Source organism: Ischnura elegans, chromosome 5 (assembly GCF_921293095.1).
Source record: "Ischnura elegans chromosome 5, ioIscEleg1.1, whole genome shotgun sequence".
Lineage (NCBI taxonomy): Eukaryota > Metazoa > Arthropoda > Insecta > Odonata > Coenagrionidae > Ischnura > Ischnura elegans.
Window position 1 is genome coordinate 108,813,240 of NC_060250.1, and position 288,358 is coordinate 109,101,597.

The window sequence follows — 288,358 nt, forward strand, 5'->3', positions numbered from 1 at the left end:
GTGTATTTGGGGGTGACATCGTAAAGGTATGCCGCTGGCTACTCCATGGTTTTTCTACTATGGACTATCTCAGTTGATTACTAAGTTAAATGACATTTACTGTATCCACGATTCTTTTTGAAGTCAATATTGAATGTCACTTGCATGATAATTACAAAAAAATATGATACAAAACATGCAAAAGTTTTGTAATTCTAAATCTGGGATGTAGGGGGCTACATGATAAGTATTCACTAAAATATGTGATAAAATGGTTAACTAATGCAAAGAGGCATTTTAATATTCAGAGAACACACGAGGGGAAAATGCATATTGAGATGTATTTCAGAACTCTACGTATCATACAAATTCCCATACAAGCCAATATCTGAATACTACAAGCCAATCGCTGAGTACTACTTCACTACCAATATTGTATTCCTTCCCTGCGTTCAGTCAGTAGCATATTTCCCTTTAAAAAATCATCACAAAAGAATCATGAATATAAATAAAATAAAAAATATTTTAAAAACACGTCTTTTCAAAAAAGGATAAAATGCAGTAAAAAGTAAACAAGAAGCTTTTCATCACTCGATATTAAATCGTGGGTGCTGATGGAGTTAATTAGAAAGGACTATAGAAGAGCCTAATTGATAAGTAAGGATGGGCACCCACGCTTTAATATTCGAGTGATGTAAAGCGTATTATTTTACTTTTCACAGCATTTCATAATGCTTCGGAAAGAGTATGTTTTTAAAATCTTGTTTAGTTAATTTTCATTATCTTCTCTTTATTAAAATCATAAAAGGTTATATCAAATTAATTTTTTAATCCATTCTAATATAGTTTTTATAATTATATTCAATAAAAGTGAGGCCTATAAGGTTATCAAAACCTTCCTAATGTAAAGTGCGAAAGAGCAAATCATAAAACGATGGAAGAATAAAGTCAACTTGTAGACAATATTTAAAAATATACGGAAAACGATCGACTTTTCCAGGATTCGAACATGTACTACTCTGGTCGCTAGGCAAAGCGGTTAATAGTGCGTCACATTACAACGGATGAAGATTGAAATCAGAAATACTTGCCCAGAAGCTGAGAGATTAATAAAAATGTTAATTGACGAAAAAGGTGGCTTATCTGCATCTGAAGACTTAATAGTGCAAGAATGCATTGTCGTCTAGGTCTGATGTGTACCGAAAATTAAAAATTCATTTGAATAAAATTGGACAGCATAACTTCGACAAAAACACTTTTGATAACCCTACAAACATTCCTGACAAGAATAGAGAAAAGAGGCCCTGGCTACTACATGCAGGATGTCCAGCCAATCTAAGCAGATAATTTATGCATAGTTCCAGGTTTTTCAGGGAAATTTTACTTGATTCAAGGTTAATATTACGTGATTACTGCGATAGATAAGAATTTAAAACACCCAAAATGACTTCAGCACTTCCAAAAAATATTACATTTATGAATTATTTTACGTAATTTAAGTAATTATTCCTACTTCAAAGTCTTACTCTTAGTAATTGAAATGTTACACTCAATTTATGAATGCCTCACAATGAACATCAAGACATTCGTCACAATTTAAATACTTATATATTTTAGAAATATATGTTTCTATGAAGTTAAATTTTATCAATTTTAAAAAAGTAAACGTATATATTGAAAAGCATATGCGTAGATAAATGAGGCCAGAAAATGGCTGTCGAACTGACAAAAATTTATTTGAAACGAACTTGAAATAAAATATTTTGAAACTCCAGATTGGAGCAAAAATTCATGAATAACTCATGCAAAATTCTAGGGACTAAACATTCACGCTTAATTCCCGATTCTCCAGGTTTCCGCGGTCACTGAACACTCTGTACATGGCCATTTGCTTCTAGAAACTATCCTAGTGGATTTTTACAGTTTTTGATAAGCCTGCAAACGTCCCTGACAAGACGAAAGAAAAGAGAAAATAAGAAGACAAGCGAGAGAGAGAAAGCAAAAGTGGGAGATGCCACAGCCAATCGGGTTCCAATGAGGGAGCAGAGGGGAAGGTGAGGCGGTGGGAGGGAGAGAGGGGGAAAGGAGGAGGGGATGGATGCGCGACGCTACTTTCGGTCGTGCAGTCCCGGCCACCCCACTCGGCGTCCGGTAGCCGAATCGTCGACGCCGCCTGACGCCGCCGACGGCGCATCAAGTGTTCGCACGTGCGGCCATATCCCGGAGTGCGCGGACGTTGTCCTACCGTCAAAAGTGAGAAAATTATTTTGGAGAAGACAAATTTTAGTGCTCCAAAGGTCACCTTCAAAACTCACCAAAAATCTTTTACATCGATTTTACCCTCGGAAAAAAGATACTGTGAATTCTCAAAACAGTCGTTTTATCACCGAAATTTTTTTATTCAAACTCTTAACTGTCTAACTTATCAAAAATATAAGCGGATGAACAGTTAAGGTGGCAATGGACCTTGAAATATTCAACTGTGCTATGTGAACCAAGGAAGGAATTTTAGGTTTCCCAAGAGAAGTGTTTGACCACGAAATATCCGTGAAGGAAAATTCGAGTGAAAAGTTGAAGACTATTATCTGTGATAATTTCCTGCAGTGAAGCAAGGAATAACGAATTGCAAAGAGTTTTAATCTTGGAATATACCGAAAAAAATTTGTTAGATTTTCAACTTTTCGAGTTCAAAATTAGTTTGGATTTGTGGGATTCTAAAGTCAACGCCGAGGTCAATAAAAGCTTAATCACAGTAATTAGAGACTACAGGCGGAGTGGAAAGTGGCTCAAAGAAATTTTTAAAAAGTATCCTTAGATGTTCCAAGGTGTTCAAAAACTTCCATTCTCGCGTGGCTGAAAGAATGGTAATGAGACAGCAGAAGTTTGCGAGTAAGTTAATTTCAATTTTTCATCTCTTTGAACCTTTTCAGTTTTCTCAGTTATAAAGTGCTTTACATGTACAGTTAAAGACATAGCACTACTAATAACCGAGTATTTATGTATTAGTATTACTAATAACTGTGTGTTTATGTATTCAGTGCGAGTAATACATGCAAACTAATCTGGGCAGAAATGGTTTAATTATGTTCATTGCAAGGTGAATGAATATTAACTTACTTATTTGTCCCAATCTTATCGCATATTCTCTTAAAAAATGAAATTTTCTCGTTAATTGCACGATAATTATAAACAACAATTCAAAACATGCTGCCTGTACAGGTATTAACCATATATTATCTTGAGCCAGTAAATGTCAAGGAGAAAGATAAAATTACATTCACGCGTCATACGTTGCGAATAAAATCAATGACTCTTTCGAATTAGTATGCAAGCGAGAAACATGGATTCATTTAAGAATAAAAATGCCATTAAGCTATAAAATTTGAATTTTTGCTTTTTAATATGCCTGATTCAAATAAAAGTATGGTATTAAAATGAAATACCAGAAGTGTTAGATTATTGGCGTGAACATATGTCCACTCTGGAAGACACTGGTTTTAGCATAAATGGATAATAATACTCCAACTCAGATCGATTATACATTTCATATAAAAAACATCACACAAAAAGTTGCTTCCGAGGGTACATAAAATTGCCAACCAACGAGAATAAAACTTTATGATAAAGAATTAAACATAAAACATCACTAAAATTACAAATATCAACTAGATTCAGTTTTATTTCGAGCCATACTGCCACAAAATTGGTATTAATATACTCGGTGGATAGTCAGTTACTCTTTCAACGGTAAACTCCCAGAATTTATGACCAATAGATTGAATTTTCTTGAATGGGTGAGAATTTTTCAACTTTTGTTTAACTTTACTGGGTCATTAAATTAAATAATTATAAAAACAATACAATCAATATTCTTTTAAGGAATGGTCTCCTTAATTTCATGCATTTAACCAACTAACAAGGTCATGTTATTTTAAGATGCATGGCCAATTTTTAATCATGTGCTTTATGTTTAGTTACACTAAAATGAACTAATATTTAAGTGATACACTTAATATTAGTGGAAATTATGCCTTCAAATTTCGATTTAACGAAGTAAGATAATAGATGTTTTAAAAATAATTTAGTATATTTCCAAAAAGTGAATAAGTGCCTTCAATCACATTCCATAAATAAATTGGAAGTGGTTACTTGACCACAACGAGAATCGGCAGCCTCCTTCGCCGATTAGCTGAGTCAGAATATTTTACAACGACATAAAGAAGAACACAGAGCATATAACACATCAGTTTTTATGATATAAGGAAATACTGCATTCGCTTAAATTTGATTTCTATACGTTTTCATAAAAATTAGTCAGTTAACACCGATTAATGTAAATAAATACGTTTTCTTTTCAATTACTCAAAATTTCCACTATCATAAACCTTAACTCCCGAAAAATAAACCCCTCTCTATCTACTTCTCGTTGGATAATATTGAAGACTAGAAAAGAGAAAGAACTTGAATGCCGTAAAGTTATAACAAAAGTAACCACAGTGATATTTTCTCCTAAATTTGATATGGTGATATTTTCAGCAACTTTAATTTTCATTGGAAAATTGCTTTCTTCCAATTAATCACTTTCTGATTCAAATTCTTTCATGAAAGAATTTCATACACTATCTTGAGCATTTCAAGATGACCGATATATAAATTATCCCTTTTTCAGCGAAACTTTTTAAATCATTACACAAAAAAATGATATTCAGCGCATAACCACGGCATTAAACATTATATATTCAAATGTAATCTAATAATGACGTAATCCTGCAGGACTTTATCCATATTTCTACCCTTATATAATTCTTCCCTTACGCATTTCACATTTCACAGACATGCACTCAATGCAAACCTACTCTACCCTATTCAGTCGCTTCCAATTCTCGACACTCTTACACTTTTCTTCCTCGGCAGTGAAAGTAGATGAGTGGTCCAGCTACATGTCCGAGATGTGGGCCCCTCTCAACCCTGTGACGTCAACTATCCATTCCACCATAAGTAACCGGGCGTGTTCGGGCTCAGTCCCACCCTTAAAACATTCCATCGCCGAGCAAAACCCTCTTAGCCTTCCGCAGACTCAACGGCTGGTCTACCTGCATTCGTTAGCATTTTATACCTACCATATATTCCTCATGTCCTGCATTTACTTCGGCGTCATTACATTCTCTCTCCTTTCACTTTCATAGCGCATCTCCAACCCCAGTTTTACACCCCCTCATTCCCACGGCAGCTTTGCACTGTTTATTCTGTTTAGGCATTGCTATTGAACCTGCTCTGGGTGATTCTGAATATGGTCAATGTATTAAAAGGTGTTAGGGGTGGTAATTTTAAATTAATATTTCCGCATAACCAGGAATGATAGTATATTTTTAATATTCATTATCCCTTTCACTTTTTTGAAGGGAGAGTCGTTGCGTGTTACTTTCATCTATACTTTCCGCATAATTGATGAATATTATTTAATTTCATACATTTTAAAGCCACAGTTTAATTGGCTAAGTAATGCATCAGAAAATATTAACCATCAGACTTTACATCCATCAAATTTTATTCACCAGCATGGTGTTTCCGTTAACCGATTCTTTATTATACAATCGCTTTCAATAAATTAATTTGCGCCAATATTAAATGCATATTTTACAATCAACATTCTTCCAAGTTTCACAAGTATATTTCAATAAATAATTCACATCCAAGCTGCCTCTTCTTGATTCTAACAATTAAAAATCCCTCCAATAACGTAAATGCATACGCCTTCAAGCTTTGTACCCTTATAATTCAGCAATGTCTAAAAATTACGATACAAAGTTTTATACTGCATTAGAAAGGAAAGAAAATATCATGAAAGAGTTGAAGTATCATTCTGACATGAGTAGAGGTTGCTGACTTCTTCCGAACCGAGACTTGTTGCCGGCCAGTCGTTAGGTTCCCCTCAAACAAACCCGAAATAGGAAGAGCAGCGCTAAAGGAAATGCCCTCTTCAAAAAGACGCTAAGCCCACAAGGCCAAGATGCCCGTCCAACCCTCGACAAGCCGCTGTAGCAATTTGTGCATCAAAAGGAATATTGAAAAAACCGAATGGTGGAGCCTAGTTTCGGGGAGGCCGAGCACACTTTTATGTCTCTGGAGGAGGTACATTTCAGCCGCAGAGTTTTCCCTCTTCTTCTTTGATCATCTTTTTTCTTCTTCCGTTGTTCTGAGCATGCGAGATCAGGTACACCACGTGAGTAATTAGCCTTAGCGTTTCCTTAAAGTGAGCACCTTTAGGCACAGGTTATTGTCTCCATCTATTCTCTCAGTCCGACAGAATAGTAATATTGGCATCCACAAGATAAAAATATTATGTACATAGCAGGCCTATTGATTGATGGATATAGTTAAAAGATTTAAAAATTAAATGTTTAAAGAGAAAAGATGAAGATGTACCACCAAGTGGCCGAAGGGTTCAGAAAAAAACCATCAATTGTCATAATTTTTAGCATGTGATAGCACCAAACCCCTAAAATCGCGACATTGTATTCAGTGAGTAGATTTAAAAAAATTAAATTAAAAAACATCATTCGAATAGAAAATACAGGAGTAGAGTACCTATATAATGATAAATTAGTAGTTTACAAGAAATATTGTAGAATAGTTATTTCAGTAGATTATGATGCTAACTTTGTATATACTTTTATATTTTTTTTATTATTGCAAATAAACCAATGTCTGGTGTATTGATTAAAGTAGATAAAACAAGAAATTAAAATTAAATCTTAGACTGCAGATATATAGTTTAAGTCATCATCAAGTGGCTAAAGGATTTTGACAAAAAACTTTCAAACGCCATCACTATTAGCTTTAGAGAAGCTTATTATAGCAACAAAGCCCTAAAGTCGCTGCCATTACTTCAGTGCGCAGATTATAAAAAAATTAAAAATCATCTGTTGAATAGAAAATCTAGGAACAGAGCACCTACATAATGGGAAAAAAGTAGTTAACAAGAAACATTGTATAATAATTATTTAACTTGATTCGAGTTCTTTCAGTTGTTAAGCCACACTTTTCCATTTTTTAATTCTTGCAGTAACCGAAAGTCAAGCAATTAATTGCTTAATTACAAATATGCTAAATTAATGTTTCATATGCTTAAACATAAATGCAAATATCATACAATGCATTTTAATTACGAAAATCAGAGTACTAGTTTCAAAACGAATTTTCAGAGTTTGGATAATTTCTCTATGTACGGCATGAAAATTTTCTCATTAATTACATTCATTTCTGGAGACCTTGACGAACTAAATGTTCAAATGTGTCGGAGGATAAATGTTAGAAGTTCGTTTATTAACTTCCTTTCGGATAAATAAAACAAGCACCGCCGGTAATCCATTAAAGTAACACAATTTGAGGCTTTTTGCGCTGAATAGTCAGGTAAAAAGCGTTTTCACACGGATGGATTCTCTGCGCGCCAAATTACTTGCAATCTCTTAACGGTTGCGAGAAATCCTTAGAAGTAGACAGCTTGAACATGTAATAACTTTACTGGGATTAAGGGAAGCTAATAAGCATTATTTTTCAACTATGAATATGAGAACTATTTGAATTTGTTTGTGTGCATACGTATCGCATTTTGAGTTATTAAACTCGTGTACTAGTGCATCTACAAGAACTAGTAGCACCGGTGTTCCATAAAAGACATACAACTGCCTAAGCTTAAGGTTAAGCACCAAAATAAATAACACATTATTGCGCTTGCTTTGAATGCAATGAAATTACCTTGCAAAATATTCCAAGATATATAAAATATCCTCTCACAATATAGTTATTTCTGTATTTAAGTACTTCTCGTGATGAAGTCAAGAATTAAAATTACGTTCTCTAACAGAGAAAAATAGAATAATACAATAACATTTACAGGAAAACAAGATGACCCATCATAGATCATAAATGTGTCGGTTACAAATGAAATTATCAGGTAAACAGTTTTTGACACCCAATTGCAGGCAGATTATTCATTGTTTAATGCAAGCTTGTATAACAATGAATAAATCTTTTGACATTGCCAAAGAAGTCCCAGCCGCAAATAAGACCTCCCTGTTCTGTATAATATAATTTCACCGTGATTTTGAGAACCGTAACCATAAAGTCACTTTACCATAAATTCACTATAGTTCCAATCAGCGCAGTTAAGTTGCATTATACTATTGCCTTTCCAGTATGACTAATATAGGGTGTCTGCCAATTACCGAAATACTTTTTATCACTCAAACATGTGAAAGTAGGCTGGCGAATCAAATGCTCCGTACATTACACTTTCTCGAAATAGGGGGATATATTGACCACAGAATTAAATAAAAAATGCACGCACTGTAAACGACTCTATATTTACCACTCTTCCTTAAGAAAATACTCAGCTTTAAGCTATTTTCCCATTATTTCGTTTAACTGTTTCGGCACGTCTAAATTAAAAATTTTTGCATTTCCATTTAAAGTTGAAAAATTTTTCAGGCTGCTCCTTTTTCGTTGCAGATCTAAAGGAATAAATAGTAAGAAAGCTCTAAGACAACACTTACCCACAAAGGAAAGGCTTGGAACAAGGCGGAATTGAGAACGATAGCCCAAACTTAGACTGTAGGTCGTGTTGACAAGGCTCCGAAATCTCTAAAGTTACTCTGAAGAACTTTCAGGGAGAATGCGAGTTTTTCTTGGTACACGTTCGCACACACGCTGGGAAGGAGAGCTCATCAGGGTTCAAGGCTACCCCTCACCCCACTTACTCTCATTCCGGGCCACCTCGATTTCACCAACGAGAAGTACAGTCCACTACGAGCTGAGAGAAAAATGGACACAAACTGACGACATTTTGAAGGATTAACTTCAAGACTTGTCAAACGAGCATTCAGTTTTACCTTGCCTGAGGTTTCGATAATTTTTTTTTTCTTTTATTCTTCATAACATTATATTTTGCAGAAATATGAATTATTACCAAAGAATGTTAGTTGTTGTATTTTTTGTTGGCAATGGTTTGTCTTTGCCGTTGACTTTAGTATTTTTAATTCGTTTATCAAAGTATCCATTTGATATTACTAAAGTTATTGCATTACATAGGTGGTTTACCGAATTAAGTAATCGTGGGAGGAACATGTATTATTATTATGATATAATATTAGGCAAAATTTTTAATTTTAATGGTGTAGAGAGGAAATCTACTCTGTTTCAGGGGGGACACTGGACCTATTGCGTATTTTACGCAAAACGGGCGCCACCAGCGAGGTTGTGGAACAGTTGCGCCAAGATTTAGAGCGCAACCATAACCTCGTGTGGCGTTTGAATGTCGACCGAAAGGAGAAGATTTACATAATTAAAAATAAACCAAGGACAGTTACATCCTAAAAATTTAGATTGTATATACTATTGTCAGGGTATTATTATAAAAACTTTGGGTATCAAAATAAGCGTGAAAAAGCTTCGTAAAACTTAAAGAGTCAATGGATCGCGCCTGAAGGTTTTCCAATGCATGTTATTTTACTAACTTATATTATTATTTCAATCAATCGTTTTACCACTGTGTCAATTATAGTCCTCATTTGGTATATTTTTATTTCGGAATGATTATTGGTTCACGTAGCAGCTTGTAGAAGAGTTATAGTTGCGTGCAAAATTTCAAAGTAGTTTCTTGCTGTGAACCTCTCAACTTACTAATATATTACATATTCATATTTAATAAGTTAAAGATCAAAATGTCTTACAAATAGAAGCATAAAATAATAATAGTAATGAAAAAATTAAATCAACCACTTTTTTGTGCAACATGCTGGATAAAAATACCGGATCGAATATAATAATTCAAAAAAATTTAAAAATTGTATTGGCATATGCTGCTTAAACAGATTGGCAGCAGGCTATGGTGCAGCATCCCCTAGCGTAAAATGTTTGGCCTGTTTTCCTCAACTCTAAATTTCTGAATTTCCTCGTTTAAAAAAGATATCCATAATATTTTGTTTTTCAAATTTATATTTACTTTATGATCTCGATCTAATTTTAATGTGTTCAATATCACATATGTGTTGTTGGATCTACCATATCCAATGGCAATACCATAATAATATACAATAACTCTCAGGCAATCAATGATTTTTCTTTTCTGTAATTCTGTTTTACACTCATAAAAATCAATTCCTTTTCTTTTCAGATTACTAAATGGAGTGCTACCTTGCATCAATAACTTCAGGAAAGTACAGGAATGCAGAAAATTGTGCAAAAAGTATAACGAAGGTTTCATGAGGCTTCGATTAAGTAGAGCGTGAGTTGATTGAGCGAGTGATTTCAGTCGTATTCAGCCATTCCATTTGATAAATTGCCGAATAACTTTTTTCATAATTTTAATAGGCACGATAAGACTATTGATCGCCATAGCTTTTCGCCGACATATTTTACGATTTAACGTTAACGTACCCAGGCTAATGCGTTTTGAAAATGCCATAGTGAACGTACTGCATATCGTCTAGAAACGTGAAGAGAGAAAAGGGTGGATCCCGCACGAAGTTTAGAAAAACGACAAATAGCCTGATAAAATGAAGTTATCGTGACAGAAAATTTTATCCAAATGAGAAAAATTCAACGGAAAACAGCGAAGTAGAGATACAAATAGCATTTTCCAAATTATTTTTTTCTGGCCCATAATGTTAAGGATTGAAAAATCTTGTTTATATCCCGTATAAATCTGCGAGGCGATGGATAATGTGTTGCATAAAACCGTCAAAAATCGGATTTTTTTTCGGATACAATATTCAAAGCGTGTTCAGGGGATGCATTGAATTCCACTGAAACAAATCAGCAATAAAAGTTACTTCCAAATTCGAGCTAAAATCTTCACGTTAATTTAAGCTTTTGTTAAAAAACTTTCACTTGTCTTTCTTTCTATATAATCAGGATTAATTAAAGAGTGGAAAGCGTATTTTTAGCTGTCAACCGTATATCCTCCAGTTATCATTCTGGAATATACCATTCAAGGCTCGTTTCTCCCCTGATGCTAAAGAAAGGAGAAAGGGCGTTCCTCGTCTCCATTTTAAAACTACATTTTCATTGAAAAAAGGTAAAATTAATCTTTCAAGTTTATGGTGACAATCCCTAAACATGAAAAAATAAATCTGATTTCTATCTCGGATATCGCCATAAATTTACAGTTACCTGAATACGTTTGAAGTACTGCCGAGGCACAATACAAAGCTATTGAAAGTCACACATTACAACCAGTTAAACATTTCATGCAGTCAGAATTATCATAAGAAAGTAAGCTAATCGTTGACGGGAGATTTTATGACAGGAGATCAGCATTATTATAACAAGGAAGTTCTGTTCTTGTAATCGATATATAAGGGCATTCAATTACGTTCAGGAATGTCGATAAGCACTTCTATCCCCTTGATGTTTGCTGAAATCAAACTGTAATGGAGTTTCACTCCGTTGATGACTAGGAACAGTGGAATTACGCCACTGGAAGTCGTCGTGAATTATCTAACACCAAATTCACGAACAGCTACGCGGAGTGAAGTTGTAGTGAACCAAGTTAGAGATTGAAGACGATTAATTAGGACTATCATTGGTGTTAAATTTTAGCAAAGAGCATTATCTTCCCAGGTATCTGAGACTCTAAGAAAAAAATCCATCTTCACCCAATCCGATACTTACCCACATCTTGAGTAATACGATTTTAAAGTACTTGTGAACAAGACGTTGGTCATCTAGTTGCCCTCAATTACAATATCACATCATGCTATGAGTATTAAAAATCCTTCACCTTCCCATCAGGTAATACGTTACTGGAAACCCTTAATAGAAAATAATTGGCTGTAGTAGAGATGATTGATCTATGCCAAATTACTATCTACGACAAGAAAATTTAGACCACTCTAAGACGTTAGACGGTAGCAGACGCTCTTACAAAACCCCCTCAATACCACTAGTGCTAATAGTGACCTATTATGATTCTGTGACCGAATTTTCAATATTTCAATCGATTACGTAAAGCGTTCGACAGAGCTAAGGGACCGCGATAAACACTTCTTTCACTCACATATACTGGTAACGCGAATAAGTTACAGCTCACGACGCTTTAAGCAGCTGTGATCAATTCGATGCTCTCATAACGGCTTCAAATGCAAAGCCTACTACAGTAACCCCAAGTAAAGCTGATGTGAAAGTGTCTGTGTAAGTGAGACCGCAAGATGATGCACTCTTGGCTCGAGGCGGAAGGTGAGGTCGATCCGGATCCGGCGGTTGCGGCAGCGGCGGCCGGAGTCGGCGGCGTGGACCACGGTGAGGACGAGGAGGCCGCGTGGGGCCTCATATTCAACTGCACCGCGAGGATCTTGCAGATGCGTGGGGTAGCGGCCGCGGCGGGTGTGGGGACCGCGGGCAACGGGTCGTGGACGGCGGGTGTGGGCGAGGAGGCTGAGGAACGTTTGCTGCATGAGGCGGTGCACGAGTGTCTCTTCCCATCAACCTCCTCGGCCTCCTCCCCTTCCATCTCGCGCCTGTTCCCATTCCTCACGGCCGAGACGGCCGCACCCCCGCAGCCAACGGTCGGCACCCTCGGCCCCCGACGACCGTTCTCGTTGCCCTCGTGGGAGAAAGCTGCGTGGATCGTCGTCTTTTCCGCCATGCTGTTAGTCGCCGCACCCGGCAATGCCATCGTCATTTGGATTGTGTTGGGTGAGTGGAGCCACAGGTTATGCATAATTCATTTCTTTTTGTTACAGTACCCATGGTGGTGATCTGATCTAAAATTTGAAACACGAAATGAACTCCCATCCCCAAGATCCCTTAGAGGAGATGGCTTGGTAATGCAATTGGCTAATACGCCAGACCGGAAATCAGGAAGGAGATCCGGATTCGAATCCCGGCTAAGGAAAATATTTTTTCATGGTAAACTTCATCCTTAGTGTATATCATTAAAATCCTCGCAACACTCCGTAATCAAATAGTATCACATTTTAGATCAGACCCTGTATTATTTTATATGAGACTCCGACCCGGATGTTTTTTAGCTCATTTTCTTGTCTAAAGCCTGAATCACACGATCATTTTTTTCGTCATTTTAGATTGATCACTTCCGCGATCACTCGAGCGAATACTCATCTCAGAAATGATCTTCGCACGCGATTGCTCCAGTGATGAGGATTACCATAAATTTTTTCATCACTCGGTTCGTCGCTTTTTCTGTCGCTGACACCATCGCGCGCCTTCCATCTTGTCTTTCCACCACCTCGGAATTTTAAGATCAGATAAAACCACTTTGGAAGCACATTAATCCAAGTGACGGCTCAAATAATCAACTAGTGCTCTGAGAGAACGTAAATTGAGACACGTTAATTCTTTGGAGAGGGTCATTCGGAACAAAAATTCAAGGAATAAAAACGTTGTTTTTATTCACGATTATATCGAAATTTTGTTTAATTTGCCATTATTAAACTATATAATATGATTTGACCGCAAAATTGTGGGGTGAAAGTCGCAATTAATAACAAAATCTCTGCTAATTCGGTGAACACATTCAAACAAAAACGAGCCGTTTCATCGTATTGGGCCGACTATATTGTTCCAATATTTCCTAACTTACATCAGCCTAGAGGCAAACTCCTTAATCTACCCCCTTAAATGCCACACAATCGATTTTTCTCCTGCATCGATATTTAAAGAACAGTGAACCCTCTGTGGTGACTAATTAAGGTTTTTACAAACCTTTAACTGTACTTACGAGCAATTTTCCGTCACATATCCTGAGAGCATTCGTGGCCTGCCAAATTTTAATGATATCAAATTCAGGACTCAGGCTATAGATTTTCGTGATGTAGATCCTACGACAACGAGCTGTGATGTCGGCAATGGTGCGAAAAGCGACGGCGGGAGGGACCGTGTGATTCAGAAAAATGATCACTCGAGCGATCACTTTTCCGGTCCCGAAAAACGATCGCTCGAGTGATCACTAAGAGGGATGAAACAAATGATCGGGTGGTTCAGGCTTAAGTTCAAGGTGAGGCTAATCTACCCAAATCAGACTTGATTTTTTCCCTTATAGCCGCATAGAAATTTCTGATCCAGCAACAGCAGGTCTAATCACGAATCAACTCTGGTTCTATCAATTTCTATCAGATCTGATCAAACTTGGTCAGGTAGATCATTGGTTTAAACGACCAAAACCGTATTTTTTACCAGTTATTCCACCGTCGCCACTGAGGAAAGTGAAGCAAACAACTGCAGTCACTTTGTCGACTCAATCCCATATGATTTCACGTGGGATTTTCCACATTACTTTCAATAAATCCAAACTCAATTTACACATTTTTCTAAGAGTTATAAAATGACTCATGCTGAATGCATTTACTTTAAAATTTCCAGGTATTTTAGCAATAATTCAATAGATAAACCATCAATGCGATATTTTTGACACATTTATAGGATTAAATTATAGCATGAATACCATTAATTCAGATTTGCCTCGCTTTTTACAATATATATTTACGCAGTGAATGGCGTGATCTACAATACTAGGGAGTTAACGCCGAAAGAATTTTTTAATTTTTAAAAATACTTTTTACTACTTTCGATATAAAGAATCACTTGCACGTCCTTAACGAGTAAGAAGGTAGGTCTCCTTAACGCGTAATAAAAGGTAGGTCAGCAATTTAATGATTATGCTATGATTTTGTGGACTTCGGAGAACATAGAGTAAGTGTTCAATGACTTTGAAGTCAATAATAACTTTTGATGATGGTTTTGGTGATGATTTCCTCAGAAATTTTTTATCAAAATAAATATAATCCATTCTGTTTTACCATTGGCCTATCTCTCGCAAGCAAGTGAAGGAAAACATATAATTACTTGGGTTTAGCTTATTATCAAATCATCCAAATCGTACATGCAGAATTCAATAAAATATTTTTTTAAGCAACAAAGTATATGACAGTCATCCAAAACTGTACAGAATTTATAATTTCATTCAATTTTATCAGATGTAATTTCACAGTACATTTTTTCTAGTTTTAGTCAGAGAAAAAGTTTCATACAATGGCGTTTCCATCATTTTTTGGATTCATGGAAAATTTTGTTTACACATAAAATAACTCTACCTAGTTCAATTTCGCAATGATTAATAATACGAAATAATTAGATAATTATGAGTTATGGAGTGATCTCAATAAGTGTAAGTGCTAAACAAGCACTAGGGGTAAGGTTTTAAAAACGTTTTAACCATGATGATCAACTATTGATTCCGAATGTTCGAGCGCGCTAATCGTGTTTCATCTATCTGCATGCAAACAAGTTTAGAGGGAGCAATGAATTTTCCTTATTTACATTGAATTTAATTAAATCTTGTCACTGTAAAATTTTAATTTTTTTTAAATTCAATTGGTTTCGATGGACGAGAAAATTAAATATTTAATTCAGCTATTCCAATGCGCTTCATACTCATGTAGGGGAGACTGGGGCACAGTGGGACACGGGGCACAGTGGGACAATTGATTTATTTAAACAATTTACTCGGTCAAAGGGCAAATGCATTAAAATTAAGGAAGTCATATCACGAGGAATAATGCACAAAAATCTTATTTCCTAATCTTATGTAGCTTCGCGTAAATGTTATAAAATATGTTTTTTGCTATAATTTTCGTAACTTTCATGTTATGAATATTTATGCAATTCTCTTAATTATAGCAAGTTTCATAAGGAATGACTTGGTGAATACATTATTTAGAGACTTAGTAATATTTTTCTAAACATATTTTTCGAAAGTAACATGTTTAAAATTTTTGCTGACAAATACAAGACTTCAGGACATGCGGGGCACAGTGGGACAGCTGAAATTGGGGCACAGTGGGACAACTTGGATTGGGGCACAGTGGGACAACTCGAATTGGGGCACAATTTGATGCCGAATTACAGCCCAGGAGCTTCGTACTATCAATATCCGTTACCTAAACGCACTCAAATTTCATATCATGCTTACTTTATAATGTTTTGGCTCCATATTGATGCTTTAGGATTTGAAGCAGTACATTTCAGTTAGTGAATGTGAGGACAAAACTAAAGAATGGCAACAGCAATGAACATGAGAAAAGTAATGCCGAAGTAAATAATTAGTGTGAACCCCGTTCGTATGCGACAATTTGTCTACATTTCCTGAATCCCACATCTGTTATATAGATGTGCTCTTTGTAAGGAACAGTTCAGTCTTGGCCAGAAGCGAGCTTGAGGTAGTGAGAAGAGTCTCATAAACATTAGTTGCTGCCACATTCCTCCTTTCTACAAGCCTGCTCTGGGAACATTCAGTGATTTGCGTGAAAGGATGAAAAACAGGCAATAAAACTTGATTTTTAAAGAGAATTTTGAGGCAAGATTGTTTATTACGTATTATCTATTTAAATTAAATTATTTATAAATTGAATTTTTGAGATTCATAGCTTATAAAATAAATTACCACCATAGTAAACTGTGACTTAAAACTGCAGCACGACTGCACCACAGACTGTCTCCTCTGCGCACGAAAAAATTAGTATATGAGTTAGCTCAGAGAAATAGAAAGAAATACCCGCCATCTTGCGATCAGAAAGACATCGCTGATGTTGGTTTATTTTACGTTTTTTTGAAGCGGAATCCTTCGATTAGCCTTCGAAAACCAGAAGCAACCTCACTGGCCAGAGACGTGGGCTTCTATAGGACGGTTGTGAGTGCATTTTTTTCCGATCTATCAGCTCTTTATGTCAACATGTATTTTCCGCTGGAGGTGTAATCATGATGAAAGTGGTTCCACTACCGTTCAACTCCAGGAAAGGTGATAGCCCTCAAAGGTGGAAACAAGTAGGTGAAGTTACCTCCTCTGAAAGAGGCTCCTCGATGTCATTGTGCTATATTATAAAGGTTCAGGTTAATACAATTCCTCCATTTCTTGTGTTGTCTAGAGTGAAATTCCTCCAAAAAATACTGTTGAAGTGTCCCATAGGATCAGTAGGTGCCGCATGTCCTTCTGAATGGCTGGCTATCAATTTATTTTTACTGGTTTTAAAATATTTCATCGATCACGCAAAATTTTTTAAAGACAACCCTGCATTGCTAGTTTTACATAACCACGAATCATATATTTCTGCCGATACTATTGAGTTAGTAAAAAGGAATGGGTGGTACTTTTTACTTTGTCACCTCACTGCAATCAATTAGATAACTGTTTGTTTGGCCTTTTGAAAAAATATTGAAATGACCGCAAATGGCCTATAAACCACCCAGGAGAGAGAATAACAATTTGCAACTTGGTTGAATACAGCACATAAAAAAGCATTTACATCTGATAATACATATTATTTTTACTTTCGGTTCAACCAGGATATGCCCTGTTAACCCAAGTATTTTAATGACAAAGACCTTGCCCAAGAAACTGTCAAAGATCAGTTTGTTGGACCTTTAGAATTTCACTTAGAAACCGAGTAAAATCTCGAAAGCCCAGGACAACCCGGGTTGAAACTTCGTTTTAGAGAGCATAGTTTTCCCCCCTGAGGAATAACGTCCAAAATCTAGCAGGCTAATATCTAAACATGCTAGACAAAAGAAAAGATAGGAGATACCTACGGACACACCAGTTAAAAAGAGACTGGAAAATATCATCAATAATAAATAAAATAATATCATCAAAGGAAAGAGAGAAAAAACAGCCTGGTCATAAGAAAATGTTGAAAAATGAGCAATAAAATGTCAAGAACATTTAAGATTTTCACATTAAAGAACTAAAAAAAAGATTGGAAATGGAAGATATAGCTACAGTTTCAGAATAAAGTGACTAAATTTACCACCAAGGAACGTTGGCAGAACTTCAGCCATTAGCGTAATTAAATGTTGATGAAAAACACTGCATGCAGTGTTTTAAAGTTTATAATTACATGACTTAATATTTTTTATCAGCACATGTATCTTGAACAAAAATTTCTTGATTTAAATGTTCGCTTGCATGTATATTTCACCTATTAATGTTAATTAATTCATTTGTACCCTCAATTAATTTAAACTTTGTATTTTATTGAGTAATGCAAGCCTGTCCCACTCTGCCCCGTGCACTGTCCCACTCTGCCCCAGGCTGGGGCAGAGTGGGACACTTTTCAACAAAGAAGAAACTTGAGTATTTCAACTACTTTAAGTTAGTTACATTACTTGCGAATTTTTTAATAAGTTGAGGAATATACTCTTTAAGCAATGGCACCAAAATCTTCCATTTTCCAATAATTATGTGGGAAATAAAAATGAAATGCTAAAACTGTCCCACTGTGCCCCAGTCTCCCCTACACTGTACATTGTACAGCTTAGAAGAGCGTCACCTGTTTAACTGGAAATTAGCTAGGTGTTGCACTGGTGACTGGAGCAAATTTAGCAACGAAAATCAATCTATTCATGCTCTTGTCTGATTATGTCAGGATCCATTAAATACACTCTCTCAGGGGAATTATCCCTCTTAATTGACTGGCAAGATGAACGTATCTGCGGCAGCTTCGTGATTGAAAGCTAACTCCAAATACATGATTGTAGCCAGTGTATCATTACTAATTTCCAAACTAGATCTCGTTTTCTTTCATGAACATTCGCCAAAAGAACAACGTTCAAACGAGTGCGGCATCCATTGCATTGATTCGATAAATTAAAAGAAATATTTCCCCATTCTTCAAGAATAATTGAAAAATATATACATAGAGAGAGAAAATTAATAACTGAAAATTTGGTGTCTTCGTAGCCTTTACTTCTAAAAACGCATTTTCCTTGAGTGTTAATTTTAGTAAATTGTAGGAAATTAAAATTAAACTGCACTCGAATAAATTATTTTCTGTGGGCGTTTTCCTGGGAAAAAAGATGAAATCATGTTTTTGGAAGTCATGTAATAATTTCATATGCGAGTAAATTCAAACGACTCAGAAATTTAGTTTGCCATGGCAACACCGGTTTTTTTAACTGTCACTTTCGCAATTAAAATAGCCATGCTTTTTCTTGAATACGAACACCTGTAGGAGTACGCAACTGAATAATGAAAGATATGTTAAAATGTTTATTTCTGATGTCAACCGGTTGTTTCAAATTTAACCTTTTTTGAAAATTGAGCTTACCAGTTGTATAGCAGACTTTCGATTCAAGGAAGTATATAATGTCACAGGAATTTGAAGGTATTTTTTTCTTGTAGCTCCTTGACGCTATAAGCATATTAACTAGTAGCTTGAATGTATTTACGGGCAAATATTGCTCATTTTGTATCATTATCTAGTCCATATATTTTGTGAGCAGGAAATCATCAGGTATCAATAGCAGGAAATCCTTTACAATGGAGTAATCTAATTGTGTTTAAAAAATATTAAATGGTGATAAACGCAGGATACAAGAATAGAACGTATATTCCTTCAAATTTAAAATAGAAGAAATTCAACAAAATTGTTAAGAGACTATATTTTAATCATTAAGCTGCCAATTATAATTAAATATAAAAACAATGACTCTAGCACCCGTCTTAAATTAGTCCATGTATTTCATATTACTAACTGTGCGAATCACAGAATTTGATAGATATTTTATTTGCCCAAAGACTTTTCCTTTGGGGCATCCATAGGTTAAAAAAAAACTTGGAGACATCTTAATCAGACAAACACACAAAATAATAGTATCCACCTTCAAAAAGCAAAATCTGAAAGTATTTACATTCAAGTATGAGTATTTTATACAATCACGGTCTGCACCTTTTTGGAAAGCATACAAAATATACAATCAAAAATATAATATAGTATTTGCGGTGTTTCCTTTAACTTTTAACCTTTATTTTCCTTTAACTTATAATTTACTTGTATCAAGGAAACTACCTCTCTCATTTGCAAGAAGCCAGATATTTAATTAGAAAAGTACTTCTATCAATATTGCTACAGTTCATATCGAACAGCATATCAATTTCTCGCTGCAGCAATGATTCATTTATATATGTTTTTAGAAAATTGCCTTACACATAATTTTATTTCCGATCATACTGGATACATTTATCGGCCGATCTTTGTTTTCCAAGATTATCGAACTGGAAACCAACCATGTGCGGTGTTTCCCCTGCCCCACTATAAATATATGGTTCCGTCGCGCGCACACATGCCTCTCACTTTCCCTCTCGGGAGATTATTTCATTCTGGATTTAACCTGAGGGCAGCATCACATTCCGGGCGCTATATAACGCCCATTTTAATCTTTTTCCCCCGTTTCCACATCAAGCGGTCACACACGCGTGAAGCACCCTCTCCATTTCACGCCCTGTTACATTGCCTTCGAGGCGGGTGGAAATTGCGTCGCCTTCGCTAGAGCTGGCTGGAACTCATATGGTGTTTGCTCACATGCGTGCTAAATTTATGCAGCCACTCTAAAAGCCACCTGAGGTTTTGAACGCAACATTTCTCTCAACGAACTATTTAAAACTACACATCTAAAAAAAATTCACCAGAACCTCGGTCTACTTTTTGCAGCGCAATAAAGTACAGGATGCCGCATTATTGCCATCACATATGGTCGTACATATAGTTGAATTTAAATATTATGTTATGCATTGCCTATTTATTTCACCCTTAATGAGATCACCCCTCAGATTACCTGGCAAGTCAAAGTAAATTTAAAATTTCAAAGTGTGTCATTATTCAAGCATTACATTGCTTAACATACTTGGCTTCTTACAGACTGAATAAGTAGGTACCATTTTTCAATTAAAATTTCAAAGCTTAAAAATTCAAACAATTTCGTCACTTTCATTGCTTACCCAATTGGTAGATGTGGTGTAAAATTGTTATTTGAGCTATGATATAAAAAAGGGCTGAAAAGTACGACAATTGTCTCAAAAATCCCAGCGCACCATAAATAAATAACTGCGATTACAACGGATTAAATGAACCAATGCTAAAATACTGAACTAGGAACTTCAACAATCATACCTAAAATATCTGTTATTAAAAATAGTATCAACGAAATAGAATCAATATCAATAGTTCAACATTATATATTTCTTTCAACTTTTTCTTGAGTAATGGATTTGGTATAAAAATGTATACGAGTTGCATACTTCCGGAATCAACGGTAAAAGTTTCGAACCATTAGTGTCTAGCAGTGGTGTCATAGTGCCGAAACGCGCCGGAACGCCGTTCGGGCACTGGTTAACAAACGATATACTAGTCAAATAACAACACTTTTATCAATTTTGTTTCCTCAAAATTTTTTACATATATTCACAACCAAAACAAAAAATGTAATAAAATCTAAATAATAACTTGTAATAAAAATACACTCAGAGTTATATTTCACTTCTAAAAAAAAGTTAAGGAAAGTGCGTTCCGGCACTGCTAGTTTTGCCATGATGTCACTGGTGTCTAGTCTCAAGTTGAGTCGTCAACAAACACGCCACTACCATGTGTGTAAACAAATCTCCACGTAACTGTTGACTATCAGCGATGATCATGATCCAGTCAACGTATCGATTTCATTTTGATTCGATTCGATATCGATTCGATTTGAGATTGATTTCATTTTTTTGGAATTTTTTCTATTTCGTATCATTGACTGATGTGCTCATCAACAGTCTTCTCGAACATAATTGATAACCATAAAAATCACAAATCGTTGAGAGAGCAAGATATTTTTGTGGCTAAGAACGAAGATGTGAATGACTTAAACTTTGTAATTCAGAGTCGTATCGTGGGTACTCTGCATTCACTCAAAACTGTTTATTTTGCAACAAATTTAGACAGAGTCACCAACTAGCCTTCTGAATTTTTAAACTTCTTGGATGTGCCTGCATTACTAACCCACAATTTACAGCTGAAGTTTGGCTCGGTCGTCATAATGCTTCAAAACCTAAACAAACAAAAGGCATGTTATTGGACGCGTTTGGTGATTAGAACAACTGATTACCAATGTGATTCACGCGATAATGGTCAAAGGAAAATTCAAAGATGGAGAATTTCTTATTCCGAGACTTCCCATGATCCTGAGCGATATGTCCTTTGAGTTTGAATGAACTCAATTTCCGACGCATTCGTGATGACGATAAACAAATCACAAGGTGAGTATTTGCGGTCTTAATCCCATGTTTTTCTTATGGTCAAATATGGGTGGCATGTTCACGTGTTGGTAAACCATCCGCTTTATTTGTTCCTTCTCCTGATAACAAATAAAAACTTTTGTGTATCGGAAAGTACCTTACTCAATAGAATAAAGCCGAATATGAAGGGTAGACCGAGGCACGTTTCTGAACTGAGTTATAACTAGCGCACCACAAGTCATGATAGATAAATGCTGCTCACTTGGGGCTATTTTCACGAGATTTTGAGCGTCACTCAAACATCGGCAAAGAGTTAGTTGCATTGACTATTGGTCCTAAAAACATTTTTTCTACGGTTGAAATCACAAATAGGCCAACAAATGAATGCACAAAATTTTGAATTTATTAATTGCTTTAATACCACAATGTCTAAAATATCCTAATTTTAAACATAAAAATTAGAAATGTTATTGGAAAACATCCGCGTAAACGTTCCCCGGTCTACCCTATGTTGATTGAATAAAGAAAATGACTTTACACCAAGCCATTGAATTACTAATTTTTTTTAGTTTAATTGATTTTTTAAAATTTTATTATATTACGTAAAAATTATTTAAATCAGTACAGCCACTCTTGATTTATAAATGGTATACACATAGTGTTCATTCATTGTTAGGCGGTACGAAGTTTACCGGGTCAGCTAGTTCACCATAAAAATCGCATTTATTGATTGAACTTTTTAACCAATAAAGATAATTGCACTTTGAGATTCTATGTATTTTTTATTGATTTCGTGGTAAATCGATTTAAAGTATTTGGCCCTACAGACGATGTGAAATCGATTTTTGTCCCTTTTATTAAGAATGGATGAAAACCACTGTCCTAAAGCATAGAGTGAAAATTCACCAAGATAATATGGCAATTTTTGGCTCCAAGATATTATGGCTTCCATAAGATACTAGAAAAGTATTTTTAAAAGGTCCTTCATCATTACAAACATTCATTTATTACATTCATTACAAAGGAATAGAATAGCTACTTCCACGTTCGTTTTCAGAATGTGAGTTCTAAGCATATTTTATACACAATATTTAAAAGATGACATTTTATATATAAGCACATTAAGTAACCTCCCCGATTAAATTCACAAATCGTACAGTCTCACCGTATGTGCCCATCATAGTAGATGAGACAGCACCCAATTTTTTTTCTTCGACCAATTAATTTTTTTAAACAATAGTTCAAAATCCAATCAACGTTTTTGAAAATAACACACAATTACCCATTTGATCAAAACTAGTGCATAAAAAATTGGCAAGGCTTCGCAAATCGTGACTGATGTAATTTATAGGAGGCGTCAATCAGATGTGATCTATCAAGGGACTTCCTTTCACTGATCTGGCGAACTGCAATTAGTGATAGCCTAAGCATCACCGATTCGCTAGTAAGGGCCTTACGTAATTGGCCAACCCCTCTACTAAACTCCCCACGCTCCTAATCAAGTAATTATGTGCAAAGAGTCAAACCTAGGAAACGATCCCGTTTGGTTATACGGTGTAATCCGAGACTTCTAATGAGCAAACTATTGATCAAAACGGCGTGAAGGAAGGAAAATTAGTCAATTTATTTGTTTATTTTTTATAATAAGATAAACAAATCATAATTTGCGCCGGAAGATGATGATAATTCCTTGAAACCCGGATCGCGCTCTGTAAAAAAGAAGTGGTATAAGTAATTGTGTGATGTCCAGGACAACTTATAATGCCACCACCACACCTACTTAACTCTCAAAAATTACGACGGAGTTAAATAGATTCTTATAAGGGAGATCTAGAGAAGGGATATCTTTAACTTTTACTCATATTTATGCAAATGTTATTATTTATATTTTGCAGTACATTCAGCAATTTTTGGTTCAAAGTAAGTGCGTTAATATTGTTTCACGACTAATAACAATAGTATTCCCAGCAGTTTCTGCTCCTACATTATGGTCCTCACGAAAAATGCAATGTTTGGTTCTGAAACACTTTCAAACTCAGCTATTCATGGAGAATAATCCACCATAATCCGTTATTGGCTCTTTTGGAATACCCAAGATTTTAGCGATATCCAACCACTCTTTGTCAATGAAGTTCTAAAATTCCTACAGAAACAAGCCCTCGAATACAAAAAAATTAACGAATTACTATCCCATTGACTGACTTTTTACCAAAGCTAGGAACTAATTTTCACAAAACATTAACGTGGTACTAATGAACAGCAATCGGTTTTCCTTCATCGGTTCAACGTTCGGTTTTGATTTCTATTTTGACATCTGTGACCTCAGCCATATTAGTCACAGCCAAATTAGTAAATTGATTTAAGTCCATTGACACCGATGGCGCAAAAAGTAATTTAATTTCTCATTAAACATTTTGCTAAATTAATCAGATCAGAGAAAATTCAATTAAATTACTTTCTCCAATTCACAAATAACTTTTTTATGATGATCATTAGCTCACATAACCCTGCCTACAAAAATCATGTTGATCACATGATCGTATTTATATTTTCCTCTATTTTTCGTATCGAGTTATTCTTACAACGTAGGAAAATTTAATTCATTAAAGTATGCAAAGTAGGACTGTCTAGCAAATAAATGAATTTGAACTTTTATTTCCAATATGATTGTATTTGGCCAAATTGACTTTTAGATCTTACTTTTCCAAGGCGAGAAAGTCAAGTAACTAATTGGTAAGGCTATAGCTCCGTTAAAAATGATAACCAATTACAAAAAGAATTAATAACCAATTACGATTTATGAAATATTTTTTATGGTGTACTAGAGATACCTTGAGTGTGTTATCTCATTTTTCATTAGCTTATTCTTACATATACCTAACCTCAATTGTTTATCACTAGTAACTGATTATTGCCAATTATGAAGTCAAGAAAATGATTTCAAAGTAATATGGTTCTGAAACTATTTTGAGTTATTACTGGTAGTTTCAGGTGAAATGTGGTGAAACCATTCGTTGGTTTGTTATTTTTTCAAGTTTTTTTGACGTTTAATGAGCGGTAATTATGAATATATTGTCTAATAGCCATGAAGGCTCCCGTCAAAGATTTCCGGTAGGTTATTACAACAACTGAGAGCTAAACCATGGTCAAATATATTTTTATTTTCATTCATCATTCAAAACAAATTATGATTATCAATGAGATAAGAATTCTCGGATGTACAGCTTTTGCACTCTGTAAAACGAATTACGTGATCGTGACTACTATAATTTTAATCATAAAATTTTGAATCCCAATCGTAACCAAAACCGCTGCACCTCCTCTTGATAAGGATAATACCATGCCAATAAATTTACAAGCACACATGACACGTTGGATGCCTAATTAAAAAGAGCAAATGACACAAAGGCTGAATGGACCTTGACAAACCATTCACTAACGGCCTTTGGTATCGGATTTTTGGAAGGACACAGCGTTATCCCATAATATGAGATCGTAGATCACATATTGTAATTCCATCCCATCCTCATCTATAGTCTATCAGTGACTGACATAGAAAAGCCCTTAATCTTGATGACATCGGCTTTTTCAGGATTCCGTCCATACAGATATGCGTAGGGGTTCAGGGTGTAGCCGTGAAAAAATTAATCTAGAATAGGCAAGCCAAAAAATTCAGAAAGAAAGAAAACTATATCGTCAACAGTGACATCAAATTTCCGTATATATATTTTCAAATAATAAGCCGGCTAGTGAAGATAACGAAAATCGTCAGATTTTCGATTAAATAAAACTTAAAGTCAGTTATCTGTTAAGATTTTCGTTGAAGCCGATTCTAGTCTGGTGTTTTATGAATAAAACATTTTAAAAGTAATTTAAACAAATGTATAAACGTACTCGGCAATAAATATACGGATACTACATTCAAAATTATGGAAAAAGACTCCATTTTAAATAAGGAAGAGAATATATCGATGGCTAAGTTCTAACAACACGTGTTTCAAATTCGGCCGGTTTGAGACAGGTATCTTAAACAAAGTGTAATAACATTAAAAAAAATAAAATTCAAGCAAAAAAATCTTTGTTTGCAAATGAATGCTTCTTTTTCAGGTTTATGAACTTTTGGTTTTTAATTTCAGTGTACAAGTAAAAAAAAATAAATCGTTTTTTTTTCTCCTGAAAAGTTGCTATTTTTGAGATACTTGTTGTTAGAACTTAGCCATCGATATGTAAAATATTTATGATTTTGTTAAAATATTTTTACTAAAGTTTTTAATTGGATCAATTTGCGTGGAAATATTGTGAATTAAAAATATTTCCTTGCCCCCCATTAATCAAAAAGCAGTCGTATTATTCCTTTTTTCATTTTTTTAGCGCATCAAAATCTGAGGATTTATCTGTGCCTGCGATCACGTACAAGAAAACTACAGCTATTGTTATTTAATGGTCACTTTCAAGTCGGTTTCCTAGGTAAATTTCTGTAATTTTTGCATAAGCGACGAAAAAGTTTTCTTAGGTTCCTCTAAGCAATCACAGTTTCCAGCATTTGTATGATCAACAAGAGCTCATGGTCGTTTCACGTTTCAAGTTAATAAAAATTATTGGCGATACTTTTGCTATCCAATTACCAATTACCGCCAATGTTACCAATGAATCTGACCATATATTAGACAGTTTTGTATATTTTACAATGGCTTATAAAATATCTTCTCCCTTTTATTCTCATAACTATGTATCCACGAAGCTCCTAGACCATATTATTGAGGAAATTATTGGTGAGCGCAGTAAACTTCAAAACGGGAATTCTTTTCACGCTGCCTTCCATACGGGTCAGCGTTATATTAACGGATATCTCGATAGAATTGGTAAGACCACGGGGTACAGTTAGGATGGTGCGTACACGCAAAAAGCCATATATTCCTTTTCGATCGATTATTTCTATTTCTCCGTGTATCCAAAGTTACTCATGGGTGCTCCATTTTTTCAGATAAACTCGGTGTAATCATGACGGTGAGAGTTTACAGCGAGATCTTGTACAGATAACGAAACTGGAATTAACCTATAATCAGCTACTTATTTGTTGTTCAAATTGTTAAGAGAGAGCAAATACTATAAAATATTAAATTCCTTTCCGTATAGACTTAAATTTTGAACATTTTTTGAATCTACTTTTTTAATGGCATTAATTTTCCACAATCAAAGTGAGAATACTTCCTCGAAACTTTCCTAGAACCAAGATTTTAGAAATCAAATACAAATAATTTAAGGATTTGAATATGATAAAAATGCGTGAAGAGATCCAAAAAAAAATGAAAATATGCCTATAAATTAATTGCTGATCTTAAAGAAAGACAAGGATTTTGTTCTTTCTAGTAATTTTAAAATTTAATTGACAGCAATGAATTAAGGCTGAATATTATTCATAAATTCCTTTGCTATTTCTCAGTACATCACAATTTTTCCACTGTTCACAATGAAGTATTTTTCATAATATATATCAAAAATTCTTACCTCAACATAAAGCCGAAAGACATTAGAAACGATAAAAGCAGTGAAACAGGCCACTGGCTGCCCTTAAATTATAATTATCGGTCTTATCCAATGGACAGAATGAATAAAAGGAAGGCGCAACCTTTTATTTCAAGTAGTAATATAGTACACGAGCAGCTTTGCTAACAATCCGCCTAAAATGCGTCCTACCCAGAATTTCAATCACCAATGCTCCCTGCATTCTTTCATTAAATTCTGTTCAACTCAACGTGTGCGTTCATTATTGTCAACAGTATGACTGAAATTGGCAAATGAAACGAAGAAAATGTAGCGTTTCGTGCGGTTTGCATTATGCGCAATGATGAAATGTAAAGCATAATCAAGCTGCATTTCCATTCCTCTGCTCGATGCCTTCTTTCTTTGGGGTTTCTCTCATGACATCACTCGCACGAAACTTATTCCTTTCGCTTGATTAGAGATGGAGACAGGTCGGAGGGACGCGTTCAATGAGCTGAGAATACTCATGCATGAATGAGCAGCACCTTAAGTCGCACGAAGAACGTATACTTCACGACATGAAGGAAGGACTGAGGTAATACCCCCATGGAGTATTTAAATTAGGGTGGACCGGAAAATTACTTCTTTTCGGGATAAAATTTAACCTCGGAATAAATCATCAAATATGAATTTTTACTCCGAATTTACATTTATTTCGAAGTTCACCGTTGTTTGGGCTTCTTTTTGTGAATAATCTCCCTGTAAAGGATCATTTTGACTCGCATAAATGAATTGAAGAAATAGTTCATTTACTGCAAATTCAGCTTCCATAAGGTGGAATGCGAAGTGATTGCCAACGCACCAAGACAGTTTTACCGGTCACCTACTATGATGAACATTCTCAGGCATTGCAAAACCATAATATTATTTAACGTAACCTTAGACTTCGTTGATATAGTTACGAAAGTTTTTTCTCTCATTGGTTAGTGCTAACATGGATTTAGTTTCAGATATTTATTCCATGTGGGTGTCTGTGCCCAAATTCCGCTTGAGTCGTCCCAAAACTTAAAACTTTAGGCCTCGGGGGGCAGTGGTTAATATTATATAATTTTGAAAAAATATCGTATCTGAGATCTTGATATAAGTTAACAACTTTCCTGAACAAGATAATTTTGATCCCAAAAAAAGTAATTCTTCTTCGCGAAATACCTTGTTACCTGTTGGCCGACTCATTAAGAGTACGCCTTTATGAATTGGCCAGTATTCTGCTTATGTCCTCTTTTTATAAATTTCATGTTTGCATAAAATTTTCAGGCGAAAGCTCGAGCCACTGTTCCACATTTTCCAATTCCCGGCGTTTTCTAGAGCTGGTTAACAACTTCGTTATAATTCAAAGAATCTTGTCAACCTCCAGCCGTTATCGATTTCTGCCAAAAGTGATCACAATGGACAGCGACAGAAAATAAATCAGGCCCACTGCAGAGAATGCAAAATGGGAGAAACGCCAAAGCACCTGCGTCCAAGGGACATTTCCTTTTGCCGTTAATCATGTACAAGAGGGATCACAGCAAACCGCTGGCTCCAAAAACCACATTCCCTCAAGTTCTATTGAACAGCTAAGAGGCAATAAACCTATTACCGAAATAATTTTTCCATCCAAATAGCCATATGAAAAACGCATTGAAGAATCGTTGAGTTTTTATACGTAATAACCAGAATATTTACCTCCACTTCAGCAAAAAGTAGCATATATTGTATGCTAATGCTGTTCATGAAATCATTACTAAAGAAAATACTTTTTGCCAACTAAGCTATAACTAGAAACTTAGGGCGTATAAATGTTGATCTACTCAAAAAAAATTATTACGTTTAGTGGCGCGAAAAAAAAAGGCAAAAGTGACAACAGCATGCTGTAGCTGTTTTAAGGAGAAAGGTATTGGAACAGTGCATGAAGATGAACGCAGATTTCATTCTGTAATAGATCATTAGAAATACCACATCATCATGCAATTGAGATGCAGCTTCCTTCTTATGAAATATGGCAGGCAAAGTCATTAATGATTATTCAGATTAAAGTTCAAAAAGAAATATTTTTAAAATAATGCGCCGATAATAAACCATAAGTTCGGTGCGGAAGCCACCAATACATATCTATATGGTTTAAAAGTCGTTCCAATCATTTCACCATGCCTAAATAAGGGGAATAATTTTACTTGCACCTGACACGTTAGATCCAACGAGTAGATATTGAATTTGGGGAGTGCCAACCGCAATTACACTTTAAAGGCGACCACAGTACATAACATTTAAATGGAAGTAAAATGGATCAGTGATTTTATTTTAGCACAAAAATATTTAACTCTCTCAATCACAAAATAATATTTAGATTCACATTTAAATGACTGTAATAATATTGAGGCCATGAATACAATTAGTAATAGAAATAAAATAAGAGCATTTCTGATTATTAAACTTCATTAAACAAATGAATTGGCTCACACATTTCAGTTATCCTTAAGACATTTCTAAAAGGCCTGACTTCGTCTGTACGTCACATGAAAATTTGAGACTTTGTCTGGACTTTGAAAATACTTGAAACACGTCTTACTCATCGATGAAAGGAGACAATGGGCAAGAAATCAATCAAAGTGGAAGGAGAAAATCGTTCGGTATGCACTTGTCGTCATCCTTGAATCAGATGGTTTAAGGGAAAAACACTACGTTGACCCTGACCTTCCGTCGGGGACTACGCCCTCCATAATAGACCATCGTCCAACCTCTTCGATCGAAGGCCGGTATATCAATCCATTTAGCCGGAGCCGCAGCATTTCATCAGTGGAGTATTGCATGGAGATTGGCAATCCTCCCAAAATGTTTCAAGACCGTTTACCCTCATGTTACCGTACGTAAAATCCCCGCGATGGTTATTTTTCAATTCAATGGTCGGGCAGCTCTCCACTTATGATGTTAGCTAATCAAAGTTTTAAGGTGCACAAATAAGAAAATTGGTAAACCGTTTTAAGCCAACGATGCTATCCCTTGAACCACAGCAAATATGCGTTCTTGAACTCATGTATCGGTTATCAAGTTTCTGGGTGCCATTGTAATTTTTTATTAATCCTCATTAAAACAGATAAAAATACTTTTCCATAACTTAAATTCCATCAGAAGTCAGAGTAACAAAAATACTTTTGATAATTCTATAGATTTTTCGCATTCTAAAAACATGTTTAATATTGAAAAATCGCTTACTTTGACATCCAAGGCATCCAGTAAATAGTCACATCCGGCTTGAAAAAACAGCAAATTGAGATTGAAAACATCATAGATTTGATTAAGATGTTGGTGCGGAACACATTAGTACAAAATAATGGAGGTATAATTGTTAAATCACCTAAAATAACACTCAATCTCTCAATCCTAATTCATTATTTGATGAAATCACCTAATAAAAACGTATAACCTGCTATAAATGTGAAACATTTGCACCATATTGCAATAGGTCCCTCTTATGATAGACCTCTCAGTTTACTTAAGAATAAAAAAGCTGTTTCTTAGTCAAACATTATGAATGAATTACAAACTTTATTTTTCCACTGAATTTTATTTTTTATTAAATAAGACCATGATTTCGATGGCTAACGTCATAAAAAGATGACGACGCTCACCGTCGCGACAGATCGAAACCATGGTCGTGATTTAATAGGAAATAAAAATATTCAGTGGAAAAACAAAGCATAAGTATTTCACTCAAATTTCCAGCAAATTCCACAAAGTATCGCCCGAAACTACCGCCTCTTTGTTGAACTATAAATATGCTATTACATCCAGGAGTTTTGCTGTTCGATGAAAATTTACTGCGGCTAGAAACGCCGAAAGAGCTTTAGTTCAATGAAAAAATAATATCAAAAGATATCAGGATGTACGAGGACCTAAAAAAAGCCAATTCTACACTGCACCGATCCAAATTGCTCTGGAGAAAACTTTCCTTTGACAATGAGTAGAAGCTATTAAAAGGACATTGAAAAAACTGAACGCCCTCTGGGGAACATAATGGTACGGGAATCAGCCCGAAAATCCTAATATAAGTAGTTAAGTTTCTGTTAAAAATTCCTGGGAATATCAAACGGATTTTAATAGTCATTAGCGCGATATCATTAAAATTACCATAGAATTTATGTTACGGAAACTATGACGTCAATTCTAAAAGGGCAACTTTGCAATACGAAGAGGTTTCACAAAACAGATATTTCCCACTCATCCTTTCAAATTGCGGATCGCTATCTCGTCGAACCAAAGGGCAAAACCATTTCGCCGTGCCAAATTGCTCCGGTAAAAAGGGTCGTGCGATGGCATCGTTTGCCAGCTTCAATCAGCCCCATGTATGGGACACATGACGCAGCAACTTGTGATCACGCCCTCAAATAACGGACCCTTCAGCTTCTTCTTTAGAATTCATGGAGACACCCGAAGCCGGACCTTTACGAGATGGTTTCTCTGTAAGCAGCAGGGGACGGTCGGGTCGTGAGGAAAGAGAGTTTTTGGACGCCGAGAGGTGATTGGAAGACTGAAGGAAGAGTGTGTGTTGGGAAGGATGGGGAATTGGACGTGGAATGGCCCAGGACTGAAGGGAAAATGACTGCTTGGAGGTATTTCACAAGCTAGGGATTTGGATAAGGGACTACGAGGATCAATCGAGTCCCAAACGAGTGCTGCGACAGAGAAAGAGAACAAAACCTAGACTGAGAGAGACACCTGGAAGGTTTTATGGGCCGGGAAGAGTTACGGCCAATTTCCCGTTTCATATAATTAACTATTGAAAGGTACGGTGAAAGGCCCTTTGGATTCGCGCAATCAGCGCCAAATCTATCCTGTAATTGAGATCTGGCTTGTTGAAAGATACTCTAGCATACTCTAAAATCTTCCATTACCAGCACTAGTTTCAGAGCTAAACCCATCGCATTAGGACTACGATAAACTTCCCCGTATCGCATCGCCGCGTCGAGCATACTGCAGCCTACAATTAGGGAATCAAAATCTGCGGATGAGGAGAGCATGAGAAGATAAATTAACTCTTTAACGTGAATCTGGGGAGTGCAGTAGTCTGGTTAGTAAAGTGCTGGGCCACTGGCTCAAGGGTCCTTGGTTAAAATCCCCGGTGAAGTGTAGAACCAAGAAAACCTAGTAGATTTCACACACATTACTTTAATCTCGACTCGTTTCTTCGCTTCGAATTTTGCCGCAATTTTTATTTTTTTCATTTTTCCTTATTCAGTATTTGAAAGTGAAGGTTGAGTGAAGTCGTTGAGGGTGGAGGTCAACCAATACTAATTTGAAAGGCCTGTGACTTATCACATATTCTGAGTAGGAGGGCCACCTCACACTTTAAGTAAGTTCATTGGGAATGTCTGAAGGTTTCAGGCGTGACTTCGTGCAATTGCTTCATGTGAAATCAAAAAAGCCTCGTAGATTTCACACACATTACTTTAATCTCGACTCGTTTCTTCGCTACATAATATACTCAGGTGCCAATACAGGAAATGGTTTTCCTGTATTTTTACCTGACGATGGCACTCAAGTCGAAAAATACTATGTCAAATCGAAATAACGCTAAAATCAAAACGTTGATCATAAATAATGACTTAAATACTTGATGAATAGAAAATCATTACTATCCCTTTTACTTTTGTGATTACGCTAAGATTACTTTTATCTAAACTAATGGAGAGCAACAGGGGAAGCGGACAACACAAAAATGTTTCCTATTTTTTTGCGACTCAAACGTTTACGCTAATAAGTTGCAGAAATATCGTCATTCAACCATATTTAAACATTTTTCTGCATTTTTTGCGGCACTTAAAATGAGGGTCCTCCTTCTAACGTAATGAAAATTAATATTATGGAGGGAAAAAAAATTAAAACCTTTGTCTTCCGGTACAATGGCAATGGATGGAGATATTTGACGAGAAATATTACAACAAAAAAATATATTTTTATAAAAAACAGCGTTTTCCTCGAAGCAATTAAACTTTGAGATAAACCAATTTTTTCTATGATTTTCTATCTTTCCCTTCTTACTTTTATTTTTTACTTTTAAGGACCGTAAAGCCGCCATTCCATTTTGGTGGCCATTTCTTTTACTAATCACCATATTTAACTATAAATTCTGAATAAAAATCAATATATAGTTCCAATCATAATAAACGTTTTAGATTATCGTATTGTGATCTGGTTCTGACATGTCCTGAAAACTTCAGCTTGATGGCTAATCGGAAAGTGGTTTAAAATTGAGTTGTAAATTTGACCCGGACAAAATGACAAACAAAAAATCTAGTTTATAAAAACCTTTAAACATAGAAAAAATACCAAAAAAACAGACCTCGGAAAAGAGATTTAAACGGCGCGATGTGATATTCATCGCAGAGGATCCGAATCGATTGGCCACGTGTGTCGACGTTTGGACGTCAGCGATCGGAGAACCCGTGGGATGTAGAATTGGGTATTGGCTGTAGGATATGAGGTGTGAGGAAACGGATTAGTGACGTATGTTTTCCCTTCGGGCGAGGAAGGTTCAGCCGTGCGGAGGAGCGAGTTTTATTTCAAGTCGTAAGGAAATTGGCTTGAGATGTTCGAATAATTGATGAGAGATACCGCGAGGCGAGAGAACAGAAAAGAATCGCTCCAAATACATTATGAAAAAGGTAAAAGGGACGTTTTTAAGGTTTTTTTATTTAACGGGCCATTCCTCCGCCATGAATAGAATTCAATAAAATGTAGGAAAATACTTTCCGCTTCATAATGAGCAATTCGTCTATGTATTAAGTGAACCAAAATATATGAGAATCATAAATAGGAAATTTATGTGCTAAAATTGTAATAGTATTATACTTTAGTAAATGATAACACACAGTGATTTAAATATACCATATTAATAATTTAGTATGCTATTTTTATTGACAGAATAATGTCACCTTCAAAAATTATTCATTTTGTGGTTGTTCAAAATAAAATCCGAAGAATGAACTTGTAAATATAAGAGGATAACATATAATTTCCGTGATTACATCGCGGTTCAATACTTATGTGAGTAATTTATAAAAAGAGGAAGAGTTAACTAGTTAACTAACTGAATCATTATCAACCATTTCCTCCCCTTGAGAGAATATTATAAAAGATGTATGCGTTTCACTAAAGAAATTTCAAAAAGCTATTAAACAGTAGCACTACTGTACGTGAGTGAGTATATTAATTCTGACGAAAAGCGTCTCAACTCTCCTTAACATTTAACCAACATCCTGCGCTGGCTTTGCTTTCCCTTTTGTTCCAACAAGTTAGCACCCACTTCCGGCCACCAGTCTAAACCTCTTCCCACAGCCAATTCTCCCGCATAACAGCACCACTTACTCCATCGAGGGTAATGAAACATCGCAGGTAAAGAGTATGTTTCTCCAGGTATTACAGGGAAAGATCGTGCCAAAACGGGATTGAGAACCATGTTAGGGGAGCAATGATTTCGCGTGCGGACTTTGGTCCAATACTAACAAGCGTCAATACACCCAATTTTCTTACTTTAATTACCCTAAATTTCCTTCATTCCCTTTAAAGATCCACCGATCACCTCAATTACTCAAATAAGTAAAAATGTAGCAAAAATAAATTCCTAATATGGTATTTGAAGATGTTGTGTAGTGCGTGATCAAGATGTTAAAAAGGACAGAAATACATACGTAAGTAAATAAATAAGCGTCCAGAAAATCTCACAAATCTCGTATTTTAAAGTCCGTCTTTTCAAAACTTTGTCTTTCCCTGCTAAATCCCTTTATAAATCCCCTTATCAAAAACACCTATCGAAACTTTAATGACCTGATACGTGTCTATTTTACAATTTTGGGTTCAACTCTGAGAGAAGGCGAAAGTATCAAGAGGTGTTTGAAAAGTGAGTGAAGGATAAATAACGCAGGAAACATTATACCAAATCACCAAGTTTCAAAGGCCTTGTAACCCGGCATCCCTTCTTCATTTCTTTATTTCGCTCCGGTAATTTTAGACTGAGGCCCCTCGATACCCACCCTTTATCAAATAATAAGTGAACCGTAATATCATCAACTATTCAATACAGCGATTAGTCGACCTTAGTCTCCCACAACCCGGGGAAGGCGTATAGGGAACAATCCCTGACAAGTGCGGGCGGAGCATAATCTGGACGGAACGGCCATTGATTTCGGTTTTCCTTGTGATCTCATGTCCGTCAAATGAGCTCCGGGGTCGCCAACACTTACTTTACGCCACAAAAATTACTTTAAATACAAACGGAAGGAAATTTGGAATAAAGAGTACTTCGGATAGGTATCATGTGACCGGACCGGGAATAATAAGTGAAAGAAAACCAGTAGCTACATTCCTCATCACGGAATAACATTAAGTGCGGAAATAGGGTGGTTTTCTTCATCAAGGAAAACGAAAGGCATTGATTGCGATTCGTTACCCACCATTAGTGTAGTCATAATACACAAATTATTTGGTTTTACAAATCCCAGTTTAGAAGAATTTTAACGGTCAATTATAACCTCATTTGAAAAAGGCCAGATTGCCGCACATGCGATGCCACTCCACGTGACATCACAGGGACCTAGGTTCTATACGAATAGATAGTAGTTTTACAAATTCTGAGATTACCAATGCATACATGAGGCATAGAGCTCAGGGAAACATTTCTTAATAATCACCTATTAAAATTGCCTATGGTCGGAAAGTTTCCTTCGTGTGATAGGGTATTAATAATCCTTATTTAAGCAAAGCACTACCTGCCGCCAGGGTACTCTACGCTACCACCATGCTCGGCAGCAAGCAGCCTGCATCTTAGCGGCGTTCATAGCCTCGCACCCAGGTGGCCTCACACTGCAGCAGACAGACGTCACACGGGCTTTCCCAGCATTCATAGCTAGCCGTCGCCTTTTCGCGCGCTTGAAAATTTTCGCTTTTCATTTAGTAGCGTAAAATAGATATCGCCATTTAAAAATCTAAAAGCGTGAAATACGTACTCCAGGAGTAGTAATCTTTCGATTTAGGCAATAAAAAAATAATAGGAAACCACCCTATTGGTCTGAATAATAAAAAGTTCTCAAAAGAATGTATTGTCTATTTTTTTTAAATTCCCCTCTATACTGGATTAAAGTCGTTCTACCGGCGGATAGTGGTTTGGTTTTAGCCCAATGCTTTTCGTGTATTCGGAGGAGGTAGTATTTAACACCACACATCAATTAGGGGTTTCGGATTATCTTCTTAAATTAACTAATAAAAACGTGAAGGCGGTTCCGGAAATTTGCAAGTATAGCATATTTAACTGGTAAAATAAAAACTCACGTTTAAAGCCATTTCTACGAGAATAATGTTTCCCTGGAGTTTCAACTGTCTTACTCTAGCCTTATACCCCATCCTCCTTGTCCTGTCTAATTCGTCACTTATTCCCCTTATGCCTGGAACGTTTTCCACTGAAAAACGTCCTTAATAAATTAATAGCTTGACATAGTTTTACTTGATAGAAATCCATTTCTCATGGGATTTGGCACTAACAGGCTATGGTATACAAAAATTATTTTCCAAATAAATGTTTTTACTATGAGTATATTTTTAAACATTTTTAAATACCGCCACAGTTACATGCAAATATATTTCTCCGTTATGTACGGGCTACCACAAGGTAACAATAACAACCAATTTTAAGCGCTTTTTTGAGGCAAAGTTATCAGTGGCTCAGGAATAATAGCCTGAGCATCTGGAAAAACCAAAATATATAATATTTCGTACATGTTCAAGAAAAGAATGAGTTAATATTTCAGGTCAACATTCATAGATTGCCTACACCACGGTTATAATAGGAGAAATAAACACAATATTTATGCAAAACACATTGTTTTGGTGAAATATCGGGAAAATAAATAACTCTTTAGGATAAGCAAAGAAATATAATTATTTTGGCTACTTTCCGTCAAGCTGAGATAAAGTCGCATTAAATTATTTTCTACTAATTTGCCCTAAAACACCAAATGTCATAATTGTTCCTAAAAATTATTGCCTAAGAAATTCTTTAACAACTATAAGGGTTGATTTTCTATTTTCTGAGCATGTTTGAATGAAAATTTTGAAAACAATTTTGCCAGAAATTTTGTCAAGATAAATTTGTAGGGACCATACATGACAATATCAAGTAAATCCCTAAGGCGAACAAAATACTGAGATCATATAAGCGCATCATTATTTACTGACAAGCGAAATTGAGCTCGACTCAAATGTAATTTAGTCAGAACATAGGATAATGTGTAATTAAATTATAATTTTAGGCATAAATGATGAAGAGTTATAAAAGTTATAATGTTCCGAGCTTTTGAAAACATTTTTGAATTTGAGTATGAAAAAACTGAGTAACAAAGGAATACAAATACAAAACTTAGAGGATATTACTTCGTAGAAAGGACTGCGCAACTTCATGCATTTCTGGTATATTTGGTCGGATAATTGAAAAACGATTTGTCTCAATTGTATTCCATTGTATTAAAACTTCGCCTTTTGGCCAACAATATTGTTACGTATTCTCCGTAGAGAAATAATTTTCCAAGAAACAAGAAAACTTTTCTAAGGAGGCCCAATTTATCATCGCAACATTTTTTTGTGCCTACCAAATCATTCTTTTTCTTTGCCATCGTTCGTGGAAAGGAGGTGAATTTTCCTTGCATCTACGGGGCATAAATGTTTTCTGGGTGAAAAAACCATTTGCGACCAAAATATGGAATATTTATCGCCGACAACTCCCGAGGGCATTAACTATTGATATTAGTGTTGGGGGTGAGACGCATGGAGTGCGGTTCTGTGCCCCCGATGCTCTAAAAAAAGGGAGAGTTGAAAAGAAAACTTTTTCCGCGGCCACCAAACTTGCCCAACTCGGCGAGTGTGATTTTTCGACTCCACGGACGGAAGTGCGGGAAACAGGAAATTGAGAAAGATTCCCAAGTGGATTCATGCGAAGCTTGCTACATTCGAAGGGCATACGGGTTCACAAAGGCAGCCGGCGGTAGAAAGCGATGGGTACTGCGAAGAAAATCACAAAGCGTTTACCGAAGTATTTCTCGCCTTTTTATCAAAGATCATTCATATGCGATGCTTAATTCGTAGACGGTGAAATATACCTTTCAGTATAATTTCTCGCTAGTTTCTATAATTTCTGAAGGTTTTCAATCGAATATTTCATTTAATGAAGCCCTTTTAAATTTAAATGTAATGGTTTGAGGCTTCACTTGATGGAACTCTTTCATGACTATAAGGAAGAATAAACTTTGCTAGTTCCACATAAATTTATTCATTAGTGGACCATAAGATAGCCTAAATTCCATCGTCGACAAATGAACTTTAAGGAAATCTATCTAGTATTGAATAAAATCAAAAATTTTCTCGATCCTCACGAGAATGGCGCTAAGGCACTGAAACCAGCTGAGTCACATAAAACAAGTGGAAGAAATACAATTCTTATGTTTTTTCTCAAGATTAGAAGGTCATAAGGTGCCAATATTTTCGTCCAATGCATGCTATTTTTTTCACTCTGTGGCTCATCAAAGGGCCAATTTTTTTGTGTAGCCCTAATAAAGCTAACCACTTAAAGCAGGTGCAAAATAAGTTTCTCTTTAGTTTCCATGAGGCCTAGAATTTAAGAGACGATTTCGGCAGCTTCAGTAAAGCCTATTTAAAATAGCTTAAAAATTGCTCAGGGACAGCTATTTTATTATCAGTATCAAAGTACCACTTTTTGTCACACTCAACCTTGATCCGTATGTTATAAATTGTATGGATCTGACGCTGTGCAGTGATAAATCCTCTGAATTCGAATGCGAGTTAATTGGAAGCACTGTCAAGTGACCCATAGAACACCTGTAAAATACAATGACAGTCACAATAGCGGGGACACAATTGTTTAGGATGGGGCTGCCCTCTTACTGCATATGAATTAATATTTAAATTTAACTTTGGGAAAATGGCTTTTTGAAGTAACTAAATTCGGCTCAATAGCCCAGATATTGGCGGTCAAAGCAATAACTGAAGGTTATTTGACTTATTTAATGTGCAAAAAGTACACGGTGATGATAGCTATTGAATTTCTGAGGAAGATAACTAATTCCAACTAACTAAAAAACCATTCTATTTTAAGAACAAAAAGCAATCTCACCAAAATCCCGATCACAGCTCCCATGGCATCTGGCATTAGTTCAACAGCATCAATTACCCGCTATCTCCTCAAGTTCCGCAACTCTGCTGCATCAACGATAACAGTCTGGGACGAAATTATGAGATGCATTTGTAAACCCTTCAATGATACAAGTTTAGAAAACTTAATATTTTCTCAACCTTTAAATCATATGATATCGTTTCTTATTTTATTTAAGAGCGGTAAGGCCTGCTTCCAAGCAAAATACACACAATTTCCAATCTATCAACACTTGAGTGCACACATTGTTTTTGAGAAAGCTGTAGTCAATTCTTTTCAGAAATTAAACCATGATCATTTAGCAAATACCTGTAGGTTCTAAACTGTTGAAAAGCCTACCTAAAGCCCCAACAGTTGCATAGTCAATTGTTTTCCATCTTGTAAATTAAAAGGAGCATGAAATTTAACTTTTATCACATTATTAGTCTATTGAGGGACCTAAGGCATTTATTTCAATCATATATTGAGTAATAACAGATAAATAAGGTTCTGATCGGAAAATTGTTATCATATTCTCTAAAAAATACTGATGTACGGGCAAATATGATTCTATTTATTTTTAGCCGTTTCAAAATACCTAATATTTGACATAAAAAAGGAAACTAAAGCATAGTAAACGAATGCATGCAATCAAAGTATCTGAGCAGCTTTGAAACCACTGAGAAAGCATCTAAAAACGGAATTCAAGCCCTTTCCGAAATTTCAAGAGCCTTTAGAAATGTTTGAAAACTGCGGAACTTCATTCTCAAAGAGTGTTTAGTTAACTCTCAAATTATAATTTACATTGAAACCTGTAAGTATTGTTGAAAAAAAAATTTCCCGTGACACGAGAGTTGCTCATTGAATGTAATATGCTAACTGACACTATTTATTCGCGCCTACGAGGCTGCAACATATTCCAGAGTAGGATAATGAAACAAATGTAATGATTACATGTCTACTACAAGCTCGGGGATTGGGTAGAAACTTGAGCGACAGGATCGCAGGGATCTGCCTTAGCGCACCTGGGATATTTTCAAGAGGGTTTATCCACCTAGATAGGCTAAGCAACAAATCCTTCTTCCCTTCAAGGAGTGTGACGGGACGGAAAAGTCGGGAGGCGTAATGGCGCGGAGGAAAGTGAAATGCCGCGCGAAAAGGGCACGGGAGGGAAAACACAGGGGACTGAGGGGTGGCGAGGGGAAGGGGTGGCAATCGAAACTAAACGAAAGTCAAAACCAGTAAAATTTCAATACTTTCGTTCACGGAAACTAAATGTAGAAACGAAACAAAAATAATAAAACCCATAGAGCTAAACTCAGGGTCGAAACGAAATCGGAGTCAAAACTGCTTCGAGTCGAAACTAACCTATAACTCTGTTTTGTACTTGTTTATGGGCTCTCCCAGAGCAGCTATCCATCTACGAGGTGGAGGCAGTTCATGCAGTGACGGTCCTCCCGAAATTCAGTGACGTTGTAGTTAATTGTGACAATCAATCTGTTTTCTTTGCGCTAGAAAAAGGCAAAGGCCTAATTTTCTATGTCATTGAAGTTATTGTACTATACATAAGACTAATAAAGTAGAAGTCACGCAATGTGACCTGGCGGTACATCCCCACTACCGACAATTCGGCCGACTGTCCTTCCCGGACCATCCTGCCACCTTATACCTGCTTGGCTTCGTATTCGTCGACAGACGGGTGAGTATATAGGCAGGACGACGCCTGGTTAGGACAGTAGGTCGGATAATGGGCACGGGGAGGTGCCGCCAGATGCTTGTTAAATGCCACTTGAGTTAATGATGTAAAAAAGTATTTGACGAATCAAATCACACATTATATTTCGCACCGGGGGGCCCACGTTCTGCACCTTTTAACAGTTTAGTTTCGACCACCACACCGAGTACGAAGTATGGTAGAATGGAGTAGAGGTTCGGCCTACCGCCATTAGATGCACGGGGCACTTATATTTTTACCAATTGCAGGAGAACGGTGAACGCAAACTGTCCATTTGATTTTTAAGCTCAATTTTTTAACCTCTCTATATACTGCCATGAAATGGGTTGAAACTATTCCCTCCTACCCCCCTCCACTCTACTTCTGGGTTCGAGACTTAACTATGAGCAGCGGAGTTTCGTTTAATTTAGTTTCGTTCCTGCGAATAAAGTTTCGTCCCGGATCGAAACTAAACTCATGGTGATTTAAATTTCGTGCTGGAACTAAACTAAACCTAGTTCTTGTATTTTCCTTTCCCTCCGTTTCGTTTCGTTTCACTTGTCAATCCTGGCGAGGGGAGGCCTCTCCTCCAAAATATGGGAATGAGCGGAGTTTGGGGGTCTGCCGTCACCGGAGCCTGCCGCTCGAAATATCATATTTATGAAGTGCACCAATGGGTCATAACTATCCAGGTATAATATTATCATTAACTAGCAGGACACCCGGCGTTGCTCGGGAGGGATTTTACCCAGAGACAGGGGCGCAGCCAGGAATTAAGGCTAGGGGGGGTTTTAGGCGCAACTAATACTTATGGGTGTGGGGGTATTGCATACCCACCAGGGTAAGCAGGAGTTGCGGGGGCCCTCCTCCAGAAAAATTTTTAAAGAATAATAGTTCAAAATGGCAAGTTTTACGGCTTCCTGAGGGATATTTGATTAATCCTAACGCTATTCTATAAGTAATACTGATCCAAATAAGTAAAATGGATTAATCTTAAAAATTTCTCTGAGCTCTAGGGGGGGTTTTATCCCCCAAAGCCTCCCCTCGCTGCGCCACTGCCCAGAGATGTGGGAAACTTGGAACATAGAATTCATGTTCACACTGCAGGATTTTTATATTTTCTCATTGAGCGTGTCAAGTGGTGTTCCTACCCGGCAAGATGTCGAACCACAGAAATTGTATGACGTGACGTAACAAACGATGACAAGAAAACAATGCAAAGGAAAGTAGAAATAAGGGATTTGAGTGTACTAACTTTGGTCGCAATCCGTCCAGCGGTATCGATACCTCCACCGCGCAAACGCTCAACAATCGCCTACCGAATCCAATCCGCTCATCTAGTACTACTAGGGCCAGTGGCGCAGGTTTTGGGGGATAAAACCCAGAGCTCAGAGAAAAGTTTAATCCAGCGGTTCCCAAACTTTTTCTTTCTGTGACCCATTTTAGCCCATACGTTTTAGCCGCGACCCCCTAAAAATGGTTGTCTAAGTTTAAGTACATAGTTCACTTTATTACTCGTATACATCTCGCGACCCCTTTCCAAACGGCCCGCGACCCCCCTGGGGGTCGCGACCCCCAGTTTGGGAACCGCTGGTTAATCCATTTTACTTATTTGGATCAGTATTACTTATAGATTAGTGTTAGGATTTATCAAATATCCCTTAGAAAGCCGTAAAACTCGCCATTTTGAACCATTATTCTTAATTTTTTTTCTGGAGGAAGGCCCCCGCAACTCCTGCTTACCCTGGTGGGTATGCAATACCCCCACACCCGTAAGTATTAGTTAACCAAACCCCCCCCTAGCCTTAATTTCTAGCTGCGCTCCTGACTAGGGCTACTAGATGAGCGGATTTGATGCTCGGGAAGAATTGTACCCAGAGATGTGGGGAACTTGGAACATAGAATTCATGATCACACTGCAGGATTTTTATATATTGGGCGATTGTTGACGTTTGTGCAGTGGAGGTATAGGTATGGAAACGATAAGCGGACAGTAAAACAGGCATTCTCTTTCATATCAATTTAAGTATTCTACCATGGTTTCCATGGAGTACTTAAGAAGTAATCTGGCAGCCTCCCCTTCCCTCGAGGACTTCCCTCTTACATTCACAATAAGATCTACTCCCTTTCATTCCATCGAAAAATCCATTTCTCCTCCTTCCTCTCCTACGTTTACCAACATTCCACCCTATAATACTGTTTTCAACATACCATCCCCGCTAAGTACTCGCTCCATCCATACCTTCTGTCTCTTCCGTATTTCATCTAAAAGCTGCCTCTCCTCACCCAGCATGTCCAGATTTTCCTCGTTCCTCCTCCTTTCCGTCCACTTCATCTCCTCCATTCTTCTCCACACCCACATATCGAACGCCTAGTTTTTTCTCATCCTACTTCCTAAGTGTCCGCATTTCCGCAACGTAAAGCGCAACACTCTAGATCAGACCCTTCACTAATCTTTTAATTAACTTCTTACCCAACAATCCTCTCAACCTCCTTCCTGTTCATCAACGCCTTCTTTCCTAATGTAATTACCTTCCTGATTTCCTTACTGCCGTCACCGTTTTCCTCTAACGCGCTGCCCAAATAATTTAATGGCTCTATCTGCTTAAGTGTTTTCCTTTTTTCTTTTACCTTGAATATCACATTCCCAACTCGTTATACTTTAAAAAACCGCATAACCTCGGTAGATATAGGTAATTTAAATAAGAATATATCCACGAGGTGAAATATCATTCGCATTGACATAGAGTCCAACCAGAACCTCTGTGAAGTTCCCTCCGAGTACAGTCCGTTTAAAACTTGGTACAACTTGGTCGTTAAAGTACCGTTATACGGGGGTGTAGGTTTAAATTGGCATTTTCGCTTTGGACTTGACTCCATTCCAGGTCTGTGTTTGACTCTGTCCGAAGCGCTTCGACTCCCCTCCGAAGTTCCCCGCCACAGACACTTTGCCCTTCACTCGATGGAGTTCTGCGCATATGTTTGCACGAAGTTTTGACGAAACTGAACGCAGTCAGCCATATTCAAGTTGGACCTGGTAATACGGATTGCGACGACTCCATATAGTGGTTAAAATTTTTAATATAAGGTTTCCAAATAAATTTTTTGACCGGACAGCACTTAAACCACATAATCTATACAAACAAGAGTAATTGCTGGCTCCCGTATACGCGGCCTAGAATGTTTAGGAAGGATTACAAGATAACGTGATTCGCACCTATACTATTTTGAGGATCGCTGATTGGCTGATTCCGTAAATAAAGTTTGTTTAAATGCGGTTAATTTCGATTGGAAATGTTATTTCCGTTAAACTTACTATGCGCAAAGGAGAAGAGGGTATTAGAATTTTATTGCTATTCACTTTTTAATTTTTGTTCGCCAACTTTCTCCATTTTCCTTTTAAAAATTTAATTAAGTATTACTGTTATGGTTTTAATATTGTTCTTAGTATTTTAAATAGGGTTTACCGAAGGCGGTATCTTTGCATTTACACTTGAGGTTGCAAATAATGTAGCTACCCTAGCGTCCTCCTCACAGGAATATATGGGTTTGTGGGGGTAAGGAGTACGCTACCTTATACATGTTTTCATCGCATTAAACCAAATCGCAACGCATTCCAACATGCATGGATCGCGACAGTACTTGAGCTTAAGCTGAACACAACAGGTTTTTGATTGGATTTAGAGGGGCTGGTAGATACCGATAGATGAAATTTAGTGCCACTGAAGAATGCAATGGCCCGAAGTAAACCTGCATTTAAAAGGCAGAATCCGAAAAATGTAACAAGAATATGTGTGAAGGTGATTTATTCTTATATCATTTTATATTCCTTCAAAGATTTGTTCTCTTCTAGTGCTCATGTTGATGAGGCCAAGGAAGTTCACCTCACGTTTCACTGCAGCTGTTCCTAATAACAGGTAATTAAGCAATAAAATACTGTTTGTGCTCAATTAAAAATTTAGACGATTTTCATCTCATTTACAAATCATTAAGAGCACATTGACAAAATTCAAAGTCCCTGAAAATTATTAGAGCCTTGGTGTGAAGCTAAAAGTGAATTTGGGCGGTAAGATATCATGATGGATACCGTGACCCTACAATGATACCCTAATAATCAAGGAACCTGCATTAATAGTCCGATACGATGAAGCTCATCCTAATTCTCTCAAATCCCAAATAAACGCGAGGCCGTTTTTTCCGTGTGCTGGCGAGGGAAATTGGTCTCTTTTATGAGTCAATGCTCCGGACAAAGAGACAGAAAAAGAAAAAGACTCAATATGAAGTATAAGTTCAAGGAAGCGTGGGAGCGGCCTCAAGGGCAAGGACAACAATGGACACGTGCCAGGATCAAGCAAGCATAAGGGTGGCATTTCAACAATCGCGTTTAAGAGCGCGGGTAGGTAATCACAGGGCATTCACAGACGGTCATATTGCCGCGACTACAGACGACTTCATCACGAAAAAGTGGAAAGACATGATAACAGGTGTTGCGCAAATGACGAGTGCTATATAAACCCTTTAAATGCCGAAGTAACTCACCAAATGATTTTTTTTCTTTTATTTTTCAAGTCCTATTATTTCACAACTAATTAAGAGATATTAAGATAGAAAACCCGAACAAAAACGTTTAGATGCGTTTTCAAGCATATTCACAAATGGTAACACGCCGCAAAATTATGCTATTGCTTCAAAAATAAATATGCACTTGACCAAAAATCTAAATTTAACAATGTAATATATACTGATCTTTTGAATAAATGAGCAATTTTCACTGGAGAGCGAGTTTAGGGTAAAATATCGAATAAACCGCATACTCACTACAGAGGTGATAAAAAGAACCCATTTTGTAAAGGTATAATTAACGACCAATGTATACACAAGTCATGTGATTCACTTTATAAAATACTTCTATGCCTTATGTACATAAGAAAAGCTATAAAAGTAGTCATAGATAAGAAAAATAATTTTCATGAAAATTTATAAATATGGGATGACGTTACACGGTTAATAAATAAATAAATACAGGCATAAAATTGCAAGATATTACAACCTTACTATATTTCTACCACATTTATAGAAAAAATACCTCAATAAAAAATGGAAATAATTTTTAACAATGGAGATAGAGGAATTTGCTTTTACTCAGAAATAAAAGATGGTAATGGATGCAAGGGTGCAGTAAAGACACAATATGGCACAAAATGTATAATCTCTACTACGATCTGGTGTCCTTACACTTTCCGCTAAGTGTCTTATAAGAGGACGCATCACTACCGCTTGTATGGTCATTTTTGTTGACGTACGCTACACTTAAAACTTCTGCCATCATCTTGAAATCGCCAGATTTTTATAGGTTAGCTCCTTGTCATTATTAACTTGTACCTCAAATTTTAAAATTTTGCCTCAATTTTCTCGTAAATGCAATTTTTACGTGTGAGATACAGATGCATGCTGACAAATATCTATTCTATAAGCTCCGAACATTTGAAGATCTTGTAGCAAATTTTGGATACGCCATGAAAAAAAGAATACGATCGGTTGGGATAAATTGATGTGATCTTTTAAAGTGGCTCATTGGTGAGTGATGTAGATGAAAATGAGGAAAAAATGTATTAACTTCAGCCTCAAGATCAGGGAGGTCCGGGTTGGATTGGTGTTACTAAGAGTGTCAGCTTCGCACTCCGGTGACCTGGGTTCAAATCCAGGATGTGGTAAAGATCTACATCTACATAATACCCCGCAAGCCGCCTAAAATGCGTGTGGCATGGGGTGTTAGGACACTAGCCGTTTACAGCTAAAAAAAATGAAGTGCTCTAACGAAGTTAGGACTAGAGTTTATTAAAGTCCTTTATGGTTCGGTGGAAAAACGAATTCCCATATCTATCCGTTCGGCAAAACATCTCCTTAATTTATCGCTTCTATCGGACCTGGAAATATAGTGTGGCTCTAATATTATGTCCTCTGTGTCTCTCTTAAAGATATCCATTCTTAATTGTTCAAGCAACCTAAGCCTTGCGTGCAGCCTCCAAATGATGATACAGAGGTTGCTTTATCACTCCTGGAGTACTTTTTGGAGAGCATTTCAAGCGCAGCACTCTGTCCGTCGTTAAACGATGATCCCATTGGCACCTTTCCATGAGATTAGGCTAATTCCAATGCCACGTGCTTCTCCACACTTCCTTCCCTACCCATCCCCTCAAGTGGAAAATGACCTTAACTTTCTGTCGCATCCTCGAAATACCATTCCGCACCATAACGAGCAGGGAAAAGTAGATTCAGCTGAGGGAGTAGATTTTGAATATAAACAAGTGCATACTACCATAGAGTAAGTATATACTTACTCTATGATACTACGGAAAGAACCGATGAAACCCAAAGTGACTTCTATATATTCAGCTGTCCACAAGCACCCAAGATAGCGTTCGTGTCCCTAGTGCGGGTCCCGCTTCTGGTATGTAGTCAGCGGTGAGAACCTTATTGATTTTCACCAAGGTTGCGGATGTTGACCCTTGCAGTTAAGATATCACAAATTAATCCATTATTTCCAGCCTGCTTTGGGAATGAGATAATAATATTTCCCATAACCCTCGCCAAAATTTGACGAAAAATATTACGGAAGGGAACTCAATAAAGACTCCCTACGTCAGGATGGATGGGAGTAGGTAGGTACTCCTTTCCTCTACCAAAATAAGTTTCATTTTTACGTTAGAGTTTATTTTACTCAGTAGAAATAGTAATATTGATGCAAGATGACATATGCAATGCATTCAAGATGATTTTAGCGGATTAACTGATAAAATAATAGCAGTTTGATGAGAGTTACAACATTTTATGGTAACTTGACTAAAATATTCGTCTCAGAAAACAGCATGACAGACAATAAAGCAAGTGAAAAGTGATTCAATTTTTATTCCCGTGGTTGATTCGGTAATAATTAACAATAATACAAATACGAGCTGCACGGAATATTTATAAGACCATACTTTGGAAGTTCGTTTTAGCATATATTCAAGGAAGAGCTTAATTAAATGAATCCCCGTCAGCAAGCCACAGCTGGTTTCATCGAGGTTAACTACCTTCACCAGGATGAAATTTTTAGAACTGATAATCAAAAATATAATTCTATAAATCTAACGTGTCAATGCTTAAGCATAATACCAGCACTATAATACGTCCCTAGGGCTCTAATGAGTTCCAGCCTGCTAAAAAAAGGATATATTTTCCATATCCCGTCATAATCTGAATTAGCTCATATTTGCTTTTAAAGTCTAGATAGTGAGAATTATTACCCAGATACTACTATCCAGATCAGAGGAAGCCTATGAAGAAAGGCTGAACTTAACACGGGAAAGTTCAGAATTCGTTGAAATACCATAGTGAAATCGGAGTACCCATAATTTAGGAAATCTCTTTCAACTAGAATGTCACCCGTTCCTTTGACGCAAGGGGGAGACCCTTTTTTTCGGGTTACCGTAAGAGCGAGAGATCAAAATCTCATATATCCTCTCTCTCTCCTCGCGTTTCCTTCCGTTCTCGTGGCAGTGTGCAATAAGAGACAGCCCACTCGCACTTTTAAAAAAAAAAAGATGAAGAAACAAAAGCGAGGTTGAGTGAAAGTGAGATGGATCCGTCGTGGTGAAATATAATTCATGCGAAAGTAATGGAGTCGTGATGGTGGCGAGGGACCAAGGACGGGCTTTTCGAAAAGGACGCCCACGCGCCCACTGGCGCACGAATACACACATTCCACCTTCGTTTCAATCGCGTCGGAGGAAAACTGAATGAGATTCATTCAGTGTCGAAGCAATATAAGACTGTTGAACACATCGACCATGGATCCCAGAGGAGTGCTCGTAGCCTTCGAGTGTATAGCCCACAGAAATGGAATCGTGACTGCGAATGAAGTGTCAAAATAAAAATACACTGCGTATTCTAAAACCGTTTTCCAACACCCATTAACAACTAAAATAGATTCTGACTCTAAGCTGCCGAATGATATAATGGATATTTAAATGCAGCGTACGATAGCATACACACATGATGAAAAATAGGCTCCATAGAATCCTGTACCTCTTAATAAAACTTGATCTGAAATCAGAGGTGAAAAAATGTCGGAACTGCGAATGAAGTTTGAAAATACACATATATAAATCCCACATTTACACTGTGTATTCAATAATATTTTCTTTCCACCAACGTGCATAAGCAACTGAATTACATTCTGACTCTAAACTTCCAAATGGTATAAAGGATATTTATATGCAGCTAGACACACAATGAAAATTAAGTCTCACAAAATCTTGAACCTGTTACTAAAACTTGATCTTAAATCGTAGGAAGAAAAAATCTCGGCATAAAATTCCTTTTGTTCAACTACCAAAACACATTAAAATATAATACCTTACGCTATAGCTATCAATACTTCAATAAATAAGGAATTTCTATGTCATTGGTGACAGGATGCAGTGGCAAATATCAACGTAGAAGATGGTCTGAAACCTGAATAAAGTTTTGATTCTGATTAAATAATGCAATGATTTAGATTTCGGCATTGCCAAATAATAGCCAAGATTTAAGAAAAACAGATTACTCCCGTGGGGCAAAACACTTGAATTATTTCGGTCTCTAAACGCATTACAAAATAACATTAATTTCAGCAGACAAGCCTAAAAAATATTCTCTCTGTAACATCGTATAGCACTGCACGACTAATTTTTGTAGCATTACTCAGAAAACTCGACACTATTTCAATTTTTACGATGATTATTATTCCCATTGCTCAGTTCCCCCAACTCATTGAATGTGCGCATACGCGGGTGGTTAATAAAGATGTAGTAAGTTGAATATTTTATTTCTTTCAAAGTCGATCCTTTGTCCCGTTTACCCGGAAACATCTGCTCACTGGCGACCCCCACATTCATTTCGGTGGGAGAAAATTGCCGATATTGGAAACTGTGTGTAGCGACGCGTCCCATCTGGGAAAATAAGAGGCATCGGAAAAAAATCCCGGGGCGGCTTTTGGCGAGGAAGCTTGAATATTAGAGAATGTGACAGTTAGAATTTGATGCAATTGGGTTCGGTATGGCACTATCATGGGGAAGAAGAATAGAAAATCAGGAGCATCTGCAGATCTTTTAAATTTCAATACGATTGAAATTGATTTCAAGTGTAAACTCTTCTAGTAACTACTGCTATAATAAAATTTCCAATATTGATTTCATTGTAACATGGAAAGTTGAATAAATTATAAATACTTATTTTTAAATTAATACAAATTTTCTAATCTATTAACTTTCGAAACTATATTTCATATTAGTTCCAACTTTCTAATCGCTCGGATAAAATAATATTTTAATTTATGAAGTACTCAAAAGGATTTTATCGCACAAATCAATTTGACATATATCTAGAAGTAAGTATTTGCACTAGTTTTTCTAAGCCATACCCGACAATTGGCAATAATATATACCGGTCACTCTCCTGACGCGACCATTCCACTTCAAATGAAACTTTTCTTGGTCTGGTGACAACCAGCGGCTATGTTCTATTAATCCTTCTACTCAAATATAACTTTGAACAAAACCACAGCTCAGAAAACTTTTCGACTCCTCGAAATTCATTTTAAGCTGAAATTACAAACGCAGTGATGAGTGCCGTGGGATTAAGATAAATTAATTAGATACGGAGATATGAGGAGTTTTGTAACGCAGGATCACATTCCACGATAAAAACGGGCGATGAAATAGGAAGCGGAAACGGACTGAATTCTAAAGCTAAAATATAAGTCATACTTCTTAGGGTGCTAGCCATACAGAATTTTTTTGCAAGCTGATAAATCATTTCACACTTGCTGACAAATGTTTGGGTGAAAATATCTGGTTGACCCTTAAGTTAAAATACTTTTGGTGAAATCATAATTGATAAAAACACCAGAGGTGAACATGTGGTAGCTCAGGAAAGAGATTAAGAATAATTTGAGACGTTCATGATCCTGAGAGGCGACTTAAGAACGTTGCATAAAAACATAAGAAAGAATGGTGAATGAGAAGATGATATTTCGAGACCAAGTGTGATGATATTGAGGACAAATTGGAATAAAAAGAGAAGAGGTACTGAAAACCTTGAAAATGGAAATAATGTTGGCTGGAAGGTGAGCCGTAAGGAAGAGAAGTGGTGGTGGCGGGAGTCGGAGGGGATGACATGGTCTGTTGTAGTCTCTTTCCTACGCATTAAAAGTCGTAGCCTTTCTCCGTGGTTGAAATAGTGATACCTAGAAAGTTGATACTATGGTCGGATTCTTTTTCACATGAAAACTTAATGTTTTTGGTTTTTGAATTCAGTTTATTCAAAAATATGTCCAGTTGCCTCATAGTACCAGACCTTTTACAGATAGAGTAAAAATTAAAAGACTAATCGAGGTACTGAAGAAAGAAATCCTTGGTGGCTGTTTCGACAGGTGCAGAGATCTATATTCCTAAAGAAAGCTACTCCACCGGTTACTTCCAGCGGAATATTACAGACAATGATTCGGGATTTTTAATTTTTGCGTTCCCTTATCACGTTATTTTCCTTTCACTGCAATATTGTAGACAGTAATTATCATGACAAAAATGAAACAAATATATATTTAATTGATTTCTTTGAAAATTTTCCCTCCCACATTCGACCAATTCCGTTTCTCCATCAAAGACTGATGCTGCAGGGAGGAGACCAGGAGAAGAGCCGAGAGTTATGCAGACGAATGAGGGTAGGATGGAAGAGCGGGATGGGTGGTGATTACTCCAAGGCTTGGGCGGGTCCATCCCACGCGGCGGGAAGAGATGTATGTTGGGAGGGGTGCTGTGCCGTTACCGAGGGTAACGAGGTAAAGCCACGGGCCCAAATTGCCACGGACGGCAGAGGAGCCATCCCGTCGGCTTATCACGACGGAGAATGAGGCGGAAAGGCTATTTGTTGGCGGCATAATAAAACCTCCGCAAAAAAAATTTCCTGTCTGCGACCGGGATTTGGATAACAGGTGATCAACGCGAGGGAGCGGGAAAACCGCCAGTGGCAGGGGGGATAAAGGTGAGAAATGGACGTAAATTAGTACCACTCGTTAAAGGCAGATTCGCGGGGTACCCGTCAGGCTTATTTAATGGCCAACGTATTGATTATGCACATTATTGATTGCCTTTTAAGTCATAGGTGACGTTCACACAAAAACATAAAGGCATTACTAAGCTCAGTTTAGTTGTTAACGAGATAATCAATTTCAATAGCAGCGCACTTTATCCCCCTATTTAGTTCAAGGAGAGAAAATATTCATTAAATCTCTGAGGCTACCCTTATTAACTATGAATCAAAGGGAAAAAGGCCCTTCCTGACTGCAACGACGAAAGGGCAGGCAGAGGATGGAAAATTAATTAAGATCATTGGATGATCGAAAACTTTGATGTTCATTTACCTCTCTCACTCAGTGATTCACTCTGAAGGATGGCTGGAATACATGATGGTAAAGCTTCCCCAGGGTGAGCCGCAGGCATGGGAATATCACAAAATCGCTGTAGGAGGGCCAATTCCCTCCCCTGGGTCACCTATCCCTTCGAGGATTTTTGAACGTGTTTCCATTGGCTTTTCCGACGATTTGAAACCGCGACTCATCGGACAGAAGCCAAACGTTTAAACCAATGTTATACAACGTTCCTCAACCAATTATATATTTTTAAATTTTTCTCCAGCGGTTCAACACCTGTTATAATGAATGCAACCGGGAAATTATAAGAAGAAAATATGGCGTTATCTAATTCATGTACCGTCAACCCTTTTGATCACTAATAACTTCCGTGGACTATTCAACTCAGAAATATATTTCTCAATTCTGATTATATGTAACACTTTTCTTTCAGAAGAATGGTAAGAAAGGCTTTGGGTTGCAGAACTTATTTTTGAAATGATGGAGGAAGTCATAAAAGAACTCAGCATTAATTAACTACCATAATGATATTTTAAAATAGATTGAAAAAACTCGCGCTTCATTGCGATCTCCTCGAAAACATTACATGCTAATAAAAATATCATACCCTTAGTTTTATATATAAAATTACAAGAATTAAATTACAACACATTTAGAGAGTAAGTTACGAATTATTTTAACTCTACGGTAACTATGCCACACTTAGGTTTACCTACATCCGTGATGTGACATTAAAACATCCAGGAAAGGGAAAGAAAAAGTGATGCCTCACAACCACAGCCCCTTAAAGGATGTATCATCATAGCCATACTAAATATAAGGGAAAATAATATTATATAAGTTTTTGTGGTTTTAATTTTCTATCCTAACCTAGATAATTTTCTAGATTGGACCTTAATTTTACAGCATCCGTACTGAATACCAATTTTATGCTGAGAGGCAGTAAAGTTTCCACTCCCTAAATTTCTCTATGGCTATACCACTGACTATATCATAAGTTGAATCATAAAATGGAATCAAATTGGAATATAATACTAATGTATGTATAATTCGGTTGATACATTTATCAAACCAATATAAATTTTCATTTTTATTCATGATGAAAGCCATTCTAAATTTCATTCCAATTTGAAAGAAGCCAATTTTTATAAATCAAAAATTATGGGTATTAGGGTATGAACGAAGGGAAAAGGCGCTTGAATTTACGCAGCCCTTGCTGAGAAAATCTTCACCCAGGCAAACAATATTTTACCTTTAGTATCGTAGATTAAAGGAATGAATAGGTGCCGAATACAATGCGCCATTGATAAAACTCAAACAAGTCATCACAAGAGACGCTTCGATAAACCAGCTATTCGTTAGCTTTAGGGTATATTAACTTCCGGGCGGTTTATAGCTTTATATCTTGTGGGTAATCTTCTGCTATGTATGTTCTATAAAGTATGTGGCGCTTAACTGACTCCCGAAGGAATTCTTCATCAATGAAGTCACCCAGTAGATGTATAGAGCTATAAAACGTTCAAGAATTTTTCCAAGGCGGTAGGACGAAGCAAAGATCAAGATACTGATACAGTTAGGTGCTATTAACATGCAACAATACCTGTACGTTCAACTTGACTATACTCGATATTTAACCCGTCACTCTTTAGTGATTGATCATTTTCTCGATTGGACCTTGATTTTATAGAAACTGGACTGAAAATAAAATTTACGCTGAGAGGCAGTGATGTATCTACTTATTAAATTTCTCCGTGAGTACACCACTCACTATATCGTAAGTTTGATACTCTATTTTCCAAATGTATAGAAACCGCACTTACGTCATTTACATTTAACTTTTGGATAAATATCACCATTCCCTTCACCCTACTCACTCGGAGAGATCTTTACGCGGTAGCTGGGTCCCCGACGATTTTTCTAATACGTGTGTAGATCACAAGCCTTCTTCTACCGCATAACAAGAGTCCATACCCTCTTTAACAATGCCATAAGTTCTATTTCATGGTAATGGAATTATTTCTTCTTTTACTCTAAAAATAACTCTTAGAGACAGTATTAATGTAAATAATGATCTTATTAATCCCAAATTATACACGTCGTTGTTGTCTCTTTGTCTGATTGATCTTAACCTGTAACTATTCAACAACTTTTAACCCTTGACAACCCTTTTGCCTATTTCTTTTAATTTAAATTAGAAATTGATTAATTAATTAACTTAAACACTTTCCCTTGTTGATTTTAATTAACATTTCATTAAAACAATTACTCAAACTCTTTCCCTTGTTAATTAATCAATGATACAACTCTTGGATCCATTAATCTAGAAAATACCCATTTTAGAGCTCAATATCTTCAATCGAACCCTTGATAACGGCTTCGTTACTACTTGCATGTCCGCTACTTGCTTCTCAGTTGGAACTTGCTGAATACCCAGCTTGCCCTCTGCAACCTTTTCTCGAACGAAAAAATGCTTAATTACTATTTGCTTCGTTCTTTTATGGATTACTGGATTATCGTTCAGTTTAACTGCTGCTGAGTTATCCACTAGAAAAATCGGGACTGATTTCAATGGTCGAATTTGTCTGAATAGTTTCGTCATTCTGTTGTTGAAGTAGCAACCATCGGCTGTCTTTGGCGTAGCCAGGAAATAGCTCCTCCGGCGTGAGATACAACTACCCCTGTAGTCGATCCGCCAGTTTTGACACAGCCTCCAAAGTAACTGTAACAATCTAAAATGCCTTTTTGCGTATGCTGCGCATATATAAAGTGGGAAAGTAATTCATTGATTGTGTGATTGACACAAATTAGTAGCCAAAACTGTGATATTTGTGGGTATATGGAATATTGGACGTAAAAGTAAAAAAAAATTCATCGGGAGGAAAAATCTGAAAAGTTGAAAAAGTCGATTAGTTTTCGAGATATATCGACTTGGATTAACATGGGAGCCTTATGGGACTACAACTTTATCGCTTTTATTTTGTACTTTTAAACGCCCGAGGAACATGATATTCAATGGACATGGACTAGATTTTTTGGTCGATTTTTTGGTGTGGTTGCCATAGCGACGAATTGATATTTAGTATTTTTTATTACTGTTTGAACGCTCTCAATGCTTTTCTTATGGGAAAACTTTGGGAATTTTTTTGACCAACTTGCAATAATCGCACGACAAATTCCTTTGCCAAAAAGTTAGAGAATTCTTTGGTTAATTTTTTGGCTATCTTAAAATTTTCGTACGTCGAAACAATTCCGAGGAATAAACGATTTCGATTTAACATTGTCGTGATGGGCGAATTTTCAATCTTGGATTTCGGCGTTGAGACATGTGCCATATGAAAATTTGGAATCTCCAAGAAAAACCGTTAGAGGGTTCTCCGAACCCTCACGTTTGAGCTTACTTTCGCCGTAACCCTCTTGGTTAATTCATAATTAAATTCCGAAAAATGTCCTGCACGCGAAAAATCATTGTCGCCATTTTTTTGTGGAGCATGCAATCTTGAATATCTTAGCAACCGTTTAAGCTAGAGAAATGAAATTTTCAGAGTAATACTTTTATCACAATGGTCAACTTTTGCAATGATGACCATTTCGCTCGATCGATTCATGTGCGAGTTATATCGATACCAATCTCCTTGGTTACGCTTAAATCGCTAATAACTTTTTTCTAAATCAAGGCATGAATGTGAAAGTCATATATAATACTACTGTTAATGTCTTTTCTTCGACAAAAGTTAAATCAAGCGAATCGAGCGATTACAGTCGAAGTTATGATCGATAAAAGGTTGCATTCGATTGAGCCATTTTTCAGACCTATTTACATAGTTACGGGGATAAAAATTATAAAAAAATGTAAGGGAAGAAATGAATTATGCGTACACATAAATTATTTAGATGAGTATTGTTTCCTAACGAAGATATATCAATATGAATTTATATCTTTTTGTATTAGTTCCCCATAAGAAATACACGCATCGCCATATATACGTCACCAATATAAGAACATAGGCGAAATTTTGAAAGCGGGGATATTAGAGAAATGAGGGATAAGGGTATGGCCATAGAATGGAGGGGTTATCAAAAGGATGCGAATTTTTCAATACAGGTGGCAGTATAGTCGAATGTACGATTCGATTTTTATAGCAAATGCGCAAATTGGCATAAAATGATAAGTGTATACGTTGGACCAATGAAATTTAGTGAATTGGTACATCATGGTATTCCTCACAATGTGCAATGGAAACATGTTTTGTATATAGTCTCACGCTCGATATATATCGAATCTACTTTTTCTTAAAATATATCGAATTGCTATAGCATATAGGATTTTACATCTAAGGACATAGTAGACCAGGAAATATATAGTAGATACCCATAGACCAGAAATTAAACCAATAGCATTGCGGATTTTACAGTACAGATGTCAGTATGATCGAAAAATCGATTCGATTATTATAGCAAATATGTTAATTGGCATAACTTCAATAGTATTTCCGTTTGACCAATGAAATTTTGTGAATGGGTACATCTTTGCATTCCTCACAATGCCCAATGAAAATATGTTTTGCATGTAGTCTCACATTCGATATATATCGAATCTGCTTTTTCACAATTTATATCGAATAGCTATAACATATAGGATTTTACACCCACGGGCATTGTTGACCAGGAATTATATAGTAAATGACCATAGACTGGATATTAAAAAAATGTCATTGCGAATTTTACATTACAGATGTCAGTATAATCGAAAGATCGAATAGATTATTTTAGCAAATACGCAAATTGGCATAACTGGATTAGTAAATACGTTGGACCAATGAAAATTGGTGAATGGGTACATCTTGGTATTCCTCACATTGCCAAATGGAAATATTGTTTATGTTTAGTCTCACGTTCGATATATATCGAATCTACTTTTTCTTAAAATATATCGAATTGCTATAACATATAGGATTTTACTCCCACGGGCATTGTTGACCAGCAATTATATAGAAGATGACCATAGACTGGATATTAAAAAAATATCATTGCGGATTTTACATTACAGATGTCAGTATAATCGAAAGATCGAAACGATTATTTTAGCAAATACGCAAATTGGCATAACTGGATTAGTAAATACGTTGGACCAATGAAAATTGGTGAATGGGTACATCTTGGTATTCCTCACATTGCCCCATGGAAATATGTTTTGCATGTAGTCTCACATTCGATACATATCGAATCTGCTTTTTCACAAATTATACCGAATAGCTATAACATTTAGGATTTTACACCCACGGGCATTGTTGACCAGCAATTATATAGAAGATGACCATATCGTGGAAATAAAATCGATATTTTTGCGGATTTTACAGTACAGATGTCAGTATAATCGAAAGATCGATTCGATAGTTATAGCAAATGCTGAAATTAGCATATTTTGATTAGTATATACGTTGCACCAATGAAATTTTGTGAATGGGTACATCTTGGGATTCCTCACAATGCCCAATTTAAATATTGTTTATGTTTAGTCTCACGTTAGATATATATCGAATCTACTTTTTCTTAAAATATGTCGAATTCTATAACATATAGGATTTTACATCCAAGGACATAGTTGACCGGGAAATATAGAGAAGATTTCTATTAACTGGAATTAAAATCCACGGCTTTGCGGATATTACAGTGCAGATTGCAGTTTTATCGAAAGATCGATTCCATAATTGTAGCAAATACGCGAATTGGCATAACATGATTAGTATTTACGTTGGACCAATGACATTTTGTGAATGGGTACATCATGGGATTCCTCACAATGCCCAATTGAAATATTGTTTGCGTTTAGTCTCACGTTCGATATATATCGAATCTACTTTTTCTTAAAATATGTCGAATTGCTATAACATATAGGATTTTACATCCAAGGACATAGTTGACCAGGGAATATAGAGAAGATTTCTATTAAATGGAATTAAAATCTACAGCATTGCGGATATTACAGTGCAGGTAGCAGTTTTATCGAAAGATCGATTCGATAATTGTAGCAAATACGCGAATTGGCATAACATGATTAGTATTTACGTTGGACCAATGAAATTTGGTGAATGGGTACATCTTGGTCTTCCTCACAATACCCAATGGAAATATGCTTTGCGTGTAGTCTCACGATCTATATATATTGAATATGCTTTTTCTTAAAATATATCGAATCGTTATTACATACAGGATTTTCTATCCACGTACATAGTTGACCAGGAATTTTAGGGTTGATGATCGAAGACTGGAACAGGATTGCGAATTTTAAATACACGTGTCAGTATACTTGATAATTCGATACGATAATGATAGCAAATATGCCAAAGCTATTTTTTTCAAATTGGAATATCTTGAGAATAACTATTTTTAGTACCAAAGAAATTTGGGGAATCGTTACAATTTAGTATTTTACACACTGCATTATGAACATATGTTTTGCGAGTGGTATATCTTTATATATTTATCTAACGTATCTGCGTTTCATTTTCAAGTTTCGCTTATCACAACGCTTTTGGACTTTAAGAGTTGAAAAATAACCACAAAATCATCACTGTCTTGAAATTTTAAAAACCTTATTCCAATTATGTCTCAATGCTAAACTTAGCCTATTCAAATAATGAACTATCCGTCAAATGAAATCATATTGAAAATAACAAATAATTTTAAAAGTAAACAATTAAGTTCCTTGCCCTTTCAAAAACCGGCAGGGAAATTTTTGAATATTTTAAACACTTATGGACACAATGCTCGACAACACGTGACACAACATTGTTCCCACCCTCCTAATTACCCGCTTGAAGAATTCAAGCACCCAATCGACTCGTTAGCATATATAAAGTGGGAAACTAATTAATTGATTGTGTGATTGACACAAATTAGTAGCCCAAACTGTGATAGGTGTGGGTATATGGAATATTGGACGTGAAAGTAAAAAAATATTCATCGGGAGGAAAAATCTGAAAAGTTGAAAAAGTCGATTAGTTTTCGAGATATATCGACTTGAATTAACATGGGAGCCTTATGGGACTACAACTTTATCGCTTTTATTTCGTACTTTTAAACGCCCGAGGAACATGATATTCAATGGACATGGACTAGATTTTTTGGTCGATTTTTTGGTGTGGTTGCCATAGCGACGAATTGATATTTAGTATTTTTTATTACTGTTTGAATGCTCTCAATGCTTTTCTTATGGGAAAACTTTGGGAATTTTTTTGACCAACTTGCAATAATCGTAGGAAAATTTCCTTTGCCAAAAAGTTAGATAATTCTTTGGTTAATTTTTTGGCTATCTTGGAATTTTCGTACGTCGAAACAATTCCGAGGAATAAACGATTTCGATTTAACATTGTCGTGATGGGCGAATTTTCAAACTCGGATTTCAGCCTTGAGACATGTGCCATATGAAAATTTGGACTCTTTAGGAAAAACCGTTAGAGGGTTCTCCGAACCCTCACGTTTGAGCTTACTTTCGCCGTAACCCTCTTGGTTAATTCATAATTAAATTCCGAAAAATGTCCTGCACGCGAAAAATCATTGTCGCCATTTTTTTGTGGAGCATGCAATCTTGAATATCTTATCAACCGTTTAAGCTAGAGAAATGAAATTTTCAGAGTAATACTTTTATCACAATGGTCAACTTTTGCAATGATGACCATTTCGCTCGATCGATTCATGTGCGAGTTATATCGATACCAATCTCCTTGGTTACGCTTTAAACGCTAATAACTTTTTTCTAAATCAAGGCACGAATGTGAAAGTCATATATAATACTTCTGTTAATGTCTTCTCTTCGACAAAAGTTAAATCAAGCGAATCGAGCGATTACAGTCGAAGTTATGATCGATAAAAGGTTGCATTCGATTGATCCCTTTTTCTGCCTTATCTACATAGTTACGGGGATAAAAATTATAAAAATATGTAAGGGAAGAAATGAATTATGCGTACACATAAATTATTTAGATGAGTATTGTTTCCTAACGAAGATATATCAATATGAATTTATATCTTTTTGTATTAGGTCCCCATAAGAAATACACGCATCGCCCTAATTACGTCACCATTATAAGAACATAGGCGAAATTTTGAAAGCGGGGATAGTAGAGAAGAGAGGGATAAGGGTATGGCCATAGAATGGAAGGGTTATCAATAGGATGCGAATTTTTCAATACAGGTGGCAGTATAGTCGAATGTACGATTCGATTTTTATAGCAAATACGCAAATTGGCATAAAATGATAAGTGTCTACGTTGGACCAATGAAATTTAGTGAATTGGTACATCATGGTATTCCTCAAAATGCGCAATGGAAACATGTTTTGTATATAGTCTCACGCTCGATATATATCGAATCTACTTTTTCTTAAAATATATCGAATTGCTATAGCATATAGGATTTTACATCTAAGGACATAGTAGACCAGTAAATATATAGTAGATACCCATAGACCAGAAATTAAACCAAAAACATTGCGAATTTTTAAGTACAGATGTCAGTATGATCGAAAAGTCGATTCGATTATTATAGCAAATACGTTAATTGGCATAACTTCAATTGTGTTTCCCTTGGACCAATGAAATTTGGTGAATGGGTACATCTTTGTATTCCTCACAATGCCCAATAGAAATTTGTTTTGTATGTAGTCTCACGCTCGATATATATCGAATATAATTTTTATTAAAATATATCGAATTGCTATAACACATAGGATTTTATATCCAAGGACATATTTGACCAGGAATTATATAGTAGATACCCATAGACTGTAAGTTAAACCAAAAGCAATGCGGATTTTAAAGAACAGATGTCAGTATGATCGAAGAATCGATTCGATTATTCTATTAAATACGTTAATTGGCATAACTTCAATAGTCTTTCCGTTTGACCAATGAAATATGTTGAATGGGTACATCTTTTTATTCCTCACAATGTCCAATGAAAATATGTTATGCATGTAGTCTCACATTCGATATATATCGAATCTGCTTTTTCACAATTTATATCGAATAGCTATAACATATAGGATTTTACACCCATGGGCAGTCTTGACCAGGAATTATATAGTAGATGACCATAGACTGGATATTAAAAAAATGTCATTGCGGATTTTACATTACAGATGTCAGTATAATCGAAAGATCGAATCGATTATTGTAGCAAATACGCAAATTGGCATAACTGGATTAGTATATACGTTGGACCAATGAAAATTGGTTAATAGGTACATCTTGGTATTCCTCACATTGCCCAATGGAAATATATTTTGCATGTAGTCTCACATTCGATACATATCGAATCTGCTTTTTCACAAATTATATCGAATAGCTATGACATTTAGGATTTTACACCCATGGGCATTCTTGACCAGGAATTATATAGTAGATGACCATAGACTGGATATAAAAAAATGTAATTGCGGATTTTACATTACAGATGTCAGTATAATCGAAAGATCGAATCGATTATTGTAGCAAATACGCAAATTGGCATAACTGGATTAGTATATACGTTGGACCAATGAAAATTGGTGAATGGGTACATCTTGGCATTCCTCACATTGCCCAATGGAAATATGTTTTGCATGTAGTCTCACATTCGATACATATCGAATCTGCTTTTTCACAAATTATATCGAATAGCTATAACATTTAGGATTTTACACCCACGGGCATTGTTGACCAGCAATTATATAGAAGATGACCATAGCGTGGAAATAAAATCAATATCGTTGCGGTTTTTACAGTGCAGATGTCAGTATAATCGAAAGATCGATTCGATAGTTATAGCAAATGCTGAAATTAGCATATTTTGATTAGTATATACGTTGCACCAATGACATTTTGTGAATGGGTACATCTTGGGATTCCTCACAATGCCCAATTGAAATATTGTTTACGTTTAGTCTCACGTTCGATATATATCGAATCTACTTTTTCTTAAAATATGTCGAATTTCTATAACATATAGGATTTTACATCCAAGGACATAGTTGACCAGGAAATATAGAGAAGATTTCTATTAACTGGAATTAAAATCTACGGCATTGCGGATATTGCAGTGCAGATAGCAGTTTTATCGAAAGATCGATTCGATAATTGTAGCAAATACGCGAATTGGCATACCATCATTAGTATTTACGTTGGACCAATGACACTTGGTAAATGGGTACATCTTGCTATTCCTCACAATGCCCAATTGAAATATTTTTTGTGTATAGTTTCTCATTCGATATATATCGAATCTGCTTTTTCTTAAAATATATGGAATTGTTATTACATACAGGATTTTCTATCCACGTACATAGTTGACCAGGAATTTTAGGGTTGATGATTGAAGACTGGAACAGGATTGCGAATTTTAAATACACGTGTCAGTATACTTGATAATTCGATACGATAAAGAAAGCAAATATACCAAAGCTATTTTTTTCAAATTGGAATATCTTGAGAATAACTATTTTTTAGTACCAAAGAAATTTGGGGAATCGTTACAATTTAGTATTTTACACACTGCATTATGGACATATGTTTTGCGAGTGGTACATCTTTATATATTTACCTAAGGAATCTGCGTTTCATTTTCAAGTTTCGCTTATCACAACGCTTTTGGACTTTAAGAGTTCAAAAATAACCACAAAATCATCACTGTCTTGAAATTTTAAAATCCTTATTCCAATTATGTCTCAGTGCTAAACTTAGCCTATTCAAATAATGAACTATCCGTCAAATGAAATCATATTGAAAATAAAAAATAATTTTAAAAGTAAACAATTAAGTTCCTTACCCTTTCAAAAACCGGCAGGGAAATTTTTGAATATTTTTAACACTTATGGAAACAATACTCGACAACACGTGACACAACAATGTTCCCACCCTCCTAATTACCCGCTTGAAGAATTCAAGCACCCAATCGACTCGTTGCGTCTATAAAGTGGGAAAGTGATCATTGATTGGGTGATTGATACAAATTAGCAGCCCAAACTGTGATAGGTGTGGGTACATGGAATATTGGACGTGAAAGTAAAAAAAAATTCATCGGGAGGAAAAATCTGAAAAGTTGAAAAAGTCGATTAGTTTTCGAGATATATCGACTTGAATTAACATGGGAGCCTTATGGGACTACGACTTTTTCGCTTTAATTTTGTACTTTTAAACGTCCGAGGAACATGATATTCAATGGACATGGACTAGATTTTTTGGTCGATTTTTTGGTGTGGTTGCCATACCGACGAATTGATATTTAGTATTTTTTATTACTGTTTGAATGCTCTCAATGCTTTTCTTATGGGAAAACTTTGGGAATTTTTTTGACCTACTTGCAATAATTGCACGACAAATTCCTTTGCCAAAAAGTTAGAGAATTCTTTGGTTAATTTTTTGGCTATCTTAAAATTTTCGTACGTCGAAACAATTCCGAGGAATAAACGATTTCGATTTTACATTGTCGAGATGGGCGAATTTTCAATCTTGGATTTCGGCGTTGAGACATGTGCCATATGAAAATTTGGAATCTCCAAGAAAAACCGTTAGAGGGTTCTCCGAACCCTCACGTTTGAGCTTACTTTCGCCGTATCCCTCTTGGTTAATTCATAATTAAATTCCGAAAAATGTCCTGCACGCGAAAAATCATTGTCGCCATTTTTTTGTGGAGCATGCAATCTTGAATATCTTAGCAACCGTTTAAGCTAGAGGAATGAAATTTTCAGAGTAATAATATTATTAAAATAGTCAACTTTTGCAATGATGACCATTCCGCTCGATCGATTCATGTGCGAGTTATATCGATACGAATCTCCTTGGATACGCTTTAATCGCTAATAACTTTTTTGTTGATCAAGTTTTGAACATGAAAGTATTACACAATACAACTGTCAATGTCACTCATCCGACAAAATTTAAATCAAGCGGATCGATTGATTAGACTCGAAGTTATGATCGATACAAGGTTGTATTCGATTGAGCCATTTTTTGGGCTTATTTACATAGTTACGGAGATAAAAATTTTAACAATATGTAAGGAAAAGAATGAGTTATGCGCACACAAAAATTATTTAGATGAATTATGTGTCCTAATGAAAATACATCCATTTGAATTTATATCATTTTGTATTAGGCCCCCGTAAGAAATACACGCATCCCGTCCAATTACGTCACCAATATAAGAACATAGGCTAAATTTTGAAAGCGGGGATATTAGAGAAGGAAGGGATAAGGGAGTGACCATAGAAGGGATATCAATAGGATTGCGGATTTTACAGTACAGATGTCAGCAGTGTCTAATGTACGATTAGATTAGTATAGCAAATACGCAAATTGGCATAACTTGATAAGTATATACGTTGGACCAATGAAACTTGGTAAACAGGTACATCTTGGTATTCCTCACGATACTCTATGGTAGTATGTTTTGTATTCAGTCTCACGTTCGATATATATCGAATATACTTTTTCTTAAAATATGTCGAATTGCTATAACACATAGGATTTTTAATCCAAGGGCATAGTTGACCAGGTATTATATAGAAGATGCCCATAGACTGAAAATTAAACCAATAGCATTGCGGATTTTACAGTACAGATGTCAGTATGATCGAAAAATCGATTCAATCATTATAGCAAATACACAAATTGGTATAACTTGAAAAGTATACCCGTTGGACCAATGAAATTTGGCAAATGTGCACATCTTGGTATTCTTCACAATGCCCAACAGAAATATGTTTTGTATGTTGCCTAACGTGCGATATATATCGAATATGCTTTTTCTTCAAATATATCGAACTACTATAACAAATAGGATATTACATCCAAGGGCATAGTTGACCAGGTTTTATATAGTAGATACCCATAGACTTTAAGTTAAACCAATAGCATTGCGGATTTTAATGTACAGATGTCAGTAAGATCGAAAAATCGATTCGATTATTATAGCAAATGCGTAAATTGGCATAGCTTCAATACTATATCCGCTGGACCAATGAAATTTCGTGAATGGTTAAATCCTGGTATTCCTCACAATGCCCAATGGAAATATGTTTTGTATATAGTCTCACGTTCGATATATATCGAATCTACTTTTTCTTAAAAGATATCGAATTGCTATAACCTATAGGATTTTACATCTAGGGACATAGTTGACCAGGAATTTTAAAGAAGTTACCGATACACTGGATTTTAAACCAATAGCATTGCGGATTTTACGGTACAGATGTCAGTATGATCGAAAAATCGATTCAATTATTATAGCAAATACACAAATTGGTATAACTTGAAAAGTATACCCATTGGACCAATGAAATTTGGCGATTGGTCACATCTTGCTATTCCTTACGATGCCCAACAGAAATATGTTTTGTATGCAGTCTAACGTGCGATATATATCGAATATGCTTTATCTTCAAATATATCGAACTACTATAACAAATAGGATTTTGCATCCAAGGGCATAGTTGACCAGGTATTATATAGTAGATACCCATAGACTTTAAGTTAAACCAATAGCATTGCGGATTTTACAGTACAGATGTCAGTATGATCGAAAAATGGATTCGATTATTTTAGCAAATACGTAAATTGGCATAACTTCAATACTATATCCGCTGGACCAATGAAATTTCGTAAATGGGTATATCCTGGTATTCCTCACAATGCCCAATGGAAATATGTTTTGTATATAGTCTCACGTTCGATATATATCGAATCTACTTTTTCTTAAAAGATATCGAATTGCTATAACATATAGGATTTTACATCCAAGGATATAGTTGACCAGGAATCATATAGAAAATACCCGTGGACTGAATGTTAAACCAATAGTATTGCGGATTTTAAAGTACAGATGTCAGTATAATCGAATGATCGATACGATAATTATAGCAAATTCGCAAATTGGCATAACTTGATTGCTATATAAGTTGGACCAAAGAAATTTTGGGAATGGGTATATCATGATATTTCTCACAATGCCCAATAGAAATATGTTTTGTATATGGTCTCTCATGCGATATATATCGAATCTTCATTTTCCAAATTATATCGATTTGCCTTAACATTTAGGATTTTACATCCAAGGACATAGTTGACCAGGAAATATAGAGAAGATTTCTATTAACTGGAATTAGAATATACCCCGTTGCGGATTTTACAGTGCAGATAGCAGTTTTATCGAAAGACCGATTCGATAATTGTAGCAAATACGCGAATTGGCATAACATGATTAGTATTTACGTTGGACCAATGAAATTTGGTGAATGGGTACATCTTGGTCTTCCTCACAATGCCCAATGGAAATATGCTTTGCGTGTAGTCTCACGATCTATATATATTGAATATGCTTTTTCTTAAAATATATCGAATCGTTATTACATACAGGATTTTCTATCCACGTACATAGTTGACCAGGAATTTTAGGGTTGATGATCGAAGACTGAAACAGGATTGCGAATTTTTAATACACGTGTCAGTATACTTGATAATTCGATACGATAATGATAGCAAATATACCAAAGCTATTTTTTTCAAATTGGAATATCTTGAGAATAACTATTCTTTAGTACCAGAGAAATTTGGGGAATCGTTACAATTTAGTATTTTACACACTGCATTATGGACATATGTTTTGCGAGTGGTACATCTTTATATATTTATCTAAGGAATCTGCGTTTCATTTTCAAGTTTCGCTTATCACAACGCTTTTGGACTTTAAGAGTTGAAAAATAACCACAAAATCATCACTGTCTTGAAATTTTAAAAACCTTATTCCAATTATGTCTCAGTGCTAAACTTAGCCTATTCAAATAATGAAGTATCCGTCAAATGAAATCATATTGAAAATAACAAATAATTTTAAAAGTAAACAATTAAGTTCCTTACCCTTTCAAAAACCGGCAGGGAAATTTTTGAATATTTTTAACACTTACGGACACAATGCTCGACAACACGTGACACAACAATGTTCCCACCCTCCTAATTACCCGCTTGAAGAATTCAAGCACCCAATCGACTCGTTGACGCCCCCCTATATAGCTGGAAAGTAATTCATTGATTGGGTGATTGACACAAATTAGTAGCCCAAACTGTGATAGGTGTGGGTATATGGAATATTGGACGTAAAAGTAAAAAAAAATTCATCGGGAGGAAAAATCTGAAAAGTTGAAAAAGTCGATTAGTTTTCGAGATATATCGACTTGAATTAACATGGGAGCCTTATGGGACTACAACTTTATCGCTTTTATTTTGTACTTTTAAACGCCCGAGGAACATGATATTCAATGGACATGGACTAGATTTTTTGGTCGATTTTTTGGTGTGGTTGCCATAGCGACGAATTGATATTTAGTATTTTTTATTACTGTTTGAATGCTCTCAATGCTTTTCTTATGGGAAAACTTTAGGAATTTTTTTGACCAACTTCCAATAATCGTACGACAAATTCCTTTGCCAAAAAGTTAGATAATTCTTTGGTTAATTTTTTGGCTATCTTAAAATTTTCGTACGTCGAAACAATTCCGAGGAATAAACGATTTCGATTTAACATTGTCGTGATGGGCGAATTTTCAAACTCGGATTTCAGCCTTGAGACATGTGCCATATGAAAATTTGGAATCTCCAAGAAAAACCGTTAGAGGGTTCTCCGAACCCTCACGTTTGAGCTTACTTTCGCCGTATCCCTCTTGGTTAATTCATAATTAAATTCCGAAAAATGTCCTGCAAGCGAAAAATCATTGTCGCCATTTTTTTGTGGAACATACAATCTTGAATATCATAGCAACCGTTCCAGCTACATGAATGAAATTTTCAGGGTAATATTTTTATCAAAATGGTCAACTTTTGCAATGATGACCATTTCGCTCGATCGATTCATGTGCGAGTTATATCGATACCAATCTCCTTGGTTACGCTTAAATCGCTAATAACTTTTTTTTAAATCAAGGCATGAATGTGAAACTAATATATAATACTACTGTTAATGTCTTTTCTTCGACAAAAGTTATATCAAGCGAATCGAGCGATTACAGTCGAAGTTATGATCGATAAAAGGTTGCATTCGATTGAGCCATTTTTCAGACCTATTTACATAGTTACGGGGATAAAAATTATAAAAATATGTAAGGGAAGAAATGAATTATGCGTACACATAAATTATTTAGATGAGTATTGTTTCCTAACGAAGATATATCAATATGAATTTATATCTTTTTGTATTAGGTCCCCGTAAGAAATACACGCATCGCCCTATATACGTCACCAATATAAGAACATAGGCGAAATTTTGAAAGCGGGGATAGTAGAGAAGAGAGGGATAAGGGTATGGCCATCGCATGGAGAGGTTATCAATAGGATGCGAATTTTTCAATACAGGTGGCAGTATAGTCGAATGTACGATTCGATTTTTAAAGCAAATACGCAAATAGGCATAAAATGATAAGTGTATACGTTGGACCAATGAAATTTAGTGAATTGGTACATCATGGTATTCCTCACAATGCGCAATGGAAACATGTTTTGTACATAGTCTCACACTCGATATATATCGAATCTACTTTTTCTTAAAATATATCGAATTGCTATAGCATATAGGATTTTACATCTAAGGACATAGTAGACAAGGAAATACATAGTAGATACCCATATCCCAGAAATTTAACCAAAAACATTGCGAATTTCAAAGTACAGATGTCAGTATGATCGAAAAGTCGATTCGATTATTATAGCAAATACGTTAATTGGCATAACTTCAATTGTGTTTCCGTTGGACCAATGAAATTTGGTGAAAGGGTACATCTTTGTATTCCTCACAATGCCCAATGGAAATTTGTTTCGTATGTAGTCTCACGCTCGATATATATCGAATATAATTTTTATTAAAATATATCGAATTGCAATAACACATAGGATTTTACATCCAAGGACATATTTGACCAGGAATTACATAGTAGATACCCATAGACTGTAGGTTAAACCAAAAGCAATGCGGATTTTAAAGTACAGATGTCAGTATGATCGAAGAATCGATTCGATTATTCTAGCAAATACGTTAATTGGCATAACTTCAAAAGTGTTTCCGTTTGACCAATGAAATTTGGTGAATGGGTACATCTTTTTATTCCTGACAATGTCCAATGAAAATATGTTTTGCATGTAGTCTCACATTCGATATATATCGAATCTGCTTTTTCACAATTTATATCGAATAGCTATAACATATAGGATTTTACACCCACGGGCATTGTTGACCAGGAATTATATAGTAGATGACCATAGACTGGATATAAAAAAAATGTCATTGCGGATTTTACATTACAGATGTCAGTATAATCGAAAGATCGAATCAACTTGCAATAATCGCACGACAAATTCCTTTGCCAAAAAGTTAGATAATTCTTTGGTTAATTTTTTGGCTATCTTAAAATTTTCGTACGTCGAAACAATTCCGAGGAATAAACGATTTCGATTTAACATTGTCGTGATGGGCGAATTTTCAAACTCGGATTTCAGCCTTGAGACATGTGCCATATGAAAATTTGGAATCTCCAAGAAAAACCGTTAGAGGGTTCTCCGAACTCTCACGTTTGAGCTCACTTTCGCCGTAACCCTCTTGGTTAATTCATAATTAAATTCCGAAAAATGTCCTGCACGCGAAAATTCATTGTCGCCATTTTTTTGTGGAGCATGCAATCTTGAATATCTTAGCAACCGTTTAAGCTAGAGGAATGAAATTTTCAGATAAATAATATTATTAAAATGGTCAACTTTTGCAATGATTACTATTTCGCTCGATCGATTCATGTGCGAGTTATATCGATACCAATCTCCTTGGTTACGCTTAAATCGCTAATAACTTTTTCCTAAATCAAGGCATGAATGTGAAAGTCATATATAATACTACTGTTAATGTCTTTTCTTCGACAAAAGTTAAATCAAGCGAATCGAGCGATTACAGTCGAAGTTATGATCGATAAAAGGTTGCATTCGATTGAGCCATTTTTCAGACCTATTTACATAGTTACGGGGATAAAAATTATAAAAATATGTAAGTGAAGAAATGAATTATGCGTACACATAAATTATTTAGATGAGGATTGTTTCCTAACGAAGATATATCAATATGAATTTATATCTTTTTGTATTAGGTCCCCGTAAGAAATACACGCATCGCCCTATATACGTCACCAATATAAGAACATAGGCGAAATTTTGAAAGCGGGGATAGTAGAGAAGAGAGGGATAACGGTATGGCCATATAATGGAGGGGTTATCAATAGGATGCGAATTTTTCAATACAGGTGGCAGTATAGTCGAATGTACGATTCGATTTTTATAGCAAATACGCAAATTGGCATAAAATGATAAGTGTATACGTTGGACCAATGAAATTTAGTGAATTGGTACATCATGGTATTCCTCACAATGTGCAATGGAAACATGTTTTGCATATAGTCTCACGCTCGATATATATCGAATCTACTTTTTCTTAAAATATATCGAATTGCTATAGCATATAGGATTTTACATCTAAGGACATAGTAGACCAGGAAATATATAGTAGATACCCATATCCCCGAAATTAAACCAAAAACATTGCGAATTTCAAAGTACAGATGTCAGTATGATCGAAAAGTCGATTCGATTATTATAGCAAATATGTTAATTGGCATAACTTCAATTGTGTTTCCGTTCGACCAATGAAATTTGGTGAATGGGTACATCTTTGTATTCCTCACCATGCCCAATGGAAATTTGTTTTGTATGTAGTCTCACGCTCGATATATATCGAATATAATTTTTATTAAAATATATCGAATTGCTATAACACATAGGATTTTACATCCAAGGGCATATTTGACCAGGAATTATATAGTAGATACCCATAGACTGTAAGTTAAACCAAAAGCAATGCGGATTTTAAAGTACAGATGTCAGTATGATCGAAGAATCGATTCGATTATTCTAGCAAATACGTTAATTGGCATAACTTCAATAGTGTTTCCGTTTGACCAATGAAATATGTTGAATGGGTACATCTTTTTATTCCTCACAATGTCGAATGAAAATATGTTTTGCATGTAGTCTCACATTCGATATATATCGAATCTGCTTTTTCACAATTTATATCGAATACCTATAACATATAGGATTTTACACCCACGGGCATTGTTGACCAGGAATTATATAGTAGATGACCATAGACTGGATATAAAAAAAATGTCATTGCGGATTTTACATTACAGATGTCAGTATAATCGAAAGATCGAATCAACTTGCAATAATCGCACGACAAATTCCTTTGCCAAAAAGTTAGATAATTCTTTGGTTAATTTTTTGGCTATCTTAAAATTTTCGTACGTCGAAACAATTCCGAGGAATAAACGATTTCGATTTAACATTGTCGTGATGGGCGAATTTTCAAACTCGGATTTCAGCCTTGAGACATGTGCCATATGAAAATTTGGAATCTCCAAGAAAAACCGTTAGAGGGTTCTCCGAACTCTCACGTTTGAGCTCACTTTCGCCGTAACCCTCTTGGTTAATTCATAATTAAATTCCGAAAAATGTCCTGCACGCGAAAATTCATTGTCGCCATTTTTTTGTGGAGCATGCAATCTTGAATATCTTAGCAACCGTTTAAGCTAGAGGAATGAAATTTTCAGATAAATAATATTATTAAAATGGTCAACTTTTGCAATGATTACTATTTCGCTCGATCGATTCATGTGCGAGTTATATCGATACCAATCTCCTTGGTTACGCTTAAATCGCTAATAACTTTTTCCTAAATCAAGGCATGAATGTGAAAGTCATATATAATACTACTGTTAATGTCTTTTCTTCGACAAAAGTTAAATCAAGCGAATCGAGCGATTACAGTCGAAGTTATGATCGATAAAAGGTTGCATTCGATTGAGCCATTTTTCAGACCTATTTACATAGTTACGGGGATAAAAATTATAAAAATATGTAAGTGAAGAAATGAATTATGCGTACACATAAATTATTTAGATGAGGATTGTTTCCTAACGAAGATATATCAATATGAATTTATATCTTTTTGTATTAGGTCCCCGTAAGAAATACACGCATCGCCCTATATACGTCACCAATATAAGAACATAGGCGAAATTTTGAAAGCGGGGATAGTAGAGAAGAGAGGGATAACGGTATGGCCATATAATGGAGGGGTTATCAATAGGATGCGAATTTTTCAATACAGGTGGCAGTATAGTCGAATGTACGATTCGATTTTTATAGCAAATACGCAAATTGGCATAAAATGATAAGTGTATACGTTGGACCAATGAAATTTAGTGAATTGGTACATCATGGTATTCCTCACAATGTGCAATGGAAACATGTTTTGCATATAGTCTCACGCTCGATATATATCGAATCTACTTTTTCTTAAAATATATCGAATTGCTATAGCATATAGGATTTTACATCTAAGGACATAGTAGACCAGGAAATATATAGTAGATACCCATATCCCCGAAATTAAACCAAAAACATTGCGAATTTCAAAGTACAGATGTCAGTATGATCGAAAAGTCGATTCGATTATTATAGCAAATATGTTAATTGGCATAACTTCAATTGTGTTTCCGTTCGACCAATGAAATTTGGTGAATGGGTACATCTTTGTATTCCTCACCATGCCCAATGGAAATTTGTTTTGTATGTAGTCTCACGCTCGATATATATCGAATATAATTTTTATTAAAATATATCGAATTGCTATAACACATAGGATTTTACATCCAAGGGCATATTTGACCAGGAATTATATAGTAGATACCCATAGACTGTAAGTTAAACCAAAAGCAATGCGGATTTTAAAGTACAGATGTCAGTATGATCGAAGAATCGATTCGATTATTCTAGCAAATACGTTAATTGGCATAACTTCAATAGTGTTTCCGTTTGACCAATGAAATATGTTGAATGGGTACATCTTTTTATTCCTCACAATGTCGAATGAAAATATGTTTTGCATGTAGTCTCACATTCGATATATATCGAATCTGCTTTTTCACAATTTATATCGAATACCTATAACATATAGGATTTTACACCCATGGGCATTCTTGACCAGGAATTATATAGAATATGACCATAGACTGGATATAAAAAAATGACATTGCGGATTTTACATTACAGATGTCAGTATAATCGAAAGATCGAATAGATTATTTTAGCAAATACGCAAATTGGCATAACTGGATTAGTAAATACGTTGGACCAATGAAAATTGGTGAATGGGTACATCTTGGTATTCCTCACATTGCCCAATGGAAATATTGTTTATGTTTAGTCTCACGTTCGATATATATCGAATCTACTTTTTCTTAAAATATATCGAATTGCTATAACATATAGGATTTTACACCCACGGGCATTGTTGACCAGCAATTAAATAGAAGATGACCATAGACTGGATATTAAAAAAATGTCATTGCGGATTTTACATTACAGATGTCAGTATAATCGAAAGATCGAATCGATTATTTTAGCAAATACGCAAATTGGCATAACTGGATTAGTGAATACGTTGGACCAATGAAAATTGGTGAATGGGTACATCTTGGTATTCCTCACATTGCCCAATGGAAATATGTTTTGCATGTAGTCTCAAATTCGATACATATCGAATCTGCTTTTTCAAAATTATATCGAATAGCTATAACATTTAGGATTTTACACCCACGGGCATTGTTGACCAGCAATTATATAGAAGATGACCATATCATGGAAATAAAATCGATATCGTTGCGGATTTTACAGTACAGATGTCAGTATAATCGAAAGATCGATTCGATAGTTATAGGAAATGCTGAAATTAGCATATTTTGATTAGTATATACGTTGCACCAATGAAATTTTGTGAATGGGTACATCATGGGATTCCTCACAATGCCCAATTGAAATATTGTTTATATTTAGTCTCACGTTCGATATATATCGAATCTACTTTTTCTTAAAATATATCGAATTGCTATAACATATAGGATTTTACACCCACGGGCATTGTTGACCAGCAATTATATAGAAGATGACCATAGACTGGATATTAAAAAAATGTCATTGCGGATTTTACATTACAGATGTCAGTATAATCGAAAGATCGAATCGATTATTTTAGCAAATACGCAAATTGGCATAACTGGATTAGTAAATACGTTGGACCAATGAAAATTGGTGAATGGGTACATCTTGGTATTCCTCACATTGCCCAATGGAAATATGTTTTGCATGTAGTCTCAAATTCGATACATATCGAATCTGCTTTTTCAAAATTATATCGAATAGCTATAACATTTAGGATTTTACACCCACGGGCATTGTTGACCAGCAATTATATAGAAGATGACCATATCATGGAAATAAAATCGATATCGTTGCGGATTTTACAGTACAGATGTCAGTATAATCGAAAGATCGATTCGATAGTTACAGCAAATGCTGAAATTAGCATATTTTGATTAGTATATACGTTGAACCAATGAAATTTTGCGAATGGGTACATCTTGGGATTCCTCACAATGCCCAATTGAAATATTGTTTATGTTTAGTCTCACGTTCGATATATATCGAATCTACTTTTTCTTAATATATATCGAATTGCTATTACATGTAGGATTTTACATCCAAGGACATAGTTGACCAGGAATTATGTAGTAGATACCTATACACTGGAAGTTAAACCAATAGCATTGCGGATTTAACAGTACAGATGTCAGTATAATTGAAAAATCGATTTGATTATTTTAGCAAATATTTAAATTGGCATAACTTGATTAGTGTATCCGTTTGACCAATGAAATTTGGTGAATGGGTACATCTTGGTCTTCCTCACAATGCCCAATGGAAATATGCTTTGCGTGTAGTCTCACGATCTATACATATTGAATATGCTTTTTCTTAAAATATATCGAATCGTTATTACATACAGGATTTTCTATCCACGTACATAGTTGACCAGGAATTTTAGGGTTGATGATCGAAGACTGGAACAGGATTGCGAATTTTCAATACACGTGTCAGTATACTTGATATTTCGATACGATAATGATAGCAAATATACCAAGCTATTTTTATCAAATTGGAATATCTTGAGAATAACTATTTTTTAGTACCAAAGAAATTTGGGGAATCGTTACAATTTAGTATTTTACACACTGCATTATGGACATATGTTTTGCGAGTGGTACATCTTTATATATTTATCTAAGGAATCTGCGTTTCATTTTCAAGTTTCGCTTATCACAACGCTTTTGGACTTTGAGAGTTGAAAAATATCCACAAAATCATCACTGTCTTGAAATTTTAAAAACCTTATTCCAATTATGTCTCAGTGCTAAACTAAGCCTATTCAAATAATGAACTATCCGTCAAATGAAATCATATTGAAAATAACAAATAATTTTTAAAGTAAACAATTAAGTTCCTTGCCCTTTCAAAAACCGGCAGGGAAATTTTTGAATATTTTAAACACTTATGGACACAATACTCGACAACACGTGACACAACAATGTTCCAACCCTCCTAATTACCCGCTTGAAGAATTCAAGCACCCAATCGACTCGTTAACGTCCCTATTAAAGCTGGAAAGTAATTGATTGATTGTGTGATTGACACAAATTAGCAGCCCAAACTGTGATATGTGTGGGTATATGGAATATTGGACGTAAAAGTAAAAAAAAATTCATCGGGAGAAAAAATCTGAAAACTCAAAAAAGTCGATTAGTTTTCGAGATATATCGAATTGAATTAACATGGGAGCCTTATGGGACTAAAACTTTTTCACTTTTTTAATGTATTTTTAAATATGTGAGGAACATGAGATTCCCTTAAAGTAAACTAGATTTTTTGGTTGATTTTTTGGTGTGGTTGTCAATGCGATGAATTAATATTTAGTATTTTTTATGATTTTTTGAAAGTGCCCCATGCTTTTCTTATGGCACTACGTAAAGAATTTTTTTGACCAACTTGCAATCATCACAGGACAAATTCCTTGAAACGCAAGATACTAGATTTTTTGGTTGATTTTTTGGCTATCTCGGAATTTTCATATGTCGAAACAATTCCGAGGAATAAACGATTTCGATTTTCCATTGTAGAGGTGGTCGAATTTTCAATCTTGGATTTCGGCGTTGAGACATGTGCCATATGAAAATTTGGAATCTCCAAGAAAAACCGTTAGAGGGTTCTCCGAACCCTCACGTTTGAGCTTACTTTCGCCGTATCCCTCTTGGTTAATTAATAATTAAATTCCGAAAAATGTCCTGCAAGCGAAAAATCATTGTCGCCATTTTTTTGTGGAGCATGCAATCTTGAATATCTTAGCAACCGTTTAAGCTAGATGAATGAAATTTTCAGATAAATAATATTATTAAAATGGTCAACTTTTGCAATGATGATCATTCCGCTCGATCGATTCATGTGCGAGTTATATCGAAACGAATCTCCTTGGATACGCTTTAATCGCTAATAACTTTTTTATTAATCAAGTTTTGAACATGAATGTCATACAAAATACGACTGAAAATGTCATTCATCCGACAAAAGTTAAATCAGGCGAATCGATTGATTAGACTCGAAGTTATGATCGATACAAGGTTGTATTCGATTGAGCCATTTTTTGGGGTTATTTACATAGTTACGGAAATAAAAATTTTAACAATATGTAGGGAAAAAAATGAATTATGCGCACACATAAATTATTTTGATGAATTATGTTTCCTACTGAAGATACATCGATTTGAATTTATATCTTTTTGTATTAGGCCCCCGTAAGAAATACACGCATCCCATCTGTCTACGTCACCAATATAAGAACATAGGCTAAATTTTGAAAGCGGGGATATTAGAGAAGGCAGGGATAAGGGAGTGACCATAGAAGGGATATCAATAGAATTGCGGATTTTACAGTACAGATGTCAGCAGCGTCTAAAGTACGATTCGATTAGTATAGCAAATACGCAAATTGGCATAACTTGATAAGTGTGTACGTTGGACCAATGAAACTTGGTAAACAGGTACATCTTGGTATTCCTCACGATACACTATAGTAGTATGTTTTGTATTCAGTCTCACGTTCGATATATATCGAATCTACTTTTTCTTAAAATATATCGAATTGCTATAACATGTAGGATTTAACATTCAAGGACATAGTTTACTAGGGATTAAATAGAATATACCCATAGACTGGATTTAAAACCAATAGCATTGCGGATTTTACAGTACAGATGTCAGTATGATCGATAAATCGATTCGATTATTATAGCAAATACGTAAATGGGCATAACTTCCATAGATTTACCGTTGGATCAATGAAAATTGGTTATTGGGTACATATTGGTATTCCTCACGATGCCCAATGAAAATTTGTTTTGTACGTAGTCTCACATTCGATATATATCGAATCTACTTTTTCTTAAAATGTATCGAATTGCTATAACATGTAGGATTTTACATCCAAGGACATAGTTTACTAGGGATTAAATAGTAGATACCCATTGACTGGATTTTAAACCAATAGCCTTGCGGATTTTACAGTACAGATGTCAGTATGATCGAAAAATCGATTCGATTATTATAGCAAATACGTAAATAGGCATAACTTCCATAGATTTACCGTTGGATCAATGAAATTTGGTGATTGGGTACATATTGGTATTCCTTACGATGCTCAATGAAAATTTGTTTTGTACGTAGTCTCACATTCGATATATATCGAATCTACTTTTTCTTAAAATGTATCGAATTGCTATAACATGTAGGATTTTACATCCAAGGACATAGTTAACTAAGGATTAAATAGTAGATACCCATAGACTGGGTTTTAAACCTATAGGATTGCGGACTTTACAGTACAGATGTAAGTATGATCGAAAAATCGATTCGATTATTATAGCAAATACGTAAATGGGCATAACTTCAATAGATTTACCGTTGGATCAATGAAATTTGGTGAATGGGTACATATTGGTATTCCTCACAACGCCCAATGAAAATTTGTTCTGTACGTAGTCTCACATTCGATATATATCGAATCTACTTTTCCTTAAAGTATATCGAATTGCTATAACATGTAGGATTTTACATCCACAGGCATAGTTGACCAGGTATTAAATAGTAGATACCCATAGACTGAAAATGAAACCAATGGGATTGCGGACTTTACCGTACAGATGTCAGTATGATCGAAAAATCGATTCGAATATTATAGCATATACACAAATTGGTATAACTTGAAAAGTATACCCGTTGGACCAATGAAATTTGGCAAATGTGCACATCTTGGTAATCCTCACACTGTCCAACAGAAATATGCTTTGTATGTTGTCTAACGTGCGATATATATCGAATATGCTTTTTCTTCAAGTATATCGAACCGCTATAACATATAGGATTTTACATCCAAGGGCATAGTTGGCCAGGTATTGTATAGTAGACACACAGACTGAAAATTAAACCAATAGCCATGCGGATTTTACAGTACAGATGGCAGTGTAATCGCAAGATCGATTCGATTATTCTATCAAATACGCAAATTTGCAAAACTTGATTAGTTTATACGTTGGACCAATGAAATGTGGCAAATGGGTACATCTTGGTATTCCTCACAATGCCCAAATGAAACATATTTTGGGTATAGTCTCACGTTCGGTATTAATCGAATCTACTTTTTCTTAAAATATATCGTATTGCTATAACATATAGGATTTTACATCCAAGGACATAGTTGACCAATATTATTATGTGGAAGATAGCCATAGACTGTAAGTTAAATCAATAGCATTGCGGATTCAACAATACAAATGCCATTATAATCAAGAATGGATTCGATTATTATAACAAATACATAACATTGGCACAAGTTGAATAGTGTATCCGTTGGACCAATTAAATTTGGTGAATGGGTACATCTTGGTCTTCCTCACAATGCCCAATGGAAATATGCTTTGCGTGTAGTCTCACGATCTATATATATTGAATATGCTTTTTCTTAAAATGTATCGAATCGTTATTACATACAGGATTTTCTATCCACGTGCATAGTTGACCAGGAATTTTAGGGTTGATGATCGAAGACTGGAACAGGATTGCGAATTTTCAATACACGTGTCAGTATACTTGATAATTCGATACGATAATGATAGCAAATATACCAAAGCTATTTTTTTCAAATTGGAATATCTTGAGAATAACTATTTTTTAGTACCAAAGAAATTTGGGGAATCGTTACAATTTAGTATTTTACACACTGCATTATGGACATATGTTTTGCGAGTGGTACATCTTTATATATTTATCTGAGGAATCTGCGTTTCATTTTCAAATTTCGCTTATCACAACGCTTTTGGACTTAAAGAGTTGAAAAATACCCACAAAATCATCACTGTCTTGAAATTTTAAAAACCTTATTCCAATTATGTCTCAGTGCTAAACTTAACCTATTCAAATAATGAACTATCCGTCAAATGAAATCATATTGAAAATAACAAATTATTTTAAAAGTAAACAATTAAGTTCCTTGCCCTTTCAAAAACCGGCAGGGAAATTTTTGAATATTTTAAACACTTATGGACACAATACTCGACAACACGTGACACAACAATGTTCCCACCCTCCTAATTACCCGCTTGAAGAATTCAAGCGCCCAATCTTCTCGTTACGCTATTTAAAGCTGGAAAGTAATTCATTGATTGGGTGATTCATCAAAATTAGCAGCCCAAACTGTGATATGTGTGGGAATATGGAATATTGTACGTAAAAGTAAAAAAAAATTCATCGGGAGGAAAAATCTGAAAAGTTGAAAAAGTCGATTAGTTTTCGAGATATATCGACTTGAATTAACATGGGAGGCTTATGGGACTAAAACTTTTTCACTTTTATTATGTATTTCTAAATATGTGAGGAACATGAGATTCCCTTGACATAAACTAGATTTTTTGGTTGATTTTTTGGTGTGGTTGTCATTGCGATAAATTGATATTTAGTATTTTTTATGATTTTTTGAAAGTGCCCCATGCTTTTCTTATGGCACTACGTTAGGATTTTTTTTGACGAACTTGCAATCATCACAGGACAAATTCCTTGAAACGCAAGATACTAGATTTTTTGGTTGATTTTTTGGCTATCTCGAAATTTTCATATGTCGAAACAATTCCGAGGAATAAACGATTTCGACTTTCCATTGTAGAGGTGGTCGAATTTTCAATCTTGGATTTCGGCGTTGAGACATGTGCCATATGAAAATTTGGAATCTTTAAGAAAAACCGTTAGAGGGTTCTCCGAACCCTCACGTTTGAGCTTACTTTCGCCGTAACCCTCTTGGTTAATTCATAATTAAATTCCGAAAAATGTCCTGCAAGCGAAAAATCATTGTCGCCATTTTTTTGTGGAGCAGGCAATCTTGAATATCTTAGCAACCGTTTAAGCTAGAGGAATGAAATTTTCAGAGTAATAATATTATTAAAATGGTCAACTTTTGCAATGATGACCATTCCGCTCGATCGATTCATGTGCGAGTTATATCGATACGAATCTCCTTGGATACGCTTTAATCGCTAATAACTTTTTTATTAATCAAGTTTTGAACATGAATGTCATACAAAATACGACTGAAAATGTCATTCATCCGACAAAAGTTAAAACAGGCGAATCGATTGATTAGACTCGAAGTTATGATCGATACAAGGTTGTATTCGATTGAGCCATTTTTTGGGCTTATTTACATAGTTACGGAAATAAAAATTTTAACAATATGTAGGGAAAAAAATGAAATATGCGCACACATAAATTAATTAGATGAATTATGTTTCCTAATGAAGACACATCGATTTGAATTTATATCTTTTTGTATTAGGCCCCCGTAAGAAATACACGCATCCCGTCCAATTACGTCACCAATATAAGAACATAGGCTAAATTTTGAAAGCGGGGATATTAGAGAAGGCAGGGATAAGGGAGTGACCATAGAAGGGATATCAATAGGATTGCGGATTTTACAGTACAGATGTCAGCAGTGTCTAAAGTACGATTCGATTAGTACAGCAAATACGCAAATTGGCATAACTTGATAAGTGTGTACGTTGGACCAATGAAACTTGGTAAACAGGTACATCTTGGTATTCCTCACGATACTCGATGGTAGTATGTTTTGTATTCAGTCTCACGTTCGATATATATCGAATCTACTTTTTCTTAAAATATATCGAATTGCTATAACATGTAAGATTTTACATTCAAGGACATAGTTTACTAGGGATTAAATAGTAGATACCCATAGACTGGATTTAAAACCAATAGCATTGCGGAATTTACAGTACAGATGTCAGTATGATCGAAAAATCGATTCGATTATTATAGCAAATACGTAAATGGGCATAACTTCCATAGATTTACCGTTGGATCAATGAAAATTGGTGATTGGGTACATATTGGTATTCCTCACGATGCCCAATGAAAATTTGTTTTGTACGTAGTCTCACATTCGATATATATCGAATCTACTTTTTCTTAAAATGTATCGAATTGCTATAACATGTAGGATTTTACATCCAAGGACATAGTTTACTAGGGATTAAATAGTAGATACCCATTGACTGGATTTTGATGCAATAGCCTTGCGGATTTTACAGTACAGATGTCAGTATGATCGAAAAATCGATTCGATTATTATAGCAAATACGTAAATGGGCATAACTTCAATAGATTTACCGTTGGATCAATGAAATTTGGTGATTGGGTACATATTGGTATTCCTCACGATGCCCAATGAAAATTTGTTTTGTACGTAGTCTCACATTCGATATATATCGAATCTACTTTTTCTTAAAATGTATCGAATTGCTATAACATGTAGGATTTTACATCCAAGGACATAGTTTACTAGGGATTAAATAGTAGATACCCATTGACTGAAAATTAAACCAATTGGATTGCGGACTTTACCGTACAGATGTCAGTATGATCGAAAAATCGATTCGATTATTATAGCATATACACAAATTGGTATAACTTGAAAAGTATACCCGTTGGACCAATGAAATTTGGCGAATGTGCACATCTTGGTAATCCTCACACTGCTCAACAGAAATATGCTTTGTATGTTGTCTAACGTGCGATATATATCGAATATGCTTTTCTTCAAATATATCGAACCGCTATAACATATAGGATTTTACATCCAAGGGCATAGTTGGCCAGGTATTGTATAGTAGATACACAGACTGAAAATTAAACCAATAGCATTGCGGATTTTACAGCACAGATGGCAGTGTAATCGCAAGATCGATTCGATTGTTCTATCAAATACGCAAATTTGCAGAACTTGATTAGTTTATACGTTGGACCAATGAAATTTGGCAAATGGGTACATCTTGGTATTCCTCACAATGCCCAAATGAAACATATTTTGTGTATAGTCTCACGTTCGGTATTAATCGAATCTACTTTTTCTTAAAATATATCGTATTGCTATAACATATAGGATTTTACATCCAAGGACATAGTTGACCAATATAATTATGTGGAAGATAGCCATAGACTGTAAGTTAAATTAATAGCATTGCGGATTCAACAATACAAATGCCAGTATAATCGAAGAATGGATTCGATTATTATAACAAATACATAACATTGGCACAAGTTGAATAGTGTATCCGTTGGACCAATTAAATTTGGTGCTTGGTACATCTTGGTATTCCTCACAATTCCCAAAGGTAATATGTTTTGCATGTAGTCTCACGATTGATGCATATCGAATATGCTTTTTCTTAAAATATATATCGAATCGTTATAACATAGGATTTTGCATGCACGTACATAGTCGACCAGGAATTTTAGTGTTGATGATCAAAGATTGGAAGATAAATCAATCGGATTGCGTATTTTCAATGCACGTGTCAGTATACTTGATAATTCGATACGATTATGATAGCAAATATGCCAAATCTTTTTTGCAAATTGGAATATCTTGAGAATAACTATTTTTTAAGACCAAAGAAATTAGAGGAATCGTTACAATTCAGTATTTTACAAACTGCATTATGGACATTCGTTTTGCAAGTGGAATATCTTTATATATTTATCTAAAGAATCTGCGTTGTATTTTCAAGAGTGGCTTATCACAATGCTTATGGACTCTAACAGTTGAAAAATAACCACATAATCAACACTCTCTTGAAATTTTTAAAACCTTATTCCGATTATGTGTTAATGGTTAACTTAATGGATCAAAGAATCAATTATCCGTCAAATAAAATCACATTGAAATTAACAAATACTTCCAACAGTGAAAAATTTAGTTCCTTACTCTTTCAAAAAACGGCGGGGAAATATTTGAATATTAAACCACTTATGGGCACATGACTCGAAAATATGTGACACAACTATGTTTCCACCCCCCCTAATTACCCGCTTGATGAATTCAAGCGCCCAATCGACTCGTTTGCTTTAGAACTGTAAGTAATACCCAGATCAAACGTCCCTGCCACGTATCGAAAGGCCCTCTTCACTCTTGCGACATCTGATGATGGATGTTCTAACGACCTTGAGATAAATCCAACGGTGTATGCCTAATCTGGTCTGGTTCCAGTCATGAGGTACATAATGCACCTACTGCTTGTCGGTTTGGAAACTTGTCTCCCTCCGTCTCCTCTTCTTTCCCTGATTTTGCAATCAATGAACTTTTCAAAATCAGGGTTGATATTGATTTGCAATCTGCAAAGTAGAATCTTTGCAAAACCTTGATTGCTTCAGCTTTCTGACTGCTCTTGATGTGATTATCTTTTTTTTGGATCTCAAGCCCCAGAAAATATCAACTTCCTTCGATGTAATCTTGAACTCCTCTTGTAGTTGTTTCCGAAAACTCTATAAGTCTTATTTGTGAGATGATGTAACTAATCCATCATCTACACAAAGAACAATGATGAGTTTTCATCCATTCTTTTCTTTACTAAATAGGCATGGATCTGCTTCACTCACTTAGAATCCCAGTTTCTTTAAGAAACCTCCGAAACGTTTGTTTCAGCACATTGGGGATTGTTTCAAACCATAAAGGCTCCTTTTCAAACAACAAACTCGTCCACTTTTGTCATCGTAGGCCTCTGGTTGACGCATGCAATCTTCCTCTTGTAATTCTCCGTACAGGAACGCGATTGAGACGTCGAATTGAGCTAACAGCATCTCCTCGCTTGCAGCTATGCTCAAAATCGATCTGAACATCTTTGCCACAGGACTGTAGGTTTGATTCAAATTAATTCCCCGACGTTGACCGCATCCTTTGACAACCAGTCTTGCTTTGAACCTGTCAATGCTTCCGTCTGGTGTCATCTTAAAACGAATAAGCCATTTGCAGGGAATTGCTTTTATTCTTGTCTTGGCAAATTTTTCAGCTCCCATGTTTCATTCTTAAATGAATGTTTCAATGAACCCATTTCGCTGCCCATGGCATTCTTCCATTGAACACATTCTCGGCTATTCACAGCTTCTCTAACGGTCTCTGGATCAGTATTCTCCATGGCAAACTCCTCAGCAATCGTGATGCACTCTACGTAAGAAAGTGGTTTTCTCAATGAGAAACGATCATTCAATCTTCCTAGCATTCCTGGTCGCTCATATTCTTCATTTGGAGGCTCATTTATTGAGTCTTGCGTTTAATCCCTCATCATCTTTGCCTTTTGCTTTGCAAGCTTCTTTTTCGAAACTTTCTTCTTGGCAGGCTCTTCTTCTGCTGCCTTTGATACTACCTCTTCCTTTTCGGTGAGAACCACCTCTATGTGACAGGGACTGCTCATGTAAGGATTAATTCTTTCGTGAGCTATGTTCGTCTCCTTAGGGCAGGGGCCCTATTCACTTAATTCTCCTCCGTCCTCGCTGTCTTGATCCTCTTGATCTTTTTCACCGTCTTACTGTTGAAGTACTCTTGATGAAAGCCTTGATCTTGACCAAAGGTGAAAGAACTCAAGAATAAACTTCCTAACTTATACCAAATTGAAGGCGATGTCATTCGCAAACGATAGGTCTCTGGGTTTCTAGGGCAATATTCTGACCGTCTAACACTCCAAAAGTCTTGATTTTCAAGATCGAAAAACAAATGGTATAACCATAAGTTTTCCTGTGTCAGATTAGTCGTGAGTTGACCCTTAGGATCTCCAATTATAACCAAACTTTTTGTACAAGTTTCGTGAGTTTTTACATGAGAAATTCTGAGAGCGTTAAAAAAATAATTGGCGGTTCCAGACACAATCGCAGTAGCGAGTATTTGGAGCTAATTTTCTTTTTGCTATAAAACCTACCTACTGAACGATAATAGTTGGAGAAACGGTTTAAAATTCATTTTATTTGCTTGCATAAATATCACTTTGAACTTATGATTACTATTGACCTTCGACAACGGCAATGCAAAGGAAGGTCATAATGCAGAAATAAATCAAAAAAAGGTTTATAAAAATAAGAAAAATAATGAGTTTTGAACAAAATTGATTGATTTCATCGTTATAATCTGTATTTTTCTCATTTTTAATAAGAATAGGTCCGCAAATAGCATATCATTAAGAAAACACCATGGTCCTGGAAGAGCTCATTACCTTATTACGAGATACTACTAACCTTTTCATCTTTTTTGGAACCAGAGAATCCATTATCTATCATCGGATCCGCAAGTTTTGGATCCGCGTACTCTTTTATCAGCGCGTAATGAGGCCAAAAATGGACCGAACGGAGTGACCCCTGAGTGGGCGACCTCAAAGGATTTGGTGGGATTGGGCAAAGACTCTTGAACTGACTGAATCAATATGTACCAGTAAAAAATTCCGAGTTAGCTACAAAGAGAGCGGATAAAAATGTCAAAAGAAAATACTAAGAGATTGAATGAAGAAACGTTTCATGATTGTGGATTCATTGAGTCCAGAAAGAAGACCTTTTCGAAAAAAAGAGGTGATATTTAGCCAAAAATAGGGAGAAAGTGCTGATTGCATTAATTAGCATGCTATTGCATCAGTGTAAAAAAAGAAATAAATAATGAAATATGAGGGAATAAAAAAGTTGAAAGTAAGTAAGCAAAAGAGAAGTTACTCTTTAGACTCTTTATAGCTAGTGAACATACCAGGGAGGATAAGGTATTTTTGCTGGAAGTTATATAAATACTCTGTATATTTGTAATACTACATTCTTCAAATTTTTTTGAGAGCTTGGTAGAGGAAAAATTCAGATCACGGAGATTAATAACAATTTAGACCAATGATAAATAAATTAAACAGCAACAAAAACAGTATTAAAAAATATATATCGCTGAAACACAGCTTTCCTCCTTCGGAAAAAATTCTAGCCATTGTTCGGGAATGAAAGTAGCAATATAAGTTTCTGGAAAGTAAAATACTAAGTATTTGACCTAAACACACTCAAAACCGGTAAATTATGGTAGTAAAGAACCACACGCTTGAATTCCATTAATTTATAATCCATTTCAATGAGCGGATATACATATTTTTTATGTAGTTCACAGCAATTTATATTCTTCAAATATTTTGTCATTCAAACAAATTTTCACAGAAATCCAAGCTAAGCTATTGGCATGCTCAAATACAAATGCGAAAAGGAAATGCTTTAAGTTCGGAAAAAAATCATCTCTGGTCCATTTGCAAGAACAGCATCGGTCCATCCATTTCAACTAGAGGTTGTATCTCGAGGTTAAAGAGCAAATAAGAGAGAAATCTGTTGAATGAGGCAGAGAGTACGGATTAGCTGGACGAGTAAATACGCTTAAACGATTGAGGCACTACATTTTGCTTGAAACCCCAGGAAGTAAAAATAAAAAGTGAAAAAAACTCTCATAACCGCCGAAAAAATGATGGCAATGCCACTTAATTATATGGGACGAAGAATATCTGCCAATAATTGGTATTTTATCAAACTCAAGAAGACTAAGATGCATCCCAAGCTTTCCAGAGCAAAGAGATAAACAGAGTTTTTAAACGGTTCCTCTTCTATCGCCACAAAACTTAAATTTCGAAATAATTTCGGCCAAATCACCAGGTATAAAATGAATAAGAGTGATATTTATAACTTTATCGTATAATACCCATGCAGAGACTACCCTATCAGTTTAGCTTTTCATTTTTAAAAGTTCGATCTTTCCAAAAAATGTTTTTACCGCGATTATTCAACTGTTTCATCAAGCGACTCTTTCATTCATTCAAACCATTTTTGTGAAATTAAATACTCTCTCCCGATTAATGTAACGCTTCCCACCTTCAAGAACACCATCAGTTTATAAAACCCTTCAACTTTATTGCAAGCTTGCTCATGATGTCGTCTTCACCAAAGTTAATATGAATAAACCTCAATCATTTGTAGGGATGTATCATTTTTCTCTCCATCTCTAAATCAGAGCAGAACCGCTCACTGATATCAAGTAAGCACTCTACCCAAGAAACCATACACTCTATCCTAGCACACAACTCTTACCCCGTCTACCTCCCTTCAAACAAGTGGCCGTTCCAAGGGTCAAATACATTCAGCCCTTCTTAGGTCAAACATTTCTTCGGTCTCTTTCCTTATTCTCCAAAGAATCCTTCAGCCCTCTCAGCCAACTCAAACATCTCCTCCGGCTACGTTTTATCGATTTCGTCTTTCATCTTTTATGCCCGTAAATTCCTTTCTATTCCTACATTCCTCGCTTCCGCTCTCAACCTGTTCTTGTCCTTAATTCACCTTTGACATTTCTATGCCCTTAATACATTCATTAATGGCATTTATCCGATTTTCACATAAATCCGCGACCGCATTTAGTGTCGCAGACGGGTTCAGTCATTTCCTTAATAATTGAGGAATGGTAACGTTCTTTTCCTTTACCCTTCCATATTATCCTCTCTCCTGCTCAACTGGGTTCTTAAGGACTTGCGAGGACTGCAGCGTACCAAAGTTTACTCACTGGCAGGCAACCTTTTGTTTTGCAGGGAAAAGAATTTTAAATTAAGCAGACTCCCACAACACTACCATAACATAACCCTCCATTTTTTTATTTCCCTATTAAGTGTACAATTATCAAGCTACTTTCCATAAGCATTCCCTCAAAGACCACACAACTGCAAATCAGATCTCAAGAGTAACATGAAGCGAAGTGATTAAATAAGCTCTAACTGTTGTCATTGTGCGCGTCCAGTTTACCTCGAATTCACCCTTAGTATCCTCTTTAACATTTTTCTAGATAGTCCTGAGGAATAAATATTCTCTTCCCAAGTCTCTATCTTTTATTCACATCTCCTAAACTAAAGGGCATTATTAAAAAAACAAGAGTGCACCGTAAATCAGCTAATCTTCTCAAACCTCCTCTCCATTTAAAGATTCACATCCACCTTCTATTAAATATTGCAAATCCTTTAGCGAATAACATCCTTCCTTTTAATCTTCTTTCAGCCACTTCCACCATGGGAAACAAAGGCATTGTCAGGAAACGAGTTTCGTTTATGGTTGGTTTGCACTTCCACTTGAGTTCCTATATCCTCGACCATTAGACTATATTAGTCTACGAGTTCAGTATAGTCACCAAATTTCCATTTTAAAAGGCCTATATAAAACAAATTTTTCATAAAATCTTCCCACTGGCAGTTTTGCAGCTGCAATGGTCTTTGAGGAAATTTTTATGGAAATTAGCTCGCTGATTGCACTCTAATAGGAAAATTAATAATTTGGAGACCTATAAAAAGGAACCACTAATAAAATAAATTTGCTTATATAAAATACATTTTTTAACAAATCATTTAATTCAATTAAGGATAGCAACTGTTACACCTCATGATCAATTTTCTACCCTCATGCGCCGTTGTTAAAACACTCATTATTAAAGATTTGCTGTCGTACGCAAGTCACAACGACAGAAGAAATACTGTGAGGCCTTATATTGACAGAGAAACACGTGCCGGAGTTACCGTTAAACGTAAATTCTTAAAATTTCAGCTGTAATTGAGAACTTTCAGATCAAACAGGATGTACATTTATTGACAAAGCTACGCCCACACCTTATCAGTTAGATATGTCGTAAACCTGCTGACAACGTTCTCAATCAAAAACCGCAGTGAAGACAGGAAGGCTTTCCTTTTCATTCGCTCGAATTGCTATCCAGTGAAGTGACAGATTAGCACACCAGCTCATATTGACGACTTTTACGATTTTTCTGCTTCATTCTGCCTGCTTTTGGAGTAAAGGTTGTAATGTTTAGAAATTTTATTTTGTAGTTTAGCAAACTTTTTTTTATATCAGCCAACCCGAATTGAGGTGGACTAAAAACAGCAACTTCCTGCCCCTCCTTCTTCTCCCGTACATTATTCTTGGATGTATTCTAAATACTGTTTCAACACTCAAAAAAAGTAAATAAATGTAATGACGGTTAATTTTTAATGTTACGAAAAGTTTTATGAACAGACTTAACGAAGAACAAAACAGTGAAATAATTCTAAGGTTTCGATATTAAATCGATATCATTCGGCCACGCATGCAATAAGTTGAGACCTGTTAATAGTTCTAGTGGCTATTCTTGGGTGCAAATGCATCAAAAGTGCAAAAGTGTAAATGTATTCGTATTGAATACCTTGAAGACAACCCATAGGAGTCTAATCAGGGAGAAAAATTCCAATGAAAAAAATGAAGGCTAAAAAACTTTCAACAATACTCGATCGCGAAAAAAAAACTAAAAGATTAACAGCATAAATATCGCCAGGTACGTAAAAACAATCAGTAAATTCCGTTTAGATTTTGTAAGTCCAGAAAAAATAGGTTCTTCCAAAAAAGACATTATAATAGTTATTTAAGTATTCTACCGGTTAAGATAAATCTACACAGAGTATTCCACTGATTTACCCGGTCTGTTTCCACTTCCAACTTGTTCAACCCTCTTCAATATACCATAAGGCCCACTCCCTTCAATTCATTCCATCTTATATCAATCCTGTTCTCCTCCTCCCCTTACCTCGCATGATAATTTGATTTTTAGCCACCAGTTGGCAAAAATGATTATTTGGTTTTTACACACGGAAGCCAAGCAAAATTGCTTCCGAATGAGAAGCTGGACTAAGAGTACAGGATTAAGAGCAGTGTGGGGAAGATATCTGCTGAATTAATTAAGATTGTGATGAAGGCATATAATCTATCTCGCATCGTAGAGTATTCAAGATTCTCTAAAATTGATTTAGAACGAGAAATATTTTTCTTTCGATCTACCGCTTTCCGAAGTTAAGTGTGGAGAAAATAGTCCAAAAACTAATTGCCAATCATAACTAAGAACATTAAATAATGCCGTATTTGATCGCCATTCAGTCGGACTTTTGATCAAGCAGAAAATTTGTACTTATTTTTTTAGGATATATGAAAATAATCTAGCATATGCGTGAGGATATTCCAGTGTCTTTTTGCACTCAGTACCATTAGCTAATACCATCAGTAGGCCACCACATTACGAAAGGATCGACAACATGGATTCATAATATGATGTGAGGAGATTAAGCGCGCGCTTATAAAATTTCAAATTTCGTCGATTTTATTCCACTCGTACCTTATCTCATCAACCATTTATTTCCACGCCTGATTTGTGAACAAAACATATCTAACAGTGGCGGAGGGGGGACAAAGTGGACGTTAAACCTTCCAGCAGTAGTGGGGGTCCGAACAAAATTACCATTCCATCCAGTGTAAATTTGATACACAAGGGATCCAAGAAGACCGAGGAAAGGGGTACTGGGGGCTATCATAGCCCCCCGTATCACCTCCTGGATGTTCAACTTGATTGTAACATACCAAAAGAATTTAAATTAGGTCCTAAGTTAAGGTAATTTGTATTTCAAATGTTAAAAGTAGGTAAATATATAGGAAAATTAAACTAAAAACTTTTTACAAAGTCTTCCAAAAATTTCAATTTTATCTAGAGTATGTTTCGACCCAATGCACAGTGGTTCCAATTGCGAATCTAGCGGAACAAAATTATTTTTCCCAAAAAACTTAGAGCTTTTGTCGTGAAAAAAATCAGAACTGCCAAATTAAGGACAAAAACACAAAATAACACTATTATCGGTCTTTTCAAGGTCGTTTTTATGAAAAAAAAATTATTTAATTTACAAAATAATTTTATGTCACTCAACACTTAGAAAAATATGCAGAAAGTCATGAAAAATTCTATAGTAATGTGCTTTTCTTAATTTAACGAACTAATTACGTTAAAAATATACTCCTAAACACAGGATTTACTCATAAAATCGCTTGTCACAAAAAGTGAACTGCGGAATATTAGTCACCTTCATCATTATTACCGTGCAATGGGGGGCTATAGCCCCCTTAGCCCCCCCCCCCCCCCCCCCAATGGATCCGCCACTTTCTTATAACACAGCGATATTCACATGCGCTAGTGATGTTTAAACCGATTCCTCCACCGGAAATGATCGCGATTGATTGATAAGGTGGAATTCTCTTTACGCTCGGTCCTCTGGAACGGTTAAGTATAGCAAAGTGTATTAAAATGTTTTACGTATTGAGGACAGGGCTCCAGGAGCGGGCGTATATGGACAGATGCAAAACTTAACATTCAATGCTCACAAGAAAAATAATAGATATGGGAGAGTGAAATTCCTCCGTTGAGTCCCCAGGCTTGGATTTGAGCATGCTCGGTCAGGCGGTTGAATGGAAGACAGATGATGAGAGAAAGAGATGGGTGGAAGAATTGGGAAGGAGAGAAATATCCCTGAGGATGACAACAGGAAATATATGGCCAACGAAGACGCACGCACTTAAATCCGAGATAAAGGATGTGGATATAAGCAATAGATAGTAGCCTTTAAGATTTATATCTTCCTGTAGATTTATACCCAGTGGAAACGGAAATATTTGAATTTTGAAGCTTAAGACGCTGATACAAGATTAATCTGCTATTTTGTGAGGTACTGTGTGCCACAACAGCCGTGTTATTATGTTTTTAAAGGGGGTGGTAAAGTTTCTTGCACAGCTTTACACCTTTGCTATTTCGTCTACTATGACGTGAGTACTGTGTTCTCGTAGGAAGTCTGATGATATGATCTTAGGAAGTTATTACTCAACTTTAAGCCTTAAAAACTTTGTAACTCATGCTGCTTTCTAACTTGCTAATACCAATCTGTGCATTCGTCTACATTCTCTTAGAGGAGGTACCTAATTTGCGCAAGTTGTGAACCTTCCATCTTTCACAGCCCCTGCTGGCGTTGTCCTCAGGATCCTCATTAAATTCTTATAAGAATGAAGTTTTACTACTCACAGAGTTCGCGTTATTTCTGGAGAAAACTAAATATCCAAATCCATGATAGTGAAGAAGACTTGTGGTAAGATATCATTCTAAGTCCTCGCGAAAAAGAAGAGATAATTTTAGTCTGAATGAAAGAGTTCATATCAATAAGCATGAGTGTACATCCAGCAAAATTAGGATGGCAGAAGATCGTACCATCTTCAGAGTAAATTGACAACCATTATATTCACCTATTCTACGATAAGATGGAAATTATTTTTCATGATGCTAGGATGTGGGTATGATGTTAAAATAAATGAAAATAAAGAAGAGATATCCATCCGATTTGAAAATTTCGCCGCTGTACTAAGTATAGGTAATTTTGGTAATTGTGAGATTCAGTGACTAATTATTTAATGCCATCTCAAAAGAAGTTGTTAAAACAACTTTTAATGACTTTACCACCAAAATTCATAAAAAATATTCGTCAGATAAATGAGATTCCCCATATATTTCTTGAGTTATTTCTTTTTCGCGTCTTTAATAAAAATAGATATTTTGAGTTCAGCGTATGCTTATCTATTATCTGCGATCCGTGGCTCTTAAATACTATTAGTTTTTCAACAAATATAAATTTCCAGTCGAAGTGCTCTGAAGAGCCCTATTTCCCTAACAATAAAACCGGCAGTTTACTGATTTACAACATAATGAGTCGTTAATGTCACCAGATATGGTAAGTACTTGCTTTAGCAAGGTATTTTTCTCAATGAAATGTTACTTTGATATCTTGAGTGATTGAAAATGACTAACCGAAGCAGAAATAATTCATAATGATGGAAAAGGAAAAACAATGTTTCTCGTATTTTCTTATGTTCTAAAGTAAGTTACTTAGGCAATGATTTATCAAAGTCATGAACGTTGAGCCAAGGACGAAATTTAAGTCCCGTCAGAATCATCAGCATTTCTTTAAGAAACCTAAAATCGATACAAACTCAAAAACATTTAATATTTACAATTATTTTTATATTAGAATAAACAATATGCCATTACTAGGAAGTCCGACGAACATAAGTTAGAGAAAGCACAAGTATAAAAACGATTGAAGGCTTCAGGATAGACTCCATCATTGGGTCTACGCAAAATCGTTAAATATTTTCTTTAAAATTTAACTACTGGATCCTGTGAATAAGAACTTTCATAAAAAATGTGAACTAAAATAGCCATCGAATAATCTCCATTTTCAATATTTCCCAATGTCATATGTACTATTCAAATTTTCGTGTTTTAATCAATAGACTATAAATCAATATTGAGATCACACAAGCTCAAAATATTTACTGCAGTAGTATTTAATAACTCTAGTACTTTTTCAAATAGCTCTAAGCTTAACCGTGAAATCCATTGAAGTAAATAAAACGCATTAACGCTTCATTTTTGCTTCTTGCCTCAAATTATTGGATTGCCACAGCAGGTAACTCGCCATCTCAATGATCATTAAAAATATTCCGTTGCATGGTCATCCCACAAAATAAAATGGAATTTATCATGGGTATACCCCCTGTAAGCATACCCACCAGGGAACCCTAGAAAGTCTGCAAGTTTGCGCTTTTATATTCATGCCTCCGAAATTCCCTGGAGCAAGCTATTGGAAGAGCAGAAGGCTCTGAGCGGAACATTTCACGTCAAACGCAATCTCGCTCACTTTCAGGCCACTTTTTGTGGCTACGAAATTTTAACCAATATCTCCAAGAATACTCCTCACTTTTATATGATATTTCAAGCATTTATGGATTACAAATATCCCATTTGCTTCCGTGCAAAAAATATTTTCATGTTCTGCAATGACTGGTTCCTATCGAGATATTTCTGAGTTCTGGAAATGAGGTGAAATAATATGCACTGCTGATTCACAGAATCATGAAATATACGAATCAATTCTCAATATTAACTTGAAAAAGTTATCAGCAGAACTTGAATAAGCTATAAAATATACCCAATGGTTTCTACACTAGAAATCTCCGATGGATACACCTACATAGCCAGTTCAGATAGAGCTATGATTTATAAACACCAAATATTTATGGTACTTTTCACACAATTTATTTAAGACGACCGGTTTCGTCGCAGAGGCGACATCATCAGGTACAGAAATCGTTATTTTTATAGTCATTTTGTTGTTTATTTGGTTGCTGTTACGCGTTGGTAGGGGAGGGTTGCGTTGGGGTTGGAGCGATACTAAACTTCAGGGGAATTTCCAAGAGGGGGGAATAGTTGACAAAAATATTCTCATTTGCTAAAATTCCATTTCTGATGTGCTTCCTAATCTCCAACTCCTCCAAGCAGTCCATCCTTCTTCCCTTTTCCTCAACGTGGAGAATTTCCGGAACAAAATCGCTCCTGTGGTCACTCCCTCATAGGTGTTTCGCGAAATGCGATTTGTCTACCTACCCGTTTCTTTAATGCCTTCCGTATCCCTCTGTTCTTAATCGGAACCATAACTTTTTAGTGTTTACAATGGATTTTCACAAAGTTATGCCTGAAACTATCGAGTCTATGATTTATACCTTCCAGAGTTGCTGACTCCATAAGCATACTGCTTCCAAGGATATACCTTCTTCTTATTTCTGTGATAGCCTGAGGACCCTCGATTAGATGGAAAGGTAACTGCATTCCATAACTGAGATGCTGACTTAAAATGTTTATTAACCAATTTATAAGTGTAAAAAAATCTTTTAACATATAATATAAATCATCATGTTTATTCCAATAGGTTGAATTAGGGTGCGTGGTAGTCCAGTGGATAAAACGTTAGGCCACTAATCTAGGGATCCCGGGTTCAAATCCCAGGTTCAAGCCTTCGGGGAGGGAAATACTCGAAGCGTAAAGATGCCTGGGGAAATGAACTGGCCTCTCTACCATGAATGTATGATATCACATGCCTGCGGCTTGTGGGGTGAGATCCATCCACACCCATCCATGCCGACCTTCCAGTTTAATTACTAAGAGGGATAAGGGTAAAATTATTCAAGTACTTTCTTGAATGGTCGATATCTATAGGTGCGCCGGTAGGGGTTCGCTCACGTTAGATTCATCGATAAGGGCTCTACCGACTCTTTTACGTGCAGCACTTCGACCACGATCTTAATAAAAACTAAAAAATAAACCAAGATCAGCACCTTCGACCACAAGACACCTATAGGATAGATACCAAAGCATTTGACCACAAGCCAAATTAGGTGGACAAATACCCACAAACATGCAGATATAATTTTATACCTCGAATGCTTGGGGCAATTTCTTTAGTGTACCTGATAGAGTGATAGAGTAATTTTTTTCAAAATAGAAATAAATATAAAGATGTTAGTGTTAACAAAGGAACTCAAGCATTTTCCGTGTAAATTTATAAATGCACTGAATTTTAGGAAGGTGAAAATTCGCAAGCATTGCAACGCCCACATGAGACCGAAATTTTTCCAAGGCATAAATTCTGCATTTATTCCCAAGAGTTTGACAGCGACATTGTATTTCGGTGCATTGATACAAAATAAAATATAGCATCCGAATTTATTTGAGCGTGTTTATTAACATTCATATTTTGATTCCATTAACTTTTAACGCTATCCCGCAGAACAAACATCACAGAAGAAAATAAAACGAGAAGAGTGATTGTTTTCGATGAAACATTGGTTTTCACTGGAGCGTTTAATTTAAAATTATTTTATGGGATATACTCATGCCTTACGAAACTACGACGACCGCGTTATATCAAATAAGGAATAAATTTATAAAATATACATTCAGCATAAAATATTGCTCAGAAATATTTATATACAGCTTCTGTGATGTTTTTAACCTATAATAAATTATGAACAGATAATAGACATGGTGAAGTGGAATACTAATAGGGAATACAGAATCGGTTTCCTCCTAATATCATTCATATTGTGTTCTATTGATAGTTAAAACTGTTAACTATGGGCTGAATTACCTCTAGTCATTAAAGTTAAAGATCTAATATCTCTCGAATAAGAAACGTCACAGAATAAACCATACCTCTGTAAAATAAAGTTCTACCAACAACAACGTGTGCTCAGACCATGATACCCTGACGTAATAAGCCACTTCGATAGCAAACCAGATAATCTTAACCCAGCACAGTATATTGTGTAAAATGGAATTAAAACCTAAGATACCATCAATTTCAAAGGAACAAATGGAAATGAAATTTCGAAGAGGAAGCCCAATAAAGCTCGAAGAAAGGACACAGTCCACGTGGAAAGAGAGAGTGAAAGTTTATGCCGAGGATTTATCTCAATAATGGCCAGTAGACACCAAGTTACCGCATGCAGGTATTCCAGTCAAAGTATGTTTATGTAAGATAAATGCGATGCAGTCGCTAAAGTACTCCGAATATGTTAACGTAAATACGCTCCATAGAACCTTTGGGCAATTTGCCTTAAATTTGTTTTTTTTTACCCAAAGATGCCAAAGAAAATGACAATAAATCAACTCATTTCAGTTTTTAGAGTAACAACAGCTATCAATTGAGGCTGATTCTTTAATCAATTAATATTTTCGAGATTTTTCACCATGATTTCCTCAAACTTAATCTCTTAATACATTAAAGCTAGTATATATTGTTATTTAATTTACGTGAATAATTTACTTTTCTCTCTGGATTTACCCTGAAGCGCGGAACATTTTCAACCTACTTCCTCCTTTTTCCCCTTTTTCATTCGCCACTTAAACTCTATTTTCCCTCAGAAAGGTATTTATCTCAATGTCTTCAATTTATAATCGAAAATTGTCATTAATTGCCGTGAGAAAAAAAGTTCCCATCGAAATATTACCGAGGTTCAACGGTGCTAGGTGGTAGGCCCATGCGATCCCATTCAGGATGGCAACGCGAGAGAATATGGGCCTTTATCAATTAAGCCTTCGTCGGTATTCTTAATCAAATTAGTACAGTTCTGCAGTTATTTTAATAGCATGGATTTTACAAAGCTAAGCCTTCTAACACTATAAGTTGTATTTAAGAATATGGTTAAAATATTAATTACGAGAAACAATCCATTACATAGAGAGTTAGGGACCTCTAAGTTTAGCCAAAAGTAAGAACCAATAGGGCTATCTGAAATACCCATCACCTCCGCCTTGGATATTTGATAAAGTTGGGATAATGGATCAGTTTTAGAATAAATTGCTTCGTAGAACACGCTGAGCCCTCTTAGAACGATACGAAAACGTGATTAAAAAAACCAAGAATGCCCAAAATATCCTCCAACGTAGTAGAGTAGAACAAGGAAGGGAGCGAAAACTCAACCTTGGAATCAGAAGGGAGAAAATGTTAAGCATATTGTTGAGGACAGAGGGGGGGAACTCAGAGATATATACAGAAGGACAGCAGGAGAGAAAGGGATATAGATTTATAAGATATGGGGCTCTAAGTTTGGCCGAAATAATAATCAATGGTGTATAGGGCCACCTGAAATAGCCATCACCTACGCCCTATCGGGTGTGTGATAAAGTTGGAGTTATGAATTAGTTTGGAAATAAAGTGATTCGTAAACACGCCCAGGCCTCTGAGGACGTTACGAAAGCGTCATAAAAAAACAAGAACGACCAAAATATCCTCCAAAGTAGTAGAGTAGAACAAGGAAGGGAGCGAAAACTCAACCTTGGAATCAGAAGGGAGAAAATGTAAAGCATATTGTTGAGGATAGAAGGGGAAACTCAGAGATAAATATACAAGAGAAGCAGGAGAGAGAAAAGGAGATATATTTATGGGGTAATAAGGCAACTGCTCGAATTCCAGGCCGTGGAAATATTATCGAGAGGAGAGAGGAAAGATAAGAGGAATCGGGGGAAGTTGAGACAGATGAAGCAGAAAATCGAGAGCGAGATAGGGAACTGAACGGCATGTGAGAAGGAAATCCGGGCTCTCAGGCGCAGAAAGGGACTGCAGAGAATGGGGTTGAACCTTATAGGTTCGATAGGTACGGAACTGTTTGGTAGCGTGAGAAATGAGAAATTGTTGCTTTATTGTTGGCAGAGAGAGAGAGAGGGTAGAGCGAGCCAAAGGGTTTAAAGGCGGCGGCAGCGCGGACAAAAGGAGCGGCCTGCCTGGGGCTGGGACTGAGGAAAATAAATATTGGGTGGATGGTGAACGGCGGAAACGAAATGCCACGCTAGGGGGGGCAGTGTGGTATATGATTATTTTCACATATATTTACCATACCAACTCTTTTGTGACTGGCAGGTAAAGCGTGGGAGCTCGTGAAAATATGGATTTCCGAAGAATGAAATTCGATATTTTTAGGGAACTTGCTTTTTTGCTTCTTATGCTGAGTATCAAAATCACTGTAATTATTTCGCCAAGGGATATTGACGAAAATTAACATTAAAAATAATAAAAAAACATCTAAATACAACATAAATATCGTTTGTTACCGCTACTTTTTTGCTATAAAAGCATTAAATCAATTCGGCAATGTCTTTTGAATCGCATTCTACATCAATCTCAGCTTTCTTGCATTCCCCATCATGGCTACATATGTACTTACGTGTTCATGTAAAAAATTTATTTTGATGCAAAGTTCACAAAGACACATTAATATTCATATTGATAGGTATCGGCATCGGAGGGGCAAAGTCCTCGCCAGCAAAAATCAAGGACGCGGGTTCGAGTCCAATCTGAGTAGGTTCTCTCCATCCAGGACATGGGTGTTTATAAGTTACTCATAAGTACTCGTTTCCTTCGTTTGGTTCAATCGCTGTAAAAGCCTTAAGTGTGTTATTTGCGGGGCGATTAAGATGAATAAATATTTTCACGGCCAGTTCTCAGTGGTTAACCGGGCGTAATTAAAGTAAACAAAGCGGTACGGCTTGCTTAGGGTCTCAAAATACCCTTGGACTGAATGTTCTGCATTAAAGTTAGTTAAGAGAACGAGAAATGGAATTAAACTGAAGGAGATAAAAATGGTTTACGGATGTCATGCTTCTGAATTAAGACTCGTAATTTACCACGCAATAATATTCGATTGAAAGTATAGATGAAGTGACGTTTTACTTGAATTTATATTACTTGGTCATTCGGATAGTTTCTACATTGTCTTTTAATATTTAACTACAAGTATGATCGAAAATTGGAACTCTAGAAAATAAAATATTCATAAATTTCATACGTCTGTTTACTTACTAGGAAAGAAAAACTGACGGCGATGGCTGACGCTTGGAGTGAACATAAATGCCATAGACTTACGCCTACGTGAATTTACATTATTTCCTGTTTTATGAATGTCTTCTCATACTGCATGCGCTAAGCCCGTTGAGAGTATCAATTAGTTACATTCAGCATCTTCACTCACAATAAGGTTAATATTTCCACGTTAGCTTAGTTATTCCCAAAGTCGTTTACCCAAGCAAGGGTTATTAGATCCAACGCTAAGACGAATTCCGAATCTACCTATTCTTTTATGAACATAAATGAGATGTTTTAATATAATACTTGCATGTTTTACAAATACAGTACATATTGTACATATTGCAACTAAAGGCATTAGCTGCAATATGTTCAAAGTCTACGTGGCGTATTTTCAACCGCATTTCCTCGAATTAAATAAATACAAATTTTTACTGATTGCACATTGTTAGGGGCTTTGATTTGTCTTTCAACTAAAGTTGAAATGAATTAAATTCAAACCCTCAATCATCATAAAATATGACGATAAAATAGGTGTGTAATGTATAGGCAAATCCGTGAATTTTTGTGAAAAAAAAATTATCGAATATTAGCCAATAGCGCCGTGTTTATCAATAAAATTTTCATTTTTTTTATCAAATTACCACATCTACTATTAATTTTCGTCGATTTCATAGGATATCAATCTTATTTTTTTAAGCCGATGATTAACTGTCAATCAAACTGTACACAAAAACTTGTTCACCTTATCGGCAACTTCTATAAGTAAACATTTTCATCATGCCAACCAGTTACGAGCTGATATCTCATTTCCATGTATCAAAATACCGTATAGTAATAATTTCCACCACGGATGCATTTGAATAACATCCCGATACGATGAATACCATTCCCTGATAGAAGATTACAGGTCTTTAGTTCCACCCCAAATTGATTACAAAAATTGATATGCAGCTAAAAATAATCGCAACCTTCTCTTATTCTCATATCTTTGTTGACAGTAATATTTTCCATTTGAATTGGTATGGGGGCGTATTGTAAATAAAAAATATTAAAATTTGATGACACGCAATAACTTCCATCTAATACATTATTTCTACTTTATAACACATTTTGGCTTAAAAATTCTAAAAAAACCTTTCTCTAACACATAATTTTTTTTCTTTCACTTTCATCTTACCATAGCTTATTTTATCTTGCCACATCATATAATTTCTTATTAATTTCAAATGACCAATCCCAGAATAAATTAAGACCATGTTAGACTAAAATAAAAGGTTTAATCTCGCAATAGCTAAACTCAAATTTGGATGAGATGCGTTGCAAACCTGCCGCGCCAGCGGCGATGAAAACCGAACCACGGGCCCTTGGTTTTCCGGGCCACTGCGCAAACCACTACGCTATCCAGTTTCTTTAAATTTTCCTCACGGTAATTAAGGCAAATTTCACCCCATTCACGCGGAAAGTTTGAAATAAACCACATTAACCACCAAGCGCGGCGTTAAGTGCTGGTATGGGGTTTACTTTTTGGTAGTGGCTCCTTTGAGGCCCATATTCTCTCGCGTTGCCATCCTTGATGGGATCACAAGGGCCTACCACCTAGCACAGTTGAACCTCGGTAACATTTCCATGGGAATTTTTTTCTCACGGCAATTAATGACAATTTTCGATAATAAATTGAAGATAATTTAAATAAAAGCCTTTCTGAGGGAAAATGGAGTTTAAGAGGCGAATGAAAAAGGGGGATTAAGGAGGAAGTAGGTTGAAAATGTTCCGCCCTTGAGGGTAAATCCAGAGAGAAAAGTAAATTATTCATGTAAATTAAATCACAATATATATTTGCTTTAATGAATTAAGAGATTAAGTTTGAGGAAGCATGGTGAAACATTTCGAAAATATTAAAATACTGAAAAATAAAAATTTGGAAAACGTAAAAATATATTACGCAATGATTCTCACGAATATAAAATGAAAGCAGTATCTTTTACATTGAGGGAAGGATTAAATTTTTTTTATTACTGAAATTTTCCTTCTAGGGACATTTCACGAGAATTCCTAACGTCTAGCATTTTGCAATTTAATTTAACGAAAATAATTAGATATTTTTCGTCACTGAAAATAACATATAGCGCTATATATATTTAGTGCACAGCAAAAATTATTCGAAACTACTGGCTTGCCTAGAAGCCTAGAGGTTTCTCAACGGTGTAAACATCACTGGAGGGGTATAGTACATTATTTAAAACGGAGTTTCAGGGAAAATTGAAATATATGCAACTGAAATTTTTTCATAGAATTTTACAGGTGTTTTCAGGGTATTCTGAGCTTTGAATCCCTTTCGTAAAAACAAGTTCTAAATAGAAGTTTAATTTGATCCATTATTTAAATCATTTTTAAGCTTAAAGTTTACAAAACCATTACTGCCCTCATAGCGCCCAGGATATGGTAACATTGCAACACCTACAAGATAATAATTCATACCAGAAGAGTGGAAACAAAAAAGCATCCATTCTTGTCTCCCACCTGAACCTCATTTTATCTATTCACGTCGCCCGAGCAGGATCAATCACACGAAATAATACCTAAAAATCTCAGACCTGACAAGATAGCTAGTGAATATAAATACGCGGCGGCCAAAAAAGGGGGCTGCGAAAAATAGAATTTCGTCATTTTCGGAGATAAATGAACGTTCCATGAGAAGAGAAGGATTGCGACGGTCTCGTTAGGGGTGGGAGAGATTGGCGGTGAAGGGGTCAAGCATGACAAGTTTGGCCCCGGTTGAAAAAAAATGTAGTTTGCAGGAGATCAACGTGAGGGGGTCGTGGGCGGATGGGCCAGAAAGGAAGCGTATTCAACGCGAGGAGGACTTCGGGAGATTCTAGAGCGGCCGCGGGTGAAATTGAGCGTTAACGTCAGGGGGAGGGTGCGATGGTTCTTCCCCGGCAGGATGAGAAGGGTTCGCAATTTGGGAGAACCCTCCTGCCAAGTATTCCGCGCCGCTTGTAAAGATAACTTTATCATGGCTGGGTTGATCGATATAGCCGGAAGGCAGTTGCAGCACTAACAGACTGGCCGCGTTCTTGGATCATAATTAATTTCGAGGAGCTCGCTTCCCTGCATCAGTGATCACGGCAGGATGAGGAGTTTGTTAAGGAGCTTGACGCTCCATGATGAAACAATCCGGATCCCAAAGGAAACAAAAATTATTTTTTGTCGGGAAAAATAAGTCTTCTGTGGAGATGCGTTCTGAAAAATTGATTTATAGCAACATCAGGTTTCAATATGTAATAAGGAAGTTATGCTAAAAATCATTAAAAATAAATTTAAACGTTAGATATATTAGGAAAATTGAAAAGTAGAGAATTTCCACCAACAAATGTAGGTTGAGAACGGAAGCCATTAAAGTTAGTCATTAAAAATTCAGTTATTAATAATTCGCTTAGTAAAAAATATTTAGATGCTACCTTTGAGTGACTGGTATATATGAAGCATATATAACTGGAATGGCTTACTAACACAATTCATGCGGCGAAGGATTAAAAATAAATTTAGGAATAGCATTACTTCGCTTGTATTCTACTTTCATTTCATTGTAGTCATAATCTGCAGTAAAAAATCGGAATCGTTATTTTTACATACGAGGGAAGTTTTTTTTTAAGCTCCAATGAGCCAAGAGCAGAAAACAAAGCGATTGATTAACAATTATTTTATTGCTAAATATTGATCACATTTGTGGTGTCCTTTCGACATAATTGCCTCGGCAATTGAGGAATTGGTCATGCCTATGGACAAGCTTTAGTATACCTGCTTCATGCGATATTTCCGACAGCGACTTCCAATAAATTCTACTCTTTTCCTAAAGCTCATCGCCCGTTTTAAAATGCTTCCCTCCCAGTCACATCGTTATTTCAGCGTAACGATAGAAGCCACACGGCACTAGGTCGGCAATGCACGGCGGGTGATCGAAAATGTCCCATTGAAATTTCTCAAGGCGCAGTTGGGCTGCATCAGCGCTGAGATGACGGGCCTTGTCATGGATCAGAACATTTCCAGAAGTCAGCACGTCTCTCCTATTGTTTTGAATGGGAATGGACGTAATGTTTCACAGTGAGCAGCTGCATTAACAGTGTCACCGACTGCATGAAATCCACGAGAAATGCACCTTTTTGAGCCAAAACAGGGCGGCATAACCTGTTGGACTGATCGCCTGAATTTGCTTTGTTTGCCTGGTGATTTTTGTTGCATCCATCGTAGCGATTGTTCCTTTGATTCATCAGTGTCGTATTTGATCTGACTCATCTGTAGCGACACTGCATTTAAAAAATCTCTTTTATTGACATAAAGGTCAAAATATGTCAATTTTGAAGCCTTTCGGCGAGTTTTCTGGCTGTATTTCCCCAGTGTACACTAGGCGGGAGAATCAGTTGAGGCAGTGTAGTTAATGAGATTGCCACTACTCCTAAACTAACAACTTAAGATCAGAAATGACTCGAACGTGTGGTGCGGAGGATGCGCAGTTGCCCTATCTGTTCCTCACAGTTCCTACCCGCCCTTGCATGGTATTTTTGCTGACCTATCGGAGGTTGACAAAAAACGGCCCTTGTACTATATTATAATTATTTCATCAGTTGTTCAACTTTTCATCCCAATAATTTCGCATAAAAAATTCTAACATAATTTCTTTACTCTACACAATTCATTACAACTACTCGATTAATGAAATCAATACCTATACATAATGCCATCGATCCAATAGTTAAATATATTGATTAGGTAGAGAAAATATTATGCACTAAGCAGATAAAGAAGCAGCCAGAATGATTGGAGGACGATTTGAACAGTGTAAAGAATAATTGAACATGAAAAGCTTATTTAAGTGGTTCTTTGAAAGCCATATATGGCCTGCCATATTTGGGTCATATCTTGTCTACCTCTAATTTATGGAAGTATATAATTTTTACAAGCTAGAGCTTCAACTATCGTAGAAAATGTATGCCTTACTTATATTGAAAAATTCAAATATCCATGCATCTTAATAAGTGCTCAACGCAGTTGAAATTAAAATAAATCATCGCCGTGGAAACAAATAAACCGCTTGATTAAAAAAACATCCGATGATAAATTTGATATCTCGACCATAAAATTTTGCTTTTAGCCGAGTGAAAGCTGATTCCGTGAAAATTAACGAAAAAACTTAAATTCTTGCAGTAACGCAAACATCAATTCGGTCATTTTCACTGGACGTATCCACAAATGTGTGAAGCACCATCTCGGTTATGCTTTTGCCATTACGATAGAATGACCCCCACTTTGAATATCTACTGTGTTTCCGCTAAATGTAAGACTAAAAAACGTCAAAAATAATGCAAATACATAATGAATGAGGCAAAATTACCGAAATATTTTTCTTGAAGTCCGATGGACCCTTTTCATTCATGGATTCTCACGATATGGAAATCTCACCATTAAAAAAATACCCGTATCAAAAAACGGTGCTTACAATACCTTCTAACCCTTTTCAAGCCAACTTTTCCTGCATCTCATTCTCACGCCAAGGGACGGCCACAAGTGGCAAAATAGCACCGCTCAATGGTAACCGTGAGTGAGTCTTTCGGCTTTAAGGTAGAAAGCCTGCGACTGCGCGATTCAAAAAAATGCTTTCACTCATGTGACAAAATAAGTTTTCCCGATATATACGATATCCATTTGCATAAAAATCGACGTAAAAAGATTGGGGACGATTCAATCATAATATTTATTATCCCATTTTATTTCCAAGTATTAAAACCTACTGTAGCGCCATATATATGTAACTAACTTTATTCGGCTTCAAATACGGCATTAAAATTTTTGGGATATCTTATATTTATGACCAGAATTTAATTTTGACAATGCGTTGTATCGATTATTATTAGTGAAAATGATTCCTATATTCAGGGTATCACTATTCTGCCCGTTTCCATGGAACATATTTGCATACCGTCCCTTTCTATCCCCCTCACAGCCTTAGCTTGCCTCTTAAATCCACAATAAGGCTAATTTGCATTCATGCTATCAAAAATCCTCTCCTCCATCCCTGCATACCTAACATTCTAACCTTCAACGAGGTTTTTAGAAAACCCTCCTATATCATTACTCGCGCCATACACGCGCTTTGTCTCCTTTTGCATCTCCTTTGGAAGTTTTCTCTCCACACCCACCATCTCTAGTACTTTCACATTCCTTTTTCTCTCCGTGCACTTAATACTCTCCAAATGGCTCCACACCCAAATCTCAAAAGCATACTTTCATCACCACTAATTGAAGATCATGAGGCGAATGCATACCATTCCGCTCTGAATTTCAAGGCCGGTAGAAGATCCAGAGCAATATCCAAACATTGCCAAGGCTCACGTGTTTTTTTTTAATTAGGCTGTCTTAAATAGTTACTGTTGAATTACTTGATGGTTTATATTTCTCCAATGAGCATTATAATCAAAACTGCTGATCTATTCATGGGTGTTTTGGTTGAGAAGGTCGATATAATTTACTAAGTTTTCTTACAATCAAAATGAAGTTTCGAAAGAGAAAAAAAGTCGTGGTCTGGTTCTTTGAGTCGGACTTGTCAAAAAAAATGCCCATATACAACAAATGTGTATCAAAATATGAACTAATTAAGCCTTCACATACTTTTATGATCATAATCTAGAAAAACACTAAATCACTAAATAACTCAAATCCTATCTATTATTCATCGCATTTTACGCCACCAATATCATATTTTACGAAAAAAAGCAATTACTCTAAATTTCCACTCATTTGTCTGAAATTTCCGAGAAAAGAAACAACAAAATCATCCCTATCTATGCTCACTATTCCTTTGATGTACGAAAACGTTTCACGCGCAATAATTTTCAACACAGACCCGCTATAATCATTTCATTTTTATTCTTCCTCAGTCCAAAAAATTAAAAAGATTTGTATCGAAGATTCCTCTTTCTTAACGGCAGCTGACACAATTAAAGAACCCACGCTGCCAAAATACTTACCTAATTCCACTCAAATGAGCTTCGAGAGCTGAAAAAAGGTAAGCAGGAGGCGAAAGAAGAGGCGGAAGATTGAAATAAGAGGGGTTGAGTTGGAGGCAGTTCCAAGGCCAAAGGAATATAATGTAGCGTGGAGAGGAGGGACGGGCAGAAATCCATCTAGGAGTAGGAAAGAACTGCTTAAACTCTCGCTAAAAAAAATAAGCCGAAATTCCTCAAAGGAGCTAGAATGGTGAATGGGTCGGGGATGAATAGGGGAAGGCAGTTCTTACGCCGGCGAAAAAGTTTCCCAGCTCTTGAGTTAGGACGTGACAGGAAAAATCAAAATCTCTCGGGGAAAGAACCACCGACGTGTTTTGACTATCAAAGGAATCACTCACACCGCGCTATAGCTCTGTTATTAAAGAATGGAAACGGGGAGTTTTTCTCGTCGTCGCGTCGTGCTTTTCAAGCGTCAAGATGTTAATGCGCCTTAAGTCATACTCTGGATGCTCATCACGAGGTCTGAAAACTCAATTACGAACAAGTCTAAAAACTGACAAAAAAAATGACAGCGGGCATGATTGAAATATTATTTATTTTTAATCTCGCTTCAAACCACGCATATATATTGAGACCGATCTTAGTTTCAGGAAGTAGGTAAAAAGGGACCGTATTCATGGGTAACCGGGTACGTATAACAATAAAGAAGGTGGAGGAGGAAAATTGGGGGATGGATTTTATGAAAGGAGGGTAATAATTAAAAAAAAAAGGTCACTTGAAAGGCTTGGCGCCACGGTCTCCTCTAATCGTAGAATTATCATTATTTATTCTTAAATTAGAACAAAATTTAAGTAAAAGTGTATCAAGATACTCGTCATTATTGTTATCATAGTATTTTACCAAGTAAGAAAGGCTTGCATGAAATATTTAAGAAGTATTCTAACAGTCTCCCCCGCTTCATAGACTTCATTTCAAGGCCTAATACCTTTCATCCTATCTAAAAATCATATTCTCTTCCTTCCTCTCCCTCGTTTACCCAACATTCTACCCTCTAACACTGTTTTCAACATCCCCTCCCAGCTAAGTACTCACACCATTTTTACCTTCTGTCTCCTCCGTATCTCATCCAGAAATATTTGTCTTAAAAATTTAAAATAACTTTTTGTCTTCCCAAATACTTCTGATATTGACCGTATAACTGATTTCATTGAGCCGATAAACGGATACAATGCCAAATATATATTTTTTAATTCAGTTTTTTCTATCGTTATATTCATTCCACCTATCAATACCTAAGACAATTACCTTACTACTATTCAGGTGATATTAGTGGAACTTTCTCGAATGGAACACAGCAACAGAGCACAACTCTTTCGTCTTCGAGTGCAAGTGCAAGGTGACGAATCAACGAAAATGCTACGGCACCGAAGTCTCTTACCCTCGATAATCCCACGTAAGGCGAGGCATAGCTTAAACAGGAACCACCTCTTACACATTAATGAATAAAAAGCTAGTTACGGGTGCATTTTTTCCAGGGACTCATCCTTAACCTGGTGTTCTCACACAATAACCCACCAAAATTACCCCATTTTCCCATCCTCTCTTTGTTAGTTTACTGAAGTTGGCCCACCGAGCGACAAAAACTGAACAAAGAGCAAATATTGGGTCTTATTTAAAATAGGTTCAAGCACCGATATTTTTAATGATCGACTTTTCCCAGTGCCGTTGCTTTTCTCTTAGTGAGCAACGCTCATCTTGTACTCCTTTTGAGTTAAGTTTTGAGTTTAGAGGCGCCTATAAATATGAGAAATAAGAATGTCGTTGAGATTTTTCATACAATTTTTCTTCAGGGAGTACATCATGACGATTCATTGTATATTGGCTCAACAGCAATGATTTTTATAGGCCTTTGTATGCTCAGAATGATCTATAGCAGTCCCAATTTTAATTTAATTTTCTTTAAACATAAATTCATATTTTTTACATCCATATTTCATTGTTCACCTATCTTGTCGTTCATTAATCTCAATATTTTACCGTTGATAGTAACTATGTTTGTCCATTCTTTACCAGGAAACAATGAAGTTTGAATGTGCCAGACGTCCTCTATCAAAATTAATGTTCAGCAAAATAAATTTAAAACTTGAGTATAACGCAAAAAAATCAATTCATACCACCCATTAACAGTGATTATTAAATACGCTCAGCAATGGATAGAAATCGTATCTGAATGAACAAACTCAAAAACAATTTGCAAGAAAAAATAGATATAAAATGAGAACATTTCAATAGTAGTAGTAGTATAATAGGAGTAGTTTCAATATCTACAACGACTAGTAAAATTTAACCTTAGACGAGGATAATTACTTTGACCAAATTTCTGTTAATATGGTCATCCAGCATGTTTTACCCATAGGCTAAGCCATCAAAAATCATTTTTCTCATAAAATTTTCAGTGATACACAGAACGACGTGATAACGGGCAATTAAAACTTTCCGGCTCTTTTATCACTCCCATTTTACGGCCGAGTTCCCATCGCGTTTCACCCTCGCTAACGAGACATCCCTCTCGTGAAGATTAAAGCGGGAGAACTGTTTTATTCCGATGGCCTGCGATCAGATGCTGAGACAAAGACCCAGACGGTCTCCACTCGACGCCGGATCTTTCTCCTTATCCACGGGCATTAATTAGGAGGTTATTTCGGAAGAGATAATTTGAAAATTATGAGATTGAAACCTGCGAGTCAATAGGTTGTCTTCAGAGAAATTCAGAAGAAATTACAACATTAAGGTCATAAAAGTTTAATTCTACTCTAAGCAGACATAATCAAAGTGCTTTAGAGTAAATAGCATCATTCCTATATTTTCCTCTACTTACCATTTTTAATTACAAGTAGGCTTATATTTTTCCTTGATGAGCAGATTAGTAAGCTGTATTTACCTTCTACCTTAGGTTATGAATGATGTAGAGCCTAGCAGTCTGATAAAAAGTTAAAATACAAAGAAAGATACCTTGTAGAAAATGTAATTATTTCAGGGCAATGCCTTCAAGGGTGATCAGATACTCATGAAACTTCAATGGAAAAAAGCTCCTCAGCTGTAAGGTCAGAAGCGCAAGCTATCAAATTCCCTTGCATTCCCATCGCATTTAACCCGCGCTAATAAAAAAACCTCTCAAGTAAATTAAAGTCGGAGATTTGCTTTATTCCAACGGCCTTTGATCAGGCTCAGATGATGTCCTCCTCGCATCGAATCATTCTTCTTCAACACGGGCCCTAATTGGCGGATTATTTTAGACGAGCTGTTTTCTAAATTATGAGATTAATCCCAAAGATCAATTGGTTTCCAAACGAGAAATTCAAAAGAAAGCACTATATTAAGAATATGAAAAGGTTGCCTAAGGTCTTAAGTAATCTAAGCTCTATATTGATGAAAAATAACGGCTAGTATAATAGGACTAGTGATGATGCTTTATATTAAGGTGTTATCATTTTATTGAAATAAATTCAAAAGAAGAAAAATGAAATACCCTACTGGTCTACCCGTCTCTCCCTAAGTTGGGCGCACGGATGAAATTGTGATGAAAAGCTAAAAAAAAACATAAAATCACAGGCTCATCAAGCGATATTGTCGTTGAAATAATTTAAGCCACGTTGACAAAACTTCCTCCCTATTTTGATCCTTTTCTTTTACTTTCCAGTTTTAAATTTGTGCGACTAAATAGATAGACAGATACTGCCATAAAAAGTTCAAATTATGTTCCTTTGTATAAAAGTGCAAATTGTGGAAACGAACTCTTTTTTTGCCTACACAATGGTTAGGTTTTTCCTCAGATAAACGATACATGGGACTGCGTTAAGTTCATTTTAAATAAAATTTAACCCCAAAAATCATTATGGAACGAAGATATACTTCACCTAAACAGCTCAGTGATGGTAGGCTTGTAATAGCAACGTTTATAAACTCCTTGGTTATTTGCAAACATTTATTTTAATTGTAATACATCTTAGTCATCAGGAATTCGGATAGTGTTTCCGTTATAGGCATAAAAGGGTTTGAAATTTGCAGGAAGATATCGTGGCCAGAATCAAATTTCTATATGCCTGTAAGGGGTAACAGAAAACGTTAGACCTGGGATATTTTCAAGAACAACAGCAAAATATATTTTTTACCTAATACAAACAAACATTTCTTACGCAATTAGCAACAATTTGAAGCAAGATAAGTAATCATACATGTGCATCATAATGGCGATTAGCGAGCCGGTAAAAGTGACAATTGTTTCCAACCATATACATTGAATTTTTTACTCAACGCTTAAATACTTGCTCGAAGATTTCTGCTAATAGCCCTGTCACAGAGTATTCCATGACTGATGCTATAAATAATTACATAATTCCAATTTAAATACTTATTCTATACTATTCAAAAACGTCATTTTTTCACCACCTAGTATAATTCATTCCTAAAAATCTCCATTTCACATCAACTCTTTTTACATTATTGTGCTTTGCATAATCAAATGTATTTACAAATAGAACCATAAACCACGAACGATATTAGGTAATTGAGTAAGAGTCTTACTTCTAGTGATAAAATTGAATAAAAAAGAACTTCAAAAATTGTGCAGTTATACATTTCAATATTTTTATTTATAGCCGACTGCAAGCATGTGTAAAGGCCGTTTTACACGGTGCACGTCATTGCACAAACTGACGCACGAACGGAGGTGCAATCAAAATTGCATCGTGTAAAGTGGTGAATTGTTAGAACACATGCGAGAATGCGTGGATGCGAGACGGCAAAATAGCCTCTGCTCTAATTCCGAGCTCATATTCTCACAATTTCAACAATTTTTTTCCCCGATAGATGTCGCAGTGGTAACCATGAATATTATTCACAATATTCTCGTGAACTGAGCAAAAATCCCCCGAATTTCAACTTGGAAGTAAGTATCAGATGTGAATACGACATGTTGTGTGGGATTATTTGTCTGAGTACCTAAATGAAATATTTGGTTTGCTAACTTTGAGTTATTTGGCGATCATGGTCTCTTGAATAATGTCTCAAAATACTACAGTGGTAGATTAGTAATCGCAAGGAAATATCGTTTTTTTTCGTATTAATGTAAACGTGCTACGTTAAGTATTAAATGATAGGGAGGTTTGCGACGCATAAACCTTCTCATTCTGCCATACCGATTTGTTTCATGAGTGAATTATTCATTGATTCATCTCGAGTGTATGTTCTATGAAAATACAAATTAATTTATGTCCATGGTGAGTTCAATTGCATTTTCGAGAGATATGAGATTCACCATGTAAATATATGTTTTAATATTCTGTAGCATTCCATGAATTTGATAGACGTGAAAAATTTGTAATTTTCGACTATGATTTCCGTCTTATTCTGATTAGTGCGCATCGCGGAAAAGTATACATTCTAGGAAGAGGAAAAAGCAATCTTAACTATGCTTGGGATCTTCGTCTCCCTTTTCACGGTTTTACCTTATTAATTATACGCATACCACCGTCTGCTTAAGTTTCAGGTTAATCGCCTTTGTGTCAGTGAATTTACACGAAACAGACCAGTGTGTCAACAACGTTACGCAGTAAATTTCGTTTGTTCCTTGTTTTAACATGTAACACGCTCCTCGCGTACTCAACAGACGACGAAATTTCGCGAATGAATGCTTGATTGCGAGTATCGTGTAAAGCGGTAATACATTCGTCTACGCTATAATTATTGCACGCAAGAGTGAGAAATAAATGCAGTGCTAACCTGCGCAATGACGTGCCTCGTGTAGAACGGCCTTAACACACGCTGAGGAGGCTTTGACATCTTGCTTTTATCATTACCTTCTCCCTCGAACACTTTCTTCGAATTCAAGAAAATAACGAAGAACGATCCAGGTCAAATGGGACTACGGATGGTTAAAACGTTCAAACCACACTGATACTACTCGGTTTTTCTGTCATGTGAAAATTCGGGCCAATCCTTATCACACAAAGGTCAGAATAATAACTTTCGATTTTGGAAGTTAATTGGCATCTCATGTCAAGAGATATAATTCACTGCTTTGGTACAATTTGCGATACAAATTATGCAGTGCCTTGGTGAGAGCTATCGTTATTTTTTATCATGATTGGAAGAATGGCGATAGTAAAAAAGTCTTTATGATCACAGAAAACTTATTATTCACAACGAATATGTTCGTCTCCACTTCGGCTGACCGCGCAAGTGAGAATAATGCTGCGATACGTTGATGAATAGAGATACTGATATAGCTTACTGAGTGCAGTCATAACAATTTATCATTAATACAAGTCTGACAAGTTATTCTTCTCCATAATAATGGGGATAATTTCACTGTATCAGTGATTATTAAAATTAAAGATTTCTACCTGTTAAGGTAAGTTTGCATGTAGCATTGGAGAATCACTTTGGCAATCCCTACTTATGTCTTAGACTGCCCTCTTCAATGCACAATACGGCCTACTCCCTTTCAATCTGGCTATAGATCCTAGTCTCTTTCTCCCCCTCCCCCGCTAACCAAGCTTTCTTCCCTCCAGCACGAATTTTAACATCTCCTACCCGCTAAGGACTCAATCGTCAATCCAAGCCATCCATCATTTCTGTATCTCATCTAAAATCTTTGGTATGACAAAATCAATAGTAATGTGCTTTTCCAAAAGGGTGAGGTGGATTAAAGAGGATTTTTATCGATATAAAAACATTTAATCAAAAATAACTGTGGTACTAAAACATTAAAATATCATAGAGACATAAGAACATGAATCACGTATGAACATATCAGGTACCTGGTGAAAAGGAGATAGCATGGACTGAAAATATAATAATTCAAAACTTCAGTTCTCAATCTGTAGCTAGTTACATATTATCCCAGTTTAAGAGACAAACTGATGCAGCTTATATCGTATATTTTTGACGTTATGTCAACTTTCATTTTTCTACTTGAAGATTTGAGTACGCTGGAAATAATTTGTAAGTTTCCACGATAGAAAATTTCTATGAACTTACGCTCGCACTGATTATTTAGACTAAATGGCATAGCCCAATTTTTTCAGTAAACATTTCTGTGGATAAATAATTTACATCAATCCAAAACAAGATATCTCTTCGCAGTGTGTCCTAAACATTTAATACCACACGCAACACTTTTCGCGACTCGTGTATGAACAAAAATGGCCGAATGGTGTAATTAAAAAAATTGCAAGCAAAATTCGTGTGAGAGTAGAAGAAGCGCGGCGGCTACTTAGCGCTAAGAAAGCTATCACCACTGACTTAAGCACAAAAACAACATAATACCTAATTGGGTCGCTTTATGTCGCTTTATTTCGGAGGGGGACTATGTTGCTCACTGGGGGAAGCTAGGGGGAAAAACGAGCGTTATGGTCTTCTTACTGCCAATCTCTATTCGAATGTCGACCTCCACAGTAACGTTACCATCGCTGGGGATATCCAAGAGCGAGAAACTGGAATTTTTATTTCAAATCGATAAGAAATAAACATTTCGTCTTCATAAAGATGTGCTACCTCTAGTTTAACCCAATTCCGCCAATAAAACTTTCTGCTTGTGATTGTGAAGATGCTCTACCCGAGGTCATCTTTGGCAATCCAGTGAAATATCTTGGTGATACATTAACTTGTTTCTTCATAATGACACGTAGTCGTATATCTACTCCGAGAGGTAAGTGCTCGATACTACGCAAGGCGCGCTTTTTCTGCCATGCTTTGGAATGGGAATGTATGCGGTGAGTGGAGCTACCATCGCCATCCCCTCTCGCCTCGAAGCCACGCAGCGCCCAGTCGAGCAAAGGGCTCTCTCTCTTCCTGTCTTCACTGTCAGCGGAGCACCTCTTTATTAACTAGGACTATCTACTTCAACGCTTCTGGTCGCGGTGACTGGGACTTGACAACGGCTGCTGCCGTCTCATCTACCTGATCATCGCTGGTCCTTCGACGCCACATTAACTATTGTATACTATTATTTTCTTTGTGTTAAACTTGAACTCAATTATGTTGAAAATGTGGCTTATTTCCGCCACAGTAAGAATCTAATGTCGTTCAATTCTTACGAGTGGCCTAGGTAGAAAGGATGAATCATAAGTGCTAGCATATTTTTGGTCGAACGGAAGTTAAGATAAATTCCATTCCGTGTTTACTTTTATAGTGCAGGTTATTCAAAGACTAAAGGGGTCAGTATTGAATTTCCGCTTCGCACTCGTCTTTTTTCGTCAGTGGGTTTATTTCGAGCGGCTTCTAAAATAAACTAACAAGTCGATTAAGCTTCAACGACATATTTTTGGCAGTTTTACAGCAAAAGGAGTGCGGTTTTTCTTAAATAGCATCATATTCCCAGTATGTTAGGATGTACCCATAAGATGGGCGTACCCATAAGGGGCAGGGGTGGTTAGCGGCCTGCCCCGTCCTAGAAGCGAAAATGAAGTTAGTTCGAAATAAAACTTTGAAAAAAAAATTATTTTGAAGAAAAATTATATCAGTATAAGAAATTGAACTAAAATAAAAATCATTATTTTTTCAAACAAATAATTTTAAAAACTAAGAAAGAGTTGCGATAATTTTCTGAAAATTTTGGTTTCATTAAACTTTTCTTAGGTAAAATGTTACTACTCGAACGACCATGGCTTGCCCCTTTCGTAATTTTGATCCATCTGAGCTATATGGTTACGGTGGGCGGAAATTGATTAGCAAGAAAAGGTATAAGTCACACGTAAAAGCGTATAGCATGATTCCGGTGGTGTATCACTCCCGTCACTATTTCTCGGGCTATCACTTTATCACCTTTAAGTTCATTTAAATAGTTTTAATTCGTAAAAAATTTCAATATCATTCTTGAGCTCAACAAACATCACGGACCCTTCATTTTGGCTTATCATGCAGGTTATATTAACCAGAGGGAATACATTGGTATATAAATACCAAGAAGTAAAACTAAGAGTAAAACTCAAAGATACGACATGCATTCATTATTTGGTGGAAAAATTGTGTAAGAAATAAATAGAAAAAAGAGCTCCTTGTAATTTAAATACCTAATACTTTTCGCTTAAAAATGTCCATTTAGATTTGTCCCATATTTTGAGAACTCAGAAAAAAAACTGCTAAAACTTTACCAAGTTACTGCTTAGGATGCGGAAAAAAGGATAGTTACATCAACTCATTACGAAGGAAACGATGTTACCAAAGTAAAGTTTAACGAGCTGGCTTCTTGGTATACTTTCTCATTTCCTGCGGAATAACATCCGATGGGAGGAGAGAATAAGCTCACGTAATTAAATTAGAGCTTCATATTCTCAGTACTAACGCTAATAAGGCCAATTTGGAGACCCATTATAATGATCCATATGATAGCCAGCATATATTCGGATAAATATGCTGCAAAAATTACATTTTTTCATCATAAAAGGCTAATTACGTGGATTTTCATCATGAGGGAAAAAGGTTGGTATTTTCTATTTCGGGTAGGTCTATTAGTAGATAAGTCATAGATCGCAGTCTTCAAAAGAGAAAATGATATAAAAGAATAAAATTTTATGAAAATTGTAATTAGAAAAAAAAATGGATTTCCTCTTTCGCCAACCTTGAGGTTTCCCTGAATTCTTGTGAATGATGCAAAGAGACCGTTGAAGCTAAAAAAAACTGAAGAATTTGGATAATTTCTTTCCTTGGCGTTTATATCTTAATTTTGAATCATTCTTTCGCGTGAATGGGTTTCAATATGACTTAACGAACGGCAAGTTTTGGAATGGAAAAAATGGAATTTTCATTCCAAAAGGCTTTGATAAGATTCTTTGAAATAAACTCCTCTTTGGCAATTTACATAAAGGAAGATTTCTTAAAACGAAATCGCACGATTCATGAATCCCAATCCAAAATCAGAAAATAGCAAAGATGCATAAATGACAACGAAATGGGCGTGATATGGTCATTATTTGCGCTCACATCATTGTCAAAAAATCTTCGACCATATCAGCACAAACACGTAAAAAATACTTTCATAATAGGGTGGTTTCCTACGGTTTTTTTATTGCCTAAATGAAAAGATTATTACTCCTGGAGTTCGTATTTCACGCTTTTAGATTTTTAAATAACGATATCTATTTTTCGCGATTAAATGCAAAGTGAAAATTTTCAAGCGCGTGAAAACGCGACGACTGAGTATGAATGCTGGTAATAGCCCGCGTGACATCATTCTGGTTCCCGCTGCCGCCGTGTGGTGACCTTGGGGTGAGGCTATGAGCGCCGCTACGATGCAGGCTGCTAGCAGGTAGCAGAGTACCCTGGTAGCAGGTAGCGTATGGCTTAAATTAGGATTATTAATACCCTATCAAACGAAGGAAACATTTCAGACCATAGGCAATTTTAATAGGTGATTATTAAGAAGTGTTTCCCTGAGCTCTGTGCCTCATGCATTCATTGGTAATCTCAGACGATGTAAAATTCCTGACTACTCGAATAGCACCTAGGTCCCTGTGACGTCACGTGGAGTGGCATCGCGTGGGTGCCAATCTGGCCTTTTTCAAACGAGGTTAAAATTGACCATTAACATTCGTCTAAACTGGGATTACTAAAACCATATAATTTGCGTATAATGAATACACTAATAGTGGGTAACGAATCGCAATCAATGCCTTTTGTTTTCTTTGATGAAGGAAACTACCCTATTGGATACTATTGAAACTCCATAGCCATAAATCAAACACAAAATATTTGTCACATATTTTTATATAATGTTGTGTACCAACCAGAGTTACCAGTATGATACTTAACGTACGTTAAAATACAGGAGGCAGGAAGAAATTTTTAAACTAAGAATTAAAGTGAGACAACCATCTTAACTATGGTCGACTATCTTAACTAAATTCGAATAATATGTTAATATTTTTTATATTGAATGTAAATGAAAATTCGGACCCACGGAAAAAAATTTAGAGAAGCAAAGGCAGAAGAAAAAAAATAATATTTAGTCGTTTGCTCAGCTGGGACAACAAATGCATTAAAATATTTGGCATATTGCTCACTAACGATATTTAAAGAAGATACATTGTAACTAGCCTAAAATATTTATACCGTAGTTCATGTATCAATAAGAAGCAGTGAGGAATAATTTATTTCTATCTAAGAAGAAAATGCAAGAAATTGCAGAATTAGTATATATATATATACCATTTCATAATATATTTATTATGGTGGATAATTTAACTACACACAAGAAAAATTGGGCACAAGTGGGTTTGGTGAAATAAAATTCGTGGAGAACATCACAACAATCACTCATATTGACTGTCAATCAATAGCTCCCATCAAGGCTACCACAAATATTTTTCTGCAGATGAGAGTGCTTTTCAAAGAATAGCACATTTTATGGATGTTTCTCGTTCCACAAGCCCAAAATAAAGATACGACGATTGTGAGAGGATGTACGTTTAATGAGATCTTTAATATAACAGAAAGGCGAGGCTCAGAAATATTTGAAAATGAGATCGCTTGGCAGAGGCGACTATGGAATTAAAAGGAAATACTAAAGCTAATAAAGGCATAATTACCGGATTTGTAACCGTATGGAAGATCCAGACATAGCTTTTATTGCTCACAACGCTTGAAATTAGGATTCCTTACGAGCACTTTTCCAACATATTTTAGAAGCAATGAATTATTTACATAAATTGTCTGAGACTTGCTTATAATAAATGTGCACTAATCAAGCGTAAATGTGCATAACCTGTACAAACTGCAATAAAAAATAAATAGAAAAAAAAATTTGCAATTACTACTTCTTTTGTGAAAAACTTTCAGAAGTAAGGGTACAAGAGCAAATTTAAGCATAAACCTTAAGAGGTCTTTGGAATATATGATTGTGAATGGGCTTTTTGCTCCAAGATGTTTTATGAAAGAAAATATCATAAGTATCGCTCACAAAAAAGCTAACTTTTCTAGTGATCATACTGAACCATGAGTGAAATACGACACCAATCATAGGTTAGACGGCCCTTTAATCATGAAATCGATACTTATACATTCGGTATACATAAATTGTGGAGATGATTTTTTTTTATTCCTTGCTATTACTTACTTATAATTATTGGAAAGTCGACGTTTTTATTTAACTATAGTCACATTAACTCAAATTGCGCCGCCACAAGATGATTTAACAGATGCTCTATTCAAGTTTTTGCCTCCGGTATCACGACATTTTAAGTTTTGTGTGACATAAATGTATCACATATCACGCTAATCTAATAAACCAACGCACAGTGGGATAGAATTGAAAAAAGCCAGCCAAAACCTCAAAATCGATTTATTTGAGCTAGGAAGTTGAAACTTGGCATACATATTTTTAACTAAATTTTGCATAACTTTCCAAATTATTTTTTTTTCCTGAGTCTTCACGTTAACAATATATTTGAGGTCAAAGTTGAACAAATTTGGCGAAAAACGGCCACCCTCGAATTTTTCTGAAAAATGCCAACTTTACCCTCGTGCGGTGGTTTCATGAATAGTTCGACGTCGCGACGTCTAAGGGGAATAATAAAATACATTTTGTACGTCCATATTTCATAAGTAATGTAAAACGTGCAACAACATGCCTCGAGGCGAGATTTTTTTACGAAAATTCTATTCTAGCATATGATTACTTCGTAGTGGGGTCATCCAGTAATAACTCCAATTGCAATTCATCAAAACACTCGTTAGATAAATGGAAAATATAACTTCCGACCAGGGTTTTGGCTCACTTAATCGTTTAGGGAGATTCGTTCATTGGGGAATGAATCGCTCAAACGAGAGCAAACTCACTAATAACGCGAATCAAGAGGTGACAAGCTCCGTATTCACTTGCGACGTAAACAACTCATTTGCGCGCGGGTGAAGGGCACCGTTTTTTCACGCGAGCATCTAAGGAAGCAGGCGTCGCCTTGAAGAAATATAAAAAAACAGGTCCTTATTTATCACTCTCTTTCACAATTAAAAGTAAAAGAAAACTTATGAGCGGGTCCATTGAAAAGAAGCACTTAATTGAACAGTGTAAAACACTGCTATCAGCCATGACGGGAATATCCTTTTCTCCTTATCCTGAAAATATTATCCACCATTTTTTTATATGATCGTGATAGTAGAGTACTATTACAGACTTGAAATATTTTATGAAATGAAAATATAAAAGTCTATAAACGATTAACAGAGCCTATTAATATGATATTGCAACGCTTTGCGTATACACGCGTTGACTTAAATGATAATATCGATCCATTTATCGCAGTCTTTACACCAGGTTGCCTTTTATGTATCCTCCGAATCGACATAACTGGATCAAATCCGAACGCACCTTCACAAAAGAGACGCACTTCCTGCATTCAGATTGAAGTACCCCAACCCTTCCTCTAGCGAACAACATCCTTCCCCCCCACCCTCACGAGGTTTCCGCTTCCTCTTCGAGCGAAGTTTGGGTTCCGGTCAGAGCATCATTTCAAAATCCCCTTTCATCTATCGGCCCATCCATTAATGCCTCTACTGGCCTCGCATTTTACGCATGAGTCGCACTCGGAGCGCACACGGCCGTGATGTTAATTACTCACGATGCCCGAACGAGGCTGGAGATAACCCGTCAATGCGGACAAGTGAGCAACAGCACAAACACGTCACTTGGAGTGAAAAGCACTGCTTTCAACGCACGTGGCGAGAACTTCTTTCTCCCCTCACCTTGAGGCTTTTCTTAATCGTTTATCCATATTGTCCCTGATATTAGAGCATTGTGGCAACTTTGATTCATGAAATCGATAGAGTCGGCTTTCGCTTGGTGAAAATTATTGCTGAATGAAGATGTACAACCTTTTAATAAAGGCAAGGTCTCCGGCGTTACTTTGTGGAACATTTTCATGTTAAAATAAAAATACTTTGCTATATTCCATTCTTCATTTCAAATGGTTTGAATTCATTTATTTCAAACCATTTGATTCCGCTGTTTGTCATTCTTTATATTCCACACTTCATTTCAAACCATTTGAGATAAAGTGTGGAATTTAACAAAGCATTCCTATTTTAATATAGAACCTTTGTTAATTTCCAAAGGTTGTTTTTCTTCATCCACTTCCATTCATTTTATGAAATAAAGATTAACAGCGATTTTTTAAGTTTCAACAAATCCCAAATTATAATGAACAAGTAGACCTTAAGCTTTAGCGTATTTTCGTACACTTAACAAGAAAAACTAATGCAAGGGTAAATAGATCTTATACACATATGTAATCAGGTGTTACAATCTTAATATTAGTAAAGTTCAGCCCTCCAATTCTCCCTACCCCAAGCTGGTTCTTTAATCTACCTGAGGATCTTATTCTCGGCATTCTCCTTCATCTTTCCTATGTACTTGTCCCTCGGTCTTCCTCAGGGAACTTTTCCATAAATTTTTCCATCCATTCTGTTTCCCACGTAACTGCTGTGTCTCATTAACCAATCGACCGTGTTCTCCTTTGGTGTGGAGTATCCCATAGTGCACATTCTTCTCCCATTTTTTTACATCTCGCCATTTCTCACCATACCGGTCCAATTTATCCATCAACATCCACTTTCTAGTACAATGACTCGAAGGTCTCAATTATTTTCTGTTTCCTTTTTCCAATAGTCCAAGGTTCTGAACCATAGAGTGCAGATATTATCCTTTCCTAATAGTTTTCCTTCAAGAGTAATTGCGGATACCGTCAGAAAATTCTTTCGAAGCAAAAGTGTTATTATTTCGGGTGGCCTTAGGATTTACTTGGGGATAAAAGATATTTTACATTTATTTCCAATATGAATGAGTTAATCGATATTAGTAGCAATCCAAATCCTCTTTATCGCAAATGACAGCGTTCTCACAGGTGAAATAGAAAAAAATAACTGGTTGCTTGTCTTTTGCAGAAGCCTTGATTTTACTCACTCGATTTTCAATCGCTAAATGATTTTTAACGGTAATAATTTTATGATCCATGAATTCATCGCAATTATAAAAAAAGAAAAAGTTGAAGTTTGATGAGAATCATTGGAAAGCAAAGAAAAAAGTTGGTGAATTTATGGCTCATTTTTTCTAATAACAGCAGTTGCAGATACCAGGGAAATATCAGAGCAGCTGCCGGGAACAGTTGATCGGTTGAAAGAAGAAAAGGGTGAGGCTTAAAGGCTTAAAGATTTGGCGGACGTTGAATACATACGGATAACGGCGTCAAACCAATCTCGAGTTCTTTCACCGCCGAGCGAGGTCATTAAGTGTCTGTCCTTCGAGACTATGTAGTTCGAAAGTAAATATTTCATCTACACGGTCTGCTCCCATTGTATATCTCACTATTTACCGAGGCCTTTCACTTTCTCAGAAAGACTCTTCCATAGGATTTGAAGTCATACATAGAAGTCACTCATTAAAAGAAGCTCATTGTTCCATTGTCTAAGTCATTTCAGGCATATCTTGAAACACCATTGCAGAAAAATTTCATCATTTGAATTTAACATTTTTTTATAATATAATAATACATATTCTCAGACTTTTGGGGAAATAGGTATGCAAAGTAAAAATCATAAAATGATATACTTATGATGCAAAAACGCCAAAAAATCAAGATGGCAAATGGCAACAGTGAATGATAATAAAGATCAAATGAAGCACTTTTCTCTGCCAAGCAGATGATATGAATCACCTGGAAATGGCAAGAGATTTCAATTTTACTGTTACATGGTAAACAATGAGGATGACGTAAGTGATGTACATCACTTCTATCCCTTGTACACTTGTGTTCAAATATAATTTTGTTGAATTCGTCACATGCAATGAAAAAAATTAATCGCAGGAGAGCGAGCTGTGTTTATATTACTTTTTTAAATAAATAAAAGATCGTAGACAAAATTATGTGGAAAAGTGCTACGATCATTTATTTATTTAAATATGTCTAACTTCCATCAATTGAAGCCTGAAACTGTTGAATTTATGTTACTTCATTGCAAATGCCATTCTCGATAGTAGATCGGAGGAAAAAATTCCAGATTTCAAACGTTTGAACCTCATTACACAATGATGATTAAAATAATAAATATATGTTAATGCATTTTATCCTGTAAACCTACCTTCTATGTCTTATTGGATTAACATATTTTCCATTGGCGAAAGCTTTTCCAAAAGCTTTTTCTCAGTAGTCCAGGAGTCAACAACCCATGGTCCGTGAACCACAAGCGGATACATATAGGTATGTAGCCTGCAATCGCCAATTGATTATTCTAACATTAAGGTTAGTTAAAAATTAAACGGAGGCAGCTCATCATTCAAATTATTAAGGGAAATCAATCATTTATGATAATGTCAAATGCCAGGATTCACGTTCCACGTAGCCGAGGTGATTAGTAGATGCAAGCCGTTGGTAATAATGAAGGCGTACCCTTGCTATAAGCTGCTGGTCATGGAGTAGGAAATGCATTTCTATTCCTACTCATCATAACAAGTTTATTGTAAATCCTGAGGAAACCACATCATTCCGACTAGATCATGCCATAAAAATTTTATATTTTAACGGTAATGCACTGAGTGCACATAGGCAAGCTTTTCCAGTCAAGGTCATAAACTTGTATCGTGAGTCAGTGGTATCGAGGGCAATAAAGGAAGCTGAAAGGAAGGTAGGTCAATTTATGGCTCCCATGTTGTAATATTATCGAATGGAATAAAATGCCTACTTTTGCAAAAATGAAATAACTGAATCACAAATGTTGGTCTTAATCCAATCGCCAGACCCAAACTCACATAAAGAATTAATGATCATGGCCACTTTGACGATCAGTAAGGAAAAAAATGTGGAGAAGGATAGCATAAACCCTTCAATTTCCTCTAGGGGTCCTTCAGAAGGAATGGGAAATGACCAGGTTCACCCAGGGCGAACAAAGTAGTGAGACGCCATAGGACGCTTATATATATATCACGGCTGTTTTCATCTTTTCTTGTAAGCTCAATCAAATGGCAAATTGCGAAAGCCGTACTGGTGGCACTCACAAGTATATCTGTCAATCAGCTTGGTACTTCATATTTCGTGTGCTAATTTTTAGGTGGCACTCACTATACCTTCTATACTTTCCATTTAGTATGAATTAGATGAGTAGCTAAAGCAAAATATTAGTCTCAGCAAAATATAGTTCATGAGGAGTCATAAGAGGCTTGCCTTAGGCCACCAGCGTCGCATATCTCACGCGCAGCCCCAAAAAATAAACCATACCATGAATGGAATCCTCCGGTGTGAAGTTACAATCATGATATATACTTACTGCTCCTGCGACAGCAAGTTTTGGCAATGCAAAGTTACCATGTATTTCAGATCAATGTATGTATTCCCATGGTCTCAGTATAAAAAAATCGTTAGAATGGTATTCAAACGTGCGGCCAAATTATTTTTTTTTTTTTAGACTTTTGAGCACAAGGAGGCCTTATACCGATTTATGAGCTCTATGAAAAAAAATCATACATGATCGATAGTGGAAACGCAGTACGAAAGATAGTACGCAGAAAACGAAATGGACAAAATAAGTAAAATGCTCTAAACTGAAACTCCGTTCACTTTACGAGCACCTTGCAGAATAGGGAATAGAGAACTTGCAGGGAAGAACACGCAGAATAAATTCAAGATTCTCATAAAAACATAAAATTCAGGGCTGAAGAAATGGGGAGGCTGTTGAATAGTAGATAAGAAAGGCTACGCTCTTTCGTAAAATTTCGTGGATGAGACCAGAGGTCAAGTCATTGCTGCATCGAACCAGTCCGCAAGAAAGGAGGAGTCGGTAATCTCAAATAGGATTTTTTTCCTCAGCTATACCTCACTGTGCTTTTGAATATTTGTGACTCCAACAAAAGATTGTAGCAAAACCTTCCGATTTATGCTTCTCTGAAATGATATATACAAACTGTGGCTGCAAGAAAAGCGACTCCACGTAAATAAATTTTATTCTAATTCTGCTATATTGCACGAGTATTCTTAGGAGCAGTAAAGTCATGTAATGGAAAAGCAGAGATTTCGATAAATACGATACAAACTGTTTTCACCACTATCGTGCACTAATTTTCCCGTTAAACTTTAGAGTAAAGCCTATAATTCTTAATATTTTTAGCTCGCCAGGATCTAATTTTTCAAACACTAGCCAGGGTAAAAAACTTTAACTCAGATTTCTTGAAGATAGGAATCTGGCATTTTTTCACTCGAGATTCTACTAAAAATGAAGTGGAATAACGTTTTATTCATGTCAGAACATACTGAGCTTCAAAAGGTACGTTGAAGAATAGATACATGTTAAAAAATCAAAGAATGTAAAAGTAAGAATTCATTATTCCTGTGTTACATCTATTCGTACGGAAAATAAACTAAATTACGCAGCGTGAAATAATTTATCAAAGAAAACCAATGCTATAAAAATGCAATGAAGACGGATAAAAGAGCATCATTTTCTCAATAAATTCTATTCCTAACAGTTGTTCTCAGATAACTTGAAATACAGTGCAATCTCTGTAATCCGTCCTTGCAATAATCCGGCGTGCAGAGCTGATGATATCCTTTCGGCTAACATAATTTCGTCAGTTCATAATAAATAATTTTTCAATATAGATTGAGTATTTGTTTCATTATTATTTATTTACGTGTTCGTCAATTCATAATTTGGCTGCAGTTTTCATTACGTGGCCCACTGAATTGGGAAAAGAAATGTTCTTTGCAAATTTCAGGGTTAGCTCTCCCCTATCGACCATTATCGTTATTAATACTTTGGTGAGTCTACCTTGGCTCACAACTTAAGCAGTTAAGGAGCGTCTATGTGTATTCAATTGTAAAATTATACGTTAAAAGGTTTTTTGTGCATTATGCTTGTTTCCTGTACGTTTCCAATAATCCGGCTATGCCACGGCTGCATATGCATCAGATTACCGAAATCACACTGTACTATATTTTTCCAAGAATTTCAAGCAAATGAACGCAAACACAATATCAGCGTCCCGGACTGGAAGCGCTTTCACAGTAAAAACTCGCTGATGCAAAGCTAAAAGTCACAAACGCTGAAATGAGGGGATTACCCTGGGGCTAGCTTCGACAGGCCACGCAATCTGCATCAAGGAAATACACTGAAGCAACCGAATGGAAAATGACCGCAGGACAGGATTGCATAAGACCGTCGACCCAAGCGATGGGATCCCATGCGCGTCATAATGCTACCCTTCCCAGAATAAAGCCGCAGAGTTAACCGTGGAGACTTTCTCCAATTTCCAACTCGTCCGGAAATTGGCAGAATTGTGAGCAACGTCAGAGGCATCGTAAATCTTCCAAGCCACCGGTATTTCTACCGAAGGACACAAGGACAACCACATATTTAATCTTATGTTCTGCCATGAGTCAACCTGTCTGCTTTTCTGACTTTTTTCCCGTCACTTGAACCGAAGGATATTGAAACCGCGTTGACAGTGTATGTTTTCTGCTCCATCAATTGAGTCCCAAGTAAAGACTTGAGAATTGGAGAATAAATGAAGATAAAAAATTATTTTCAAGGGGGAATGCTCAACGAAATTAATTTAAACCAAAAAACCAATAAGAATCAGCTTTCACGAAGATTTCTTGATCTCTAGATCACTTCAAAAGCGATAAAATGATGAGTAAAAAACTTATTGCCGGATATGCATTCTTTGCTTCATTTCGTTTGTTGTTCTAGGCTTCCCTGTGCATAAGTTGTTACTTATGTGAATGGTCTCGGCCACTTTTGCTACGAACGTTAACGACTTAAATTGTAGCCGAATGATTGAGTCACCTTGGATAATGGATTGCGTGAACGAAATGGAGGAGGAGAATGTTTCCTAGCATTATGTACGGGACAAAGGCTTGTGGCGGTTAACACCTTTTTAAAAAATCATAGCCGAAGAAGATACACTTTGAGAATTTTAGGAGACGTGTGGAGATTTCAAATAGACCACATCACGGTGAAGCAGAAATTTAGAAATCACGTGAAAGACAGCAAAAGCTATTCTGAGGCAGATATCGACAGAGGTCATAATTTAGTGATGACGGAAAGCCTCCTGAAATTCAAGAAACTGAAGATAACAGTGAAGAATGTATGGCAGGTATGAAAATTGAAGGAAGGTCAAAATCTGTTAGCATTTTATGAAGCAGTAGAGAGTAAAATGAAAGAGGATACTACCGAGAAATCGGTGGAAGAAAGCTGAGGAAAGAAGACAGATGGATGGGAGGAACTGCAGAGGTAGGCAGCGGATAAAAAACATGAATCAGGTGATAAAGGAACTAAAGCCTCAAATCTTCTAATTTACCAGGTGTAAAGCAGAAGAATTAGTTAGGAGTAAAAAGATTTGCCGATAGAAGAAAAAAAGTTGAGAGCAGCGTCAAACCAATATTAGGATTGATGGCTGTTGATGATGACCTTGGATGCCGTTTTCGTAAAAAGTGAAAGAACATTATTTTGCACAGCTTTCGTTTTCGTTAGTGAAGCAACTTAAGCCAAAATGTAAACAAACAATTACATTAAAAAATTATCGGAAATATTTAGGTTTTTTCAAAACGCTTTTTTGGCTTGGAATAGATTAAACATGAGCTGACAATTCAACTACCGAAGCTAAATTTAACAATACCATCATTGTCAACGGCTTAAATTTTCATCTTAGTCGTAAAATAGCCTCTAATCTTTCTAAATACTTTCTTTCAACCTCGTTTTTAAACCAGATATATTGCATCAAAAAGCTAAAATATTTCTAGCTAAAAATAAATAATTCTAAGAAATCTAAAATCTATAGTACTTGAGGATCCTCTATCGTCCGAACATGAGGCAAGCTAATAACTTGATATTTCTCCAAGAATACATTCAGCTCAATGCTCTCAACTCTTTAACAGTATAACCGATTGGCATAGTGCAGAAATGTTATCAACAGACAATTTTATGATAAATTATGCGATGGTAAAACCATTTTACCCATAGTAAAACATGTAGGACATTGAACTCACTGTACATAAAAGGTTTAGCAGTTGAGTTGTATGTACATCTACAAATATTAACTAAATTGTGCACCCAGTTATGATTTAGAATAGTAAACTTAGTGAATAAACATACTATACCTGCAATTTTTATCCGGCTATCAATTTACAGAGGCGAATTCAAAATATTTACCTTAATTATGTAATATTAATTACTTAACTTAAAAGTTACACAGTTAAAGCTATCCATTGATAACCTCATATTACGCATGATAACTAATGTGCAAGCAATTATTTCACAAGTATTATGGCAAAAAGAACCAAAGACACTATAAGAAACAACCATTCTCATAGTCACCAGTAGAGACACTCACAGTTGAAGACGGAACAAATGAACTTGGTGAAAGTCCTCTTTGAAAAGAGAGTTTTTGCCATTTCCGGTAGACTGATTGGATACTTTGACCGCGCAGAGAGAACTCATTGAGGGGGAAAAACCCTTTCATAAAAATGTTCATTTCGTCCCTGAGATTGGCTTGGAGCGAATCAATTTCCTGAACATGGATATATCTCTAAAATATGCCACACAAAACCTGTCCTTCTTCTCCAAACACTTTTACGGCCAGCAAGAAGCTTCACAACTTCAGTCAACACCAAAGTAATAAAGTCTCCGTATTTTACTCAATGCCACGGTCTAATCTTGGATAGTAAACTCCGTTCTTTTAAAAGATACGGCCGTTGGTCACACGTTTGGCGGAAATAATTGCATTAAGGAGCAAGTTCAGTATTAAAACACAATTAATAGCGTCGGCACAGTGACTAACTTATCAAGAGGGTGATTTTCAAAATTTAAATCAATATCTTATTGCCTGAATAGATTTCCTTCGTCTATTTTGGTGAAAAACTCTTCCCATCAGAAGTTATTTATTTTTTATGTATTTATTTATGTATTTATTTATTTATTTCCATGCCGTTGAAAACAGCATTAGAATGCCCTTTAAATTGGGGTTTTTGTAATAATCTAACATTTAAACCTACACGAATATCCATGCCCTGGATAGGAGCAACCTACCCAAGTGGAGCTCGATCACACGACCGATCAGTACGGCGAGGCCTCACCCCGCCGCCACGAAGGCCGGTAAACTAAAACGTTTATGTCAAATATAAGAGATTATGGCAACAGTAAAGCAAAAATATTAATTATAAAAGTAACTAAAAATATTCTCCAACATCAATTATTTATGACAAGTTTGTCCTTTGATCTCGAAAGGAAATATGAAACAAAATATGAGTGCCGTTCAGTATTAAACTTTTTAATGCCTAAAGACGCTCTTAGAAATGCAAATCGGGTGGAATAGTTGAGGCAATAACTGACAAATACCATAGATTCAGGAAGTTTTTTTGACATATATCTCCGATTACACTAACGTAAACCGTGCTACGAAACACCAAAAGTAAACGCACGTACCCGAACAAACGACACGAAATTTATTTACGTTCGCCTAATCGCTTTAGGCATCACTTTAAATAATTTTATGCAATAACTTTTGATTATGCAATTTTTTCTTCTAGATCTTTCTATTTCCTGATACATTTTGTTGCCTTGCGGTATTATCATGGTTGCGTGGTGTCATTTGCTTATGTGATGGGTTAAATGGCTGGCAGAGAGCAACCATCTTAAAGTTTTTCATATATTTTTTCGAAATTCTATAAAATAAATGCAATCAAACAAATGGAAACAATACGGCATTATGAAGCACTAATAATTCCTAAAATCTTCCCAGCATTCGTAAAATAAATCGACATAAAATTCCCTGAGCCACCAATCCTAAAACTTAACTGTTCCAATTAAACTAATCACTCGATTCATTTATTAATGGAATCTTTTTAATTACAGCGCGCACTAATGTAACATTGGCATGTGCTTTGAAGACAAAGCTAAAGACATGATTAAATACATTGATGATCCAGAAAGTCCACTAAGCGCTGAGGGAAAACTTAAATTTTTATATAGAATACATAGCTCGTGTACAGAAATGAATGTTTTTCAGCGTTGCCTATATTTTTATGTGTAGTTTTGAAGTAATTAACAACTTCAAAACTGTACATCATTAAAACTTGTAGAGAGTGGCATCCTGATATGTAGTTCATTAATGATATAATCACGAAAATACCTCGTTAAATGAAAGTATTAGCATCCTACATAGCACATGTGCACTAAAGGCTTTCAACTCCTACCTTTGACCCTCATACTTACCACCCTTGGTTTGCTAACGATTTAACTAACCCCTTGACATTAATCAATTGCTTTAATCCCTTTAATAAAATCATTACACCGAGGTCAACAAGCAACACAAACGTTTCTATGTAAATAAATTCTAGTTGACCTCGATAAAACCTTTGCCTAATGTAGCATTTAAACTTGCCAATTCAAAATTAAACTAGCTCTAATTTTTTGGCAAAAATATTTACCAATTTCCGAAATCTGTTGGTAGCTGCGAAATATTTTTATTAAAAGCGTGGATTCTTACAATGCTCTTACTAATGCTTAAACTTTAAGGAAGAAACATTCAACTGCTTACATATCCGGTATACTATGGCGTAAATTTGGGGCTGGGAAATGAGGGGGATAGATTCCCCCGCCCCCAAAGCTTCAGGGAAACAAAAAAAAATACTGTAAACTATTGTCAAGATTTGACATACAAAAACTACATCTGCTTAAATTTAAAGATCATGTATTATTATCATGGCAGTGTACGAGTGTACCGAACGGTAACTAACCTCCGGACCCCCGTTGCCTGGGGAGGGGGTCGATCCCCAAGCCCTCATCCCCTCCAAAGCATATTTTTTGTTACGCCATTGCCGGTATCTAAATCAAAAGCGTCAGTCCCACTCTTAAGAATAGGTCAGCCACAAAAATTACTCTAAAAAAATAAAACGACACCGGATGGAGACCAATATTTCCAAATCGGTGAAAAGATGCCCCAAATCTAACTCACTCCTCCTCTTCTCTCACTTCTCTTCAGTAATTACGAGTGATATTAAAAAAAAGAGGTTGGCATAACCATCTGTTCCACTTGTTAGACCCAGAAACTTGGCACCTCTTCGAAAACTGGGCAATTTCACGGCTCGTTTCCCAATTGCCTCGCGGGAAACTCATTAAAGCGACGCGACGGTAATATCGGCTCCTCGAGAGGTAGCGGTTACGGAGAAGAGTGAAGTGTGCACACAGCCGCGGGTCGCAACGGGCGGTGGATGCGATCTCGCGGTTTGTGTGATGAGGTGAGCTACTCGGTGGATCAGGAACTTTATGACGCCCGTCACGTCAACGGCAGTCACCGAGAGGCTGAGACTATACCCTCGAATCAGCTGGCAGCAGCGTCAAATGGGAGAATCGCCTAGGGAGTTAGATGTGGTGCAGTAGCGGATCCAGAGAGGGGCTGTATTTTTTTGCGAAAGTCGACTTAACGCTTCGGAAAAAATTTGTGTGACATCACGTTCCCTGTATTCAAAAATTAATGTTGTCCATATTTTTATGTGTAGTTTTGAGGTAATTATTAACTTCAAAAGTGTAGACAATTAAATTTCGTATTGAGTGGCATTCTTAAGTTGTATATATCTAATTTAATTTTGATATCCCCCCCCCTGGGGCATCCAATTTACATAAGATAAAATTGTAATATTGTTCATTGTCGAACATATACAGGATAGGGGAGCTCCGAAAAACCCAAATGTTCGGGGATAACTACATGTGCCGCGTCACCGATCCGATTATGTCGCTACTTAACTCATATAATAAGGATTACTAAAACTTAGTTAAGGAAATATTTTTTTTTTAATAATTTACATGAATGTTTGTTTTAAAAACTCAATTCTTTGGAAAATTAGTAATTTGACAATCTTAGAGTGTTGTCAAAAACCTCAAAACTTTCGCAGCCTTCCGGACCCACACTACTCTCTTGGGATAATACCCCCTAGGTCCCCGCCTAGCCCCCCCTTGTCCTTATCCTGGATCCGCCGCTGGCGTGGGCTGGTAAGTGATCGTAGGGAAGGGAACGGAGAATAATGCACCTCGGTAAATATAAACCCCATTTCCTCCGGTGGATTGTTCCAGGATGTGGGCAAACGAGCACGACAACGGTGAGGGGAAGAAATTGCGCCAGCTGAGAGCCAAAAGACAAGCGCAGAGCGTGATGGGTGACGCAAGTACGTCTCGCCATTGTATAAAGCCAAGAGGGAAAAACCGCGGTTGTTTTCTTTGGGGAGGGACCGAACGTCACACAACAGAGCGCAGAAATAGTGGGCCAGTTGTGATGTCTTTGGAAACAATAAAAGGCCGGGAAAAACGATGGACAAATGGCAATCGGGAGGAATTTTAAATCGACCGTCCACCACACACGGTGCCTTTCCGCATAGAGGTTGCAAAAAAAAAGATATCAAAAGCACGAAATATTTCCCGGCAAAAGTCTGACATTTTCCTTCGCATTTCATAAAAATTAGAATAAGATCTATAATAAATTAAAGATAATTATTTTGCATTCTGATTGCTCTACTTTTTATGAAAATTCTAATTTAATATGTGGTTAAGCGTAATAAAATATAAGCTGCTGAATATTCAAAACGAATTTGAAAAAGGTATTCATAAAATTTTATTTGTTGAATTGAGATGTAATCAAATAGATAATTAACGAGTAAAAATCCTTAATTACTCTGATTTCAGATAAATCACATGTAACTCCAATAAATTCCGTCTAAGAATACACATTGACCAAATGGCCAAGATGTATTCTCATAAGAACTAAGAACATCGTTGTTATTTTTTAATCAGGTGACCAATTGTTTGCACTTCACTGGCAATAATACGATAGTGAGCCGTACCTCTCAGCTTTATTTGAATTAAATTTCAGCCATTCTGTGAGGTTTCATGAATTTACTTCATGCATGTTTGCAGGACAGGTATTTGCCTTTCCGTTTTTTTTTAAGTGAAAACTTCTTTAGCGGCGTTAAGCACTTTTGCGGGATGGGGAAAAAGCATAGAATTCGCGTGAGCGTCACCGACCCGACACCGCGATCGCTACAGCGAGATATACATTTGCCTCTTAAATTCGTCTTTTAGTATCACATCCTCGGTAGTATAGTGGTCACCCCGCCTTTCACGCGGGAGACCGGGGTTCGATTCCCCGCCGGGGAGGATTTTTTTCTCAATCTCATACAATTTAAGAAGTTTTACAATGGATATTTCAACTACGCAGGCTGACTAGGTATAGTAAACAAACTTTGTTAATATATTGTTAATATAAAGACTGTTAAAGTCTTTTTGTTTTAAAAATATTAAAAATGAAAATAAAAATCTATAGTGTATATTGTATAAGTTCATTAAATATAAAGAGCTCGTGCAGAAGAGTGTACAGTGTACACGCTATTAAAAATACAGGTCAGTACAATTTAAGGCAGTTTCTTTTATGTGCACAGTGAACAATTATAGGTTTAAAGAATATTAAATAAAAGAAATAAAAGCATATTATATTTTAATATATAAATGATGTTACTTTCTATTCATACGCATCGTATTTTTAATGTATATTTAATAATAAACAGTTTGCTGAAAAAAATAATTTCAATTTTTGTTGACAAATGAGTATTACTGAAAAAATTAGTTCTTTAATAAGATTAAATCTATATAAAAAATAAATGGATAATAATTATTTCAGTTTTCACTTCTGCCGGCCAGTCCCACGACTGCCCCGTTTTTTTTATAATATTAACTGGTAATCGTTTGTACGTTATGGCTATTATTCCGAGGACTACTAATTTAAATACGTGCTAGAACGTCGTAAGACGGAGTGATAATCTCCCTCTGCCGAGAATTATCAAAACTACACTTACCCCTTGGAAAAGAAAGCACATTGCTGATTCAACAGGAAATCTCGGAAAAAGACTTTTAATCATTGAATTACAAATCCACGTGTGAATGAGGGGGGATCTCAAACATTTCACGTGGGATGAGACAAACAAATCAGTAAATGCGAGTAGATTGGATTTTCAAGGGGGAAAAATACTCTCTCCAGCCAAAATGCTGGCTAAGGGACGGCGTACGCGCGAACAAAGGCAATCGCCAATGAAATTATTTAGGCAAGGGAAAACGGACTGTCTCGCCTCGTTCAGTGCAAAACAAACGTTTATTAGATATAACCGAGAGGCTTGAAAATGGAAATTACATCGTTCTTGCTTCTTTCATACTAAAAAGAACATTGAATATTCAAGAGGAATCTTAAACATTTTCATTTTTCTCGCTGTACATGTCGAAAGCAAAATGGATTGATCAATTAAAAAATTAGCGCAGCTTAACATATTTCGTTTCTTTCCGGTTTTCGTAGATTTGGGGGAGGATGATGGTGCTACTTTAGGTTTCTGCGATACTCCGAGCCAAAAGATGGCGTGTGAGATTTGGTATCCCGGGCGAAGAAGTGGGTCAGTCCTCCAGTTACCATTCAGTCCAATGCATAGTGTTACGTTGAATCAATATCGCCACCAATCACACGCATATAATGAACATCGATTATATTCGATTAAATTATTGATGATAATATCCTTTCAACCACAGTCTGTGCGCTCACTGAAATGAGAAAGGAACAAATTTGGAAATTGAGCATGACGAATTGTTACCACATTTTGTCTATCAAATTTCACATCCAGAGGTTGACTACTGACCCAATTCAAAGGGTAATTTTCAGTCTCCTCGGGTAGAGAATCGCCAGTTTAAACCTCTCCATAAGTTTAACATTTCCTAGTCACGAATCTGCTGCTCAGGGAGCGCTAAGCAAATGAAGCCGAAGGAAGCCTAACGTAAGGGTCATTTGCTTAAAGCATGCCAGATAAGGTATATTTACAAAAGAAATAGACCAAATTTAAGTTTCAGAAACGGCCATAACGAACTGAATATCGATGCTACAAGCATTTACATTAATAGAGCATGGCCCATTTCATGAATGGAAGTTTATGGAGCTGCTGTCACAAGGGAAGCACTTGATATGACTGCATAACTGTTGGAACTAACTTCAATCACGTAAATGGTTCCACCAATAATTCTGAGAGATGATTCACCCAAGGTGCGGTCACGGGTAACGAGTTAGGCACTTAGAGCGAATAGGCATTACCTGTCAAACAGTACGCAATGCGCCGTTCTCACTGCAACTCTAGGCTGAAGGGAAATTGCCGAGATGGATGTAATCACGAATTCTCGACCTATGACTGTTCAGACGCTAGGGCTTCCAATCCCAGCAACTAAGATAACCACCTCCGCCTCATTTGCGCGACAAACCCAGAAAGAGGAGGACTCGTTTGCCACAGGAATCTTTGGATCAATCTGGTCCCCTTTGTGTTTTAAATAAAGAAGGAAGCCTCGCAATTAAGGAGAAAGAAAAGGCATTAATTCACGCCTGAGTTAACGACTTATTCATTCCTCCACCTTGTCTGAAACACGAGAATTCCTAACGGGGAAAGCAAAGCGGTGACAGACTGTTCCCTCTTCCAATTCATTTTAAATGACACAACCCAAATATTTGGTGGTCTTACTAGCGTATCATTTAAGGCTAGATAGGCTAGCGACGCCACGATTGAAAATTAATTCTTTTCGCATATGTTGCTAAAAAAAGACATTTTACAACAGCAGTCGACTTTCGCCGAGCAAAAATTGAGTGCAAAAACTGAAAAATTGAGTACAAAGAATACGGGTGGTTCAGCCTTTATATATTATTTTTCCCAGCAATTTTAGCCATTTTCATGCAGCTAATTAAATGCAGCTGATGAAATTACAAAATCAACTTAGTATTGGCTTAAAAAGTAGTCCGGTGACGAAGAAAAATTTATTTTTTTACGTAATATATGCTGTATCAAGGACGTTATGTGTTGTATTTCCTAGAACGACATGCGTACACACTCCCGCGTAAATCAATATTTTTCATTTGGTTATCCAAGTATCTCCCGAAAACCGGTGTAGTAACGAGGATTTTCGAGAAAATTAACAATTTTCATAAAAAAAGAGCAAGGAAAGCCTCTTCCTGTGGCGTTCAGTCAAATTCACACACACTTCTTGGAGAACCATACTTAAGCGCAGAAACAGTGAGACCAGTGAAATTGATAAGATCTTATGTCATGCAAACTTAGGCCCAAGCCTATGTCGGTATTGAGGCATAAGTCTGTCGTTCTCTATCATTCCTTCATCGCACGGATATCGCTATTTACACTTCCTCGGAAGGGAATGATAATCTTAGCACTCAACTATTATTCCTTTCGTGACACCGCTGACGGAGTACTAGGAAAAGGAAACCATTTGCGAGGGGGATAAGATACAATCTTTACAAAGTAAGCACGCAATAAATTATGTCGAAATCATATCATTAAAAATAACTTTAAAGCATAGGTTGCTGTTGATTAATCGGTTTGAACATAAATAGTCTCAGTGCGTGGTGAAGATCACGTCTTTGGTATTGAGAAAACGGAAAAGTGACCATTATTAAAGCACAAAAGGTAATATCCACATGGATACATCATGGTTATATCATTATATCATGGATATATCATTATTCCACAAAATTAAGCCGGAAACGATTTTATACGTACGGAAAAGTGAAATAACAATTCATTACATTAATCTAATTCACATTCTATAAATTAATTTTGGTAGGTTAGCATCTTGCCTTAAGAAATAATCTCTAGTTATGCGATTTTCATCCATACATTTTACAAAAGTCAAGCCGTTCAGAGCGAGGAGGGAGTAGGGATTAAGAACCCTCACAAAATTTCTGAAGTTACGATCTTAAATAAACCCTCTCCAAATTAATCCACCCCCTTTCACCCTCTGACTCCCGAGATGTACCACCTTTCCGAAAAAAAAACCTTCTTCCCGATTATTTTCTCCGGCTGCGGCCCTAACCTAAGTATTCACTGAATGGAAAATTGGGAGAGAAAGATATCATTTACTTACCTTAAGCCACCAGCGATTCTCGATTAATTTCATTTCTAAAAAAGGCAAAGATAGGATGCTAGATTTTAATTTAGGAAAAAATTGCCTACGGCTTCATCCACATTTGAATTCATGACATATACCATAAACATCAGGGATAAAGATAGGGAGCTTTGATCAGGACAGAAGCCCTATAAAACTTCGTCATTAATTATACATTACTTTTCATCCTAATAATTAAAAGCTCTACTTTGTAATCCTTATAAATCACAGAGTGGTTAATTATATAAAAAAATAAAAGCCTTTTTTCTACGCTGATAGGATAAATGGCAAAATATATAGTGGATAATTAATTAACCCAATGAAAAGTTTCAATTTTTAATTTATAATGGAACATATAACTTTATGACGTAACGCAAGGACATGACCTGTAGAGAAGTTTCCTTTCACGGCAAGCCATTTCTGAACAACCCCATTGGAGACAGTGGGACAAAAAAAAAAGGGTGCTCTAAGTGAAGAAAAAGCAACCAGCAAACATTCAAACCTAGAAATCATTCGAATTAAGACCCAGTAAAGTTAAAATGCCTGTATATTCTTTTCATCATTGAGACTTTTTATCATGTTTTACATCCTCTTGATCTAGCTGAGGTCCCGATATTTCGTCTTTTTTTCAACTGAAAATGCAGCCGCTCTCACTTATGATGACCTACACTGAAGGAAATATCCCGCAAATATACGCAGCGCCGCGGTCTCCAATTACTTTGTTCACAGCGTAAAGATGCCAAGCAAACCACGCTATTGCGATACTATCACATACCATTAACAACCAACGTTCCGTACGATTAAGTTAGTATTGCAATAAGTAAATTGCAGACGTTTTATAAATTTCATAAATGTATCAAAAATAATCGTAGTAATAATTAGCTCTCATCTAATAATAAGTTACAAAATTTGTTGAATTAAAATACAGGTTGAGATACATACATATATTTTTTTAAGGCCTAATGTCACTGACTCTGCGATTCTACCCGAAGGTTTGTTTGAATAGGAGAAGGAAGAGCTAGAGAGAGAACTAGATCTCAGCTAAAGGTGAAGAAATTCAGGAAATTGGCCCTTTCCCCAGGCCACCTCACACTATGAGGATGTTGCTTGGAGTTTCGAATACTTCATCCGGTATTTGAACCCAGGACCCCTCGATCAAAAGCCAAGCGCTCTGCCTACTACCTTACCAAGCTCCCACAAGGCCAAGTCTGCATCACCTAAGACTTGATGATGATAGGAAAAGTTTAAAACGAGTAGTTTTTTTGTAAAAATAACTACATACAACAGGTCGAGGGGAGTAATTCGTCCTCTTACGCGAATCTGTGAACGGAAGTTTTTAAACCTGATTGTAATTTTTACGTTTATCTTAACTCGCTCTGTAGTTTGTTTGTCGTATTGTCCGGGTCAAATCTCGCAACTCAATTTTGACCCACTTTTCGAGTTGCTATCTAGCTTACCCTTTCCCTTGGGCTACACCTTGTCGCGGTGGAAAGGCTTGCGCGTTCCTGTGACCCTTAGAGCCTAAGAGACCGGCAATGGCAGCATTAATTCTAAATTATTCCCGGTAGGGCCACCCATGCCAGATAGGTTTTGATGGTGTCACGAAGAAAACACTGTTGGAATGGAAATGGAAAACCCTACCAACTATCTCTTCCCTGAAAACATGGTGTACAACCAAATGAGCCTCGGAAACTCATCGAACGGGACCCGTCCGCAAAGGATGATGGAGCGAGCAGTAGGTCGGCAAGGTCCTCTGGGTTGTCAACATGCAAAAACCTTGCAGAGACTTAACATCACCTGCAGATGCAGCAGCAATGATGAAAGAAAAAAAGACCAATAATATGGAGAAGAAGAAGTCAGCAATAAATGTAGGGACATGGAATGTGAGGACAATGATGAGGACGGGAGAGTTAGAAAATATCAAATGAGAAATGGAGAAAGGGAGGATAGATATCTTAGGATTATGCGAAGTGAGGCGGGATGATGGTGGGGACAATTGGAGTGAAGGTTATAGGTTTATTTAAAGTGGTGGGGAGGAAAGTCAGCGAGAGGTAGCTTTAGTATTAACCGGGAAGATGGGTAAGAGTGTGGTAGGTATAGACCAAGTAAGCGCTAGGATTCTGGTAGTAGAGGCACGACCCACCAACCCTGTGGTGGCTCAAGTTTACATGCCCACCAGTAATCATTAGGAGGAAGAATTAGATGAGATGTACGAACATCTCGAGTAAATAATTAGAGAAACTCCGGTTAAGAAAAATCTAGTAGTGATGGGGGACTGGAACGCCTCAGTCGGGGAGGAGAGGGATGGAAACGAAATAGGAGGATTTGGATTAGGAATTCGGAACGACTGGGGTGAGAAAGCAGCAGAATATTGCATGAGAAACAAGTTATTCATCACAAACACGTGGCTAAACCACCGTAAAGGGCGAAGGTACACATGAAAAGGTCCAGGGGATATGGGAAGATATTAGATAAACTACATCATGGTAAGACAGAGGTTTAGGAATAGCGTGAAAACTAGCGCAGCTTCCGTGCAGCGGATGCGGATTGAGGCCATAACCTAGTGCTCGTGAAATGCAACGTAAGATTCAAAAGACTAATGAAATTTAGGATGGCGAGGAAAAGGAATGTAGAAGCACTGAAGGGGAGTATGAGGAAAAAATTTCGGGCACTAGCTGAAAAAAGTACCAGTGAGATTGAAAATTCACTTACAGTAGGGGAAGGGTGGGATAATACGATATTAAAACTGGAATAATCAAACCGGCGGTAAAGTCTATTGGCTGAGTAGACAGCAAAAAGATAAAGAAGCCGTGGATTACGGAGGCAATTGTAAAAGGAAGATGAGGTGAGAAGGAAGTGGATGAACATGGACAAATAACAGGGCAAAAGAATGTATAGACTTAATAATAATCGATTATGTAACTAAGAGAGCAAGGGAGGCTTGGTGGAAAAAGCAAGTGTGAGGAAATGGAGAAGTTTCAGAAGGAAGGAGAGATAGCTGCGTTATAGGAAAAAGTTGCTATCGGGCGGAAAAGGCAGCCAAGGGTGTATAAAGTTTCTCCAAGATATGATGTAATAAGTTTGTAGCCTGGCCTTTTCACCGCTACGGTTATAGAAAACTCTAAGGAATTTATAAATGAATAGATGCCTTAATGGGAGGATATCTAATTTTCTGAGAAGAGGGAATGAGTGGCTTTTCCTATACGATCTCGTTATAACCCTGATAGCCCTTTTTTGCGCAACTATCAATGGCTTAATGTTGGTAAAATATGCTCCACCCCAGCAGGCTATTCCATGCTGTAATCTTGAATTAACAAGAGCATAATATACTGTTCGTAACACTGACTCAGGGCATATGTATCTGAAGAAATGCAAATGCAAAGAATGCAAAGAAAAATATAAATTTTCTGTGAGATTGACAGTCTCCTAATATTTTTTTTCAAAAGAAGCGAGAAACGTTGGATGGATGTTCCAATATAACATTCGATTTATATTTTACATCAATTTAATAAGAATTATACTAGAGCATGCGCCCAAGGTTCATCGTTGTACATAAAACAATTTATTCAGAGACCCTGTCAGGCCCGTAGAAAATTTATTTAATTCTTTTTTGTTCGCGAGACAAACGCTATGAATGTTTTAATCACGTATTAAATTTACACTTCATGTATGCATCGCAACAATCGAGGTTAAAACAACCAATCTCTCCCCTCCTGATGGCGATCTTCGACGGTCCCTTCATATTTCAATAGGGTAGTTTCCTTCATCAAAGGAAACGAAAGACATTGATTGCGATTCGTTACCCACCATTTGTGTATTCATAATATACAAATTATTTGGTTCTGACGAGTGGCAATGGTCAATTTTAACCGCATTTGAAAAAGTCCAGATTGACGCCCATGCGATGCCACTCCACGTGACGTCACATGGACCTAGTTTCTATACGAGTAGATAGGAGTGTTACATCGTCTGAGGTTACCAATGCATGCATGAGTCACAGAGCTCAGGGAAACATGTCTTAATAATCACCTATTAAAACTGGCTAAGGTCGGAAAGTTTTCCTCGTTTGATAAGGCATTAATAATCCTTATTTAAGCCAAGCGCTACCAGCTAGCATGGTACTCTGCTACCTGCTAGCATCCTGCGTCGTATCAGCGCTCAGAGCCTCGCCCCAAGGTCACCTCACTTAGGGCAGCGGGAACCAGTACGACGTCACACGGTAGTTTTCCCGGCATTCATACTTAGCCGTCGCGTTTTCGCGCGCTTGAAAATTTTCACTTTTTATTTAATATCGAAAAATAGATAACGTCATTTAAAAATTTAAAAGTGTGAAATGCGAACTCCAGGAGTAATAATCTTTTGATTTAGGCAATAAAAAAATAATAGGAAACCACCCTATTGACAGCCTTGAAAATGGGTAACGAGACGGAACCCGAAACGCCGGCTCCCTTAATGTTTATGACCTACGCGAACCCGAGAGATTATTCGAGAAAAAACGTTTTTTTTACTAAAATTATTTTTATATTTTAATATTATTCCACCTTTCACGCAAACCCGAGAGAAGTTTATTACAAAACAAATGTTTTTTATAATATTTTACTTTTATATTTTAATATTATTCCACATTGCACGTGGCGTTTTTGACTCCACCGCCACCCTAGGTTTTGATGTTTGGAAAGCGCCCTCTGTGATACACAGATACAAAGCACAAGGTAAGATAAGTGGATGTTTATAGGCGGTGGAAGAAAGTGCGAAAGTACAGAGCGACATGCAACTGTATCTTTAAGGTCATTCCGCACGGACGCGAGAGGACGATTGAGAGCGGGAAAAAACATGAAGAACGACTTCCTCACCAACTCGCTACGATTGAATAGGTGCTTATTTGGGAACTTAGCACGGACTGAATAAAGAAACATCTCTGAACCGTGAATGTTTCCGTCAAGCACGCAAGGCCGCACGTTGCGATAATGGTTTTGACCTTTCATTAAGCTTTCACATCGTTTTTTTTTTGCATGCCTCTTCGAATATGGGTTAAGCCTTAACGCTGGCGTGAAATTACGGGCTTGTATGCACTTAAGCTAAAAATTTGAAGTTTGACAATTTGCAATTAAAAGTTCTCATAGCTTTATTCTGCTTATTGATGGCGAAGTTTGCTCAAGTTGCCCATTTATAAGAGTTTAAATTGACAACTCTCAAAGTCATGAGACAATAGCGATAATCCACCATTTCATGATATATATTTAAAAAATTACCTAAATGTTTCCATGCTGAAAACTAGCGAACATTTCAATGATGGGCCAAAAACCAACATTTTGTACGTACACCTTAACCTGATCGGTACGATTCTTTCTTATGCTCCCTCCTACTAGTATGTAGACTTGCCAACGATATTTCATTGCTTTCTTTCACAATGCACGGTGATTTCGATGACAATTTGTTAAAAATTATTCCGTTGCTTGAATATCTAATAAATGGCATAGACTTCTTTTTCTGAGTATCTCTTCAGCACACACGAATATATTTGACTGATATTCATCGGCTTGCCATCGAAATCACCCCGCATCGTGAAATATATCTATTTAATTGTGCGGAGAAAAATTCCTACCATTTGGGTGCCTGTGGACAAAATCTGAGAGATTTTTCCTCGCCGTGCACGATATTTTGGTGGGCTTCCCCTTTCCACACTGCATACAACGTTTGACCTTTTAATTAACTAGCCCCGTACTTAACCCATCCCGTCCAAACGTCTATATTTACTTCTTATTTTCTTCAACCTTTTACCTGAATCTGAAACTTATTAGCATCAGACTACCCATTTTGAGTCGCCTCATTGGGCTCCCCAATCCTTGCTAATAATTTCTTACAAAATGAAGCCTGCGTAGAAATTTCTTCTTCGAAATAATTCCTAGTAGTAGTAGAATTGAGCGAAAGGGTGCGTCGACGGCAGGGTCATTTGCAGAAATAATTCCTTTTCCTTTTCCCGCCAGGGATTACCTGTAATCCCCTACTTCTCTCTATAGTAGAAACTCATGGGGGTCTTTCATCTCCAATAGCAACCCATTTTTTTGCATTTCAAATTATATAAGTTAGCATTGACGAAGAAAGCTAAGGGAAATGGTATGGTATTTGGAGGAGGCGACCGACAGCTGAGGTCATTTGCGCCATGAGGGAAGGGTAGGTGAAGAAGGGTGGAGAGATACCCGGCGTCGGCATAAGCCTGCTCTTAACGAAAAACGCCAAGGGGACCACGGCTTAACGTCCCCTCCGACGGACGGAGTGTTGCGCTTGAAATGTCCTCCACACAACATTCAAGCAGGGATTGGGCAGTCTCTGAAAATTCTCTGCCGCTGCCGGGATTTGAACCCGGGACCAACGGGTGGGAAGCCAACACTCTAGCCACCACACCAACCCTATCCCCCGCTAAGGTAAATTTAAGGTTAAAAACTTCTCTACGTATTTTTTCAAAATGAGAATGTCACACTAAATAAACATTGCCGTTAATAAAACAAGAACTGTTCAATAAATGCTTTGCCACATACAACATATAAGATAGGGACGAATATAATACAGCCATACTCATGAGGTAAATTTAATATAGAAATTGCAATTTCGCTGAATGGGTAATAACGTCTGATCATTCGCGAACCTTGCTGTTTAAACATGATTACAATCATTTTACTCCAGCTTCCAACTCATCGCACCATTGTCTCACCAACTCCTCAGCGAACCCGTTCAGAATCAATGACGGTAGTGGAAAACAAATAACCGCAAGAGAAAAATGAGGTTAAAATTATCTTAAATGTGAGAAGATTCCCAGATGGAATGATCAATAAGTCATAGCAAAATTATCTAAGCCTAAAGTGCATACCTTGAGTAGCAAGAAGTGCACAAAAAGAGGCTTATTCACTTAGAGCAGCGGTTCCCAAACTGGGGGTCGCGACCCCCAGGGGGGTCGCGGGCCGTTCGGAAATGGGTCGCGAGATGTGCGAATAATGAAGTGAACTATGTACTTAAACTTAGACAACCATTTTTTGGGGGTCGCGGCTAAAACGTATGGGCTAAAATGGGTCGCAGAAAGAAAAAGTTTGGGAACCGCTGACTTAGAGTGAGCTAAGAGAGGTTTCTAGAGAGAATTAACAAAGGATAACTACACGCCTAGTCATAAATATTGTGTACCGATCCTAGCGCCACTGGTGACAAAAGTTGGAGTGCGATTTAATGCGCGGGGACCATGTTCACATTAGGATTGCTACCGCTATCTCAAGTGCAGCCTCCTACAGTACTATAAAATCTATGGGGCTAATGCTGGTTTCTGGACGGTTCAACCAACGGAACCTTCACGGCTGTGTTGGAGAACAGCAGCGAGGGTAGGCGAGGTAGTGGGTAGTTACTGCCCTCACGCAGACGACGAAAAGAATGAAAGGAAAAGAGCATTAAAACTTGTACCCTGGCGATTAGAGCGCGTCTACTGCGAGTCCAGCGTGGAGTGACCTTAGCCACAGTGGCTACAGTGAAAATTCAGCTCCGCCACGATTACTGGAGACCTGGTTCCACGTTCGGAAAGGACGACCGCAGTCCGCCGCAGTGTTACCTTTCTTCTTCTTCTTCCTGATGTTTCTTTTTTCTCCATCTTCTTCTTGATGCTTCTTTTTCTTCTCCTTCCTTTTCTTCCTATTCATCTCCTTCCTATTCTTCTTCTCGTTTTTCTTATTCTTATTCTTCTCCTTCTTCTTCTCCTTCTCCATCTTCTTGATTCTTCTTCCTCTTGATGCTGTACACTATTCAGTGAGTTGGCTGCTCATGCATCCCTCTCTTGCCCATTGGATTAGGTCCCCAGTATCTCTAATTGCTGTCCAATCTTCGGAGTTTTGTGACCATGAACATTTCCTTCTCCTTCGCGGGCGCTTTTCTTTAACCCTCCCCCTTTCAAGATAAGACTGAGGATTTCGCACTTTGCTCCTATCATAATGTGACCAAGATGCGAGATTTTCTTCTTCTTAATTTACTTCCTTAGAGAGCGACCAAGGACTGCTCTTCGCATAACCTCAGTGTTTGAAACTCTCTAGATCAATTAAATTTTGAGAAGCCGTCTTAAGAACCACATTTCAGTCGCTTCCACTCTTGTCATTGATGTTTTCTGAATTGTCCAAGTGTACACTCCATGAAATAAGACGGGATTATTACGTAGTAATGCACCACTTTTATCATGAGAGTCAAGAAAGTGTCTTTATAGATCTATATATCATTTTGCCGCTGGAATTTTGTTTTAGCTATGCCACGTTAAATTTTTAATCACTTTGTCACCATCAAGCGATGAATAATCATTGAGCCAAGATACTTATATTCTGAAAGTTTTTTAATGTCATCCCGATCGATATGGAGTCATTTTTCTGCTTTGGAACCCTGCTTAAACTCATCCATTTTGTTTTGTGGATGCGTGTCGGGCGCAGTGAAAAGTAGCACTACGGGGTTTGAGAGGATGAGGTGCACCTATGCACTATCTTAGTCTTCAATTTGTACAACCGTATGGAAACCCATAGCGGACAGACAAACAGATATACTCTTTTGTATGAGGAGTTGAGAAGCTAAGGGGTACTAGTGATCTTTTTTCTAAACAGAGTTAGGTACAGAAATCGATAAAAGAAATGTACAAAAAACTTGGTGGCCAAGGGATACGAGTGAGTTTCTGTTTTGTGCTGACATCGAGAGGAAAATAAAGTGCATTCTTAAATATGTAGTTCATCTTATACATTTTCTTTACCTAATTTCTCTAACAAACTCTGTTTAGAAAAAAAGTCACTAGTACCCCTTTTCCTCTCACCCCCTCACACATGTATATTTCAATCATGCACCATGATATATTGGTCAAGGTAATATTCCTTGTTTCTCACGGCATTAGCAATGTCTCTACCAAGGACATTTGACAGAGTACAATATGAACTTTCCACACTATCCTCGTCCCAACTTGTGTCTTCACTTCAAAATCCACTTAGCTCCCATTCCTCGTCCACTCGTCCCAATAACCGATGCCGTCTTCATCCCGTAAACTACCTAAACCACATATCCATTAGATGCGCGCTCAGTTTCGTCCTGATCCATTCCTTTCGGCTCCTCGCCTTCACACATCCCTCACGCACTGCCTCTGTTGACTCGCCCATCCACCCAAAACCCATCTCCGCTGTTTCAGACCTGAGGGTACCCATTACGAAACGCTCTTATCTCTCCATTCACTCATCATCTATCCCTACTCTCGAGAGAGTCCCTTCCCCAGAGTCAGAAAAGGTAATGCGTTCTGGGAAGTGGAATTTTTAGACGTTAGGCCGCAATCGAATCATGAGGTTTTCGATGAGCTTGAACACAATGCAAGGTATCAATGGACAATGACCGCCATTTACTCAATACGAGGAAAATACTGAGCCACCACTGTCAAATTTCTCTGTATCTACACGATTAAATGTGAGTCAAAAAGCCACTGTGCAGGTGATAGAGAGTTGGTGATGAATGACAAGTACTGAGCATGATGGATAGCAAAAAAATTTCCTCAACACGATCGCTGGAAATTCCGCCACTGAAATTAAATCAGCATAATCAAGGGAAAATATCAAAAGAACTATCTTCTCGTTAAGGATGTGAAAACCGACGACCATTTCACTGCAGCTCAGCATTTTCAGTGAAAATAAACCTACCAACCTCATTTGTTACATTAATCAAGTGAGGGGATGGGAGAGAGAAGATAACGTGGGAGGCTATTGTAACCCATCCAATGCAACCAACCTCTGTAACACTTTCCCTCAAGTCATCTCATTTCAATTTTCTGGGTAAACACAGAAGAATTTAATCAACCTAAGTATGGATCGCAAATATAAAAATTTTATACGAGCGAAAATAGAACTGCTTTTAAACGGGAAGTAATTCTTGAAAAATATCGGTCTTACGGACTTTAATCGTCTTCCTTAAAGAAAAATGTGATTGAATAGTAATCGAGTATGTTAATGATGACAAACCAAATGCAAATTTTATGAAAATGTGACAAAGCGCGGTTTTAAATTCCATCTATGAGTTTTTATAAAATGGACAGCATTTCAATTATGACCAAGAGTAATTTACAGGCAAACTATATACTAAAATGGCTTCCCGAGTACTAAGTAATAGGAAGCGCAAAAGAGATTGTGATGTAACTGCAATTCATTGAGAAAATCTAGGAGTGTTTTATAAAATAAACAATGCTGGCATAATAGTAACGTTTGGAACACACCAGAGGGTCCAATATTTCAGAGATATCAAAGCCCGGAGGAAACTCAAACGGGAGGCTCAAAGATAATTTCTTCTCTGACACCTTATCACCTTTGAAACAACATTGGTGATGATTTTGTGGTGAACTAGAGCGTACTTTAATGACAGTAGCCCGTTTCTACTCTCATTATGTCGTGTTGGAAGGAATATAACGCAAAGCGGGAAAACATGGTTTCCGCTTGACATGAACGTCAATCTCAACTGTTCTTTCCTCCGTTATGGAGACAGAGATAAGAACTTAGCAAGGTCACCTTGACCCCTAAAGCTTCAGCCTCCAGCTTCCAATCTCCAGCACTACAACAGACGAGTTCAACTCCAGTGGGAAACGTCCTTTATTTATACAGCCGCACTGCTCCACGTCATTTCTACTCGCTACGAATTATCTCCGTGCTGGCGCAAAAATTTGATTAACTTGAAAGATACCGGGAGAGAGTTTTTTTATAGAAAAACTGGGAGTAGGTCATTTTTTTCACCAAAGAGGCTGCGGTATCCTCTGAGAATTGGATGAAATTACGTTAGAAAACCCACGCAATATGGCGTTATAACTGCATTATTTCGTGCTAAGAAAAATCTCCGATATCACACGCATAGTTCAGCAAAGAAAATATTTTCCCTAGAACAAAGAGTACCTGATTTCACAAGGTCGACGGTGCTAAGTTAAAAAAAAAGGTACCGACCAAAGGAGTATTAACGTCCGGATTATAAAAAATTGAAAATAAATATTTTGCTGAAAAGGCTTAAAAATCCAGATAAGTAGTTACTTATCCTCTATTCACTTCGCAAGATAAAATAGATCAGGAGTTTTAGCGCATAATACTGCAACATTTTAAATATAACATTCGAATGTTTCTATAATTTTTCAATTCTTACATGAACAGCGAATTGTTAGAGATAAACCCTTCTACCGTAGGTGGAAATTGGCTTTAATAATATGGAAGTAATTGTGCATGATTAACAGTAGTATTTAGAGCATTATATTTCATCATATTCATGCACGTATTTTTTATGCTTTAGCCTACATTTATTTGCACGCATCATGACGAATTTTTACGAAATCCAACTGAAAGGTTTAAAGTATACCGGGACTAGCCGCGGTGATAACTTTTACGGGAGTCACCCGGAATGTACAATCGTGCGAAAGATCCACAGAGAAAAAAAATCATTCGCCTTGACCGGGATTCCGGTCAAGGCGAATGATTTTTTCTCTGTGGATCTTTCGCCCAACTGAAAGGGCTCTATATAGTCAAAATCTGGAATGGATTTCTAAACAGTTTCTAACAGATTATGATAAAATACAACTCAAATGAAAAATAATAAGTCTTAACGTCCACGCTCTGATGAAGGAAATATTCTGAATTCAAAAAATAATTCATTGAACCAAAATCTAAGCTCCTATACAGTCACCCACTAATCCAATATAAGTGGAACTAAACATCCTACAAGTACCGTAAATTTATGCAATAGGATCATTGTCCTTAATGTATAAAAACAAAGTATTATCCGAAAAACAGTCTTGATTTCCGTAGCCACAACACAAGAGCCAGCGAGCTCCTCCTTAATAAAATCTATGACTGAGATTGAAAAGTACTATCAAGGACTCAATCCATGCAGCAAACTGCCATCTGGCATAGAATGCCTGAAACTTAGTATATTCAAATAGAACATAGAGGGTATTAAATAAACATTTATTCTGCAGCGCAAATTAATATCTGGAATGCCATTTGTAATATTTAGAGCATTATATTTCATCCTTTTCATACATGTATTTCTTTATGCTTAAGACTATTTAAATTTGCATGCATCATGACGAATTTTGACGAATCCTTGTAAACGTATTTTTTCTAACGGTAAATAAAAATTATTATTGTTATTATTAATATTGATCAGGGATCGCGTGAACACCCTGGTATTCACGGTAGCTACCTGATTCGTGATGCGATGTGAACTTTAGGAACGCCATTATTCATTTTTTTATCCCTTGTGTCGTAAAAAAGCATAAACTCGTAAAAATAAATGAAATGAAAAAATAATTAAAGCAAATGCTAAAAATGCCACTGCGTTGAAAGTTTTTCCAGAATCGATTTTAAAACTATAGGATGAAGGTTGCATGTAATTCCTCAAAGTAAACTTTTGATGATTCTCGCTTCATAGCTTTCAATGAAACGCTCTCTAACTCTTTCGGGCAATTACTGCCCTCACGAGGCGCGTACTATCATCGAGTCAGCAAGCAATTTAGAACAGTGGTGAATTTGGTTGAATTTGGTGAAATCGATTCTAAATAAACATACGTACTTATAATACGTCAAATTTTCTCATTCTTCCCACTTAACGTATGAAAACGTCGTGGGCTTGTATTCTCTAATTGCAGACTAACGCTTGAACACCTCAGGTTTAACAGACAATAAACTTCATATGGGAGACTGTGTCATTGAAATCGTTTCTACCTCATAGTTAAAAGTCGTTAAATTGCTAAATATTATATTCTAAAATAAGCTGCCGTAAAAGGGCGTTAGCAGTAGAAGTAAGAATATTATAAATGCAGGAAAAAATTACATATAATTACAGCGCTACGCCTCAAAAGATTCTGGGAGATACCCTTGCATCTCATTTTCGTATTATCCATCATAATCCCCCACGCATTTCGAGATTGAATGGTCTGAAACTGTCTAAAGGTCTTCAACGTAATGCATAATATGGGAATAGCGGCGAAGGACGTGGGAAGGTGGATTACAGCTAGCACTTTGCACAGCCACTGCTCAGAATATATAATTCCTTCGGCTCAAAAAATCAAGAAGCCCCACATAGCCTACGCGTATACCTTAATGATTCAATTTTACTTTGTTTTTGGTAGAGGACTGCATTGCACTCAAGGTAATTCCTTAATTCCTTAAGGATAAAAAGAAGATATTACCGTGGTGGTAAAATTTATCTCCAGTGTATTTATAGCCTTAGTCCTCCATGCTATTAAATTCTAAATACGATTTGCGAAAACATAAATCGTAACTCCAATTAAATATTTCATCCAAGAAAAACTTTCTCTAAATTACTTTTCCATTCAATTTCGTACAGCTTATACCAGCCGTAAACTACCAGCACACTGTTTAAAATTACGATAAATTTAAACTTTTGAGGCAATAGTTTACCATCTAAGCCATAAAATTTATAAACATATATTTGACTAAAATTAACTGCTTGCTTTCGATCCTATTCTGAAAATAAATGGACACTTTAAGTTAGTAAAATATCAAACACTTTAAATTCTAAATAATGATTTATATTAACTGAAACTAAAAATTAAGCAAAAAGGAAACAAAAATCATGTTGGTAGAAAAAAAGAGCAGTGGAAAGATAACGAATACATGAATCGGTGGAATAAGATTGTATTACGTTGCATAATCCTGCTACTTTGGTAGCACATTCAAGAATGAAAAAATCGGCTCATCTGAAGTCAAAAGAAGAATAGCGTTAGCCAAGAAAGCCTTTCAGTTACAGAAGTCTTCTAGTAAAAAATAGCATTAGCATCAGAACTGTAAGAAATTCCTAGGAAGTATGGTATGGCTTATGATGATGTACGGATGTGAGACATGGATACTAATGAAAGGTAAATGATCAAATTAGAAGCAGAAGAAATGTGGGTTTTGAGTAGGGTAACGAGACATAGGTGGGCCGACAGAAAAACTATTAAGAAAGTTTATCAGGGCAAGGAGAAAAAGAACGGTTTGAAAAAATTAAAATAATAATAGAAAAACTTATTGGACTGAACAACCTTCTCTATTTCTATTACTTCAAACGGAATATAATAAAATATTAAAGATTAATTGCGGGAAAAAATATGCATAAAAATACATTCGATGGAAATTAGACACACCTTTTACAATGGCATGGAGATAAATGCTGAAGATAATATTTTTTTGGAAGTCTTGGCTGCAACAACAATCGAAACCTTTAGAAGAAGAAGATAATCAAAAAGACAACACCATTTTCAAAGAAAGCATTACCCTTTTACAAACCCATTAGAGTCAGGATGGATACATATACCAATGGTACAAAGTGAGGCTGTACTTTTCATCGGTCAAAGTAACCAAACCATGATCCATTTTTCATATAAATACTATTTGGTCCCTAAAGATAATACTGACAACGTAAGGGTTTTGACATGTTCTTTCGTCTCACATTTTTCAGTGTAAGATACGATCCTTCCCTGCACCGAGAGAAGGTCGCATTACAGGATGCTCTTTGCCATGTGTATCAGTTGGATCGACATTGAGTCCGAATAGAGGGACGTATAAAGCTGGGTAGGGGAACAAACGAGGTACTAGCTTAAGGGACGAGAGAGCCTAACGCTAGGTGGCATGGATCACAGCTTTCGGGAACGAAGGGGCTTCCCCAAAAATCGGGGTTGGCCGAAAGGTCGAGGTGCAATGCCGAGCCTGTGATGCAAAGGAAGCCGCCGCTGGAGGAACGAGAGAAGTTTTTGCTCCCGATCGACTCCTGTGACAGATGAAAATATGAGGGCGCACGAAGGCTCGCCGCCGGAAGAGGACGAACACACTTTTCAAAGACATCGGTCGACCTCAATAGACGCAAACATGTCGAGCGCTCAGAGCCGTCCTCTCACGTGCGCATTGCTCTGCGTATATCCCAAGCTACCCTCCCCATATCGCGCAGAATTGTCTTCTCCTTTGCTTACGTGTGATAATGATAGCTATCTTGTTCCTATTCCGTCAATGAATTATGAAGATGTGCGTTCAATGCCAACAAGCAAGTCCATCCACAAAGGAGAGAGGAAAAGAATCTACTCGAAAGATCACTAATGCTTCTCAAAAAATATGAACTTTCTTAAAATAGTCCAACATATGGCGAGCTGAGATTACGTAGTTACCTTATTTCATTTTCTCGTCCGAAAATTGAACAATTATTTTCATTGCAATACCTCGATTACCCAATCAGCGGAAATGATAATTGACTCATTGAACTGCGGTGAATATGAAATAAGAGCATTAGTTTCGCAGCAATGTGAAATTGCACATGAAGAAGTTTTTTTTAGGGCGTATATCGTATTTAAAAAGTCGTATCGCAAAGTTTAATGCGACCAACCGTAAGGCAAAGTTGCGACAGTTCATCTCTATAGAATTCTAAAAAGTTTGGAATGATAGCACGTGATGGTAAGCGTCAGAATGAACAATGTAATCTAGTCTCATCTTACGCCTGGGAAAGCTCACCTCATATCTTTCTTCATCCTCCAGCTATCTTTTACCTCACTCCTATTTTTACATTTTCTTTTTGAACAGGAATGGATATCAAATCTAATTTCACATTCTGAATAACTTATTTTCTCATTTTATGCCGAAATGTAACATTCCCAAGAATCTTATCCAATTCCTTCCAGGGGAAATCTGATTTCCTGAGAATTCAACGTCACTGAATCAAATATAAAAATGTACTTACATCATGTTCAATCTCATCGACAAATTGATTCACTATTTTAACGGAAAATAACGCACCTATAAGCTTAAATTGACAGTGTTTAATAAAGAGATTGTTTATCCCCAACATAATCCACAACATTGAAATACCTTTCTTAAGTTGAACCCAAACTTAAGATATATTCTTGTGAACTTTTCAATATAAAACTTGACTTATAAAAATGTATAACTTAGATTATAGGTGAGTTTGTAATAAATATCATAATTTGTGCACATGAAGAAGAATGAATCCAGAAATATCACCGTTGCCAGTGTAATAAATACGGTAAAATTTCTCTTGGCCGGCAACTCAAATTGTACGACTAATTTCAAACGAAATGCGCTAGAATGAATATCATCAAAATTAATACAAGCCAAGATACCCCAAAAATTATAATAGACAAGAATGTTATAATTAAGAAGGTATCTCAAACTAAAACAATGATGTGAATACCATCCAATCTAAAAACCTATACATCCATCACAGAAAAAAATACAGTCCAGAGTACAGTGCAGAGATCTACTAATGATACCTTCTGTCTCTCTTGCAATTTAGATGGATTTATTGAACTAGCAAAACTTTAGGCATTTCCAGCATTAATAATTGTCAAGGTTCCTGATGAAAAGGACACCAGCCTAGGGTGAATATCATTTTATTCTCATTTCATCAATCAATTTAAATTTCTCACCAATATTTCCTTTTTTCGCAGCATAGACAACCTAAAACTATATTACGTATCTATCCCGGAAAGCATTTATTTCGACATCAAGTACCAGCAAACCTCAGTCTCACCCAAACAAAAATAGCAATGAGCTCTACTCATTTGAAGGCTTATTTAATAAATATCTTTTTTAATTCAGGCTATCCACACAATTGCATTAGTGCCCTTGTGTATTATATTTCATTTTTGTTGGAAAAGATTTTCAAAACTCCAAACATGCATGAAAACAAAACATTTATATCATCCCGGAAAAATTCTTCACCTAAATAATATGGCAAATTTAAATAAAGTCTCCTTTTAGCTTTTGCAGCCTCTATTTGACTGAGCGAGTCCATTATTTGGTAATTCTCATTTACTATTGCGTTTACTTTCCACAAATGAAGGTCAATTTCCCATCTCCATTCCGGATGAAGTCTTCTAAAACCCATAAAAAAATATCCACGAGGTGCGACGCGACCAAGAGAAAGAAACTCCTCCTAGACAGAACTTGTGACATTCACATGCACGTGACTTCGTTCGGGGTGAGCTCTACCCTCACATATCCAAACAAATCTGGTTGAATCACCTAATGATCCATTGCTATTGAAAATTTTCTATGCTCAGTAACTTGGTGAAAGACGTAATTTAACACAAAAAGAAGGTGGTCATTTTCGTAAAGTTTTGCTCATTCCCAAGTCCCAGTCAGAAAATTCAGAAAAGCATGCGACTGCGTCTACGACATTTTCATGGCAGGTATGCACTTAAGTAAGGAATGCACACCCTACTGGAGATGCTCCGTCCTAAAAGTACGCGGAGATAACATCTTCCATGCAAAACTTCTCTTCATTTTCAACTCCGAGAAAGTATTAACAGCTTTTACCTAGGGACTCGAAAGCACTTCAGCAGAACATAGTGCAAACATAGCCTGCACAAATAAGTAATTGCTCTATCTCTCATAGCAAGAGTTGCTTTTGCAAACGCATGGAGTTATTCAACTCACGTACATGGAGGACATTAGCTCCTGTCGCGAAATCCTCCAAAAGGGCTTTTTGTGGGAATGAAATATTCACAGGAACTACTTCCTCGCGCGACTTTTTTCACTCCTTTCGGTGAGAACTTTCTCTCTACAAATTTTTCACGCCAGGAAAGCATCGCGACGACGTCAAAGCGAATACTTATCGCCTCCGAACGCCGTCTTTTCCAACCCTTATTTTATCTTCGCCCCTTTCTTCACTGGATTCCGCAGATGAGAACATGCGGAGAGAAATCTGAGATGGCATCTATCCAAACCCAGCCGAGTATGGCGAAGTAACAGAAAGCTCTTGTCTAGGGCAAGGACCCAGGGGGAACATATACGTGCATACGTGACTGCTGAGACCCCATTAAAGTCGCCAAGATAGTTTCCGTACGCCTCCCTCGAGGGATCTGTCCTTTCCATTACCATCCAAAGCTGTTGAAAGCATTTTTAGGGTTATACCTCCTGTAAAAGTTGATAATATCGATAATAGGTACCTCATGATTGACTCCCAAACACGAATGTACTTTATAATTGTTTTCAAATTACCATAAGAATTGCGGAGGAGCAAAGACATGAGTCACCAGTATCTTACTAGCAGTTATTTACTAGTAGAGTATACGCGGCAGACGAACAGAAAACAAAAATTAAGAAATAGAATTCTATCGCAACTACCGCTTGGAGTATGGAATCTTTAACATGTTCAACAGTGTTGATAAAAGCAAACTTCATATTGAATATCTGAATCTCACCTATCTGAAATTTGAACAGTTGTATATCTATAAAATGGATAGCCCGAGTAAATAATAATAAGTGCTGAGAAGAGTAGGAGAAAAGATAAATCTTCTAAACTCCTTAAGGATAAGACAGGAAAGCTTAATTGCAGCATTGCAAGGCATGATGGCCTGATGATGACAATCGTAGAAGGACAGGTGGAAGGGAAGAAAGGCAAGGGACGGCCCCGAATGAGGTACTTAGGACAGGTTATAAAGGATGTAATAGAGAAGAAATACGTCGCTATAAAAAAAAGTAGCGGATAGGAGAGAGTAATGGAAAGCTACATCAAACCAATCGTAGGGTTGTAGACTTATGATGAATGATATGTATACCTCTTGTGGCCCGCCAAATATCCGCTTTAATAATAAAGCGAATCGAGTTTGAAGGCTTCTTTCTCAGAAGTTTATCATGGGAAAAAGAAAAAACACGCATAAGCATAACTTAGTATGGATGATGTGTGAGTGGTACTTTTTGATCTCGAGTCGAGTATCGAGTCGAGTTGAAAACTACTCGTGAGTATCGAGTCGAGTACGGTAATTTCTGGACATTTCTAATGCAGCAACGCATGATCCAATAAATCCTCATTTTTCCCATCCTCTTATGAATATTATATTCCGAATGCTTAGCTTGAGGTTAAAAAAGAAAAGATAACGAGAAACGCTGGTAGTAATTGTGAGTAATCTGATAGCTACTAGAATAGACTCGACATTCATAATGCTACTCGAAATACTCGAGTCGAGTACCAACTACTCCCCTTGACTCGAATTTTCTAGTACTCCCACATCCCTTATAACTTTGTCTTGCGTAAGAGAGTTTAATTTAGCTCCTTTAATTTTTTTCTAATATTAACGAGTAAATTATTTTGACTCTGCGGCGGAGGGTAACATACAAAACGAGTAACTTCTTTGTTGCTTTAGCAACCTCCTACCACCTCCTTTCTATTAAAAAAAATTGAAAAAACACCAAAATGAGATTTCAAACAGGTTTTTGTAACATAAAACATAATGACTACCACCAATGCGCCAAAATTATTGGCTGTCAAAAAATGAAATACTTTGCTGTATGCTGGCCGTTTTTTTCTTCCAATTCATGATACTCACAAATAAACGAAACATAACAATGGCCTAATTCGAAATCTTCAATTATTAAAAGAATTCGGTGCATTGTAGGGGAAGATTACTGCGCCGTGAGAAGCGGTGAGCCGCTCGGCAAGATTTAGTGACGTCATCAACTTATATGTTAAAGGGTCAAGGCTGTCGACTTTTCGCCGCTTATAGCTTGAGGATTAGTATAAAGATCAAGGATCGGGCAACTCGAGTATCTATCATCAAATATCTATTTCAACTCAATCTACTTTTTCACTCCATCATAATTTACAATTAAAATATTTGGTAATTGTAGCGGTGAGATGAGTTTTTATGCCATACAAGGCCGTGGAGAATGGGAGTAGTCAAGTGGTTCCATCCCAACACCCTGTCCCGAAATGTTTTGGAGACAGCGTGTTACGTGCCTACCCTTCAAATGACCCTTCAAAATGTACCCGTGCTCCTAAATATTCACCCCAGCACAATTTCGTGGAAAACGAGCCACAGTTCATCCTGTCAGTCTGAAGCCAGTAGCAATGGTCTCACAAATATCTATCGACCCAGCCTATCACTTGTCCTATCCTCGTAGCACCTGGAAATTCTCAGATACCAAATACCATAGTCAGACTTTTTTTTGAGAGACGATACGCTTCAACAATTCCTAGTTCCGAACTACCCACGTCATCAGACGACATGCCTGGCGAAGGAATTCTGCTTCTGACAAATCTACTCTCAAAATGAAGTGGGTATCCAGGCAGCATTTCTCTCGCCATGGAAGGAATCGCTGACCCGTACGAGCAGTGACGATGATCATTCACCTTTTTGACCGCATGCCTCAATATAAAAGCTGTTTTTCTTTCGAAATTGCGGCACGCAAAATTAATATTTCCTAAATTCAATGTAATTTTGTCTCTTGAAAGAACTGCAGTACATACCAAACTACTAAAAGGTACTGAAATGACTTCAGAAATGGTGCTAAAGTTTTTTTTGTACAACGGGGTCGTGAATTCATTTTAAGACCCTATATTGGAGTCGAGTGGTGTGGTATTTGGAGTAGATGACCGAAAACTGAGGTCATTTGCACCATGAGAGAAGGGTACTGGCTCAATAACGGCTATGGATACATTTTTTAGACTGACAGCGATAATGCTGAATAAAGTCGAACTTTATGACACTTGGTGGACAAAAATCGAAGCTTTTGAAGGGTAACTAATGATTTCAGGATAACTTTGTGGAACCTTTTTCATTATAGAAAATTAAAGAAAAAACGATGTAAATACGCAACCATCTGACGACCTTCACCTAAAGATGGAGCCATCTTACGGAACACTTGTCTTGCTTTTTCAATATATTAAGTAAACCTTATAAAATTTATTCTTTTATTAACCACCTTTGAAGGGTGCTTGCGTGAATAAACCTGTTTAACCTTATAATGTTTTGGTCGAATGTTGAACGTTTCCGGGAAGATAAATTGGCTTCCAACGAATATGTATGCTCAAACAAATTAATTTTGGTTGAAATAAATTTTATTGACTCAAGTAAATTGAAAATAGCTTCAGACACGCGTGAAATTTCGGGAATTTATCATTTTATTAATTAATTTATCATTAGATACATTTTAAAAGCCGGTAATCTTCAGAGAAAATATGGAAAATTGAACCTCATGGTGTACCCTTTCTCTAGTTGTAAATGGCTAAGAAATCAATTGCAATTACAAAGAGCCATCAAACTTTAAAGATGAGCCCTTCAGCTAAGTTCCTCTCTTCGAACAAAACATCCGTTCAGAAAGAGATCTTAAATAGTAACCCTGTGGAATCTTACTTTTTCAGGTTTTTGTCCATGCAAAATGTAGCTACTTTCTGGAGAAGCCTTCATTTTTTTCTTATTTAAGTTTTTAGCATGCTTCTACAACCCAATACAGCTAAACGAATTATTTAATGACCTTTTAGTACGATGCAGGTCATTGAAGTTATATTTTTTTTACATTCTCGTTACATTATGCGTTGAAACTTTTATTTCGAAGTTTAAGTTTTTTTCTTTCCCATCAAGAAGACAAGGCTTCATAAAGTGCTACACTTACATCCTACTCAAATGTCTCTATCCAAATACTCGATTCAAGGGGATAATTAAAGCTTTGTAGGTGAGAAAGTTCTGTCTCTACCCAATTTGCTTGCCACAGCTTAGCCTTCGTAGGTCAACATAAATTCTTTAATACAAGTTATGGAACTGTATATGACATCAAGAAATAGTACCTTTTCTGATATATTCGTGAATTATAACGTATTACACACGATAAAAATTTAAAAAAAGGGATAAATTGTCAAAAAATTTATTATTGTCACCATTTCAATCATCAGTAATATTCGTAAGGATTTTCGATCATAAAATGGAAGACAACACATACTTTCTGAGGACACCGAACTATTTCCGGCACCGCCACAGTATGGCTTTTTACCAGGCCAACATGAAAATAAAATTCTATTTTCTTGAGCTTTGCTAGGTTTGCTTGGATATTTGTTTCAGGATTTGGCACGCGTAGAAATAAGAAAATAATACGAAATCAATGGGAGATCTTTATATGAGAGATTCATGAGAGATTAAGTCAGGTTGATAATTAAAGAGCTTACCCCAAGCATGTGGTAAAATTGCCCTGTGCAGAGGTTATGTATTTCAGCACCCCTTTCTTTCATCGAACGACACTATCTCCTTATGACCCCTAAATAATCGATGATTTATTTCTTGGACTGCTCTTCTTTCGAATGAAGACTGTCACGAACACTACGATTGATTCTGTTGAGCATAAAGGGCTTTCACTTACCCAGCTCGCCGCAGAAGCACGAAGCCCTAATGGAATTTTGCCAGCCTTTTTTGGGGGGGATAATGTCATTTCCAAGAGTCTACTCAAGAAAATTCCGGAGGAGATCCCAATCTTCGTCATGACATACGGCTTAATTTGGCGGAATAACAAAAACAAGGAAATTCTGAGTTATCACCTCAGGGGATCGTTTGAATAGCTGTATAGTTTGACCTTAAAAATAATTTCATCCTTCGGTCAAAACTGCGGTAACTTTAGCCCTTTTCAAGTAATTTTGGCGAAGTGAGGAAAAAAGATTCATAGTTCCGAATTTTGCCTTGTTAACTTATTTCTTGCATTAGTTGACAAGCAATAGAACTGTCATAACTTACTAGCACTACTTGATAGTATAATTCTGGATATTATGTGTGGGGTTTCCTTGCTTCAACTCGTGGTTTAGGACAAGATTATATGTTTATACTCGCTTTTGCTCTCGTTTCTCACATTTGAAAATTTCAATTTTATTCCCTTTACTCAAACCAGTAACATCATAGTTTTCAACACCTTGCGCGTCACAAAAAATTAACAAGTCAAAGTCGGCATTAAATACAAGAGGAAAGTCGTTCTATTTCCTCGGGTTACGTCGAGTTCTCAAATTGGATTTAACCGACGCATTCTCGCAGATTACTGTCATTTCCAACTTCCATGTATCGAGGTCAAATGCCGGTTGTGTCACGAAAAAAATGTCAAAAAGATTTGAACGATAAATTACCGAGGAAAAAACATAATATCATAGTCCAAAGGTGAAACTGAGGAAAACGCACACTAATACGCTGGATGAGTCGTCTCCTACGTCAAAAGAAAATCAAAATATGACAGAGAAGATTGTTTAAATGGATATATGAGTGCAAATAAACATTATGAAATGAATGAAATGCGAAACGGAACGTTACATAAAACAAAAAGGACATTATTTCCACAAAAAATGTATTTAATCATACAGAGGGAAGAATAATAATTTTACGTACATCACATATCACATGTTAAATTAATCAAGGGCAAGAGAAGTATTTTCACCGGCATGAAAGGAATTGTCCAAATATAATTGATTAATTTCTCATTTATCGCAAAGTTTGCGCCAGGGAATTGTTTAAGATACTAAACCCTTAAATAACTAAAACATAGTTGATGATCGTATTGAGGGAAACAAGTGGCATGAATTCATCTTCATACCTGGTGCATAATTACCTGCAATTACAATTGCATTTTCGTTCTAAAAATCTCCGAAATTAATTCATTCCTTACATTTTTGCAATGTAAGAGAAAATTTAACGAATATTATTAAATTTATCACAAAGTCACCCTTATCAAATAATACCTTCTTTTAGTCAATTTAAGTAGATTAAACAATTTATTACTTCCCAAAAATGACGGACTCATGCACCTGTATTGACATGGTGAAAATATAAGACGAGAAAATCAATTGGTACTTTTGAAAAATATTTATATTAAAAAACTATGTTTCCAAAGATTGAATTAAGGAGCAAAGCAAATTTCATTCAAGCATAAAAACTTCAAAGGAATACTGGTTTTGGTAGATAATGATAGATTTCAAGCCGTTGGTATTAATCAATTATTCAATTAAGGGGGCTATCTTCTTTCCTTGAGATTCATTAAATCAGCAAGAAGCTCTACTGAATAAAAATAGGAGGACGAAAATTATTATTGACTGAGATTCAAACACGAAAACCACAGATTCACAGCCGAATGCTCAAATTATGTATTAAGAAACGACGCGACGCAACCCCGGTCGAGCAACCTAGCCTATTCCAACCTTCGATGTCATGAGTAGTTTCCACATAAACATGCATCTAATGCACTATCATAAAATAAAAGTAAGGATTCCACGCTAAAAAGATGCATGATACTCATATTCTCAAGATATTTACAGTCCTTGAAACAACTAACAGCTATGCGCAGAAGAAATCTTGGTGACATAATAATCTATTCTTTAAATGCCGGTGGTAATTGGTAGGAAAGGTAGCAGTGGCGGTCTCTTGCTTAAGATTTTTAGACCAACTTTGAAAGTCGCAGTACGTTTTCAATGGATTCGAATGCCTGCGGCGTTTCACCGCAGGGTCTGCTGAAGGGGACGTTGTCTCTCCGCGACGGGACCGTCGTAAGAATGTTGGGTCGAAAGAAATGTCAGCTGCACGCTTCATTGAATTATTTCAGGCTACACGGAAAATTGGTCATTCCAGCCACAAATAAGACGCTATTTCCGTCATTCTGCTAGGCATTTGATATGGTTTCTTCACCTTTTCTTTTCTTAACCCCTCCCACACGTTTTACTTTCCATGTTCCGCCCATCTAAATGGACAAAAGCTTTCGCGACTCCACATTCAGCTGGAGGCTATAGTATTCGAAAAAATTAGCCAACACCGGAAAACTTTACGAGCACTACTTTTTAGGGGCACCGTGTAGTCCTTGATGGTTTAGCAAGATTAAATAGGCTTATAAAGGGAAGACTAAGAATTTTCTTCGACAACCTTTAAGACATCGGCAACAAGGAAAAAGAGAATTTCGAGATGTAAACTTCCAATTTGATGTGTAGCATAGTGCATAAAAATTGCAAATAAATATTCTATTTAGTTAGCCAGTAATGAAGAAAAACTTCAAACGAAAATCGCTATTTCATCCTCCGCGAACAGCAAAGAAACATTTTTTAAGAAACAAATGTCCAAAAATATGTTACAGTAACAAGCCATTTGCCATTTAAATGAAAATAAATTTGTAAAAAAAAAAAAAAATTTGAAAATAAATTTGTAAATAGGTAGGTAAAATTCAGAAAACATTTATTTCATTACAGCTAATACCTTTGAAAACCTTAGCATAGGAAAGGACTTACTTTTTGAATAATAAATGCATATCCTAGCACAGAAAACACTGTAAAGGAGTATCCTATTAGGTTAATCCAGTAATAATTAAACTATTGCTTCAAATGAATATATATATTCCACCTGAATAGCAAAGAAATATTTTCTAAGCAACACTCGTGCAAAAACAAGCTTTTTACCATTTGATGAATTGAATGCCAAATGAAGATGAATTTGAATGCTTAACATTAAGAAAGCATTTATTTCATTTCACCTACCATCTTTGAAAAACTTTTCATAGGATAGAACTTGCTTTTCGCAGTAAGAATCACTATCTTTCATCACACCCCTTTACGCAGGCTCTGATTTCACATTCTTTTCTCGGAACGCGAAAACCTTCCCCCTTTTTAGGGCAAATGATCCCTTTCCTTAAAGACCACCCACACTTTCCCCCTTGGCTTTTTCATGTTTTCTTACAAGATCCCGTGTGGCTTCGAATTGCCTCCTAAATTTCCACAAATTACATTATCTCTGCAATATGGGGATGCTATTTCTGCGAATTACCTGAGAATACATTCCACATCAGTCAGGGTTTCATCTCCTGAATGTAGATATCTAGAGGGAGTTTTCAAGAATTTCATATTAAGAAAGTCACTCAAAAAGCTCACTAAAACGAAGCTATAAAAAGAAAAGTTTATCTGCTTTATGTTGTGACACAAAATTTATTCGATGTATACTTTCATGCTACTTTTTGATTTCAAGGAGCCAAAAATAAACTATAAATTCCGTTTTCAACGTCAAACATTTCCGTTCAACAGATATGAGTCAACTAAAAGATTAAGGTTATTGAGTGCTTCACTTTTTTTGTATCTGAATAAGGCCTCATCTTCCACTTCATTTATTCCGTAGCTACCCACATAAAAATCTCATTCGTGTGCGTCGAGAAAGACGAAAAAACTTATCCTTTCCTGGGAAATGCATCTTAAATGTCACAGGGCAACGAAACATCCGCAGCCCTGCTATGATCGGCAATGAATTTAGATTGATTACTACACTCTTATACTTAAATTTCTTCGTATTTTTGTCTTTTTCATCGAAGGAATATTGTCATTTATATTTTTAGCCCACTTCAAATTGTCGGATCGGCTAGAAATTGTGTACACTTGCTTCATTCTGATGACAATATAATATTCAATGATCGAACATTTGAAATTTTGTCCTATCGTAATCGAACAAATTAACTAATTTTCCATAAGGAAAAATAGTTTATCATTTTCTTTCCAGATGGGGATAATTATAAATTCTTCGGCAGAAATTTCTTTAACAGAACAGGTTTAAACACTCGGAGAATAAAGCGTGAAAACTTATTAGGTTTAGGTATTAATATTGCGAACCTATCTTCACACCTATCAGGCTCTTCTACACTTATTTCTGTTAAGTCCAATAAGGATATACTCTGAGTGATAAACAGCTCTTTACGAACGTATCAAATCGTTTAAGCCTTGACGCGGTGGAAATGCGATAGACAAGGTGTGATCAAAAGAAGACCGGACTGATTGTTTACTTAGACTTGTTTATTTCGACAGATACAGCATAATTGAACTTGTCATCCTCAAAGTCCTTCCTTGGCTGACGACACACCTTTTCCAACGTTTCTTCCAGGTTTCGCATCCTGCATGGTAAGCCGCCTTAGGATCCTTTTCAGGTTCGCTGTACAATCAGTTGTTATGTCCGCAATAGAGTTGAAACGGTGCCCTTTCAAGGTTGATTTTAACCATGGAAACAAAAAGAAGTGTGATGGAGCCACGTCTTGGGGTAGGGTGGCCGCGGGATAACGGAAGTTCTGCTTTTGGCGAAAAACTCTGTCACGGTCAGCGCCTGAGCCGGCGCGTTATCGTGGTGGACACGCCATCATGAGGGACGAATTTTGATGCGACGCGCGTCATGCCCAAAATGTCTATCAAAATTATCTGCCAGGATCCAATACTAATATCGATTTCTCCAGCTACCTACCTATTTCTTAAACGTAGATTTTCCCGTACCAAATCGTTCACCAATTTGAAATGGCTGGGGTCTGTCGATGTGGAAGGTCGCCCTGTTCGGGAATTTTCATTTGTGGAGGTTATTACCGATTTAAAACAACTATACCACTCAAAATACTGGCTTCAATTCATAGCTTCATTAGAGAGGCTTACTAAATCATTCCTATAGTCTCCGTAGCACTATTTTCAAGTTTAAAACAAAATTTCACGCACGCACGCTCTTCCTCTAGCTTCTTCATTGCTGCCGTTGCACGCGGCGACGAACAGGTTAAGACGCGTAACGCTGGTGCTGCACAACGACTCGACGTAAACAAACGCAACACCTCTCATTTTAGTCTTCAGATGTGTCGCAAGATTTTTATTTCGCTTCATTACGTTGAACGGTTTGCGCAGAATAAAATCAGTCCGGTCCTCCAATATAACTCCGCTACCAACCATGGTTTCGACACTCTATGATATTCTCAAAATGGGAAATGACAGTATCGGAGCCATGGTCGTTGGTGGAGTTATATATATATTAAGATGTGAAAATTTCCACTTGTTTTTTATACTCACTTTATCATGGATTTTTATTTTTTACGCTTTAGAGCATTTTATAATAAATTTGGAAAAATCACGTTTTTTAATCTTTCTTACTTAATAACACCTTATACCTTGCTGTCAATGTAATAATAAGTTAGATTCCTTCGAGACTTGATATTCTACATAATTTGCAAACTAGGAATTCGTCTTAATTTTGCATTTTCTTTTACAACAGGTCACCGGAGGATGAGAACAGCAACCAACTGCTTTCTAGTCAACCTCAGCGTCTCGGACCTGCTTCTTTCACTGCTCAACTGCGCTTTCAATTTGGTCTTCATGCTGGACGGGGATTGGCCATTTGGAGCAGTGTACTGCTCATTCTCTAACTTCGTGGCCAACTGCAGTGTAGCTGCCTCCGTATTTTCCTTGGCCGCTATTTCTGTAGACCGGTAAGCAATTTTTCATTCCAAATTACATATTTCGTTCGTCTATATATTATTCCCGTGAGCACATATATGTTATATTTATGCAAGACGGAACATTCCAATAGAACATTGATATAAGCATACGGGAGATAACCAAGACATCAGAATATCAAATTTACTTTCCTGAACTAAAATATGCTCTACTTAGCGTTCAAGCTTTAACATAAAGGCTTACATCTGGTGCAGCAATAATCGTTTTCACAATCATAGGCGAATTACGTATCAACCGTTCTTGTGAAAACTTGTGAAAATTAATTGAGAATGAGAAGTAGCACCAATTTGTGATGTGAAATTTTAAAATGAAAAATATTCTTTAATGTCAGTGTCCTGCTGCTCAATTTTCATACATCAAATTTCATATGAATTTTAAATCTTTAGAGTCCCTACATTTTCTCTGAACACGTGTTGTTTGAAAAAACATTAAAATGACAAATTTCATTTTCATAGGAAATTTAAGCGATCGAGTTTCCTCACAATTCATAGGCTGAATTTTAGTTTCCAGGCAGCTTTTGTTAGTTCTTATTGAATATATGAGAGGAAAGTGGGGTAAGTGAAGCTTGTATATTTCAATAGACCCTGGGGTTTTTTTTCACTTTTTTTTCGTGGATTAAGATTTTAAAAATTTCACTTTTAGTTTCATTCCTCAACCTATATGCGGCAGATAGAATTCCTTTATTATTTTTTAATTAAAACGATAACTTTAAAGGTTCATGGACAACCAGCATTCGTCCGATTAAATAAACATTGTTCGTTTAGGCTCGAAAATAGCCATTCCCACAACCATCAAGTTTTCGGGGTGAAGGATTTGATTCCTTTATGCCCTACACTGCTTCCCAAGGCAGTGATTCCGAGAAAGGAGCCGTTTTAAACGAAATTCTTAATGAAGAAACCGTTGCGAATTGAGCAAAATTAGCGGACGTCAGCAACTCGATGTCCTCTGTTGCCATGGAACTTTCGTCATTCCACGGATAAATGCATCACATCCGTCGGACATTTACAGCAAGTTCAAAAGGTGGATCAGCCTTTTAGTAGAGCGCTACCTCCAGCTGATAGTTCCCCTGCCCCATTCCACGTCGTTGACCCGGCGCTTTGCGTGAGAAATGAGGGGGATCTTGGGGAGGGGATTCCCGCCTACCCACACGGCTGTTGACCGAATTCCGACACAGATCGTTCCATTCTGCGGAAGGCGGCGACCTTCAAAAGCGGCGCCGCCGACACATGCTAACGAATTGTCTTCGCCCATCCCTCTTCTCGGCCGGGAGAGGCCTTTGCAACGCCGGCGACACAGCGCCCTCTTCTTTTTTTGCCATCCCGAAATTAGCAACTAATGGGGAAAAAAAATCCTTTTGAACACTGCAAGGGCTCGGGAAAATTAAATGAGGATTCGCTCTCCAGGATCTCGAGTGTTGGAACATTTTCGTCCATGGTTGCAGATGGCCGAAGAGATTCCGCTCTCACTGCGTCGCACGGAACATCTCACGCGCCTAATTATGTTCATTTTTTTTATACTTTCGATACCGTTTTTTCTATATGGACGTCACGAAGAAGTTTTATCACAAAGATATCAAGAGCTCCAGCTGATAGGGATGGAATAAAATATAAAAAATTAGTCCTTTTGAAAATATTGATGAATTTTTGAATTGATGAATTTTTTAATATTGATTTTTAAAAAATATTGATGTCTCTGAAATCTCTGCCGCGTAAATAGAAATACGAGAATCACACTACACGGCAATCACACGAACGTTAACCGAAAGGATCACATTCAAAAGTTCATTCCTTCTATAATTCAGAGCTCACACTATGAATAGAAAAAATTAATAAACTTGATTGTTTCTGGCTTTACTTTGTGAAAATCCATTCTTAATAATAAAACGTTATTGTACTTTTCCACACGATTTAATTAATACGACCGGTTTCGTCGCAGAGGCGACATCATCAGGTACAGAAACCGTTATAATAACAGATATTTTGTTCTTGTTTATCTCAAACAAGAACAAAATATCTGTTATTATAACGGTTTCTGTACCTGATAATGTCGCCTCTGCGACGAAACCGGTCGTATTAATTAAATCGTGTGGAAAAGTACAATAACGTTTTATTATTAAGAAAAAATTAAGATACTTAAAACTCTCAATGTCAACGCAACCACGTATATTATTATAGAGTTAACCATTAACTGATTTTTTTGCAATTCCAAATGCAAAATACATCACCGCTAAAAAATTGAGACCAGATTCACCGCAAAATTTTCGAATGTCATTCATTTTTATTTACAATTGATTTATTTTTTATTGTCTCAAATGGTTAGGTTCAACTGATTTAAGCATAATATAGTGGAAGTTCGAATAATAGTACTAAATGGTGAACACGGTAAGTATTGTGGAAAAGCGTAACTACCTTCCATTTCAATACCTCCAATGGACCTCGTTCACATCGCAATTTTATCCTTCGAGGTCCCATTGCCACGAGCTCCCTATTTTCTGCGTTCCTTCCTCGATGAAATACGGGAGAATCCTGCCGCGGTGGCGTCCATTACCAAGGGTTGCCTTTCCGAAACCAAAACAGATGAAATTCAGAGCAGCTGCCGCGGCGTACGTGGCTCTGCTTGGAGAATTCCATCGCTACAACCCGTACGTAATCCCAGAGCACACTGACGGATCTAAATCGAAATCGGCCAAAGCGAATGCCGCAACATCTGTGCATCAGTGCACGCTAACGACTAGGCATAATCCACAGTGGGAATCTTCATGGTACCTACCATAGACCCAAAGGGATACCCATAGCGATCCACGTGTTATTCCTTCAGGGAATCCGATCAACCCCTACCCTTCATCGTCTAATCCTATGTTCAGCCATAGGAGTGCTTAGGCCCATTGGGTCTGATTCTTGGCTGGCCCAAAGCCTGGGCGGGACAGAAGAGGCACGTGCCCCGGGCGGCAGATTTAAGGGGGCGGCAAAATTTGCAAATTTATTGCATAAAGTTATTTAATTTTTCTAATTAAATCATTTAACAATAATTATTGATTTATAAATTTTTGAACAATAATATTCATGAAAATTTCTTAATAGCAAACATACGGTGTGTGATTTCAGCTACCACATCTAAAAAAATAGCTTACTGATGTATTACATTTTAGTAGTAAGGGGAGGGGGACGGAGAGAGCGAGGGGGGATCAGGGGATGGGGGCGGCAAACTGATCTTTGCCCCCCTGACAAAATTCCTAGCTTTGGCCTCGGTGCATGGTATGGTGGTGCAAAGCAATCCAGACATAATAATAAAGGCATGTAGTTGATTGGCATGTATAGATAACATTTTAATTTATAGGAATGAATCGGCCGCATACCAAATATGGAGTCGCTTCCAGCCATTTAGCGTTGCTCTTCAAAGATTTGTACGACGAAAATAAATATTTCTAGGCCAATGGGGTAAAGGCAAATACGCTATCTTATATCTGTCATTATAAAATTTATAGAATTATTTTTCTTTGTTCTTTGGTATCGTGGAAATAGTGCCCTTTAATTTCGTTTATTAACATGAAATGGGCATTTGGCTTAGGGATGGCAACGATTAATCGTTTGGTGGAAGTGATCGATTTTTCTCTTTCGATTAATGATGATATAATAATAACCAATTGCTTGAATGATTAATCTACTTCAGTACAATTCATTGAAATTATCAGGAATCGGGATGAATTAAAAATTATTTATTTTTTATTTTAATTTTCGCTTCTCGTTACATGATTCATTTGTTATGAATGAACCACCAACACAAAATAATTGAAATGTGCTTTGACAGGTATATAATCACTGAACGCAACCATTACCACATTACATCGCTCTGAAGCACGCTAGTCACTGTATGTTATTGGATCATGTCGCCACCATAGAGCAAGGCGTGGAAATATTTTTTAAAACAAACTTGGGGTCATGTTTAGTGTCTCTTGTGTAAGAAAGAAATAAAAGGTAAAGGAAATACTTCCAATATGCTGCAGCATCTAAAAATGAAACACACAAAAGATTGTGAATGCGAGAATAAGAAAACTGGTTCAGAGCAGAGTCATTTAACGGTAAATATGAATACATATACAATTGTTGAGCCCTTATTCTAGTGATATTTTAATTATAATATTTGTTAACACATTTTAAAGAACATTGTTCGTTTGCCTGCAAATGAATATGTTAACGTAATAGAAAGATCGTAGTGAATTATTATATTACCATTTTGTGACCGGCCCCATACTTGATGCACTCGCCAACAAATTAGACACCGATTCACATTTCTAATATTATTTGCTTTCTTTAAACATAGAGAATGGTTTCAGAACCGGGAGATTCGATTGATGACGTTCAGATCAAAGTTCATAGCAGTAATCACTGGCATTTGGATATCTATTCAAATGAAGAGCATACTGGGAATTACTTACATAAAAAATAGATCTGAAGTATTTGGTGGGACTATTGGTGTGTTGGAGCTTTCAGAAGCTCACACTGCCAGCTGTATTTCTAAGGTTCTCTTAAAAAGCGTGGCAGAATTTCATATTAATCCTGAGAAGGTAGTATCATTTGTTACCGATGATGGTGCAAATATAGTGTAAGCAATTACAGACTGTTTGGGAAGCATAAGCATATTCCTTTTTTTTAAAGCTGTGAAGGATTTAGTTTGGAAATGCAGAAAAATTGTAGTGTGAATAAGGCGTCATGTTAAAGCAAATGATGATTGGAGGAAGGAACAGAGTAATGCAGGGATTCTAGAAGGAAGAATATACATCGTCTTCATTATTGCTATCTTTTTCATCATAATCGTCCAGGAATAACAACTCAAACAACTCAAAATATGAAGATGTACGGAAATATATAGAATATGAATGATTGAAGCAACACCTTACAGCTTTTACCACACAAAGTTATCGTTTTACCGCTATTTATTCAAACTCGCCTTTATTTAATTGTTTGAAATGATGAGTTCGTTTCAGTTGGATGGACGAATTTGTACAATAAAGCTTATATTTCCGAGCTACTGATCAAAATATCAGCTTTTTTTCACTATTTCTATAATATCGTGTATCATGGAATACCATTTTATTGTAGGGAAATTTTTTAGTTAGAATTAAATATAAAAGGTGACCCCGTCCAGGATGCGAATCATCAATCTCAATTATCTACTGAGTTAATGGAATCTAGGTAGGTGGAAACTTCCGAATTCTCAGCGAAGCAGAGAAACAACTTAAAGAAGACCTGTTGCTTGCTGTGAGATCGAAGCAGATAAAATACGTTGGATTTTCTTCACGCAATTCTGGGTGAAAATAGCATCTCATCAGAATAAATGCACTAAATCTGTGATCACACGTTCGGGTGGTTTCGATGAAAATAACATGAACCTTAAAACATTTTAATGATAGTTATTCATTCAACACGGCCAAATGATAGCTGAAACGCTATAGTTAGGTGGGACAATTCTATTTGCCGGTGAAATTTACCATAGAAGAGGACACATTAAACTTGATGATTTAAAAAGAAACCTGTTAGCACACACAACCATGATTTAAATATAAAATGAACTTTCTTCTTAATTAGAGCAATTTAAGAAATATGATGATTTATAACTTTAAAAAATGCAATTCAATGAGGATTCAATAAAAATGGCATTTTTACATGCAGCTTTCAATGAAATTTAGTGGGACCAAGATTTGTGAATACTTGTGCAGGAAGCCAATCCATCACCAAAAGTACTAACCTCTAAAAATTTCAAAAATAGCATGCCTGGAGGAAGAATTTTTCCTCGCTAACTAGGCCGCGGAATCGAATATCAGCTTCTTAAAAGACATTTAAGAGCCAGTTACCCTTAAGCCTACATAAATCCTTCAGAGCACATGCTAGACCCTTAAATCAACCGATAGGGTCATATGATACGTAATGGTCCCAAAATAAATCAAATTGTACTTTTTATCGAGATTTTCTTTCATTTATTGCCACGGCATATATACTTCATATGAAGGAACCTTACAGATGATTATCGCACTAAACAAAATTCTGTGATGCTTGATTTATTTTTCTAACTAACAAAATCTCTCAGGGAACCCTCAGAAAAATATTTCATTGCAAGACCATTCAGGCACAATGATTAAAATTGTATGTTTTAATGTCAATTTTGCATAAGAATTAGTAGAAGCACATACTCTTCAGACAATCAGCGAATTACAATTCGTTTATAGGATATCAATTTGCATAAATTTCAATTAGCTTTGTCTAAACTACTTCACTATCCATTCTAAATAAATGAAACCATTTGAAGAAGGCTTTCCAATTGTTAGGGGGTATTTTTAGCGCATAAAAAAGAGGACGTTTTAATTTTATGATGATCTAAATATTTATCCTCAAAATATCGTTACTTAATTCGTGGATACAATGATTCCGGTGAACGATTTTGTTCAACATCCCATTTTTTCAATGCATTTCGCCTTCTTTACTTTTCACTTCAATAGTTATAAATGCTTTTTTTTATTTTCATTTTAAAAGGGATCGTTCCAGTATTGAGTAGGCATATTTTTTTTCAAAATTTTATTCTTAACTCTTCAACCCCTCATCCTATCCTCCACCCCTTTTTATGAAAGAATAAGCTTTTGTCAAATAACTCTCCCCTACTATATTACGTATGACTTTCGATTTGTATACATTCTTTACTAATAGAAAATCCAATATTTTTAACTATATTTTAGATATATTATATTGACTTCTAGCCGAGGGATCTAAGAAGGTAATACTGATATAAAATAATCCAAATCCACTCCCATAACGTGTCATGAACTATTGCACAACATAGGCGAGATTACTAGCTCTGACAAAATCCACGGTAACGGAGAAGAAACGTTAGCAACCCTCACCAATAATGCGAAAAATACCCAAAAATAACTGTTTAACTTATTATTTAATTATGTTTAATTAATTATTTATTAAAAATTGTATTAATACGAGTAATTCTATATAATATCAGCACGTTCAGAATAGGGTAGAAAATTATGCTTTGAACATACTTCAAACAAACCGAACGGTGAACGCGAACATGCACGAGACTGAGCAAAAATATCTCTCCACATCCAGTGTGACCTTGCCTAGTTATTTTGTGACAGAAAGATGACTTAGGCTGACCCAAGAATTGAGGCTATAATCTCCAGTTAGCGGATGACTTCTGTTGCGAACAGACCATCAAAATGACTCTCCTGAACATATGAACGTTTGACAGTCTACGACAGGCTCCACTCGGCCGCTCCATCCTTTTTTCTTTCCCAACAAAAGAGTAAGATCATCCTCTCTTGTGTAAGCATTGCTATGTACCCAACTTCCCATTAGTCAACAAAAGTATGCAAACTTGTTACCCCTTTCCTCCCCCAGAGGTACTTATTTTTGTAACGCACTCTTGAGCGTTCCTAAGAAAACTCATGATTCAATTCCAAACATTTATTTCACGGACAAAAGGTGTTTGGACTACAATTCTAATTAAGAATTCTTTTTCAGTTACCTGGCCATAGTCCATCCCTTGAAACATCGGAAATCGAAGAGAAGAGCACGGTGGGCCTTGGGCGGAATATGGGCAAGCAGCGCTCTCCTGGCTCTACCATGCCTTTTGTATTCCACGACCATGGTTCACTGGTAAGTACCAGTGGCGCCGACTCCATGGGGCTTGAGGGGGACCGAGCCCCCTTAAAGATTCGTTTGGGGGGGCGGAGCCCCCTCAATAATTCAAGAAAATATTTAAGTTATACTATGCTTTATTAAATTAAATAATTAAGTTATATTATGCTTTGTGAAATCACAAAAATTTATTGTTAATTTTTATTCCCACGATAGTTACCTTTTAAATAAATTCAACGATGTGTGTTGAAACAAATATTTATAAGGTTAGGCAGGTTAACTGAATCAAGTAGTGTGAATCATGGTGTTTCGGTGCTGCGACACACTTTGGATTTAACCCTTCCCGGGGAAAGACCTGCGATATGGGCCCCCCCAATATTTTGTATAAGTCGGCGCCCCTGGTAAGTACCCATATTTCATCACTATCCGCAGAAATTTTATTACTGAATACCCACTCATTTTGAATCTATCATTATGTCTTCAAATTCGATACAATTTACCTCAAGTAAATGACCAATACCAGCAGCATTATAATTGGTGGCAAAAACTAGTGGAGCACACGCTAGTATCTTTATATTTCTAGCAACTAATGAACTTAATAATGAAATTCGAGTGATACCTTCAATCATTTTTTTTATTACCTCTGCGTCAAGGCAAAAATTAATATTTTGGTAATAATCACTTATTGCGAGGATAAAAATTCTAATTACTTTCTTATTGAATTAAAAATATGAAGTTTTCCATCATCCGATGCTAAATTTGTGTCAAATTCGACAACTGAGCTTGACGTTTTCATTAAAAATTTTTATTATTTTTTATCTTGAAATTATATTTTCATATAAAAGAAATTGCAGACCATATCTAAATTAAATTTATTTCTGAATCTGGTCTAATTTTTTTTCTAAATTTCTAATGTTTTATCTAAATTTCAGACCGTAGATTGAAAAATAGACTAAACCTTTTAGATAATTCAAGAGCAGTGTCTTTTCTAACGAAGCTATCCATATCTTACGGACGCCAACATGCTACGGAAGATCAGACCGTATAAATAAAATAAGAGTGATAGACCATAGAACAGGCAGATTTGGAATGTCTTTTTTTTCCACGATCAATAAGAGATTATAATGGCAGCGTTAGAACTCATAAATAGATTAGATGACTTTTAGTGTAGCCTAATAAGTTATGTAAAACTTCATGCGTGTTTCTGAATTTTACTGTTATTTCTAGCATCGTGTGGTAGTATAATTTGTTAGCATGCGAGACGTTTTTTGGACCATGTGGTGTGCATATGGGAAACCGATTGCATGCTACATGCTGGTGATTGAACTCCTCCTGCCAAACACCCTAGAGGTGGCTCGCAGGGTATTATGTAGATGTAGATGAAATGTCCTAGAAAATGGACAAATTTTTATGCAATAACTAACCTGAAAATTGAAAAAACAATATTGACTGATTTTACAGTAAATAAGGCAAAGTAACACCAAAAAGATTCTTTTGCTATTAAAAACTTAATACTACTGCAAATTGCAGTTTCAATTCCCCAAATAAATAGAGGCAAAATACTGTCGGTTTTAAATCTTTAGTCTCTTTTCAATTCGCAGGTACAGCAATGGAGAGTCTAGATGTGTGTGCTTTATGCTCTGGCCTGACGGTAGTTTCCCTTCTTCTGTGACAGAGTACACGTGAGTAAAATTTATCTCAACTACAAACAATCTCCAAGTGCCAGGTCATGTTTGAAAATAAATAATGAAACAGTACCGAATAACAATTGAACATTTTACTTTATTTCAAAGGAAAGATGGTTCTTCAAAACATATAAATAATTGATTTGAACTCAAGATGCGCAAATTCATTGAAGCAAGAGTTAGGTTCTCCTATTGCTTTATATAAAAATGTCCACACAAAGCAAACCTCGGTACAAATAAGCTAGTCATATGTCTAAAGTTCCTGCATAAACGAGACTAAATAAAATCCAAAAATACAGAAAGCGTAGAATTTCCATGCGATATCAAAACAGGATTTTGTCGAGGCACTCCAATGACACTTGAAATACTATCTTATATCTCAATTACGGAGAGGAAAAATGCTTCCTTCGCATTTTTTTAAATTCGTTGATCTACTCGAAAGCCCTCAAGCTTTCGTGCAACAGACCCTAAAAACAAATAAATTTTGATGGATCGCAGAAGGGCGAGAGTGCGAATAGCTTTCCTGAAAGCCATGAAATGAGACGAGAAATCGAAAAAAAATAGTCTCCTAAGGTCTACTCACCACTCATCGCGGGCATCATCATTAATTGAGAATTCAATTGGGAATAGGTTTTGAAAGTAAACATGCGGAATGCTCTTTGTTAACCCCTGGATCGTTGCTAAAACACAAATTTTGGGAGTTAATGTCAACACAGAAAGGGATAAAAATGGCAATTTCAATAAAGGAAATGTCTCCTCATTGCGCTTGACGATACGCAATCATATAGTTCTTGGAACTCACCTATCACCTCCAAAGCACTAGAGCAACAAAGTTCTAAGTACAAAAAAATCATTTGCAATGGAATTTGAGCAAACAATATTAAATTTCTGTAGAGGTATATTATTGCAAAAGACAGAAGGAATGATGATTAAGCCAGGAATAAACAGACGTTTATGCAGGTAACCCGTGTGGCTAGATAGTTTCTTTCCTCATGTGCACAAAGCTGAATCAAATATTATCCTTTGAATTAATTGATTCCCAAGAGAAAATTTTATCTATTAATTTTAGAGGAATAGAATTTTAATATGCGCAATGCGCAGGACAGATGATAAATTTGTAATAATTGGATTTGAATAATTAAGTTATAATATCGGCCTTTCACAAAATACGCAACGAAAAATCAACATACTGCGCTTCCCTCAAAAATTTCTGCAGATTTGTAGGAGAAAACACCATTTTAAAAATATATTTGGTAGTTTTCATCTTGGCTTTCCCTAAACAGAATTGAAAAACCACTATTTCCCACCATAAGACTTCTAGATATATAAAAAGCGAATTTTCCAATGTTTTTTGCATATAATCAAATACTTATATGTATATATTTTACAGACAAGACTCTCTCCGGATGATTGAGTGGATTGAAGTGCAAATCGAACTGTTAATGTAGGTAGCTTTTTTTCTTGAAAGAGCCTTCTTAAGTGGGATAAAGTCTTACATACAGGATACTGTTTTACTATCGCACCTCATGAGGGAGATTCGTAGGTACCTGATATATATCGATAGGAGGATACTTAATGAGCACTCTCCATATGACTGGCGAGATTTCTTTTTTAGATGATGAAGCTAACACTGAAGTATTAACTCACTTGTGTTAAAGAGACAGTTATTGCATTTGCATTTTATTACAGTAATAAATTACCATTGCCATGATAGAGATCCAAAGAAAAAAGTAAGGATTAATGAATGTTAAAAGTATCATTAGTTAACTATGCATTATGAGGAAGAGAAAATTTATTCTAACGAATTTTTACTAATATTGCACGAAAACATAATCTTCCTCGCATGACTATTACCTAATTTACATGGCTTTGAACAAAATGAAAGAACATCCATCATTCAAATATTTATTACTTTATCCTGAAATTGTTTTTTTCCATCATTGCAGTTACAATGTGATATTCCTGACAGTCACGTACGTTATGCCATTGGCTGTGATAGCCGCGTGTTACTCCCTCACCGGCAGAGTACTCTGGGGCAGCGGATCCATCGGAGAGATGACGCCGAGACAAGCGCAAGCCATATCCACGAAGAGAAAGGTAAATATGGCGAATGCTGTTAATCGCCCCCTCGACTCCGGGCACACAATTAATCGCATCCTGTTCGGGATTCCCGAAAATGTGGCGCGCGGCGTAAACGCAACGAATAATTTAGAAAGGGAGATTAACGGCTGGAGAAACGGATTTTGGGTACCGCTCAATTTATTAACCGAGGCGAGAGATATTACCGTATTCAATTCCGAATTCTTCCCCTTCATACTTCATAAACCGATAAATTAACCATTAATCTTTGCCTATATCCATTATTATACGAGGCAAGCGTCACCATCTACTATGATATCAATATCAGAGGATTGGACAAATGAACACAGACACAGCAGCCTTCACCGAAAAAGTATGTCCATCTCTGTATAAATATTTTATGCAATAAATAATGCGCGTCATTTTTTTACGAAGGCGAAAAATATCATATAATTTAACATGTTTTAAATTACAACAAAAATAAATTTTTTGTCAGATTAACTAAGTCAAAAAAATTAAGCCATTACACCACAAAGCTTTTAAATATGCATGAAATGGTGATTCTCCCTACCATTCCCTTTTTCATTTCTCTTCCATCAGAGAGCACTCGAAACGAGAGTAAACAGTTCAAAAAAGGATTTATAAAGGAGGTGAGCAAGCCAATGGTATATTAATAGTTAATGGACGCGTATAAGGTGATTAAAAGTTACAAATCCTAATCCACATCTTTCCATCAGCTTCAAAGGTTTTTTTAATGGAATTTATCATTGGGATTATGAGTGGGATGAGAAACAGAAACGTATTCAAACAAATTTAATGGCCACTCTAATTTCTTTTCCATACAATCTTAACCCCGTTTTCCACATTAATGGACTGATTTATTTTTATCCAAATGTAAATTATCAATAAGAATGATTATAGGTAAAACATAATCTGCATTAATTAAATGTATTCAATCTTCCCAATAATGGGTGAACCATAGAGCGCAAATTCATGGCATCCGTCCGGGCTAATCGCGCATATACAAATCATAAAAATCTTGACTTTGTGACTCTTCTCAGTAAACTTAATAATTCAAAATTATATTCAAGTATATTCGGAAAGTATGATATTTGCTAACATTTCATATGTTTATTCTCAATTTTGCATAAAATCTGGCTATTCGGATTCTGTTTGTATAAAACAGTGTAATTTAAATGTTTTTTACACTGTTACATGCCGAGCGTTTTGTAAAAAATGCAATCAGAATTTCCCTTCATATTGTCCTCTCGTTTTTTTTATCAATTTTCAATTTTAGTGCCCTATAAACAATATCTCATGTCTTGTCATAAAAAGCTATGGCTATGTTTTTTAATGACATGTTTGAAGACAAGTATGTGTCGGTAGGTTCTACACTGGTGATAAACATCGCATTGACCGAAAGCTTTAATGTAGTAAAGTTAATTTTTCCCGTAATTCAAATGAAGCAGTAAATTTGCCTATCTATAAGTATTACTACTGCTTCTGGTTGAAACCGCGAGTCTTACGTGAACTTTATACTTTATATACTGAATTTTCGTTCGTAAATGGCTTTGCATGTGACCAACCGTATCCCCAGCCTCCCACCATAACATTGTGTCCAAGGTGCATCTAGTTTTCACGAGCTCTCCAACGTTAATATAACTTGCTTCTTTAAGTGGTTGAGGAGGGCAACAACAACTTGACTGTGAGACGAATAAGGAAATCCAGCGGTCCTCGACTCCAGCTGTTTTCTACAGAACCGTAGAAACTCAAGACCAGCGGCCGATAAAAATTGCACTTTTTACAACGCTGCGTCAAAAAAATTGGGAATATTTTGGAAACACTCACAGGCCAGAAGGGTTGAAAATAAAATGACTATATTGGGAAATCGAAAAAAATATCGATACTTTAAACCGCGGAATTACACCCGCATTTTATTTGGAACAGAAAACATGGCTTCGCGAGAACGGATGCAGGGGTACTCATTCCTGCCCCTACTCAAAATTCCCGTAATGACGCAGACTCCTCGCGAACGCTTACGCCATAAATATTACCAAAAAATGGGGATCCTCAAGTCGGCCTCTAAATGTGTTTTCACCCACAGCGCATTCAAATAGGTTTACAAGAGTCACCACTCGCATCGCTGACGGACAAAGTGATCCGAAGTTCGTGGGGAAATAATTTATCATTAGGGGTTTTATCCGAAATTTACATAAAAGATGATGTGATCTATCAAATTCATAACTTTTCATTGATATTCCTCGCAATTAAAAACATTATGATTAGTGATACGTGAAAATGGCATATGCTATAAATGCGACATTGATGCGATATACGTGAACAAATGTAACTTAGGCGAGATGACTGGACTTTTATGATATTTAAACCGCAAATTTGTCTTTTCGATGGCAAAATTCGTAAATTTAGTGCCGAGCCTGCCCCTCGCTACGCCACAGGACGTTGGGTCTTGCTGCTTCATAGATGGTCGCGTGTCTTTTCATCGGCAGCTACTAGAGAGATTGAGAGTGAACCCTGGTAGCCTCCAAGATGTTAGGCAAATATTTCTCGTCATCTGCCAAGAAAAGAACTGAGATAGGTAACGCTGCACTCCACGCAATCTGGACAGAGGTTTGCAAAGAGGTTTTTCAGCCAGTACAATCTAGTTGTGACTGACAGACGCAACCGGTTGAAGGAAGAAAGTTTTGAAACTTGTTCAATGTTGATGTTCAACTAGCGTAAATGATATTCAGGCCACTAAAATCAATTTTAATTATTTACTTTTTCTTATTCCTTAATTTATTATTGTTTTACATTATTAAAACTATTCCGAATTTTTAAAAATAACTGTGTTCCATCACCCTTGGTAGTCAACTACTTGTGCTACATTATGAAAATAAAAAATGAAAATAGATGCTACAAAATGCTATAAACTGTAATTGAAAGTACTATAAAATTAAAAAGAAAGTGCTATTTTTACGTATCTTTAATTATGGTGCAAAATTTTCGAAAAAATTGGATCGCATTTCACTCATCGCCGCGAATTAGGCTGGGAGCCGCTGGAGTCTCGTAGGCTGCGCGCTAGGCTTTGATTTTTTTAACAATTGAGAATGGATATCTTTAAGAGCGACACAGAGAACAAAATATTAGAGCCCTACTGCATTTCCAGGTCCGACAGAAGCGATAAATTAAGAGAGATATTTTGTCGAACGGATAGATATGCGAATTCATTTTCCCCCCGACTCATAAAGGACTTTAATAAATGCCAGTCGTAATTTTGTTAGAGAATTTCCTTTTCATGTGCAAATGGCTGGTGTCCTAACACCCCCTGCCACACGTCTTTTATGCGACTTGCGTTGTAGTATGTAGATGTAGATGAATGAGAAAATGGAATTCCGAGTCGCAGTGGAAAATTTGATTCTTCAAAGTATGGAGAATGGAGCCGTTGATTCCGGCCAAATACAAGCAGAATATTCACGGAGGCCGCAATCAAATGATGATGATTGAAGAATGCAAAGGAAATCTTCAAGTGTGAAAATATTATCAACATTTCCAAAAAATTCATTCCAAATAAATACTTGAACTACTTGCTATTGAAATCCTGACAACTTTCCTATAAGAGAGTATAAGTTCAAGGGAAAAAACATTATCAGTGAAAAAAGTTGTAAGCAACAGTTGTTTTCCGTAGCAACCAAACAAGATCTTTCTGGAATGGGAAAAGTCAGAGAAAGAAGAATGGCATATCAAGTTATCTAGATTTTTCCATTTCAACCTTTGAAGAGACCAAAAATCTCACATTTACTATTTACACCAACTATGCATATTAGAGAATTCAAGTTTATGGAAGGCATAAGGCAAATCCCAACTCTAAGAGAGAAAATTTTAAGCAATAACTGTCCGTCAGTGACACTCTTACACTAGCGGCAACCGATTGTTTAGGCCTGTTTACACGATACGTTAACACGTACAAGTTAATATCTGCTTGAGTGGATGGTTTTTGTGGACCGGAACGGAACATATACGACTGCATGAACCAAATTAGAACAGGCTCTAATTTCCTTTTATGCATGCGCACAAGTTGAGTGGTTACACGGTACATTTTCGTATTCATTCTCGCGTTCATAGATTTAGACATTAACTCGTACGGGTTAATACACCGTTTAATTCAGACCTTTAGAGAATATTGTTCATGTACAAAAATAATGTTCTATGCATACCATAAGCTTTCGCGGGGACTCTACCTGTAGCTCATCCTTTCGGGTTAGTTTTTTTTAATAATGAGACACAGTAAATAGTACCCAGGGGCCAGGGATGCCGACCTACAAAAAATATTTGGGGGGCCCAAACCGGGGATCTTGCCCCGGGAAATTTTATAAGTTTTAAGTTTTTTTAGAATTTTGGAAGAGTCGTATGAGCAACATTAGAACCCTGATAACTCGAATATCGATATCTGGGCACTCCGGGTAACATCCACAAGCCTGACACATTTTTTCCTCACACCCATAACGAATTTTTGAGGGGGCTCGGACCCCCTCAGGCCCCATGGAGTCGGCGCCACTGCCAGGGGCTTAAGACCGGCAGGTATAGGAGAACACCTCTGCGAGGCTATCCAGACAAGTATCTACCTGGCTGCTTTAAGGCATTCATGGATGCAGCAGGTGTCAGAAATTCTAATCCTTTTCAGGTAGTGCGCATGCTGGTTCTCGTCGTGAGCGGTTTCGGCATCTGCTGGCTTCCATACCATTCCTACTTCCTGTATGTTTTCCACCATCGAAGGGCAGCGGGAGCGGCTCACGCTCAACACGTGTACCTGGCCTTCTATTGGCTGGCAATGTCCAACGCAGCGGTCAACCCTCTCATCTACTACTGCATGAACGACAGGTAATGCACCAACACGATAAACATGGGACAAATCTTAAATTAAATCAGAAATAAGCAAGCATTTTGGAGAGGAAGTTAAATGAAATTTCATTCCAACCTAGGGTTCGATGTTACTACGTCATTAATTTAAGAATCTCGGGACTAGCCACGGCAATAAGATTACCGTGGGTACTCCCGGTATTCTTAAATTAGTCAATAGCGACCGCCTCTATGTGGTCAAAAGTTCGAGCTTTGCTCTCCGGCTGTGGCGCTGCGCGCACGATGTGGACTGCTTGAGGCACCTTATGCTCATCAGTTTATACCATCTTGTCCGGTTTAGTCCACAAATTTCCACAGGGAAGAATTGCACTTCGGCAGCTTAACTGTATAAAGCAGTCGGCCGGAAATCGGGGCTTCGAGTTCGAATCCTGGTAAAGGCGAATGATTTTTTCTCCGTGGATTTTTCGCACTATTGTATAGAATAGAATATGAAATTTATTATTCCGGGACAAGTTTGTCCCTTAGGAACATATATGGTTATAAATATCATAGAGTCATACATATCACAAGAATAACTTGATTTACATTAGACATATATATATTTATATTACATATATATTATTTATATATATCATATTCAACGTACAAAATGGTTCGGTTTTATCAACCATGGTCCAACCACATTGTACCTTGTGGATGTGGTAACTTCGAAACCTACTATCGGCACAAAAAAAAACGAAGAATTTTAAGCATTTGTTTAAAATTCTGCCTAAGCTCCGAAGGGTCGTGAAATATACCATTTCACTCATTGTTTATTCGACTACAGCAATGAGTCATTAAATATTGCTTCAACGTAAAATTTTAATTTCTATAGTCGAAAGAGTGATGAAGAACTCGCAAAAAAACTATGAGAACTGCAAAAAGTCGTCTTCTTTATCTCGTCACGGCAAATCCCCGCGGCAATGCACTCTCCCAAAATGGCGATTTTCGTCTTTTTAGTTTACTTTTAGAAATAGGAACAATGCATAAACACTTCCTTACATGCCAAGTTTAGAAATATTTTTTACATGTAGAAAACGTAACTTCGATGCTATATTTTCTTTTCTACACCTCGGAAATCTAAATCTACCTTTCGGCCATTTTAAAAATCAAAGAATGGGTAAAATTATATTTTGAAAAGCTATTTGTAATTCTAAGATGCCGTTCTCTCTATAAAAATACAATGAAATTCACCAATTAAATACTTTACCCGTAACGAGATAAAGAAGACGACCGTTTCGCCGTTCTCGTAGTTTTTCGCGTGTTCTTCTTCATTCCTTCGACCGCAGAAGCTAAAAGTTTACGTTAAAACAATTTTTAATGATTTATTGTTGTATTTGAATAAACAATGAGTAAAACAATACATGACACGAACCATTGGAGCTTCGTCAGGATTTTTACAAATGCTCAAAGTTCAGCGTTCTACCTTTTTTGCGCCAATAGTAGGTCGAAATCAAAGTTTATAATCGTGGAAAATTGCAAGCGTTTATTTCAATAAGATCATCAATAAAATTTTATCTCCAGATTTTTCCGGAACCTACAGTAATCGTGATCTCACATTTTTTAACGAAATCCATTCACATTTCTCATTCATAATTTCTAGTTCAAATAAAAGTAATAAAAGTTAAAGAAAGAAGCCTCTCTTTCCCTCTCCAGATATATTCGAGGCATAACTCACAGACATCCCAAAACTATTCTCATTCCAAGGAGCCTACTTTTTTAAAAGGGAAACTGCTCGCAAGGTTCGCCCTAGAAAGGTATAAGAAAGGAGGGTAGTTATAAAGTAGAGGTTAAATAGAATGTCTGATTCTATGTATTCATCTGAAATATTTAAGACTACTCAGGCAACATCCGGAGAATTTTAATAATGTAAGTTCTTGGCTATTGCTTGAGGGGAGAGGAGTTAATTTGACTCCAGAAAACTTTCATTTGCCAGCGGGTGAAAAAATATTCAAGAAAAAATGGAACCCACTGTAAAAAAAATTAACTCAGAAATGGGTTTAAAAAATAAGCGTCATTCCCATAATTCAAGGTTACCATCAGGTCAACCTCGAGCTAAGGGAAAGTTACTTCATGTCAATACTCTTGGAGTCTAACGTGATTTTAAAATTATTTCAAAGGTTCAGATCGTACTTCCGACAAGTCATTTGCCAATGCAGATGTTTCCGAGGTAGTAACGAGAACAGCATAGCGTTGGCGTTGCACCCGAAGAACCTTTATACGGCTCACGGGGGTAGCCAGTCTGACTTCCGAAGGTCGAGCCGCTACAGCCGCTCCATGAATGGTAAGTCCAAATAAAAACGTACGCATCTATAATTGTAAAGCAATATGAGATGCATTTTATTGTACATTTAAGGAAGAATTGGCCCCAAATGGCAATGAATGATGATTAATCTTAATTACAATGTCCATTGTTGCATGATGTCTTGTAGCAATGATAACATCATCAGCAGAATATCTAAAGCATAAATTACATTTTTGGCATCCATATGTTGACAAAAAACTATTTAATAAACATTTCCTAGACTAGGATACCTAAAAGTACACTAGATAGTGCCTACTACCTGTGCATGATTTTGTAAGCACGCCCTTAATGAGATGGTTATTGATAAAAACATAAATGATCTTAAAACAACACATTTTTCCAAGACGTCTATTAGTTAAGACGAAGAAGAAGTTTTTTTCCGTATCTTACTACATGTAAAGGCAAAAGTTTTACTTTTATAAGGAATTAAAATTTTACAAAAGTGGGAGTTTTTTTCTTTTCAGTAATTGGATATTGTAAACTCGACTAATCATCTCTTATAAAACGCCTAGTCATATAGATTCCGTAATTCAAAGTTTTTTGAATAAAAACTAATGTTATCAAATATTATGGCGCTCGTTTTTGGTCGAGAAACTATAAACCTTTCATTCGTCTACGCCATGAATTCAAACTGATTGCAAAAGAGCACTCCAATTTTAGCACGCATAATATTTTTTCCTGTTTTACAGGGAGTAGACGGGTTCGCTGACTATACGTCGCCCAGCCTCAAAGTGATGATCAGGGCACTTCGAGTACAATTCTCCGTTCCCGCCCTGAATCTCCAATCAGCCTCATGTAGTATTCCAAGACTGAGGCTTCGGAAAGAGGCTGGGAAACAACTTTACCACTTAGAGGGTCCAATCAAAGATGGGACTGAGTAACCACCAAAGTAAGGTATGATAGTGTTAATTTCTATTTAAATCATCATGTCAATTTCCCATTGAAAATATTCCTTACAACGTGTCACCATAGCTCTATGATTACAGCCCACTACATGAAAGAAATATGGTTTTTAAAGTAGCATTATGTTCAATATTATCATATAGGGAATAGATGATACTCAATAAAATTCTTCAAATCAAGTACTAATTTGATCCTTAAAAAAAACAGTAAATGGCTATTAAAATAATTTGAGCATATATTGCGTTGTATTGATGACCTCAACCATAAATAGTAATATTTCCATTCCCTACTTGTTCTTTAAATCCTATCATCGAGGTATATATTACACACATATAAATCTTACTCATAGAACAACTTAAACTGATACACTCATAAATGAATTAACTGATTCACTAAGAAATTTTTGAATTATATTAATAAAAAATTAATAATGAGGCATTTAACACGCAATTAATACAGCTAAATGTGCAAAATAACACCCTATGGTAAATTTATTTTTACAAAGAAAATATAAAATCAGGGATCTAACCATTAATCTGCAAACGCCAAGAAAGATAGCTCCACTAAAATACGCTAGTGTATTTCCATTCAAATCGCTGATGCAAATCATCGTGTAAATTAAAACATTAATTTGAATGGAGATTAGCGCTCAAATTGCCTACCTCCTGCATTCCCAGAACCAATTTACACAATGAAAGAAAGGCAGTATCTCATCACATGCCGCCAGATGTATTACCGTGATATAATTTACTCATTAGATTTAAGTATATTATTTATAACAATGTTAACTCTAGCATTATAAAGATTGAGCATCGAAGGGTACAAACTTATGGCAAAATGATATCTTTAAAACAAATTTCAATAGTTCTTTTTTCTTTAAACCACGCACCCTTACTATTAAATAATACATCAAATGGTATGGCATTTCCAACACGGCGGATAACAATCTCATCTATTACTGTATGAAAGACAGTTATTGCACAAACGCGACTACGCAAAAGACAGATCTTTCATGAAATCTGTTTGTCTTGAGAATAACGCTATAGCCGTCGACAGCAAATAAAGGTTTGTGGTAAAGTACTGGGTTTTTTGCTTCACCTTATCTCCAGCTTCTTTTGGAACCAAAATTGATTGTTTATTAATATTAAATATCTAAGGAAAGGAACTAGGCTGTCTTAATGCTTCCTTCCATAAACCCTGTCTCTAAGGAAAATAACAGCCAAAAAAGAAAAGTGACAAAAAACATTTTTCTTCAAACTTAATCTTTCTTTCTTTTCAATTACGACAGTAAATCCTCATTTAAGAAAACGGATAGAAAATATGAATCTTGCGAGCTATTTTGCGTGCGGTTTTACGTAAAACGGTGTCGTCCAAATTGAATAGCGGTAATGCATCACCCCACTCTTTACATTTTTCATGCGGATCTCACAATTCGAGACAAGGTCTAGGGCATCCCGGAAGATCGACGGTAGAATAAAAAAAATGAATTCATTCCGGCGCACTTTTCACTTTCCTTCACGCTCCACTTTCCGCCCCGACTACTCCCTGAGGAGGAGGAGATACGGAAAGGATAGCAGCTCCGGAGGAGCACTCCGGGGATCCTCAAGGTTCCGGAGTGGGGTCGTCGCGGAGTGGCTCACCTCGTCCGCAGCAGCTGATGGATCGCTTAAACCCCTCTCCCGCCGCACGGAGCGAAGCGGGGGTGGCGGCGGTGGTGGTGGATCGATGTACGAAAATACCAGAGGGGGCGTCCGCCGCGGTCCAGGGTCTGAGGTGGTGGGAAGTTGGAGGGGGTCGCACGGAAAGGTCCCTGGGTTTTAGAGGGGAGGAGTAGGGAGAATAAGGGGAGGGTGAAACAGAGGAATCGCGTTCAACAATCGTCCCGGGGAAAAAATTGTCGTAAGGCGATGCGCAGAGGGCTGGATTGGGAAAAAAAAAGCTGGCTAAAAACCTGGAAAAAAAACCTTTTTTTCTATCCACTGCTGGGTTTTTATACGGCTTACTTTAAACTAAATGAAATTTCCAGTGCATAACTCCTCCACTAAATTATATTAATCAACGACTCCTTAAGCTAAAAATCCCGCCCTAGTAACATACTGTAACTGCGGTGTTTAGAGCGGTGTCGTGAAAAACTTCAAAGATGATATCTGACGAAAATTACAAGCAATGGCCCAATATAATTTTAATATATTTTATTGTTTTTTTTTACATCTCGTGGTGCATGATGAGGCCAAATATTCCAAATGTGGTCACTGGTCCTAAAATAATATTTATACACAAACTTTTTGCTTCTTAGCAAAAACGAAAGTCTTAAGCCTACCTTTGTGCTACATTTGAAACTTTGGAGACGCACACGCTTATTGGATTTTTATGAAATCAATATTGTATCGAAGCCAAGTTAATGCCAGGTACACAATTTTCCCAAAAAATTTTAATCAAAATGAAATCAGCTTCGAATAAAGTTTTTTTCTTTGTTAATGAAATTCAAGAATGTGTTCAACAAGTAGGGGCAGTCATTTTTATAAAGAGTGCGTCGATGGCTAGGGCCATTATGTACCACCACAGTCAAGTAATAAAGCAGATGATATTCATTATTTAATCTAGGTGAGATTTATTTTATTTCTTCTCGTATTTTCCTTAGTATTCTCCGCTAAATGCATTATATTTTTTGTCATAAGGGCCGTATATTCTAGGAAAAATAATTTTATCAACCATATTGGCAATTTCACAGAGTATTTCGAGAAAAGCCCGTCTGATCCCCAGCTTAACCTTGGAAGCCAGATCTAGGATTAGCTTTACAGTGATGGGGACGTTGCACTTGTGGCAGAGGGGTCGTATCCTCTCTTCAGAAAAGATGTTTTCATAAGTGGCCTATTCTCATGCGAGTTTTGGCCACTTAACCTTTCCTTTTCACTCGAAATCCACGCCAATATACAATGCGCTACTTTACAATGCTCGTTACTAGAGATGGCGCGCCGTAGTTCTTGTCAATCCTTTTAACTAAGCTAGTGTAAGTGGGTCCCAAAATTTTCCGCCAGTACCAACGGAGTTTCTACCTCTTCCTTCCCGAGTGCCTCTTTCCATGCTTTACCAGATTTTTTTATTTCCTCTAATTCCTCACACACAGATGATCTAGCAATTTCAACGCGTCTTGTGATTTCATACAATTTTTTTATAGTTGACCGCTTCCGATAGTTCTTTTTATTTATCCTGGAATTGGATAATGCAACTTACATCTTTGTTCTATAGCAACTTATTGTTCCTATTAAATTACAATTTACAGCATGTCCTCAGAATAACGTAAATTAACCATCAAGATTGACTCACCCGCAAGTATATATATGATTTAAGGTATAATGACACATTATACGCAAAACTTTTTTTAAATTGTGAAATTAAATAGTCCATAAAGACATTCCCGTTAGGTAACAGAATTGATAATTAAGAAATTATGATTGCTGTCATCTATTGCATAATTATAGACTCACCTTCCATAATTCCGGTAATAAATTAGATTTTGAAGCAGCTCGCGTGAAGAAAATATTGCTTCGAAAAGCGAAAGAGACTTGTCACCACGTTTCGGGAATTCCTGATCCCGCTGTGCGGCGCGTACACCGCGGGGAGGTCGCTTGGGCGGATAAGGGGTGAAAGTGCGCCGGTACGGAGGCATATGTCCCCAGAGGCTGTTCCACGGGAGGGCGGAGGTAGAGGAGCACATCCCCCGCCAAAGTTTCGGCTAAACTCGTTACGCGTCCCGATGCAGGCGACGCCCTCCCACGGCCGTTCATGACGTGACAATCTCTCATCCCGTTACCCGCTCCCCAACAACTCCTCCCACTTTCTCCCGCTCTGCGTAACACGCTTTCGCTTATTTAATGATACCACTACAGTTCAACCAAAGTGGAGTCACTACTAGTTTCGCTTAACAAGTTCATCCCGGAATAAAAACGAGGCTTTAATATAAAAAACTGTACTTCCTTTCGAAAAAAACATGCTTGAATTTCCTTTCGAAGTACCTAAAGTACTATCCCCTCACCAAACACTTATCCCAACAGTGTTGCCACTATTTTACTTCTCCCTCCGCGTAACACACTTTCGCTGCTTTCATGACAACACTACCTTTCAACTGAAGCAGATTCAGCAATAGTTTCCATATAACAAGCTCAACCCGAAATAAAAACGAGGCCTTAATAAAAAATACGCGCACTTATGTCATAAAAGAAATTGTACCTTCTTTAGAAATTCCATGCCTGGATTTCCTTTCAAAGTGCCTGAAGTACTATCCCCAAACCGCACACACTTATCCCAATAGTGATAGCACTATTTTAATTCTTCCTCCGCGTAACACGCTTTCGCTGTTTTAACGATAACACTACATTTCAACTGAAGTGGAGTCACCACTATTTTCTGTACAGCAAGTTCAACACGGAATAAGAGCGAAGCTTACATAAAAAATACGTGACCTCATGACATAAAATAAATTGTGATTCCTTTCGAAATTCTATGCCTTGATTCCATTTCAAAGTACCAAAAGTACTATTCCCTCACTGCGAACACTTATTGCAATATTATTTCCACCATTTGAAACAGTCATGGTACGCTTCGCATACAATTCCCTTCAGTTCTTTCGTCGCATTCGCAATTATCTCCGGATTGGGCTCAAATCTCCTTCTTTTCGAGGGCTTTTTGAGCTTGGGAAACATAAAAAAGGTGCTAAGAGCAATATTAAGCTAGGAAAGAGGCGAATAAAAAATTTAATTAGTTTTGGGCCAAAAAATACGAGTTCTTAGGTTTTGAGCGAGGTCGTTTAGGTAAAACAAAACAGTCGCCACTTCTCCGCATTCGTGGTTATTTGGCCCTTGACTCCCCTCAGACGTTTTAAACTTACAGTCTACTGTCTGTAAAAAAAAAAAGCAAGATACTCGAGTTTGAGGAGCTCTAGCGTCTAAACGAAGCCATCGATTTCAATGCAATAAAAAGCATACGAAAGAGAATTTAGTTCTACGTTATATCATGTACTTTAAAAAAACCTTCAGTTCAATAGTATTTCCTGTACTTAATTTTTTCTCGAAAAAGTACCCGTTTTTTGCGCGTAAAATCAAGGTGCCCAACTTTAAGCGCTTGGCATTCCCGTAGTTTTCGTTCCTATAACTTGCAATTTTGATATAAAGAAGCCACATCTATTACTAGCAGTTTGCCGAAAACAAATTGTTCATAGCACAAAAATTAACGGAGTAAATTAGTAGTTCACTGTAGAGCCTTTCGTAGCTACTCGTGGCGAGAAGGACCGTTATAATATGATACAAATTCGTATTTCTAGCAATCCACAATGTTTTATAGACCTCGCGTAATTTCTTTATTTATCTCAATCACCCCCGAAAACAGCACAATGAGGCCTTTACACCGGGAGTTTAAACAATCAACAATAGACGATCACACACACCGCCACGTCCTGGAAGAGGCAACCTATCCAGGCGGGACTCGAACCGGCAACCTTCGGTATGGTAGGCGAGGACTTATCCCCGCCGCCACTGAGGCCGAAGTAATGCTCGATTCAAAGAAGGATGAATTTTATTTTCCATAATTTACTGAAGTGCTGATAACAGCATGGATCTTTGTAAAATTTTAGGTTTTCCCGGCGTATAGTTTGATTGACGTCTGACGGAGCATGAAAGATGCATACGCCTGTTTTATCCGCTAAAGTCGGCGAGAGCGGAGCATTGCTTGGACCCCGGTCATAAGTTGGACTTCAAAAATACAAAGGTTTTGTGCCGCACTAATAACTATTGGGATAGAATTGTAAAGGAGGCAATTGATATTAGCCTTGAGGAGAAGAGCTTAAACAAAGATATAGGCTTCCAACTGAGCAGTGCCTGGAATGCCATAATTAATCGCTACATACGCACACAACAATAACGGCAACCAGGGATATGAATAAATAAATAAATAAGTACCGTAAAAAAGTACCATTAAGAGTAAACCCCTGAAGACGATGGGAGACTCAGCCATTGAAACGTTGGGAGAATTAACCCAATACCACACCCGGTGGGCATCCCGAGAAATTTTTCATCAACATGGATCTTTTTCAGCAGTCACGCGAGCCACGGGTGAAAAGTTATTTACGCTGAAGAAGAAATCTACCAAGAAAGGACCATCACCCCCGTATATGACTTTTTTCGTGGAGAACCCCATCCTCGGAGTAAATCCATTATATACATCAAATAAGCCTTCGGTGGTCAGTAGTATTAATTCCATTTCCACCCACCGTGGCCATATGGCTGCATACTACCATTCTGAACATAAACAGGTTCTTGAGGTAAATCCGCCCTCTTTTTCAAAGTCAAACCGTTATAGATGAGTTGTCAAAGCTTGCAATGACTCAAACTACTTATTATTTATTTTCGATCCCGGTCGAAATAAGCCCTCTGACGGGAAGAGACGAGTGCGAAACAAAAATTCAATATGGTCACCTAATGTCTGTAAATACCAGCAAGTATCAGAAAAGTAAACAGTTAATTGTATTGTTTAGATTATTATAACTTTCCCTTGTCCAAAAGTATTCTTTCCCTGTATATTCATTCCATCTATCAAACTCACTGGTAGACATTCTACAAAATTGCATTCTGGCATCCTTACCGTCCAGGTTAGATATATGGTCATCTACATCGACATAATACCCTGAGAGCCACCTCTAGGGTGATTGGCAGGGGGTGGTCAATCACCAGCATACAGCATGCAATTGGATTCCCTCATGCACACCACACGGCCCAAAAAAACGTCACGCATACTAGCAAATTAAACTACCACACGCTGTTAGAAATAATAATAAAATTTAAAAATATGAATTAAGTTTTACATAAGTTAGTAGGCTACACTACAAGTCATCTAATCTATAATGAGTTCTAACGCTGCCGTTATTATCTCTTATTGATCGTGGAAAAAAAGACATTCTGAATTTGTCTGCTCTACAGTCTATCTCTCGTTCGTAAGATATGGCGAACATCGTTAGAAAAGACACTGCGCTTGAATTAATCTCAAAGTCTATTTTTAGTCTATTTTTCAATCTACGCTCTGACAGAGATTCCCATCCCAGTTTATCTAATGTAAGAGGTCAGTTACAATAACAAGCCTATCGTAGCGACTTTTCACATGCCTGGCAGCTCTTCTTCGCAAGCGTTCTAACTCTATTATTAAGCCTTTTTCATGAGGATCCGTAACACTGGCAGCGTATTCCAAAGGGGGTCTAATGAGGGAGAAGTAGCTAATTTCTCTCACTTTGCCGTCGCACTTTCCTAATATTCTTTTAACAAAACCCATTTTACGATTAGCTTGACCGGTTATTTCCCGCATATGTTTATTCCACGATATATCATAATTGAATCTAACTCCCAGATATTTCACGGATCCAACTGTCTTTAATTAGGTGCCCCGAATAATATAGCTATGTAATGGGGAGTTATTCTTTTTCCTGAAATTCATTACTGCCCATTTTTATTCAAATTTAATTCTAACTGCCATGCATTGCACCACACTTGGATAGCAGCAAGGTCGTTCGTTAGTTCATCCCTATCTTTACTGGAACGGATTTCCTTATAAACTACAGTACACACTCGCAAGCAGAAAGTTTTCTGGGCAAAAATGGGTTAATCGGTGATGTATGTAGTGAGGAAATGATGTAGAGAAAACAAAATATTCATTCGAAAGCGTTTGAAACAGGTGCTGAACAATAATGATGTAAGCCAAATGGATAAACCGAGCAATGAGGTATTTCAAATAAGATCGGGGAGGAAACATAGCCTCTTCTGGATAGTCTTCTGAAAAATTGATATTAACGTTGGAAAAACCTAATGGTCTCATAATGAGAGATGACGAGGCCAATGAAGACTATGGGGGTCTGATGAAGGCAAGCGTGGAGAGATAAGTGGATGGGAAAAACGACAAAGGAACAGCTCAAATGAGATTAAATGAATACGTAATGGAGGATGTGAAAGATAAATGGTGCGAAAGAGTGAAAAGATTAGCCCTGAAAAGGATCGGGCGATGAACCGTTTCAAACCAATTAAAGGGGAGTTAACCGAAAGCGAAGAAGGCAAATGAAAACATCCAGGTATTCTTTGGATGCGTGGTGAAAAGAAAGGTGGATGCGTATTTGTACGTTCTTGTGTTGCAATATTAGGATTTCTACCAGTTTCCAATATAGGCGATGCAATGCTTTCCAATGATCTTAAAAACGTGATACGTAGAAATTGGGTACTGCGGAGTTACATATACTTCACATTATTAGATAAAAATTCATCAAAAGTTTTAGCAAACTCATATTTCAAGGTTCAATGAGAATATTTTTACCCGCAGGCTCCTTAGTGGGAAAAATTCAATAACAGAGAATATATAAGGATCTGTGAGCTTAATATATAGCTGTGATTTTAAAAATCATGCAATTTTGTGTTAGTTCAATAATTCCTTTGAAGCTTTGAAGTATGAACTTTAATATATGCAAGAAAATGGAAAACATTAAATACTCTAAAAAAGAATATCACAGGCATTGTCAGAATGTGATACAAGTACGATTGAACGTATAAAAATATAAATTTATATTTGTATTTAAAGTTGCCGAAACTTCAAACATTATTCCAGATATTTGAAAAGTGTATCTAATAGCAGTATAAAGGATTATCGCCAGTTGATAATATTATAATCATACAAACATCAGTACTACTGCATTATGCTTTCAACCGCATAAAGTACATTAACCATTCTCTACGACTAATATATTACTCTGTCTAGAACATAGCCCCTAATGGATATGCAAATGAGATACCTACTTTGTAAGCATTTGAGTTATAGATAACATGATTTCCATCTTGAAAAAATTATTCCTATGGATAGAACAGCAGTTGAACTTTTATTTTGCTGAAAAATTCATCCAAATAACAATATTTACTATTTCAGGTCATAGTTCTAAACTCTCCTTAATTAATCAATAGAAGGTGTGCCCTTTATTGAAATGTATATCACGGATGCACAAGTGTCCAAATGCCCTCGGAAAAGGGTCCAGAAGAAAGGTTCGCGTTAGGAATTTAAATTAGGATGTCTAACCTTACGACAGGGGAATCAGAAGAGTGACGAAGGTTTCAGGGGTCTCTTAAAACGCTTGACAATGACGTGGGAAAGAGACAAGGATGCTGACAGGTAAGAAAGACAACTATCGATTCATTCAGAAAAGAAAGATTTTCAATCGCTGCAGAAAGCGTATCCAGAATCTATGCATGCATACAAGCCAAGCATACATATACATACGCAGCTCAAAATAGGAATCTTAGAAACGCACATATTCGCTTCCAAAGTAGATTTAATTACTCGTAGAGGAATACCAACGAAAAGAAAGTGGTTACTATATTTTATCTAAACAAAATATACACATTTTCATTTATCCCTAATAACTATATTTTACTTACTACTTCTCAAAAAACTAATTTACATATATTTCTCTAATTTACCGGTTATTAAACTTTCAAGAGATTCGTTAACTTGATATTGACTATTAAATTGATATAAATCTAATCTACTGTCAATACATTATAGTACACATGATCAGAACGGTGACTTTCGCATTTTCATTTGATAAGAAACCAGTTCTGCATCTTGACAACGCCTTTAGAACTTAAAAACTGCGTTGGAAATATTATAAAAAGGGCATTGATCTCTATAATCGTCGCAATTCCTCGACTTGAAGGATTTGATTCCTGAACCCTGAAAATCAATGTGATATTTTATCTTGAGATTCAGGCTTCTGTTCTTGTCTTGAAGACTAATTTTTGGCACTTAAAAGTATGAAGTTTCTTGCATGAAGAAAAGTATAATAGGCCGCGAGTGATGAACAATCATAATTTAAATGACACCAGAGGGTGAACATAGTAAAATATTTAGTGAAGATTCTTGAACTCATTGAAATGATTGAACTGATTGCTGCGGAGAAAAAGCGTTCCTATGACGGATTCATTGCACACTAACCGAGGCGAAAGTCAATTATCATTTGTTAAATTTGTTTGTTGTATCAAAAATTTTCTACAGTTGCAAAAAGAGGAATCGTTTGCGGAATTAAAATTTTAAATTGAACTACACATTATCTTCATGTGGTTGCACAATAAATCCAGATACCGATAAAATGTAGAGTATGCAATTTCATTTCTCTGATTGAAATCAAGGTCTAAAAACAAACAGACGTAGAGATCAACAACACTACTGCACACTCACTTATCAGCTCCGTTCCATTTAGCAAAATTTTCCACAAATATGTTCTCACGTCTAGCATCGATTATGACTCATGATCACCGCGATCGCCTCACTGTTGAATACGTAGTAAAAAAAATAGAGTACATGTTTCAAAAACCCATCATCAGTATCATCTGCAGTGACCTTAATCACAGGATAACGAATTTACTGCAAAGAACATCAGGGACCATACTCTCAACGATTCTTCGAGAGTTACATTTTACGCCTTCAAGATAAATTTTTCCTAAGTTTTGCAGCAGCAAATGTGGTGGTCCATGTCACCTACTCCACATGGTCTGTTGTGGATCACCTCACTCGGTTTTTATTCGTAACACAAAAAATATTCCAGGGATAAACGACAAAAACTTAACTTCCTCCTCGTCAATAACGTAGCAGTAAACCGAGTGACTGCACCTAGTATTATAATTCAAGATGGACTAGAAAAAGGCATGGCATAATTTCAGCGAGAAAGCCAAAGGCTCTCTACAATGTCGTTTTAAATACTCCAAAACGCACAGTAAATAACTTAGTCTACGAAGCTCATAATAATCAAGTAGCGATAACGCAGCGGTAGCACAAAGATTATGAGTTGATACCGAGGAAAATTTTCACATACCATACAAAACGCTCTCACAAATTGAATCATGATACAATTTGAATAAACCCACCATCTGAATAAGCAGCGATGTACTTATAGTAGGTTGGACTTAGAATAAAATACCCCAAAATATGATACAGAGAACACTTACCACGTGTTTAGAAGTTCCATCTCATGGGGTGAGTAGCGTAGTACACTGTTTCCCAATTACTCTCAAAAATGAGATACTCCCAGCAAACACAAATTCCAAGGATTACACATTCAGAAAATGCATCCATATAGTCAATAGTTTTAACGATCAGCAAACCGATAGACCGTAACATACGCTACACTTCAATATGGACGAGACAATACGCACAAGGCAAAACGCACTGCTCGCGCAAAACACGCCAACTGAATCGTGTTCTTACCCTCTTCACAGGACTATGACTCACCCCCACGCGCCTTGCACGTAAGAACTAAAGTTCTAGCGGGCCCTTTACTATTCCGTCCTCTCCCATTTGACTTCTAGTCATCTTAAGACTACCGAAGGCAACGTGACTCAAACTGGGCACTCAAAATTGATCGACTGCTCAAGAGGCCACAAGCGTCTGCCGAACAACTACTATCCCTTATGTTCCATCATTCCGAAAACGGTCTCGTGAAAAAACCAATGATTTTTCGGTCTCTAACTTCCACGCGAATGTAGAGACATGGATTTTCTGGTTGTACCCAGATTCACTTTTTTATTTTGGTCTTATTGCATTTTGGTCTGGTTTTTATTTTAAATTTCTCAAATATTTAACCGTACGTTAATATGTAGAGAAAGTTTCTTCTTCCATGCATAATGATTCACTTGAACTTCATGAAGTATAAAATATGTACTAAGTTCCTAAAAATATTTAGTGGTCTTTACTCAAGTAATGTTTCTAAACTTCCCCGCGCACGGTGAAAATTTAAGCATTATTTATGTTGACTGTGTTCGATGAAAATTTATAAATCATTCATCGAAGTTCAAGATGAACAATAATAAAGTAAATGCATGCGATTCTTAGAGGGTATATTATTGAATGCAATAATATTACTATGCAATTTTGATCAGCTAAAAAAATATACAATTTACATTTAATGCCCTAAATAGATACAGCAAGCGTTAACATAAATAATCACATTAAAACCACGTAAAAATCACATGTAAACGAACCCTGAAAGAAAACGCGTTCAGGTCCTGTATTACACCTAATATGGCTGTCTATCTGACGTCTTCAGATTGGGAATGGACGTCGTTAGGTTAACAAAAATTTAATGTTATCGACCGGTTTAGATTGTATGGAACACGACGCAAGAACTATACTTAAAATCACCGCCCGTTAACGTTCCCACAATTAATTTTCTTCGTTGTATCGGCGTAAAACCGCAAGACTTTAGTTTTTCTGTACATCTACATCTATGTAATACCCTGCGAGCCACCTCTACGGTGTTTGGCAGGGGGTGATCAATCACCAGCATGCAGCATGCAATTGGACTCCCACATGCACACCACACGGTCCAAAAACGTCACGCATACTAACAAATTATACTACCTTACCTTCATGCCGCATTGCTCACGCTGTTTACTTTTGTCCCAGCGTTTAAAAGTCTTTTTCCGATACACCAATTGAGGCCTGATATCCAACCAACCTTATTGGATTCGACAAACCGGTTACCTCAACTCCTTCATTTAACCATTATTAGGAGGCCCTCCTTATCGTCTCAGTCAGGCTTTTTAAATACTCTAGGCATAAATTTTCTTTTGAAACATATAATAATACTTTCCAGGATATTCTTCACTTCTTCAACTCGTCTTAGAAAACGTTCGGAGTAACGAAAGAGGTTTCAAATTTTGAGTAACTTGTCCAAAAAATAGATTTTTATGCTCTTCTCTCAATATTTGAGGTTTTATTTAAGTGTAACATTTCATGAAAATCCAAAATATAAATAAAAATACAGACATTGGGCATTAATTCGGTAAAATACGACGAATAAATACAAAATCTGGTGGAAAATTTTTATTGTTTGCGCGAATCGAAAGAAATGTTTTCGCATTCTTTATCACGGAAACCCGAACAGTTTCTTCCCTATGTCAGAAATAGGCAGTCAAGATGAGAATTTATCCTATTGCTTCACGAGATTTAGTTGGCTGATGACAGGAAAGATGATGCATTTTACTTCTGAAAGCTTCCGGCCATATTTTTCCGCATTCTTTACCCCGCTGAGAGCATCCACCTTTTCTCTTGATGACCTCCCGTTGGGACTCCTCAAGTTTCGGATATTTCGCCAGCATGGGGTAGGCAAGGGATTCCCATTCCTCAACCGCATGTCCAACCGACTTCTCTCCAACGAAAAACTTTGCCGAACAACCACACATTCTCGAGCGCCTAGTTGTTAGCACAGAGAATGGCGCAAAATAGCAAAATATTACAAGTCGTGACACGATTTCCAAATATTTTTCCTGCACCTTTTTCGTACAATCGATTGTAAGTACAGTTCTTGCGTCGCATTCCATCCTACCTAACCCGGTCGATAACTTTAAATCGGTGTTACCCTGATGACGTCCATCCCCTATCTGAAGACCTCCGATAGAGAACTGGAGTAACTATAATAGAGGAGACCTGGACGCGTTTACACCTACGTTATACCCTGCGAGCCACCTCTAGGGTATTTCGCAGGTAGTGATCAATAACCACATTCACATCACCCGGTCATAAAAATGTTAAGAATACTACAAATTATACTTCCTTATTAACGCAAAATCAAAACTTTTTTACTTAAGGGGCTCGTTTACATGTGATTTTTGCGTAGTTTTGGCTTTCAGTATTCATATCAAAGCTTGCTGTATCAATTAATGGTATAAAATATAAATTTCATTTTTTGGCTGATCACTGTTACATTTTAATATTATTTCATTCAATAACGTACACGAAAATAACACTAAGCGAAGGCCTTCAAAATATCCTAAGATGTGAAAATTATTCGCAAAGTTCAGCGGTATGGACTCTTCACTCTTTTGGATGTACCCTCGTCACATTTGGATTACTGGTCAACAGTTTCGCTGCTGAAGACCTCAGGGCAATAATACATGTCTTGTACTTATAAGAGGTGGGCCGGACCATAATAACAAAAATTAAGGAGCATTGAGCCGCCATTCTACTGGGCACTTCGAGAAATCTGCTATCGTGGGACACGCCTGCGCCGAACAAGGCCACAATATCAACGCGACGTGACTAGCGCGCAAGTCCTGGCGAGAGAAAATGTTTTTGGAACGAGATAAATAAGGAAAGCCCTCGATATGAGAAGGCATTTAAAACATTTAATAGTGACCAAGGACAGACCATTAGCTCATCCCGGCTTCTAGTCATTTCGAAAGAAACGAAGAAATTTCGAGAAAGCCCTGCCCCAACTTTTCCCCCACCCCACCACCTTGACGATAGTTAATAATATTGACGCAAGAGATGTATAATAGCCATGAGGAGATCCCCAGCAGCGGAGATAAAATTGTTGGCCAAAAATCTATACTGTGGTGCGAGTACACCAAAAAGAAAATACCGTTGTACGAGGTGCATTCAAGTTTTAAGGACTTCAATTTTTTCTTCAGACTGGAAACAAGCAGAAACATATGTATTGTTTTAAAATGCTTTTTCTCAATACCTGACAGAGATGGCTTTACTAGATGGCGGTTATAAATCTTTCGGCAGTGTCTAGAAATATTTTAGATACTTGAAATAACGTTTTCCTCACACGAACAGCGTGCAATCATTCGTTTTCTAAATTTTCATGGCATGACACCATTTGAAATTCATCGACAGTTTAAGGAGACATGTGGTGATAGAGTTATGGATCCGTGGAAGCACGACCATCAAGGCAGAAAATCTAGTGACAACAAACCAAAACAATAAAGGCGATTTTCCAGTGGTCAAAACAGACTCCTAAAGAACCTTCGCCGAGGCCATGGAATAATGGCGTCGGCATTGCGAAAATTGTGTAATTCTTCAGTGAGATTACGTCGAGAAGTGATACCATTTTCGGATGAGTAGCCAGTTTTAAAAAAAATCGGAGGCCTTAGAACTTGAATCCATATCGTATATCATGCATCCCGAAAGTTTTAACCCATCGACAATAATTCGCCACGATTGATTTCTTAAAACGCAACACATCGGTATGCGCTCTGAAAATGGGGTATTCTGGGCTTTGCATTTTGAGTTATTTTAAAACAATACGAGGTAGCTAAGTTACTTAGAAGAGCACATCAAAGAACTTCCTATTACACGGCACCATCTTCCAAACAATAAGAACTTATTATGACATTAACAGTGGCGTTGCAATACCTTTCGCCAAGATAGCGATTCGAACCACGTACCCAAAAGCAGTGCCAATTTCTTCGAACAGAAAAGCGATGAAACTAAACTCATAAAACCTTTCTTGATTAGTCAAACCAATGCGAGCGATCGCAAAGACCTGATCAAATTGCCTAGTTCATTCAATTTGTTCAGCAACGATATAATCATCAACGAGAGAGACTACTGCATGTGATAGAACGACAGTCTGTTTCATTCAGTTAATTTGTGAACTGCAGGTAAACGCTTAAAACTACTCGGTAAGTCCCCGTCAAAAACTTTTCAGGAAAATAAAAAATAATTAACACAGAACTCACACTCAAATACGAAATAAATGCCTTTTTAACAAAGTTCTAACAATCAATTAGGGATTGTAAACGTGCAATCCTCTTTGAATAGGAGAATCGGTGGAGTGTGCGCTACGCTATATTCAAATTTACCAGCAGAAGCAAAATGTTGGTTACAAAACATTCAGTATCATTAAAAAAATGAAAGAAAATAATTTATGTAGCTTAATATCAACGTAACAACTCATATTCCCTGCGTAAAAAATAATCATATAATTACTTCTCCTTCGGCTACATTTTATTTCAAAAGTGCACTTTAATTTGGAAGACTCTTTAATTCTGTTTAAATGATGAACAACTATTCTAAAATTTCATAATCATTAATGAAATAAGAATCTATAACGAGCTTCACGAGCATTTGGAATTAATTCGTGGCAGGGAAAATTTGGCACCAATAGTGACCGATAATTTTATTTTTGACATCTAATGCATTAGAGAATCGTTCAAAAATTTCCCCTTTAAGGTGCAGGGCAATGGGAATTCTAATTAGGAAGTTAAAAACCGTAAAGGTGGATATTCTGGAAATATATTTCAATTATCATAATAAGAAAGAGGCGAGGATGGAAATGCGGGAACAATGATGTAATCGGATTTCATGCAGGTCAAGAATACAGAGATTGGCTTGAATCGGCTCTCCTTTCAACTAATCTATTCACATCTAAGTATTTCTTCTTTTCGCATTTTTCTTTAATTTTGTGCAATGTCTGGAGGGAAATTATTTCAAAATGTTAATATTTTTCCTTTATAATTACAATTTTTTCTGCGCGGTCTAACCTCAAGATTCACAGATTTTTCCAATTTCTTCCACAATGACGTAGACAAACGGATGAAAAAAGAATAATAGTCTCCTTCAACACCAAAAATGCTTTCAGAAAAGCTCTCAAAGTTGCTAGATTCACATAATTCATACACACACGTTGGCTAGAATTTCGTTCACCAAAAAGCAATCGGTATAACGTTATGTAATTCACATCATCATCATCATCACTGGTCAACAATCCTAAGATTGGTTTGACGCAGCTCTCCACTCAATTCTCCTACCAGCTAATCTTTTCACGCCTAAGTATTTCTTCTCCTCCACATCTTTCTTTACTCGTTCCATATATTTTGTTCGATATCTTCCGTTTTCGTTCATGCCATCTACTTTTCCTCAATGATTGTCTTCATCAGGCCATCATGACTCAAAATTTGGCCGATTGAGTTGTTTCGTCTTCTTATTAAGGTTTTCACGAGGGTTTTCTTCTCTCCTATTCTTCTGAGGGCTTCCTCTTTACTTACTCGGACGATCCATTTGATCCTCATCATTTTTCTGGAGCACCAGATTTCGTAAGCCTCCACCCTTGATGTCCTCACTGCTGTCATTTCCTATGCCTTACTTCCGTAGGGAGGCATAGGAGAAACATACTCCAAATGTCTACTACTCGACAGTGATGCATATCGTATTAAATCAATGAATAAATATGGATAATACATCAGCAATGCTGCGGATAAATGATAAGGCACGTGGACCATCTGCTGATGGTCTATAAAGGTGATAAACTCCAGCTATCCATTAGGTCCGACATATTTTTTTCGCCCTCCCGAAGGATAGCATTCAAAAGAAGAAGAGTATGAGTCTGGTAAGACTTTATTGCGCAAGTCACACAAAATATGGTAAAGAAATGAATGTGTGAATGGTATACAATCACTGGGACGTCAAAGAGGCATGGAGAAGAGGGATTATGAGACTGCAAGCCACTCGCAGAAGGAACTTCAACATCTACATCTACACAATACCCTGCGAGCCACCTCTAGGGTGTTTTGCAGGGGGTGACCAATCACCAACATGCAGCATGCAAGAGGACCGCCACATGCACACCGCGCGGTCATAGAAATATTACGCATACTAGAAAATTATACATGCTTATTCTTTAAAAAAAAAACTAGCTCATAGTTAGTAATTCCTAGAGCAAGAATATGCACGGTTAGAACTATGGAAAAAAATTAATGAGAGACAAAATCGACAAGGACGTTAATAAACCTCCATTCCCAACCGCAATAAAAGGGAGACCCAACGCTCCCAATTCCTGAATTATCAATCCTTCGAGTTCTTTCATTGTGATATTATTCAACCTTCACGGACTCCCCACAGTAACTACCCAGGATTCCGCGCGTAAGCCGATTATTCCGAGCAAACCGGAAGCGACGCGACGTCAAAGCGCCTCGATGAGCACAGAGAGCAATACGTTCCTCTCGGAAAGGCAAAAGCCGCTTGCGGCGAGGACAAAATGAGTGCGAACCGCGTTGATGAGGATCCCGATGGAGGGATTCCCATGGGACCCTCGAATCTCGTTCGCAAACGATTTGTTTGCACGCACAGAGCGAGCTGACGCGCTGAGATGATAAGTGGGCTTGCGCATGCAATCACGCATGAACTGGAGACAAGAGCGAGCACCATTAATTCACGTCAGCTCGTCTTAAAATACGTCGAAAGGGGAGTTTTGTTCATACAAAATCTCCGAAGCGAATGTATCGAAGTGGAACGGTGAGACGAATGAGCTCTCGTGACTCAAAATGTTAGATTTCGAGTCAAAAATGATCCCGTTCCTGTAATTATACCCTATCCCCTGAAGAAATGCTCTTCACCGTCCATTTTAGCCACCGAACGCCACAGGTAAGGATGGAAAGCTAAGTTCAGCATCTTTAATGAACGGCACGTAGCAACGCTTGATACAACCTTTAATTATAACCACGTAGTTATTTAAATTGGGTGCGTAGAAGAATTATCCGAAATATGTAATGCATTTCCACAGAATTTATATTTCATTTTGTGACCAAAAGCGTACGATGAAATTAATTCTTCTCGTCATGCGATTTCGTAGATGAAATTAAGGATTTTTCGGGCTCTGCACCAAATAACCGGGTTTCTTTCACTTAATTATTTATTTCTTGAAAATAAAACCAATAACCTGGTGCAGATCGCGAGAAAAACTTCTAAATATCATTGGCTGGAAAAGCTTAAATCGTATATGAAAAACATAATCGTTTAAATTATTTCATTAGTTTCTCACGGTAATGCCTTGTTCGGAAAATGCCTCCGTTTAATTAGCGAACAACAACCGGCCCATCCAATTCCCTTAACTCCAAGCGCGCCCCGCCGATCGCCAGTTGAGGTTGCTTGTGTGTTGGTACCTATGTATATGTATGAAGGTGGACAATTCATGTTGAATGGCCCGATAGTGACTAATAGGATGGGAAGTGAGAAGCTTAGAAACACGTTACCCAGCAATGCCTACCAACAGGTTCATTGAAAATGAAGCATTACTTTTAATCGGAAACGCATAGGAACGAACTCTTTGAGCGATTAAATTTTCCTAGAACCATTCATTTCAGTTTTCGACTTATTTTATTTTAAATAAAATTTTACACATACAGCAAGACTGCAAATTTAAAGTGCATTAATGACAAGTAAAAATTACACGAATATGCTTATTACAATTTCAAATCAATCAAAAGCAAAAAAACAACAAACCATTTACAGTGGCCACAACCTCAGTTTTAAGCAAAACATCATGCGTTAAATGAGATGATGCCAAGTGAGTAAAATTTTTAATTGATAACGAAAACGGATCGATATCAGTAAGGAGAGAATTTATCAGGACGGAAAGGCGGAAGAATAGAGAGCACCAGCACTTACTGGGTATTAGCATTTAAAGTAGGGAGGTTGAACTGGTGTAGCGGGGAGGTACTCAAATGTTGAGTAAGGAGAAAAATATCAGGCATAAGATATAAAGATCGGTTAGTATATATAGATAAAAGCTTGGGCAAAATGTATAAAGAGTGGCTCAATTTTTTAAAAATGACTTCTCATAGACATGGACAATCGAAAAATACTTAACCATAATTAGCGTACGATAACTTACTCCCGTGAAAATAAATCGCTTTCTGAGAAACAAACATTTTCAGTTGGAATTTTGATTCTCGTTATTGAAACCAAAACATTATTTATGCCACCTGAGTGAACAGTAAAGTCAATATTCAGGAGAGCAGACAAGAGTGGAAAATTCATCATGACCGTGAACTCCGAGCAGCGAGGATTCTCCCAAGGGTAAGCGATTCCACAGCACGCAGTACGAAGCTGCGCAAAAAATAATCTTTCCTTCGACCGCCGCTCATAAAACTTTCACGTTTATTCGGCGTGGTTTACGAAGTTTCCGGAATTGGTTTGCCCAACAGACGAAAATTGAAAGGATGGAGTTTCAAACGTAGGTCCATAGTCTACCTTTGTACATAATACAATAGTTATCAAAATGTCTTATCTACCTCATCATATTTCGCTTAATTCCAAATTAGAAAGCAATATTAACTTTCGAAAGCAAAATAAAAATAAATTCTTAAAATCCGTGAATGAAACCTTTCTCGAAAATTGCCTTCGAAGGCGAACTAAAACCTGTTTTATAAGAGGCACTTAATTGCACAACCTGATGCACGTATGTGCGTGCATTTCAAAATGCGTTGTGTACAATACGTTTAAAACAAGGTGCCCCTGCGCGGACAAGGATTTTTGGCATGGGAGAGTCTATATTGAACATTTACCGTCACATGGGGGTAATATGTACGTCACATGTGGGGTAATATGTACGTCACATGGGGTTATAATTGCCGTTTTGCTTGGGACTCGACTCCATTCAAGGTCTATGCTTGACTCAGTCCTAAGCTCTCTGCGTGAATTAACGAACACAAGGTGGCAAAATAGCCCCTGCTCATATTCATAGAGTCATAACCCTGAAATCCAAGTCCAACGAACGTCCTTCGCATGTTAGCCGATTATATAGTATATTGCACTCCTCGTCATCTCGATGCTTCGTAGCAACAGGGCGTTTGATTTTAGCAATCGGGAATCGTCTCCTGGTCCTCTTTAAGTTTTTTATCCTCCACAACACAAATTATTATCTAACACTGTTGCAACCCATTTCAAAAAAGGAAAGTAGCTAATTATCTTTCCTCTAGACGGTTTGAATGCATTCAACAATATCGGTCGTCAATTGGTTGCATTTCTCCATCCTAAATTCTAATACAGGGGACACAAAACTGTAATACTTAATTTAATTAAGATTTTAATTTAATTGCATAGTGGGTTCAATGCGCGTCAGTTCATTATGTAAAATATTATGCCTTTGTTATAACTATACGCATGATTAAATGTGGGGACGTTAGGGGTTGAAAGTTGGGTGACTTCAGGCGCGTGAAGACTAGAGTAACTTCAGTGTAACTTGCATGGGTCATTCGCCAATGGATGGTCAGGAAATTGAATGTATGGCACGCCAGAATGGAAGAAATATACTCAGGATTAAGGATGAGTTTATTCCAAATGTCGATTCTCGATTTCACTGATTCTCAGACATGAAATGTGAATCGAGAATTGATCGTCTAATGTCGATTCCGATTCCACCGATTTCAGGAAGATAAATATTTTGAAACCAGACTATAAGCTTGGGGCATAAAGGCCGCCACACTACCCAGCCATTGTGTACCGTACATGTTTAAGTTAACAATTTTTGTCTGTTTATTTATAATTATATAGAAAGCTGAGGATATATTGATAAAAAATACTTCGCTTTTTTATTTATTTTAATTATTATCAACTTCCCCTTAAATATCACATGACGGCCTTTTACAAAGAGGGTTTCCAATATTATCAAAGTAGGTACAACACAAACATCCATGTCCTGGATAGAGATCACCTACCCAGGCGGTATTCGAACCCACGACCTTCGGTTTAGCAGGCGAGGACTTCACCCCACCGCCACCGTTTAATAAATATACTCTTTGTTATTTTATTCCATTCAATTCTGATGACAGCAATGCTTCTGATAAAGCACATCCCACCTCTAGGTATAAATTATAATCGATAGAAACGGAATTGAGAATCGGAAATAGATTTGAAAGAATAAGAATTGGAATCGAAAAAAGTTGAGTCGATTCATCCCTACTGATAATATAATTACATATAATGATAATTTCTTGGAAACGAATTCGGGGGGGATCGGGTTGGTGTGGTGGCTAGAGTGTTGGCTTCCCACCCGGTAGGCCCAGGTTCAATTCCCGGCAGCGGCAGAGAATTTTCAGAGACTGCCCGATCCCTGCTTGAATGTTGTGTGGAGGACATTTCAAGCGCAACACTCCGTCCGTCGGATGGGACGTTAAGCCGTGGTCCCCTTGGCGCCTTTCGTTAAGAGCAGGCTAATGCCGACGCCAGGTTTCTCTTCACTCTTCCTTGCCTACCCTTCCCTCATGGCGCAAATGACCTCAGCTGTCGGTCGCCTCCTCCAAATACCATACCATACGAATTCGTGATATGGAGCCCTCACTGTAAAAAAGGAAAGAATATCTCTTGACAAAAAGGCTAAAATTATTGACGAGCTGGAGGGCAAGAGATAGAGTACAAGTGCTGAAATAACCTTCGCCCTGCCAAATTAAATTCTTCGAGGTTGAAGAGGAGCTCCATTCCTCTTATTGAAAGAGCATAGAGCAAAACATATCAATCAGAGGACCAAATAACAAAATAAAAATTAGTCGCCAAGTTTTTTTCATTATTCATTTTCAAATACTGATAACGATTCAACAGGTTGTAAATGGAAGGCTGCTGCTTTAATATACATATCATAGAACCGTATTATAGGGTTCTCGAGCAGTTTTAGTGTAGTGTTTCAGTATTTTTAAGCATTACCAATTCTCATGAATGTTCACATGGCTCTAAAAAAAACGGTTCAATTACTTTTGGCCGGATAAGATAGCAGCAAACATAGCATTGAATTAATTGATGAATTGATGAAAAATGAGTCGCAAAGTTTGTTTATTTTTCATTTTCAAGCATTTATAAGGACTCAACAGGTTGTGAATAGAAGCCTGCCGCTATAATATCTTGTAGAGCCATAGTATATGATTTCCGAGCTGTTCTTGTGCGGTGCTTCTGTGTTTTTCAAGCATTAGCAATTCTCATGAATGTTCATATGACTTTTAAAAAACTGTTCAATCCATTTTGATTAAAAAAACACGGAAGTACGTACCTCAAAACATACGAATTAATGGATGAATTAAATTTGCGTACCGGACGCAGCACCCATGACACTGTATCGCATATTTTTATTTTTAAAATGGCCTACGGAAATGTCAGGAGATTCCCCTTCCACAAAATGATGGCCAAACTTTCGTTGTTGCTGCGGGCATAAAATTTGACCTCATTCCTTACACCCCGGGAGCGACGCTCAGTTCACTGACATTTGAGTAGGTGGCATGTTCACCCCCCGTTGGGAGCAAACCCTCGCTGTGAAGCCACGCTTGTATTTCGAGCAGATGACGCGCTTGAATTCCACAGAGGAAGTCGAATGACGTCACAGTGGGCTTTACTCGCGTGAGTAAGCGATCAATTCAGCTATCCAATCAAAGACTTTGATTTGAGGAGCGAAATTGAGCTTAAATTTCATTTTAAAAGCTAAAGTAATTATTATTTCTAACATGCACACTATACCTATTCCTTCCAACAACGCACAGAGATTTATTCCCTGCGAAATTACATATTTTACTAATCTAATAACCTCACTATACCCTAAGATACCTGACACAAGGCTTGTTAGAGTTAAAAAAAAACGTCACTCATAATAATTAATCTATCGAACTTGACGTCAATTAGTTAGGGTGTTTGACAGCAAAAATCCCAAACATAAAGAAGATATAACTTAATCTTAATAGATACGATTTGTAATTAAGCTGATATTAGGTGAAATCACTTGGAAGTTTTGCATATTAATGATAAAAAGCTCTTTATACTTTCTACACTGTTTTAATTACTCGGCAACCGGTTTTGACGCTAATGATATAGAATATGCTGAAACCAGTTGCCGGCAATTAGTGGAAAGTATAAAACTTGCCTTTATTATTACAACCAAGATACGATTTCACCTCTACAGGAATAGCATGTGTTAACTTTCAGCTATTTTATCACTGGTAGCCAATGGTGCAATGATAATTTCATAGATAAATTGGAGCTGATTTGAAGTTGATCGCTTTAGGCATTACTTTACGGAATTAATTCATATTGAATGAAAATCAAACTATGTTTTTCCACAGAAAATATTTATTATGTCACTACCATGATTTAAACGCTCTGCGTCATCCTCAGGCGTGGATTACAGTGATTTAATCCAATAAATAAATAAATAAAATTTTGTACTCTGTTAATGTCCTATTGTATTCTTCCCGCTCTCCCTTACCTCTGTCTCCTTTGCCCACCTTTCACTGCAGTTAGTCAGCTTGGGTGAATCGACCGTACTCAAGGTGCGTATATTAAGAAGTGGTCTCAGCTGAATCGGCCGTGCACGCGTGACGTCACGGAGACGTATGCCAAGGAAATTAAGCAGGAACTGGGTCGTGATATCGCATTTCCGCATCAAATTCTTATGAGTTATGACATAATATCGTTACTAGCTCTAAGATTACGTTGTAGACTCTTTCGGAATGACCCTGTTTTCTATTCCATCGCTACATAAGACAAGTGAAGTAAGCAGTATGGAATTGTATTGTATTCTACACCCTGTGTAGAATTTAGGGTAATGACGCATATGATACGTCAACAGCAGACCGTTTTGGCAGGCATAATCACATATTATCTTTCAGAAATAATCTTAGGTTGATAATTTGTAATTCAATTCTACCATAGACCTAGCCTTTTGTTATGCTTTCTTGTAGTTGAATTCGGGCTTTCCACCGGGTGAACAGCCAGAGTTTAACTACAAGACATCATTCACCAGGAAACGACAAGAACAGTTTATGCTTCATTTGCATATGCTTACACAAGAAATTGAGACACATTGATATTAGAACCAAAAATATTTTATTATTTGGAAAAATTCTTTAAAAAAGGAGAAATCGAGAATGAATTATCAAGAAAGTAAACATGATTAAAGTTATTCCTTATAACAAATATATATAACAAATATAACAAATCCTTGAGCAGTAAGTTAGCTTCATAAAGCATTAAGGGTTATGACATTATTGTTGACGTACCTATATATTTATTGATTGATTGGTTGATTTTTTTACAGCTATACTCTCCCCAAAGTTAGCGGAGAATCAACGTGCAGTAAGTAGATGAGCCTCATCAAGCTTCGAGTGGGTTTGATCCATTCGCTCCGCAAACCTAAAAAGAAAACATCGGAGCTCCGAAGAATGCTCGCTGGCGGAAAGACGAGTGATAAACCTTGATGGGCAGTAAGAGGGAAAAATCGTCCCGTGTGGATTTTCGTTCGTACATTTGGTGGTCAGTAATAAGGTATAGACGTTGGTGATTTTTTTTAAGTTTGTTACAGTAGGACATCTGAAGGAACAAAAGTGAATGTGAAGAAATTAACAAGTTGACATTTTTCGAATATCTGAAATCGCTTCCAGAAACATTTGACATAAACGTTAGATCTAATTGGCTAAAGGACTTATGATATGAAGAAGGAAAATTCAGTTTACGGCGAATTCAGGGAAAATCACGAAACTCCATTTAACCTGGGCACTATTGTCGCGCAATATTTAGATGGCATAACGGTGCTCAAACACTATTTTTCCTTTATTTTTTTACGGGTGACTATGCATAAAAATGTATCGGTTATAAAACCATATAAACGTGTTAAATTACGCAAATCGTAAAATCGTTATGTAATTCTTCGAAATCGCTCTTCTAATAGGACAATCAGAGGACAAATCAGGGACTGCAGAGATGCTGCAGCAAAAACCTAGCAAGTACATCCTTAAAAAAAATGTTTCCATAAATTATTTTACGCAGTTTATATATGCCATGCAGTGGTGTATGTTTAGAAAAACCATCGCCAATACAGACAAATTTAGACATTATATTTTACCAGAACACCCATATTTTTTCATAACATTATATTCTTCCGATCTATGATTGTTTATCCGACATATAAGTATCCTATCCTTTGATGAGAATCAACGACCGATATGACAATCTTTATTATCTTCTTGAAATAAACTGTTTTATAAAGAGAATCTCTGAATTTATTCGTACAATTTCCTTAACCTAATGCTACCCTTTGATTCATTTATAGTTATAAATGTTCTACTTCAACTCCTCATGGAAAATAATCACGGTCATTTCAGTCTAAAAATTAGTGATTCACTAGCAGACTTCATGAAAAGTTACGGAAATATTAAAGTATGCAACCATAAAGTCAATATTCCAACGATGCGGAAACAACAGTGAAATTTGCAAATAAGAAGATGCGGTTTTACGTTTTTAAGGTAAGTCCTATAATTTAAGTCAAACATATTAAAAAAACAAGCTCAAAATACTGGAGATTCTCTTGAATGTTTCATCTCCAACTTCATGATCTCCACTCGCTTCACTTACTCAGAAATTTAACCCATACAAATTAAAAAATCTGCTTTGAATAGGTGAGGTTATTTCCCATCCCGGATTAAGCCACTGTCGTATGAAGTTCACACTTCAGGATAAGGGAACCAAATCTTTCCCTGATTTGAACCCGGAAATCTATACTCTGAAGCAAACTCTTAATTCACTGAGTTTTTTCACCACATCTGCCCCTGAAAAAATAAACTGGGATATCTAAAATATACGATCCCAGGAAATGACTCTTGATAGGCAAGTCAAAATTAAAAGCATCAATTTCCAGCCAGAATGTTGTTCGTGTTGACTTCACCGGCCGCCTATACTTGAGCAATGGAAATCGTTACTTTCAGGTCTCCAGGTCTCTAATGTCGACAGAATCCATTCGCTCAACGTAATCGCTGATCTCGAACTGAATACTGAATGCTAAGTTATAAGAAAGAAACGTGACGAGCAGGAAGGATTGTTACTTCAAAAATCACGTGACGTCACTAGGTCTGTAATGAGAGTAAATTGTTGGGATTCGGGGTTGATAGGAAGGGTCAACACATAACTCTTAATCCCACAGATCGGGTTTAACCCATTATAACCCAATTTTTATTCTAATTAGCATAAAAAATATATACATAATCAGCTCTATTCAGGAAATATTTCAACTACGTGTTATTTTGTGCGGTAAAGTTCAATGGAGAAATAAGTAGCTGCCACAGTAATTATGATTGAGTAGAAAATTTTAACTTTTTTAAATTGAGAAGTCTTGAAATTTAATTTCTTCCAGAATTAGTTCTGAGTTAGGAAGGGTTAAACTAGTGTTGTGCGAGTCTCGTCTCGACGGTCGAGACGAGACTTTCATTTCTCGGCATTGTCGGGACGAGACTCTAGGCGCGGCAAGAGTCTTGACGAGACTCGAGAAGTCTCACCCATTCGAGACTTTTCGACACCCGTCGAGACTCCCAGGCAAGGCATGAGTTTCCTATGAATACCGCAATCAATCGATAATAGAGTATACAAAGGTATCCCTCACGACTCTTATGGATTTAAATATTTTATTTAATGATTTACCCTCTGCATTCATTTTTGCATGTGTTCGCAATATGAGAATAGAGTTCCCAACAAGAGATTTGGAAAATTTATTAATTTCCTTTTCCTGACCTCTATATTTTATATTACATTTGAATCTTGGAGTGCAGGTCTTTAAATTGAAATTTTGCCCCGTTTCCGTTTATTTACAAACAATTATCAGGGCTTAAAGTGAAATATAACATATGATTTTGATTCATAGGCATATTTAAGGGTTAAATCAATCTTTCTATTGTAGTGTAATAATATAATAAAATAGAAACATTCCGTTTTAAATTAACAAGAAAGAAGATACTATAATCTAATTCTATATAATTTTTATTTACATTTTTGTGTTTATTTATGGCAACTAAGATTCATGGTTATCTGTCAATTTTGGTTAACTAAATAATACATGAAAGTTCATTATGTCTACCAAAATTCAATGGAGGCACATCAATCATTTTAGGAAGCAATCACGAATGAAAGATTTTTTCCCACAATCATGATAGCGCGTCTAAGCGTTTATATATCCTTCAGAATTATACTAGAATGAGCACGATCCGAAATAGAGCCTACTACCACACATTACAGTGCTGAAAATAATACATTTTATTCCCCTCCCAATGTTGTAAAAAAAACAATCATTCAATCTTCCTCTTACTTTGCGTAAGTCATGGAATCAATCCATGAAATTATTCTCAGCCATTCTCACTCTATTCTCAGCCGTAAAAACAATTTTTGAAATAAAAAAATGAACAACAAACTTTCGACCTGCAAAATATAAAAAAATTGAGCAAAGAAATTTTGGAATCCTTCCGGCACAGGAACTAAAGCAGTATTTTAGCGTACTTTTTTCATTCCAGGTACGAATAATCCCAAAGAATTCTTTCATGAGAAAACTGACTCCCGCAAGGTATGGCTCCGACATTTTCGCCCTTTACAAAACTCTCCGAATTTAAATAAATAGGTACCTACCGCTGCCTTTTCTGCAAGCTCCACCGCAGCACTTGAACATAATGCCTGGATATCGTGATCTGCGTCCTAGGACACATCCCCGGACTATTTCGAGGAGGGTGTGGGAGAAAGCGCCCCCGCGGTCCTCGGCGAACACCGAGAGTCGAGATACTGTTAAAGAGTTCATCGCCGCGCCGTCCGTTGAAGCCTTTTATGGGCCCCAAGCGAGAGTTCGGACACGTTTCTATGTTCCCAGAGCCGTGTTCGCCGCAGCGCGTAATTGTGGATTCCAGGCCGCGGAGCTCCAAATGGGAGGAGCGGCCGGCGTGAAGAATTATGTCCGGAGCCTAACTGTCCCAGGTGTTTTATTCTTTCACCCTCGTTTCTCCATCTCGCTTTTTTCCTTTCCCCAAGGGTAAAGTACAAAAACTACGGTCGCGGGAATCCTGACCGAATAGCTTTCGAGAGGAAAATTCATAGCGAGCGTGAAAATTCGGCCACGGAGTGCAAAATAAAATGAAAATCTAGCAGAGAGCATTTTTCCCACAGCTGATTTTTTTAGTGGGATAGAAAAAATAGTCTTAGTTTCTTTAGTTATAAATTTTTGGAGGAATAGAAAAAAATTGTGATAATTTCTTTAGTGGTAAATTTTTCGTGACGAGGAATGGACGGAAAGTAAGGAGTATTATAATAACACACCATCACGTGATAGTTATGGTACACTGCCACAAGCAATTAGTTGTGTCTGCTTCATGTGCAAAAAATAGTTCAGCTAATATGCGAGCATTGATGCAAAATCCTTGATGCTTTCGTGTCGAACCACCGACCAAAAATGTTACTGAGATATTTGTAAGTATCTAGAGAACCAAAGCCGAATATGCTCCGACCCACAACAGTGATCCTTTGTCAAAGCAAAAATAAATATTAGTACCACTTAAACACAACTATCACAATGCAGCATGAGCTCAAGGCGCGATGCAAAGAGTTCCATAAATATTGTGTTCACAAAAATTAACCAATCATATTTCTGCATGATTTTCCTTATTAAAAGTTTGCTCTTCACTCGAATTTTAATTTAAGTCGCAATTTGGCCATATATTTTTGAATAACAATTTTATTAATAATATCATTGCAATAAATTCAAATTTCAATTTTCATTGCAATGCATTTGCATTTCGTACATGCATTTTCCTTTACATATATTCGACACGATGTGGGTATCATGCACAATTGCTCACATCGTCAAAGAAAAATTCAGACGAATACTATACTAAAGGAATGAAATACATGTACCCTGTACAGAAAAGAAGCTGCGCTTTTTATTCTGGACTCCGTCAACAAGTAATAAAAAACAGTTTAGCGCAAGAGCAATAACGAAAAAAAGTTATGTAAAATAAAGTTGGAGAGAGTCCGTGTCCACCTTATTTTCAACTTGAGTATATGTGGAAGAAAAGATTTCGTTTAAACAGGGAAGTGCGCAGGGTCAGAATTTGGTTTTACATGCTGATCAGTTTTCGGAATCCAAGCTTAGCTGTCAACCTACATGGACGTCAAAACCATAAAGTTGCAACCAAGGCCACCCTTTCTATCAAGCCGTGCTGTAAAAACTTTGTATCATATTCATTTTTCCCGTATGCATTATACATTGACCCAGGAGTAAGACGTTTTGATGTTGTACAGCGCAAACTTATGGATTTAGTTGACTGCTCATGTTTAAATCAAATTAAATTAGCAGGAGCGGTCTGGCCAGGTTAGCCTGTCGGCGTTGGCCGAGGGGCCCGAGCTTTGGGAGCCCCCACAACGCTCTCGTCTATCTTGAAGCTTATATGAAAGGCGTGATAAAAATACTGACTTTTTAGCCGATGTTTTATTTACAGTTATAAAAGTCAACGTTATCATTAATTGTTTCATTTCCTATATACTCATTGTAAAAAGATCATATGAAAAAATAAATTATATAAAGGTGTCAAAAAATAAAAGAGAACCTGATGCTTTTTGAAAGGTTTATTCGAAAATGTTAATTTTAGATGCTTTATTTTAAGATTTCAGAGCAGTTCCATGGAAAAAATAACTAATTAGATAACAGAAGTATACTACATTATTGAATTTTATTAGCTGCGAAATTCTCACTTTTCACAGTTTTTTTCTTACGAAATTGCTATTTTTTATTAAAATTAAAGATCCAGAATAACGTCAACACCCATTTTCGGTCATGAAATATCCTACAATTATCCAGAGAAGGAGTCCCGAATCCCCCGGGAAGGAGGGCTCCATCATGAGCCAGCCCTAGCCGAGGGCCAATCGCCCCAGACCCCCAGATTGTTAATCAGTACATTCGCCGGCCTCGATGGCGGCGGGGTATTATCCTTCCCTGCCAAAGCTTAAGGTCGCAGGCTCGATTCCCGCCTGGTTCGGTTGCCCTTTATCCAAATCATGTATGTTCGTGATGGTCGATTGTTATTTGTTGTAGCCCCTCTATGTAAATTCCTTATAATGCTGTTACCGGCGTGACGAATATAAATGAATGAATTAAGAATAATCACATCTTCAGGCGCGTTGAACAAGGCACTCCAAAAAATCCTCGACGCCAATTTAAGAAATTTCACATCATTGAAAGACATTACAGCACAATGATCAATGGGAAAGTAGAAAGATTTTAATTATTTAATATTTAAGTACTAAATTAGAAAACTATTCTTTTACTCGATAATTAAGAGATATGAAATACAAAAACTGACTATGAACATCTTTTCGTTTTTTCATGTGTAAGTGCGATAACAGTCAATTGAAAAGTATACAATTCTCTTAATGCATTGTATTTTAGCAAAATAAATAAGCGTAACGCGTGTTATATTATTTATTCAGCCTCGCTTCAGCGCGAGAAATGTGAACCTCATTCCCAGCTACAAAGCAAATTTTTCTTTTTAATGGCAAGCTCAGTTCAAACTCTCTGCGGCCCGATTGAATAAAAATTTTGCCGCCCCCTATTTAAAAAACAATTTAAAGCGACATCCTGAAAACACAATTTTCATCCAGGAGAATGTTAAGCACCACAAAGGATTTCTAATTAATCAGAAATTTAATCGTCGGAACGCCATTTTATAAAAGCTGTTCGCACAGAAACGTCGCAACTTTTCTAATCAAGTCCTTGCAGAAAATGAACGAGTTTTATTCATATTGAGATCAAATGCTATCCCATTCTCGTTAGAGGATTACCGTCGCGAGATTTTGAGCCGGAAATTCATCCATTGTAACCAAGATGAATTTAAATCGCGATTATAAATGCTTAAAGATGAGCATAGAACATGTTTATTCATAACGCTGTGAAGCATAGGGCATAACACAAGCGCTAGTATTCTATCCGACATTATATTAAAATCTGAAATGAGGAATTCTGTCTCATAAACTGCATCATGAATGGGTCCTTCAGATGCATTGATCTCCTGTCATTCTCTCCACTCCACATTCCAGCCCGCACGACCCGCAACAATGAAACTTTACACCAGCCCAAATTCCGACTGCCAATTTCCCATGGATCCCTTTTATAACGTTTACCTTTTCTTTTCAATTCCCTATCAAACACTTCTTCTTCTCTTAACCTCTTTTTTACTCCCGCACCAGTATCAATAGCCAACTGTAAAGACTTTCATTCTAAAACCCACCTTTCTGTATATTTTGTATATTTTAAACGTCATTGTTAATAATAAGATTATTTATAAACTGGTTTTTATCTTATTTACATAATTTATTATTGTGCATATGACCAAGTGAAAAGGCTTTAGAGCCATTTTTGGTGATAAATAAATTAATAATTGAACCTTGCTTTGGTTTAAAGCCATTTTGATGAGTAATGTTCATGAGTGATGTTTCTACTCCTCGCCCCTCTCCATATAGCCCGGTCAAAAAAGGACATTGACCCTTGCATAAATTCCCAACAAGCTGAAAATTTGCATGAACCTTAAGGATACCACTCTGATGAAATACTGAAAATTCCCCATCAATCCCGTGTGTGCTAAAATTTTATTCAAGGTCAAAGGTCACAATAATGTTTTTTTTTTGCATTTTTTGGCCAAAAAGTTAGTATTATGACAAAAATTGCTCCGACCAAATTTTAGATCAGAAAATTATCTACAAAATTGCCATTTCACTTTTTTCTCTCAGATTTACCGTTTCTGAGAAAAATCCATTCGAAAGTTAGCTGGAGTTGTATTCTCCGTAATATGCATGAGTATATTGTTGCGCTCTCCGTACATTATTGGACGCGTAACACGCATATTGGTTATTAGCTCACACCTGTCCATCCGCCAACAACCGGGACAGAGGGTTTAGTATTCTCCATAATATACACACGTTTCCTCGCCATCTATGTGCTAGTGTACGAGGCGCGTTTTTTTAAGCGTAGTTTCCCCAGCAGGTCTACTCCAAGGTCTGTTTGACTCGTAAATCAGGTCTTATTGAGCTTCTTCTTATTTCTTCTTCCACCCTTATCTTCATCTTCCTCCCCGTGAGTCGATGTAAATTGTTGTAACAGCGATGCATCGTCTGTTTCGCCGTTGATGTCGGTATCTTCTTCTGTTGAAAGTTCAACGTTTAAACACGACTGGGCTTGACAACTGATGCATCCCGTTGAACAGAATAAGCCCACTTTTTCCAACTGCATTTATAACTACACTATTTCTTGCAGTTGCAAAAAAATTAATAAAGGCGTTAAGGAGACGGGTGTAGAGAATGTAATGGCTCAGTACATTATGAATTAACTTCCAACCCTATTCATCTGGATCCAGTTTATTGCCAAGTCACACTTGAACCTGTTAATACAATCGATAAAAATTTTGCTGAGCAGAATCCTACGTTGAATGAAGGCAAGCAAATTTCACACGCCTTTTATTACGTGATTGTTTAGCAAAGGATAAGAGCAGGTGATTTTTGCTGGAGCTCCATGGATTGAAAGAAGAAAGCAAATTCTGTGAGCGATTGGAGTATAAAAAATTTGTATAAGTCGTTTTGAGGCAAACTGCCGATGAAAAAAAAACTAATAATTATCAATGGCTACCGATTGAATATCATTTCGAGTGATTGCTGCCGCAGCTTCCAGGACCTTAAGTCACTCATCTTTTCTTGATTTCATTGATCATGATAATTATCAACTAAGCATATAAATGTTAATTTTCCGGGTTTCTCAGTAATAATAACCTTATGACCATATTTAATATAAATCGCAGTTTAACACTTCTATTATTAAGATATGAATTATTGCGAACATTTTTTAATTCTTCAATTGTAGATTGACAGTCTTCATTACTCTCGATATAGGCAAATATTTATTCCATGGCCAGATTCAATGCTTCATCTCGGGGACGACCAGTTTTACTTCCAGTGGGCAGTTTTAAAAATGAAACTGCAATCATGACGATAAGTAGCCTCAGCAGCTACTAAATTATGTTTAAACCTTACGCAAGTGATAATATTTTTTTAAATTATTATCAGAACGAATTATTATGAGCTATATAGAAGAGAACATATTCTTTGAATGAAAGGGTAGTTACTTTACAAAATCTAAGCCAATACCTCTACCTTGTTTCCTTTCTATTCTTCATTCCGTTCATCGCCGCAAAAGAAGGAATGATTTTTAAAACAAAAAGCTGAGTCATTTACGTGTACTATTGTACGAGGAGGACTTACTTTCGATTTACTGGCTAGATCCGCTTCATGATGTCATTCCACTGAAGCAATAGTACTACTCCAAATGTAGTTTTTACAACATTGCACATTTTTGCCACTGATTTTTGCCTTTTTTTTGGGAGTTAATTAATTTATTACTTCTTTCAGCACTTGCATCAATCAACATCTTTGAGCCACGGTCAGCAGTAGATATTTCACTTACAAGCAAAGGTTATTTCACAGATGCAGCCACGCCCGAAAGTTGCTAAGTACTAAATATAGCACAAACTTTAACTTATAATTCTAACAATGACCACATGTTTCCACTAAGAAGGAATATTTAAAACTAAATCCTCTGTCCTGGTTGTTGGCGGAGGGACAGGTGAGAGGCAGTAACCAATATGCGTGTTATGCGTCCAATAATGTTCAGAGAGCGCAACAATATAGTCATGCATATTACGAAAAATACAGCTCCAGCTAACTTTCGAATGGCTTTTTCTCATAAACGGTAAATCTTAGAGAAAAAAGTAAAATGACAATTTTGTAGATGATTTTCTGATCTAAATTTTGGTCTCAGCAATTTTTGCCATTAAACTAACTGTTTGGCCAAAAAATGCAAAAAACCATTTTTGTGACCTTTGACCTTTAATAAAATTTTTAGAAAACACGGAATCGATGGGAACTTTTCAGTATTTCATTAGAGTGGTGTCCTTGAGGTTCATGCAAATTTTCAGCTTGTTGGGAATTTATGAAAGGGTACCCCTATTTTTTAGGCTAATTTGACCGGGCTTATATTAGATTATAATTTTTGTGAGTAATTTCGTAAGGTATGATTGCTTGGTAATTCTGAAGTTGACGACTTCTATTTCTGAAAAATAACAACTTCACTTTTAGAAAGAAAACGCATAGGCCTAAAGTTAACATGCATTTGTATCAGTTATGTCATTCCAAAGTAATTGCAATCCAAATACATATGGCCAGAAATTGTACAGCCTTTTGCTATTTTGTAATCACCAAGAAAATTAATAGATAATCTACTGGTTACGTAAGAGTGACTATCTAAGAAAAAGGTAGATTGACATTTATGTAAGCAAGTATACTCAATAAAATTTTCAAAGGAATTCTCTTAACTCTGAAATGAAACTTTAAACAACCATAAATTTTCCCATTCTCATTCAAGTTTAAAAACATATTTTGCTCTTATACGTCACTAATTTTACATTTTAGCCGCATTTGACGGCAAAACAACTTTGAAGAAATATAGCTACACATTAATAAAAACAACTTTGGAGAAATATAGCTACATAAAGCTATATAAAGCCACTTCAAATTCTTCCGTGGAAATTTTGCAAATCGAGGAACAAAATTTATGTAAAAAAAAGATTAAAATGCTTTCTTTTATCATTTCCAGTATATATTAGATGAATAAAGCTATCATCTTTGTGCACCAAAGCTCGCTAGTGTCTTGCTGCTTAGTAATATCCTTCACGTTTGATGAGAGCAGTTTGATCAGTCATGTGATAAAGGATAGCAATATTCTCACGACAGTCTTTAAAAATATTCCCACGCATAACATCTATCAAGTATGTTATCCAAAGTATGCCTCCAAAATTTTCAGAGGATAAGGAAACAGCAAACTCCGCATCTGCAATATCTTCCTAGCTCAGATTAAAGAGAAGACTATCCTGCTCTATAATCACAGTAAGAGGTACCTGAAACTCATTATCTACGGATTTTCTCAACCCAATGCCTCAGGCAGCCGAATTTGTCACTTTCCGAAATAGATGAATTCCAATTTTCATACTTTTGGCATCCATTCATCCGTGCTTCTCCATAATTGCCCAGATTCAAAAGGATCTTAGGTGGAGGCGAAACAAAATTGACAGTGCAAAAGCGACTGAAATTCGCAGACGGTGAGGGGTAGTGGAATGGCAAAGCTAGCAAAACTTGCGAGCCTCCCATCACAGAAATTTCGAATCAGTCACAAAGTAATGAGACGATATCGCAGGGTAAGGTTGAGGTTAAAATTTCTTCCGTGACCCCAAACTTTGCCCTTAAATTTGTTGCCGTGCCGGAGAAAATATATTAAGCACCGTGGCCAACAGTAGACGAAGGAGAAAGCGTTGCATAAATCATGATCTGTATCGGGTAATATAAAGTTGCTGCGCCAGAAGTACGACACCTACGAAAGGGGTTGAAGTCAACTGAAGGATTACGGAAATCGGAATCCGCATTGCAGGCCGAGGGAGAACTTCCCTAATGGCTGATATTTTAAGAGGCGTGCCTCAAATCAATTTATCCTCCGGGGTGAGGTAGGATTGGTTAATTTACACCCTCGTCCACATGCGGGTAAAATTACTGTTTTGAATGAAATCAATGATTTGCGAGGTCACTTTGTGGTATCTTGGCATTATAGATAAAATATTCAAATTTGATGTATTCCACACAGATTTATTAAAAGACTCGACCGGCTTGGTTGCGAGACCCTACAGAAGTACATACACCTCTATACATCAATTTTACCTCTTGATAATGACCTTGAAAGGTTGAAACCGATCGATTCTTTTAATAAATCTCTGTGGAATACAAAAAATTTGATTTTTTAATCTATCATACTGTTTTGAATGCTTTCAATTGCTAATACCGACTTAACAGCTATCCCAAAATAAAATAAGCCTCTTCTACCTCTAAAAAAGATTAGCTTGTGTGTTGTTATGGTAATTAAATACTGTTTACTTTCCGTGCTTGGCAATTTCTTCGGAGTTTCCGATTAATTGTTTGCACAAAAAATAGCAATCATACCTGGTACAAAATACTCCTCAACTGTAATACCACTAGTTTTCAAATGCCAGCATAGCAAGTCTATCTTATCCCAATGTCTAATAATAAATATATTATGAAATAATTTTCAAATTTATCCCTCGTAAAATTGCCGTTAAATTCGTTGCATCATTTTCGGCCGTAGTTAATTACGGCTAGAAGAGCATAGTGATCGACGAACAAATTCACAGCAAATATAATTTACTTAGGCAATTTTTTCTTATAGCATTTATGCATAATATTCTTATCCATAATGTTACAGATACATTAATGCTATAACCTACATCATTACGTATCTTGGTAAAAATGATTGATTTTTAAGGCCAACATTGCGATGTTACAAAGCCTGATAAACGCTTCAATTTCTTCTCATATCCATAGGGAAAATCCAATAAAAATTTTAAATCACTATGAATGTAAATACGAATTTTTGTCTCCTATGGACACCTCGATCGAGCCACTTATTTTTGGAAAAACGATGAACATTACATTCTGTCTTTATCTCTAGCATTCAGTTGCTGACTAAAAGACAAGAGACGAATGACGCCCGCTAATAGCTCCGACTGAGCCCGTAAGTCAATCTTGGGAATTTTCTCCGCCCACAAGAACCCTTTAATTCTCATTTCCCGTTCCCTGCACACCTACCATATTATTTTAGTAGAACTTCAACGGGAAGACTAACTTCGCGCTCTTTAATTACTTCGACCCCAGAAAACTAAAGTGGTAACGATTTTAAACCTCTTGCAGTCATTGTCGTTCCAACTGAATTCGTTAATGGAATTAAAACTGCGAAAACGCTCAATGCCTTGTAGGTGACGCAGAAAATACGACTTTAAGTCTAATGAGTTTGGGCTGGGTATTTCAAAAACTGGATGCATAAGAAAACTAATTCAATATTAAATCTTGTTTACATTAATTCACTCTGTGTTATGCCGCTCAAAGGCAATCATTACAAGCCTCTGCATAAGAACTATGAATTGATACGGCGTCATTAAAAAAATGAGGCCCCACTTAAGTGCGGAAATTAATTAATTGCCTGCCAGTAACAAGAACCAGAAGATTGAAAAGAGCCTTTTTGTAGCCATTAAACTGACAAAAATTTGGAATTAAGCATGACATTGAAATATAAAAAGTATTACACAACTTAGGAACAATTTCTTCGTCGAAGTTAACATATTTATTTTGCCCCTTCCATGATCTTTACCGCGTATGCATGCCATCATAAGTTTACCCATTACTTTAAGTCCCCCGTTGTAGATTCTCGGTAATGTTGATGCAGAATATCAAAATCTACGCTATTTTTATTTTTAAGTTGTTTCCCACGTAATTTCTACATATTTCTTCTTACACTGTACAGGAAGTGAGCATAAAAATTATGAATAATTTAGCAGCATTCAACTGAAATTATTTCGCGTTTTGTTTGAATTGTTCTCACAAATTGTCATCGGTACAACAAATTATTATCTTGGTAATATTTTGGCAACGTGGTGTCACAGGTATTCCTATCGAGGAACTAAATCTTTATAGTATGTAGTAATATATTCAAAATGCATTATTTTAAACCACGTCCTTTTGGAGATGACGCACCCAGTGATTGATTCATCCCCGTAGTTGGTTCGGATTGGTGAGGGAAGATATTTTGTAGAGCTCACCCCAGACTAAGTCAAAGGAGGTGTGAATTGAACACATTAAGGTCAAGGAGGACATTTACTTCGCCTGGGCCATCTGGCATTACGATTGTTTGAGGTGTACGAAGTCCAAATCTGGTTTTGAGTCTGGACACTTCGACCCCGAGTCTGATACTCGACCCAATCGAGCACCACGACTCCACTTTTAAAAATGATGGTGCAAAATTGGGAAATACGCCTCCAACCTTGTAGTCTGGTGAAGGAGACGCGCCGCGGTAACGGTTCTCTAGCCGATCATCCGATTATCTACCTACCTCGGTGGCGGCGGAGAAAAGTCCTCGGTTGCAACATACGCGGTTGCGGTATCCCAACGGCACATACAGTGTATGTCATACACTGCCTCACCAAGTCACTCTCCTATGAGTCTTTACTATGTCTTTACTTCCTTCTGATCAAAGGTTTCTTCATCAACTTACATTTAATTTATAAAACAAAAAAGTCATAAAAAAGGAAATATATTCATTCAAAAGCTGTTCCTAATTTTTCAATATCAGCAAATAATAATAAAAATAATAAAAAGAAAGAAGCAAAAAATGATAAACAAATGATATAAAAAATTATTCCAACTAATGGAAAAAATATATATCATATGCTATTCAGAATTTTCATTGTTTTAAGTACTATCAAATTCTAGTTATGAGTTTCCGTTTCTCACAAACAACATTATACACCTACAACAGAACACGTGCGCCATTGTAAATAATTACTGTAAACTGGCTGGTTGGGGTGAGCTAAAGCTCACCGGTACAGCGTTTTTTCGCGCATCCAGCGCGGTCATGCCGTGGAAAGAATAAGAGGCTGCGGGTTCGAGTTCCGCCTTGGTAGGTTGCCCTTACCCTGGATATTGATGTTCATGTACGTTTAATTGTTTAGTATTATGAAAACCACGACGTAAAAGTCCAAATAGTGCTGTTTCCGGTGGTGTGGCAATAAATTAATGAAATTTGAGAGGTTATACTGAATCGCGAGATTATCATTATGATTCCTTTGCACCTAAAAATAATTAAGGCTCTCCGGGTTAACGATGTTAGCTGTTGAAGACATGGCTTCAAATATTCTACAATGTCACGGTTTTGATACCGCCTCATTTGTTCGTTCGTTGAGTAGGAGCAGTGGGAGCCTAAGTAAAATGGTTTTCCCGGGAACGGAAAGATAAGGTTAGGCAAGAAAGCTTAATCAAAAACAGCCAACAAGATGAATTAATTAAAGACCTAAGGCAAGATAGTAAAGTGTTTTCTCTTATGTGAATACTGATTTGCCTTTAATAATGCCTTTTGTCGAAACAAAAATTATGCTGTCCATTACTTTCATATGAGGGAGCCACACCGAATCGTTGATCACTGAAAAAAATTCTCAGACCAAAGAGAAGTTGCCCAAGAATCACGTAATAATTATTAGTAGGCCTCATTTCCTTACGCTATACTTTATGGGTATTAGAAAAATTTTCATCGAGATATATCGATAAGAAGACAGTTAACGTCTTCATCAATATCGCTGCACACCCACACAGATTATACTTTCACCTTTCACGAAAAAATTGACTAACTAAAGGTGCTATAGAAGTTGAATCCCTCTGCTGCGAATCCAATCTCGGATGGCAAAAAATAGTCTAGAAGTGAGCTAATAAAAAAGGTTTTACATCCTGCCGCGTCGGTGGTACCTTAAATGAAAATATAGAGCGGACCCTCACATCCTTCCGGTATTAAATATCTTGGTTTTTTCCCCCAAAATGCTTCTTGCTTGAGCTGCCAGGACTTCAGGGACCGAGACCGAAAACAACTCAATATTTTTCCCAGTAGCTGAGGATTTCATTTATTAAGAGGTTTTTTTTCCCTTTGACGTTTTTGGCCTCATGCCTATGAACGTCATCACATTCCAATAAGTGATGAACTTTTTCCCTCGTTCTTTTCAGACCTATTTGGAAATGAAAGAGCAAGTAAGGAGAACACGCTTTATCTAATAAAACTGGAAATTATTTTTTTGGACTCCAATATTTATCTTGAAACAAATTTTCATTACCTAGTATGATGAAAACAAGGAGACATTATCCCTAAATTTGGAAGATGCTAGCAATAGGGCATTTCAGAATATATGCAACACCAATTTTCCGGTTAGTGGATCAATCAAGCATCCCGCAATAGCAGTATATTGAAATTTTCTGCTAGCTCATTCTTTGCACATGTGTTGTCGTTGTTAAAAAATTAAGGGAGGAAAAGTTAAAAAATTAATATATTCTAAATCATACTTCGCCTTCATTTCCGACAAGTACTCAGTGGCAGTAATATTATTTTTCAATCCAAAAGAATGATCCAAGAGGACCAATCCATAAGTTAACTTTAATTCATTTAACTACGCTTATTATTAAATTTATTTGTTATTTTTTTAATCGCTACAATAGCTGTTTTGGTTGACTATAAGAAGCACTTGGTGACATTTCCTTTCGCAAGTCATTTCCCTATTACATTTTTTATATTACAATCATCAATTCACATCATTAAATTACATTTTCTTCTCATGTCTTTAGCCTCCGTAACCAAATCTATTGCTGTCTTAGTGTAATCCTCTTTCTTTCGTTCTAGTGTAATATTAGGTTTCCCTAATTTTCTGGCATAAAATGTAGGCGTAAACTGAGAAGTTACCTCACAAATTCTTTCATTAATTTCTTATTGATGTTGCCTGTAAAGAAACGAGTTTATTTAAAAAGAATTTATCTCGACCACAATAGAAAACACTGTGATTCTTCACGTTTTACAACCAAAATGGTTTCAGAGTAATAAAAATGCTTGGTGGTATTAAATTCAGGAAAATAAATAACTAATCGGTTTATTTATAAGTTGGGTTGAGAAATTGGGAACTATTTTACGTCATCAAGATTTCCTCTTGCAAATGAAGGCAACCGGACAAGATTAGTGCCGTCAAAAAGTTGCATTGACAAGGGAAGTCTTTCCCTGGAATTTTAATTCCCTGTATTCCTTTTTATTCCTTCAGCTATAGCATGAACGCTACACTGCTACTGCATCAAATCTGCCCCACGCAAAATTTTTATTGAGCGGTGTGCCTTCGCACTTGATACATCCGTCTTGGGTGAATTGACCTAAATTCCAAGCCTGCAACTAATGGGCAAATGCTTGAATTGCTTGAACACAACGCATGAGGTCCAGAGCACAGGTCATTTTTCAAGCATCATCATCAGTAGAATCATGTACCACAAGTATTTTGTGATGTTCTTTTCCGAATAGCATGAAACCTCATGCATCGTAAAATGAACAGTATATTCCAGTCAATAAACCATTTAACATTAAATTTTAGAGAAAAATAAGGTAAAAACTACTTTAAAATATTTTGATTATTAACGCTAGAAGGATCAAAGCCGTTACTATTACAGATAACCTCTACCTACTTATGTGATTCAAAAGGGGTTCTCTACTTACCTAATCATATTGTCTAGAATGCTTTTTGTCGTCTTCATTATTTCTGACTTTTATTTATTTTTATGGTACGTACAATGTTAAATTATAATTTAATTTTTAACATAAAAATGGAGTTATACCACCAGAAGATACGTGACCGCTGCTCATTTTAAATTTTTTATCGCAAATTATTTGTAAAAACTTACACATTTGCATTGATAAATTAAGGATAATATTATATTAAATGAATTAATAAATGAATTTTAAGATAAACGAAGAAACATTAAAAATAATTACAGTAATTATAATGACTACCCGTCCAAATTACGGTGCTTCTTAGTAACCATATGATCCCGGTCCTTCTAGTGCTAAGCTTTCATTCATAGCCCGGCAATGCTTACAATTTCTTCGGGTGAGATGTAATCGCTTCCACTTCAAGGAGTGATTTGAATGTCGATGATTCTTGTGATGTCGAAGCTATTCGAAAACCTATTCTAGGAAGAGAAAGTGAGACTGGCGAAGTGAATGATTCAATTCACACCCATTCAGAGGGCTGCGTGAAAGCCAGAAGTGTTGTCATGGTTACAGACAAAAGCACTGAAGTGTGAAGTGGTTCCCAAATTCGATGATGATTTTTATATCGGTGAGCTGTTTATATCATCATTTTACTACCATTACTTACGCTATTTTTTCAAATAGAGGCATTAGTTTATTTTAATAATAGAATATTTGTCGAAAAAAATACGAGATGACAAATAAGCACAAAACAGCTCTGACAAGATATTCTAAAAGCAGCCCTTATAATATTGTAATTAAGCGTCCTGACGTTCCATCAGCAGCAAAACATTGAAAATCAGAAATGAAATAATGGAAGCTATGTGCCACGGACTAGAAGCTGGGCATTACTGTCAAAGACCCAAACAGGCCTATTGCGAGTGTACGGGATTCGTTCAGTCGACATAGGGATATAAATACAGACATAGTTGGAATCAGAGCATTCTTGAGGCTGCTCTACTTGGCCAGATTGCTGAAGTAAGACTGCTGAAGCTGAGGATGAGCAAGAATTGCTGTCTACCGATGGTATGGGGGTTGAATTTTGCAGGTTGATTATACCGAAAAATATTTTTTTCCTATTCCTTGAATTAGATTTGACAATAATGATCATCCAGAGAGGAAGAAAAATGCTAAACTTGCTGCAGTACGGAAATTTTGTATTATTTCACGAATTACTTTACCAAGTACAGACTTTCGCTATGGATCGAAATGATATAACTGACGAGATGCTACACAAATTTTGGGGGGGATGTAGCTTTTGTCAATATATACCATGAAAACCATCTCATAACGGTTTAAGAATGTTTGCCATGACAAATTCTAGAATACATCACCTAAACAATATTGAAATATCTGTGGGAAAGCAGCCAGCTGTGAGTTACTGTAGTAGCAATTCTCTTACTAATACAGTATAGCGACTGTCCGAAAAAGGCTATCCGACTGAAAGAAATATCGTAGCAGACAACTGGTTCACTAGTACATGGCCAAAATATGCCATACTCGGGAACGATGTAAAAGGACAAAAAAGAGATTTCTCGAGTAAAATCGTCGGACAAAAGTGAAAAAAATCGTCGGAAGTCCAGTTCCATTTTTGTATTCGAGGATTACAGAACGCTTCTGTCCTACATACCTAAAAATGAAATCAAGTGCGTTATTTTGGTTTCTAGTACCTACGAATTATGACAGCTCGACGAATCATGTGGACCAGTTAAGAAACGAGGAATTATTACTTATTAAAAAGCAGGTGGTGTCGACACGCTTGCTGAGATGACAGGAACATATTGCGTTGCAAGAAATACAAGGAGGTGAGTGATGGCTATTTTTTTAAACAGTGCTCAACTCAGAGGTGATAGACGCAAAGGTTGTGTATTTGGAAATGTTAGAAGCAGAAGAGAATTTCTGAAGGAGCTGATACACTGTCTCGCTGTACATAGGCGGAGTTAGGAGGGACACGGAGCTACGTGCCCACCCTCCACAGACGCTTGAAAATAGACAGGATTTTTAATACGATTATCATTACATTCGTTTTGTTTTGTGTGCTAAGTAGCCTCAATCTTTTAATTATAATTATAATTTTTATCGACGGCATAGTTACCTAATTACAAAAATGTACATTAGTCAAAAAATACAATATTTTCAAGCTTTGATCATACAGGATATAGACGTACAAGCTTTCTGCACCGGAATACCACATTATTAACTTTTATATAAAAACGAGTGGATGGGTGCTTGAATTCTTCAAGCGGGTTGGAGAGGGTAGAGAAAACATATTTGTGTCGCGTGGTTTCGAGTCTCGTGTCCAAAAGTTGTTGAAAAGTTCTAGAATTCCACCACGTAATGTCAAAGCAATTCGATATATTTTATGATAGCGCAGATTCGTTATTTATCGAAAGTTGGCCCATCCTCTGCATTGATTTCTATTGAACGGTAAGTGGAATACTAATATATACTCACACACCAAATTTTATTGGTCTAACTGATATAGTTATGAAAATATGTATATTTGAATATTGGCTACAATAATGGAATCGAACGTATGAATAAAGTGACATCTGTATTGAAAAACACGCAATTCTATTCAATTTTATAATTTTATCCATTTCTGTTCATTCTATTCATCCACTATCTATTACCTTCTCAACTATGCCCTTGGATGGTAAATTCTATGTGGTATAGCAATTCGATATATTTTAAGGATACGCAGATTCGATATATATCGAATGTGAGACTACATAGATAACATATTTACCGTGTGCATTATGAGGAATACCAATATGTACCCATTTACCAAATTTCATTCATTTACCTCAAATACTTTTAAGTTCGCACGCAATTTAATATGTTATGTCAACATTCATGCATGTTATAATAATCGAATCGAACTGTCGATTATATTGACATATGTACAGTAAAATGCTTATAGCTATTGAATAAAATTTCATTCTATGGTCGTACACTACCTATTACCGTTTCCACCATGCCGGTGGTTGCTAAATTCTATGTGGTATAGCAATTCGATATATTTTACGGAAACGCAGATTCGATATTTATCGAATGTGAGACTACATAAGAAGCATATTTCCCCTGTGCGTCATGGGGAATACGAAAATGTACCCATTTACCAAATTTAATTAATATACCTCAAATGCTTATCAAGTTATGTCAATATTCGTATTTGTTATAATAATCGAATCGAAATTTCGATTATGCGGACGCTTGTAAGATAAAATTCGCATTTGAATACATTCAAAATTAATTCTATTGTCATCCACAACAAAATCCAGCCTCAACTTTGCCCGTAGGAATTAAATCCTATGTGTTATAGCAATTCGATATATTTTTAGAGAACGCAGATTCGATATTAATCGAATGTGAGACTACATACAGTACGTATTCTCAATGTACATCTTGAGGAATACCAAGATGTACGCATTTACCAAATTTCGTTGGTGTAACGAAAATACTTATCAAGTTATGCCAATTTACTTATTTGGTATAATAATCGAATTGAAATTTCGATTATACCGACACCTGCACAGTAAAATTCGCAATGCTCTTTATTCAAATTTCATTCTATGGTTATCCACTACATATTTACATATCAACTTTGTCCGTGGATGTTAAATCCTATGTGGTATCGCAATTCGATATATTTTAAGAAAACGCAGATTCGATATACATCGAATATGAGACTACATACAGTACGTATTCTCAATGTACATCATGAGGAATACCAAGATGTACTCATTTACCAAATTTGCCTGGTGTAACGAAAATACTTATCAAGTTATGCCAATTTACTTATTTGGTATAACAATCGAATCGAAATTTCGATTATATCGACACCTGTACAGCAAAATGCGCAATGCTCTTTATTCAAATTTCATTCTATGGTTATCCACTACATATTTACATATCAACTATGTCCGTGGATGTTAAATCCTATGTGGTATAGTATTTCGATATATTTTAAGAAAACGCAGATTCGATATATATCGAATGTGAGACTATATACAAAACATTTTCCCATTGTGTATTATGAGGAATACTAAGATGTACATATTCACCAAATTTCATTACTCCAACAAAAATACTTATCAAGTTATACCAATATACTTATTTGGTGTAATAATCGAATCGAACTTTCGATTATACTGACCCCGGTACGCTGGAATACGCAATTCCGTTGGTTTAAATTTCATAAGTTGGTAATTCTACATGCTATGCCGGCACATCTATCCCCAGCGATGAATATTCCAAGTACTTATTACCATTCGATAAAATACAATAAAACTTAGATTCGATATATATCGAAAATTATTCCACCAGCATCAGTCCATTTAACATTGATCAGTGAATAATACCAAGATGTACCATTCCTCCAAATTTCATTGGTCTATCCGAAACACTAAGCAAGTTGTGCTAATTTGCGTTTTTCAATGGCAGTATAGGTCAGCGAAACAGGCAATGGCCGCCCTTACATTAAATTCATATACATATCCATGTGGCATGAGGCATAAGATAATAATTTGAGAACAAAAGAGCAATGCATTTCGAAGAATGGACCGCGATGGTTGATTGGGTATCATCCCATACTTATCATATTTCTCCCGTCTACTGCCATACTCCCTCGTATAAGGCGATGCCAGTATTTCTTACGGAGCCCGACCTCGAACGTTTGCCGGGAAGGAATGGCGGCGATTGCCGGGAACTCAAAAAAATAATTTGGGAAAATTTCGGATTTAAATAATTCATTAACTATTAGGATACCTAATTAAAAAAGAAAACCAACAACTTCGCGAGCTACATACCTTAAGTTTTGTTCGCCAGCTCTCAAATCGAAATCACATAAGAACGCGTGTAAATCGATATGTCGAAATCGGATCGACTTGGGAGCTTCTAACCCATGCCAAAAAAATCGGCCAAAAAACTAATGTTTCCCTGATAATGGCTTCCGGGTGCAGCTGCGTGTTGCGCTTTGTCGTGCAAGCTTTCGCGACCGTTGCAGGACGCATCATCAGGCGATGAATGAGATTCATCGCCTGATGATGCGTCCTGCAACGGTCGCGAAAGCTTGCACGACAAAGCGCAACACGCAGCTGCACCCGGAAGCCATTATAAACGATGCCCCTCGCTGCGAAAACCTACGTTCAAAACTAATGTTTCCCATTTGGATCTCGTCCGCGTGCGGCGATTTTAAGTGGGTCATATCGCGAATTTATTTTTTTTCCATAAGAGCCCATGTTAAAGTAGATCAATATATCTCGAAAAGTATCGCACTTTTTGGCATTTTCAGATTTTTTCTCCCGATGAATATTTTTTTAGTTTTACCCCAAAAAATTTCACCTCGATCGGCCCGGTAGTTTGGGCTGCGAATTATGGTCAATCACCCAATCAGTGAATCAGATTCCAGCTATTATTATGCGCAGCATACGCAAAGATTCCAGCTATTATTATGCGCAGCATACGCAATAAAGACAATATTTCGTTCAGTAATAGTTGCAAGTTTTTTTTAATCTCAAATATGAGAAGCTCGTTAGCCTGTCAAACCCTAGTGCCCCCCCCCCCCCCCCCCCAACCAGAAAAAAATCCTGGATCCGCTCTTGTCGCTGAACATACTCTGCAAAGGCGAGCAGTGAATTCAAGAGGTGTATCAGCCACTCTACATGGGTTTATCCTACCATTTAAAATTCATGCTGAATTTCGTAAGGAAGTAATACATTTTATTTAGTAGTTATTTTATCATTGCTGTTTAATTTAGGAGTGATTGAGTGATTTCTGCCCCCATAAGGATGCTAAAAAATAATAACCAAGTGAAGGAAAGCGGAGTCACCGCCAGCCATTCAAGAATGAGAAGCAGAAGAAGAATTGTTTCAGTCCTTAATAGTCCTGTTCAGGAAAGAGAACAGCTTTTCATTTGTCCTTTATGATCGGCATTCTATCTTGAACTGGAGTTCATTTTTTTCCCATAGTGTCAAGCCTCATAAATATCCTTCCCATATTCATCCCATACTTTTTCCGCACTTACTGTTTTGTACAACTCACATAGCCTGCTCCTTTTCCTCCTCTCTTTTACACTCTCCCATCCCAGCACTCTAAGCATTTCTGTTACTCTCTCGATTTCTTTTTTGTGTTTCCCTAAATCATACATAACATCTTTTCTCTGTACCTCCTCTAAGTTCGTTACCTCTCCTTTACTTTCAAAAACAAGAGATATGTACTCCAAAGTTGGTCGTAATAGGTTTTTTTAGGCTCTCTATTCTGTGATCTTGGTAATCCCTCTATGGTCTCTAATTGCCCAGCGTAAATTTTTAAACGTTTCTTTGACCGTGTGTTTAGCGCTTAAATGTCACGATGAGCTCTTCTTTAGATGTATTCCTATGCATTTAAAGCTGTCCGAATTTTTTAATTAAATTACCGGAGAATACCAAATTTCTATTTTGGGCATTTATCTGTTGCTAAATGTAATATATTTGGATTTCTTTACATTTATATGTATTTGGTTACTCGATACTAATTTCTTTAATTTGTTCACGTCATCTAGTGTCATTAATATAAAAGGGGCATCATTTCCAAACGAATTTCATGAAAAATACAGCCGTTCTTTCAAATATTTCCTAAAAATGTAATGATCATACTATGCATGAGTGAAATTAAATAACGCCAATATTTTCACAATATTCAGCAGCCTGCGGTTGGAAAAATTAAGGCATTAGAGGTAAAATACGGATGAGTAAAACGTTTTTCTCATTTAATGAATTCTTCCTCTTGAATTACTCGAAATTATGGACAAATCAAACAAAGGAAGGTGAAAGGCATGCGAAACCAATCGATTTGGTATCCGAGATTGAAAATGTGGCGATGACAATACTGATATTCAATCGTAACCACGCGCGAGAATAAATCAGTGAGCATCTCTTTATCCAAACTCAAAAGAGGCGTTCAGCGTAAGAGAGGGAAAGATTAAAAAATCCCAGCCCATAGCCAAAAAGTCTGGCGTGACATTTGGGCTAATATTAAACCGTCTATCAGCCTTAAATTCCGTTATCGCCACATTCCCTGATAAAGAGAACTGAAGGTCGGTCATGAATGACCCCTGGACGGTAACACTCGACCTAGATACCAGTGTAGCAAAGGAGAGCTAACCCCGACTATTTTCCGTAGAGTGGTGCGGGGAGAAGGCCAAAGAACTATAATCGATGCCAAAAATTATAATTCGAGAGAGATTTTGATGTATTTCTCACCGGAAACATAATGAAAGATACACTGTTGTATTTTCCACAGAAGGTTACTAAACCGACCCAGGTTTCGTCATTACAATATGTCATTTTCATCGTCAATTTTATCTCAATTTTCAATTATTTTTCATATTTTGACATTTCAACATTACATTACATAGTGTAATGCCGAAAAATGAAAAGTAAGGTCGGTTAAGTAAACTTCTGTCGAACATACAACAGTGTGTCTTTTGTTATGTTTTCGGTCGCCAAGTTCCACCAAGTAAAGCCGTCTAGTCTTAAGTATTCAATACCGATAAAAAACTGCTATTAAACTAGTGGTTTTAGACGTGACTTTATGTAATCTACTAGTCATAATGAAAAGTAAAGAAAACTTTGTAATTCCACGTAAATATTTAATGTACGAATTATGTTTCAACGTAAAAAAAGAAACCAGACGATGACAATTATCATATTCTATTATAACAAATAAAAAAGTCTTACGTCTCTATCTATAAAATAATAACTGCAGCCCATGATATTAAAGTAACTTCAGAAAGCAGTCAAATTGTGGAATTAGGCAACTTTGAATTTAATTACATTCTGAATTATTGCGCTGGGGAATTTATTGCTCTACTTCTCCAGAATTCGAGTGTTTAAACTACGCAATGAAAACTCTGAGTTTTCATCGAATATAAGGGAAACTTACTGCAAAATAAGCTAAATATCATTTCTAGATAGAATTTCACTTTATTTTTCAGTTAAATGCCTCCAATATCATGATAAATACTTGCAGCAATCTTAATAAAGTGAATAAGGATTCACGGAATTCATGGAAATAACAAATTTATTCTCGTTAACTTTAAATGAAATCTTGTTGCCGGGAGATTTCAACTCAGGAGAAAAAAAGTAACTATTTCGTTGCCGAAAATTATCCTACGCATGAATCCAGTATAACTGGATATAACTGGATACAGTATAACTGGATTCATCGATGAGTTGGAGCCCTATTGAACATAAATGTTAGTTAGAAATAAGCGATAGATCAAGTTTCCATGACTTGATGGAATTTAAAATTTTCGAAATTACGCGACAGTGAAAGTACCTATTTTGTTCAAAGATTTCTTAGAAAATCTTCCTAATTTTTAAACAGTTTTGGAACTGACCAAACTCAAGCATTCGGAAGAAAAGGTTTTTTCAATGCATGGCATGCCTAGGTAATCAGTTTGTTTCTCAGCAGAGAGACCCTCAGGTCTTTAAAATGCTAACGGTAGAAATGGGCTAAAAGCAATGCCGGGGGGGCCTTTCTCGCCCGAGGCAAATTTCAAAGACACGCATGAAAACATTCGAGGCGTGACCAGGTGAAGAATCTACTTTATTTATGCTCCTCGTTATTAATCAGATCAGCTAAATTCCTTCCCCAATCACGGAATCATCAGGATCTTAAAAGGTGAGAGCATGAATACGACTGGTAGGCAGCCTTTAATAATTAACTAGCTATCCTAAGCAATGCCTTCTCTACAAATATAATTGCTAAAAAAAAAACAATGCGAATTTTTATTCCTGGAATAAATAAATTGTAACTCTAAAAAAAGCAGAGACTTTTTTTTTAATTGCCAGCCTTGGTGGCGGTGGGGTAAAGCCCTTGCCTGCCGTACAAGAGGTCACGGGTTCGAGTCCCACATGCGTGGGTTGCCACTATCAAAGACTTGTTCGTTTGATTGCTAAGTTTAAAGCCCCGATGTAAAAGGCGGTGCTGTTGTTGGTAGTACAGAAATGCATATTTAAAAAATAAAAATCAAATCCTGGTTGAGGGAGAGATCATATATTTAAAGAAGATTAAATTTGAAGAATAATCGAAACACGAATCTTTTACATCCTTTGCTATTAGGCAGGCCACTAAACTGGTTTATTTCAGTTCTACAGGAGGAAGGTAAAGTCAAACTTCACAGAAAAAAACAGTCACAGGTATAAGTATTTCATTCGAACATACTACATAAAGTATGGTGAACAAATTTACAGTTCATTAATAATTCACGAATTTTTCAGTGTCATTATCATCCCTTGAAAAAATATTCACCAAAGACCGTTATCATGATGAATTTTTAATCCAACTTACACAAAAAAGAGCATTCTTCGAAAGCTTCAATATGCATCATAGCTGCACGTTCATGTGAAGCACCATCCATCCACAGCGATCATTTGCTAAATAAAGCACCTGCGACCTCTACCTCAGCTGAATGAGGACTCGTTTCAGGAAAAGAGGTATCTGCATGAGGGTCGATAATGATAGCGCATGGGGGATGCTCGTGAAAAATGGAATTTCCGGTAGGGTAACTCCCATGCATGATTTTCTAAGTCAGCGTCCCAGATAAATGAAGAATGGCCGTTCGATATATACGTCATTTAAATACACAGGCAAATGTGTGCTCTGGGTCTGCCCTGCCTCTATGGCGCCATTTTATCCGGGTCTCCAAAGCACAACAAACGCTAATTAACGATTGGAAAATATGACGAGCAAGTCTTACATTTTCCGGCATACTTTGAAATCAAAAATTTCATTATTTTGAATCAAATTTCACATTTTTTAGCCTGCAATACCTCATGATAGCAATTTATTCAAGAGTCCCGAAATGCTAGAAAAATAGGATATCGGCTTCGGTAACTTGGAAAAAGAGAAAGTTTTCAAGTCCATCATTTTAATTTTTTAAACCTACAACTATTTGCATTAAATGAAATAATATGTTAAGTCTCGCATTCACTAGTGTATTTCTTGTAATAATATTTTTTTCAATAGATGGAGGGAAAATATCTCAAAATACTAATATTACTCCTTCATAATGCCAATATTTTCTGCAGCCTAATCTCAAGATTCACATATTTTTCCTATTTCTTCCAAATTAATGTAGACAAATGGGTGAAAAACGAATAATAGTCCCCTTCAGCCCCAAGAGTCTTACCAAAAAGCTCTCATAGTTGCTAGATTCACATAATGTTGGCTATAATTTCGTTCACCAAAAAACAATTGGTATCGCGTTACGTAATTCACGTTAAATAAAAATAAGCACGTTCACGTTCAGCATATTGGAATCCCCGCATTAAAAAAAGCAATCAATGAATTTTTCATTTATGCATGAGTGTTGTTAGGGTAATATAGACCGTATAGTGCATCGTTCATCGCGTACGGGGTTGAATTGCGGGCCTGTTTGTGTTTCTAAGAGTGGGATTGGGATTTCAATGGTAAGGCCACCACTGCCACTCGACAACTTCCTAAGAAAACTGAATAAAAATATGTAAGAAAACAACATCCCATAAAAATAACAGCAAATTGAGTAGGGGAAAAGCAGGAGAGAATCATTTTGAGCATTATTATAAACGTCACATAAGTAAAAAGAGCAGGATAAAAATAAGGAATGAGAAGTGAGAAAATCCTCTAGCCAGCATTGCTTTTCCAATTCCACAAAGCATACAACAAATCCACGAGGGCGCGTTTTCCTTGCTTTTTTTGTTAACTTAGTGACAGCTCAAGTTCAACGACAAAATTTATCAGGAATTACTAGATCTTTTAAATGGAAGTTCAAACTGCAGGCGTCAGCTGGACAAACATTCAAAACTAGGGCATCCACATCACTTTTGTTGCCATAGCGGTTTACCAATCTTCTCTTTACGCTATGAGATTGTCAGCCTTGGGGAAGGCTTAATGAGATAGGGCCCGGAATATTGGAAATGGAGGGCACGCTTCTCATTGAGTTGCAATCGGTTGATATCATAACAACCATGCACCTCAACCCGTTTTAAACTCCAGTTTTCCAGACGTTAAGTAATGAACAGAAACACACAAAAAACACATTTGAAAATAAAGTATACTCAGAGTTATTTACTTTTCATGGCGTGCCGGTCAATAGGCTTCATTAAAAACGCAACATCTTTACAAAATATTCGCAAAGTTTCTATCTAAATTATTCAGCGGGATTTGGCAAAGATGAATTAAAGATCATACTAACTCTTGGGTGAAGCTAGAGAAGTAACATACGAATTTATTACAAATACTAATGTGAATCAAAACATTTTATTTAAATTTAAACAATTTGTATTTCGAACTTATTATTTCCCTTAAATATCACATGAGTGACAATCAAAATAAATTCGTTAATGGATAATTTTCATCCGCGATGTTAGCTATATAAATCTTAAAATATACCGTTATCCATATTCCTTCGTGACTTGCTCTTTGCTTTGCCTCCCAAAAAATATTGATCGAAAGGTATGTTCTCTGGTTTTTTGGTCTTTTTCACCCATTATTAGAATACAGGTACTCTAGCTTGTTGAATACATTTATAACTCAGCCTCCTCATGATAAACCCTTCAAATAATTTTTATAAGACGTTAAGGTAATCCATTCAAAATATGCTCATAAACCAGCCAAATATTGGTCCGAATTTTAAGAAGGCAACGCATGGCTTTTTGCATAATCTAGCTCACAAAAGTTTTTATGAGTATTACGCAAATATGTAATACGCATCAGTACTCTGATTATGTCAAGGAAATAAACTCGCTCAAGAAGTAATTTTACCCCACAGTAACGATAAATATCAGGGAGCTCACCTGATTTCTTTGCTTGCACATGAAACTTGCCCTACTATTTCATGGTAAAACCGCCATAACATTGCTTCAAGCGCCCTTGGCTGTCGTGAATCAAATCCATAAATTGCTCACTAAGTGTTTCAAAAAAAGAAGTGTTTCGAAATCGGCAATAACGCGAAGAGACGGGCGACCTCCTTGTTTATGAGCTCAGGGAACTAGGGCGCCTATCGTCGCAGCAGCTCTGGCACATGGAATGTATATTTTACCCGGTGCACAACGTCAACAGCAATCGTAAATGTTTTCGGTAGACCACCTGACTCATTCTCTCCGATGAACATCGTTACTTCTCGTTTATTCGAGCTTCGAATCTGGGCTTTTTGAACGCAAAAAAAAGAGAGCTTGTCAAGTGCAGTAACCAATTTCCAGCAGAAGCCGAAGTTTCCTTTTGCAGGAAACTATTGAATCGATAAAAATTAAGTTCACGTTTACACTTGCATTGTACTCAATGAAAAAAAACAACATGACAATCAAACATGGTATTAGGTTTTACTCAGAACTTCAGGACGAAAGGTAATAAATAGAATCCAAAATATTGAGGAATGCCTGATTGAACAGATGATCATACACACTCATTCTCTATGGTTTATTCGTTGGGTCCGAGAGGAATTCTAGCGAATGCTCAAATGCACCAAAATGGATATGATTTCAAATGCATTTCATGAAAATTCAACGGCTAACTAGTCTCTCTCTCTCTTCAAATTACCCAATATATCCTTAATTATTTTATTAACAATTTTTTTCTTTCGCAGAGTGATTTTCACGGCAATAGTCAACAGTATTCTATTGCCGTGGTAATTTCTCGCGGATAAGCTCTCAGTGGACTTGTATCTTACAACACAGTCTATTATTTGTTCCGCATAAAATTTCGGCAAAGAAGGAAGAAATGAGTACGATGAAAGCTGAGCACTGTTAAAAATAATGGCGTTGTTCAAAACACAACTATTTGTTGGTAAACTTTTAACATAGAACACATTTTTAACACATTCCGCCATGTACTGCATAGGAGTATGCCTCACTCTTTTTCAAAAAACTTAATATAGTTATGTAGAGTTGACGACCCAAAGGGATATGCATTTGGGTTCACTTGTTTTATCTCTATTTCACTCAGATTATTCGTACCAGAGATTTTTGCCCTGCAAAAATGGAACATCGTTCTGGATGATTTTGTTTACGCTTAACACACCTGATAAAAACTTAATCACTAAATTCAAAAGAATTTAACAAAATTAATGTCACGGATCTTGAAGTAAACTAACCTTTCCATATATCACAACAGGATGATGAACTCAATATTAAATAATCCCTGACTGAAATGTTGAAACATTTTAATTATCGTATTCCTCTTTTTCCCTTGATTTTGTTTTACCTTGTCTCCTACTAATTTTAAAACAACGGAAATAAGTTAAAGATAGTATACCTCCTCAATAAGCCATATTTCCGTAATGGTCAGGAACTAATACACCACTGCATCACGAGATTTTATTATTATCGCAGCACTAGAACTTCCTTGTGAGATCACTATAAGTCATGAATACTAAAGACAATAGAGGGGTTGTCAATTAGTCGTGGGCATGAGTGCACATCGATATGAAAGGAGTAACTGAAAGGGTGCCAAAAAGTTTCCTCCAAAACGGGGAAGAGTTTAAAAAGAGGAGTTAACTCATGATGATCCAATGTTGCTAATGTGGCATCAAAAATGTGAATATTTTCAGCTTTACTCAGTGAAGATTTAAACTACATGTTCTTTTGTGCTGTGAATTTTAATGTTAAAATATGTGGCTGCCACAATAATTATGACTGAGTACAAAATTTCACATTTTTAAAGTGACAGTTCTTGAAAATTTAATTCCCCCCAGAAGCTTTTATCTAGGTTAGTAAGGATTGATCGGAACCTGGGTCCAGTGGCGCAGCGAGGGGGGACTTTGGGGGACAAATCCCACCCAGAACTCAGAGAAATATTTTAATTTAATCCATTTTACTTAGTTGGATAAATGTTACTTATAAAATAGTGTAAAGATTAATAAAATATCCCTCAGAAAGCCCTAAAACTCACCATTTTGAACCATTTATCTTAAACATTTTCAGGGGGGAGGGCACCCGCATTTCCCGTGTTCCATACCCCCAACATTAGTTGCTCCGAAAACCCCCCAAGCCTTAATTCATAGCTGCGCGCCTGCCTGGGTCGACCTCTGGAGAGCTTTGAGGGGTAAGGTTAGACCGCATGGGGAGAAATATGAAATGTTAGAATTTTGAGCGAAAATGCATAATGGCGGTGGACCAGCAGTAAAACCGATTCAAAAGGAAGCGGATATGTCAACACGTGCAGCTTGACTTGTAGGTCAGACCACCTCTAGGAAAGCAATAAAGTCAAATTGGGTGGTGAGCCAAGTTGAGATAGCAAAATGTCCCGATCAATCTTCCCGCCATCCTTGAGGCCGCCACGTGTTCGGGCAAAGAGTGTCCTGCCACTTCGGATCAGAAGAAAGTGAGTCCAGTAGTGGGTTTTCCCAGTAGCAGTGCATGTAGCCTGTCATATTTATTTCAAAAGATTAATAAAACGCCATTTAAGTCGTTCTGAGAAGTGATCGAAGACAATATTTTCCTCCTCCCCCGTCGTCACCAGTGCGCTCAACATCGAAGACCGAAATTGTTCCAATGCTGCATGCATAGACTAAGTTAGGCCAGTCATAAAGTAGAAAATTATGCGTAACATTCTAAACTTTTGTAATCCTTGTCAATGAAGCATAAGAAGATTAGTATTTTACCATGTGCCCACACTAGCCGTAATGTTTGTGTGCAAAGTATCGACGCTTATGTCTTCGGCGGATAGTCACATGATTCGTTGTCATTCGCTTACTTGCAAAAACACGCTGTGTGAATTTTTTTTATCAATGTCATTTTAATACTGTACTTTCTTGTCACCAATATATGTATTTGCCCAAATACACGCAACAATTTTTATAATTCGACATTTATGGCAATCTTTGTGAATAAAATATTCTTCTTCACTTACTCCAGCAGCAATCATCAACATCATTGAAATACTGATGTCCACAGTTTATGGTAGTATAATGTCTATATTGTTATAGAAAAATTATATTGACAATATAATGGGCCTATCGCCAAAAATAAATCTAATACACGTAATTTTCGAAAAAAAACTTAAATAATCGCATTATCATATTATGATCGCAATCGCAGAAATATTTGTTGGAATCGTTGGATCATAGCTAAAAATGTCTGCTAATAGTTTATTATTCGTTACCCTAGGCCTGGAATTGCTCGCTAGCTGAGAGATAAAATGGTTGACGAAAGAGTGGTTAAGTGCGGAAAGGCGCAACAAAGCCTGTTATTATTGGTGACGATTCCATTGAAGTGGATCCCAGCAAATTTAAAATATTTGTGGGACAAGTAATAGAAACTGGTCGCATTTATCGCCAATGAAAACGTCCGTTTGATCCTCGGACCTCGGTGGCGGTAGTTGTAAGATATTTGTAAATTATTTAAACTAGGAGGGGCTCTTAAGGGCAGCAGATTTTTTGTTGATCTATAAGATAACACCTTCACAAACAACTTGAACAAATATGAATATGGTTCAGAGGAGAACACTTTGACTTTTTCATTTTAAAAACTTTTTTTAATATCTTATAATTTACTTATTTCAAATTTAAAAATAAAATATATCCCTCCCATCAATCTACATTAGATTTTTCAACTTATGATTTACTTCCTGATTTGGTTCCATTTGAGGTATTTAAATTCGATCAATTGGCTAGTCTACAGAGGCCTTCAAAAATTTGCCTTTAAATCCCGTGCAAATTTCGACCTAGAAAGTTGTGAACTCAAGAGTAAAATGCGCACGATTTTAAACTTTAGGGCTCAGGCGGCAGTGGTTAATATAATTCGATTTTGAAAAAAAAATCGGTTCTGATACCATGTTGTAATTTAGCAACTTTCCCGCATAGAGCAAATTACGAATCATCAACATATCTAACACATTTTATTTTAGCTTAGGCATCATGCTATCCAAAGAGAAATAAAATATCAATACGTGAAACTTGATTTTTTTATTTTGGCCAGCCTTTTGGGATTTCACCCCACTGTAAAACGCCTCTCTCCGTGTCTTGGTCACATTACTTAACACTACCCGACAAGCCACGCAGGTCTCCGACAGAGACAAGGAAGGTGGAGTCAAAGAAGCGAGGACCACGGTCGAGGGACAAGGGAAGGCCTCCCTTGGGGCCCGTCGTGCGTGGTCTCCTGACCTCATTGTGAGGAACGTGACTTTCCGCAGGGGATGGACGAAGAGCTGTTCCACGAGTACGAGATAAATGGAGGAGGCTTAGGACGCAGGGGTACAGCGGATGTGAATACGGACATTGGGAGGAGGCGAGTGGGCGGGAAACAGTGATTTCCAAGTAATCATTGAGCATCAAGGGAAGGAGATCCAGGCTAAAAGGCCTTTCAATTCCAATGTATGGGTTATATAAAGTTGCATGTGATGAGGCGAAAATAGGTCGACCGGAAATAAAATTTAAGGACGGAGATAAAGAGCATATGAGATTCAACGCTAATGGCGGAGGAAAATTAAATTTTGTTGATCACTCGCGTAATTTTGAACAGTTTAATGATTATTATTTCGTAAGTTTCCATGAAACCTCGCATGAAATTCTGCATTTACTCTGACCTTGAAACCCTCTCATCGTGCCTAAAAAATATACGTAAGTGGAGCCAAGAGTGAGTACTAAAACCAAATCTCAGTAAAAGCAACTCAGTACATTTTTTGCATCGGTGGTCCAACTATATCCATTTATATGTTGGGGATAGTATTAACATAAAGGAGACAGATGAATTGAAATATCTGGGAGTAAAAGATAACTTACGAAGGATCGTAGAAGCATACCTACATACTAGACTAGACATACTAGACTATAAAAGTTGGATTTATGTCTGTATTTGAGAACGACTTTCTCCGATTCTTCCCCACTTTTATAAATGTAGTCATAGTAGGTGACTTCAATTCTGATTTACTTAAAGATAATCATGATAGCCAATACATTCATAAATTTACCTTTAGTAATAATCTGCACATTATTCCTTTCACTGCAACATATCACCCTTCGTCCAGCCACACCTTACTTGATTTATGTATTGTTATGACCCTGAAAAGGTAGTAGCCTATTCCCAAATGCCTGTTCCTTTCTTGTCAGCCCACGATCTCATACAAATCACCTATCGCTTCAAATATCACTCTACTTCACCTGAGCCTTTCAAATTTCGTAGGCTTAAAAACTTCGATGTACTCAACTTTCAGAATAAATTGGCGACCTTGGACTGGAGTCTTGTTTTGGATTCAAAGTGTATTGATCTTAACGTAAACTATTTAAACTCTCATATGCTAAAGTTTATCAATCTCACTGCTCCTATGGTATCGTGCTATCTCAAACGTACTCATGCTCCGTGGTGCAATGAAGAAATTCGTCGACAAATTCAAGAACGCAATCGCCTCCGCCTTTCATACCTTCGCTCAAGAACGCTTTCAGATTTTCATTTATAAAAAGTCTCAAGGAACTTGCTTAAAGCTCGCATTTCGGAAGCGAAACGCCATTATTTTAGCTCAAAATTTTCGCAAGTTAGAAATCAACAGACAGCATGGCGTGAACTAAGGAATCTGGGGCTGGTACGAAAGCGTTCAAATGTACTGCCTAACCATATTTCTATAGATCAAATAAACCAATTTTTCAATTCATTGCCCACCAGTGGAAGCACCGAGACAATATCTGCCTTAAATTCTGTCGATTTTTCTGTCCCATTCGATGATAAAAATTTCTTCTTTCAATACATCACCCCAGAATGTGCTTTGAAGCACCTGAAGCTCACCAAATCGAACTCCCTAGGGTACGACCAAATTTCAATGATGTACGTTCACAAGACCACACATGTTCTACTGCCATATATTCTCGAAATTTTCAACCATTCTTTATCTTACTCTCAGTTTCCAGCTGTGTGGAAAAGGGCCTTATTACACCTATACGCAAGGTCAGTAAACCCGTAAATCCCTCAGATTTTCGACCTATCTCAATTCTCTGCGGCCTATCAAAAACACTGGAGAGAATTGTTCATACTCAAGTTTTGAATATCTCAAACTGCACGATAAACTTGATTCTTATCAGTCGGGCTTCCTTAAAGGCTTTAGTACCCAGACTGCCTTGCTCAAAGTCACACACGACATTCGTCTCGCCACCGACAACAAACTGATCACACTTATGGTATTATTTGATTTCAGCAAGGCATTCGATCGAGTGAACCATTCTCTGCTCTTACGTAAACTGAAATCCCTCAGTTTCTCTAGTTCCGCCCTGAACTGGTTCCATTCCTACTTGACGGGCAGAACTCAAGCAGTCAAAGCCCAGGGTAGTGACATATCTTCTTGGCTCCCGGTCTCATGCGGTGTCCCACAAGGCTCCGTCCTCGGACCTCTCTTGTTCACTCTGTATACTCTCGATCTGACTAAGAGCATCACTCACTGTAAATATATGCTCTACGCAGACGACTTACAAATATATGTTCATTCTACCGTAGAAGAGTTTCCATACAAAATCCACATAATTAACTCAGAAATTCGCTCAATATGCAGCTGGGCTGAATTAAACTGCCTTCAGTTAAAGCCAAACAAAACCCAAGCTATAATTTTTGGTAATAAAAGACTTTCAAACACAATTGCTTATGACAGCCTCCCAAATTTAAGTGCCGTTTCCACCACTTTGCCGGTTACCAAGACTGTAAGATATCTTGTACTAACGCTCACCTGCAATCTATCATGGGATCAGCATGTGCTTGAAGTATGTAATAAAGGGAATAAGGCTCTTTATTTATTGAAACTACAAAAGAAAAATCTCCCTATTTCCACGAGAATTATGCTTGTCACATGTGTTATCTTCCCCATTATTGATTATTGTATACTAGTCTATAATGACTTACCTATTGTACTTGAAATGTGTTTGCAACGGTTAATTAACTCCTGTGTTAGATTTATATTTGATTTACGTAGAGATGAACATTTGCCCAAATTCTACACTGATCTGAATTGGTTACCTCTTCACAGCCGAAGGGATTATATCCTGGGATCTTTTCTGTTCTCCTTATTCCAAAAACAGACTCCTGTATACCTGTACGAATTATTCATCCCCCGCAAAAAAAGTTACTGGAATTTCCACCCGCCGTGTTTCTGACCTTCAAATTCCCCAAGCCCGCACCAATATATATTTCAAATCTTTTCATCCGACTGCGTCTAGATTCTGGAACTCTCTTCCGCCAAATATAAAGTCGTCACAATCACTTCAGTCGTTTAAAAGAAGGCTGTACTCGTATTTGAAGTCTGGGCTTAATTCAGTCTCCTAAACTCATTAGAGTTATTATCTTAAAGTTGTAATGCTAACAAAAATTTCTACATAAATATGTATATGTATGTGTGTGTATTATTACAGTTAAAAAATATACTTCTGTGTTATTAGTATTGAATATTTTACATATTTTGTATAAATATCAACTACTTGTCAAAATGCCTTTGTTAAGATTTAGAACATTTCCTGTATTTTCCATTTTTTGCTCTCATAGGTTTTACCTAGAGCATAGTAAAAATATTCTATTCTATTCTATTCTATTCTACTAGAAATGGGTAGAAAAAATTATATCCACGCGATTCGTAAAAACGACTATAGAGCGCTACACAGATCTCATATGAAAAAGACTGAAATAGCAAGACTCGGCGTTTGGGTGCTATGCTTCGATTTCTTGAGCTATTAGGAAAAGATATCTTTCGATGCCACACGGCAAACTTATTCTAAGTGCTTCAATATAAACCCAGGTCAGATAGAAATGATCAAATATCATAAATATTTTTTTCAGAACGGATAAGTATAGTAATTCGTATTCCCCGAACAATAATGGGCTTAAGTAAAATCCTACGTAATATTCAGTAGTTACATCACTCTAACACGCAATTTTTTGTAAACAGCGGGTGTCTTCAATTCTACCACCACACGTCTAACATGGAAATCTCGCGGGGTGGTACGTAGATGCAGATGAATCAAGGGGAGCAGACACTTTCTAAAAGACTTTTGAATGCCAAAGATGCGAACATAGATAAAAGTAGTTCCATTCATTTTTAAGTGATAGAAACCGTACCAATGTCAAACGAGGGAAACGGGGAGAATTTTAGAACAGAGTAATTAAAACATTAGTTTTTACGCTACGCGCGAAGAGGAATCTAATCTTGTGAAGCACTTATATTATACGTATTTTAAAAAAAATTCGTGATTCTGTCTTGAAATTTTTAAAGTAAATGGAAGAAGTACTAAAGTGAATGTTTTTATAAATTTCAATTTTCAATACCCTTTCCCCGGTGAAGATATACCCATTCCTCCCCAAAATCGGTAACAGCTCTAGTCGACTTATTAGTCTATCTTTACTAATCAATTATATTCCTTCCCCTATAACTCACTACCTATTTATGCCAACTTCTTCCCAACCCGCCTCCATTCTCCCTTTTCGACCGTTAAAATTTTGAATACACAACTACCTCAGAAATATTTTACCCAGATTAAGGCACGACTATGATGAAATCCGGGACGGATTTTTTTATTAATTGTACTAGTTTACGACTAAGTGAGATTCAATTCAATTCATTAAATGTTTTACGCAATTATGACGATTCTTAGATAGGAAATAACACTTCGATAACCCCTCCTGAACCCTGTCTTTCGCTTTTTGGGCTAAGTTGTCGGATTCTTTGTAACTTCTAAGAGAAATAGAAGAAATTTAAGATATATTTGGAAACACATAAACATAAGGTGACAATATATCGAAAAATATTTTCCTCTTTTGCATTAAACTTTTCAATATGAAAACATTGAAATACTTATGAGACTTACAAAATGCTGTATTTTTTGTTTCTTTTAATTCTATAAAAATATGGAATGGAAGTCACATATTCCACAAAATTCCACAAGTGAATACACATTCTGCAGGTATACAGTATCCCATAGTACCCTCCAAAGTAAAACACGAAATTTCCATTGGTAGCGAGTAAATATTAAACCATGCATAGAGTACTATACCTTGTAGAGCGCTATGGGTGCAGTAAAGTGGAGCTGAAGTCTCGATGAGTGACGTAAAATAAACATTTGTCTTAATAAAAGATTCCTAAGTGAAGTACGACCCATTCCCATTGCATAGACATACATTGCATTCAAGTTACCAGTGATGTCACAATGGTCAGCTTGCTCTGGCGACAATCCTAATGCATTTTAGGAATAACTCATGAAGCCTCTGTACGATACATACCCCAGAGAACAAGTATAGGGTTACCATTTTGATGCACGGCGCGAACATGGCATTCAAAGCCGTGTGACCGAAAATTGGCTGCGAAGGGAGGTCTAACGATTTCGCCTTGCTTCCGCCGACCAGCTCACGATGAAATCTGATAAGGAAGAATTCTCCAACAAGGTGGCCTAAATGAGTGTTATCACGCGAAATTCCCCCGCAAAAGCTAATTGCATTACGAAGAGACAATTTTGGTACTGGAAGAGTCTAAAAATCAGTTTTCGCGGGTTACCCCGCCATGTTCATATTTGCGATGTTCATACCTATACCTAGTTCCACCCATCACCAGCTCATTAAAAGTGTGCTGAAACTTTCGGGTTTTTTTATTTACGAGAAGTTGGTTGAATATAAAAGCCATATTTTCGTTAGTAGATTTTTTTCCCTTTCATAAACCTAAGTCATGCAATGAATTCCGATACCGAATCTGAATGACAGAACCCATCTGACTCTGAGACGCTATGTTGGACAAGGACATCATCCATGCAATTTATTTGCTTGCACTTACCCCTCACATTCACTCACTCCAACAAACATTTTACTCTCATTGTTTGGTACGTTGGAGGACGTAACCTTTGGCGGCGACAAATTAAACTGCCGATGCAATCCAGCTACGACAAATCGTTATCATTCAATCATGGCCCTTCAAACACAACCACCTCGCCTGCAAGAGAGTTTGATGACAATCTCTCCCGTACGTCGCCAGCCGTGTTCTGGGTCAACAAAGAAAAGGCCACTTGCCTTCTCCCTCGATACCCCCTTCTCTCCTCGCCTATCGACCACGCGTCCTTCGTCCATGCAAGGCAGCGTGGTTTTCCTGCTGTCTACCAGAGATCCGGGCAATGGGATGGCGGATGCGGTTTGGGCGGGCCTATGCTGAGGGTGGACCTCTGGGTTGTGTGGCCCCCGCCAATCGCGGAGACGGCTTGTATGCATACGAACTCCGGTCAGGGCCTTTGTAAAGTTGATGAGCGCGGCCCGAACGCGATTCACGCACGCAGTCACCTATCTCCGGAACTACAGCACATGTTTAGAAGGGAGAAGGGAAAACAACGTTTGACAAGGTATAATGATTGCTCCCCTTGAAATTTATCTAATAATTTGAAACAATGCCATCTCATTTTCTTTTCTAACCTCAAGTTATGTGCACGTAAGGATCATGTGCAACGCCATTTAATGTATCTAATATTTTCTCTTCAAATTGATACGAATGGTGTACACATTTACGTTTCTCGTTAGTATAAAACTGGTAAAAATCCGCCTTGCAAAAAAATGGTTTTAGTAATAAACACCTAGGTAAAGTAATATGGGGTATTTGCGATTTATCAATAATATTTATCACAATAATTTTATGATAGAAAGTTGCATTAAATCATGGTAGCCCCGATAGTCAAAATACTAACACAACAGTAGTATCGGTCCTATTACACCACACTGGGGGTTTAAAGCCGTTATTTAGACTTTTGATCCTGACTCAAAGATGAATACATCCGAGGAAGGGAAACATTTTTCCATATGGAAGCCAAACCCTACTCGGGTTGTAAGGGTGGACTTCTAAAGTGTAGTGCTAGTCCACTGAATTAAAAGTGAAACTTTGATTCCCTAGCCCTTTTCCGTTCAGAGATGAACAAGGAAGGTGTAAGTTAGCCTCTGCCCTTCTAACCCACCTCTCAAATTTACCTTTTCTCTTTCACTGCAGCTCTCTAGTGTTGATTCGGCAGGAAGAGATAAAGCTTAGGTATCAAACCTTTGAACGCAATATAACAATAAAAATAATAGTATCAATGATATGACATCTACAAAGCTATTCCATTTCTATTTAAAACTAGTCCTCTCACTATGACTGTACGTTGTAATGTATAGCTAGCTTTACAAGAAATACTAGCAATTTTTTTTGAGATGATAACTTCGGGTGAATTCGTATTTGAAGAGATATTCTGCGCTTCAAGGTCGGTAAAAGGCTTTTACCGACCTTGCTGCGCTTAAGTGTACGGCAGCGCCGTCATGTAGGTTCTTTTGGTATTACTTGCACGCAGGAAGAGTTTCGCGGGCCACTGAACGGGTACAAAATCGACAACCAGCAAATATTTTATCTGTAATCAAATGTTCTTAATAATAACCTTCTGTACACGATACAGCATCCAATTACAATCTAAAAATAGTATGAGGCAAAAAATATCTCAGTAGTTACCAGTGGCGTAGCCAGGAATTTTGTTCGGGGAGGGTCCTGAACCAGGGGGAATATTTTTGAAAAACAGGGTACTAAGTAAAGGGTTTTACGTTAATTTAAATACATTTCATAAACGAAATAACTTCATTTGTTAAAGAAATATTTTGTAAATTCATGATTTTTCAATATTTTGTTTTCTTTTATGAAGGAAAATAATTGTTTTTTTTATATATTTCGGGGGGTCCGGACCCCCTGGACCTCCCCCCTGGCTACGCCACTGGTAGCTACTAGGAATGGGAGTACTGGCTACAAGTTGCAATTTAACAGGAGAGTTACGTGAATTCTTCGAGATAGGAGCGCGCCTAGTAAAAATAAAATTGCTAATAAAATACTTCTAATAAAAATACTTCACTCATATAAGACTTCCTCAAGACTATTGCTGCAAGTAAAGTTTGTCAGAGCAGTAACGAAACATTTCAAAATTTAATTAAGTCTGTTATGAGTTCCTACAGGAAACCAACGTAATCACTTGGACAGAAACAATAAACAATCTTCACAAGAGTTCCAAAATAACTGGAATTTTAATCCAGAATACCGTAGAATTGAGCATTAACACGTAATTCAGGGTAAAATGTAACACATCCCTCCTTGAATGCGATTTATCACACCCGAGTGGAACTAAATCCTTAACATAGATAGAAAAATAGTACAGAGTAATGATAAGGCAGTTCTATGTCTTTACACCACTGATACAATGATTCAGACACAGAAAGTGGATGGTAAATAGAGTATGAATTTCGATCGCGAAGGAAGGAGACTTTCAGACACTTGGTGCACTCTCGAGGGCTTTGAAGGAACTACATGCTACGCGCACGCCTCAACATGTATTTCGCGGCAAACCGTATCGATTCAAAATATGAGTCCTCCACAGATGGAGAGCGTTTTCTGACGAGTGGTAAATGTTCAACGAGTCAATATAACCGGGATATACGGAAAAAATACTGGTTCTTTCTTCATGTAACATCAAATGAATGGGTTAACATTCTTGGAAAAAATACATTTCTAGTATTCGCCCAAGATACTCATAGTAACATCCTCTCACGTAACATTCATCTTAAAGAAAAATATAAAAATGATGTTATACCTGGATGTAATGTCAGAAATCAACAAGTTTGGTTTATAAATGGCAGTAAAATTTCAACATCACCTTTCATGTTGGTATGCAACCCACAGTGCACCCAAGGCCTTTATGCCATTTCTCTGGAAAATAAAACATTGGGGGTGTTTTTCAACCGTATCTGCACAACAAAACAATACGCAAGTTTCCCAGTTACTAGAATATACCGCTCGGTGAAACATATCTAATCTCGTTATGCATACTGAGGAGAGAATAAATGAAAAGTCTTCCTATTCAAGCTAATGAATTAAAATATCTCTTACACGCATAATATCTCTAGCCTTTGACTACATTGAGGTGCCACTCAGGACCATATGTTGACACAGAATTCCTCCCATGACGTTGGCTACGTCTCTATCTGCAAAAATTACGTCTTCTCGATTTTATTACCATGTTAACGAATTGGTCATTATCACTCAGAAAAATGAGAACCGGGCGTCACCTACGTTGCATTACAGCGAGCGTGCTAAATTCTTCAGAGCTCAAAACATTTCCTGTAATAGATATAATAATATTTTTAGACTTCGACTTTAATACTGGAAAGATAAAAGCTTTGACAGAAATTCGAGAAATCTTAAAAGAGATTATGAAGGCAAAGAGGATAGGGGTGTAGATAATGCACAACATAATAAAGTAGAAGGAGATAATAAATTCTCTAAAGACCTTGTTATCGGATTCAGTAAAGATAATTGAATTTAAAAAATATTTCTCAAGGAAGATGCAGTGAAAGGCAGAGAAATAAGTGGCATAGTGGCCAAATGCACACTTGACTTATCCAATGAGCTAAAAACCAAATTTTCGTTATTTCCCTCATTCCAAAATATTCCTCATTCATCCATCCTCTCATATTTTGAAAAGTAAAAGAAAAACACCAAATTTGCCGCCCATTCTTCATGAATTAGTGACGTCAATACATTTTTGGCTCATCCACTCGTAGTCGGAGAACCACTTGTTCAGGAAAGGAATCTCACACAAGAGTGTGAATGATAACGAAATACGCGAGGTCGATGCGCAAGGCTGATTGTGAGAAATAGCTGAGACGCGGTTACACTCACGATATAAATCATGTTATCAACTTATCTACAAAAGGGTTGAGTCCGACATTTTCTCACCAAGACGAGGCGGAGAAATGGCCGACGCATCAAAAAACGGGAAAAGAATACAGGTCTATTCATTTTTCAAATTATATCACTATCGAGAGCAAAAGAGAATTGGTTAACGAAGAAACTGAGGGTCGGTTAACAATAAATTTACACCAAAACGAAAGTTTGCTTTAAAATTGATAAAAAGTTATGTAAATTAAAATTCGATGCTTTCCTGAATGAATTATGTGGATCAACTTTTTTTGGGATTTCTACTGGGTTAAAAACTCGATTTCTGATGACGTTTTGAGCTTCGACTAGGGAATCGTCCTCAGGACTGCTGAGGATGAGAAGCCTCGAAACGTTCGAAAAATGGAGATTTAACCCGGTGGGAATCCCGAGAAAATTTTACCCTCATAAAAGTGAATTCCTTCGATTCAAGCAACTCAACTGTCGAATAGTGTTCGCAAACAGCATCTCACCATCCCCAAACGCCTTTAAGAGCGCCTGGCCCCATTGCGAGACCAATTGAATGGAAAAACTGTGACACAAGTAGACTTTTGTGAAACTATACCGAAGGATAAATATACGTTCAGTGTTGACAAATAGCCAAATGCTGCTGTTTCCAGAAACAATACTTCGACATCAGTTAAAGATATGGGATTTAGTTCACATGACTGCATTAGGTTCCGCATCGTATACTTGATAAGATAAACAATTCATTATGAACTGATATAGGCGGCTTTTGAAGTTACATAACCACTTAAGCGTCGAATGGTGAGTTGTTTTCTCGAGAATGTGCAATACAGCAACTTGAAGGCAAAATCAATACATAGACACAGCCATTCTGTGCCTTCTCTTTCTCTTCGTCATAACTCGTGCATGAATCACTTACTTCGCTAACATTTCCTCTTTAACTAACAGGAAGGCATTTCATTTGCATGGTAGCATGTTCGTGTCCTTAGCACTCTCCTAGTTTCTGGTCTCACTGTCTGCCGTTGTCCTGAGTGCTTGGCCAGTGTCCGGCGATCCATCGCCTATCTGATTAAGGCAAGGATGAGTTCTTCATCCCTGGTGTGGAATCATCCCGTGTACGGTACCCCGTAGTTACCGATTAAATATATGGGTCGGCTTGGCACCTCTATGAACGCTGTTTTGAAGAAGATCAGTCCCCCAGGTTCAATCCACATACGTATATCCAATCCGCAACTAAGATAACCTCTTCAAAAAGGACTCTTCTCAAGCGTACCGATGAAAATGCAATAGTTCCGTACAACGCTTAGTAGTCGACATGGCGGATATACTCTCCGACATACAAACTCTCTCTCTTTTTTACGAAGGGGATACTATGTCATCAGACACCTAGATTTTTCAGTAACTTAATCACTTGAGGGCCAAACTCAGCCTGAACCATAGTTACATACTAGTTGGCAAGGAAGTTAGGAGATCGAAAAGACTGAAATATAGGCTTAAAAAATAAAGTGACTGGTGTGCAGAGGAGAACTTCATTTGTTAAATAAATATTATGTAAATTCATGATGTTTAAATATTTTTTTCTTTCATGAAGGAAAATGATAGTGTTTTTATGTTTCGGGGGAGGTAGGGACCCCCCTCCTAGCTACACCACAGAGTATTAGTATTGAATTCAACTGCATGCCAAAGTATGGCATCAGAGAATCGCCCTTTTTTCGCCAGGGCTTGGGGCATATCACCCATATCACTGAGTATTCCCTGGACAAAATGTGGCTCAGAGATCACTAAGGTGACACATAATTCCAGAAGAAGAGCAAGAAAACTCTTTGACTCAAATTAAGCTCAAGCCGCTATTACCAAACTTTTACGAAATAATGGAAATAAAATGGAATGAGAGGCATAAAAAATATGTCCACGATTAGTAATAATCATCTCATCCTAATTGAACCAATAATGGATGTCCTTACGCATGCTTCATATTTTATTCGTTGTCACAGAAAATATCCAATTTGCTTTAAAGCACAGACTACCAAAAAAGCAAAGTTACGAAACGCAATTCATAAAAATATCCTTTTATAGTAATCAACTGGAAATCAATTTGGTTGGGCGCTACTGAATACGCCTTTACAGCACGGAAAAACGTGAATAGCATAATATAATAAATGTTTGCCAAACGTAACCATCCTTCCCTTTTATGGATACAAAAATTGGTTGATGAGCAATTTGGAACGCTAAAATGATTTCATGAGGTTTCGTACCTGATATCTTGGTCGCTGATGAAATTTTGGTAAACATCGATACAGCTTAACGGCTTCCCCTATATTTTGGGGCAAATGCAAAGGAATAACTGAATTATTTACACCGAAATTTGTCTCCTTTTTGTCATACATAAAGCATGCGTATGGGGTGACACTCGACCTTTTTTTCTAAACAGGCGTTGTTCCAGTAAGAATCTTATGAAGCCAAACGAGCACAATTTCCACTAGTTAAATAGTGAAAAAAGAAGGACATACGAACTGGTGTCACCAACTGGATAATTCCTATTAGATTTTGAGCCGGAATGCATCCGTGAGCTATGATACATCTACGCAATGAACCTCAAAAACAGGCTTTCTACGAAACCGGCAAACGTTATATCCCAAAATTTGCAAAAACCGAATCCGCTCATGACTTTTTCTGGTCATTGAGACCACTGATAAGACTCGGAAAATTCTTTGGTATACCACCTTACACATGCAAACGAGGACACATAGGTCAATGGCAGCACGATGAAGGAATTTACTTGTGTCGCGGAGCTGGAATCGTAATTCTGTGGTTGACAGCCGTGATAATTTCTTGCGTAAATGTTTTATCCGGAAATGATCACTTCACCCAAGACTCCCCGATGAATTTCCACGTCCTGCTCTTCACTACTATTTTTTCAAACGGAGTTATCATTGTGGTCTCAAGTTTTTTGATTCTAAACCGACAAGCAGCAGAACAACTTTTCCAGGAATTCACCACTTACGATGACAGTCTATCAGAATCGGAGTCCAGAGGGCACGACAAAACCCGAAGTAAAGTGTTGAAATTTATGGCAGTGTTTTTGGCCGCGTGGTTTCTCCCAATGTTCACTATCGCCACATTTGCGGTAAAGTATGGAATCGACAGGCAGCATCTTCTCAAAGCAGGACTGACTTTGACTCGCAGCGCAATGGCATGGATTCCTGAACTCCAATTCCAAGGCGTCCTTACTGCACTGCACGAGCGTGTTTCTATCCTCAACAATGAGCTCCGAGCTTTGTGGGATGTTGAAGTAGTTATACCAACAATTACACCGCAAAGAAAAGTGGCAAAGTTGCAACATGTGAAAAAGTACATACGTCGCTTGGCGGCTCGACGTTTGTGCTTGCATCGCCTTAGTGCGAGATTAAACGGTACCTACCAGATTCCCAACCTTTTGTATACCATATTAACACTCATAACTACGGTGAATACGAGTTACTTCAGCATTGGTTTCTTTTACGGCAGCCTCACGTTCCCCTGGATTGGCTTCTTAACAGCTCTCTTCATTATCTGGATTAATATGACATGCCTTCTCATCTTGGTATTGAACGCAAGCAGTGCTACGGAGCTCACGAAGGAGGTGAGTTGCAAATATGTTCTCTTTAGCAAAATATAATTGTAAAGCGATGGGTTTGTTCATTCACAAATGAAATTGCAATTTACTCGGAAGGTGTAACGGAAATGTATGAAAAAAATAAATCTTCCTCAGTAGGCCCTTCTTTCATTGGTTTAAAATATTAAAACACCGATCAATTTCAATGAGTTGGTGACGTCATTTCGACCAGCAAAAGGAAAAATGAAGCTTTAATACGATAAAAGTAAAAGGACGAGTAACCAAGGGGTTTGAAAAAAATAAAAAATATTTTTTACTAATCATATTCCAATCCCTAATTAAACACAAGTTAATCCATTGGTTCGTAAATCTTTGGTAATTATGAAAAATAAACTTCTAAATTAAAGTTTTATAGGCTGCCATAAGATAATTACTGCCAGGGAGTAGAGTTAAGATTGACCATCCACAGAACTCTGTCCTTGGTCTCCTTCCAGCGACGAAGGGATCGAACGACTTTTATCTTATTATTGTAGCAGACCCTACGGCACCGGGTCCAAGTAACATTCCATTAACAGCATATACATACACGCAAAGATCGAAGTGCGCGAAATTTCTGTGAATTCAAATCAGGTGATGGTTTTCCTTTGATTGAAAGCTTGACTGGAGTTACAAACACTTCTAATTAACATTACCCTCTTACGTTCGAAAATCTTTTTTCAATACTCATCTAAAACTAACATATTTCACCTTATTGCAAGTATAACCTATCGCATTAACTAAGGCGCAAAGCAAGATCATTTGGTGGGAATTAACATTCACAAATCGCTTAACAGTATTGAGAAGTTTTGGTAGCATTGTATTACAACAAACAGTGTACCGGTAGTTTTAATATGCTGAATTTCGAAAAAAAATCAAAATGGGCAATTTTTGCGAAATTTTTTCAGGCCACTTTTGCTAAAAGAAGAAACCAATGAAAAGTTTTATCTCACGTACTCAAAAGAAACCATTTTGAGGATTTGGCCAGCTACTTTCGATTTCAGCCCGCTTGATCCACACGTCCTTTCTTCTGAAAGAAAATTATTATGCAAATAAGAAAGGGGACAATTTCATCAATATGGCGTGGCTGTCATCGTTGGAAGACCTGCGGAACCATCGGAAATGATTAAAAGCAAACTTTGCAGGGAAAAATGAAAGACAGAAATGCCTCACGACAAGAGGTGCAGAGTGAAAACTTCAAATCCTCAAAATGAATTCTTTGGGAACTCGGCTAAGTGCAATCCACGGTCGCACGAGAAAGGCCTTCGTCAGAGACGTCATTTGGTCCCTAGACCCACTAGTGAGAGTAGGGAAATTCCTGGGCCTACCACCTTATTTGTGCGACTATCAAACGCCATATAGAACTTTAAGGTTTACATTTCGGATATTGGGATATTTAGTGGTATGGATAACCCTCTTGATGATTTCTCTGCTACGCATCGCCTCGGGGGAGGATACATACGCTAAAACAACAAAAATGGCTCGATATGTCTTAATATTCTTTTTGGTTACTGCAAATGGCCTAGTCATGGTGGCAATATGCTCTTTGTTAATAAAGCGAAGAGCTTTAGAAGACTTTTTCAAAGAATTGACCAGGTACGACGATGGTTTGCCGAAAGGTACGGACTTAAAGCACAACTCCATCAGGAAGAGAATCACAGTGATGTTAGCTATATTTTTTGGAAATCTGGCTTTCCCATTTTTTCTACTAATATGTTTTTACATTAAGTCCGACGCTGAGGGACAGGACGTAATGAAAACAGCGTTGACCTTGAGCCGCAACACTATGATATGGATTCCTGGACTCCAGTTTAAATTTATCTTAAACGTACTTCAACAAAGATTCTCGCAGCTCAATCATGATATTAATCGCATTGTCCAAAGACAGGAGTCCAGCATTACGGTGATCGGCGTCAAAAATAGGAAGATTCTAGCTCCGACAGAAGAAATACAGTGCATTGAGATCCGTTGGTTAAGTTTACATCTTCTCTGCAGAGTGGTGAACGATATGTACCAACTTCCGAACTTATTGTACGCCATAATTAATGTGGCTGTCGCAGTCTTTTGGAGTTTCACCGTATTTACTTTGTATCAAGACACTACAAACTCCATATTCAAATTGGCTTCGACCATTTATTCCATATGGATGATCATTAGTAATATGTTCATCATGGCATTGGATTTACGCAGCTGTGAGGAGCTAATGATTGAGGTATGTACCAAATTTCATAGGTGACAGACATTTCAACTGTAATAAGGTTGATTTTTACTACACTATTCTATTTTAAAGAAAACGTTTTGAGTGAAATAAAGTAATCACTTTAATATGATAGCAATAAAGCCTACTAATAGCCCAGTTCCTGAAAGGGCAAGCAGAACTTCTGCATCAACTTTAAGTTGGTATATGTTATGAGGTCTGAATATTTGGAATCCAAAAGAGTTATTTACACCAAAAAAACGCTTTACTATTCACTTGATTCATAATATACGTTCAAAATACCAAGTTATCAAGATTTCACTTGCTCTCTTTTCACCAGAGTTCACGCCATTGGTATGAGAAATTGCGTACTCTAACATATGAGAAATTGTGAGAAGGCAACATGAAGTTTGCAATATTTTATGTCTCAATTATCTCCACTGTAATGACCATCTTCAAATATTCCACTCCCTCGGTGCCGCCAGCATAAGAATAAAGGAGTGGCAGTGAAAATATCATGGAAATGGAAAGATTTATGAATATGCAGATTGGTGATTTAAATAAAAAGCCTATAAGTTGGTTAGCTATTCAAGCAAAAGCTAGGGGCTAGTGCCTTATATGGCCTTAAAGCAGTTCCAATCCTAATTTTGAAAACAGCTCGCTGATTCTTCCAGATTGTTCTCCTTTGTATTGGGGAATGGAATAAATATTAGGGCGATGACATCTAACACAACCAACTTAAATATAGGCAGGTACATTCAAATAGTTGCAAGTTATTTCATATTATTAAGTATCTAGTGTTATGGTTTATAACTGAAGAGTTTAATTGGCCGTTTTTGCCCTTAAATTGCGGAAATTGGGCTGAACGATCGAATGGATTTAGCTTATGACTACTGCATTACTTTGAAATAGCGCATGAGGATGAGTATGAAGAAGATATAGGATAACTACTGAGGCAAAATCAAATATATTCAGAAATCTTTCCATTAAATGGCCGATTTTTGACCGCGGAATATTTTCTACATTAAGTATAAGATGAAGGGAAAGTTTTCCACTCTTGATAATGATGTTTCTATGATTTTCATTCAAAAACATATCTCACGGTAAATAATGTCTTCATTTCGCGTTTCTCTGTTTAAATCGATTCCTTTTAATTTAAAAGTTTTGGTAGCGATTGCTTTGTCTTTGGACATTCGTCAAACGTAACGTAGGTCCCTATTGCATGAATGGAAGGTCACATGGAGGGGGCTCCTCCAAGGAAAAAACTCGTTAGTTCCTCTAATTCATAATCGTCGGCTTTCCTAATTGCAAAATATAATGCGAAACACCTTTTTTTTAATGAAAGGCATCGACTTAGACGCTCGCAGTTTTCGCTCGCGACCAAATATTTGTTATGAATGTATGAACTCATATGACACTCTCTGCTACTGTGTAGCATTTTATCTATAAAATTATCTGAATTTTCTCGTGAGACTCGAAAAACTACGAAAGTATTACCTGTAAAAGTGGCTAAAAAGAGTGTTACAATCATGGCACCTGAGCAAGGACTGGTGAGACCGTCGGTTTTACTCGTATCCTTTCGTGGAAAAATGAAAACGCGATACTAACTCCGAGTAATAATTGGGAAAGGAAATTTGAATAAGGGAAAGTTGTGTTTCATGGAAGACAGTATCTTCTAAATCGCAGCGCCTTACAAAGTTATCTACAGCCGACTTTGCCACAATGATGTGCCACCATCTTTAATGTGCCCGAACAAGAATGGGATGCCAATTCTGGCTAGAAGAGTGGTTTTCCATTACCTAATTAATAGAATTCAGTTATGAATTATTGAACAGGGAAAGGGGTACGATACGATACGAAGGGATACGACGTTAAGATTTAAAGCCACTTTCAAAGAAGGAATAGGGAAAATTTATTACTATGCTTAGCACAACCCCTAACAAGTGCGGAGTCAGTTTAACTGAAAAATATGGATTTTCAGTGGAAGGTTAGAGCTACACAAATGTTTTATTGAGGTTTATGTGTACTTATGCTCTTGGAAACGTTTCATCTGAAAAGTCCATTTTAAAGCAGATGGAAGAGTAGGTGAAACGCGCAAGCGTTCCCACCGCGCTGAGGTAGTAGCGCCTGGGCAAGGTTTTTGCTTGTATATGTATGCACTCATCACTTTCTATTTCATTTTTTTAAAGCACTAAAACCTCCGAGATGACCTTTAATTGGAACTTGAAAGTGTTTCACGAATTATTATTATTGAAATAGTTCCTTGTGATACCGAGTGCATTCGTGCTAACATTTTCCCAATCTTTCAATAGAGATAAATTCCTAGCAACTTCCATTTCACGCGCAAATTCCATCAAAGCTGAACATGAATTTTGAAAAATATGTAATTTTCCGAATCATATTTAACCTAACAACTTTGTAATGAAGAAAAACGGGAAATATTTTCCAGTATGAGTTCCACAAAATGATTCAGAAACACGCATATATTTCACTCTTGAGGAAAGAAATTAGGGTTAATGATAGCCTTACAGTGTAGCGAAGGTTTTATATGGTATATGAATAGCCTCAGCGCTATCGATTCCAATAGTATCAGCATTAACTAAACGATGTAATGAAGTAACTAACTTGCAATGCCTTAAAAAATTTAAGGGAAATTATCAACTATTATTAACAACTTATAGCCTTTCCATCGAACTAAAACGTTCGAAAGCAACATTTCACGGGATGAATTTCACATTCAGTTGGCCGTTACTTTTTACACTGTGACAATGAAAGAAATACATTGGCAATACACAAAATATTTCAGGATAATGCTATTAATAATGCAAGCAGATTCCCAATACACTCAAAAGGTAATGATAAGATGTTCGGCGCTTCGATTTATTAAGCTCTTCAGCTTTTCGCGCGCAGGGAACTATGTCCGATCCCTCGGCGTTAACGTCTTTGTCAACAGCACACAAAGGATTCCCGAGAATTATTGACCAGTACTTGTCATTCGGAGCGTATGAAAAGTCGTAAAAGAGGTTCTCATTGCGATGAAAAGAAGGCGGCCTCCATGAATAAAAAAATGCATCAGAGGAATTTCCTTTGCATAATTGAAGGCCACTGATCAATCATGCATTGAGGAAATGGGGATTCCTGCCCATGAAGTTGCATGTAGCAGGTAAAAAGGAGATGACGACATGCACCCTAAGACCGGTGATGAACTCATACATTGAAGAATTACCTTTAAAAATGTGAAACCCAGCGTTCGTTAGTAATTTCCAAATTTTTTAAATACGCTTAAAATTTGAAAATAGAGGCTGGATAGAGAATTTTAAGCTCATTGTGTACGAGACACGCATAGCAGAGGGTCTTCCTGTGCATTTTTTTTATCTCAAAGACGGTGAAATATGGTGGTTGTATCAAACATTTTAGCACGGATATTAACTAACTTAAATCAATGACTTGAAGTTCTTTTGGGCTACATTTCACCACATTGACGAATGAATGAAAACGAACATCATAAGCATTTAACGAAGTCAAATTAATGAGCAGATCCTCGCTCTGCTGGCGTTTCATGACAGAGAAATAAGTGGTAAATGCAGTAACTCCACATTCTTTCTAGCCATGGGCGTACCCAGCGAGGGGCAGGAGGGGGCAGCTGCCCTCTTTAGAAGCAAAAATCGCAAATTTATTCAAGGAAAATAATATTTTTTCAAGTGAATAATTTAAAAAACTAATAAATATCTGTTACAGTTTCCCTAAAATGTTGGTTTCATTCACATTTTCGATGCTTAAATCTTACCTATAACTTGAACAACCATGGCTTCCCCCCCCCCCCCCTAGTTTTGACCCTGGGTACCTCCTTGTTTCTTTCACAGTAAGGGATTATATGGCGAGCGATACACGTCGTATGCAGGACTGCAGCTCACCCAGATGAAGTCAATGATATTCATATTTTGGAGTCAAGTTTCGTTTGCACATGAGAGGCTATCCACAGTCCATTAGGAGGCGTAATGCTACTCAAGTCTCTTTCCTGACATGAGGAAAATAGAGACCTAAACCAAAAAATTAAGATAATTTCAGCGAACAATCAGAGGATCATCCCGAAGAGATGGAAAGTAAGTTCTTAGGTGATGAAGTTTCATCGGGAGGGGCTAGTGTGAATTTATTTTGTAAATGTAATACAGCTACATATTCTAGAGACATTACAACGTAAATGCCATTTTTAAGTCTTCTTCTTCTGTGTTTATTGAGACTGAAAGGAACTTAATCCCTTAATATTAGCATAAAAATACTGTTCCAGAGGTGATACCCATTTCGCTGGTCAGAATATTGAAATGGCGAGACGTGGAAATTTTCCCAATCAATAGATTTGTAACACAAATATTTGAAAAGCGGTCTTGCATGAATTACAAATTCGTCATGTCTGCATCCACGTTATTTCAATGGCTGCGTTGATAGCAGTATGGTCACCATAAAATGTTTGACGAACGATTTAAGAGAGTGCTCTTTTGTATTCGTGGTCATTAAGGAAATTCCCTGAAAAAAGCGCACAATGGAGGCGTCGAGCTCAATTGAAATCAAGTATTGAAAAGTCTGCATTTTTCGTCTTTCCCTTTCTCCCATTAATATCCAGTACCGCACAATCATGGACAGGTTAAAAATTATGCCAACAGAATTTCGAATATTAAGAAATTATTCTACCAATGTTTCCTTAAAAAATATGCAAAGCTAAATTGCTTCCAAATTATATCAGCATAGAGGGGAAACCAAAATTATTGAGAGCAAAATTGAAGTAAAAAATTAAATAATATGACTAATACAGTGACATAAACGTCAAAATAGTTTTATCGATGCCAAAAATTTCCAGTATAAAGTAAAAAAAAGCTTAAAATGTAGCCCCGGCCAAATCGCAAGGCTCAAATGTTGAACATAAATTTGAATTTCTATAAGCACACATAAACAGCAGTTTCCTTGGGAATGTTGAGTTAAAGTCCCTCATAGGAGAGCATTTCTAAACAACCCCAGTAGTGCAGCCTCTCTGGACATTTTTTCAGAGATAAACACCTTGCAAATGACTTTCCGGTATAATTTCTCTTTTTTATTGTCCACAAAACTCAAGCCTTCTTTATTAAATGCAACGACAGCAGGACGATTGAAATGGGAACGAAATTCAATTTCAGTATTTCAGAAATCAAAATGCCATCTTGAATCACGCCTAGATATTTTTCCAGTGACTGCATTAGAACTTGGATATTTTCTAGCTATCCAAGAACTCAACAATATCAATGTACCAAAGATTAACTGTAGTATCATCATATTGGTATCTATATTTTAAATTATATCCTGCTAGGCAACCCTAGGATGCACGAAAGATGGCATGCATTTTCTCCAACAGGTAATGTAGCTACGTAAAGGCGCTACCACACTGACAAGGGCATTTTCATCTTACCATGCTTGAACCATTCATTCCGCTACATCAGTATTTCGACCCATATCTACACGCATTATAAACAAATGGGAAAAAAGAATATATACGCAAATATCGTCCAGTTAGTTGAAATTATATTGACATATTTTAAATTTATAAAATATTTTAAATATTTTATAAATTTAAATTATTATAAAAATATTATAAAATATTTTAAATTATACAAAATAAATTGACATATTATTCAGAAATATTTGGTAATTAATCCTAAAGGTGACTACAATGCATGACGAAGGACGAGATTTTAAATCGTAATGAATCCTATTTTGGATTCTGACGCTATTATCAGCAATAACTGAAGCAGTATTAGCGGTCAACACACTAGTGTGATTCATCAAACGTCTCGCTTGATTGATTGCTACTTTGTTTTTCATTGCCAAATAAAACATTGGCAGTTGAATTGCAACCTATAAATAATAAAATAGGAATCGTGTTAAGAAAACCAGATTAAGTAAACTGTTCCTTTTCTAAGGGCAATCAAAAACATATGTGAGTGAAAAATTCTATAAATTGCGTTTCATTAATACTATAAGTGACACATTATGAACAGTCACTAAATTAATACTAAAATTTAAAGAAGGGCAAAAATACGGATTTCAAGCACTTTCAAGTAAAGCCCGAATTATACATCGCAGTGAGCAAGTGAGATATAGCAACGACTTCTCATACCTGACAAACAAAAAAAAATCTGTCCATTCCGATATTTCAGAAAATAATTCAGTTATGTACACAACTACGGAGGAGACAGAATGTATGGATGGAGCAAATACTTAGCGGGGAGGGGATGTTGAAAATGGTGTTAGAGGGTAGAATGTTAGGGAAACGAGGGAGGGGAAGGAAAAGAATAGGATTTTTAGATAGATTGAAATGGATTACAGTGAATTAAAGAAGGCAGTGCTGGAAGGAAAGGGAGGCTCCCAGATCACTTCTTTAGTACTCCATGGAAACCTACCTTAATCGGTAGAATACTGTAATAATAATGTACACAACTAGGGTTCTAGCTTCGATATTTACAAATTTTTTTCGGGAGGAAAGAAAAGTATTGATTTCAGCGTTAAAAATCATTTAATAATCGGAAAGTGAGATCTGCCACGTGCTCGGAACCTTTAAAGGGAAATGCCCATTAACTCACTTAAGCGTCAAGAAGCTTCCTCTATTTAGCACGGTGACGTTCAATGCACACCCTACCGTCCCTTCCATGCAATCAATACTCAAACAAGGATTCTTGAAAGAAGAATATACCCCGAGTAATAATAACAACCGAGTAACAACACCCCAACGAATAACTGCGCAAAAACTAACTCGTGCCAAAAACTTTTCTTCAAAATAGTCACGGAAAAGAAAACAACGGAGGTTTCGGGAAAATGAAAATTTAATTACGTAAAATAATAAGGGAAATATAAATTCTGTCGTAAAAAATAGCTACTCACTAGAGATGATGGGTACATCATCTATGATTTTTCGCTGCGCAATATGAATATGCATTAACTGCAATTATCAGAGCTATAATATCACACTGAACGAGAGACAGTTATGTTATTTCACCAGTTTTTGCGTAGGACCTTCTCTTAGTGTCCAACACCTTGAGTATAAATCGCATCCCAGCCAAATAAAAAACAAACACGCCCACAAAACCAGCACCAGCCAGCGAAAAGCTGCTAAAAGCGAATAAAATCAATAGCTTTCTTACGAGGACGTATGTAAGACGGTTATCACGCAACCTGTCGCACACCTGAATTTTCTGTACTACTCAGCTTAATTGAGGAATTCAATTTTATGAGAAAACACGCATTAAATTAGTCTTGAGTTGCATCAGGTTTAATATCATGGATTTCTAACGTAGCATTAAATAAGCTCTAAACTCGGCCATAGACCTATCGCGTGAAAAATAATTAAGGATGGCATTCGTTTTCTTTCTTCAGACTGAATTAACTACGTGCGTAATAATGCGTATCATATTTTTCCCTACGTAAAATGTAAACACTCAGCAAATATTGAACATATATCTTAAAGTTTGTTTTTCCACAGAATTTTTATAAAATCACGACCATGGTTTAACGTCACCAGAAGATGACTTTAAGCGTTGATTAGCGAAATTACCCTTATCATATAAATTTCAGTCTCGAAGAAGATAACTTTAACCTTCGTAAAAATTCTCGTGATTTGATAGAAAATTCTGTGAAAAAACAAAGTTTAAGTTATTCATACAAAATGTTCAGCAAATTCCGCGAAGTATCGCCGGAAACTACCAACTCTTAGTAAAACTTTAAAATAACCCATTCCTCACAAAGAACGTAAGCAATGACTAATTAAAGAATACCGGGACTAGCCACGGTGATATTTTTACGGAGTCACCCGCAATGCACAAGTTGTGCGAAAAATCCACAGAGAAAAAATCATTCGCCTTGACCAGGATCGAGGGGAATGATTTTTTTCTGTGGATTTTTCGCGCAACGAAAGCCATGGCTATAATTCTGAACAATCAGCATTGACATTTATATCACTGTAAGTTTGCTTATCTTTACAATAACAATGTACTTTATATCACCTTTCAGAGGATAAAGCGCGTAGACACGATCTCACGGCTGAGCTGAATATGTGATATTTAGATCCAGACTAAATATTGAGGCGTTAAAGATGCATATTCTATCTATTTGCAAGGGTATAGGGACTTTCGACTCTAATAAACAGCTTGAAGTTTTGAAACAGCATCAATATTTCGCGGCTGAAAGATTCGTTATGATAGCATTCCCAAAACTCTTATTCCAAGAAAGTTCTTGTCGTAAACTTGACGTGGATATTCGGTAGAGACAGGTAACACCGCAAAAACGATTAAAAATATCCCATTGAATGAGTTCTATCTGATAACTGAAGCGTTATATCACAAAGAGTTACGGAAACCACTGATAAAGACTTTATAGGTGGCTTATAACAAAAGATTGTGATGGAAAAGCAATGGCTATCGGTCCAAAGGAAGAATTTAATCAGAAGAGGAGGATCATAAAAGATTCATCATTCCCTGCGCTAGAAAACATGACTGAGTCGGGAACGACCCTCTCACACCACTCTAAGCATTCTTGAAAAGAGCCACTGCAAACACAGAAAGAACTTGTGAACAACTAATCGATTCCTTAAAAGGAGGGAGGGGCATTATGAGAGGCAACCCACATCACATTCACCCGCTTGCCGTGGTCAGAAGGTCACGTAAATATTTCAGGAAAGATTTTTCCACCCCAATTTCCGCGGTGCTCACTCGAACTACCAGTCTATTCCCAGTCGCGCGCTATGGCGGCGACCTTCCGCTTCGGGAACAAAGTTGGGGCAGCCCAACACGCGAAGCCACTGTACGACAGCGCGGTCGTCGACGGCAACGATGGGATACTGTGGGCGACGAGACCTTTCGTGCGACTCTGCGTCGCCCTCGGACTGGTCCCCTTCCGCACGGACACTCTGGAAGGGAAGAGGACGCAGCAGCAAGAGGGCGGAGGGACCTCAAAGCTACACCTTTCCTACAGCGTGGCCGTCTTCGCCGCGGTGGCCGCGCTGTTCTGCGCCGTGGCCCAGAGGCGGATCACTGAGCGAGAGAAATCGGGTGAGCCCGCGATCCAGTCGGCCGTCCAGCTGGTGTGGTCGCTCCTCTCCGGACTGGTGGCCGTGGTCAGCTTCGCAGTGCTGATAGCCAAGAGGGGAGAGCTGCAGGAGGCCATGCGGGACATGGCGGCTATCGGTGCGCGTCTCATCCCGGAAGAAACCACCCTCTTCGGCAAAGTGCGGACCCTGCTCATCGCAGAGGTCTCCACCGTGCTGGCTTTGGCCGTAGGATCCGCGGGACTGCAGTACTACGCGATATCGAGCGATCTCATCCAACCTAGGGAGTACGAGGTCATATTCCATCTGTTCTCTTTCGTCGCGACCCTGATGCTGAGCCTGCAGTTCATAAATCAGCTCCTGTTTCTCCAACAGCTCCTGGTCATGGTGAACGAGAGGATATCAGGGATACGTGATTCTTTCTCTTTCATTCTGGCCGCGCGTGACAAGAACGGTCGCGATAAGATGCCTCCTTTGGACGCGCTCGAGTCGAAAGACCCAGTGGCCATTTGCGTGAGGCGGTATGCTGGGTTCCACTTCTCCCTGTGCCACCTGGGCCCACGACTTGGAAATGTTTACGGGATGCTAGCGCTGCTCCTGTCAATGTTCGACCTGTTGGACGTTGCCTTCCAGTTCTACATGCTCATCAATTCTGCCATTAATGGGACTTCTCAGCAAGATATAATTTATCGACTGGGGGAAATATTCCTCCTATCATGTCCCAAAGTCGTGACATTAGTGTTCATGGTCGCCGCTTGTCAATCAGTTATCGAAGAAGTAAGACCTCGCTTAGTAAGAAATATAAAACCCCTTCATTGGTTAGACAAGGTTCTAAATCAGTCTTTAGTAGATGACGAAATTATGTAGCATGAATTGTATTTGACTTGAGATAAAAATTAACAATTGACTTCCCGTCCAAAGAAAGTAATAAAACTAAGAACCTATTATATTATATTTAACATACTTGATTCAAATATTAACATACTAGAGGCCAAAATAATCATTCCCAAAGCTAATATTGTGGCAGCAAGAACCTTGTCGAACGAATGCAGTTTAGTATGAAACGTATATAAGTGGTGTTTACTGCCTTTTCCAACAAACCCATATGATCAGGGCATGAATGAATGTCTCAATTGCCCAAGCGAGAAAAACTTGGTAAACATTTAAAAAGATGTGCTCAATACATCGCAGAGCCCTCAACGAGATTAATTTTTATTTCTAAGCATGATGCTTTGCATTATCATTAAGTACGCTATTTTTTTCCATTAAAAAGTGTGAATTCAGATAAGCTATAACTCATACTGTGGTCAAAAATTTTAATTTTCCATTCTCTCTTTTATACGAATTTTAATTGAATACTACAGTAACCACGCATCCTTAACAGCCCATAAACCTCGATTATGGAATCCATTGCTATTGGAACACTTTGATAGCAAGGCTAATAGGTCACGCAGGGGCATCGGTAGATCCTACTATTTTTTTATAACATTTAGCTGAATTCATTCCATGCCCATCAACCGTTTCAAAATTTGGCAGGACTTTTTTTATCGTCGCATGCAAATATTTTTTTGCATTGAGTTTGGTTTAATAATGAGTTCGCTTTATTTCCAATTAATTTTAAGGTTCAGTTGAAACTGAGCTGTGGCAATAGCTGTGATAACTAATCCGTTGAAGTAGACCCCTACTACCACTAGTAATTCTACCAAGATTATGACACAGTCCAGTTGATCCAACAATTCAACAGATCTTGCAATACAATTCCACTCCTTTCAGTATTTTACTTATTTACTTCTTAAGAGAAGTGACTAAAGGCTACATAGATAATACCCTTGAAAGCACCTACTAGTATTCAGCGACCAACCCAAAACGATCGATTTCCTCAGAATCGATTGTTATGCCCTTGGTATGTAATGTCCCTATTGAATGACGACCAATCCGCAGTCGGGTGTTTTCCCGTATCGGAGGCCGAAAATAGTTCTATTCAGCTTTTGCGAATCTCGCCCCATCTAAAAGAAAATATTAGGTTCTACACAGTCATTACTTCACCACACTGAGAAGAACTACATAGTTGCAGTTGATAGGAATTCTATCACAATGGTAGGCGCTGAACGTGGGGTTCCAAATCTGGAAACACAGGACAGGGATCATTCCAGAATAATGGTGTTCTTAAGCATTACAGAGCAAATTAGCTATTAAATGGGTGGGAAAAAGTCCCTGTTCCGCATATATTCGGTTATTTTTTTTCTTTTAAACTGCTTACCTAAAGGTATCGCAGTAATTAAAGTTGATGGTATTTGATCTGGGATTGAAGGAAAAGCTTAGTCAGTCATCGCTATCTTTCCCTTCCTTTCATTCCCTTCCCTTACCCTTCGCAAAAAAGATATTTGACTTATCATAGGGTCCGTATGGCTTTCAGACAGTCTACACCATCCCAAAATGATCGCAAATATTGATTTCACCCACTACATGACAAGTGTGACATCACTCACCATAAAAGGAAAATTGTTCAGGCAAAGTAGAATCTTACACCGAATTCGACAGCCGATGATGCACGCACAAAACATACAAAACGCCATTAATATTTGTGAGTACCAAGAGTTTTAACGCGAGTACCTTTCATAAACTTCCAACTAAGATGTAAGGCCCGACAAATAAATAACGTAACAGGGATATAATCATAATCTTAAGCTAAATTAAATTAAAGATCTTATATTTCAATCGAAAATTAACTTTTCACCATGGATCTAACTATTTCAGCAAAAATAAATCGTGTTCCTGGTGCCTAGGTAGTACTAATTAAAAAGTTCAGAACACTTTGTGACAATATCAAAAGATCGTAATTGGGAAGCAATGGCCACCAGTATATAATCGGTGAGTAACTTTATATAGTCTGCAAAAATTAAGGAAATTTTATATTTCCTATGTAATTAATTGACTCATCCTCTGGAGAATTATGGTGTTTCGACTGCTCTTTTGGGTAATTTCGAACTGGTTTACAGGCAACACCAGGATGCTATTCTTCAAGTTTTCAAACATCAAACAGCCATTTTTTTGGTACACTCGTCACTTTACTCGTAACCGTGCAATTCATATAACCTAACGATATAGTAATTCGAGAAAAATTGCGCCGATCTCATTCAGCTTTCAACGATTTTTTTTCTTTACAAAATGGATCTAACTGGGACGTGGATGTCGCCAATATCTTTGTGATTCAACGTTCCCCATATTCAAAAATGACAGGTTCAATTAAATGAATCCCAAGAACTCTAGAGAGCTCACTCCATCATCAGGAATATATTACTTGAATAACTTCGTTTCAATTATGATTTCGCAAGGCAAGTCATCTGGCGCGACATCGTCAGACTCGGTATAAGAATTATCGATTTGTGTTAACCAAACTATACTTCTCTTTCCGAAAAGCAAGATAATATTTACAGCATAAGCTCACGAGGGAACATTAATTTCTTTCACCAAGAGGAAATAGGAGCAGGTATGGATCCCATACACTCTATTTTCTTTTTTTTTAATCACTGCTCCCAAGGAAATAACTGTTCCAAAAATATGGATAGTTGGTATCAGCTTAACTCTTCCCTCTATCATTCATTAACCCATTAAATGGCAAAAGCTTGCAATCCACGATCGGGACAAGCATAAAAGTAGTAACATTTTGGGTCATTGAAATATTTTCTATTTCATTAACCCACGAGTAATTTAAACATTCAAATTAAGAAACAATTGGATAAATTCGCATTTCAAAGTGAAGGACAACCTAACATTTAACTCACTCATAAATTATTCTATTTAATAAATAATGTTATTCGAAGTATAGCGGAGTTTTGAGGACACAATAAGGTCACTGTGACGTGGAATAAAAATTTATCCATTCGAATCGATCACTTAAATATTAGTGTGATATGATAACAGAGTTGGCATTTCAGGAAACTATTTAATAAAATAACGAAAGGTAAAACGTTAGATGAATAAGACTAATATAATGACGGCTATGTGCTGAAGCCAGAATATAAATAAATGAGAAGATTTTAAAATGCTTATGTACATTTTGAGTGGCATTATAAAGCCTCCTTCCATTAAAATAACAATTTTCTGGTTTGGAAGGGAGTTCACGTTTTACAGGTCGCCTGAATTATAATACTAATATTTTCTCCGTGACCTTCGGGTCGCCTGAAATAACGAAGCTCTTCCCGGGTAGGACATGTAAGAGGTTTTGGTTAAGACGGATTTCTATGGTTACTCTACTCGAAGAAAACACCTGCAATAAGTCCGACTAGGTTAACACGGAAAATTAATACTAACTCTTAGGCATATGGAGCTCAAACAGAACTTGTGTCCGCAGATATTGATTTCCGAAGAGATTTCAATCTATCGATTCAGAGGTCTGCTTTCCTTTCGAATCGCAGACGATGTTACAACTCTTCACCTTACACCCATCATTCACCAAATCGGGGCTAGTAAGCTCAAAGGACTGCGTCAATAATTCACGGAGGCAACCACCACATCGATTTAAGATTCATTCACTGCCGCTAAAATACCCTGGAAAGTGTTTTCTTCGCTCCTAACCAAGCACATGCAGACATCCTGGGATTTTCCCGCCGAACTGTCTGAACATGAATCCAATAAGTGTAGGGATGGGGTCTCGTTGGCCGGGATGGGGCGACTCGATTGACCCGTTATTAATGGAAACGAGAGGATCCTTATGGAAAATACATGTAGCGTACCCCATCCTTCGCTTCAAATGAGAGTAGTCGGTAGAATCGTCCGTAATGATGCCGACGAGGAAACGGCACGGCCACGGAAAATACGAGGGTCAGAACCGAGCCACCGTCCAATGCTGGAGATTGCGGCGGAAGCGGAGGATGAAATTCCTTGGCAGGAGAAGACGGGCAAAGAGATCAACCAGAGACGTCTTCTGGGCCACTTGGCCGCTCCTCTTGACAAGCCAAGTCCTGGGTATCGCCCCGTTTCCCTTGAAGTACGGTAGCGGGAAAATCGGGACGTCAAGGCTGATTTTGAACTACAGCCGACTCGCGTTTCTATTCGCCTTCGTTGCATCAATCTACTGCCTTCCGGAAATGGTTCACTACCAGGTCCAGGAATCGGCGCATTTTGACATACCCTTGAACGCCTACGTCAACTCGGTCTGGTGGATCATGTGCATCCTAGTTGGATCAACCGGCTCGTTTTGTTTCTACATCAGGCGGGAAAGGGTTCAAAAGTTCTTCTTGGACATTGTTCGATTCGACGCGACAACAAACCTGAGGAGGAGCTTCCATTACAGGAAGACACGCAGGCTCTTAGTCGTTCACTTCTTCGGGCTCTGCACTCTGGCTATTCTAGGTCTGTTACACCAGGTGTACTCCGCACTGACGCAAGCGTTGCAAGATAGCAATCTCCTCACGTTACTTGGACTCTACTGGCTAATTGTCATACTGGTACTAGATTCTCAGTTTTCCACCCTGGCTTGGATGATAAAGCAGCGCTTCCGCATGGTGAACGACGGGGTACACATCGTGCTGCATTCGGAGTCCACCGACATACGCCTGCCACTAACGGAGTCGCCAATCGGTATAGGAGAAGATGTCAAAGGTTTGGAGACTATGTTCAGCCGGATCGATAAAAGGAACCCTACACTGTCCTCTTACGTCAGAGTTCTAGCGACGCTGAACCTATCGCTCTTCCACTTGGTGAAAAGCTTATGCGACGCATATGGTTCACTTGTAATGGTTCAGACCTGTTCCAACTTGGTGCAGGTCACGTTTCATATATATTATTACATCGAAGAGATGATGGGACTTCTGGAATCAAACGACACAGTTTACATTGTGGGAGACTTGGCAGTGTGGTGCTGTCCCTATATTGTGGGCATCTCAATGATATTGGCTACAAGTCACATAACGACAAAAGAGGTACAAATACAGAGATAGAGGGATAAATCTATGTGCACCTTTCATAGCAATACGGAACTCAATCAAAATTGACGTTGAATTTATAGGAAAATTCTTTGGATAGCGTAAGTAAGTATAGATATGACTGGAAAGGATATTTGAAATTTCCTCAAAATGATTCTTATTGTTTATGTGCTGTTTATGTGCTTGTAAGTTACCCATTCCAACGAAATACGTTTAACAGCGGAAAATTAATCGTTTGTAAAGATTTTTAACGAAGTACCTCGTACAATTACGAAAATTGATGAGAAATTTATTATTCGTGAGCCCAAAAAGACACAATGCCCTCTCAGTTTTCAATTATATCACGCGAAAATTTTTCCCATAGCGTAAAATAATCCCAACTTAAACCTTACGGCCCAATTCTAATTAGATACGAAGAAGTAAGGTATACTAATGTTCTTTTAAATATTGTATAGAAAATATCTCGTTCATATCAGGCTGCTTTTTAAATATTTTTTCTTTTAAATATTGAATAGAAAATATCTCGTTCATATCAGGCTGCTCGATAATTCAGAAACTTTTACATTCCATACACTTGAAGAGAATGAATGTTCTTCACAAACATGAGTAGAAAAGTAAACAAGTAGAAAGACCCCGCTACTAAGTAATAAAGGTCTTCCATTGAGCCTAACTTTCTCCTACACCCTTATCAAAAACTATATGCCAATGAATCCATCTTTCTTTTTCATCTCCCCGCGGAAACTCAACGGGCATCCCAAAAATCACCTCATTGGACCGTAAGGCTGATCAAACAGGGGTCCTTGTGTCGGAGGCTTTACTTAAAGTAAAAGATCATCAGGCAAGGCGAGAGGTGAGTCTTATATGTCATTTATTTACTTTCCATTTTACGCAAATAAATGACCACACCACCCTTACGAAACATTTCTGTTCCCAAAAAAGAACTATCAAAACGTGCTCCTTATGATATTTAATGAGCCTTATTCATAGTACTTTCACTGACCGCCTATTGTAAGTCTAACGCATCTGAAAATGTAATGAAATTTGAATAGTAAGCAAATTCATATCGAGCCTATCGGAGTACACATTCTACGTCAACCACCGCCAAGAGCACAAAGCATGAGTCAAGCCGTGTTTACACGATGCATATATCCATGCAAGTACGTGGCGGAAAAAATGCTCGGATAAATGCAAGAAATTAGAAAAGGATCCATTTCCTCGGCATTCATTCCTGCATTGGCGCTATTTTAGGTATTTACTCGGTTCAACATGCTAGTGAAAGTGTTTACGCATCTACCAGAAGGGATAAATGCATCGTGTAAACACGTCTCAATAGAAGAATATTTCCACGGTTTATGCAATGCGGAATTGGAGAAGACGTGAGTTTCGTCAAAGAAAATTTGCAAATGTGCATTCATAGGCACCCGTCATTACAACTCCCGGGAATTCTTTACATCCACGTATATACTCGGGTATATGCATATTTACATCCGGGTATTTGAGTACATTTCGTTATTCTCTCCCTCCTACAGATACCTGCCAGAAAGAGATTTAACTATTGTACGACAGCAAAAAAGAATATTTTTAATCAGCTATCATTTTACCATACTTTTAGAATGTTCAGAGGAGTCTGATAGACATCAGGTCCGCGTACGTCATTTGTGACAGTTTTTCCAGATCAAAGCAAAATGTTATTTACGATATACAATTCTTTGCTGGCAAAATACATTAATTTGAACAAAACGTTATCTGACCGTAAACAAAGACAGCAAGTTCAAATTGAAATGTTCCCCTCCTGTATGCTATGATCCTTTACGTTTGGTGGATGAACGCCAAGTAAATTATTTTGTGACGAAAATGTACGTATCCTAATTGGAAGAAATAGGAATATTTTTACGCCTAGTGTCCAAATAATTCACAGTTTCAATTGCAATGGAATTGCATGGAAGGCACAGTAATCATGGAATAAAAAAGGTTACAAGGATGTAAAAAAGAAATATTATGTTCCACGGAGTTCAAAAGTATATGGAGCTCATATTTTTTCAAGTAAAAGTGAATTATTATGCCCTGACCTTAGATCGTACCAATTGTCTTCTCTATGAATTGCTGAAGTTTTTTATGCATGGACTTTAAGCTTTCTACTCTGAGAAATTTTAAATGTCATTATAAAGGATGACCAATCAATGGCAGTAACAAATTGAACAGTGAACGGTACACAGTACTCTATTTTTTTCATGGAACTGAGACTGAAACTTTAAACGTAAAACATTTTTCATTAATTCAGCAAAAATTTAAACCATTGAGTTCTTCGGGTTGGACCACTGAGTGGGAATATAAACGCATTTGCAATCAACATAACACACCTTACATCCTATGGGAAACAAAGGCTCTACGGTAGCATATATCATAGTATACCCGCAGTCGGTAAATCCAGGATAACGGAATTTAAATGTGAAAAATGTTTGATAAGCTTTTTAACAAATATTCTTCTTTTCCTCGCAGTTACGGCTATTCTCACATCAACTTCTGCACACCAAGGTTCGCTTCACCGCATGTGGATTCTTCTCTTTAGACTTCAGCCTTCTAACATCAGTGAGTATCACTTACATTTCACACATATTTACCTCACTTCTCCCATTACCTTAAGTAATTCCACTAATAAATAGCTTTGGACGGCCAATGATTCAAATATTAAAGAGGAATACGGAATAATCCGAAGATATGTTTATGAATAATGCAGGCTCTTTTGTTCAACTGATTTCAATGGCAAACTTCTTCGTTTTTCCCAAGTCCTACTAGAATTATGACAGCCAAATGTTGATGAGTTCAGTGAGTGATCGATTCCAAAAAAATTTGTCACAACTTTACTCTTTTCTTTTAGCGTGTTTTCGCGGTAAAATATCCTGACTCATGTACCGAGTAAAGCTCTAAAACAAAAAGGACATTACGACGTTAGGTAAACTTCCAAATTTTAAAACTTCCTCGTTATCGTTCAATTTTACCTGGAATGGATTCCTATCCTTAATATTCAATCCAGAATTAAAATTTTAATATTGAATTGCAGATGACAACGTTGCAGCACCCCGATAGACGCAATAAGAGAATGAAATGAAGCTCTATATATTCTCCAAATAGAATTCTTACGCTCCCATTACCAGAAGTTAAGGTATCAATAAAATCAGAGTTAGACACCAAGGTCATGCACTATCACAAAACAATTTTATCTGAGTAACCAAGACTCTGTATGAGGTATTTCCCGGACATTCGTGTGAACTATTTTTTCTTATCCTATCCCGGCATAATTCACTGCCCAATTATATTTTAATTCCCACGCTACCTATGGTAGAAGAGAATCATCTATTTGAAATTAACGCAGCAAGATAATGTACGGTTCCAACGAATTTTAAAAAGGCAACGCCCATAATAACTGATGTCAAAACTCATTACTATAGTTTTTTACCAAAAGCACTCTTTTTAGCTCATTTGACGACATCAAAATTTACAGGGGCCCCATACAACCCCATTTGCATCCACTTCAACAAGTACTATTATCAACAACAGGAACTGTGCTATACGAGTACTAGGTTCCACTGACAAACATTAACACCTGATAACACCTGATACCAGTATGAGTCATCTAAAAAGTAAGGGAGGAAGTCTTTCTGACAGCGATTTAATCAAAGAACACATGTAATTTCTTTTTCCTAAAGAATTACCTGACACATATTTTGGTTTCTTTCCTTTCAGATGACTGCCGCGGTGGTGACCCACCTAGTAATTCTGGTGCAGTTCCAACTTGCCGGCAAGGACAGTACCTCGACATGCATTTGCCCGCAAGACAACACCACATCAATGTCGACAGAATTAGTAACAACTCCCCTGCCTTGAACACGACAAATTTTGGCAGTATTTATAAATAAATTTGAAGAGCTGAATCACCGGTTGGAACAACAGTCCATTATTATACCACTGACTATTGATTTACTATTTGAACTGAATTTTGCTGTATTTGATAAATTCGTTTATGAATTCTATCCACCAAGAAAATCATTATACACCATTATGAATATGACTGGTCTGATAACTGATCCAAATGATAGGTAGAGAATGGCGTCGTACTATAGGAATGTTCTGTTCCTCTGCATGTTATTCAATAAATACCACAGGTGAGATAGGTTTCCAGGTTTGTGAGGGAGATATACTATACATTCCGTGTTCATAGGGTACGATATTTAACAAAACATGAGAAACCCTGGCAAGGAACCCGATGAAACTGTAAATTTCATGCATTTTTCCAAATGTATCGGATATAAGCGAGGGAAGCAGCCAAAAAATATGCAAATACCACGAGGGTGAATCATATGCATACACAATAGGTATCAATTACTAGTAAAATCTAGCCCTCATTTCGACTGTCGGTACTAGTGCCCTAAAGTTTTATAGAAGCGTGAGAATATCAGAATAGAGAATTTTCTCCTGTGCTACACCACTGTCACGTGAAATTCACGCATGCTATTCTGTTTCGTGGCGATGACCGTGAGAACTGTAAGATATCGGGTTCTCAAGCCGTGTACATCTGTTTGGTGGGACGACAATTTTGAAAGCATCCTGCTTATGTCTTCAAGTCGAAGATGAGACGCCTGGTAGTTCGGAACCTTTTATAGTCCCAGGCTCCCTTCCGCTGGACGCTGATTTGCTAGCACTCTCTTCCTTGCGTCCCTATTGAGTAGTCATTGCCCTCATAGTAGCTATCCGTTTTCAATATTTCCATAGCCTCCCTGATTTGCAAAGGGTAGAAGCGACTCCCTCTTTTCAATACCTTAGTCGCTTCAAAATCAATGTTATATCCTGCCTGTCTCGCTGCATGTTTTTTAATGTCTAACAAGTACGGTTGTTTCTGGTTAATTGCCCACACACGGTCATTAGTCCTGGTGCCCGTTCCTCGGCAGGTGTCTCCAAAGAATGACTTCGCACAAGAGCAAGGCACGTGATATACGCCTTCACTTACCTCTTTTGGGATGTGGTCCTTCGGTTCAGGCACAACGTTTCAGACCTCAGTCACGCAAATAAAATTCGTTGCCACATAATGCCTTCTTAGGATTCCAGATATCCTTTATTTTGCTCCTGTGATGCATGGGATCGTCAGGCATGACATGGTTTCGGCAGACTCTTCCTCCGATGTATGGTATTCTGCGGGAGTCTGTTGGTGTATCCTCTCCACCTTAAAGGCCCAATTGAGGAAAATTCCCGGGTCGTATTAAATCTTTCGTAGTGCTGAGGCTAACTTTTCTGAATCCAATGACTCGGTGTTGCAAACCCTGAAGTCTCGGCGGAGCAGAGTTTACCACCGAGGCCCTCTAGGTGGGATGGTGGTGTGCCTTCGCATTGAGATATCTGCCAGTATGTGCTGCTTTCCTATAGATGGCATTTCCAAGGCTGCCATCACCTTTTTTTCTGACCATGACGTCAAGGAAGAGAAACTTACCTTCTCTCTCCTTTTCCCTTTGAGACAGATGTAGGCGGACGGACGAGTTACCAGTCAAGATGTACCAGGAAATGTCCTGTTCTTCAGCACAGCGTGTTCAGATGATGGTGTCATCCACGTATCTTAGCCATAATTTGGGTTGCTTTTGATAGATGCTGACGGAATCCATCTCGAACTTCTCCGTGAAGAGATTGGCTACTACAATGTAAAAGCTACGATCCCATAGCTGCTCCAACCGACTCTCATTGAAGCCGCCGTTAAACATGACGAAGGAGTTCATAATAGCGTTCTACTAGCTAAGATAACTCATAAAGTACTACTAAGCTGGTGTATTTTCTCTTAATTTTACTGCTTTCGAAACAGCTCTCCCACTTTACCAACATACGAGGCTGGAGTACCCAAAATCTTGCTGTCATCACGCGTTCAACTTCAGGGGCTAGCTTTTTCCTAAGAGCAATTTCAGCTTTAATTTTATCCAGTCCACTAGCTATGCAAGCTCGCAAAAAGCTCTTTGGCCTTCACAAAGTATTCTTGTACAAATTATATTCTTGATTTTACTAAAAAATATTCCTACAGACAGTTTCCCACTTGGAAAATATATTAGTTACCAGAACGTAAGATATTTAACTTTCACTGTAGAGCAGTAAGAGACCTTAAATTCTAATTTATAAGATTCGAAAGAAAGTATGTACAATATATCCGAAGAGCAATCATCAGCCGCAATAATTCGAAATGCGATCGTGCACGTACAATTTCCACATGCCACAAAGAAGAAAGACATATCCTACCATTTCGCAAAGAAAACCGCTGATATCAGGCCAGACCTTGAACCATAACATTGAAATTGCTATTTCATGAGTATAATATTTGGTAAAGTGGTTCATTTTTTCAAATACAGCAAGGCAGTACCAAATTGCAACTGAAATGCTGATTTCCAGTCCTCATTGAGTACTCTCTTGGTATTTGCTTTTCAAATTCTGGATTTAGTGAGTGCATTTGTATTTCTGCGATGATTACTGGAACATTCGACAAGAAATATAGGTATATGGAGTATATGTTATAAAAATATGAAAATGGATGCACAATATACATACAGACCAACATAAAAACTTATTATATCGTATTAATTATTTGTCACACGCCCTTATACATTGTCAGATCATGAATGTTTTATTTGATACCTAGAAATAAGCAATTCTGAGCGATTAGTACCTCTCCCATCAAGTGTTTTCTCTCCAGTCTCCCATCAAGTATTCAGATTTTTTACTAAGTATTATTACAAATAAATGCCGTCTAAATGGGAATGGCCTAAGAGCTTCATCACAAAAATTATGTTCATAAAGACGCCATAAATTTTTCACATGCACTACGTCGGTATGTACAATATTTTTTTCAGCACCTCCTGCGGAGTGTACCTTGGAAAAAAATGTGGACGTAAAAAGCTGTATTTAATTGCGAACCTCCGCAAACATTTTCTACCGGCTGGGTATAAATATCAAAAGGTTCAAGTTATAACAAAGAATAATATTTGCAATCAACAAAAACTCTTGGTGGAGAAACTTCAAGGCCATTTAAAAAAAATCACAAAATCAAAATCCTGGAAACACTTATAGTCTTAGATCTAATCTACTAAATATATTTAGCACCAAATAAACCCGTCGGGGCATCTTTGAAGCGATTTCCATGGTACGAAAGAGAAAACAGCCGGTATAATAAAAATCAGGTGCTACCTGGCTAAATGCAATCAAGCCCCAAGAAGTAAAACCATTTATTAGACGAATATGTCTGAAGACAGGAAATCCTAATGCCAATTTAATTTATATTAAATACATCCCTGCGACTCGTTTTTCGATTGTATTAAGCAATCATCAACGGGTAGGTGTTAACCCGCAGAGGGCTAGGCCAGGGGTCGGCAACCTGTTATAGTATTTGGAGGAAGCGACCGCCAGCTTAGGTAATTTGCGACATGGGGGAAGGGTACGGAAGGAAGGGTTGAGATAAACCTTTCTTCGGCATTAGCCCACTCTTGACGAAGGGCGACAAGAGGACCACGTAGTAACGTCCCATCCGACTGACGGAGTAATGCGCTTAAAATGTCCTCCACTGATGGGGCAGTCACCGAATATTCTCTGCCACCGCCGGGATTTGAACCTGACCCTAAGGGGTGAGAAGCCAATACTCTACCCACCACACCAACCCGATTCCGGTCGACAACCTTTTGATACGGAAGAGCCAAAAGTCACTATGTAAAAAAATTCCCAGTTTTTAAAGAGCTACTAAAGTTTTATATGAAACTTTTATTCATATAAAAAATTTGACGCTTAAAAAATGATTTTGATAGATTGATACAATAGCAACTTCAATTGGAGCGTGGGTGGAGCCATGGGAAAATTTGTTTTAGTTTTGAAAATAAAATAATATAATTATAATTTTTTGCGCATGCAACTGGACATCGAAAGAGCCGCCACATGCGACTCGCGAGTCGTGGGTTCCCGACACCTGGGCTAGGCTATGAGCGACGGATTCGATTTCTGCCCGTCGATTGTGTGTTGACGCCTTGTTACTGATGATTCACGTGTACCCAACAATTTGATCGATGGGCTTTTCTTTTTAATAGGAAAGTCCTCCAAAATCGTTGGCACATTAATGGCTGATGCCGGGTTTCGCTAGTCAGTGGGCCCTTTCCGCTTCTATAGCGGCGAGGGTGTACCCTGTCCCTCCCTTCCAACCCTATCCCAGACGCGTCGTCGGGCTCCTGTCGCAGCGGCGCCTCTTTCCTTTTTCCTTCCCATCCAAACCCCTCTCCGGGAGCGCGGGCGCATAAGTCTCTGACTTGGTTCCCGGCTCCGGTGTGTTGTAACCCTCAGAGGACCCCCCTTGGGTCCTGATTCCCTGATGATTCACGTGTATGTGAAGAGTTGAGTGTACTGATGTCAGTAGTCAGGTGGGGGAAAGTTCTCTAAGTTTCGCGAAAATGGGGCGAAGATTTTGTTTTCACAAACGAAAAATGCAATATTCTCCAGATTTTGACAGTGAATTCATTTCTAGCCTAGAGGAAAACGAGGATAAAACCAACAACACTTGAAGAGGTGTTATTAAGCTACTTTGAAGAAGCCAAAACACTTTCCATCCCGTCGTATAAGATGATAAATACATTGTTTTCAACTAATATCGTCAGCGAAGGTACTGAATTAAAACTTGAAGTGATACAACTTCTATGCAAGTAATACCTAAAGCTGGAGTATTGCAAATGATAAAAGCCTATAATAATGCTAACTGTAATTTGATAAATTCAAGCAGGAAAAAAAGTAAACAACGGGGTACAAAAATTATTGAGATTTATGAAGAAATAAAATACAGTCTCTCTGACATAACAGCGTGTCACAGTCGAATAAAATTATTTTGTTATGACGAAATCGCAAATGACCCAGCCAGCAGAGAAGAAGTTGATTTCATATACGGAACATAATGATAGGATTCGGAACAGTTTTATTTATTTTTTTAGATCAGATTTATTTTTTAGAACCTGTATTTAGAGGATAGAGATCGCCCGCATTGACAACATAGAGAAACAAAAGAGAGTTGATCTCAATTCAAGAAAGGACAGTAAATAAAAGCAAATTTTTTTTCTTCTACTTCTCTACTACTACGAGACGACGACTACGAGACTACGAGTGAACATCTGCCGTCGTTTTAAATTATAAATTTAGTTTTTCCAACAGAGAGGCAGCTGCCATCGTTTCCAATGTATTGTATGATCTTGGAGTCATCATAAAAAGGCAACTTGCTTATAACATATCGAAGCAAGATATGGAAAAAACACACAAGCAATAGTGCAATGACATGGCCAATAGATGAAAGGAACATACGTTTTTGGTAGAAAATATCATGCCATGATTAGAGGAAAGAAATGACAGTTAAATATACCAAGAGCTTGGAAGGTGAAGCATATGCGTGGTGCGTGATCCACGTGTGGTATACGTTGACGTATTCACAACAGCTGGTGGAACAGGAAAAGAGATTTCGGAATGTATACTAGAGTAACTGGAAGATCACTCACTCCTTCAAAACCAGAAATTGGTGAAGATAGACGAGCTCAGCCCAGATTTAGCAGCAAGCGTAAAGCCCCCGTTCACAATAACTAAGCTCGGTAAAAATGGCTCATCGAGACCCAGTTGAAGGTGGAACAGCACATACCCCTGGAATCGGTTTTATAGGACTTTCTACAGTTTTTAAAGCTGACGATAAGCATTTCTATCTTCCTTTCTTTCACCTAGAATCATGAGAAAGTTTAACTCTCCTAAACCAATGGCCACTCTAAGTTGAGTTATGTTGCTATATGCTGTTGTTAACATACTTTCGTTGCAATTCAAAACGCTGAAATCGCTCCATGATCGGTCGAGTTGTCAAAGGCTTTAAGGCCGTCTTACACGGGACTCATTGCGCAATCTGACGTATGTCGGAAGACGCAGTCAAAATTGCGTCGTGTAAAGCGGTGGATTGCTAGAACGCGTGCGAGAATGCATGTATGCGAGATGGCAAAATAGCCTATTATAATTCTGAGATCGTATTCCTGCAATTTAAACATTTTTTTAAAACAGTCTTTATACTCACATTGTCGGAGTAGGTGATCCCTTCATACATACCACCTCATTCCCGCTTCAAGGGTTTTTCTGTGGGCGTATCCAAAGGATATCCACCAGGAACCCATCGATCAGTAGTCAAGTAATCTACCCACTACACCATCACTATTACCACCTAGAAGATAAATTCAATTATCTTAATTAACAGGAGTAAATGCGTTTTCATAGGAAGTCATTATATTTTAATTGAAAACATTTCACTGCCTGTGTCAACAAAAGGTCTTTACAAGGTCAACAAAAACACACAACATTTAATAAATTATCTGCTAAAGTAAGCTCTTATTTTGGTGACGACAGTTTTACGTTTTTTCAAATTTCCAATGTCTTTTCAAATATGCTCGCTATAGGGCACCGGGATTTTGATCTCTGATTACCCGAGTAGCGAGCAGCCGGTTAGGCGTCGCCCACAGGAAAAGGAAACCAAAATTGGAAATCGGTGGAAGACAATAATTTTTCCTTGAAACTGATCTTGCCAAAGTCACATTCGTTAATGAGGCTAAAAAATAGTAAAATTAATTCGATACAAACATTATATCATCATCAACTGCTTTTCTGCCTTTCAGGTCCCAAACACCAAAGTCGTCTCCAAACACTCCTTGTGAGGTATTTGGAGGCGGCGACCGACAACTGAGGTCATTTGCGCCATGAGGAATGGGTAGGTATGGAAGGGTGGAGAAAAACCCGGAGTTGGCATTAGATTTCTCTTAAGGAAAAGCGTCAAGGGGACCACGGCTTAACGTCCCATCCTACGGACGGAGTGCTGCACTTGAAATGTCCTACACACAACATTCAAGCAGGGATCGGGAAGTCTAAAAATTCTCCGCCACAGCCGGGATTTGAACCCGAGCCTGCGGGGTGGGAAGCCAACACTCTAGTCATCACACCAACCCCATCCCCCACATGACTGCTGAAAAGATGGTGAACTAGGAGTAGAGGGTTAACTAGGACGACTGTGGTAGTGGAAGCATAGCGATTTTGTATATGACATGGACGTCTCCAATTTCGCTAAGCAGTGGGACAATGACCATTATAGCACCTTTAATCCCGTAGTACAATACTGTTCGACAATGACTACAGGATCTATTGGATAGCTATGAGAATATATTACATCAATATGCATTAGTGCCATGCTGTCCACTCCTAAAAACATCTCCCCGAAGCCGCAAGTGGTATAAACCCATCCCATACGCCGTTACAGTTGACACTCCCTCCAGGCTTCCCGTCTTTGCTTTCCCAGCCCAAGGGACGTATTCCGAGAATATACAAATTGTGAATAATTCACGCTTATGGAAAGCAGCTGTGGGAAAACAAAGGAATAAGCTGTTAAAATATTGCCAAATAAAAATGTCATTTTCAAGTCACCAAGTCGATTTCTTAAAAGAAGAAACGTTTACGAGATAATTTTGCGAAAAAAAAACGAAATAGTTTTTGTCTCCATTATTGTCTCACTCCAAAGAATTACAATGCAACACAGGGTCATCTACGAACATTACAAATGTCGTACTTCAACTATAACAAATAAGTAAATAACTATAGCAAGAGTGATAAGTATACTCAGTCACACCCCACACGTCGATGAGAAAATATTATCTAAATAGGAGAATCAGAGCCCTTTTCAAAAAAGAATTTACTATGATGAAAGAACACATTGGCAGTTCATTGCATAAGTTTTCTAAATATGGGATTAAATACATCATTTTGTATCCTCACCCTGTTGAGCACTGTTGTGTAATACTGGTTTTCGATATCTCCTTTTTAATATTTGTCGCGATGGCGTTGAGCACAAATTCAATACGAAGCGCATCAAACCTGAACGTGAGGATACGTATTCAGTCAAACTGAATGCATGGTGATCGATACGAAGGATAAATTTCCCACATTCACTCCATAGAAAACTTAGCTCGACCGATGAGAACGGATAACTTCTCGGAACTCCCCAACAGAATAAAACATGGTCTTGAAGCACATTGCCACGCAGAGCATTTACCACAGTATCATGCCTCTACTGGTCGTGGGAAGGTTTTTCGGATATGGAAATATTCCAGCGAAAATTAGCAAGTCGGCGAACAGCGTGCCTCGCTACCACTTTTACTACAGCATTTTTATTATAGTGTCAGGGGTTTTGTTATCGATCGCTATAATACCAATTAACATAGATAGGTCCATGCGTATGGTAAAACACCGAACTCAGAAGTTGGTGCAAGTCATTATTGGGATTGTACCCATGATCAATTCCTCAACTGTCAGCATAGGAGGGCTATCCCTCTTTACATTTGACCGTGATAAGATCCACGCCTTATTAGCTGAAATAGAACGCATAAACTACATCTTAAAAGGTTATCGAATATCTTTGAGACGTAAAGTTCTTCTGTACTTGATCATGACTGCACTTGTGACCACGGCTTTCATCACCATTCAGGTCATGAATAGAGGAATAGGAGTGAAATTATTTTATTCCTTGACTATCTGGATGATAGGAACTTTCTATTATTTGATAATCGCTACAATGCTTCTACTTATTCGTCATCAATTTGGACTCTTAAATCAACAGTTGGAGAGATTAATGGCTATACAGGGCACGGAATCGGACTATACTTCAAGCAAATTGAATACCATGGAAGAAAGCCAGAGTGTCATCAGTGATGCGAGGGAAATCATACTTCCGTCACTGGAACGGCTATCGGCTGCTCATCTTCGCCTAACAGAGATATGCTCCCAGTGGAACAGGGAGTTCGGATTCATAAACACCATCACGATAATCAATACATTCGTAGAGATTGTGTTGTATGTTTATACGTTGATTAGGATTCACCTGAAATTATTTTCCAACAACGACACATTATCTATGATGATCAGAGGTGTAACCTGGGCATCCTTACCAGCAATCCGGTTCGTTGTCGTTGTCATCAGTTGTTCATCAACAGCTATTGTGGTAAGGCATTAACTTCTACACTAACTTATAATTTTTTTAGCCGGAAATTATCCTATCTAGTTCACTGAACACATTTACATTCAGTAATAACTGCGAAGGTAAAAAAGAATAATTACTTTCAACATTCATCACAATAAGAACGATAATCATGCATTAATTTTTATGATAGTGTATTCCATATTGCGATTATAACCACTAAATGGAGTCGACGCAATCCGTTAAACCAGGTTTATGCTGTTCATGTTTGACAATGTAGAGTCAGATGAAAACTAGGTTGCTCCTGAATGCACAGAGCTTCAACGATAGGATGGGAAAGTGGCTGCAGTGGAGAACTCAGCAACGGAGACGGAACGCTTCAGATTGAGTCAGGCATAGACTTCGAATTGCATCAAATCCCAAAGAAAAATTGGCACTTTAATCCATACCCCCGTAGGTGTTCATTAAAATTAGTCAACGATACTAAGATTGGTTTGACGCAGCTCTCCATTCCTCTCTCCTATTCGCTAACCTTTTCATAGCGACATATTTCTTCTCTTTAGCATCCTTTATAACCTATCCTACGTAACTCATTCAAGGCCGTCTCTTTCCCTTCTTCCCTTCCACCTGTCATTCTATGATTGTTTCCATCAGGCTATCATGTCTCATAATGAGGCCAACTAAAGTATCCCGTCTTCTTAAGGTTTTTAGAAGACTTCTCTTTTCTCCCACTCTACTCTGCACTTTCTCATTACTTGCACGGTCGATCCATTTTACCTTCATCAATCTTCGGTAGCAACACATTCCGAATGCTTCCACTCGTGACTTCTTTGCTGCTGTCAACGTTCAAGCCTCGCCTCCATAGAGAAACGTGCTCCATATGTAGAAGCTGATGAATTGTTTCCTTACTTCTATGCTTGTATAATCAGTTGTAAGAAGATTCTTCTTTTTGTAGAAAACCCTCTTCGCCTGCGCTAATCTACTGACTATTTCTCTCTTACTTCGTCCATCGTTCGTAATTCGGCTTCCTAAGTAAGAGAACTCTCACTTTTTCAATCCTATCCTTTCCTAGGTTAATTTTTGTCCAAGCCTCCCCTCTTTTGCTGCACAATAATATTTTACTCTTCTTTTTCTTGATTTTCAGTTTATATCTGGCCATGAGATGGTACTTCTCCAAAATAGACTCTCCCGTGCCAAAAACCGACGTCAGCGCAGGAGCCACTGAGTTTTTAACTGACTATTGGTAATCGCATCGGTGCGGTGGTTGCTCTAGACAACGCATTTCCTCGTTATTTTGTCCGTTGAAGATACGATATGGGTTTTTGTTGCACACCAAAATGTTTCAACAAGACCAGCAAAGATTTTCTTTCTGAAAACAAATTTTCTTCGGCAAAATAATTACCATGATGCTACAATTATTACGATTACTCGTACTTTCCTCCACTGGCTTCTTCCCGCGCAATCACCTAAAATGCAGAAAATTTCATTTTTCGTAATTTCATTTATTTGCCGAAAAGATTCAATGAGGACCATGAACCGTAAATAGCCGAAATGGATACCCCCCCCATTGTGAAAGCTTATGCGACGACCCAAATACATGAAGTAGGTCTGAGAGTGCCATACCGAGGACTCTTGTTTCAAAGATTAATTTGAAGTCGAAGTAATCCCAGTCATCCCAAAGGCATCCCGGTAATTATCATCTCCACGGTTTCTCTTTCGTGGCCATTCAAATGAGACCTTATTTCTCGGAGGTATGGAATCTCAGATTTTGCCACCCATTGTATTACAGTAACACGGCACCAAAAGCTCTCTTCCATTTTTTTCATGTTATAAATATCAGCCATTCCCTCAGATCTTGGACCATCATTAATTTAGATAACTTGCTTTTCAGAGGAGATATTCCGTTGTATAGAATAATTACATTCATTGGACATAATTTTATGTTTCTAGCCATATGAGAAAATTCCACGGGCTCAGATAAAAGCTCATTACGTCTAGTATTAACGATAATTCCCTCATTTCCAAGCATTTCCCGCGGAAAAGCTGGCTTAAAAATTCCTCTCTTTTGCAATGAGACGCAATCAGCTCTTCTTAATCAATACTACCAGCATTAGAGGGAAAATAAGTTTAATGAAAACATAACTAATGAAATGCCATTCATTCCCGACCAGGCAGAAGATACACGGAAAATTGTCATACAATCTTTAATAAAGACATCTGACGAAGAAATACAAGACAAGGTGAGTGCTAAGAATTAATGCACTGATAATAAAATGTGCAAGG

General features: G+C 37.0%; 1 protein-coding gene and 1 long non-coding RNA gene across 2 annotated transcripts; both read left to right on the plus strand.

Annotated features, from left to right (window-relative positions):
* Positions 1-12,188: 12,188 nt before the first annotated feature.
* LOC124159762 (tachykinin-like peptides receptor 86C) lies at positions 12,189-184,950 on the plus strand. Its single transcript, XM_046535675.1, has 8 exons — positions 12,189-12,675; positions 165,216-165,429; positions 172,981-173,115; positions 174,699-174,779; positions 176,729-176,879; positions 181,543-181,739; positions 183,878-184,041; positions 184,752-184,950. Exons 1-8 carry the CDS (start codon positions 12,189-12,191, stop codon positions 184,769-184,771), a joined length of 1,449 nt encoding a protein of 482 aa, XP_046391631.1. The 3' UTR covers positions 184,772-184,950.
* Positions 184,951-275,551: 90,601 nt separating this feature from the next.
* LOC124159605 lies at positions 275,552-277,073 on the plus strand. The gene is made up of 2 exons (XR_006864981.1): positions 275,552-275,631; positions 276,787-277,073. It is a non-coding gene; the product is annotated as an uncharacterized LOC124159605 (long non-coding RNA).
* The last annotated feature ends 11,285 nt before the right edge of the window (positions 277,074-288,358 follow it).

Excerpts from the sequence above, each read along its gene's own strand:
- LOC124159762 (XM_046535675.1), top strand. The coding sequence starts at position 12,189 with ATGATGCACTCTTGGCTCGAGGCGGAAGGTGAGGTCGATCCGGATCCG. Across the intron at positions 165,430-172,980 it reads GCCGCTATTTCTGTAGACCG|TTACCTGGCCATAGTCCATC; the intron begins GTAAGCAATTTT and ends ATTCTTTTTCAG. Across the intron at positions 173,116-174,698 it reads TCCACGACCATGGTTCACTG|GTACAGCAATGGAGAGTCTA; the intron begins GTAAGTACCAGT and ends TTCAATTCGCAG.